This window comes from Chiroxiphia lanceolata, chromosome 5, assembly GCF_009829145.1.
Source record: "Chiroxiphia lanceolata isolate bChiLan1 chromosome 5, bChiLan1.pri, whole genome shotgun sequence".
Taxonomy (NCBI): Eukaryota; Metazoa; Chordata; class Aves; order Passeriformes; family Pipridae; genus Chiroxiphia; species Chiroxiphia lanceolata.
The window spans coordinates 75,283,887-75,569,735 of NC_045641.1; the positions used below are offsets into that span (position 1 = coordinate 75,283,887).

Below are 285,849 nucleotides of genomic sequence, written 5' to 3' on the forward strand. Positions count from 1 at the left end.
AGCTCGTGGAGCAGTAGCAGCTCAGAGTGGAGTTCTGCTGATACCCTGGAGCCATGTGGATCCTGGTTCCATTAGCATTCTCATGCTTTATTCATGACACAGAGATGTCTTAGTTTGTTAAGGGGTATCAAATGGATATTAGAAGGGTTTCTCTGCCATTACAGAGTGATTTTGCTTGGCAGGTTAAACTGTAGTAGGGTCTTAATTTCTTTCATGTTGGCCTGCCTAGGAAATAACATTTATTTTCTTTAATTAACAAGAGGTGAAATGTAAGCTAGCACTTCCTAATTAACTGTGCTGGAGAATGACTGCAAGTGGCAAAATGAGAGATTCTTAGCAGGTTTTAGGAGGGTGAGAATGTATTCCACAACTCCTGTTCTGTATGGTATAGCATCCAAAAGGGAGAAATTAATCTGCTGCATGTCAGTGGTTTACACCAAAAAGAACTCATCCTGCAAATATTTCAGTAGTTTGTACAAAGTTAATACAGGGCATGTATTTTTTATGACTTGTAATAGTACAAATGTTTACCAAGGGTTTCATTCAGATGTAGTATCATCTTAGTATAAACTGTTAAGCTCTTCTTGTATAAGATCAATATTTAAAAATTGGATTTAGAGATTTAATTTTACAAGATACATAGCTCATATGTATATACAGCTTTATATACCAAATATAAAATTCTTTTGGTATATATTTTTCACCTCTAAGTTGGGTACAAGTTCACTGTCCCTTGGAAGAAAAAGTGACACCTTTATTTGGGCTCACAGTACTTTTCATAGGTTAGATCTAAGTGCTCATTGCCAACTCAGGTGTGTTCTCTGTAACCAGAATGTTTTGATTTAGAGCTTGAATTCAGTAAAATAACACAGGTTCGGACAAACGTAGAAATCCTAAGTATTGCCCCCCCAGAGTGAGTTTGAGCAGTCTGACCTGATTTGTAAGTGTTGGGGGTGCACAGAACAGCTTTGGATTTGAAGGTTTATCACCACAGGGAAATTCTGTGGCAATACATTTTGATCTCCTAGATCAGGATTAAATTATAATACATACCAGGCTGTTTCAAGTTCTGAATTGTCAGGTTTAGGGATGCTGTTCTTTTTAAATAACTACTTTAAACATATCTTTATTTTAAAATACCTTAAACCTTGTATCATTTGCTCTGATGTTCAGGTAGACTTAAGATATGATTTTGTGCAACAAATGCTCATTAAATATTTAGCCTTACTTGGTAATGCATAACAAGAAACTATGTTTAGGTTAGACATTCATGAAACTTCAAATGTTCATAGTCCCAGAACCCCAGATTTATGATAGCTTTGCAAGCATATTTTCCTTGTTTTATTTGTGTGGGATTATTTTCCTTCCTGTGGCAGATGGGTGCACTGGCTAGGAATTCTTTACCAAGTGGCAATGAAGTTTTATCTCTTTTTTTTTTTTCCTTTTCTTAATGCCTCATTTAACAGAGGCAATATTTCTCATGCAGTGTAATATAAATTTTAATGTAATATAAAAATTCTGTCTGTCTTGTGGTTCATTTGCCTTGTAAAGAAGACATAAAGCATCTTTCTGACAAACTACATTTTTCTCAGAACTTTTTTAGTTATGTTTTTTTCCTAGTTGATTTTTTTCCATGAGTATCCCTTTCTAAAATTGTTTCTGAACAACAAACCAAACAAACTTGATTATCATCCTAGAATATATGCAGAGGTTGTTTTTCAGACCCTCATATACTTTTTTTATTCTTCATTTTTAAAGTAAATGAAAAAGACAAAATATTTTTAATGTTAAACCAGAATAAAGGATACATAAATTGGTTAGACTTTACTCCCATTTTGTTACAAGAAGTGGTCAGTGTTTCATATTCCTAGAGCTCTGTAAAGAGCAATATTAGTAAAAATATCTTTTCCATAGTTTTTAATATACAATTTTTCAAGAAAGGGCGGGTCTGGTGTTCAGCAGGTCTGATTTTGGACTGTGGCCACCTCAGGTGTCTCAGAATGGCTGTAGGTTTTGCCGTGTCCTTGGGGAATTAGGGTGATGAGAACTGTCCCAGTAAGAGCAGCCCCCAGATTGCTGCAGTGAGGTTTGATGCTCTGCAGGCTGGGTGCCTCCCTGTGCAGCTGGGCATGGTGACTGTGCCATCCTAGAGCAGGTGCCCTCCACAGGCAGAAGGAGGCTGCCTCTGGAAGGGCTGGCTGCACAGAGGTGGAGTGACTCGCTAGGAATAGGTGCCTAACTATGAAGGAGAGTTTATATACCCAGCTTCTTGGCTCGTCCAAGTAATGAGGTGAATCCTACTTTGATAATTTTTAGGTTCTGGCTCTGGGTTATGCTTCCACTTGGACGCTTTAAGAGGATGTTAATCTCAGTGAAATTGCTTTTACTTACATTATATAATCCAAAACCAATGTTTTCTCTTTTCCTCTGTATTCTCCTGTTTTTCCTGGTTTATACTTAGGCATTTTCCCCAGCTGAAAGAATAACAGCAACGCAAAATGCAGGTTTTTCTCGTCCTTGAAATCTACATATGTGTGCTTATGAGATCAAGCGAAGGTTTGGCCATTCCACCATCAGGAGTGGTTTCCTGGGGAGGGAATTCTGGGTGCTTGGACAGCCAGCTCAGTGCTGTGCATTGAGCCTTGAAGTGCAGACATCCCGTTGTATTCCAAACTGTACTGCCAGCCATGGCTGAGTTGGGAGTCCCATCCCTCCTGGGCTGTGGATCTGTGCTGGCTGGGAGGGTTCCTGGCAGTGCTGAGGGGATCTTGCACTGACTCCATCAGCAGGGGGATGGTGGTGTTCTTATCCCGAGGGAACACCAGACACCGCTTCCAAAGACAGGGTGGGTTGGGTGCTGGCTTGCTGCATAAGGCATCCCATGGATAATGAAGTTGATAATATGTGGCTTTTTATCACTTGAGCTGAGTAAATCAGAGAGTGCCGTGCCCCCCTGAGCTCAGGGGGTTTGGACTATTTGGGATTCTAGCTCAGTAACCAGAGTATCGACAAAGGCTGAAAATACACCACACATCTGTTAGCAATTGCCTGATTTTGATGGTGTATTTCCTGAAGAGTTATGGTAATGGCAGGAATTGTGAGAAGGTTAAAAGATGGTTGAAATTTCCAGCTAGCCTTCTCCTACTATGTTTTCTTTTAGACTCATGCAATTGCTTGCATTAAGGTCAGCTGTTTTTAAGTAGCTACAGGAACAGAGTTTTGAGTTACAAGAGTCTTTTGTGATGCCTCTAAATGTCAATAACTCGCTTAGCATTAGATGATCAACATACATGAAGTTTCCCAGGCCTAGGTAACTAGCAGACAGAAATGGATTAGCTTTTGTGACTGCAGAACAAATAATGTAACACCTACACACAATTAATTGCACATTTCAGCACAATAAATTTGAAGGGATGTAGCTAATAGATTACAGGACTGGTCGTTGGCTTAATGAGCATGTCAGGAGTGTTGACACCTAGAGACCAGTGAACTGGTAAATTGAAGATGATCTGCTTTTTCTCAGTCTCTGATCATTTACTCAGCCACACGCACATTACTGGGCCGCTGCTGCTGTTTGTAGGTTCTGTCTTTCTAGGACAGGTGCTGGTTTTCATTTGTTTGCCCTTTAACAAGTCTGAAGAAAGGCCTGGTAAATGCATCTGGTGGAGTTCTTCAGGCAGTTGATGAGATCTGGTTATAAGTTACTACGACAGTAGCTGTGATGTCAATCCTGTCGCTTGTTGAGGGATTCTCCCCTGTCTACTCTGTCATACTGGCAGGCTAAAAGAACTTGAAGATTCATTTTCTTGCAGCCAGTGAGAAGAGGTAAAAAAATTAATAATAGAGGGAATAGAATGTTCATCTAAGTAGGAAAGCTGTAAACTTACCCTATTTTTCCTTTGCTGTGCTGCTTCAGAAGTCTTTGCTGGTGGTTTTTTGCCAGTGTGTTCCCTTCCTTCCTCCCCCTCCCCTTTCACTCTTGTATAACCTTCCCCTTCCTGAGGAACTTTATATTTTCTTTTTCAGCACATTCATAATCGTTTCCTTGTCTCATTCCTGTCTCTTTGCTTACATTCTTTCCCTGCTCCTGAAACCCTTAAACTCATTCTCTTATCAAAATGAGCTCCCTATTTTTTTCCATCTCAAATGAACTCCAAACCTTTTGTTCTGTCTGTCAGCTGAAACCCAGAGTCATGTGCTCACCCATGGCCAGTGGTGGTGAGTCTTGGGCTAGTTGAGGGAGTTAGGAAAGGCAAAAGCTGCAGCTTCATTGTTGGAGGAGAAGGAATGTGAGAGAGGCCTCCTTGATGTTCTTTGTTCAATCTGGTGCTGTGGACTTCATATTTTGACATCTTTGTCTCACCTGTGGGAAAGTTACCATGAGCTGTATCTTGGCAGGCCAGGGAACCACATAGAAAAGAATTCAGCAGTTACCAAAACCACTGTATCCTGATAGAGACCTAAGTGAATAGAATAAAAAGATTGTCCTAGATAAATGATACGGATCTGTGACTGCTCTCTCAGAATATGTATTGTATAAACTCCTGTGATACTTAATCAGTAAAAAATGGCAACATCTGTGATAACATCTTCCCGACTGTGGTGCTGCAAAGGATACTAGACTAACTCCTGGAAAAGCAGGAACTGATTTTAAAATAAAGATCAAAGGAACTGTGTTGTGTAACGGCAGAAGATCTATTGAAATCTGCTGTAGCATAAATTCATAGGTTTTAATGTGAATGAAACTGTAGACTCAGATTGAAGTCATGAAGTAGGATGCATATTCTAGTCACAAAAACTGTGCCTGCCTTAAAATAATAGATGTCAAAACCAAAGGTTGTGTTCGTGATTACAGCAAGTGCATTACCTGCTTTGCCTTGTAGTTGTTAAAACTTCCTAAAGGGCCTTCCTCAACACAAGCACAAAGGAGATAGCTGACCTCTGTTGGGAAAGAGCACTAAGAAACACCAGCATCTGCTCCTTTACCCTTCAGTACAGTCTTTTGGATTACCAGAATTTTTAACCAAGAATTCTTATTTATGGGTGACTTCTTGTGTGCTGTTTTGAAAGCATTGTCCCTGGTGGTTAGGAAGTTCCAGCTAGTTACATTTTTTCCACTCATACTTGGCTGTAACCTTTGATAAAGCTCTGTGTGTGATGACCACCAAATATGATGCACCTTCCTCACAATGATTCCCATTACTGCGAAGGTAAGGTCTTGCAGTAGCCCATTAACAATGGTTTATGTCCATTTTTGCCTGCTTTTTAACATATTTCTGCACTGATTGACTTCCATTAGCATCTCTCAGAGTTTGGTTAAAGGTCTTTGTTCAACGTGTTAAGTTCGATATATGTTGTATTGTGGCCTTGTGTATGTGAGAGGCCGGCAGAGGGTTGGTGGACAGGAACAGATTTACAGGAGCTCAGGCAGGGCTGATTGCTGTTGGAAGGGCATAGCACCCGTGTGGCAGCACCTCGGTGCTGCTCCTCTTGTCGCTCTGTCAGGTTCACAGGCTGCTTTCTGACGCTTTTCAAGGGTAACGCAGGAACCTCTGGAGGCATTACGGCCCTTCCAGCCCCTGCAGCGCCTCAGTCCCTCTGGACACCTCCGCCATCTTCCCCTCAGGGGCCAGGCGCCGTCATCCCCTCAGGGGCCGGGCGCCATCTTCCCTGAGGGCGCATCGAGGAGAACTCAACAGCCCGAGCTGTGCGGTACATCTTCCTGCACCTTCCTTCTAAAATGTGCTCACGGGCAAGGCAGGGCAGCTTGCAAACTGCATCCCAGATTCAGTATTATTTGGAGACGACACAAAACCGTGAGTTTTTTTCCGTACAGAACCACAGAACTGCAGGGGACTCCTGGTGTCTGTGGTCGTTCATTCACCTGCCCAAGACTCTGGATGAAGGCACTGCCTTGGCCCCAGTTCAGGTGGCTGCACACAAAAACTTAATAATGAAAAAGCAAATACAGGAGGAAATTCTTCAAATCCAAAAGTCCCCATCCCTTCCTCTGCACTCTGGAGGCTGTAGCAGAAGTGTTTCACTGGAGAGTTGTTAAAGGAGCTGGGCACTGACGGCCTGCACACTGTTCTCCCACTTCAGAGGGTATGTTCAGGCTGCTTTCTGGAGATTCTGGGGGAGGGAAAAGTGCTGCATGACAGACAGATATGGCCTTTTCAGTACTAGGGGAGATAAGGGGAGTCAGAAAAATCATTTAACATCAAACTCTGCCGTTACTGTGTCTGCTGCACAGTTTGTGATGTAAATCATGAAGCAGAAAGAAAAAATCTGACAGCTCTAGAGGAGATTGCATGGACTTAATCTGGCCTGTGCTTCATTTTTTAGAGGTGATTCTCTGCCACATTCTGGTTGCTCCTGTGAAAGACAATTTTTAATTTTTTTGGCTGTGTCAGCACTGTCAGTTCACAAACTTAATCTAGCAGTAAATCAAGATGCTCTGTATTTGAGTGTTCTGCTGTCTCAGAGCCAGGAGGACTTCTCTCTGTATGTCACTTCACTTATCCTGCAGAGAACATCCCTGCTATTATGGGAGTGACTCCAGTCAAAAGGAGTAGCACTGTCTTTGTGCAGACTGGCTTTGATCAGGACTGTGGCCTGTTCAGAAAACAGAGGTTAGAGCCAACTCAGCTGAGCTCTGTGATTTGCAGGTGATGGGAGAAGGGTCATGCCAAGCAGTGACTAGCGCAGCTGGATTTTGTGTCTGCTAGGAACAAAATGTGGTCAGCTAAATGCATGGGCAAGTGACCAGAGCACATGGAGCCGGTTGTTTGTCATTGTGAGCTCAGGTGCAGGTGGTGTGCAGGAGATCTGTGTCTCATGGCAGTGCTGGATGCAGCCAGCAGGGCTGAGGCCGGAGGTCATGGTAGTTGTTTCCCCAGGAAAAAGGAGAGTGTGTGTCTGTGTGCACAGGTGCCCATGAGCCAGAGTGCACGTGTTTGAAAAGCTAAACATCCATAAGGCTTAAAAGGTGCAGAAAGAAAAAAATAAGTCTCAGTATCTCTCACTGAGCCTGTGTTTGCTTATCCAAAGGTGCACAATAAATAAAACAGGGATCAGAGTTTGAAGCCCGGAGACCTGTGCTGTGAGCTTGTCCTGCAGAAGGCAGGAGGGGACAGCTCTGTGAGCCCGTGGCACCGAGAGAGCTGCACACTGAGGCCAGTTCACTTCCTGCCACGGCAGCTGGGAGAGCAGAGTTAGAGCTGGTACCTCTGCCACAGAACAGGCACAGCTGGCATTTAGTCCCAGTGATTCTACCTTGGATACACTGGACAACGAAATTCTATAGAAGATGTGAAGAAAACTTAGGTGGGAAACACTTGCCATCCACTTTTTATTTTGGAAGTGACATACATATGTGTCTGATACAACTTGTGAATGTGCATGGCCCTGTAAAAATAGAAAAATAAATGTTGACTTTCTAGTATTCCATATTGATTTGGGAAGTTTGAAACGTTAATGTTTCTAAGTTGATTTAAGTTGAGAATTCCTGGCCATGTTGACAACCTCTCCATGCAGTAGTGGTGCTGGGAGCTGTTTTGCAAATGTTTCTAACCCATTTAATGCTAAACAGCACCCAGTTTGTTAACAGAGAATTTTGTAGCTGTATAAATATACTTTGTTGTGTGCAACCTGATGCAGTTAATAAAATATTTTTAACTCTAGATAAAGACACAATATACAAAGATTGAATAACAAATGTTAAAGCTGAGAATGATATAAATGTATATCTTTGCTTATCCTAGGCTGGAGCATTCTGAACTAGAAGTTCAGAATGAAAGGAGAAACTATAATGTTACAGAAGTAGAATGTGGTTAATAGATCTAAGGCCAGGCAACTAAACTAACTAAATTAGGGTATTTAATATCCTGTCTTGGCATAATTCCAGTCGTGTTATGTATTTTGGTGCAAATCGTTCATATGTGTTCGCTCTAAGCCTATTCCCTGCTGGTTTGGAGTACTGTCCTTCTCCTCTCATTGAACTGAGGTTCCATGTGAGCACACAAAGCTCAGAAGGACAGCTGTGATGATATTGCTGTGATTTCATTGACAGCACAGCTATCAAACACTGCTGCCCAAGGCTGGAATTTGCAACTAAATCTGCTAATTAGGTGAAGAGCTAAAATAGCAGTAGGTGCCTGTCTGCATCCTTAGGCACCTAAGTACCTTCCCAGCACAGCCCCATAGCCACTCTTTTTTTTGTAGAACAGCAGTAATAATCATTCCTCACTTTGCAGTTATCCTGGGAACACTGAGGTGTCTCAATTGCACCATAAAAGGGGCAGCAAATGAGAGGATCCTTCCTGTCCCTTTTACTCCTCATTAAGACAGCCTGTTGTGCTGACTTCCTGGTGTCTGTCAGGGGCAAAGCACCACTTGGGCTTGTTCAGAGCATAATCCATGGGGCAAGCCGTGGTGCCAGGATCCAGGGAAGGCTGTGGAAGGAGCACGCTGTATTTGGCACTGCATGTTTTAAATGGTCACTCTGTCTTACTGTCTTACAAGCCCCCATTTCTACCTGAGCTGGGATGGAAAACTTGCAAATGCAAAGACTGCCCTCAAAGCAGCTGTGGATAGGAGTGGGTTTGTCTCGTGGGGATGGTCAGTGGGGGTTCCTGGTGCTCTGGCTGATTCCATGGCCCTGACCTGGGCCAGCACTCTGGTTCCCCTTCTGTCCCATCCCTGCTCCCCTGTGCAGAGGTGCAGGGTCTGTGTGTTTAGAACTGCTTGCAGCAGGGAGCTGGGAGGAATAGCTGCTTTTCACTTGACTCTGCTTCTGGCATGGATCTTTTCCCCACAGCTCCTGAGCCTCTGTGAAAGAAATATGGCTTAAAGCAAAACTAAATGCACAACCTAAGTGTAGTAACGAACAAAAAGTGAGGGTATTATAAAAAGATGTCCTGAAGGATTTATAAATGTTTCCTGTCTGCGGCTCGTATGGGAACATTGACTACATAAAGCAAAGTCACTTAGACTGTAGATTTTTATACTGACTGTATGAAATTAATGGTTTTAAGGAGAAATTAAACCAAATTCTCCTCGTTACTGTTATAGCCCTACAAGTACTATTTTGAAGAGAGCATTTGCCTCAGATTAATTCTGACATAATTAATCTGTGTCTGGAAACAGAACATTTTTAACAGACAGCAGAACTGAAAAACAGTTGTTTTAACTATAGGAAACTTTTTTTCCTCCCTGGTCACAGGGTCTTTTCTCAAAGAAGTTATTGTGGTGATGCTACCTTGAGTTTTCTCTATTTCATCAAACTGTTTGAAGGTGGTCATTAAGTCACTGGCTATTTTTTATATACAGAAGGAACCAGTACAGATTCAGATAATTTTATGGAAGAACTAGTAATTATTTCAATTACAGCAGCTATGTTGTAAGTTGCAATAAAGTAGTGCACATTCCCTTGCAGATTTACATGCCCACATCTGCATTGTAGGACATACTTTTTCTGCACATGAGTAGTTTGCTTATTACCATTAATAAAAAAAAAAATCATGATTTTTGAAAGCTGATTTTAAACTTCAAAGTAGGAATTAATTTTTTTCAAAACTTAGCCAGCAGCAGCTCCATAGTTGACAGAAATAAAAGACTTTTAGTTGGCAAAGTCCAGATGAAACTCTTAATGGAAAAAGGATACTATGTGAAAAAGTCCCTAAGATGCCTGTTGTCTCTTAATATTCCCAGGCAGAAAACTATTTCCCAAAGGTTTGCAGGTTTGAAAGCTATTTGTGTTTGGCATCTTTGGTGTCGATGATGAACATGGAAAGTGGGAGGGGTTCCTGCACGACGGGCTCTACCTTTGAAATATGAGATTGCAAATCATTTCTTTAAACTCACTGGTTGGCAAAGCCTGGGAAATAAATGTAACAGGGCATGGAAAAAATGCAATCTAGAAGGTCTCCAAGTAGGCTCCTCAGTGGAGGGCTGTGATAGAGGGGAAGGGAGGTGCAATGATAATAAGTACAGAAATGAATCAGTGGTGTACAGAAGGAGAACTGGGAGGGTTTTCCCCCTGTCTTCAGAATAAGAATTTGCCAACATTCACAGTGCAATAAAAGGTTACAAACAAAACATAATTTTCTTCCTTTAAAACATATTCTGCAGTTAAACCAAAGATGTTTTTGAATTCAGGTGCACAGAGAACTGTTGAAACACAGGATGAAGTTCTGAAAATGCTGGTGGTTCACTGGTCTGCAATGGCATCCCTCAGTTTTCTGCAGCTCAGGATGTGTCTGGCACTGCTTTAACTATGTAGTCTGCTACGAAGTTGTTAAGGAGTTACTTAACAAAACAAACTATATGGGATGCAGCTCCGTGCATTCCAGTGAGGAAGTGCCTCTCCTGGGTGCATCTCCTCACTTGCTACATTGGGCACAGTTGTTATAATCCCTCTTTCTCCCCAGAGAGGATTTTCCCTTACATATACACGTGTGTGTGTACATAAATAAAATTAGGATTGATATCTTAAATGTCAAGTGACAGTGTAGATCCACTCAGTTCAAGCTGTAACTACTTACAGCAGTCATTAAAAATCAGTGTTTATAAAGAGCACTACCTGCCTGTAACAAAATTGCTTGGGGAGATTTACAGGGTGATGTCTGGTGGGTGACAGATCAGGGCAGCGCTGAGACGTGATTTTGAAATATGTGCTTGTCTCTCTGGGTATCCTTAAAGAGAATAAAGGAATTTCCTTTGTAAGGAAAAAGGAAAAAGAAAAGAAAATTGTAGCTTCCAGGGAATTCAGAGTAGGAAAACTTTAAATCTGTCAGCAGTGGTGGTGTTTGGAGGTTTCACGAGCAATGCATGAAATAATGTTCACTGAGCTGGAGAACAGCAGTATCTGGTAAAGAACCTTTCGAGGTTTCAGTGCCCAGCATTCCTTTTCCAAGCACAGTTCTTAACACTGTGTCAGGGCTCGAGGGTTGTTGGCAAAGTGTTTTTCCATCCTCCACTTGCAGAGTGCAGCATCACAGAAAGCAGGATTCAAAGAGCCCCCCAGATGTTCTGTTGGCCCCTCCTTTGCCTGGAGAAAGGATAAACTGTACTTACTTCATTCCCAACAGATGCCTGTCGAACCTGTTCATAAAACTCTAATGAGCGAGATCCCACAGTCTCCCTGGAAAATCCATGGCAGCGCTTCATGCTATTAATCCTTCCTTTTCTCTTCCCCCTGCCCAAGTAGCCTAAATCTCCCCACATTGTTCATGTTATGTGATGATCTGGAATGCAATTCTGTTTGCTTTTAGAAAGCTGCATGAGCAACTTGGCTGTAGATGACGTTCAGTTCCCTTGGCAGTCTCACACTCGAATCCTGCACTAGGAAATTCTTGCCAGTTCTTTGTGATTTTCGTGTCTGTCTCATGATACTCAGTGTTTTTCCTGAAGCTGCAGTTACTGAGCCACGGATCTTCGCTTTTATTACAGAAGGAAAAAAAGAATCAAATGTCCCTGCTCAGGAAAATGCTTGCAAAGACTTATTAAAAAAAAGGCAAACAAAGGAATTGTCAACCAGTGTTTTCAAGTTTGCTTTGTAAAATTTTAGGCTTTTTAAGTATTTGGGCTGCAAAGTATTAGAGATTTTGATCCCAAAAGTGCATGAAGGTCAGGTAACTTGTCTGGGTCTGAGCAAGCACAGCACAATCAACCCAGAGAAGTGAGTTCTAAACCTTGGTAGTCTAAAAATGCAAAAATATTTTTCTGTTGCTTTCAGAATCGGCATAGAATTGAATAGTGCACTGCCCTGTAGAGCCCAAGATGAACTGTACTTTATGAAACCATGGCATTTGCAATCACAGCATCATACTAATACCAAACCATGCTAAGGAGGTGTAGTGTTTGCCTTGAAGGAATTGAAGGTTGAAGTGGTTCAGAAAGTTTGGTAAACAGGGAACTGCATTCCTATAAAAAGGAGAATACTGAGAAAAAGTGTTCAGATGGGGCAGCTCATTTTCAGGAGGAATGTGGGAGGGATATTCATTCCTGCTTTGTCACATTTACATATTTATTTTTCAAAATGAGTGTTACTTCATTTTCATATTACTTTTTTTCACATAGATGTTACTTTTTATGACAAATAAAGTAACCTCATACATGTAACCAATACTAGGTTATAAGGGTCTGTGTCTTAAAAAAATATTTAGGATTTTATAGATCTGCAGTCAAGTGGAGTTACTTGTTTCAGAACAGTTTTGCAAAGTTCTTCAGAAAATAGCATTAAAGAAGGGATTGAGGGGGAGAGAAATGCCAACTGTCCCTCAGTTTCTATGTTATTAACACATACCAGATGTCTCTCTTACAGGATAGATTACGAGTTGTGACTGAATGAATTTTACTTAAAAACCTGTAACTTTTCAAGTCAGTCAAATATTAAATGCTCTGAGTATTTTTTTCTCTGTATCACTTGTAAGTTTGCTACGATGTTCAAAATGGGTTTGGGTTTTTTCTCCTCCTCTTGCCCCAAACCAAAATCCATCTGGTGTTTGTTGGCTTTCTGCAGATGATGGCTGGACTTAGTGGCTTTGACCCTGGTTCATTTTGATTAAGCTTGTTAGTATTTTATGGTTTTAGTATCTGTTTTACAACATTTTCATTACTGTGTATTTTATTAAGGTTCAAGTGGTTTGTATTTTTATGGTTGCATCTGGTCTGCATAAACTCTGCTCCAGTTTAAAAAGCTGCTTGTCTCCATCCTGAGCATGGGGAATTTTGAGGAGTAGTAGGATGTGTGTGTGTCAGTCACAGGTTGGCACCTGAAAACTCTTGCTTCTGGACTAGCTAATTTGCCTTTGGGCAGCAGTAATCTCACTGCCCAAAGTATGGAAAAGGCTGTCTGTCTGTCTTCATGCCTTTGTGTTTGGGTACTCTTACACGTGGATGTTTCATATTTCCACGCTTCAGTATTTTGCAGTGTTTGCCTTGAAAACGAGAGGAGTTATTCTTGAGAGGTGGTTCAGGATGCCATTGGGGCAAGCTACAGGATCCAAACACACTGCTGGATCCTTACATTTTTTAGTCAGTGTTTAAGAAGAAATCCTGCCTATATCAGAGTCAAGGAATCTTGAGTTTAATTACCCCTTAAGTTGATAAGTTGTTTTTCTCTTGATAATCATACAAGTTGCTGATTTGCTTTGGTGTTCAACTGGCTGCATGTTGTATAAGCTTCTCCTGCCTATACTGCTTGATTAATAAAGTTTAAACAGGAAAAAAAGGATGCCTTCTTATTTTAGTCCCATAGATTATTGTATTTCTGAAAGGCAAAATAGGAGGACTTCAAATGTAAATTTAAATAATACTGTATTGAATAACTAGTCTCTGAGACTGTAAATGCACTGACAGTGTATCCCAAGTCTTTCTTGGTTTTATCGTATCCTTTTTCAAGTGTTTGTTCTAGAGCCCTGAAAATTTGAGGGAGTCCTTACCTGACTTTCTTTAGAGGCATCTGTTTGTAAACCATTTGCTGCAGGACTGAAATACTTCTGGTCCTTCCCAATTTCTCCTACCAGATGAATTCTGTTAATGACTTGAGTGTCCCAGTATGCCCTAGGTATATAAACACACACATGAACACAAATATTTTTGTGCACACAGATGAGCACACAAAGTTTTGCGAACAGTAAGATGGGAGTAAAACGTATTTGTTGGTGCTGATAAAGAAATTGGACTAATAGGGCTCTGGTGGGTTTTAATTTCCACTTTTAGTTCTTCAGGTCAGTCAGTGATTTGAAGGTGGTATCAGCCTCACAACTGAAGAAAGGACAAAATGCCTGGTTAATTCCCTGGTGTGTCTGCTCTGTGCAGTGTTAGGGACCTCAGCTTTGCTGTGCTTAGCCAGAGCAGTGACACCGAGTGGGACTGCAGTACTGTCACAGCACAAAGCACAGCAGTTGGCTTATGTGCACCTGTGCTCTGAAAAGAGTAAGTTTATGTCTGCAAGGTTTTGGTCCTGCAGGACAGCCCTGCCAATGAAAAAGCAAAATGAAGCAGAATCAACACCTGCTCCTTGCAGAGTCCTGTCAGTGCCATCCAGCTGGGGCTGGATGGAGTTCCATTCCCCACCACTCTCGAGTGTTTTCCACACAGTGGACAGCCCCTGTCCAAGCCATGGACTGCCAGGTTCTCCACGAGAATGTTGTGGAAAATGCTGTCAGAGGCTTTATTAAAGTCCAGGTAGACACAGTCCTTCGCTCATCCATAAGGGTGGCAGCCTGCTTTAGGATTTCCTTCATGGGAAGTGCCCAGCCTGCCTGGACTCCTCTGCCCTTCAGGAATGCCTTCCCAGGGAGTCTGCCAGCCTGTCTCCTAACTGTTATGCTGTGCGCTCAGGTGCCACGAGAGACAGCCTGTGCTGCCCCCGGGAATGTTCCCAGGGAAGGCGGGACGTGTCCCTGCGGAGCGGCGGCGGGGAACCCGCGCGGGCAGCGCGGCCAGCAGGGGGCGCCAGAGCGCAGCGGCGGGCGGGGGACACGGGGGAGATGGAGGGAGATGGAGGGGGAGATGGAGGGGGAGACGGGGGAGATGGAGGGAGATGGGGGGGATGGAGGGAGATGGAGGGAGATGGAGGGAGATGGAGGGAGATGGAGGGAGATGGAGGGAGATGGGGGGGATGGAGGGGGAGATGGAGGGGGAGATGGAGGGGGAGATGGAGGGGGAGATGGAGGGAGATGGAGGGGGAGACGGGGGAGATGGAGGGAGATGGAGGGAGATGGAGGGAGATGGAGGGAGATGGAGGGAGATGGAGGGAGATGGAGGGTGAGACGGGGGGATGGAGGGAGATGGGGGGGATGGAGGGAGATGGAGGGAGAGACGGGGGAGATGGAGGGAGATGGAGGGGGAGATGGAGGGAGAGACGGGGGAGATGGAGGGAGAGACGGGGGAGATGGAGGGAGATGGAGGGGGAGATGATGGAGGGAGATGGAGGGAGATGGAGGGAGATGGAGGGAGATGGAGGGAGATGGAGGGAGATGGAGGGAGATGGAGGGAGATGGAGGGAGATGGAGGGAGATGGAGGGAGATGGAGGGAGATGGAGGGAGATGGAGGGAGATGGAGGGAGATGGAGGGTACAGATGTGAGGCTGGTGTGAGACAGGTGACTGATATGTGACCCAGGGGTGATCCGTGCGTGAGCCGCGGGGAGGGATGGCCCGGAGCCCGCCTATCCCGCCTTCCAGACACAGCCTGGGGCTGCAAAAGGCTGTACTGCACGACTGCAAGCACCAGGCTCTGCGGGAGCTTTAGGGAAAGGTTATGTCCGAGTATATTTAGTGTTTGTCTGCAAAACTTCCAACATTTCAGTAGCTGCATAGTATGAAGAATTATGAATTCTGATGTCCTGCTGAAAAAATTCACTATAGCAAAGCGGAGAAGTATTAATTTTAATCGTGGTTTGTCCAGTAAATAAACCCTTTAAGCTGGTTCTCTCTGCAGAGATCTTAGTTAACATCTGGTCACTCAGTATGAGAAATTGCAAATAACTCACATGCTGTGAATGTATTTGGTATTGCCTTTTCTTTGGTGATGTGTGTGTTGGGGGGGTGGGTGTTCCCAGCAGAGGAACAAGGAGGAGTGAGTTTAGGAGGTTCAATTTTCATCTTTATCTTAACATCTGCTTTAGTATCATCTGCACTTTAGGGAGCATATGCAGCACTGTCCTTGCTCCATGTGCCTTGTGGTGGTGTTCTGTGGACTTGAGGGGATTCTGTTATTATTAATGATTGGAAGCATGAGTATGTGCCTTTTCATGGGGGGGGTGGTATTATTTATACGGTGATTTACGATGTTGCCAGACATCCATTCTGAAGTTTCATTCAAAAATTTGTTTGTGGGCAGAATTTGGGTCATAGACAAAACCTTAGCAGTGACCCATCAAAGATGGAGGTGAGGGGGAATGTTATTACTTCTGTGACTGTGTTTTCTCTTTGAATTTCCTTTTTTTTAATTTGACATGGGTATTTTAGAAACAAGCTGAATGCATGTTAATGAAAAGAACTCTTGCAGAGGTGAACTGAAGACTTGGGGCTTGGTTTAAACCTCAGTCTGCACTGTCCAGCCTTCTCCTATGGGCTGGTGGGTTTTTGTATTGCTCTCTGCAAAGGAAACAGAGGAGGAAAGGTATCTCAGCGTGCCTGTATATCCATGGATATCTGTAGAGCTGTGCAGGTTGTTTATGGATAACTGACTGATATGGCACAAGCTTATGCCCTGGTCAGTTTTGGCTTACTGAGAGTTCAGTTTGATGAGGTTTTAGAAGCTTATCCTGATGTATTTGTGGAGTAAATAGATTGAGACAGGTACCAAACCCCCTCTGGTTCACTTAACAGGTATGTGTTATACTAACGCTTGCATTGATTGTGCCACCATTATTCTAGAGATTTGAAAATGCAACATTTTCTTTTTCATGGGTCAAACCACATAGAACATAATTCTTCACAACTTTAGTCAGTTCTGAAGACATGGAACGAAGTTGCTGGATTTTAATGACCCCAGAGTCAATTAAAAAATGTTATTATCCTGTGCTTCAGACAGATTCTGTTGTTAAAGCACTTTCAAGAAGGAGTATATCCCTTGGTAATTCCAAGCTGTCCCTGCAGTTGGGTGGCCATGTTGTGGCTGTGGGGACAGTCAGGGCCAGGCCTTGCCCTGACAGCAGGCATAGCACAAGCTCACCCTGCAGTGCAGTGTGGAGGAGCAGCACAAATCTGGGCTTCTTGCAGTCAGATGGTTTTGAAATACAGTGCATTAGTTTATTGTCCATATGGAACCGGCACTCTGGAAATGCAGAAGCAAAGAAAGAGCGGCAGCTGAGAAATTCCACTGACCCAGTTAAGTGTAATTACAAGGTTAGAACTGGGGCCAGAAGGGTTGAGCTCTGCCTGTAACGTCTCAGTGCTCAGCCCTGGCTGAACGGCATTACCTCATCTCACATCCATCCGGGAGCAGAGCTCCAAATCCCACAAGAACAGATCCAAGTTATCCAAGGTCGTTGTACGAACAGAATGTGGAGAATTCTCTTCCCGTTCTCAGTTAGCAGGCCATGCTGACGAGCCTGGGATGCAGCCTCACATCTGTGAGGGTCACTTTGCTTTGGGTGAAATCCGTTTGTCAGGTGGTTCCTTGGCACTGCCTTTCCCACGTGGTCCATGTGTCAGGTGGGAGGGAGGGACAGGAGTGTCAGCAAGAAGAGAAGTATAAATATGCTGCAGTGCCTTGTAAAATACTGGCTTCTGTGAGCACATGGCATCAGTTGGAACAAATGACATGCTGCTTCCAGTGATGTCATCCACAGAGTCTCAACTGCTGTTAATGCTTCTAGCCCGAATAAATGCCTTTTCTCTTGAGTTCTTCTCAGGAAAGGAATCAGCTTTTATATTGCATGCAGCAGACTCAATCTCTCTTTACTCGGTCATTTTGAAATTTTTGTGATAAAAAAACAGGTAGGAAAAAAACCCCAAGACATTGTATAGAAGTATTAGTAATTCAGAAGTATTTGAAGGTTTGGATTTTTCTTGGAGTGAGCCCCAGCAGTGTTTGTTTTTTTTCATGTGCATGTTTTTATAATGCTGTAAATAGTGACAGGGATAATGGACTAAGTTACACAGTTGAAAAATTCAAACTGGGAGTGTTGTTTGGGTTTTTTAAAATCCATATTAATTTTTGTATATATAGACATAAATATTAAGGCCATGAAATGAGGCAGTAAAATAATGTATTGAGTAAAATACAATGAATGTACAAACACAGATTTTTAGTGTAGGTAACAGGTGACAACGTGAGTAGAAAAATAAACCATGGAATTTTAGAGTGCTAGCTTAAACATTTGCTTGATCTTTCTTCGATATTTTTTAGATCTTGAAATAATGCTCATTGCCATTAACAAAATGTCATAGTTGTGAGATCAGGGTTTGGAAGAATCTTTGTTTCATTTCAGACTTTTCTGAAAATGGTATTACATTCTGTTGTTTATTTGGTTTCCCCAGTCTCTGGCACAAGGGCTGTGTCATTTGAAGTGAGTTTGTCCAGCAAAGGCTTTGATTGTCACTGTGTGGATTAACACTGGCAATTTCTTGCTCTGTGCAGTGGAGAAGTGTTGCTGAATTTCACTGATTATTTAGATGGAAATTAAAAAATAAGATTTCCTATGAAGAGTGCTGATAACGCTTCAAGGGCCTTTTCCCCAGAAGCTACCACAACTCTTTGGTTATTTAATATTAATAAGTAGAGTTGGGTGAGTTTCTTCTCAAATTGCACCCTGTAATTTTTAAGGGCTCAGTCAATGCTCTTATTGATTTCTTTTAAATTTTTTTTAATATAACTCTGGTAGATTTTTCTAAAACTTGCTGTTATTTTATAAATGTAACTACTTGTTGAAATATGAAAGCATTGTGAAAAGTTTTAACTAAACTTCTCGTGCCACTTATACATCTACTGAACGTTCTCAGTAGCTTCTTCTTTCCTTGAGTGAGCTTAAATTACATTTTCATTCTTTTTATCAAAATGGAATGAAGAAATAAAGTTGTTTATTTCTTTGTGTTTATCTTGAAGGTAATCAATGATAAAAATACATAAGCACAAAAACTGGGTTTAATTCTGCAGGTGTTGTGAAGTGTATTTCTGAAATTGCTCCAGTAGATGTTGCTTTTTGGATTACTTTCTATGGGTATGGATTATGTGAAATTTGTCTCAAAGCTCTCTGTGTGCAGAGTGCAGAGAAGCCTCCCAGTTCTCAGCTTTTCTGCAGTTAGACCAGTAGAGTGATGGAGGAAGCCAGGCCTGATGGATCAGCCCCTCCATGGTGCCCTTAGATCCCAGTACAGCCCGCTCCTGGTACAGGAGGGAAACCCGTCTGCTGGAAGGCAAAACACGGGAGAGCTGTTAGGTTCTTAGCAGAAACAGTCTCCCCGTGTGCTCTAAAGAGTGAAGAGTGAGAGCATTATCTCTGGCAATCAGTCCAAGGGACAGTGGAACTGAAGAGTGAGAGCATTATCTCTGGCAATCAGTCCAAGGGACAGCGGAACTGAATCCCTGCCGGCACATCCTGCTCTCCGCCCGGGCTGCTCCTGCAGGACCCTGGTTTCCCGGGGCACTGGTGGCACTGGCTCACTGCGGTGTCCCAGGCACTGGGAATTGCTGCTGGCAGGGCTGGAGCCTGGCAGAGCTGCCTGTCTGCCCGGGACTGTCTGCACTGCTTTATTTATTTATTGGATTTTACGTATAGAACATTTTCGTATGTAACAGCAGGCTGATGAAAGAAGAGATCACAACCTCCTTTCCTGGCAGTTGTAATTTTTTCCTGACAATTCCTCCAAGGTTGCAGCTTCAGGAATTTCACACAGCTGCCCCTACAGAAGGGGGGAGAAAGGGGAAGAGAAAGAATACTGAAATGTTTTATCCTCCCTCAGTGGAATATGGAATTTCCTGCATTGTTTTCTGGGTGTCCAGGGTCTGGAACAGGCAAAACTCCCATACAGTTCCCTAACACATTTTGCACAAATATTTGTGACAGAGTTTTAAAACATCTTTTTTTTTTTTTTTCCTGCTCATCGTTGCTCCCTGAAGTGTTTTTCTTTTCCCTCAGTTCTGTTCCTCATCTCAAGTAATACTGATCTTCTACCTGTCTTATCCTTCCCCTTGGATTCAAACTGGCTCAGATACTTTGGCAGTATTTTCCAAAGCGAGCAACCAGTTACCATGTGCATGAATCTTTATTTATATGCAGTATTTGGGAGTCAGTGCTGCCTAACTTTTAGGTAGGATTCTCCTCCTCCCTGCCAGTCTCTTAGGAGGTGCTGCAGAAGGATCACTCAGCCTTATTGCTGAGTATCAGAGGCACCCAAATGCAACTGGCACTTCAGTCCAAGGGAGAAGCCCTTCCTGGGGTGTGACACTGCTGGATGTGTCGCGCTAGTTCCTCACAGAAAGGGGCCGTGTGGCTGTAAAGAGGTGAAACGGAGCTTATCTGGTCTGTCGGTGGTAGCTTGGTTTTATAGCCCTGCCTAGAAAGAAATTTAGGAGTAACAGAATTGGCTGTGGCTCTGGCAGGTTTGTGCTCTTCCTAAACCTCCAGTTCCCTGCTGTTACTTGTTGCTGTAGTGTCTCTGTCTCTGCTCCTTTGCAGTTCCACACCTGGCAGGCACTGAGGCCTGGGCAGCAAAGTGGGTAACCTGGTTCTGTTCCTGGCATTGTTTTACCTGGGTGGGGAAAGAAACATCAAGTCACTTCCCTCTGCTTCCTTTCCTCCTTCCTTGTGATGCACAGAGTGATAATGACTTCCTTATACCAAGTCTGGGAATGCAATACCTGTATGTAAAGATTTCTTTATTAATTTGTAGTCTTGAAAACAAAATACTTCAAAACACACAAAACCCACTCTTTGTGAAACGTTGTTTAAGCAAAAGGACACAGGGAGGGATCAGCATTCTGTATCTCTCTGGATCTTGGTAGTTACTATTTTTAATTCTATATTTGATCTGTGGATTGCGAAGACCCTCAGGTACCTGAGTTCTCAATTAACGTCCCAGGCAGAATTGTAATCTGGTTTATGCTGACTTTATGCTATATAATAAAGGCCAAATTAAATAGCGGGTGGGGCTTGGAGTAACGTGGTCTACTGGAAGGTGCCTCACGGCAGACATGTGGAATGAGGTGAGCTTTAAGGTCCCTTCCACCCCAAACCATTCTGTGATTCTCTGCTGTATTGAGAAGATAGAGGTGTAGCCAGTGTCTGGACTCCTGCGGTGAATACATTGTGCTCTGTTTCCATTAGAAACACCTGTATATTTGTGGGAATAAGGGACAGTACTTACCCAGTCTTTCTGGGTAAGAGCCAAAGCTGACATACCTGCCAGTCAGCTGGAATGCTTTCCTTCCTTCCTACTGCCCAGGAAGACAAGAGGAAAAGCAAAGTGGAAATGAGAAGCAGAAGATGGGCTGTAACCTTCAGGAGCTCCCAAGGACTGGTTTTACCTTGGCTGTGTGGGTGGAGAACAGAGGCTGTGCTCCTTAACTGATGCTGGCTTTGGTAGTGGGAACAGCCAAGGAGAAATGGAAGGAGGACAAGGAATTAGGGGGATTTCAGACTGGAGAAGTGCATGATAATAATGTGTAAAATGGCCATCTCCACATAGCTTGTCATGTCTTAGGAATCCTGGTACACCTTCCCCTGCTTTAAGAGGCACTGTAAGTATGAATGTGTATTATCTAATTAAATGTTCATCAAAGGTTTTATCAGAATCAGTTCACTTATGTACCCCCCCCAAATTAAAACCAAACAGCTAATTCAAAATCTTCTCTAATTTGAAGTCCTTAAAAACACTCAGCATGTAATTTTTTTTATGATTAAAAACCATAACAAATAAATACTTTGCTAGTCATTTCATGTCAGCCAATCTCATGTGAGGACAAAAGCTGTTATTTCTGTGAGGTCACTGAACGAGGGGTTATGAGTGCAGTAAACTAGACATCAGCATCACATGGTGGCTACTGCTTAGACAGAAGGCCTATTTATGTGGCAAGCAAAGGATGGGGAAAACGAAGGCATTCAGGGATTCTGATGGCAAAATTGATCACCAGGCCACTAAATAGCTAAACTGTCTAACTCCTGAACAATTACAGTGATTCAGGAAGCTCGGGAGGTTTGGGCTTTGCTTTGGAGGAAGCAGAAGTCAGGAGAGGATGAACAGATTTCACTCAAGGGGAAGAAGTTGAGTATCTGTCCAACAAGTTTTTGTTCATGTTCCTGACAATAGTTTGGGGGTTTGCTTTGCTGATAACTAATACCAAAGTGATCTGCTCACAGATCTGTAAATAAACAGCATAGCAGTGTTAGAGGAGGAGTGGCAGCAGAACCCTGTGTGCCTGTTATGTCAGGGGGTTTATTCGGGTGTAAAATTTCATTGCAGTGGATTTGCCCCTTGCACCACTACAGAAGGGGTAAGGGATAGGAGGAAGCTGAGCAAGATTTGAAAGGATACAAACTGTCTGAGGAAAAAAATTCAAAACATTTAGGCTCTTAAACCTTGACTGTAGCTTACTCTATATGACAGCTTATCAGAGTACGGATCCTGGTTTTCCAGAGTGCACAGTGAGGTCCTGCACCTCGATTAAATATACATGTGTATCTACCAGGATAGTAAAAGCCACAAAACAGTAAAACATTTCTGCACAAAGATGATTTTTTTCCTCCTTTTTGAATATTAAACTTGGTAGGTCAGATGAGCTTTGTAACTAAATTATTGGCTTCTGTTCCTCTCACACCCCGGCTCTTCTTCCAGAGGCACTATTGCAGTGCTCCAGACTCCTAAAGGCACGGGCTGACGTTTGCTTTCTGCTGAAGTGTAATTGCTCTGCTTTGCTCTACTCCATTCCACGAGAAGGACTTTTCCTTTTCAGAAACTGGTGAGGGTTTCAAGGTTTCATTTCCATTCTTACTTGTCAGCAGTAACTTGTGTTAGAATCAGATCCTTTGGACTAGAAATACTAAAGTGCTGCACTGGTGTTGGCTGATAATTTTTGTGGCCTTCACTTTAAACCAACTTCTAAGTTGCTGAATCATTCTAACTTCAGTTCTTTTGCACTAACTGTTGCACTGACATGTTGAAGTAATATAATTGTAGTGTTGGGTAACACTGGTCTCAGTTTCTAACTGCTTTTGGTTTGGTCTAGGTCTTCTGAGGCCTTGTCCACAAAAAGGTGTTTGTCAGAACTGCTATTCCAGTGTAATTATATGGCAGTACAAAACAGTGTCATGCTCTGGGTGTTCACTCTTGCATTAATGGGCACCTTTTTTTTAGTATAGCTTAGTTCACTTACTTGATATAATTTGAACTAAAGCAAGACTATTCGGACAGGCATTTGCAGGAATTCTATTAACATAGTTCAAAACACACCTTAAGTGATGGGTAGGAGTGGGAGCATAGACAAGCCTGCTTTCCTCCTGGTCCTCAGGAACAGAAACAGGATATCCACTGACTGCAGCAGGAGCTGGATCAGGTTTTACATGGTTATTTACTGGGAGTACATGGGCATCCCATTTTGGTTATGTTTCTGTCATGTAAATCTAACATGGAAGTACATGGATTGAAAAAACCATCCCAGCTGATTGTCTCAAGCTCTGATTTTTCTGAATGCTGTTACTCATTTTCTGTGACTTTACTGGGTGTGGATTGTGATGTAGCAGTGCAGAAGGTGCACTGACACAGGAGGGGTGTGTGTGGGGACACACTGTCACCTACCTCTGTAAGAGTCAGAGCTGGTGTCTGTGTTACACGGGCTGTTTTCCTGTGCCTCCTGTAAATATCCACTATATTTACAGCCTTAAACTGCCAGGAGGACTTGGCTTTGTGTTGAAGAGATGAGTCCATCCGTGGGAGACACACTTGCCTCTTCGGTCCCTTTTGTTAGTGGGAACCTGTTGGAATTCGATGGAGATGTGGGAATTACAGGAGTGCTTACACCATCTAATGGAGCTGAATAATTTGAGTTTGATTATGGGTTAAATGACAGTCATCTGTGGTAAGCCATGGAGAGCCAGGGAAGGGAAGTGGGTAAGGAGGACTGTCAGCATTCTTTAAAGTGTTCAGCCAAGTGAACAGGCAAACTGGAAAAGACAATGTCTAACTTTTATTACATTGGCCTGAATGTAGTGTATATGTGTATTCCTTTGATTTGTGCTTCTCTTTATATCTCGTGCAACATCTCATGCTTTTATATTTCAGAACTGGTAAACCAAAGGAATTAGTTGTTTGGATAAGAGGGGAAATGGCATGGAGTAGATGTGCCTGTTGGGAGAACAGGGCAGGCTGGGAGCAGGTGATGTGGCTTCAAGCTTTCCTTTTAGAAGTCACTGCTTTTTCTATCTTGTTTTTAGTAGGTTATGGGAGTGTCAAAATAACTATTTATTTAAGACTTTTAGTGAATGGATTGTGTACATCCTGTTTCTTCTGCACAAGCATTTGGATTGCAAAAATCCTCACAAAAATCAGTGTGACTCTGCCCATTTGTTGGCAGCCTCAAAGCAGCTGGGCAGATAGAACTGTGGTATTAAGCTGAGAGTTCCACACTTCCAGGTAGGTTGAGAGATGGTTCCCACGGGTCAGGTTTAATAGATGTAAAGCTAAATACACGAACAGAATGGCAGATCTTGTGTTACTCAGATTTTAAATGGTTTAAGACTAGAACTGAGGCTCCCTGGCACAATTGGAGTCCATGCCTCTTTACTAAACAGTGCTGCAAAACGTGATCCTGCCAAAGTTCAAGCTGTGGGCTCTAGGCCATCTGGCCTGTCTGTGGAACTCAGTGGAGCTCTTGTGCTCACTGTTGTGCCCAGTTCAGATCTGAAGGGCAGCCTGGTGCCCCTCACCCAGCTGCCCCTGTTGGCACAGCCCTGAGTCTGCTCCTCAGTGAATTCTAAAGCCAGGGGAAGGTGGGGTTGGGAAGGGGCTGTTCCTCCCGTGACAGGTAACTTGTGCTGGGCTAATTGCTGTCTAATTTACTAACTGCAAATCTTATATTTAAGAACAAAACCAACACTGTTAAAAGTATTTCCATATAGTCCTACTTATCTTTTTAGTGATAAAAGAAAGGGTTTAGAAGTTCAGAGAACTCTGCATCTTTGATCCATGCCTGGCAAGTGTCCCAGCAGGGCTAGTGCCATCAGCCAGCAGTGGTCCTACCTCTCTGTAATGAGGAGTCTGCAGCAGGTGTGTTATCTGACCAAACCACGGGCCTTGGCTGTCCCTGCCCCGTTTATTTGCAAAGTATTACAGAGCGTATAGGGCAGAAAATGAGTGTTGCTTATTTGCTTTGCTAAGTGTGGTGGGTTTTTGCTGTGTCTGTAAGCACCTTAAATGGTTACTTTGCTGTTGTGCTACATTCATACAGCCTGGGTCAGGCTGACTCCCATGGCAAGGGACCTTTGGGGAAAAGAAGTTTGCAGGACTGTTAATTAAATCTGTATTCCCAGGGCATCTGTTGTGCTGATGGTGTTTCTCTCTCTTCAAATTCAGAAATCTGATTATTGCAGAAGGCTTGTAAGGTTCCCTGTGTGTTTGCCTTAGTTTTCATTTAGTCCAGGTCACTTTATGCAGCTGGTGTGGCTGTGTGAACGTGTCTCACGTACACTAACTTCTGAACATGAGCATTTGTTAGTTCAGACCCTGTATAAAAGGTTTCCTTCTATCTTAGCTGGATTCTTGGTGGTTTTCAATAGTCAGTGCAGATGCTTGAGTGAAACAAGTCTGTAACAGGGAGTCCTGCTCAACAGTTCTTCCGTTAATGTGAAAGTGCCTTTGGTGTTGTGCAAACCAATCAGAGCAGACACAGGCTCCATCCCATCCCCTGGTGGATGTGCTGTGTATCCAGGAGATGTGCTCAGGTGAACCCCCCTGGGCTGCTTTCACACACCGGCTGGGGGGATTTCTGCGGGTCCCAGTGGGTGCCTGCCCCTGGCAGTGCCTGCAGGGGGGAGCTGCAGGAAGATGAGACAGCTCGTGGCAGTGTTGAGTGCTAATATTATGTGTTTGCTGGTGACCACACCTTCCCGGGGCACAGTCACTCCCACAGCTAAAGGGAAAAGTTTCTGGAGACAACCTCTAAAGTTGCAAGAATAATTTGTTCAGGGACAGGTTCATTCTTGTTGGACAGATATTTTTTTTTTCCAGTGCTTGGCTTGAAGAGCAAGAGAATCTGAGAGGTTAAGTATTTAGAAAAACAAAAATTTGGGTTCTTCCCAGATAAATCTTAATGGTCCTGTGGAGATGCAAATAGCAATGGGTTTGTTAGAGCTGCAAGTAGGAATGCCCATGAGACAATACCTTCCATATAAATATGGGAACAGGATCATTGGTAGGAAAAAAAGGCATAGCTTTGTTTCCCATTTTGCATGGATATAATAATAAAACACAGGCAAAAAATTCAAGGTAGTTTTAAGAATTAAGACTTTATTAAAGATGCCTTTTAACCTATTGTGAATTTATTCAGTGGCTTTTACCCAAGACTAAATGTACTTGGGGCCAGAAGATTGTACAGAAAGGACTGAAACCTGGGTTGAGAGATGGAAAGGAAAGAATCCCTTTTGCTGCTCTTGTGCAAAGGGACTGGGGGCAGCTGAGACACGGGGCCATGATTTCCTAAAGAGCAGCTTGATCAAATACAAACCTGCATTTTAGCTGGGAAAGCATAAATTTAAACCTGGAAATACATGGAAAAGCCTAGAAAAGAAGCCACATGACTGAGATCCATTCTATGCAGGAAGCAGGTGTCAAATGTGGGACTGAAATGCAGTTTGGTGGCGTCACTGGAGGAGAAGGATGTTGGTGCAGGTGAACTGGGCACACTGGCCAGCAGCATTCCGGGTGATCCAGGGCAACCACTCAGGGAGGGACCGTATCAGCAGTGTGGAACTGAAGGGAGGCTGCAGGGAAGGCATGGAAAGCTACAGCTGGAGAACAGAAATGGGACAATAGATGGGATTGCTGAGGTGTGAAGAAGGAAGCCAAGGATGTTGTTCACTGTTATTAGAAGAGAGATTTTGATGCAGAAGTACAGGCAGAGCAATCTTTTTAGATGTTTAAGTGAAAAATCTCTCAGATACTAAATTAGCAATTCTTAAATTATAGGAACAGCTTTTTATTGGCTTTACTCTACTTGAAATCAAACTGCAATAGCAGTTACAGAAACCAGTGTAGGATATTTTTTCATATAGATACTAGTTTGTCAAATCGCCTTCACCTTTCAGCTGAAGTGCAGAGACTCTTTGCCTCTTTGGCTCCAATTAGTTTAGTTTATAAAGCAATTTCTGAGGCATAAGCAGTAAAGGTTTCTCTCAAATTAATGCATTACCTCCTTTTTAAAGAGCTATAGGCAGTACTTTCCTTGCCTTAAATACAATTTATTGACTAGCTTGAAGAAAAAGTACAACTTGTCCCATGAAATGTGTTATTTGCCAGTTGCTGTCTCATTAAATACTCTGGCTTGTTTCATGGTGCTCTCAGCTGCTGAGCTTTTGAAAGATAACATGAAACATAACAGGAAGCAAGAATTTGCCTTCCCCCCCCCCCAGAAGTGGAGCCTGTACTTCTATTGCTCTAGTAAAGCAGTGTTTGTATGGGGATATTTATAATTTAACCTGTACAAAAGTCTATCCAGCTCCTTGTCCACATGCAGTCTGTGTGACTTGAATAACTCCTCAGTGAAGTACCATATTTAAGGACAAGAGAAAATGAGTTGTGATTTTGTAATACCTCATCAAGTGGACTGTGTTTTTCAAAACCAGAATGTCTTTCCTTTATTGCATGATTTCTTTGACTCTGTTTAGTGCAGGAAATGAAAAGGTATTCATCTGGTTCAGTTGTCAAAGTTGTAGGGCTCATGGTGTGCCTTCTGCACTCGTGTTTACTGGTGACAGCGAGGCTGCTGTGTTCGTGCTGAGCTCCAGGAGGGTGCTGAACACGGCAGGGTGAATTGGCTGCCTCCAGCACTCTGCTTTAGCTGTGGGACCAGAGCTGAGATGTTCTCCTCAGCCTCAGCTGTGTGCATTCAGGGGAGAATGAAAAATCCAGACATATAAATAACTAAATGAGCAGAAAAGAAGGTGCTTTGGGGACTGTTGATACTAAGATGTGAGCGTAGCTTGTTGAAATTCTACTCCTGGACTTGAGCCTCTAAATAATACCACAGAGGAACTTTACATCCTGAGTGTTCTTTGTGGAATTGACCTAAGTTATTCACAGAGATGTGAGGAAAACATCATACTAAAGCTATGATAATGAAGGGTGAAAGAAAAATTTGTTCAGTTCTATTCTCACATTCCTATAGGCATATATGATTCTTTAATACTTTGAGGAAATTAGAGTGAATTTCTCAGCCAGAAAATTGCTTCCAATATGGGATAGCATTTAAATGCATACTGTAACTGAGGTGGAGTTCCTTATACATATTCTGCCTGACAAGGTTTGAACAAATGTATCAAAGCAGAATAAAACCACTCACCTCTGAAAAGACAAAGGAAAAGCTTTTTCACTCCCGACTCTCCTTTGAGAGAGTTCCTGGTGTTACTGAGGAGGTGACACTGAAGGGGAACGAAGTGCACGGAGTTGTGGTTATTTTCACCCGAGCACACACTTTGCTGGGATACGTTGTGCCTCCTCCTGGAGAGCTGCATTCTGCCAAAATAGAACACCCTACCTTTTGGAAATACATCAGTGGTTTGATGCCAAAACTTGCTTGGGAAGAGTTTCTGCAAAGGACACTCGGTTCCCCTGTTCCCGTGGGACACATCCGTGGTTGGTGTTGGGAGCCGGAACAGAACGGCTGCAGAGGGAAGGCTCGTGTTTAGGTGCCTGTTCGTGCAGCACGTGTGGGGTGTGGGAAAGCAGCACGGAAATTTTAAGTTAAACTAAGAGCTATGGGGTTTCAAACCTTCCTTCCCTTTCAAAGGCTGCAGCTGTAAATGTGTGTATTAATTAGGCTGGTCTGCAGTTTGGTTCAGGCTCTGTGTCACATTTGTGCTGAGAGCAGGCTGAAATTTGGGTCAGTGGGAAGTCAGTTGACCTCTGTCTATTTACACACTTTTTCTTCCAAATTGAAAATTGTACCGTTGCAGTTTTCAGAGATATCCAGTCAGTTCTTTCTGGTAGCTATTACCAGGTGAGAGACACTAAGTGAAGCCACTGTTTGAGAGAGAGGGTTTTTTAATAAGTGGTTTGTACCCACTGGAACCTGGTGGCTAGAAGTTCTCAGGCTGTTTGGGTTGAAGTTGCAGTATTATGTGGTATCCCCATGAGCAAACAGGAATTCATGCTTTTAGTCCTCTTCACTGGCAGTTTAGAGGCAGGATGTGTTGTAGCTGCAGAACTGACCAGGTGAAGTTGTGAAGCTGAATCTGTAGAGGGGTAGAGCTTTTGCAGTTTGATTTAGTTTTGTGCAAGAAAAATGTGCTTGCCCAGAGTCCTGGGCTGAGATTCAGAAAGTAACTGCAACACATAGCTTTTGCAAGAAGCTGTTGAGCAGAGGGAGAGGACAAGTGTGCTCCTTCCTTTTTAATGCTCCTTTTGGGAAGCAAACAGGAAGACAATCCTATGTCAACCTTTGCAGTAGACCAGCTGATTGTAAAACACGGGTTTAGTTCCAAATTTTAATTTGGATCAGATTTATCTGTATTTTATATTTTTTTAAGCATTTGTGATGATTTATTCTGTGCTGCAATTTGCATCTGCTTTCAGATGGCAAAGGAAGAACTTAGTGTACAGCATCTGGAGGTCCATTTGAAAAAGGAATGTCCTTACCAGTGTAATTACTGGTGCAGCATGTGGGACTAATTCATCTTCTCTCATTGTTAGTCCCAGTCCTAACAGCGCCTTTGTCACTGAACAGCTGACGAGTCCAGAGCTGCTCTGGCAGTGCAGGGCTGTGTGTCACTCCAGCTTATTTTACATTAATTTCCACGCTTCTCTCACAGGAGTTCCAGGATGGAACTTCTGCCCAGGGTGAAACAGGAGCTCTGGTAACTGATCTCTTCTCTTCCAGGGTTAGTTGGCTCTCTGTGCTTATGTTGGCACTGCTTGGGTTTAAGGCTTCCAATCAGAAAACTCTTTTTGCCTGAAAAAGCGAAGTTCATTTTGAGGTTAATTGAAGTCTGTATTGCTAAGACAGATATTTCACCTATTGTTACATTCAACTGTTCCAGCTCGTGTTTGGTCTGAGTACTGTGCACAACGTCCCTCTCGTGTTTATTGAGCTGTGTTACACTCTAGTCACATACAGCTTGAATACAAAGAAATGAATACAATGAAGGTTATTAAATAGGGGAAAAACTCCACGTCTTCCAATATTATAGAAGAAACACTGTATTTTGGGGGAGTCTAACCTTATGTAACGGTACTTTCTTGAAAAAATACTTTATAAAACTTCCTTTTCTCTGTTTGAAATGGCCACCTTTTGTCGGTACCAGAGTTAACACAGTTAAGGGCCACTTTTATAGTGTCTGACTTTCTTGCTGAAAACATTAAAGATTAGATCACTGTCTTGCAGAAGGGGAAGGGGTTTTGTTTGCTTTAGTAGTAAAATACTTTGGTACGTAAGAGAAATGTGGGCCAAAGAATTTTTGCAAACGTGGATCTAAAATGCTGTTTCCTTTTTTTTTTTTCCCCAATTTGAAAAATAGAGTTACTAAGTTTATTTTCCTTGTCCCAGAGTAAACTTACTACTTCATGTCAGGCATGTAACTTTCTCTGAGTCTTTGATTTTAGGTCTGAGAGTTTTCTGAAGTCTTTCAAGGTTTTAGGAGGTATTTTGCTTTCCAAAAAGCTGTAATTTTCATCTTTAAACATTGGGAGCTCTGCCTGCCCCCTCCTTGTCACCCTCCTGATACACTGTCTGATACTCCAGTCTGTGGTAAATCTGTGGGAGAGGAACCGAGAGGGCCTGTTTTGTGGAGCTGGAAATGCTGAGGAGGCTGTGGCCACGGGATGTGTGATTGTCCCTTGGAGCTCACATCCAAGTTGGTACCGAGCAGAGAACAGAATGTGGGAGAAGTTATTCTGAGTGTGTGTGCATGTGATTCCAGTTTCCAAGGAGACCACCTTCTTTGTCTGAACATGTCCAAAATGATTGCCTAATTGATCTCATCATGAGGGACACTCGGTCTGTCTTTCTGTCTGCTTCTCTCACGCGTTCTTTCCTCCACATTGTTAACCAGAAAGTAAAAAATGCCCAGCTAGGTTCTGGAGGAGGCAAACAAAGCCCTGAGCCTGCCCGGTGGGCGAGCTGGGGCTGTCCTTGGGTCAGCCCGATGGCCGGGGTGTCACCAGCGGGGTGTGGGTGTTGTGCTGGTCCGGCTCGCGCACGGATGCTGCTGAGCGCCTCCGAATGAGACAGCTGGGAATGCTCCTGCTGAATTTCCACTAATTATACAATGCAGGGACCGGCTCTCTTTGCCTTCCCCAAGCTCAATAGTCTAGTTTCACTGATTAAAGAACCAACAACAAAAAGTCCCCCCCAACACAAAAAGCTCGGGGAAGGAGGAGGTGTCAGTCAGCGCCGGTGCTGAAAAGCATGCTGATGTGCTTTTTTTGTTGCTTGTGGTTTTGTTGGTACTGATGATTTGCTAATGAAAGCCAAAGCTCTTTCAAATTTAGTCCCTCAACACTGGAACTGGAAATGAGGAGTTCAAGTTTAAAAACATTGCTGCCAAAGGGAGGAGAAGATTGCAGAGGGCAGTGCTGTGGCAGAGCTGCAGGTCACTGCACACTGCAGTTCCTATCGCTCGGGAGCATGGGGACTTTGGCCAGTCCCCACTTCCTTGCTAAGCAAAGACTTCAGTTAGCCTCGAGAGAAATGTAACCTGAACTATGGAAACACAAGATTACTGAGACAGAAACTGAAATTACATTGCAGCTCAGTACCTAAAGAAGAGTAATGAAAACATAGTATTGAATCAGTATAGTGCCTACTAAAAGAAATTTTGTTTAAACCCTCTCTTTTTGTGAGATTCTTTTAATTTTTAAATTTTTATCGAATTCCTTTTCCCTGTGAAGGCAATGCTTAAAAAAGAGGAACATGGGTTGCATAGCACGGTTTTGTTTGTTTATTTGCAATAAGTGTGTGAAAGTGGGGAGAGGGCTTAGTCTGTGTCAGTTTATCCACAATGTGTCACATGGGGCGTAAATACCAGCTGGCACATGAAAAAGGTCCAGGCACATATAAGCCAACAGAATTAAGCACGGACAGCTTGAGGAGCAGAGTCTGAGAAAATACGTGGAGTTTGCAGCAGCCACAGCTCTCAACTTTCCTGGTGGCTTTTGTTGGAGAGAATATGATTAATCTCCTCTTTAAGAAAAGGTCCCCATGAGCATTAGAAGCCAGTCCTTCTCTGCCTTTCCTACCAACTGGAAAGAAGGGAGTAGTTTCACAGGCTTTGATCTCGCCAGCTACTCGTGCTTCCCTCCCTCCTGCGAGCAGAGCTGTGGAGCTGCTGGGTGCAATCCAACAGCAACAGCATCAGCAACATCTCTGCAAGTGGAGTGCAGGGAGCAGCCTGGGGACAACTTGAGTGACTAAGAAGTGCAGGGCAGAGCACACATCATGTTACAGACTGAGAGAGAGAGGTGGGACAGAGCAGGGGGGTGAAACAACAGGCGCTGTGGGCACCTGGGACTTCACTTAGGGGCCTGTTCAGGGAATGTTGTGCTGATAGAAACATACAGGACTGGGAGTCCTAAATGTCCGTCACAAGCTCTGTGGTCCCCCCTCTACAACTGGGGGGAAATTCTTGAGCTGTATTTAATTAAAGCATGATAAATGGTGCATTTGAACAAAAAAGTCTCTTTCCCCCTGCAAGTTCTGGCCAAAGCCTGAGGCCACTTCTCTCTTCTGTTTTGGAAGAGTTATATGAAGAGGAGCTAGCAGGATTCTTGACCTTTTAATTTGAATGTCTTATGTTTTAGCTGAGAGGAAAATCAAATTTGAAGATACGTTGGATTTTTTTTTAATAATTCCTGTTTGAACCCACTCACATTCTATGCAAACAGGGCACTCTTGAGCAGAGTTCATCTTCAAAAGGCTGAGCTGTGAGGCAGCACTTTAGAAAGTTTTTCCAGGAGGGACCTGTTCTGACAACATGCAGCACAATGGCAATAAGGAGTATGCTTGCTGAGTAGCAGGGTGCTGCAAGGGAATAGCTCTCTCATCCTGCACCTGCCCCTACCTGACCTGAAGGAACAAGCCTCCCAAGTGACATGTGCCTGTTTTTGGAGTATGGCATGTTTGGAGCACTCCACAAACAGAACTGCTGCTATTTGATATGAGGGTAGTGAAATAAACATTGAAAATAGACTTTGCTGATTCACTCAGCAAAATACATCTTTCTGAGCCCAAGGTTGAGACCTGACAATTGGCTTTAGCGTATTATTTGACCAAAATCCCTATTTAATCTGTGTGAGCTTCAGCTGGTTTTGAAACATAGTATCAGGTGTTAGGCCACAAAATAGCTGTGTGTGCACGACTGCCCTGTGCACAGAAGCACTGAGCTCTCCAGACATACCTGCTGCCCTTGGGTAGTAGCTGCCAGAAGATACAGGCTTAAACTCCCCTTCTCCCCTGTTGCCTCACCTCACAATCACTGTCTTCCCTTTTCTTACCCCCTCCTCCAGCAAACTACTCAAAGGTGTAGGACAGTCATGCTCTCAAAGGGTGCTCCTCACTTGCAGAAACTGTATTTTCTCAGCCGGCGTCCCAACTGCAAACCCTTTATTTGATCTGCCTCCTAGTGTTTCTACACTTCCCATCATTTAGAATCTTCAGTACAATATTCCCTGCCAAACTTAGGTGGATCCAGCCTGGCAAAGCCTTTCTTGTGGGGGTGGTTATTAAACTGAAGTTAATTAACAGTAAGCATGTAAGAGCTTTCACCACAGGCAAATTATTTTTTATTGTTATTTCTAAAGTACATTCTATAGTACTTTGACAAAATATGTTTTAGTAATGTTTTTAAACTAAAGAACAGATTAGAAGAGCTCCTTTTTTTTCAGCTCTACATATAGCTGCTGTACATGTTTTGTCTTTGCCACATACCCTTTCCAGAACATGACTTCCATTCTGATGATAACCAAGAAGAGTCAACATATTTTTTCAGCGTTAGGAAGTATTTTTGATTGGATTAGGACAGGAGAACAATCTCCCAGAAGGTCAGGCAGGTCAGGAAATGCAGGCCTGCTCTCTGCCCATGGTGGGGGTGTGCAGCCCCCAGCAGCCCAGGGGGACAGTCCTGCCTGCACCTGGGGACAAAGGTTAGGAGGAGAGGCTGCAATTAGGTAACGGTGTTCTTTAATATATTTGAACGTTTTATTTCCCCTTTCTGTGTGTGTAATTCCTTCTGTAATTGATGTCATAGGTCCTTTCTGCTTTTTCCTTATTTTCTGTGACAGAGAGGCTGTTCCATTTCCCCACAAGGTGCTGAGGGCCTGTGGAGTGCAGAGAAGCAGCAGATGTGTTCCGTGGTTTACTCCGTTGAGTGTTTCAGCAGCTCTTGCTCTCTCGCCCGCTGCCCTGAGCAGAACGTGGCTGTTTGCTGACCTTTCAGTGTCAAAGAACTGCTCCTGGGGACATGGACAGTATCACAGATGTGCATCCAGGCCTTCCTGGCCCCCTGAAAGCTGTTTCCCACTGTCCTGAGGGGCGAAGGACAGGGACAGGCCGTTGCATGGACAGGACTAAGGACGTTAGGGCAGGTTTTTCTCACTCTGTTCCAGTGTGTAAATGTTTCCAGTGGGAGTGGAGTCAAAGGGTATAACTGGCACAACCAGAGCAATACAAGGTTTCAGTTGGCCACCCTGAGTATTGGGGGCCAGAGATGTGTTGTCAGAGACTCACTTGCAGTGAGAATTGGCACTGTAAGATCTGCTCATCTAATAGAAAGCTACCATCCCTGGCAGTGTTGATGATAATAGAATTGTCGCCTGTGGCACCACTTGTTAGATTACCTTTGAAAGCCAGGTGTGAGAACAATAGTTCTTCATGGTCATTTAGAAAGTTAAAATTAAAAATTAATTCTTAACATTATTCCTTCTTCATTTTTATCATGTTTTTCTAATTTAAACGTTTCAGAAGAAAAGCAGGAAACAAAAGCATCCATAATGTAATGTGTATTCTGGTTTTGCTACTCCCACGATAATGCAGTGTAATGTTCAGAAGCAGAACTTTCCTGCCTGGTCCAGGAGGGATTTCAGTGCTATTCCACAGAGTGTCACCGTGCTTGCTGTGTCCCCAAGGCAAAGTGTCACTGGCAGGAGAAAGGAACACTTGATTCTTGAGTCTCACAGTAAGGGTACCATCCATTTTTCTCAGTAGTCCTGGAATTGCAGTTTATTCTCATGTGGACATGTAGTGTCCTAATTCCATATGCACACACCTTTGGGCAGTATCCATAAATAAACCAGTGTTGCTCAAGGACCTCTGAGTGGGTAGCTGGTTCATCAGTACATAATCTCTGGAAGAGCTCTCATAATCTCTTCTAGTAGCTTAAAGCACTCTTAACAAAACACACACACACACACACACACATATATATATATATGTATGTCTCCTCCAGGGAGCTATTTCATTTTCTTCCCCCCTTGCCTACATGGAATTTCTCCCCCAAATTATTTTGGCCTGGTGCCCAGGAGTCCCCAGCAGTCAGTTGCTCAGTGTGTGTTGTAAGCTGTGCATGAAACAAGTCTTTATGCTGCTGGAAAGGAGAAAGGCCCAGTTTCGGGACACGTGGCACTTGTTACGAGTTACTCTTTAGAGAAATGGTTTTAGAATCCTGAGTTTTGCACATTAAAAAAAGCTATACTGGGTTATAGTTAGTGATTTTTTTTTTAAAATATCTTGTTTCTATTTTCCTTTCGCTTCTGAGGGTTTTGAGGTGGAGATACCACAGAGTATGAGACCAGAGAGGAAAAATAATAAAGCTCATGATATTTTCCCTTTCTATGCAGAAGGTGCAGTGATGCCACGTGTGGTGGTACAGTTTTATTGGCATTCAGTTGTGATGATCTTTATTACTCTTGGCTTCACAGTTTTGAGGTCTTGTGGATGGCAGGGTAGAGATAAAGCTATTCTAGCACAGCATCTCCATTCTGGGTAACCTCTGCAGGATACTCAGTGTGTGGATAGAACTTGGTATATAAATTACATCTCTTCCATCCTTGAGCACAAAGACCAATTAAAAAGATTTACAAATAAACTGCATTAGAAGTGTGCACAACATTTTTCATGAAGGCAGCTTTTTTACCTACTTAATTGAAAGTAAAGGGATAAAAATGGATAATTGAAATGTGGATGACAGTCCAGTTCAGAGGGTGATTTCCCTAAACGCCTTAACTAAGAATTCAGTTGCATGTGGAGTTTTATACTAAGGCAGCAGGAATGAGAAAGCTTTTCTTCTCTCTGTTGTGTAGCAGCTTTTCTTCATGCTGCACAGCAGAGGATTTTGGCCTGTGCAACCCTTCAGAAGTGCCCCGGGAGCTGTCCCGAGGTGTTACTGGCCAGCAGAACAGTCTGGAGTGTCCACCCTGCCATTCCAGTCCTATGGCACAGGGGCAGTGCACTGATCTGCCTGAACAGAACTGCCCCTGCAGAAGGAACAAGCTTGCAGTTACATTCAGCAAACTTTAATCAAGCTAACTTTTCATTAAAGAGAATGGGAAACAGAGCTTTTCTCTCTCCTCAGATGTCTGCATTTTAAAAAGGGGGAAACCCAGGAAGTGTAAGTGAAGCAAAGGGACACTCAGGTGAGGACACTTGGGAAGTGGCTGCTCCAGTCAAGTGTCAGAACACAAATACTGGGATATAAATGTTAGTGTGCATATACTGTGCCAGATGAATATTAGTACTTTTGGGTTGTTTCTGAATTATTTGGTAAGAGGCAATATCAGAGGAATAAATATGAAGAATTCGTCTTCTCTCATAAGAATATACCTTTGTTTTTCCGAGACCCTGTGAGTCCTTGTACTATCTACATTTTCTTATGCATTCTTACTGACCCGAACAGAAATTGCATATAAGTACTGAATAACTCACCACACATCAGATGGTTTTGGCCTTTGATGGTGTCTTTGACAAAGCATTTTAAATGTTGCGAGTGTTGCAGCAGTGAGATTTCTTCTGAGTCAACCCAAATTTCAGTAAGTTCCAAGGGCAGTCTGGTAAATCCCTTGATGCATGTTACTTAGGGGTAAGTGCAGGTGATTGTTGTGGTTGCTTATGAAAACTGAAGCTGCAGGTTAATACAGATCCTTGAAAACAGCTTTATGACTTATGGAAAAAGTAATATGGTTTCCACTACAGAGAAACACGTGGCTAAGGCAGCTGCTGTTCTAGTTAAAACAGCGTTTCCCTCTGCATCAGGCAAGGCAGAAGTTGTCCTTGGAGGGTTTTACAAACTCATAAATGATTTGTGCCACTGCAAACACAGTTTGTGTAGCATTTGCTCTGTCTTTCACTGTGATGTATCTGTACTGTGGCAATAAATCGGGTGTGTATGTTACTGTATGATACTAACAGCTATGCTCTTGACACTTCAGCTCACCAAGGGCTCACTTCCTCAGGTTTTTCCACCAGTGTGTTTTGTCCCACGTGATTTGTCCTCATTTACATCACAGATTTCTGAAATTTGACAGCATTTTTATGCTAAAGCCGAAAAGCCCAGAGCTCAGTATCTGGACCTGGAACAAGAGTTGGAAAACAGACCAAGGCCCAGAAGCTCAGTGCTTTGGGACTTGGGTCACTGTGCGTGTGTGAGAGCTGGGTGCTTCTGCAAAGCTGGCCCTAAGAAAGATGATCTCCTTCAGAAAATGTGACTTTAACTTAAGGGCTTGGCAGAATCTATTCCACTTTGAGTGTAGAGCTCCAAATTCTTCAGTTGTCTGTTCTTGCGTTGGGAACCAGCCCCCTCCTACCCAAGGGAGTGTGGCCTGACAAAAAGAGCATTGAGATAATGAAAATAAAGTGCATTCCATGATCCAAAAAAGGGCAGATAGAAATATTTCTAGCATAAATTAATGCTGGGCTTTGCCAGAAGAAATTGTGCTTTAGAAGGATGTTAGGAGTTTACATTGTTTGTGTTATTTTCATCTGGTTTAGACCGAAGAATGAAGCTCACAAGTCGCATATATATATATATATATAGAATATAGGGCTATTAGAATGCCTTCAGATTGAGCCTGTAGTTCATTAATAGAACCCAATGAAGTTGTATTTGCCCTGTGATACACATACTGTCATATTCGTACATTAGGTAAAGTTGTCCATCTTTCTTTCCCTCAGACAATACCTCAAGCATTCCAACACAAGTTCCTGCTGTGCATGAAGGGAGGTGGAGTATTGGGGCAGTTGGTTACAAACACTCTTCCCCAGTGAACAGAGTGGTTTGTTCTGTAGGCTTCCTCTCTGGACCTGCTGTTACCTGTGTCTCTGATATGCAGGCTGGATCAGTGAGGGACACAGCTCCTGGAAGTCTCTGCCCAGCATGCATGGACCTGATATCCACGTGGATATCAGTCAGTTCAGACTCAGTCTGGTCCAAAGCCCATTGCAATGTTCCTGAAGCACAGCTTTGGATTGTCTCATATATCCACACGCTTCATAGGTTTGTGCTAGAAATGCAAACACAAGAAAGCATAAATGTAGTAGCATGAAATCACCCCACAAAAAGCAGAACAGATAATTGAACTAACATTATCAGGGAGGGAGATGGCAAGGCTTGACTGCTGTCGTGTTACACAAAAAGTAAGCAAAGAAAGGATGAATAACCTTTCTATAACAGAAAGCTGTTGAAGAGCATGTGTTCATGTCAATGTAGAATGATTTTTGAGAGTACTGGGTTATTTAATGTAGTTCTCAGTTCAGGAAATGTCTTTTTTTAAAGGGTCTTAGTGCAGTTACAGAAATATTAATTTTAAAGGCAGATAGAAGAAGTCAGTGGTTAAAACTATCCAGAAGATTGTCTCCAGCAAGAGCATGCCAGTATTTTAGTTTCCCAAATAAAGGAAATATGTAGGTAGATTTGTTTTGGGACTAAATAAGGGTATGAATGTCAGCAAGTCTGAATATAAGACAATCAAGAAGGTTGTCTGGAGCACGTGTGCATGTTATCTGTGCTTTTCCCAGAGTAGGCAGTCCCTAAATAAATTGATTCTTGGAATAAGTAAGGGTGTAGCTCCATGTATTTTTGCTGGGATTCAGTTTGAGACAATGTGTGAGTTCTTTTACTTTTCTCCTAATTCAGTTGTTTCTAGTGTGGTCTGCCGCAGTCTCAGAAAAAGTAACTGGAATTTATTGTGCCGCTAACAGTGCCAGTGTCCCTCTGCCGTGTGGGACGGCCGGAGGCGCTGTGTCAGTGCCCCCGCCGGGGCCGTGGGCGCAGGGAGGGCCCGCTGCTGCCGTGCCCGGGGCCGTCCCGGCACACGGCCCAGCCTGGCAGCCCGCAGGGATGGGGCTCCGCCGAGGTGATTTACCGCAGCCCGCGGCAGGCGTGGGAATCGCCTCCCACTTCCCAGCCCCGGGGGAACAATCGGGGGGATTGTGTCGCTCGGAGACTTCCTAATGATCCATCCCAAATGGCTGGGCCAGGCAACCCTTTTGTGCACCTCGGCATCTCCCCTCGTGTGGCTTCCCTCTTAGTGCTGTCCCAGTGTGTGCTTACACCGGGGCTCACGGGGCTCCTAAAAGTAGGAGGGAGCAGTCCTTTACCTCACCTGTGGGAATAGTGGAGGGAGCATGGGAATGCAGGAGCAGCTTAAATTAACGGAGTGAATGATCAGAAACACTCGTCCCCCCAGTCACACACACGAGTCTCATGCTAATTGTGCAAATCTCTTAACATTTACCCACAAGTTCCTAAAACTCTGATGTATAATTCATGGCAACAACCTGATTTACAGCAAAGACCAGAAATTAAGTGCATGGATCTTACTTTCATCCAAGGTGAGAGCAAAACTTGAACCAAGGGCCCTGTAAGGGGACAACACGCTGCTCCTCGAGGTCCATGAGCTTTCTCAGCATAAACCATTTGTGTCTCTGCTCTCCCAGCATCGTGTGATGAAAACAGTTCCCAAACTGGCCTTTGGGTTCACTGGTGAAGGATGCTTATGTTATATTTGGAACAGAAGAAAGTGCAGTCAGGAGGCTTTAGATCTTCTGTGACCAGGATTTCTGTGCTGCTGCCCGTGCTGTTGGGTTGAAGATAAGGGTGGGCTGTACAATTGTCCTGGGGAGATGCAGCAACTCATTTTTCCAAAGAATTATATTGTCCCCTTTGCCCTACAAAATAAGGGCAAACGGCCCAAGGGAAGTGCTGTGTAAAATACTATGAAGAATAAATAGGTTCTTAGACAAATATTAGCAAATGTAACTGGGAAAAGCCTTTCCTGGAAATTAGTACATTAAACTAAAAACTGACCAATTTAATTTTTCTTCAGAGAAAACACTGTCTGTGACACAGCAAAAGCTACAGATGTTGCATCAAATGCAGAACAAAAAGAAGTCCGAACCAAACTTTTTACTAAAATGTGTTAGAACTATCAACGTTTTAAATTTTGATGATGTGCTAGGATTGTTAAATCAATTTTTCCCCTTAAGTTTTGCTGTTTAAATTAATGGGAAGTTATTGCTTCTAAGTTGGCTGCAGCTGATAAGCATCTGTATTTGATATCTAGATCCATATTTTTATGTCTGTAACCAGGTGTGACTTGATCTGACAGAACTTCACCAACACTCCTTGCTCCAAAACACCTGCACATCCCAAATCCTGTAGCAAACCCCTTCCCCGGCACTCCTCCTGGAAGAATACCTTCTCTCTGTGTCCTTTTAAAATGAGCTCCTCAGTGACACTTGTGTTAGTGCTGGGCTGTAGTACCCTGAGAGATGCAGTGTCTGGGGGGTTGGACCTTTCATGCCAGAGATTTACACGCACAGTTTTGTCGGGGAGGTGGCCCCATTGTCTGGGATGGGCTACTACAAATAATCCACAGTTTTTAGACTGGGGAATGAAACAAAACCACCTAATAACAACCCAACCAAAAGCACTCTCTCCAAATTCTGGGCAATTTCTGGGGCCAAGTTTGGACAAAATCCTCTCTACAGTCCTCACTTGTTTATTTTACTTGTTCCTTACGCCTTGTCTTACCAAGCCTCTCTTCACAGACTTAGATGGAGAATTCAATTCTTGAATTATTTATAATTTGAACTTCTTATCTTTGAACAAAACACTGTGTTGAGGACAAGAATTATTCTTTCTGTCCCAGTGTGGGGTATTTCTGTAGTGTATCTAATCTTTGCTGTTGATGGTTTCCCCATCTGATTTGAAGAAACTTATTCAAGGAACCTTTGGACTGAAAAGGCCATTTAGTGTGAATTCAAAGTTAAATTGACTGAAACACCTACTCAGGTGTTATTCTTGCAGAAGGGCAGAAGGGATCACTGAAAAAATCTGCTGTTTCCAAAAGTGCTCTGGAAGCCTTTCCCCCTGCTCAGCCCCGTGTCAGACACAGTGTGCAGTGTGGTGTGGAGGGCACACAGGCCTGGCCAGGCGGGAAGCTCTGAATGGCTGTGTCCCGTCTGTCGGGGACATTAGGAAGAGGCTTCAGCGCTTTTTAAAGAGAACGAGGACACAAAAAATAGAATGAAGAGAACTGTGACGTTTGCAATGCTTTATTAGCAGCTTTCTTTGTAATCAGCTGGCTCCTGCTGAATGGAGCAGACCTTTGGGAAAATGTGTTTTGCCCTACAGCTCAGAGTAAAGCATCACAGGACTCGATGGAGGAGGTGATGTGAACTGGGAACCAGAGTGGGGGAGTGCCCTGACCCAAGGAAGGCTGAGACAGGCTTTTCTGTGTCAGATTGGGTTGGTTTGGGTAGGCAGAGCCTGTGCATTCTCAGTAGGCCTCTAACAAATGTATGGGATGCCCTGTAGCCCTGGGTACCAGGGCAGTGTCGCCGTGGGAGGCAGAGCTGGGTGCTCACCTCTCAGCTGTGCCCTGCCTGCCTTCATGTTTTCAAAGTAAGCAAGGGCAGGATGGGAGTTCTGGAGAAGTTATATGCTTTTAAAACCTATCTGACCCTTCAGATTCTTGAGCTGTAGCAGATAAAGATTTAAGAAAAAAAAGTAGCATAGTTGTTTTTCACATTAAACTAAGTCCATAAAATGTATGTCTGTGCATTTTAATGCACACTTCAAAGGTAAATTCCTTTTAATCCACAGAATAAATTTTCTGCATTACATTAAATGTAAAAGAGTTTTAACATACCTTAATGCTTTTGCAGAACTATCTGCTAGTTGTTTCTAAGCTAGAATAATGGTAATTTGCCTTCATTCTTCATCTTTGATTTCATCACCTGGCAGAATATCGCTGACCATCTGCAACACTAGCACCTTTAGCAAACATTGATAGAGAAAAGCTAAAGGAAGAGAATGTCTTTCCTATTCTCCTTTTTGCCTTTCTGTAGGCTTTAGCCCCCCAATGCCTATAAATGCAGCAAATCCAGACAAACTGGAATCAATACCAATGCCACTGAAAAAGTATTTAAAGGAAAACAGAATTAGAGGATACAAAATCTATGCAGAATTGCAATGAAGAGATGAATGTCAGTGAGTGTCAATGAAATACCTGCTTTTGTTTAACCATTTGCAGTTTCAGCATAGTGGAATTTAATTTTTGAGGGAGGGATGTGTTGTTGCTTTATAACAGAAGACTTTGGATAGAAAGATTCAGCCTCTAGATGTTACACATCTTGTCTTTTGGGGTCATCAGGGATCCTCTTGTAATAGCTCTGGAGGTGGAGAATGCCTTCTGTCCAACTTCAGTCACCTCTTACAGGGGTTCTGCTTCACCTTTTTCTCCCAGGGGGCAGAAATGTGAGCTCCTCTCTTTGTGCTGTTTTTTAAGCTCTCCCGGGGGCCGGTTGCCTGTGTGTTGTTGTGGGGGCACGTTTGTGAAATGGTTGTATGTCAGACAGAGCTGAGACAGACGTGCTCAGCTTTCCTTAGCGCTGGGTTCTAAAAGCCAGATGCTGCCGAGGTTCCAAACTGTGTCTGCCGTGCTCTGAATCCAGGCAGCTGTACACAATCCGTTCCATACACACAAGGAGTCTGCTGGATGTGAGGAGACTGATGGCAGCTTCTTTAGGATTGCTGCTCTGGCCTGGATTTTTTGTGTGTTGGGAAGATTGGATGTGGGGAATAACCCAAGGTACCGGAGCAGGAGTTCGCTCAGCCCAGGCTTCCAGCACAGTCAGCCGGTGGTCTGAGGGCTCAGCAGGAGGTGCCTCTCCTTCTTCACTGATTTGCATCCCTGCTGTGGGATTTAGTTGGCTGGATACCTGAACTGAGGTGGGGTAAATCAGCCCCCTGAATTTATCTGTCAGTGCTGAGATGAAAGTGCTCTGGCTCACCCAGCGAGTGTTCCAGCAGTGCAGGCCCAGGCTGGAGTCCAGGGCCAGACCCCATCCCTGCTGGCTCTGCCTGGCACAAAGCAGGAGCACTGAGGCAGCACCACGTTCCCTCTACATCCCTGTGCTCCTGTTCATCCCCTTCTTTCTGCACAGGGAGTGAGGCTGCTTTCACTGGCCTTTCCTGGAGGCAGACCAGGGCATGGCTACTTGGCCCCATTCAGTCAGAGACAGGGATGGTGAGGGCACATGGGTACTCAGGACAGTCCTCACTTCCCTGGTTTAGCTCCCTCATGGAAATGAAGTGTTTGTTTCACTGAGTGAATGCCCTACGGTGGTGCCTTGTTGCCTTTCTCTGATCAGAAAAGATGTTGATGAATTACTATATGACCTGGATCTTCCGTGCCCGTAGCTGGTTTTGGGACTGTGTGGAAGCTGGAGCCATCAATACCTTTGGGTATCTCCCTTCCCTGAGTGAAAACACAGGAATAGGGATCACTTAAAGAGAAATCCAGAGGTTTGTGAAGTCGAGCAGACCTTTTACTCTGGATACAGTTTTCCTGAAGTGTAATGTAGTTCAGTGTAGTATGTAATTGGTTAGCACGCAACCACTTTTTAGGTTTTGTTCTTTACTGTAAGTTTGCTTTTAAGGTGTGAAATTTGGTGGCTGAAGCTGATGTGACTTCAGACAGTGTAGTCCCTGATTTTCTCAGCTGCAAATTCCCAGCCTGTTTTTAAAATTGTGCACTCTTCTTTGAACGGTGAGATAATTTTACTCCGTATTACTTTTTTATTGTGGCATTTTAGGTGAAGAAGTATGAAAAAAGATGGCTTTTTTCCTGGCATAGTCTGCACTTTATGTCTCCGTCAAGTGCTTTTCTAAGGCTGTTTTTCCCAGACTCTGTGTTTTGCATGGGTGGGACAGTGGGTTATTGTTAGCCTGTTAGACACAACTCGGCTTGAATACCCTTCAGTAGTTTGGGAGGCAAGTCAGCTCTATTTGCATTTGTTCCAGTCACAAAGGTTTATAGGTCAGCAAAGGCTGGCTGGAAAAATTCAACATGCCAATGCACTATTCTTCTATGGTTGTCAGGAATTCAAACGTGCTGGTTTTTATATTTCTCCTTGGTCATGAATATATGATCGCACAGTCTGAAGTCGCTTTGTTTCTCCGGAGCTTGGTACCAGCTGGGACTAAGATGGAGGACGTGACTCGATGCCAGCTTCCCCCCCCCCCACTAATGCAATGTCCGTGCGGCTGGAGGCAGTGAGAGGGCAGTGCTCACCACTGAGCTGTGCTGCTGCTGCCGGTGCCTCTGCCCTGCACCAGGGTCCAGCTGAATCACGGATGACAGTCGTCCTTTCACGGCAAACGTAGCAGGAGCTTTATCTCCCTTCTGCTTTGGGTTGGGGTTTTCTTCTTTTGCTGTTTCTGTTTAGGTGTGTTTGGGTTACATCCAAAAATGTTTACTGCTTGTCTAGGTGGAGTTGTTCATTTACGCATAGACTGACAAAGAACAGGCATCTTTTAGAACTCAGGCCCAGGGAAACTGTTCATACAGTTTTCATGGTCCCTCATAAAGACATCTCCTGGAAACCTCAGGATAGCACCGATAACCTGATCTTTGACAACTTGCTTAAAATATGTACTAAAAAGAATGTCTTCCCTAAAGAAAGCATTTCCTTAGCTTTGTTTTTCATCCTCCAGTTTTAGAAGAGGTTTGGCCTTTTGCAGTTCTTGAGATGCAATATAGATTTATCCACTGTAATTTGATTCCTTCCAGGCTGCATTTTGAATTTTAAATGGTGTGTCTGAATGCATTGTGTGGGATACTATTGCAGGTTTGCTAGGAGCTGACATCTCATTTCCAGCCTGGCTCACTGTGGCTCATTCCCCTGAAACCAGCAAGCCTCGCTTGAGCTGGACTGATTTAAACCCAGTTACAAAAACCACTTGTCTTCATAGTTGTAGCTCGAGATCTGAGATTTTTCTTATGAAGGAATAAAATATGCCGGATCTCCTTTTAATATGCTCATTGAAATGCAAACTGTGACCTTTCTTGGTCTGTTGTAAAGAGACTTTCTGCGAGTGGGAGCTGTTTTGGGGAGAAGGCGGCGTAGGGCCGAGGGGCTGCGTCTGCAGCTCCCCCTCCTCGGCTGGGGCAGCCAGGGAGCCCCGCTCCTTCTGAATGCAGGAGGCGCTGCCAAGTTGGCACCATGGCCCATGTTTACAGATTGAAATTCAGCACATGGCTTTAACTCTTCAGCTGCACTGGCTGCAAACAATCCCCCCAACCCAGGCACGTAGGTATAATCAGGTCATTGTCTTCCCCTCGCCAAGGCGAATGCGACCCTTGGCAGTCCGGTGGGGAAGGTTATTCCAAATGGCGTCCAAAGGGCGAAAGCATGTCTGACATGACATGGAGATGTTTACAAATAGTGGCCTTGCTCTGGAACAGCAGCTCCCGAAATAAACATGGGGGAAAATCACGTAAAGTATTGATGGGAAGATAGCCTTCAACAGATGAATCACTGAAAAAGACTCCACAGTTAGAATACTAATAAGCACCCCAAAAAAAAAAAAGTAGTTTATGCACCTCCTTTCTCAGCCTCCACAACTACTGATGTGGTGCAAACAGCATAAAACTGTCAGTAGCTGGAAATTCATTTGGGAGAGAGGAACATTTCATAATTTGGATGGAGGTTTTTTTGACCCTTAAAAAATCAGTTTTCTTGCAAGATTGTTTTAGTAAATAAATACTTCAGTCAGTTTTGACTATTTTATTAAGCAAAATATTTTGCCACACGTATAAATTAATTTTAAAAACACGGCTATGATGGATTCATTAAGAATGTTTCCCACAATTAAAACCATACTGCTGTATGGCTTTAGTGTTTAGTAAAGCAGCAGTGATAAGCTGTCTGCAAATGTAGTCATGCTCAGAAATCTAATGTGAATCTTAGCTTCAGAATGGACAAATAAAATGGACAAATTTAATACAGTGATTGGGTGAGAACCATCATCCCAGGGAAAGTGCAGGCTGAATCCCACCAGCTCCAGGCACTGGGAAGGTTTGGCCGTGGACAAAGCAAGGAAATGCAATTCCCAAGTTTTTATCTGCAGCCTTTTATCTGAATCAAACATGATTTTCTGAGTTGCTCATGTGCTTCATACTTACAAGCATCTCGGTTCTGACTCTTTCAGATACACAGATAATATGGTTTTAGCAGCTGTATTGAATCATAATTACAACAGCTTTTGGGTTTGGGGTTTTTTTAATTTATTTTTTTCCCAACAATGTGCAAGGCATAAAGCACTTTGCATGTGACAAAACAGCTCTTTCATTCACTAATTATTTCCTTTAGCATTAACTTCTGGATGCAAGCAAGTAGTGACCTATCTGTAAAGCATTCAGTGTAATCAAAGGGTAATTTGATAAGTCCAAAAGCACAGTCATCTGTCCTTTCTAGGATTTCAAATATTTTCATAATCATGGATGCAGTGGGGCTCATGGAAACCTTCTGGTAGGTAGCTCTGAAAACAAAGAGGAACAAAGCATCTCAACTTCATTGTAAACATGTGAATATATTCTGATTTTAGATGGATAAAAATTTCTCTTGTATTTTTCTCTCAAACCCTCTTGAGTGTGCTGGGACAGGGTGAACTCTCAGTAGCTTTCTTTTTGGAGGTTATTCTATTCTTAAAGCTGAGTGATTCTTTCACAGTGCACCAGACATATCAGATTAATAATTTCTTGGCATTATTCTTTCAATTCACACGTGTGCATGTGTCTGTACCTACATATATGCTCTTTTGTTGTCTCTGGGGTTTTAAGGAGATGAGAAACCCACAAACTGAAGAGTTTTGTATTCTCTAACTGTTCATTTGCTGTAGAACACAGATTTAATTTTATAAAAATACACACTGCTGCCTGACCTAGTGTGAAAGATGCTTTGTTGGTACAGACACTAATGTTGGAAATGCAGCTCTTATATTAGTTCATGCTGTTGTTGGTGTGGGTTCCATTAGTTCCTAAATCCCTTGGATCACTCGTGACTGAAAGTCAAAGTTGCACGATGCCCTTGGGTGTCCTGGCATAGTGGATTTTTTGGGGGGCTGCAGCCATGACTGGTAGATGGGTTTTGTTAGTTGTTGGTGTTTTGCTTTTTTTTTCCTTTTGGGTTTTTCTTTGTTTGTTTGTTTTGTTTTGGGTTTTTCATGTGTATTTCCATGGTGTTGTGTTGTTATGTTTTCACAGAATTGGTTTTGAATAGTGGAAGCAAAATACAGGAATTGCATATTTAGATTTCAGTGCCACAGAAAAGGAGCAGACCACTGACATATCAGAGTAATTCTGGATGATGACAAATCCTTTAATTAGGTGTGTGCAGTGGGAGGATGTTTTCAGAGATCCCATGGATAAGGTTGCTGAGAGCTTGCAGTTTTCCAGAGAGAAAAAATAAAATAATAAATCAACCTTGGAATGTTGCTTTATTTTAAGGTAGGAAAACAAGAGGAATAGGATTTTCTTACCTGGTTTTCTTCTCCTTGTTGTCTTTTTTTTTTTTTTTTTTTTTTTTTTTTTTAGTATGATGTAAATATGTGTCTTTTTTTAAATACAATTCCATCTGTGTGAATGTCTCAACCTGGTGTTTGTCAGCTCTGCCTCAGGGCGTCAGGCTGGGTTCAGACCCCAGCAGTACACACCCCGTGCTCTGCAGAGGTAGATCGTGCTGGATATTTCTCTGCTGGAACAAATGCCAAAGGGCATTTTGAATTCCCTGGCCCTGCCAGAGATACTGGAGAGGAGTGCAGGAGCCTGTCCCGTGTAAGCAATGTGTCCCTTGCTGGTAGTGCTGTGCTGGATTTCACAGGAATTTCCCCCTGTGAGAAGGGTGCTGTGTACTTAGCACCAAAACCCTCGGCAGGATGAGGCTGAGCTGTGACCCAGGTGCTCCTGTGCCAGTGCTCCTGTGCCAGTGCTCCTGTGCCAGTGCACTCTTCAGTGGCGCTCGGGGCTGAGCGGGGGCAGGACTGGAGACAAGAGCTGGAACCCACTGGGAGGGAAGGGATGGCATCCTGAGGGATTAGTCAGTGCAAGGGGCTGGAGGGGAACCCAGGGCAGGAACCTGGTGAGACCCAGGAGAAAAACTGCTGCTTTCCTTGTATCAGAGTCTCCATCAGGCTTGACCCCTCCCTGTCCTTCCTGCTGTCACCACACCAAGCCCAGCTTTGGCACTTCTAACCAGCTGAGATGGTGCAACCACACACTGAGCACATGCAAGTGTGGCACAGAAACAGGCAGCAAAGTCAGGGAGGAGATTGCCAGCCATGGAAATGTCACAGTTTTCTTAAGAAAACTTGTCATTTGCCAGACATAAAACTGAATTAGGTATTGTATATAGTCCCTCTAGGATTTTGTGTGCCATATCCAAAGGATTTCACTTGTAGGGAACGCTGGCCTGGAATGTGGCCAGTTCTGACTACTCTGTTGGGTGTCTGTGAAATGGCAGATGCCAGGCTTTGCTGGGGTCCTTCAGGCGTGTCAGGTGGGCAGTGCTCCCTCCCCTCGGTGGGGTGGCAGTGCTGCTGCTGCAGGGAGAGCTGTACCCTGGCACTTGTTATAATGTGGAGGGGTTATTTAAAGAAGAACCGCCATTAAATATTAATATTGCATTTTAATTACTTTGAACGATGGGGAGTCTAGTTCTGCAGCCATTTTCTTTCTTTCTGTGTGTGCATGCAATGCTAGAAAATTTTAAGTTTGTGCAAGAGATACAAGGGAACAGTTGGCTCTCAAAGGCATTTTATAATGATTCACCTAAAAAGGGTACTTCTAAACAAAGGAAAAATGAACTAAAACCCCAAACCCAAATGTAGGTAGCTCTTTTCTGCCAAACATGCTTTTTTACTACAAGCATCCAGGTGTGGATACGGATGCTGTGTGCACGCCATGGATTTATTGTTGCTATCCTGTCTAGCAGTATGGCAACACCAGCCAGAGAAACTGCTTTTCATGCATTTTTAGCGTTAATCCAGCTCTTCCCGACTTCCTCTGACATGCAAAACTGTCTGTTTCCTCAGAAGGGCGGGAGTCTAAAAGAAAAATAACTATCTACCCAAATACATTTTTTCCTAAATAAAGAACTATAGTAGCTGCAGTACCCAGTCTTGGATCAGCAGCACAGTTGTATGATCTGGTAATTTGGTGGAATAGCAACAGTTCTGTTCCTCCAGTGGCACTCACTTGGGCACGAGTTACAACTTCAAGCCTGTAAAAGTCTCAAGATACCAGACTGTGGAAAATTGTAGCATTCCATTGCAGAAGAAACATGTAAAATATTTTTAGGGAGTTTAACACTTACTGGCACTCTGATCTCTGCACAGCAAAGCCTTTGGTGGCCAAAGGAACTGGTTATAAACTGCCGAGCATAGAGCAGTTTTATCAGTGTTTCTGCCAGCACTGCAGGACTCAAGGGTAAACCTGGTTACACCACCGGTGTGCTGTAGTTCAGTGTGCCCTGGGTTTCAGGGTCTGGAAGATCCTCTCACAGGTGTGACTGCCCTTGATGGGGAGTGAGGGGCAGCTGCACACCTGCCGTTCTGGTGGTGGCAGGGGAAGGCTGTGGGGGCTCTGTGGCTCTGGTCCTGCAGGGGAGTTCTCCACCTGCCTCCAGAGCACAGCCTTCCCACCCGCCGTGCTTCCTGCCTGCAGGGACACACTGGGTGACTGTACAGCAGGGGCTGGTGACAGATGCTCTCACACTGCACTTGAGCATGTCAGGTGTCCAAACATTTGTCTGAGTAATAGTGCTAAAGATTCCGTTGTTATCATAGTTTATGTGTTCTTGAAAGGATTTGAAAACAGACCAAGGAATTCACTTGCTAACTGTGCTAACACCTCTGAGCACTTTGGAATAGCTGCTGGCTACTGTGTTTGCATAGAATCACAGATTGGAGCTTAGGCAAAATCACTGTAACTTGAGAAAATCTTGATGGATTTATAAAGATGATCTTTATAGGAGTGGGCTGGACTCTGCTGACAGTGGGAACCAGCCTTATCCTACTTAAGTTACTGATGTTTATGCCAGCCCAGCCAGGGATCTCCTCTGAACTCTAGAAAAAGAAGTGTGGGGAAGCTTCTTCCATAGTTTGCTCCATACAGGTTCTGCTTTGTCATTTTAGTAGCTTTTCCTTTTGCAGTTGAACACAGGTTTCATTGTGTGAAATCCTGTTGTGGTTTAAGCTCAGGTGCCAACTCAGCCCCACGCAGCCGCTCACTCACCGCTGAGGGACAGGGAAGAGAACTGGAAAAGGAAAAAGTGGGAAAACTTGTGGGATGGCAGGCAGTTTAAGGCTGTGCACAAGCAAAGCCAGACAGGACATTCATTCCCCCCTTCCCGTGGCAGGCAGGTGCTCAGCCATCCCAGGAAAGCCGGGCTCCACCACGGTCACGGTGACTTGGGAAGATGAACACCATCACTCCAACATCCCCCCTTCCTCCTTCTCCCCCAGCTCTGTATGCTGAGCATGACCCCACGTGGTCTGGGATGTCCCTGTGGCCAGCTGGGATCAGCTGTCCTGTCCTGTCCCCTCCCAAGTCCCTCGCTGGTGGGGTGGGTGGGGAGCAGAACAGGCCTTGGCTCTGTGCAGGCCCTGCTCAGCAAGAACTAAAGATCCCTGAGTTACCAGCACTGATCCAGCACAAACCCAAAGCACGGCCCCTACAGCTACTGGGAAGAAATGTAACTCTACCCCAGCCCAAATCCTGAGTCCTTCTCCAGCCTGAGGAATAAGGCCTTTGACAGGGGAGGGGATGGGCCCTGTGCCGCTGTGACGTTCCCGTAGTGACACAGGTTTTCCTGTATCCCACTGGCAGCCCCGGGTATCCTGCTGAGCCTCAGCAGACAGGTGGGCGGTGCCATGTCCCCGGAGCATGTGGAAAATGTCTTACAGACTCTTTAGTTTTAGATTTTTCCATTAAAAATTATTATGTGCTAACTCAGAATTTGGGGCAAAATTTTAGATTTAACTATTATATATATTTTTTAAAAAGCAAATATTTAATTTAGTCAATAAGGTGATGAAGTGTTTCTTTTAATTAATACCTGTTAACTAGTCTGAACTGTGGAGGAAAATACCCTTAAAGTGCTATTTCTTCAACTAAAATTTGAGTTTGTCTATTACAAATATGCCAGAGTTTTCCTTGTTTTGTAAAAGGGACCGTTTCTCCAAAGGCATTAGAAGTCCAAGTCTTTGTCTTTGCTGAGCACTGAACATGCCAGGCCCAAAGCCAGAGTCCACTGCTGCCACCTGGAAGTTCAGTCATTCCCATGAGGTGGGTGAGGCATTTTTGGGTAATGCCGTGCTGTGGTTGGTGTGTTCCTCAGACTGTGCCGTGAAAGAGCCGTAATTCTCACTGATCTTCACTCCATGAGATTTAATCATAGAAAATTCTAAGTAGGTTTAGGTAGGTTGGCAGTTTTTGGATTAAAGATGATACATCTTAAAATAGCGAAGTGGAAATATAAAAGCAAATCTAGAGGGGCCAATAAGGCTTGAATCATTCAATAAAATAAGATCTAATGGTAGGGATGTATTATGGTAGAGTCAGAGTAACCTTCGATGTATATTAGTTCATCACCTGTTAGGTTTTGTGTATAAATTCAGTAAGTTACAGCTCCTGGAAACAGTTTTTGATTTGCTAGATTTCTATCTGCGTGTGAGTGCTTTAGTCACAAGTGTGTTTGGATTGGGAGCAGACCAATACAGATTTATTTTACAACACACACAATGCTGGGAGTCCCATACAAGCTCGTGCATGAATTCCTGACAGATGTATCTGTATCAAAACAACCAGGCAGCATGTGCTTGGCCACTTTTTCAAATGTCAGGATCCCCTTAGAAATGCAATTGAATTAACACTGATTTCACTACTCCACCTCATTTTTCAGTCTTTATTTTAAAATAATTCAAAATTTAATCTGTTGAGACTAAAAATCCTGTGGAAGGTATCTTTGAGTGCCAGCCTGCGTGGTTATGGAGAAGAAACTAATGACACACAACAAAATGCACAAACACTGCTGGTCGCACAGTCCCGTGGTACAGTAAATTCATCAGCCAAAAGCCACGTTTCAGTGGCAGGGGATGTTGTGACAAACTAAGGCTGGGCAGCCAGGAAGTGCACTGTCACCTTCCCCCACTGCCCTGAGCATGGTCCTCCTGCCCCAGGCACTGCAGAAGGAACGAGCATTCCCGCAGCCCCTCAGCCCTCCTTTCGTGCCCCAGGACGTGGGGGCCGATGGAGCCGTGGCCTGGCCAGGGGTTTCGGTGGTCACTGGGCAGGACGTGCCCTCAGTTCAGAACAGCCAGGTCAGCCCATGTGGACCCTGAGCTGTCAGGAGTTAGAGCAGCTGGGAGTCTGGATATATCCGCCGGGATACAAACTGGGAACGCTCAGCAGCCCATTACACCCCCAAGGCAGTACTGGAATTGGCAACTGTACAAAACGTATTAGTCAAACCTCACCTGATCTTAATATTTACTTAAAACGAAGATGTTAAAGGATAGAATGTAGTTTTAAAAGCTAATTTTATTTTATATTGTGTTCCAACACCATAATGCAGAGAAAACAAGTTTTATTAACTTGGGATAATAGGAAACGTTCCCTAATGCCTGGTAGTACTTGCTTTGAAACTGTGCCTGTTAAAGAATGAGGGGGGTGTGTTTGGCAGAAATCCATTAGGTCAGGTATTTTACTTTCACTTTTTAACACACATTTTAAGTCAGTTAATTTTGGCACCTCATATTCTCCTTGGTTGTGAACTCTGGCAAGGGTTTGCCACTGCCAGTGAAATGCAGGGAAGGGGGCTTTCAGCACACAGTGCCAATGTCTGTGGCGCTTTACAGAGCTTGGGGCACTCAGAATGGAGGGCTTGCTTGTGCCAAAATCCTCTCCTTCAGCTCACAGGATTTCTGTGAAGATAAATTAGAGGACCTCTGAGAAGCATCTGAGGACCACGATGGTAAATAGTGCTGCAGGAAAACCTTGTAATTCAGGCTCCAGTGGGCAGTTTGAGAAGCATCCAGTAAATAAGACATGGAGCTGCACCTTGTTAGTGAGGAGAATACAAAATAGGGTAGCTGCCAATATTGGCATTGTTTTGTTCTATCCAGTTCTTAAGCTGGGTCCCCACAGAAAAGATGGAATACAGGCAGTGAGTAAGATTTGTACCGTACATACGAGGGCTGTACACAAGAAATGCTGCTTGCTGCACAGCAGATTTTATCCTGTTTTTCTCTGCTTGATTCTCTGCTCTTTAATCCCGTTTGAACAAGATTAACCCTTGTTTAATAGAGTTCTGACACGTGTGTGCATGTGCCTGCGTGTGAACGCACATGCTCGTGCAAGTCGGTTTTTGCAAGTTGGGGGGGTTAAAAGCAAATTGCATAAACAAAGGTTGTATCCTGCAGCACGCTACTAAGATCCAAATGAGTCATCAGGAGGAGTGGAATCCTCTAAGCCATCCCACGGTGCTACTTGAGCCAACTGATAGCAATGAGAAGATAATTCTCTATTTCAGGCATGTCCATGGAGAAACAACACAGAGTTGTTGGTGATTCCCTCTTTCCGCTTCACAATGTCCTGACTTCCCAGCCCTGTCTCTTTTCTACCTGCTCCCGTTTGCTCCCTGGCCAAGAAGCCCAGTTTCTTTCTGCAAACAGTTTCAGCTTCCCTGCTCAGACAGAGTATATTGCCATGTTCTGCACCCAACCATCGGTGTAGGGATGTCCTTCCCTCTCTGGTGTTCTGGGTTGAGAGCTTTAGTTCTTCCATGCTGAAATCAAACACCAGGCTGTCGGGATGCCAGCAGCACAGACATTAGCAGCTGAGGATGCTGTTTCTGGAGCCCAGGTGGGCAGTTCCACCCTTTCAGGCGGAATGACAGAGCTCTGGGGTGGGGCAGTGGAGGTTTGGCTCCCCCTCACCAGCCAAGATAGGTGTGTGGTTTGTGAGAGGGAGGGCTTTGGGATTTTGTCCTGTTAAACCTCAGTGAGTCCCTGGCCAGTGTACATGAGCTGAGGCTTTCACACGGACTCAGCCCGGCCAGCATGGAGTGGCAACCTCCACTTCCTTACCAGGCCTCTCCTCCCAACCTCTGCTCCAAATATGGGGAAGCAGGAGCTTCCCAGAGAAGAGGGGTCTGTAATTTGGCAGCGAGACCAAACAGTGGAGCCTTCCATAGGCTCCTTCTCAGAGGGGCTGGAGCTGTTTGGCTGGAGATTTTCAAACGAGTTATCCCTGAGGCACACACCTGGGCAGGGACATTTTCAGCCAAAGAGTTTGTTTGGCAAACTTTTTAAGCAACTGAAAATGCAGTCTTGTAACAGGAGGTACCTGGCAGTCATACCACCTGGCAGTTGTGCTAGCCCCACCTACCATATTTTTGGATCATTTAAAAAAGCAGTGAAGATTTTTAAGGGAGTGTTTTTTCCATTAGAATTTAGTAAGATACAACCGTGCAGCTTCCTTATACTCCTTTGTGCTACAAACCATAGAGAGATCATTTTAAGCCAAAATGTGGAGTTTGGAATCACTAGCCAATTCTCATAAGCTTCATAATAGTGGGAAGTTTGTAACTGAACATGCAGGTAAGAAATAAGAAAAAAATATACTAAAATTATTAGTGACTCTTCCAGTTTTAACACCCTCAGTGTACCTTTAATTCTTTTAAAAGCATACCTTTATATGTTTGAAAAATTACTTTAGAAATGAGAAACTAGTCTTACTGCTGTGTTTCATCCTTAGTTTGACTATTTGGTGTATTAGCTCTGACAGTGCCATGCTGCTTTAAACCAGAGAAAAGCAGCAAATACACAGGACACTGATGAACATTTTGGTATATGCAACTTGTACAAATTATTGGGTATTTGCTTTTGTGACAACACTGAGCAAACATCATAGGAAAGAACAGCAAGCTTTTTATTAATTTTGACCTGAGTATTTATTAACATCTTTACAGCTAGAAGATGATATCCTCCAAAGAATTCTGTGCCCTCTAAACACAAACAGGTATCTAAAGAGCTCGGGCCTGCCTTCATAAGTCGTCATGGGCTGGGATTTGCTCCGTCTGCGCTTTGCTTATTTGTTGGATGCCAACTCAAGTGCAAAACCTTTGGGTGTAACAAGTTGCTCGTCATATTTCATGGCAGAATATACTTTATTTTGATCTGTGAAGGGATGACAAGGTTCCTAACAGTGGTAGTCACAGTATGGCTTTGGTGGGTTGCCCAGTGTGGCTTCACCCATTACAAGGATAAACAGATTACAAATAGTAATAACTCTTATAAAATGTCAGTAGTGGGAAAGGAAACACAAAACTTTGTCATCCCTGATCAACCCAGGGGTGTTTCAGCTCTCCCCTGGAGGAGTCCCCAGGTGCTGGAGAGGAAATGGGGACATTCTGTGTCTGTTTATGTGTAGATGGGGAAAATTGCTAATGGGAAGCATCTAGTGGGTGGCATCAGGGTCCTGAAAGTGGGGCCCTATAAGTGACTTAGTGCAGTTGGCAGCCTGTCCTCTCTGTCCTTGCACAGAACATCAGTGGATGTGCTGAACTGTTCCAATGGGATTAGAGCTGCCTGGATGAACCTGGTACCAGGCTGCAAACTGCCCACACCTGGCCTGAGCTGTGCCTGTATAAACTCCGCTTGCTGGAGCTCCTGGCAGCTCACAGCCAGAATTCACAGCCTGCAAAAATGGAGTTGAATAAGTCAAATGGATGTGTGCTTGGCTTAACAAACGAAGATGTTTTGGTTTAGTGCACAGTCCATAGAAAGGGTCTGTCTGCAGGAAAAGCTGTAAGCGATGCTAAATCACAACCAAAGGAATTGAAGATTAAATAGGAATAAATGACGAAAGGGTCAGAGATGAAACTCTGGAATAGCTGGATGTAAAACAAGGAGAGGATCGCAAAAGGAAGGGGATGGGCGGGGGGCTGCGGGGAGCGCGCGTGTGCCCGTGCCCGCCGGGCGCGTTCCCGGGCCGCAGCGGGGCGGGCGCTGTGCCGGGACAGACCGTGGGCCGGGCGCTCCTGGCACAGGGTGGGCGATGCTCTTTGCTGCATCGCTGCCCGGGAGCCGCGACCCCGCGCGCCGCTCAGTCCCGGCGCTGCCTGGGAAACCTCGGCGTGGGCTGGAGCGCTCGGAGGGCTTTAGGTTACACGTTTTACTGGATTTTAATTGCGACATCTCTTATATATATAAAACTTGGTAAACATTATTTTACCTCGCTGCATGAAAATACATTAATTTACAATCACGCTAAGATTTATAAGTCGGGTTTTTTTGTTTCCCCCCAAATGATGAGCGGATTGCAGCAAATTCTGTTCAGCAGTCGGTGGTTCCGAGCCTTTTGCAGAGGCCTCACGTGGTCGCCGAGCGACACACAAACACCAGCGCTAATTAATATTCCCGGCGAGTTCCTGGCCGGGAAGGGGTTAACGCGGCCGGGCCTCAGCGCTCGCCACTTGCTTTTTCTGCTCCTTAATTAATCATGCGCTGCCCCGCGATTTCAGCGCGGAGAGGGCGAGCAATTATTGATGAGCCCGCGGGCTGTCCCGCGTGGCGGTGCGGGGCGCGCACAAAGGCTCCTCCTCGGCGCGCACCCGCCCCGGCCATCAATAAATAACGAGGGAGCGCTTTTGTTCCGCGGTGCCCCCGGCCGGGCCGGGCCCTGTGCGGGGCTGCAGGAGGGGTTGGCCGGGCCCTGTGCGGGGCTGCAGGAGGGGTTGGCCGGGCCCTGTGCGGGGCTGCAGGAGGGGTTGGCCGGGCCCTGTGCGGGGCTGCAGGAGGGGTTGGCCGGGCCCGTCGCTGCCCCGCGCTGCCCCGCGCACAACATGGCCGTGCTCCGGCCCGCCCGCAGCGCCCGCGCTCCCCGGGGATGCGCGCCTTAGTTAGGCTTTACTTCCCGCCCTCCTTTTTAGCCTTGGGGTTTTTTTTTAATTATTATTTTTGAAATGTCCTTTCCTTCTCCCGCCGCCGGGCCCGCTATCCGCTCAGGGCAGCGCACGAGCGGGTAAAAGGCACCCGCGAGCAGCCAGTGTAACGAGTCGCGGTTCTGCAGAGCCTTTATAAACGAGGAGCAGCCCAAGATGGGAGGAGGCAGCGCGGAGCGGAAGGGACCGGGAATGGGGATGAGCGGTAGGGATAACAAAGAGTCAGGTGCAGGGCTGTGGCCGCCTATGGATGGGTTTGGGTTTTAAGCACTCCCGGTACAATTAAATAAGCAAATGGGGAAGCCGCGGAGGCAAAACCCGCATTTGCTGCGGCAGCTGCAGCGCTGGGAGAGGCGAGCGCATTGTGCGAGGAGCGGGGAAGAGCCCGCGCGGTGGTGATGGAAGGACGTCCCGCCCCATCCCGCGGGGCATCCACAGGGAAGGGTGCGCCTGGCTCCGCTCTCCGTGCAGGACAGCCCGCGGCCCCGGCCAGGGACATCCCTCGGACGCCTCTGCAGGTTTGCCGCGGAGCGCAGGAGCGGGCTCGGAGCTCCGCGGGGAGCTGCGGAGAGACACAAACCGGGGCAAAGCCGGGCATTTCGGCTATGATGAGGGGGGGATAATAAAAAAAAAAAAGGGAGCAGGATGTGATAAACAGCACTAAAAAATGGCAGGAGGATAATGTTTACTTTTGAATCCCTGGCCCGCTGCCAGGCTGGCGCTGGTTTTTAGGTTAGCAGAGGTTGGAGGAAGGGCCAGACTGAGGCGGGGCTTGCTGCTGTCAAGGAAAAAAAAAAGGGCTGCAAATTGCTGTTCTCAGCTTTTTTTCTCTCCTCTCCTCCACCCCCGCCCTCCCCCGAAAAAAGGCAGTGCTTTCTCTGAGGCTCTTAAAAATGATGCAGAATTTTAACCATCTGCTGTACCCAGAGCTCTTCGCTGGGACTGCAAAGCTGAATTTTTGCAAAGGGAAGAAATTGCAAAGCTTTCCAAAACAGAAAGCTGTTTTTTAGGGGTGTAAATATTTCAGGAGATCCTGAAATTTAAAGAAAGAACCTATTTAATTGCGGATCGAGAAGTGGGCATTAACAGAAGCGAGCCGATTTTAGGCTGTCGTGGTGGGGTTTTTGCTCAAGCAGACGCAGGTGTGGTGCTACGGCGCAGCTCGGCTTTGGAAACGTAGCGTGAGCAGCGAGAGGCTCGGAAAGGCTCAGCAAGGGAAGCTCGTCGGTTTTGTAGCTCGGTGGGGTTTTGTTTCGAGGCTTGCTGTGGAAGTGCCCTAGATGTAGCCGAACGCAGCAAAGTCACTTCTTGACCAGCTGCGTGTGTACGTATGGGAGTAAAATTATTTAATGAGCGGCATGGGGACTGGCGAGAGAACCGTGTCACTGCCGCGGCCTCCTGAGCTACAGTAGCATGTCCAGTGCACAAAGGGAGACTATTTCTAAGTGATAATAGGCGGGGAAAACGCTTTTGAAGTGGTGAAGCTTAAAGCAGAAAATAGAAGCAATCTTTAACGTGGAATCCTTACTTCTCATAAATTAGATAAACTGTTTAAGTGCCATGAACAGCAAATTAAATATTTCAGATATCTATAAATCAGAATATAATGTTTGTCTGGAATAAGAGCTAAGAAAATTGGAGGTTATTGCCTCATAACTCATCTATGTATTTAAGATCAATTAGCAAGTTATTGGAAAAGGAGATTGTAGTGAAATATTTGAGGATTCAGTTCCTTTGAAAATGCAGTTTGCGTTTTCTCTTTTAAGATCCGTCAAGACCGGATTGTTACCTCAAGTCCCTGGTTAGTATTTGTAATTGTGAGGGCTGTATTTTCTTTAAATGAAACCTCTACAAATGAGTATTAAGAAAAGCATTTACTTTCTGAAGCCAACGTAGAGGCCCAGTTAAACATCTTCATTCAATTTTAATTTATTAAAAAAAGACTGTTACAGTGTAGATGTCCTGTAGACTCTATGCATTTTTTTATTTTTAAAGTTGAAGGTTGGGGCTGTATTTTGTCACCTGTTGCCTACACAGAAAGAAAAGGGGGGGGTAAGAAAATGCCCTGATCGTGCAAGCTCTTGCAGGGAATGTGCTGTTCATCGTTTCATTACCGATAGGTGAAAAACAGCCGCTTTTTTCCCCTCTACTTTTAGGTGCCCCAGAAAATTGTACAATGTGTGTGCTTTCAGACAGTGCCAGAGGAACATAATGAGGTGTTTAGTCACAGTTTGGATGTGGTATTGGTAGAAAACAGTGCAGGAACTGTGGGCTGGATTTTCAGGGGAATAGTCCTTGTAATCCAAGGCTGCCTAAATCCCAAGCTGGTATCCAGGCAATAGCGGCACTAAATTCTGTTTGCCTTTTGTTAGGTTGTTGTCTGCTGAACATTTTCCTTTTCTTGCAAGGTCTGCAGCATGGCTGGGCATTTCGGTGCTGGGGTTTGTTGGTTTGGTTTTGGTTTTTTCCTTCGGTTAACCCTTGGATCCCTGTTTGCTCCTTTATTGCAGAGCATCTCCGTAAATAGGAATGCAGCCTGGAGTAAGTGTGCTGTTCTGATATGGAATACAGGGCTGGGAGGGGGGAATCTTTGTAGGGAGTAAAATCTGAAAGTGCTGGCATTTCCCTCGCTGTGTGTTTGGATTTAAAAGTCGGTGGTGTTCTGGAGAAACCAGTCTGATAGCAGGAACACATCTCACCTGGTATTCTGCGGGTTAGAGAACAAAGATTTCTGTGAGAATAAACGTGTCTGCAAATACTTAAGGACTGGTACACTCTGCAAGTTAATTCTGTTTTACTGTGTGTGTGTGTGCAAATACAGCACTAGGCAGGCTTTGAGATTTCAGAATTTCTTATTGGAAACCTGTTAGGATGCAGGACTGAATGAAACTGGGAACAACACCTTGACAACTGGATCACTTGCTTACAACAGTCTTTTTTGTGGGTATGGAATTGTACATGAATAAATATGTAGAAGGGCCTGGGCTTACAAAATTATTTTGGATTTGGCACGATTTAGTATACGACCTGTAATATACGTTGTCATCCCCTGACAGACATCTCAGCACAGCCTCAGTGTTCCCGTTTTAAGATTAATTTGTTCTTTCAGCAAGGATAATATCATAAAGCCGTGGGATCAGGTTGCTTATTTAGTTCTAAATTTAAATGATCAAGCAGCTTATTTTAATATTAATTTCCCAGACCTAATAATAGCAGAACAAAAATATATATGTACAGTTATTTGCAAAAGAAAATTGAGCTTAAGTTGCTGAACCCTAAATATTGTGTTTTGAACCCTAAATATTTGTATTTTGTTGAATGCTGGAGCTGGTTATTTGCAAATAACTGGGTGGGCTTTGAGATACGGGAGGAAGTTGGTTTTATCACTTTGTATTCGTGTGAATATTCTCTGGTTAAATAGAATATGAAATGTATAATTACAGTGTTGTTTAGCTAATGAATTAAAGCCAGCAGATGACACAATATGCAAAACAGTTCATAGCAACAATCAGTTTCCAGACAGTTCTCTGTACGGCCGAATTATCAGTCAAATAAATGGTGTGAAATACTGGTAATAAGAGTAAGGACATGCTGTGTGATACTTGCAGTATCACAGTGTCGTTATTACCTGTGCTGCAGATACTGTGATCCCAATGATTTGATAATCTGGGAGAGTTCCATAGGCCAGGAAAGTTTTACTTCTCCCCCCCCCCCCCAAAAAGGGAGAGTTAGATCTGCCTGAGAGTCAAATCCATAGAACCCCATGGACTGAGGAGACAACCTCAGGGATGTCTCTCTCAGTTTGTCTTGTGTTGGCATCTGTTACTGCTGCAGAATATATGGGCTTGTCTGAAGGTGCTCTGCAGAGCCCCTGACTTGTGAGTTTTTCCTGTACCAATGGACAACATGTTATGTGAAACTCGAAAAAGAGCCAGCTGGAGGGCTTGGTTCTGCCCTCAGCATACAACACCTTTGCAGTGCTTTTTGCCTCTGGTTTGAATAGAGAGCCAAATCAAGCCTACCGAATTTCTTTGAAATGAAACAGAAAATAAAAATGTGTGTGAAAATACATTGATTTGTTTCTAACCTGCCTGATTAAATCAGCAAGCTGATATCTGGTGTCCATTAAAAATGTGGGGTTTGTTTTGTTTTGTTTTTTTTCAGGGCATGGCTTGGAAAGTATTTTATGGTCAGTGGAAAAAAATGAGGAAGAGGAGGGTGTGGCTGCTGGTGGGAGGCTCTGGCTCTGCAGAGGGTCACTGCCTTGTGGAGATGGGACGTTCATCAGGACGAAACGGAGCCGCCTTTTAGGTAAAACTAAACTTATTTTTTTAAATTGGAGAACAAGTGAGCATGTAATCCTGTTATTGCTTGTGCCAGTCTCTGAGGGTCAGTCAGTGCTCCTCACTTGAGTTTGGGAGCTGTACTCACACCTTGTTTTGCTCCAGACTTCTCAACTCTCTCACTAATAAGTCGCGGTAGAACAACAAAAACTAGTTTCAGCTGTGCAAAATAATAAGAAAAGTGGTTTGACTTTTTGTTTATTCTGAATAACCAGCGAGGGACTGATCCTCCAGAGTGGATCTGTACCCACTTCTGGGTTTTCATTTCCATGCCTTTAGTCCCCCAGCTGGCACATGACACACAGATATTTCTGTCCGTAGTTCTTTAGATTATGGCCACAGTTACAGGAGCACAGAGTCTTGGAAAGACTTTGTGAGAATATTTTTCAGGTCACAATTCTTGTGGGATGAGATTTCGATGGTATTCTTAGTAAAACTGTATTTTTTTTTAAGACATTGTCAACACTTATTACAAGGGCAATTTGTTAATAATGCTGATTTACAATCTTAATTCCATATACGATTGATGTTAAAACTATTTTTCTGCACTGGCATGGTTGTAGCAGTCATTTTTTTTAACTTTGCTGCTGCAAATGTATTTTAAAAATGTGTGAGTTCTACTGATACCGTGAGGGAAGAATGGAGCTGAAGAAACTTCTTTAGTAGTAAAACCACTCACCGGTGTGGTTACAGAATCTGCTCCCACATCTCGTGTCTTACATTTGAGCTCATCATCTCTTAATTATGTACCCTTGTCTTCCTTTGAGGAACAGCAGTGTGTGGGTTGTGGTGAGCTGTTCTTGCAGCTCGGGTGAATTGTGAGCCACAAGACCAAAGGCTGAGTGTAGCAAACCACCATGTGAGTGGCAGTATCCCAGGATCTGACACACAGCTTGGAATCTCATAATTATTAAATGGTTTTTGCGAATAACGATGCGTGGATGGGGAAAAAAGATAGTAAGATAAAAAAGGAACTGTATTTATTTGGTAAAACAGTGTCTTACAATTAAAGCTCTCGCTAATTATTTGTGGGGGCATGAGAGCAGGTAGCACAGTAGCCAAGCAGGGTGTGAGGTGTCCTGTGAGCTGTGAGTGATGTGCCAATGGTGCTGTATGAGCCTCTGGCTGGCTGAGGGTGGTGGGTTCCCATCAGGCCGAGGGAGCTGGGCTGTTGCTCTGCCCTTCCCTTTGGCCATGCAGAACAGAGGGGTGAATTACTGCCCAGCTCCTCACACTAATTCATGCCAAGTCTACCCTGACGTTTTTTCCAAAAGGTGGGGTGGTAAGAGAGCGGAGGGCAAAGGTAACCAACATGGGATCCTTCTGGAATACCCTGTCCTTGTCAGGAAGTGGGCCAGGTGGATCCCTTGGCCAGTGGCTCCATCGTGGCTTTGTGCCTTTTTTATGGTCTTTCCACCCAGCAATCCCATTTAACACTGTATTTTTGTAGTATAAGTGTAGAACTCTGTTCTTTCACATTCCCACTCATGTCCCTTAATGATGGACTGATTTTCACGTGCTCAGTCTGCATGTTGTAAAATAATATATTCCCATAGTTTAAATTTACTGCTTTTTTAATATAGCTGAGTAATTTCCCATTCAGGACTGGAAGTAGGTGAGAGTCAGGCTGTAGTTCCTGACTTTCAAACTGTGTCTCTGTTGCCTTCCCTGTTGCTCATGTGCTCACCAGCATAAATAGCTTTATTACTTTGTCTCCATATGTGGCAGTCTCTTGTAAGTCATATTGTTTGTCACCTGCCCTTGCACTCCTGTGCCTGCTGTAGCTGTAGTGAGGGACTGCCACAAGAACTGCAGATAGCATTCTCCAGGAAGGTGTCTCCCTGGCAGGGGGATAGTAGAAGGGTAAGGTTTTGGATACAGGAGCCTGTTTTCCTGCTTGGCTTATCTGACGTTGCTGCGTATCCCTGACGGCTTTGGTCAACTTGTTATGGGCACCCAGGTCTCTTCCCTTTGAAAATGTTGCAATATGATCTCCTTAGCAATTATAAAAAAAATATTTACCACGTTTCACATTTACCTAACTTTGTTAAACCCCTCAGTTACCCAATACTCTCCCCTCGCCTGTCAGTTTTGCCACTCTTATTTTACAGCTGATCTTTCTAGACCACTAACTAAAGGTAAAAGTTGGTACCAGCATGACCTCTACATGCAGCAGCTACGAACCTTTCTCATGTCAAAATGTCTTTTCATTCCTGCAGTTTACTTTTGGCTGCTTAGCTGGTTTTTAATCACGATTCCAGCTTTGTCACGATTAGTGCGTTTTCTTTGTGGCCTTTGTGAGTCACGTTGTCAAAGCCCTTTTGAAAGGCCAACTAAATAATCATTTCTTCTGTGGGTGCACCCCAAGTGAAAAAAGACATATTTTCATTATGTTAGCGGTGCTGCTTTTCTCTCCATTATGTAATCCCTGCTCAGGCATTAAAATTATAATCTTTTAAAGTAGCCTTCCAGACAGTTTACTAAGTCACAGAATTCATTGGCATGTAATCTGGATCATCATTTGTGGCTATTTCTGAGGACTGCTACCCTTTCATTCCTGATAGGAGAGTGCAGATTTTTGTTGGAAACCCTGCCTCCAACCTTGAGCCGCTTCCGAAAGCCTGCGTGTGTCCTTGGAGTGGCTTGCCTTTAATTTATCCCATTATTTCAGCACTTTCTGCTTTGCTATCTGCTGCTCTTTCACCCTTTACTTGCAAAAGAATTGATTAATGAGATTTGCTGTTTGAAGGGACCAGAGGGGGAACAATTTGACAACTTGAATATCATAGAGTTTTCCATCTGTATTAAGCCTGATAACTTCTTTTTAACCTAAAAGGTACCTTTGGGTCTGTCTGGATTTCTGGACATCAGGAGATAAAGGGGTGTATCTCAGAATGTGAGGTAGGGTCACGATTGCTCCACCCCCCAAAAAAATTGACTATACAAGAATGCTGTGTCACAAAGTCACGTTTTCTCTGTTTTCCTGTTCAAGAGAAGGGACACCTCGTTCTATAACTTTGTAGTGTTGTTGTTGCTTCCCATCTTGGAGGGAGAGTGCTGTTGGCTGGTGAGAAGGTGAACAAGAACTGGAAAAGACTAGGAGTTTTCACTGGAAGAAGTAATGGATATATTATATTTTTTCCTGAATACCCCAGATCAGGAATCCAGCTAACAAGAAATGTCAATATGGTCATACAGGGTGAGAAGGGATAGGTTCCTCTTTTGTGTGACTAAACAGCTCAAGGTCATAATCAGCCATTACCTTTTCTGCAGTGTTTTTTGTCCTCTTTCTTCACTCCCTTTGTTTCCCAGTACTATTTCAGACTTGCCAGACAACTGTTGTGCAGTCTTCCTGCTTCTAATGTATGTCAGTAAATTGTCCTTATGTCACTGGTTCAGTCCTTATGCTCCCACTCTCCGTTGTCAGATATTAATTTCTGAGTATATTCTTTGTTCTGGTTGTTTCAGTCCAGTGCTTTTGCTTTCTGGACAAGGCACCTCTTTGCCTCAGCCCGTTGCAAAGCTTTGCTCGGTGCTCACGTCGTCCTTGCCCAGCTGCTCACCTCCCAGCCCTGTCCTTGCAATCCCTGCTGTACCGTGTGCTCCAGGACCTTGTTCTTTGGCTCTGGCACTGCTGCTGTGATGGGTGGTGATCTCGTGCTGCTTTTAGCTGCGTTGACCCCGCCTGGGCTTTGTCTCTGCTGAGCTCCCTGCGCCAGAGACTTGGATCAAGAGCTTGCCCTGCCTGCCCGGCTTTATTCCTGTGATTTTCTTCTGGAACCTCTCACGTAATGTTCAGCTTCATCAGAGGTGCTGCTGCCTGAGGGTGGAGAAGGGAAAATATCTGTCTAGACCACTCCCTTCCAAATGCTCTCTTCCTCCCAGCCTGGCCGAGTAACTGATGGTAAAATCTGCATCCCAGTGAGCCACATCCCCAGAGACGAGGAAGCTGAGGTGGAAAGCAAAAGCTGGGATCATCCAGCAGGCTGGTGGATTAGAGGTAGTGTAGGAGGGAGGCACTCCTCTCGAACTGGCTGGGTTGCCTCCCGTATTTTACCAAGGCAGCATTAATTTAGCTGTTCCAAGAGATGCTTCTGTTAATATTCATATTAATAACGATGTTCAAAGATATTATAAAAAAGTTGATAAGAGGAAACTTAATAGCCCAAAGAAGTGCTTCTGTAGCCCAGTAAAACTCAGCTGTCAGCGTATGTGAATTTTCATAGGTAGCATCCTTTCAGTTTGTTTGCCTTGTTCTCCTCTTTGCACGTGAACCATCACGGAGTTAGCAACTGTCTACAGCAACAGGGACATTCTCTGCCCATCCTCAGACTACAGAATGTTTTAAGAATCTCATTTATAATAGCTACAAAAAATTGCACTTTTTAATAACCACTTTAAGACACAAACAATTTTATAAATCAACTCAGAATTTTTCAACAGGAGATATAAAGGGGAAAATTGTATTGAGGTGATAGTTTTCACTTAAAATATTTTGATAACTTTAAAAATTACTTCAAAACAGCTGGCTAGGTGTGCAGAAATTAACCTGGGTGTGAAATAGGACTTCGTACGGACTTTGACTCTGGAAATAACGTGACATTGAGCTGTGGCAGCGTAAGGTGTCTCTTTTTTGAAGGGGGGTAGTGGGAAGTCAAATGATTTAGTGACTGAAGAGAGTTGCCACTTGCGTGAGCTCCATCCCTGGGGATATGACCTTTTTAATCCTCTTTAGTTAATGTATTGGTGATCTTTACTTAGGCAGAGTAAACAGTGCTGTTCTGAACAAAGGGGAGGTCATGCTTCCTGCATTACACTCTGACCCCGGGGTCGCGGCCTTTGTTCCCTTCTCAATGGGAATTGCTCTCAGAGGGCCACCACCAAATGGAGAACTAATTTCGGCACGTGCTGGCAGAGAATGGCAGAGTATCAGGTTTGCCTGGGCCGACCCTCCAAGTGGGGAGTGTGCCGCAGTCACAGCTAGAGGAAAAGGCAAACTATTGCAAAGAGGACGTGTTAGCTCTTTAATTACCAATGGCTGTGCCACTTAATCTCTCCTTCAACTAAATATACTGCTTGGGTCTTCCCTCTGTAATTCAATTGCTCCATTCTCAGACTTTAAACATTTTTTGGTTTACCCCCTACTGGATTTTTTCCGAAGGAAGAAGCACAGACTAGTGAAAATTAGCAATTTTTTTTCTCTTAAAAGTGAGAAACCACAATTGCAGCATCAGACTTGGGCCTCTGAGGTCCTTGTTTCTCAGCCATAAGGAAACATGATTCTGTGTCCCAGCGGATTCTATCCAGCACCTTTTCCATAACTTTTTCTGTTGCTTCAATACACACATGCAGGGCCCTCTGAGGCTGAGCACAGGCTACTGAGCCAAAGAGAGCTAGGACTTCCTTGTCTCTGTCACTAATTTTATGCAAAAATACCTGGGCTTTTTTTTCTTTTTTTTTTTTGGCTTCAAAAGTAGCTGGTGGCAGAATGTGATGCATCTCATTTTTAGTTGCTGTGACTAGGGAACATATAGAAACATGGAAGCTGAGATAAATTATCTGGAAGACTCGCTTACAGAAAACCATCACCTTTCTCCAAAAGATGTTGGTTATTTTTCTTCTATATACTCTTCTTTGCTCAGCAGTAAAATCTGTGAAATACAGTTTAATTACTTTATGATCAATAATTATAAACACATATCTTCAGTCAACATACTGCTTTTCCACATTTCTTTGTTCTATCAAAAAAAACCCCAAACCCAAGAAAGCCCTAATTGCTGGTGACAGCCAAGTTGTGTAAAACACAGCAGGGTTGGAACTGAGCACAAGAGCTGTGAGTGTATTGGGGGGAGCTTATGTTGCCATCACAAAAAGAAGTAATTCTTACAATAGTAAGCTCTGAGGCTTCTGTGGCGTCACCGTGAATAGGATTGAGGTAAAAATGTGTCTTTGCTTTCCAGTCATTTCAAGTAAAACATTACATCTTCAGTTTCCTTGCAGTCGTATTATTTAAACCAACACGTGTAATAATCTGCTCTCAGATGAAAAGTGAGTTCTGTAACACAGCAGAGTGAGCTCTTGCAAGGGGAGCAGTGGCCGAGGAGCTGAGCCCTGGTGCCCTGGGAGTGCACAGTTGCATTCCGAGCTGAGCCCGCGTGTGCAGCGGCGATGCGGAGAGAGCAGTGCTGACACCAGCCCTGCTGGGGCTGGGATCCGCTCCTGGGCATTCCCAGACTGCACCAGCTCGAGATCTGAATGGCAGCCGGAGGGGAAAGGTGTGTGTACTGCACCCCTTTTCCAGGAGAAATAGTACTGTCAGGTTAGGTACGGCTCTTCCTCCTCGGTGTTACTTAGTTATAATTAATGTGTTTATGAATGAAAATGCAAAGTCCACCCCCCTTCACTATGTCTTCTTCAGTGCTAATACTGCTTTTCTGTTATCCGCAGGATTTTAGGCACTAGAGAGAGTGTCAAGGCAGTGTCAGCTGCATTAATTTTGGGGGGGGTTTTGCCTTAAAGCATTGATATGGTTGTGCTTTCTTTGGAGGTAGTGAGCTGTAGGAGAATTTTAAGATGTGAATAGCAGCTTGGAGTTTAAAAGAAAAAAGTTAAGACAATACTCAGCCAATATTCAGATTTTAAAATACATATTTTTCCTCAGTAAGATATTGGAACCTTACAATAATTATAGCAAGTGCCTGATGGAAGGGAAAACTAATTTTTCTCAGTGTGTGTGGAATATTTCAGCATTCAATATGATACTCTAGGATGCCATTGTAGAAGTGCCTCTTCTGAAAGCTCCTTAGTGAGGGGAGCCTTTTGGATTTTTTTTTTGCTTTGAATGTTCCTGACTCAAATCTCTCGGGATTTTTTTTCTTTCGTTGTTTTACTGTTATAAAAAAAAAAAAAAAAAGCTTTATCTCTGGCAAGATTGAGATTAATAGAATAGGCAGGGAATAGTCTGTATATTTTACTGCATGAATGTGATTCCCCAGCATTACTGTTTCTGGCACTGATTTCTCCATCCAGTGTACCTGGTAAAGCTTCATGGGAGGTAAGACTCTTCTCATTTTCTAGACAAAGATGTTACTGAAGTTAAAAATATGAGCTGCTAAATTTGGTATGAAAATTAACAGCTTTGTTTCTTAAACAACTAGTGTAGACCTGACTGTTCTGCTTTTAAGATTAAACCGTTTCTATTACCCTGTTGATTTCCTTGGTCCTTTGCACAGTGATTGCAGTATAACAGCTTAAGGAGAGAAAACATGAAAAATTAAAAAAAAAAATAGTGCTGTGTAACATGGGTTTGGTCAGGCTCTAGGTGTGCTATGGAAATTATGGAGTCTGTTTTTTATATTTCGAAGATGAACATTTTTCTAAATGTGGGACTGCTGGATATATATTCAGGCCCAGTGTAACAGAAAATTCATTTGAAGTGAATGCTTATTTGTCTGATTTGTCTAATGTCAAAATCTCTTCTTCTGCGTTTTTCCGTGGAATACTTGAGTAAAAAGAAGTATGTGAGAGTTTAAAAAAAGCTGCCTGGGTAGAGATATCGGCATGTCATACATCCATGTGTGTGTGGTTTTTAAATTAATATTTTGGTGAGCAGAAAATACAAGACAGACGTCAGTTGCACCTGTAAAAATAAAAAGGCTGCTTCTCTGGGAGACTGCATTGCTCTGTTTTTCTGTGGTAAGAGGATACCATCCTTATGCTTTCCATGGCCTTAACCCCTTTGGAAAGAAAAATGCAGGAGAGGCTCAAAATGGCGTTCTCGGTTCGGGAAGGGCGAAGGCAGGGCTGGCGTTGTGCAGTGCTTCACTCACTGGAGGGCCTTGGCCAAGACATGGCCTAGGATTTTCTGAGCCTGCTTAAGGGTTTGGCCATTCCCTGGCCAGCCAAACCTCCATAACAGTACAGTCAACCCGGCATTCCTGTAGAAATGTTCCCCTGCACGTGCGGGATACACGGCTGTTTGGGTGTATCACAGCAAAACTGTGACTTCCCTGTTATAATTCAAAGGTAACCCTTTGTTAGTAATCTTTAGGCTGCATTATAAAAATATTGTGATTTCCCTGGAGCAGTGTGATGTAAACTGAACTCTGAGAACGTTCCCCCTTCCTGGGCTGTGGCAGCAGGAGCCTGTGGCTGCACACACACACACACACACACACACACACACACACACACACACACACCTGTGGCAGGTGTGCCAGGCTGCCCCTGCCTGCAGGGGGGACACGGGGGGTTTGGTTAGAATAATGGTTACTGGGGGAAGTTAGAATTGGGTAATTTTATTTCAGGTAAATGCTGGAAGTAATACGGGCTTTAGACATCAATTTTGATTTTGATACTTGGCTTCAAAATGTTTGGGAAAGCAGCTGTATTTCTGACTGAGTCAGGGAGAGACTCTCTGTGTCGAACCCAGTGTCAGTGTCCTGTTGCCACGAGGCAAAAAGTCTGGGTTTTTTTCCTGCACACGTTCCTTGCTAAGTTCCTTGCTAGCATTAGAAAAAACACTGTACAGTTCTCTTGAAATTTTTGGTGGGCAAAGAAAAATTCATTATATTATATTTCTTTTGATAATTTTTTCTGGAAATATAAATTTAAGAGTTGGTCTTTTAATATTTCAGTGCTTTGATCAACCATATTACATCTCCAGTAAAATGTTTTTTTGGACCCTAAGAAAAAATGGTTAATTTTGCAGCTTGAAACTTCCACAGATAAGTCACTGATACCCCTCGAAATTTTTAGTATTCTGAAAAGGAAGTGTTTTTAAACAAATGAAAAATATAGTTCACTGAATAAGTCTGGAAGCAGCTTTTCACAATTCCCCTCAGTTCTTTTTTTTTTTTTATTTTGTGATGCCAGTGTCAGCGTTTATACTGCACTTTGTTAGTGGAGACAGTGTAGCAAAAACTTCACTGGATGTTTCTAACAGCGTTTGTGGGGTTGTAATAAACTGAACTGAAATCACCTCTACTATATTACAGCACACATTTAATCTGTGTAGATGCTGGTTCACCTTTTAAGAAGCAAAATGGAAAATTAGGAAAAAAATATTTTCTGCATTAAGCTTCAGGTTTGCTGGCAACACGGGAATGACCCTCCCTTTTCAAACACGTTTTCCACGCCATTTAATGCGAAGGAGGTATAACTCAGGATGTCTCCTCTGCTCTTCCTGCGTGTGGAGAGCAGGGAGTGCCTCAGTTTACCTGCAGGCCCAGGAAAGGCACAGCCACTCTGTGGGGCACCTGCCTCACTGACACTGCAGCCTGGCCCAGCCCTGCTCAGCTGGGACGTTCAGGCCTCCCTTCGAAATGCAGGAACGCATCAAACCTAATAGTGCACCTGGGGCAACTCCAGTGAGTGTAACAGGCAGGAAGGAGAAAAACTGGGGTGACTCCCAGGAAGACAGTTAATAGAACAAAAATTCTACAACGTGTTGTCCTTTTTCCCCCACCTATAAATTATACCTGCAGCTGATAGAAAGAATGTAGAAGCCTGTATTTATCTGCCCAGTAAATACGGGAATACTTTCAGTAGGTTCATTATTCTCTTGACATTACATTTTATTATAGCAATAATGTATCGTTATTGTTGATGTGAGGAAATTCTTTTTTCAAGGAGAGGGATTTCAGTTTCCCAGTGTTACCGTGTGAGACTGCAGTGCCACTGGGATAGTCAGGCTGGACTGCTCAGGGTAAGGTGCACCTTCTGGACCAGATATTGTAGCTTTAAGGCACTAAAGAGAAAGGGGAACCTGCACTGCAGAACTGGAGCTGCCACATAAAACAGACCTGATCCCAACACTCAGCTCCTGCACAGATGGTGCCCTGTGAATTCTGTAGCCACACCATTTTGGATTGTGTCTGTGTGTGCTCAGGAATTGCAGCTATGCTGTCCATCCGAGACCGTCATGGACGGCCCTTTGGATTTTCTTACAGCATATGCAAATTTGTCAGCTTTGATAACGTTTCACTACCAAAAAAACCACGGAGGAATTTGTGGTTTATGTCATTTTTGTTCACACTGCAGTTCACTTTGTTAGGGACTGTTACAGCATTTTGTAATTAAAAAATAGACACTTCATATCAGAGAACTCGGGTCACTGGACAGCTCTTGACTAGTTTAAAAACCTTTAACTAATTTAGAATATAAAGGTATTTTAAGCCCCTTTTAGACCTGAGAAATTGTAAGTTTTCATTAAGATTTCATCGTGTATATTTGTTTACTTTTTGCAGCTTATTATTCTGTAAAAGTCAACATTTTCTTTTTTTTCCTGCAGTATGTTCCGTTTTTCTTCCCCTTTTTTAATATTACATATATTATTTTATTTTATTTTTTTTGTAATCTCCAGCAGCTCTTTCTGCGAGGCACTGAGCAGAGGGTTCTGAGCAGGGGTGCCCGCTAGGTGAGGGGAGGGCTGGGTTTGGAGCCCCCCAGCTCGTCGTAGGGCCGTGCTGCCGGGAGAGCAGGAGTGCCGGGACAGCATTCCCACGGGACAGCCGGCGAGGGCAGCGGGCCGGGAAGGGGCCGCCGCTCACCTGCGGCGGGGCCGGGAAGGAGGGAGCGGGGCCGGCGATCACAGGCAGGGACGGGGCACGATCCTGCCCCGGGCCGGGGCTCGCTGCTGCTGCCCCGCCTTGTCAGCAGTGGGCACAGGCAGAAAAAATACCATTGCCCTCGGTTACGAGCTCTGTACGGCAAAGAAAAGAGGGGGAAATGGTGGAAGATAAACAGAATTGCATCGGTAGCACCCTTAAAATCCTGCTGATGCAACACCCCACTTAATGCCTCCTTTCTTAAAGAAAAAAACCCCAAAAACACCCACTTGTCCTCCTGCCAGAGTTTCACTTATGTTGGTACCAGTTTAATGCCAAGTTTTCCATGAAACATCATTGTTAAAATACAGTGTACCGGAGGAAGTGTTTTTGCAAAATGCTTCATTATGTTTTGAAGGGAAGGGTGTGGAAATATGTCCTTATTCAGCTTGCCTTTACAGTTCAGATCTTTTCAGAACTGTCTGTTTGGGATTTCAGTGGTTTTCCCCCGTGATTAATGGGCCACTGATCCATTGGAATTAATGCAAGTTATGCAACAGTAGACAGAACTTTCCCAAGTAACCTGCCTGCTGTGTAATCACTGTCCTCTCTCTGGTGTGCAGCAGCTGTGATCCTACAGAGTGTCTGTGGCTCCTTTGGGAGCGATGGGCGAGACTGCTTTGCTTTTACAGATAGATTTTAATAATTATTATTTTTAATTCCTGGAGAGTGCCTTTAAAAAGAAAAGCTCTCTAAGTTTTAAGTAAAGCTATTCTTGGCGATGCACTGGAATTGTAACATGCATTGGAATTATTTTAATGGTACAATAAAAAAAAAGGAGAATTTATACTTTTCTGGATAACTTAATCCTAAAAAAAAATGTTTGGTTATATTATTTTTCTTTTAAAAAATGCACCTGATAATGTTTTATTATTATTTTTATTACTTACTATTTTATTAATTATTATTTATATTTCTGGTGGCTGCTAGATTAGAAACCACCCCATATTGAAAATTAACTATATTGTCTGGAAAGCAAAAAAGTCTGTTCAGAGGTGACCTCAGTGTGGATGTCTGTATCACAGCAAACTGAGAGCAAAGAACAAGAGATGCTGCTCTGAGTTAAAACAGAAGCAAATGAATTAGTGTTCAGCAGGAGAATTTATAATGAGTTTCCGATAGGCAGAACTTGTGATAAAGGAAAGAGAGAGGTTATAGAATTATGTAATAGTATAAACTGCGGTGTGAAAATACTGACTTGCTACTGTTTACATAATTTGAGTTTATTCAGGCATACTGAATCTTAAAATATCTCCTCCACTTCCCTCTTCGGAATTCCATTTCTGTTAAGTGAAACTTACTAGTTGGACGTTGTGTAATTGTTTTCCTCTTTCCCGAATCTTTATTTTTTAGTACTGTGGTAATGTAAAGTTAGACAACTTTCAGTGCAGTTTGCCCAGGGTGGTGACAGACAGAACACGTTAATGTATCTCCTGGAGCAAGGGCAGCAGTGGGAGAATCCGAGCCCTAAGTGTGGAAAGGCGAGGCACTTGGAACCCTCCGGAGGCACCACAACTGTCCCTGTTAGGAGCAGGCAAAAGCAGGGAGGAACCACAGCTGTTTGCACGTTTATACAACAGTGAGAAATCAAGGGTAGGCACGGAGAGTAAAGAAAAAGGAGATCGATATTTTATATAGAAAGCATACAAATAAATAAGGAGCTAAAGTGTCTGATAAACAGGGTGGAAAGTCATTCAGAAAGCTGATTAAGTACAAGTGAAACACTGTGAACTAAGCTCCTTGTATACTTAAGTCCAATCCTTCCCTAAAAACTAGGTCTGCCTGTTATTTTACATTGGCATTAAAAGTTGTTACCTGTACTCTTGCATGTAATCTCTTTTTTTCTAGGCAGGGTTAACATTCTCATTTGTGCATGTTCTGTTAAAATAAATACTATCAGGAATGTCATGCCATTATTTTTAAACAAAAATGATAAAGAGTTTTAGCTGGACATTATGGCTGTCTGCTGCTGAGGCTGTTATGCAGAAATTTTGCTTGCTTTTACTTTTTAACCACCCAAAATTTAGGCACGCATATCCTCTGCATCCACAGTCTATATGCAGTAGAGACCAAAGTTATTAGAGGTCAGAATTACTAGGTGTCATTTTACCAAAATAAAAATTTGTGGGAAAGTTACTGTTTAAATATCTTGTCAACTATGTCCTGATAATCTTTAGTATGCTTTTACTATAATTCCCTAAAAATAAATATTAAAAACATTTTGTGGTTTCACACCATTAAAAAAAAAAGTTGGTAAGGGTAAACCATAAAACATATATTTGGCTTACAAAAGGAAATGTTTATTCTCCTCCGAATGCCAGTGGTTGAGCGTTTTCTGGAGATCTGAGGCTGGAGGGAAATGTGTAACAAAGATTCCCTCACTGTGGCACTGCAGGAGTCACGGTCGCTGGGCACAGCCAGCTCCAGGAGAGCCACCCGTGCCCCCTGTGCCTCCTGGCTGGTGCTGTGCCCTGGGGGAGCAGGGGGTGGCAGTCAGGCCTGGGCACAGCGAGCTGGGCTCGGGGCTGTGCTGCTCCAGCCCTGCCACAGGCTGTGCCCGCGGCTCCAGCGGCTGCCCTGCCCCTGGGACACCTCGGGCACGGAGGGAGCCGCTGTCACCAGCCTGAACACGGCTGGGCATTTCCCTGCTGCCCTCAGAACAACCTGGGAGGCTGTGGGAGAAGGGAGTGCCTCCTGGAAAGAGTCTCTGACTCGGGAGCTGTGCTCCATTCCGCAGGGCTCTGTGCTGGAGAGCAGCCTCTTGGGGTGGGATAGAGACTCACGTCTGGGAGTGCCATTGCAGTTTTTCCTATCACCTCATGATCAATATTTAGGGGAATAAAAGATCAATTAATATATTCTTTTTCCCGAAGAATATTTTACAAACTCTTAGAAACACACGCTATTGACTTTTCTGATCAGTTGAAGCTGCCTAGATGCTTTAAAAGTACATCAGGAAAGCAATGATAGCATAAGCAAAATCAATAGGAAGTAAGAGGGACAACTATGACTTTGCTTAAGTAACTATGTAATCCCTTTTTTCTTACAGTAACATATTTTCCACAAAGAAGACTCTTCAAGGTTGAATCCAGTACAGTCTCCTCCCTCCCCCTTCCTCCCCCCCTTGAGTGTAGGGCAAATCAAATGCTTGACAACATTTTTTGTTAGGAAAGCACGCGAAAAAAAATTTTGAATATACCAATAACAGCAAAAGTCTCTATATTTTTATCGCAAGAAGGAGCTTTCATTGGCTGGGTGGAATGGCGAGATGTGACGCAGAAGGACACTTGGACGGTGGAAATGCTGATGTATGCCAAAGCAGGCGCACCAAGAAATGCTGTTGCTATGAGAGAAACAGGGAGAGGGAGGGAGGGAGGGACAGACCGTGAGAGAGCAACTTGTGGAGGCCTTAGTTTTCCTTTTTGGCTTAGAGCAGAGAGGCTGCAGCGTCTCCCGTTCCTAGCAGAGAGGGTTTAGGAGCTTCCAGTGGGTATTTTCATCAGGCATTTAGAGGAAGGGAGGTTGACAAGAGAGATGCAGGTCACCTTAGAGTACAAAAGCAATTGGAAAGTAGGAGGCTGGATGTACCGAGCCAATGATCTGTGCTATGATAGATACACAAATTAGTACCGCAGATGAAGCAGCTTAGCTCATTATCCACCTGAGGGTACTGAGACTTACAATTCAAAATGACAAAATTAAAATGCAGACACACACAGACATATATTTATAATGACCCCACCTTTTCATCTTAGGAATTATCCAGCTGGGATACCGACGTCTCTTGTGTAACATTCTTAAAGAGCTGCGATAAATTCACCTTTGAGTCCATTAGCCAGAAAAGGGGGAAAATAATTTGCAGGAATTTTTTTTTTGGTCTGTCTTCTTCGGCAAAGGGGAAAAAAGTTTGTGCTATGAACTTAGCCGAGCAGCTTCTGGAACGTGAGCCAAAAGGGGCAGGAAGTTGTTTTACAATAGCGTTACAGTGATCTGCCACAAATGGAAAAAGCCAAATGTTGGACTCGGCAAAGAGCAAAAACATCCTTCTCCCCCTCGCTTGCCTCCTCTTGCCCCGTAAGAGAGAAAGAGGGAAAGGAACGCTGAGCTAGAGGTTCTTTTTCCTTTTTTAATTACTGCTTGTAAGTAATGGAAAGATTATCTTACTTGCATATTCCATGGCAAGCACGAGGGAAAGAAGTATCAAAGGGACGTTTAAAAAAATGCACTTGGTAACTAGCAACGGGACTTTTGGCACAATTCCTTGAGTTTGCTTGAGGTTATGGAGGGGGGATGGGAAGAAGAAAAGCGAGTCGATGGGGTACGTTTTCTTTGAAAAGGGGGGGAGAATGGAGGCAAAACTATATAAAACTTTTTTTTTTTTTAAAGGAAATGTGTGTTGATCCTCTGAAGCCGAATCCTCAGGCATTTGTGGCCCGTCCTTGCAGCCCGGTATGTTTTTTGTGAGTGTGTGCGAGCGCTCTCAATCAAACAGCAATCATGGCAGCTGTTTTTCTTCCAGCACAGCAGTTGAGCTGTCTCGCCCAAATGCTTATCAGCTTTTGACTCGGTGCCAAGAGAGTTATAAGGGCCAAGCAGCCTGAGCTTGGCTGTGCAGCTGCTTTGGAAGTAAGGGCATGAGAAAACAAAATCACAAAGTTTTTTTGTCACATACAGTATTTACTTTTTCAAATAGCCATTTTCAGCTCGGTGGGTTGGGGCTGGTTTTATGTGTGTGTGTGTGTGTGTGTGTGCTGCAGTCCGCGGTCCTGGCGGACCGCTGTGCGACACAGAGCCGTGGAGGTACGTGTGAGTGTAAAGGGGAGCCTCTCCTCTCCGTATGAATCCCGGCAGTATTTCCGTAGAAACCGGCCCAGCTTCCCCCCCGGTGAAAGCTTCATTAGCCGCGCTGCCCTGTCAAGCACAGTGCCGTAGCGTGGCTGCACTGACGTTCCAGCGCAGCGCCTTTGCTCCCTCCGCTCCCTCCCTCCGGGTCCCCATCGCGGCCCGCGGGGGTCGCGGCGGGCCCGGGCTCGGTGCCGTCCGTGTGCCCGTGGCTGCGGGGGATGGAAGGAGCCTGCCCGCGCAGGGCCGTGCCGCTTTCATCATCAGCTCCAGCCCGCTGCGTTTCGCTGGCTCACGTCCTCCTCCTCCTCCTCCTCCTCCGCCAGACTGCTCCAGTCGCTCACAAGGGGGAGGCCGGACTCTGGAAAGGCGGCCGCTGCTCGCATTCCTGCTGCAAGGGCCTCCCCTTCAGACGGCCTTTGCCAGAGCAGAACTTTTAAAAATGCTGCAAATAGGATCTTCTTTTTCCTCTGCTTGCCTGAGCCCTCCTCTCCTCTCCCAGCGTTCCCGAGCGGGGCTGGTTCTCGCTTCTCCTGCGCTGTACATCCCAATGCGGAGGGCAAAGCGCCCAGGGCTCGCCCTCTGCTCATCCTTTTCCCTCTCTCCCTTTTCCCTCCGTTGAGGAAATGGATTCCTTTGCCTGAGCAATGACTCGGGCTTTGCTGGTTCGTGTGCTCTGAGGATGAAGGCTTTTACTTGTGATTTTCCTCCCCCGGCTCCCAGTGCGCAGTGCTGCTCAGGGAACGAGCCTCTCGCTGCCTTTCTCTTTCTCTTTTATAGAAATATATTTTTAATGGCTGTAGGTATCTGCGCCATGTGAAATAGGGCGGGTGATATCCCTCCAACCCCTTGTAATTGGACCATGGCTGGAATGGAAATATTGGGGGGGGGAATAGGGGGTGCACAGGCTGTTTCGTCCTTGCAGACCTCCCCCCCTCTCTTCTCTGCCGAGGAGGCAAAAGGGGATGTGCAGTAAAATGCCGTCTCTGGGACAGGTGCCAGCTCCTAGACAAAAGAAGTAGAATAGGCGGTAAAGGGGGGGGGAGAGATTAATAGGCAACAAAAATAGGAACCGAATATCTCCGAGCGCTGGCGAAAGGGCTGGTGCCCGACCGGCCTTTTTGCTGAATATTTTCTGTGCGATGGGTGGGAAGGAGAAAGTTGCGGCACACTTTTTATTCCCGTCTCCTCTGCAGACGTTTGGGAGCGTGAAGGGAGGGTGGAGGGCGCCTTTTTTTTTTCCCTCCCTTCTTCTTTTCCCTCCTTTCTACTGAATTATTCATAGTGTCAGTGGTGAAGCCAGGACTATTAGCATGCATCAGACATGCTGTTTGTCTGTTTGCTAACATTCTTCATTCAAGACTTGTTAACTACCAGACAAGCTTAACACGCTTCTCTTTTTCCCCTCCCCTCCTCTCTCCCTCCGTCTCTCCCCCTCCCTCCCTCCTTCCCTCCCTCCCTCCTCTGGCTTCTCCCTTCCCTCCTGCCTGCCCTGCTGCCTTCCCTTCCCTTCTCCGCCGTCCGTGCCACCCTCGCAGCCGCCCATTGTTGCCGCGGGGCCGGTGCGGGTCTCTGGGCGAGGCCCTGCCCGGCCGCGCCGCCCGCGGGGACTGCGGAGCCGCATCCAGCCCTGCCGGGTAAGCTGCTCCCGCCGGGGCGCGGGGGATGCCAACCGGGAGAACCAAGTTTGGGAACTACGTGGGGATCGGCACATTGGCTCGCGTCTGCCTGCGCATTTATGATTAACCAGGAGTGCGGGATCAGCCCGGCGAGCTCCGCGCTCGTGCGGGAGGATTGCTTTGCTGGCGATTAGGGATGTGATAGACTAATATTTGCTATTGTTGCTGTTTTTTAGGTTCTCTTCTCCTTCTCTATCGAGTCTGCCCCTCCCTTTGCTAGCCTGTTTAAAACCAGCAAGCTTCATTTTCTTAGCAGACAAAGGTCGCTCACAGCTTTTATTTCTGAATGCAAATGTTCTAGGACTTGTGCCAGTCCTGCCTTCATTGAGCACAATATAGCTGCTTTCCTGAATGGCGCTTCCCCCTTCCCTTCGAGAAAAAAAAAGAGAAGGGAGCTTCAGAGAAGAAGCAAAGTTGGGCGGTGCAAGTTTTTACATTTATTTAATATTTCAGCCTGTGTGGAGCATTATTAAGCATCCCTGTGCTGAGCAGCTCCAAGGCAGCCGCCAGCCAGTGCGTGGGGTGTGTTTGTAGGGGCACACACGAGAGAGGGGCCGCGGCCGCATTGCTCAACTCCTGGCTCTGCAGGTAACTGTGGGATCATCTTCAGTCATTGTACCTCAGCACAGCTGGGCTTCCTGATTTTCCTGGCAACGTGAATTTGAACATAAGTATTTTCAGGGTTCGTATTTAAATTTTGTAATACCTGGAATTGTTCGGGATCGGTTTATAATTGCCATCTTTATCAGATATTTTTAAAAACTATTTTTCCGGGCCTTTAAAGGTCCGTAAGTGCCATAAGTGTATTTTCTCTTTCTCTTCTACGTGCGCACACGGGCACATGCTCACGCGCACTCCCACTCTCTTTCTCTTCGGCTGTTAATGAAGGAATTTATTTTAAGTAGAACACTTAAATATTAGAATAATGCCATTTATAGACCAAAGTAGCATGTGGACATGGATGTTCTGAGTTAGGCGCAATTTGACAGATGGTTAAACGCTTTAGATTTATTACTACTATGAAATTGCCCGACCTATGATAATACTTACTTTGAATTCTTTATATAGACAAGTCCATGTGCAAATTAAAGTACCTGGAAACTAATATATTTTAAAGATACTTTACGAGGAATCTATTCCTTTTGTATATATTTCTAAAATAAAATGCTTTTTCTACACTGGAAAAAAATGGGACACTTCTGTAAATTATTTTAATCTTTTAATTTTATTTATGTCTAGGATTTAAAGTAAATAACTAAAGAAATGCAAATAAGTTTGGGGGTTTTGTCTACAAACCGAACAAAAAAACCCTAACCCCTACAAAATAATTGGAAAATACCTAGTGCTTATACACAAATAGTTTTAAATTCAGGCCACTGACAGCACTGTATCAAAATCATCTCCATAGTGGCTTTGCATTAGGGGTGTTTTATGGCAACATAAACTGAAATACAACTCATAACTGTAAGTAGTAAAACAGTATTTATTGGCTGATCACTCCAAAAGTAGCTGGAGAATGTTTTAGTGAACTGTGTAGATTAAGAAAGGAATTTAGGAGCATATGGCTTGGTGATAGCTAAAATTAATTTCTTCGAAGGAGTTTTTAGAGGCCTGTAGTAGCTACACAGTACAGTGCAGATAAAATATTAGTTGAGGGTTTTAACTCGCAGTCGTTATAAAATCATAAACTGCTGAACACTCCTCACTGAGAAATTTCAGAGTGCTCAGTGGTATTGCTCCTAATGATGCCGTTTATCTAAAGAGGATTTTTTTTATCCTTAGGTTGTAATACTTGGGGGGCTGTTTTGTTGCTGAGGACTAGCAGTTAAAGGAATATAAAATTGCTTCTGGTGTATTAGTTCATTATTTTGTGGTGGCTTGCTAGAAATGATGTCTCTGAACATAAAATGAGCAGAATTGCCTGGTTCATTTCGCAGGGAGGATTTCTGTAAGCATGCTGAAAATGAACACAGCAGTGCAGGAAGACCATGTGCATGTTAATTGAAGAGGGATTAAAATCTGTTCATTAGATTGGTGATTTCCAGGTTTCAAAATTAAAATTATTTTTAGTCTGTAATGTGAAATATAACTGCAGATAGAACTCTTCAGCCCCTCAGATGAATGCCTTCAGGAATTACGCACGTGAGCTGGAGCATTTACATTTTGAAAGTGTTTTGTGTTGGACTGCCAAGATTCTCGTACAAAATGTTTGGTGCACGGAATGAAAAATTAGAAGCATAGACAATACTTTGCTTAATTAAAATATTATTTTTTTAATAGCTGGCTAAGATGAAGTTTTGCATATTTTCAGATAATAATTGAGGGAAACAGTGAAAATAATCTAAGATGCACTGGTTTTGCTCCCAACTCCGTCTTTCTCCCTCATCCTCCAAATGGATATTTGTCCTTCAAAAGGATATTTTAGGTGTTGCTGATAAGTGAATGATCCATTCTTAAGCTCCCACCTATCCTGACTAAAAATCTGTCTTTTACCGAGTGCTAGTGAGCGGGGAACACGAGGGCAAGGTCCATGTGTTCCAGGCCTGGCAGGAGCGCCGTGCTCCGTGCGTGGCACAGCGGCGATCCCGGGGGAGCGGGCTGATCCCGGGGGAGCGGGCTGATCCCGGGGGAGCGGGCTGATCCCGGGGGAGCGGGCTGATCCCGGGGGAGCGGGTTCACAGCCCAGGCAGGGGGGCTGCCACGGCATCCTTGCTGTCAGAGATGGCAAGTGGGGAGTCTACTGAAAGTTTTTAAAATGAATTGCAGTTCTGTCGGGTACACACTGCCAGGTTAGGATCAGGGTAAGAGAGATTTTATTATGGGTAAAGGAGAAGGAAAAGGGAGGAGGTGCAGAAGGGAAAGGGAATGGAGCTGGAGTTAGCACTTTCAGATACACTGTGGGTGCCGTCCCGGGTTCTCGTCTCCTGGAATACAGTGAATCGATAGAGCTGTAAGGCTGGGTTGTGTTTTGTGTGGCGTGTGGGTACAGCACTGTCTTCTCCAAGTACGTGCCAAGTATCCATAAACATTTTGTAGCAGCTAAGGAGAAATAAAAGGAGGAGTGAAAGGAATGCCTTATTATTATCCAGTTTTGTTTTGGAAAGGAAAAAAAATCTTTTTTTTTAGGATGGGGTGTGTAATTCCCATCCACTCGGCACTTCAGCGGCTCCCCTGTGAGCAGGAGGGGTTCTGTGCTGCACTGGGCCTTCGCCCACACGTTCCTGTGGCACCGCACGTTCCGGTGGCAGCACGGCCTGGGCAGGCCTTGGCTGGCGGGCTGTGCGGGGCAGGGCAGGCCTGTGAGCCGGCACCTTCCCTCAGGAACCTGGAACGCTCCCGTGAGACGTTTTCCTCCCAACTGCACCGGTCGACCACAGCTGAGAGCAGGTGCTGTGATCAGCCCTCCCTCCTCCCCCCGCACTGGCGGTGCTCGGGCAGGTCCAGGATGCACAACAAAGCCCCACTGCCAGACGCTTCTCATTTGGATTTATGGTGCCTGTACCTGTCTGGGGGGGGATAATTTAGAGGTACGCTGGCGTGTCTTTGTTTCCCAAATCAGACGCGGGGTAGAGCGTGTCTCGTCGTGGCTCCATGGGTGTTGGCACAGCCTGCGTGCCCGAAAATGCGTCTGATCTTCGCAGAGATGAGTGCTCGTGTGTCCGGGGCCTGCAGCTAGCGAGACTCAGTGGTACAGCCAGGAGACAGAAAGTTGAAATCCCTGTAGCCAGCACAATAGACATTCCTCAGCAGAGCGAGCCCAGTACGTGGAGAGTGGATGGGGAGATGTTTTCAAGTGCACACGCGCTTTTTGCGAGTGCTGAGCTTACCCCACTGTAACTGTAGTGGCTGTGCAAACCTGGACTTGTTTGTGCGTTTGACCCCGTACCTGACCCACAACAAGCTGAATTCTGTCGGGTTTGAGGGGCTTTGGAGCAATCCTCCTCTACCAGATCCTCACTAACGCAGGCCGTGTGCACGTTGTGAAATCGCTGATGGACCTGGCCTGGAACTTGTCACTCGTGAGCAAACAAGCTCATCATTTCCTTAGGAATGGTGCAGAGATTTCTCCTCTGCACTCACACGGGGTATTTTAAATCTCCAGTACCAGTAGGATTTCATTATATTTGACTTGTGTTCTCCAAAATAGTACATAATTCAGCTCAGGATGCTTTCATTTGTAGAGGGATATGTAGGAATAAAATGCCCAGGATCAGGCCCTTTGCAACCTCTTTTTTAGAAATATATACCATCAAATATAAGATCTCCTCATTTTGAGTTGCCCTTTGTAAAACCTGTCTTTTTTCACAGATTAATGTGACCATTTCTTTAGTAGTTGTATACTGTTTGCTCTTGCATACATTGGAAATTTGTTATTCCGTACCTCTGGAAACAAAGGATCTGATCCAAAGGCCTCTGAAGGTGACGGGGGGTTTTCTACTGCCTTCAAATGGGATTTGGATTAAGCCTATGTACATAATAGTTTGCAATGATGATCTGACTGCTATAGTGGTTTTCAGGGTCTTCCACAAAACTTTTCCAAACTCATAAAAATTGTCCAGGCAGGATGCTCCAAAATACACATCTAAGCGTGGATCAGGTTTTGTTGTTTTGCTTTAAGAAAAAAGCTGGGGGGGAGGGGAGGAGGCTGCAAAAAGCTTCATCTCAGTAGTGCTCCAAATGTGAGTTCTATGAATAAAAAAGAGGGAATGTTGGGTCAATATTTGGTGTGTAGCTGATGCATTACCTTATGCATTCTTTATTTAAATTAGGGGAGTCTTTTTGGAAGGAGTCTATAGATTTGAGATGGCAATGTACTGCCTATTTATTTTTATGTATGCACGTAAGTTTAAATTAACCTCGACCATCATATCCTGTTATCTACCAAGGAAAACATTTAGCTCCTGTCCAATTTGTCTGGAGTTTCAAAGTGATTTGTTCTTTTCAAACTTGTTAAAGCACAAATAGAAAAGTAAATTGCTTTGCGTACCCATAGAATATTTTGCAAAGGGGAAGGAAGAGGAGTGAAGGAAAAATGAATTTATTATTATAATAACCAATATACCTTTATCAAATATTAATTAAGTCATCATTTTCTACAGCCTTTGATTGATTGCATTTGAATTGCTGACTGATATTTTGCCACACTTTAAGTCTGAGGGACACTTAGCATGTTGCCCATGTACTCGGATACCTGCACTCAGATATGTTTGCTGTGGCATTCATTCAGCTCCTGAAGTTCTTTTGTCAGTGTAAGCAGACATTTCCAGAAGGAGAAGGCAGCTTTAATTTTAATAATAAAAGAGTTCACGTGGTTTTATAATTACAGATGCAAATATTTCTAGAGTGCCAAATCAGAAAAAAAATAGTTTTCTATTTGTTTTCTTTCTTTTTCTCTATTTTTTCCCTTGTTTTAGGTAATTTCAAAAATAGGAAAATATGCTGTGAGCAGTTGATCTCAGGAGCTATAAAACAAGCAGCAGCACCTTCAGGTCTCCTTATTTTAATGCTGGGGGGCCGGGGGAGGCACTGAGTAGCTCAGAGAAGTCCGTGAGTGGTGTTGTGCTTCCCAGCCCTGTAGGCCGAGGTGCTCCCCAGCGGAGGGGATTGCTCTGGCACCAGTGGCTTTGAGGGTCTGTGATGGTGATGATGTCCCTGCTGGACCCTGCTCATGGTGACGCTGCTCGGGGTGTCCCTGCTGGACCCTGCTCACAGTGACTGCTCGGGGGGGCTGCAGGGGAAAGGTGGGCCAGGAGGGGTTGCTCTGGGGGAGAGGGCACTCACGTTTTCTCCTGCAAGATGTAGGAGTCGTGAAGCAGCTGCAGATATTGCCAGTGTCTGGGGTGGACAGTTGTTCCAGTTGAGGCTGTTCTGAGTTGGTGAACGCAAGGCTTTGGCGTGGACTTTTAAATGCACTGGCAGTCTTTTCAGAGCTGCTCTTGCTTTTCGCTGGAATGCAGTGTGCAGAAGGGTAGGAAGGCTGTTTTGTTGCATGCAAGAGATTTTGATCACTGTATTTGTTTTGCCACCCATTCACAAAGAGCTCTGGTGTATTTACTTCTACATTTATGTATACAGCAAGTATTATTTTCAAAAGATTTTCTTCTTTGATAAATGATTTTTTTTTATATTTATTTTCCCTCTGGTTGCAGATTTTTTTTTTTAAGAAAGGATAGTTCTCATGATACTTTTGTTACCTTTGGCAGATGAGATGTATTGTCTTATTTGTCTATAGGAAACAAAACAGTATATCCAGTCCTGAGTTGGTGGAAAGTCTCCCACAGATATCAGAGAGTATTAGATTGTACTCTCAAACCAAAGTAACAGTGATTTAAAATCCTGATGTGGGAAGCTGAACTCGAATGGCTCTTAAAGTGCATTTAGAGAACGCCACATTGTGCCCGACCTTCAGGCTTGGGCAGTGAGCTTCTGCACCTTCTTGCTTTGTCCAGGCTAACCCAAGGAGGGTCAGAGGCCTGGTTTTAAGGGACACAGCATCAGGATTCTTCCTCCTCCAGCGTGCACTTAGGAATTGCGGGGGGCACAGAAGGAATCAACCGCATTATGCCAAAATGGATGGAAACTGTTGCAGGACCAAAGGCCTTGCACATACAAATTTTGCTGCAGGGGTTCATCGTAGGGTTTAGTTTTGGTTTTAATGCAGTGTGAAATATAGGGTTCTTTTGATTGCTTAGTTATTATGGGAATAAATAATTAACATTTTAAAATCTATTTTTATTAGTAACCATTTTCTAAAAACAGTTTTCCTACTCAGTCTGTTGTGAAGATAGTTACTAGCTTTTAATTGAAGGTTATACATTTCTCATTCTATAATTATTATAGAAAGAGGAATTAACATGATCACATGGAAATTTTTTTTCTTAAATGGAGATTTACATTGATGGATTGAAGGTTTAAGGTGCAGATTTACATTTAAATTACATATTACATGACATTTACATTTTAAATTATACTAAAACAATTATTTCTACTGTCTTCTTGGTGCCTTCTGAATGTTCCTATAAAATTATTTCATTTACAGTATAACCCACTGTACTATATATATATATGTTTCACATATGAGATCTGAGTATTTTTTGTATGGGTACACTCCTATTTGGTGTAAATAAAAGTGTAGTTGAATATATAATATTCACATGTAGACGTTTAAGATGCTGTTTAGCACTTTACTTAGAGTAGCAATTATTTTCTTCTCTGTAACAGAAATTGCTTTCGGAGGTGGTATTTAACAGGATAAAAATGGTATCCATGAGGTGCTTGTATTTTTTTTCCCCCAAATGCTTTCAGGAATCAAAACTTAACCATGTTGCTTAAGGGAAGCAGGCAAGGAATAGCACCTGGGAACAGGGTGGCCTGGAGTCCCGAGCAGGAGAGGGCAGATGTGGGAGAGAGACAGCTGGAGGGTGTTGGCAGTGCTGTGAAGAGCAGGCCGTGGCAGGGAGGAGCGAGCCCAGCAGAGCTGAGCTCTGGGAGGACGGGGCTCCAGCTCTGCCTGGGGAGGGTCCTGCCCGTCCCTGTGCCCGCACGGCCCTGCCGGGGACGTTCCTGCCACGCCGGGGCCGCAGCCGGCAGTCGGCTTTACCACCTTCCGAGGAACTGGGGGGATGAGGGTAATTCTCTTCCCAAAATAGAGTTCTTTACACCGTCAGTTGGATACGGCTGTTTTGCACCCATATAAGGTTCAGGGCTGGACACAGAAGCACTAAAATTCCGTTATTGTGGAAGTAACTGCTGCAAGCCTTTTAACTTCCAATGCCTGCCAAGTGGAATGGGCAGAAGGGCCCACACGCGCCTGCTGGGGGGTTGGACTTCACCTGGAGAAGGGGGTGAGGGTGCCTGTATCCAGTCCCTCGGGTTTGTAACTGTTCTTGTCATCGGCCTGTTCCTCCCGAGATACAATTTAACCTAAAATGCTGCACTGGAGAGTAATTAGGGTCAGCAGGAAGTGCTAAAAAGCTCTCCTGAAGATTAATCAGTGAAAAAACAGGCCTACGCCTTCGCTGTGTGTATTAGTTCTAAGGTTGCAAATAGTGGAAGAACAAATAGAAAACTCTAACAGTTCAATTAATATCAAGAGATCAAGCTTGAAAGTGAAAAATCACTTTGCCAGTGCACTTGCAGACTCTATTCCAGCTCTGTATGAGCATTTCTGCAGAGCACTCAGGACGAAAAGGTTTCTCCAGGTGACCAGTGGCTGTCTGGCGGGTATTGCTCCTAACAGCAATTAATGAAAGTGAAGCCATTCTTCACGGAGTGCAGATGAGCAGTGCAAGGCCTACATGGGGTTTAAGTCCCACTCAAACCACTTCAGACAGCCTCCAGCTTTTTTCTGGCCCTCGTGTACCATGAGCCACTGGGAGAAATAATGGGTACAAAGAGTAATTTCTGTTGTGCCATCAAAATCGATGGGGTTAACACTTTTGGGACTGCAGATTATTTTGATTGGAGAGTTTTTCTAGTCATTCTTCTATCCTTTAATATAATATCCTTTAAGTTGTAAAATACGCATCTAGACATACTACTGTCCAGAAATTAGGCTTGATGAAGCATTTGTACATAGGAGTTGTGGTGCCCTTGTCTGGAAAAGTGAGTGAGAAGTCGGGAGATTGTTTTACACTCAGCTTTGGGTGTAATCGTAAGAACCTCTTCAGGTTTCTTCCTCCTTCGGTGCCTCAGCACCTCCCCTTGTAAGTTGGAGGTAACTCTGGTTCTGAGTCTCTCCCCGAGATTCCTTCTGTGAGCAATGGTGTATGAACAGAGCGTGCCCAGCGGAGAACACCGAGCTGGGAGGGGAGAGCTGTGGGCTGCTCTGCCGTGCAGTGCCTGCAGAGCTGCAGGGGCTGGGCACCGCTTTGCACAGGGGCCGTCTGACAGTCCAGCTCTGGGCTGCAGCTGCTGTTCTAGTCCTTGCCTGCCTTTGAACAGAGACCTTCACTCGCAGCTCTAGGAGGTGACTCCTCGTCTCCCAAAATTTGGAAGTATTCTTTCCCTAAGTGGAAAGGTTATCTGCTCTCTCTCTTACCTGCCGTGAGGTTTCCTTCATCACCACCATCTTGTGAATTTTATGCGTTCATAAGTAATAGGAGAGATTGCAACACACTCAGCATCTGCATGAATACACCCCAAATCAGAGTCCAAGTCTGATCAGAACAGCTGAAGAGAAAGATACTGTGAAATTGCCTGGTCTGTTGTCCTCCCAGTTTAGGACAGTACTGTGCAAGTAATTAAAATCCAGTATGTTGACAGCATCTTAAGATTATTTGGAGAAGTTAGTTAGATCATTGACTAAAAAAAAAACCAAAACCAACCCTCTGCCCCTTTAGTGAATACTGAACAATGACCATGAAAACTAAAACTTACAAATCATAACATTTTATGTGCACCCTGCAGAATAGAAAGCTGGGCAGGAGCTTTTAAAAATAAAGGCAGAAGCATATTTTGAATCTTTTGTTTGCTGGCTCTTTTTTTTTTCCTCTGGCAATTCCATTCTTTTTACCTTGCTGCTTGCCTGAATGTAGTTGAGTTTAGGATTGGTTCTGTTTGTCCTAGGAGCCAGGCAGTGGGCTCAGGTGAGCAGGTGTCTCAGTCACCCTGTGCACAGTGTTCCTTCTCCTGGGTGCTCCAGACACACACGTGGTGTGCAGCGTCGGGCTGAGCACGTGGAACCACACTGATATCACCACGTGGGCACTTCAGCAGGCCAGTGTGCTTAAGGAATATTGGAAACACTGTTTGGCTTTAGTTTTCCTTACCTTTTTACTAAGTGTGCCTGTGACAATCAAATCCTGCAGATGCTTATGCATAGAACTGACTTTTGCACCCACTGGTAGTCACAGACTGTGTTGCTTCCATGTCCTTTCCCCCTCCTACCACTGCATCCCCTCTCCCCACGTCCGCAGCTGCTCGGGACTGTGTGGGAAACCAGTGCTTCCAGCCAAAAGTGGAAGTACAGGACTGCTGCAGACAGTTTTCTGAAATGTTTCCTGGTAATCCTCTGCTCGATTTGGCAGCTTTTTAGCCTGATTATTAACGGTTCTGACAATCTTGGGGTGAGTGCTGCGGGGCCTGAGTCAGTTCTGGTGCCTGCATTTCCTTCAGTGTCTCCAGCTGGCTCAGGAGTGCTTTCAGGGATCGGGTCCTGGAATCCCCCTTCCAGGCCCAGCTGCCTGTGGGTGTCCCGAGCACCAGCAGCGATGTGAGCTGGCCGGGGCAGGCAGTTCCTCTCCCGTGTGCAGCATAGGCTGAGGTCAGATGGGAGAAGTGAATGTGATAAACCTGAGCAGAAAAAGAGAAGGTTCGGCTGCTGCAGCTCGGACTGTGGAGCTGGGCAGGGTTTGTGGCTATCTGTGTGAAGTGAGGGCTCCAGTTCTTTCATGCTGTTTGCACAAGACTTCCAAACTTCTGTGTCTGATTTTTGGGTTTTGCCCACTTTTTCTTTCCTTACTCTGCAGGTCAGGTCACATCCAGTCTTTCCCAAATTCCTGGTGGGCAGAGCTGTGGTTGCAGGCGTTGTTTTGCTGTGTAGTCAGAGCCTGCTTTTGGCCGATGGGCAGGTCGGAGGAAGCTTCCCCTGTCCCCTCGGGGAAAGGGCTGCTCAAGAGGAGGAGCAGGTTCCTGGAGCTCCTTGTGCCACAGCCGGACTGACATGGTCTCGGTGCACTTTTTGAGAAACAGAGGTGTTGATTGCTCCAGGGGATCGTTGTCAGAGAGAATGAGAGTGGCAAGTACATGAGAAATCTTCATTAGGAGGAAAATCAATAGTAAAACAATGTTTCAATCTATAGTCTCAGTAAGTCATTTAATTTTAAAATCTTTAAATTTAATTTTTAAATCTAAGTCTTCTCAGAGGTGAAAACTTTTCCATTTGTGTTTTATTGAATCACGGTATTTGAGTAGTAAGTCAGTGTTGGGAAGTTTTTTGTTTTGTTTTTGTAGGAAGCCCTTCCAGTAACTCCCCAAACTCCTCACAACTGTTTTCTTTTTAAAAAACAGCTTATTTTTTAAAAATGGAAATTTTTAAAAGGTACATTTTAATTTTACTTTGCAGTCAGTAAAAGGTTCCTCTTAAACGTGGAATATATAAATTTCAGACTGTGTTTTAACTGGAAACAAATTTTTATTTTGAACATATATTTTATGAACAAGTTACTATTATCACTTGTTCTTACTGTAGATGTACTGCCACAAATAATGCGGTGACTTGTACCTCTGTAGGATTTTTACAAAGACCGACACCATGAGGCATTAAACCTCTCCCTAAAGATATGAAAAAAATGAAACGACATAAAAAAATCTTCGCTGAGAAACAGAGACAGAGGAAAAAAAATAAAGACAGCTGGGTGAAACATGTTTCCGTTGGTTTGCGAGTTCATATTTTATTTTGTCTAGCAATCAAGATGCATTTTTTCTTTTTAGAAAATAAAAATACATCATTTTGACTTCCAGTTTGAAAAAACAGAAGCCCTACATTTACATATTCCACACAGTTTCATTTTGCACTCCTCTCTCAATTTTTGCGTTCGTATGTCATATTTGAAATTTAAATTTTGATGTTGGAATCCACCGCTTTTGTGATTTTCTGTTTCGAAAGGAGAAGAACAGTGATTTCAGTTCAGTTGGGTCAGGCAGCAGCCGTGACTCCGTGGCTGCTCCTGGAGGGGGAAGGTGGCTCCTGGAGCGGCAGCGTCGCACCCCAGTCGCTGTGTGTGCCTGTGCCAGCCCCGTGTGGAGCTGGGCAGGGCAGAGGGCTGTGTGCCCTGCCTGCTGTGGGTGCTGGGGATGGCCCTGGAGTCCCTGTGCCAGCCTCGTGTGGAGCTGGGCAGGGCAGAGGGCTGTGTGCCCTGCGTGCTGTGGGGCCCAGGGATGGCCCTGGAGTCCCTGTGCCAGCCCCATGTGGAGCTGGGCAGGGCAGAGGGCTGTGTGCCCTGCCTGCTGTGGGGCCCAGGGATGGCCCTGGGGTCCCTGTGCCAGCCCCATGTGGAGCTGGGCAGGGCAGAGGGCTGTGTGCCCTGCGTGCTGTGGGGCCCAGGGATGGCCCTGGGGTCCCTGTGCCAGCCCCGTGTGGAGCTGGGCAGGGCAGAGGGCTGTGTGCCCTGCCTGCTGTGGGGCCCAGGGATGGCCCTGGAGTCCCTGTGCCAGCCTCGTGTGGAGCTGGGCAGGGCAGAGGGCTGTGTGCCCTGCGTGCTGTGGGTGCTGGGGATGGCCCTGGGGTCCCTGTGCCAGCCTCGTGTGGAGCTGGGCAGGGCAGAGGGCTGTGTGCCCTGCGTGCTGTGGGGCCCAGGGATGGCCCTGGGGTCCCTGTGCCAGCCCTGTGTGGAGCTGGGCAGGGCAGAGGGCTGTGTGCCCTGCGTGCTGTGGGGCCCAGGGATGGCCCTGGAGTCCCTGTGCCAGCCTCGTGTGGAGCTGGGCAGGGCAGAGGGCTGTGTGCCCTGCCTGCTGGGCTGGCCGTGTAGTCCCTGTGCAGCCCCACGTGGAGCTGGGCAGCCAGGCAGGCTGTGGCTGTGGCACGGGGCCAGGGCTGTGTGCCCTGCCTGCTGGGCTGGCCCGTGCTGTGGGTGCCGGGGCTGGCCGTGGGGCTCTGGAGCAAGCAGGGCGCGTGGGGTTTCCCTGTGTCTCAGGGTACCTTCAGCTAATTTGGCTCGTCTGTGGCCCAGTCTTTTCTAAAGAGCCCAAGCTTTAGATGAAAATGCAGGCAGAAAGGAACTGCAGTAAAAGTAGTTGTACTACTAGTTCATCCTATGATTAATAGCAAGACTTGCTTAGAAGTTAGTCTTTGATTTCCTCTGTTTAATTGTAGCCCTAAGTGAAATGGGTTTTTGATTTATAGAAAATGCAAAATTGGGTACAGAAAGTTTTAAATTACAGTAATAGTAAAAAATTTCCCACAATACTCATCCCATATTGTTTCAATTCAAAAGAGCTAAGGCTTGATTTGTGTGGGAAAGAATCCATAGCAGCCAAGTTCCACATTTGAAACTGGGGAGAGGGGAGGATCAATTACCCTCTTTTGAGGATATAAAAATATGCCCGAACTTCACTGTGTAATACTTTTATCATATATTCCCTCTCTGGAAGGTTGCATGATGATTAATTAATTTAGAATAGCTGTTTTCTTACATGAGTACTATGAAAAAACAAGCTAGGAAGTTTGTGTTAGAATATACAACAACGTTGGTTTTAAAAGCAGAAGCTTTAGGAACAGCGATGACTCGTAATCATGATGGAAAACTAATCTATTTTTTTATAATTACTTGCATTATGCAGAACGGCTCAGTATACCCTGAGAGTTTTAAAAGTCATAGTGCAATAATTGCAGTAGCTTTAATAATGGCAGTTTAATTCCTAAACTGCTTTTTGGAAGTCCTGCATGGCTGATCTCACTTTTGCTGCACCGTATTTATGTTGACTTTTTCTTTCATTAGACCACAATGTCTGTGTATGTTTACAGCACTAATCCTAAATGTTGACATTCTGGGTAGTTAAAATACATTCAGTATCATTGAGGCTATTCTGGGGGAAGTGGCTTTGCTTTAACAGGGTGAGACCAAATGCTGCTTTGTTTACAGGGGTAAATGCTGAAAAACGCTGATCTGACCTATGAGGGTCTGCATGTGTGTTCCTGAGAACAGAGCTTGGGCCTTTCGTATTTGCTGGTTTGTGTGCCAAAATACAGTTAAAAATTATTTTGAAAATAATATTGAAAATAATATTGCAGTTGTTAGTCTGGTGGCCAACATGATTTTTTTTTTAAATCCTGCTTCACTGTCTCTTCTAAGATACAGTTTTTATTTGGAACACACTGAATTTACAGTTTTAATATAAAATACCGCTTCTATTCTATTTAATTTGGCATGACCAAATGTAAAATCTAACCATAATGCACAGTATTGATCCATTAATAAGCATTTTTAAATTGTACTGCACGTCTTGGATAATTTATTGTAGTAGGATTTTAAAGTCAGGTAAGCTCTGCATTTGTGCTATAGCCTGACAGTTTAATCAAGATACAAATTTAGAAACAAATCAGCACTGTCTTTTATATAGTGCCTCTAAATCCATGGTAATTGGTAGCAGACCTCGGTAACAGGGAAGGATCGCAGTTCCATGCTACCAATACCAGTGGGTGTTGCTCCACAGCTGCATCCTATAAGAAGAGAAGATGCAAGAGAAATTAAAGGATCCCCACATGCATTTTTCTGTAATGTACCTTTTGCAGAGTCCGAGGCTGATGGAAAATTCCCTTGAATCCAGCGTGTTAGAGGGCTGTAAATAGTGCCATATGTTCTGCACACTTTAACTCCTACCTTTGGAGAGCATGGGCACTTCTTGAGTCAGCTTTCTTTACTTTGTAGTTTCGAAACATTTAAAAAACCCTAAAAGCTTGACTTTCAGCAGCTCAGGGAGGGGAGAATCCAAGTGCTGCTGGTGTGTTCCCTGGCTGCCCTGGGCTCCTGCAGAGGCCTGTTCCGGGGGGCTCAGCCGTGCCAGGGTGTCCCGCGCGGCGCTGGCTCGGCACAGGTTGGTCCCTGCACACCCGGGAGCGGATCCGAGCTATAGGCTGAGCTTGTGTGCTCTGGCAGCACAGATGGAGTGTGCTGTCATTAGGGCTGTTTGTTGCCTGTTGGAACACACAGCATATTTCTACCGTGGCATCAACAGTTTCTAAGAACTGAGGTCAAAATAAACAGGTTGCAGTTGGATACAGGAACAGTCTGGGAAACAACTTAAAATTCCCTGCTGAGGCATTACCGTATTCCTAGATCCGTGGATCAAAAGGCAGGGCTTTCAGCAAGGGCTGGTCTAGATTTCTGCTGGTGAGTGCAGATCCTCATGGAGTTGCAGGGGTACACTCCATAAGTTTTCTAGGGAGATTGGTGCATGTACGCAGAAATGGCCTTAATTTAAATAAAGAAGCAAATTTAAGCACAACAATTCCACGCTGTTTCTCTTAGTCTTTGTAGTACTTGAGCCAAGTGGAAGCGATGTCCTGGTGCCCATTTGAAAAGGGCATATTTCAGTTAGAGCTCAGGCTCCGCTGCAGGTGTGGGTGGCACCGAAGGCGACAGGGCTCTGCACAGGACTGACAGCCTCTGGCAAACCTTCTGGAGGTGGTTGGAATTGCTGCTGCCCCAGCCTCCCCACTCCACCCTGTTCCTGGGCACTGGGGCTTCCTCAGCAGAGCCTGTGAGGGGGGCGTGTGCCCACACCTGAGCTGCTTCGTGTCCCCCCAACAGGTCCAGCTGGAGCCCTTGGAAGCACATCACTCCCTGTGGAGCTGCTGCGGCGTTCCCGAGGCCTGTGCCCACGGATCCAGCATGGAGAGCCCCATCTCCAGCAGCCAGGTGGAGCAGACACCCAGGGAAGAGGCACTTCGGTGTGGGACAGAGCTCAAATGTCAGTGCCCCTTCCGCCATGGGTAAGTATTTACCGGATCAGCCCATACACAGACTCAGATTCCAGGTGATTCCTGGCCCCAGGGAGATGAGTGGAGTTTTAGCCAGGGATATCAGCAAAAGCAGGGTTTAATTTGTAGTGTTTAAAAAACCAGCAGACTTTTACTTAACAGGACAAATACTTGGGATGATTTTGGCTTGAGAGAGCTCTAAGTAGATTTGTTTCCTGACAGAATCAGCAACAGTCACTTGGAAAGGTTTACTCATATTTACCTGGTCACAGTTGGTTTACAGCCATTGGAACTCTCTCCCGCTTGTTGGGCTGCAAACACACAAAGGCATAGCAAGCCACTAGATGTTAGAGAATATTCTCATGGGTTTACTTAGAAAATGTTCTCACGGGGTTTTGTTGGGGTTTTTTTTTGGTGGGAGGATTAAATGTAACTCTAGTTTCAGTTGTTAAAATTAAAAAACAAGGTTATTTTTTCCTTTTCAGAAATGAAACGTTATTGAGCTGTATGGCATGCATAACAGTAAATAGTTAGTACAGATATGAGCAGTGAAGTAGGGAAAAGAGGTGTCAAGAGAATTAAGAAAATTTAAAAGACTAATATGGAAAGATGTGTTTAATTCTTTCAAGAGTGAAAAAGAAAGCCTTCCCGTATTCTTTGTTGCTTCCAGTTTGCTGCTGTTGCCATTCTTGCTTCCCACGTCGTGAGGAGTTCAGTGGTCTGCATTAAAACCAGAGTAGTAATATTATCATCTCTTCCTTTCCATATGCTCCTTCCACCACTGTGACAGGGAAACAGTGCTCTTAGAAAACTCTTTTTATTGGCTGATCTTACTGTCTCCACCAGGTTTTCTTGGCTCTTGTTATGCCCTTACACACAGTCTGTGTGTAACCATGTGCCTTTCCATCCTTGGCCCTGGGAGGGCTGGTGCAGCCTCCTTCCCCCTGCCCCTGCCCCTCTGCCCTGCTCGCAGGCAGCTGCTGAGGCTCCAGCTCCTCGTGCCCGAGCTGGGAACACTCTCCTCCCCCTGCTTTGGAGTTGGCTCTCGGTGCCCGCCGCAGATGGTCTGCACCTCATACATAATAAAGATTTTTTTTTTTTTCTTCTGAGGAGGGTTTCTGTGAATGTGAGAGGCAGACAGTCTGGCAAGCTTAGACCTGTGTTTTTATATTTTTTTCTAAGTGAGCCTTGAGGGATGTGTCTGCCATAGTTTGAAACCCCTTAATAGCTAATGGAGCTCAGTAGTGTTTTGGTGCCAGAAGTAGGAACCTGATTTGTCCACTTGATGTTTTCTTAGGGGAAATTACATACATAGGCAAAATGAAGTTAGAGCCCAGCTGGACAAGACAAAGAAATTAAGCAGAGGCATTTGAGGAATTAAAGTGGTTGCTTTAGGAAGGTGGTCTTCTAATAAAGGTGTAATAGGTTTGTGCTAGCTGTGTTTGGGACTTGCTTTGGGGTAGCCTCTTAGAGGTGTGTATTTCTTACTAGTCCTAGTAAATGTTTTCCAATGAGTTCACTCTGCACTGCTTTTAGACTTGAGTAATAAATTCTGGGGTACCAAAATGTCCCCAGGACCTCATGTAAGAGCCAGATGAGCATTTTCAAATGTCAGATGGTTTTGGTTCTAGGTAGCTCAACACTTTCTGGTTCCTTCGTGTGGTGCTGTGTTGGTAAGGTCACACTCAGCACTCCAGGAGCCATAAAAACAGGCACATGTGGAGAGTTCTGCTTCACGGGCCAGGCTTTGATTTTCTGTTCTGTGTGGAAGCTGCCTGCCTGCACAGGGCTGTTCTTGATCTCTGCAGTATGCTTTGGGAGCTGAAAATGTACAACATAGGCAGGAAGAAAATAGTGGAAATACACTTATACCAGCACTTTTAGCAGCTGATTTGACCCCTATGAGAAAGGATATGTCAAGGTCAGATATGGGGTTGCGTGTTTTAAAAGATAAGAGGAAAAATGTCCTGAACGAAGTTGGATTTTGTTCATGATGAGGAAGAGTTTTTTCCAGGTATTTCACTCCTCTGTTTTTCATGTTAGTGCAGTCCAAAACTGACTTGTGGACTGTGCAGTATTTGCTAAAGTACTTTGAGGAAAAAAACCCCACTGGTGTCAGATAAGACACTTTCCCAGGGGCTGAAGGGTGTCAGAGTAAGGGGCTCTAAGGAGTGAGCAGAGCAAATAAAATATTTTGAGAAGAGACAAGCTCCAGAGAAGATGTTACTTAGACAGCAGTGGTCAGCAGCACAGGATGGTCATAGACTCATCCTCCAGGCTGGAAGGGGCCTTAGGAGGCATCTCGTGCAGCCTCCTGCTCAAAGCAGGGGCAGCCCCGGGATCAGACCAGGCTGCTCAAGGCTTCATCCAGTTGGATAATGAAAGCCTTGGAGCGTGGAGACTGCACATCCTCCCTATGCAGCCCCTTCCATTGCTTGACTGACTTTTTGAGCTGCTAGGATACATGTTTTAAGCATAGAACACGAGGGTTAGAGATATACTTAGTCTTAAAAATTGTTAAGTGTCGTGTAATTGCATAACTGCAGAAGCTGAGGCTTTAAGAACAATACTGAATATCATGAAATTTGTGATTTGATTTTAAAATTAAGCAACATCTATAAGACCAAGACTGCTGCTTTTGTAAAGCAAATGTTCATCTAAGAAGGGTTTTTTCAAATAGTGAACCATATCTGTAAAGTTCTGAAATGATAGCTGCTATTATGTGCTCCTCTGCTTGGCACAGTAATTAAAGTATACATTAGTGCTCTGAGACACGTGTTTAGAAGTATGGATTGAAAGTAATCACCCTGCCACTATAGAAATTGCTTGCTGAGTCCAACAGCATATGTGTTGCTATAGAAAGTTGGTGTTCATGTATTCTGCATGGGTACCATTAAATCTAATATTTCATATGTTTTATTAAATATAATTTAAATATAAAAAGACATTTAATTGTATTAAAGATATGTGGGGGTTATTTACATATTGAACTGGTCTGGGACAAGTGTTTTTAAAGGTAAATCTTGCACTGTAACAACCACTAAGGATTAAATTGTCAAGCTACTCATACTGCTCAAGGGGTCATTGAGGTGTCTGCAGGCATCTGTGTGAGCGGGGCAGCAGGAACTCCTGCCTCTGCAGGGGGGCTCACCCCAACCACCTTTGCACATCCACGCTGCCCGTGGGGTGAGTCCCTGGGGAGCGCCGGGCACGGCCCTCAGCGCTGCAGGGTGGGTTTGTGCCATGGGGTGAGTCCCTGGGGAGCGCCGGGCACAGCCCTCAGCGCTGCAGGGTGGGTTTGTGCCATGGGGTGAGTCCCTGGGGAGCGCCGGGCACGGCCCTCAGCGCTGCAGGGTGGGTTTGTGCCATGGGGTGAGTCCCTGGGGAGCGCCGGGCACGGCCCTCAGCGCTGCAGGGTGGGTCTGTGCCGGGCTGAGCTCTCGGGGGAGGCCTGAGATAGTTCTGCAGCCATTGATGGGTTTGCAATGTGGGCTCCATCTCCGGCTTCCTGGACAGCCACAGTGTCCTCAGGGCAGGCTCAGCTGTGCAGTTACCAGGTGAGGTGCCACCACTGCCTGCACCAGAGTCACTCTGCCTGCCAGACAAACTTCGTGCTGAACGTTCCCGAAGGTGCTGGAGAGGCGCTGATGTCAGCGCTGTCGCGGAGCATTGCTCGCTCCGCTGTGCTCCGTGGCGGTGCGGGCTCCGCGCCCGGCCAGCCCAGGGGCAGGCGGGAGTCCTTGCCCAGCGCTGGCCCCCGCGGCAGTGCCGCCGTGCCCTGCTCGCAAGGCCCGCGGGGAGGGCGGGGATCCCCGGGGAGCTGTGCGCGCCGCTCCGTGTGCTGCTGCTCCTGCAGGGACGCTGCAGGCTCCGCACTAAGGGCGTCGCTCCGCGCAGCGCGATCTCACGGCTCGGGCACTGCGAGAGGGGAGCATCGACCAGGAAAAGGACACCAAAAGAACAGAGTCGCTGTCTGGGGAACTGTTTGAGAATTGCTGCCCTTGCCAGGTTAAAACGTGTGCACAAAAAATGTCTCGTTCTTCCCTGCCTATGCTCCAACATAGGACCCAGTTTAAAAAATGGCTGTTTTTGTGAAAGTCCAACTTCTAGATGCTCACTGGTGCACACACCTCTTAGCGTGTTCAAGATCTAAATGCAGTGTTCAGGCAGCCTTTCTTTCACAGCTAATATTGATATGCTGCCCCAGAGTTACAAAAGCAGAGAAAAGAAAACCCTGACAGACATTTTGTGCTCCAGTTGATACATATTTGCATATTTCTGCATGGTGAAAGTTGTTTTTTTTAATTATTTTTGCAGCCTATCAGCCTGGATGTAGTCACCCTGTCAGAAGTATGAAATTTACAGCAGAAGAATTAATTTAACACCAAAAAAGCTCTCCCTCATCTGAACTGTCATTCAAAATGCACAATGAAAATCACCAAGGAGAAGTTTTCTATCCCACTGTCTGCAGGACTCCTGGAAGAATCTTCTGAAACTTGTGGTAAGTTTTAGAGACAAAGAGCAAACAGCTTAGCTGTAAAATAGAAGCTGATGCGAGGGTGTAATTCTAGGGCAGAGAAGATCCTGTGTGTGCACTGATCTCTCTGCTGAGATGTCTGTAGGAGGAATGGCATGTGAGAAAATTTCAATGCAATATTTGTTTAAGTAATCAAAGCAGAAAGAATAAGCATAAGTTTACTACCAGGATTGAATAATATATATATATATTTTTGAAGGAATTGCTTAGTATTTAAAAATGAAAGCTTGTATTATATTTTCTTTATTCTTTTGAAAATATATGTCAAAGTACAGAAATGTTTAACTATGAAAAATAAGTGATAGTGTAAGCAGGACAAGCAGGAACTGCTGAGTAGGACAATGTATTTTGGCTTGGTTAGCTCCTGAGAAATAGCTGCAATATTTGCACTGTGTTCAGTTAATGCCATTGCCTTGTCCTTAGTGGTTTTGTTTTGCATTCAGCAGTGGTATCCATTCTCTTACATTTGGTGAATTAAATTCTTCCACTGTATTTCCTAATTGCTCTGTCAGGGTAGTACAGGTGATTAGGGTGTCATCAGGATCCCTTCTCCATCACTGTGGTCATAGGATTTTGTGTGGAGCATTTTCCAGAGGCTATCAGTATGTTCTGTTATACAGGACTCCTTTTCTCCTGCTTCTGTGTCAGGTCCTAGGTATAACTAAAATTCACACCTGAAACCTTGCTTTTTAAGTGCTGGGCACAGCCATTAGTGGTGCAGGGGTTCACATTCAGGGCAGTATAAAGTGCTGCTGATGACAAATAATGGAAAGCTCGTTTCATAGCCTTAGGAGTTTGGCCAGGGCATACAAAGAATTGTTTTACATTTGTTTATAGTCAGACAAGTTTGCAAGTAAGACAGTAACAGGCATAAGTGTTCTTGCAGCCTTTGCAGCTCCTCTTCCTTGTTAGCATCAAAGAGAATATTTGTGGTAGAATGCATAGGAGTCAGTAATAAGTGTGGGGGAATCAACAGCATGGAGATTTATTTGTGTGTTAACTCTGGTTATCCCCTATCCTCCCATGATGTGTGCCTTTGCAGGACAGGCAAAGCATGTGTATTTTCCTTGTCTGCTCTCCCTCCAAATGCTGGAGGATGGGAACGATGGCTGGGCACTGGTACCACACTGTGCACCCCAGAGCACCAGAGGCATTAAGGAACACAGGCAGAGCCTTATGTAACCATGACATCAGTGGCTTATTTCTGGCAGTGGCTCCTGTAAATTAGCACTGGGGATGGAGCCCTCGTGCTGCTCTGTAGCCTGCATGGCCCCCCTGTGCTTTGCATCAGGAACGTGAAGAACCTTCCCAGGAATCCTGGCACAGGGGATATTATGTTGTTTTGCATAGGAAGCATGTATGTGGGTGAATATGTGTGTTGCATACATGTGTATAAATATGTAAAGTGGCTTGCATTGCCTGTGTCTGGGGGCAGAGCCTCATGTGTGACAGACCTTTTAATTTTGGGAGTTGTGCATCTTTTGTGTCAGCTCTGAGGCAGTGGAGATCAGCTGAAATGTCAGTCCTAGGGGGTCACTGGTGGGTAAGAGAGAGTTGCCACGATCCCAGTTTCTCTGAGGGCCCTTGGGGTCCATGACTGGATTCCTCTCACAGCTTGGTCCAAGCCAGCATGTGTTTGTTGGCTGTAAAGCCCATTTGTCTCATGCTTTCACCTGGGGATGCCAGTCTGGGGCTGTGCAGATCTGCTGAAAAGGTACTTGAGGGTTGGGACTTTCAAGGCCTTAAATAACTATATAGAAAGATAACTTCTATTGAGGAAATGTTACCCCTTTGCTCATTTCTGTCTTTTTTTATGTCTTTCATTGTGTGCCAGTGGTGCTGAAAAACTGAGATTTGGGTGTCCATGTATTTTATACTGAATTTGAAACATAAACAACTCACCGTAAGAATCTTCTTATAAAAAGTTGAGAGAGAGAGAGAGAGAGAGAGAAATCAGTTAAGAAAACAGTGAGTTATTATTGCTACCTCTGACATACATAAGTCTAGTAATACATATATGTCTTTAGGACTTGACCTCAGAATAAATTTCAAGATCAGAAACTAAATTAAAATCTTCTAAAACTTGATCCTCATGTATTTTTAAGGAAGTGGTCTATTCCAAGAACTCTAATATATGAAGTCTTGTTAAGGTCTCGTTCAGTCTCTGCAGGCTGAAGTTCATTTTTTGAAGAAGAAACACAGTTAACAGTAAAATCAGGTAACACCCAATGATATTTCAACAACTAGTTAATTTCATTAAATTCATAGTGAGAACATCTTCAATGTATACAGAAATACTAGCTTCTCTTTTTATTGGTGTGTTGATACACAACTTTCTCAGTAATAATATACTTTGTTTTGGAAAAAAACTAACTTTTGCATCTTCACTAATAAACATTGAATACTCTTCTGACTGTTCTCTCATTCTGTTGGTTCTCACGTATTCACGTGAGAATTTTTTGACTCATACTTTAAAAGTATTTTAATACTCAGTAAACCTTCTTTCAAATACACTTGCTCTGGATACTCTCAGAGGGAGGAAGAACCGTTCTCCCGTGCTTCCCATGTCCTGGGTGTGTGCAGCGACTCTGGCAGCTGATGCTGCATTGCTCCAGACAGAAATAGAAAGAGAAATCAGTAAATCTGGCCTTGTATTACCTGTTGCAAAGTGAGAAATGAGGCATTTTAAAATCAGATGCAAACACAGGATCCAGTGTGGTTTGCTTACTCCTGATGTGTCAGTTCTGGCCCAAGGAGCGTGGTGTTCTCAAACCCAGCCGAGGGCAAAGGCTGGCCCCGTGCCCGTTAATCTTCTGCAAAGTTATTTGGATGTGTTGAGGTAAAGAAAGAGGTTTTGGTTGTGTGGAATTTTGTTTTTCCCTGAGCTGCAGAAAGCAGATTCCCTTGTACACAGGCCTTAACTGGGTTGGTGAGCCATGAGTCCAGGAAAGGGACAGTGCCATTTGAGCACTCAGCTCTCTTTGGAAGAGCTTCACAAATCCCAGGCAAGGCTGGGCCTCCTGAGGTGGTTGGCATTATCAGGGCAGACATCTACAAAACCGGGTTCAAGCACTTATCTGACCTCTGCTCTTCTTTTTATTTAGAATTTCAGTTCTCTGGAGTATCATTGGACAAGGAAATGGTGTGTCCACAAAGTTCAGATTTAGTAAACTGATAACAATAACAATAAACAATTAGTTACTGAAAAGGAGCATGAAAGAATAAATATTTTTAAATGTATTTTAGATTTAAATGTAGCAACTGTGCAATATATTATTCTGAAGCTCTGGAATGAGGCGCTGGGACTGACATAACTTGCCCGGAGTATTCCCTGGATTAAAAATTCCTGCTGTTTGGATTCTGTCATGAAATGGTTGGCATCCCAGCAGTCATGACAAGTGTATAAGTTGGCAAGGAATGAAAAATGGTGGTGCCTCTGAAGTTTAGCGGGAGGTTTCCTGCCTGGGGATGGCAGGCAGTTGTAGCTGTTGCTAATGCCGTTCCCTTGCCTGTGCAGCAGCTCATTTCTGAAACAAAGCAAGCTCGGGCGTGTGTTCCACTTTGTCACAGGAACTGCTGCATTTGGCTTTCTTTGAGTGTTTTCAGGCACTGGAGTTTTCATATTCCACTTCTCTTTTTTTCCTTGTTGTTTTGTTAATAAATTAAATCTGACTACAAGATCCCTCTGCCTCTAAACTGCAGTAAGGGCTGCTTGAAAAAGCATGAGCCTCCTAAAATTTTTACCCTCAAGAGGAAATAACTGATTTTTTGTTTGTCTTTGATCCAGTTGCATCAATGTAATTTTCTTTCTTCAAACAATTGAGCCTGCAGTTCATTATAGTGCAGGACCGGAACCCTTCTATTACCTTATTTTTAGCAACAATTACATTAAGCCTTAAAGTCGCGTTTGTGAAAAGAAGGGCCCGCACCAGCCCCAGCTCTGTGCTCTCAAACCTTGCTCTGGCTGAGCCCCTGGGAGAGGCAGTGGCACATGGAAGCCCAGCACCTCTGTCGTGCTGGGAGAGGAGCAGCTGGACAGAGGTGTCCTGTGCTGCTGGGGCTCGAGGGTTTCTCTGGGGCCCAGTGGTGCCCTCGTGCAGCCATTTCCAGCCTGGCCTCTTTGTTTGCAGGACTTTGCCTTGCTCTCCTCAAGGCTCTCAAGGAGCTGTTAGGGCTTTGAAGTGTCCTGAGGGGGCTGTGTCAGCCCTGGGGCTCTGTGGGCCCCCCGTGGAAGCGCTGCCTGTGCTGTGGATCTCAGTGCCCTCCTGCCCCCCAGCATCAGGGAGCACCGTGGTGCCAGGCCAGTGCATCCCTGGAGGGCACTCAGTGGAGCTCCTGAGCCTGGGAAGGCCAGGGGCTCTGCAGGGCTCTGCTCCTGCAGGCTTTAGCATCTTCCCAGAGCACAGCCTCGGGCTTCTTCACAGCTTATGTACTTGATTAAAACATCATTTCCCTTCAGCTTATGGAGCTTAGAAGCTCTTAGAGGCATGAATTAATGGAGAGACAGGTTGGAGTTGAGGAGTTGAGTCTGCTATGGAGTTGAGGAACTGTGCTTCAGAGGAGAAAAATCATTCTGCCAGGTGATTTGTAAGGTTCAGGCATTGCTTCCAGAATTTTTCGAGCAAGTGTTTATCTGCAGTTGGGACTGACTGACACCATCACTTCTTCTTAGGAAACGTGCCCTTAGAGGATGTTGTAGTTTTCCTAAACACGGCCCTTGGAAGTCTAGGAAGAGAAAGGCGCTGCTGAGGTAGGAGGGAGGTGAGGGAGAATAGTGTGTGAGATTTGAAGGTGTCTGCCAAGCTCGAGAGAACAACCTCCCATCACAGTGGCTGTGGCAACCCAACTGGAACTTGGAAAGAGGAGCATAGTTTGAAACATTGGATATTTTACTCTCATTGTACCTGATTGAAATATCCACGTATTGCAGGTAGTAAAGCTCTCTAAATACCCATATTAAAGTTCACTGCAAAAATATGGAGCCTTCATGTTATTTACCTGACATACTGTGCACGGAAATGTGGTTAGCATCCAGCAGGCCCAGAGACCCACAGACAGGAAAAAATCTGATTAATAGCACCAAGAAATGGGCAGAGTAACCCCCTACAAGGAACCAGACCCCTCGGAATGCAAAACTGCCAGGCCAGGAAGATTTGAGGCGCATGTGGAAGAGCTGTGTCTGTATATGAGCCTGACAAAGGGAATAAAAATGACGGGATGAAGGTACAGCTTTATGTTTTCACAGGATAAAACAGAAGAGAGAAATAAAATTGCCAGGAATGAATATACAAACCCTGAAAGAGCTGGGGAAAATATTTGAGGAGAATGTACAGGAGGCAGCAGAGGAATACTTTTCTCTAAATCCCAAAAGCAAGAAATAGAGAAGAGCATAGATGCTTGCATTGTATTGCAGAAAGTTCTGGCGTGCACATGTACGTTAGAGACATAAAAGATCTCCTAATTAGAGACAGGATCATTTGTGGGACATGTGATTCCAGTTTATAGGAGGAATTGCTGAAAAAAAGACATCCAACCCTAAAGGAATGAATCAAAGAACAAGAGCAGCTGAACTGTCCAAGGAAAGGAGCAAAACGGCGGCCGCTCTTACAGGAGACAGGGAAGAGCTGGGCTTGGGAGGGATGAATCTGAGAGCAGGGCACAAAAGGGGAGTGCCATTTGGGGCTGCTGGGAACAGGGCCACCAGGGTTCCTTGAGCAGCAGGACTGTGGTGTCTGGCTGATGCCTCGCAGGCTCTGCCTCCTCAGCAGGGAGAGAGGAGGCAGAAGGAAAAGCGCCCAGCCGGGTGTGGTGGGGCAGCAGCAAGGTGGAAACCTGCTCTGTCTCAGCAGAACGGGAAGCAGCAGGCTATTCTGGAGCTCAGCATGTCTGAAGGAATGTGAAATCAAACTGCCAGCCTTTAGGTGTCTCTGGGTTAGCAACCTCTGCTCAGTCACCAAATGTTGCATGAAAAGCAGAACTGTCAAAGGAAAGCTGGGGTGACCTGTCTGCACTTCCGAGAGAGGAGAAGCAGGAAGATAATGTTTGAAAGAGGCACCAGGAAGTTAATCTGTCTGAGCATGACCTGAATGTTACCCCAGTTTTTTTTGTTTCTCTACGCCGTTCTCTAAAGAAAAACCAATTATTTTTCAGAAGAATAGGGGCCTCTCATGTTGTTATTCATCATGTGGCACATGAAACACCAACACTAACTCCGAAACTGCGAGTTAGCCTTGTCCTTTCATCACGTATGGTCGTCTCGTCACTAGGCTGGTGACTGCTCAAAGCTGCCTGAAAGTGGTTGGGCCCCAGACAACTGAACTTTTATGCATCAGTACAAAAGCAGCAAAGAAGATGAGAAGGAAAACTTGATTGTCCCAAGGGATGCAGCGTAGTGGTTTGAGTAGTCCTGCCTAGAAAGTCACTTGTGGCTTTTATAATAAGGAACTTAAGGTTTGAATTTTCAGACTTATTAGCTGTACATTTGTTTGTTTTTTATTAACTTAATATACTATGTGCCACATTTTCCTTGGTGTATTGAGTCAAGTGATGGATTCATCCAGTTTAGCTCTAAATGCGTGGGCTCTCTTTTTCATAAAACTTTGAAGAGATTTGGGTCTCAAATTTCCAGAATGATTTTATTTTATGCCTGTATATTTTGGTACAGCAGCTAATGTTTTCTGTCCTGTTTCCTTTCTGAGAATACGTGCTTCTGGCCAATGTAGAGAGGGAATGTAGATTTTGTTTGTTCTCTTTCTTGACCCGTGAGAATTAGAGTTGTCTTCTTATATGAGCAGACACAGTTAAACCACTTTAGTCTACAAAAGAGTCACTGGAAGTTTCCAATCCCCTAGCTCTCTGCTTCAATGGAAAGAAAAACAGGTTTTAAAAAGTGTGAGAAAGATATGGCTATTAAGCTAATCCAGTATACTTCATCTAGCTGCTAAAAGTCTTGACTGTTAAAAGTGATTAAATGTAATTGCATCAGTAAAGGTGCTGTAAAAAAACCCCTGAGTTTCATTAGAAGCTATCTTTAGGAAACCCTGATTCCTTGGCTTACCAAGTTACATATAACATTGCTGTTTTATTTTGGGAGTGCTTTGAAGGTTTCTTAAACCCAGGATTATATAGAAAGAATAAATAAAACCCAATAGGACAAATACACAGTTCTGAAGTATTCTTCTAGGTTTCATTGTATATCCACAGTGCATGTGCTTTATTCAAAAAGAAAATTGGGCACAAAACTGAAAAGTTAATGGATAAAAATTCAACTATCTTAAAGAGCTGACCAAATAATAAAGATATTTGGAAGAAAAAACCAAATTAACAAACCACCACTTGTGTGGTGGATAAAGTTGTCATAAGACGGAATGGAAGGACTCCTGGTAATTTCAGGTAAAGCTATTGAATTTTATTTTTTTTTTTTTACATTCTTGAGTTTGAAAATTAATCTGTTCATTATTTTAAGAGCTGAAAAACAAAGTTGACAAACTTTTTCTCGTTTTCATATCTTTAAAATCTGAGGTGTATCATGTTCATAACACTGTACAGTATTTATAGAGAATTTAAAATTTCTCCAAGTTATGCTGTCTGAAAAAGCTCTTCTAGACAGTAAGATATTAACAAATTCATCAGTTATGGTCTAATGCAGAACACCACATGCTGTTTTGTATCCTTGGAGCTGAACTGGATATTTGCACTTTTGGGTTTGTTTTGTTAGATTATGAGAAATTGTGTAAACTGAAAGAGGACTGTAAAACCTCTGTCAGTGAAATACTGAGAATTACAAAATAATCTGATTCTTACATAGCTTTGGCAGTGCCAATGTTAAATGTTACTGCAGGTATTTATTGCAAGAGCCTCAGTTACTGCAAAGGCAAAAGTACAACAGTGAACCTTGTTTGCTTAGAGAAACCACATACTCCCAGTGTGTTCCGGGGGAATAATCACACACTTCTTGTGGGTATTCAGGAGAAGTGATAATTCTGAAGCAGAGAATGCTATTGATAATGTTTCCACTGGGAAACACAGTAAAAATGCATTTAGCTGTTCCCCTACATGAAATTTAAGCAGAGTTTAAGTCCAGATCGTGCGTGGCCAATGGTGAGATGTTGAACTAAACACTGATGTGTCTTCTCCACATAGAGGCACTTTCTGCTTAAAAGTTGCTGGAGATATTAAAACCATGAAAATGTGTTGATATTTAGGGCATTTAATGAAATATTCAAAACATGTAAGTGCACAGACACGAGGTAGACACACACTATGCAACAAAAAGATGATGAAAAATCAGTCTTTTCTGAATTCATTATTTCTATTCTGTTTAACTATTTGCCTCTTACTTTGAGAATCCCAATGTGGAAAAATATTTTTATAATCTCTTTGGCATTTTTGACCCTCATGCAATTTTGATTCATGAGTTGAAATCCTGTTGCCGTGGAAATCAGCTGAATTGTTGATCAGCTTTGAATTTCTCCCACAAATGAAGGCAGCTGAGGGACATCATCTAGGCCAATTCTGTACATAATGTTGGCCACAGTGTTCTCCCTTTTATTCCATATGAATGGGAGCTGTGTTTCAGTGATGGTGGAAGTCAAGATTTCCCAATGTTACTGCAGTGAGTTCACTGGTATCAAGGGCAGTGAGGGTGTTTGACAGGTCTGTTTGAGCTGAAAGGAGCTGCTCATCACCCACAGAAATCCCACTGCACACAGACCTCCCTTACAGACAGCGTGCAGGAGGAAAAGCAAGGTGCCCAGGACTTGTCCAAGAGATCACCAGGGGTTTCCCCCCAGATTTCTAGAAGAAAAAAGGCAAGTCATCAACTCTGAGATGTGTAGAGAGCAGTGAATTGTGCTGCCCAGCGTTCAGAGCTGGCAGATGTGCTGCTGTCACTGCAAGGTGCCCATGGCAGGCTCTCGGGAGGGTGCCAGGGCACTGACAGGGAGCTGTGCTCCTTCCTTGCCTGGCCTTTGGGGATCTGTTCACGAGGGGGAACCTGGCAGTTCTCTGGGATTCTGCCCACAAGTGGGAGGTTGGTTGCTGGGCAACTCTTGGCCAGTTGTCATCATCAGCTGTCCACAACTTCCTCTGCCCCTGCCCCATACCAGCACCACTAGCAAGGGGTGTAGTTTTTCTCTGATGACTTTCAGAACAGCTGAAATAAAAATAAACACTGGTTTTTAGGAAGTAAAAAAAAACCAGCTTATAATATAAGCTCGATATATGGCTTGGGAGGAGGAGTTTAACCTAAACTTATTTTATTAGAATTATGTGAGGAAGTGAAACTCGGAGTGCCAGCTCTGTGTGTCCTTGTCTCTTTACCAGGACTGGGAGAGAGGGATGGGGTAGGAATTGGCTGCTGTGGGCGGGGTGGGACAGGAATGTGCTGCTCTCCCAGGCCCAGGGCTGGCAGGGTGGCAGTGAAAGCAGAGCCTGGGAGTGCCAGGTGCTGGACCTCAGCAGTGCTCACACTCAGAGGGTATTTCTGGCTTTCCTAAGCTTTGATCCTGCCGCTGAATCCGCGGGGGTGCAAAAATCCACCCACGCAGATCCGATGTCAAAATCCTGGCCTTAATTATTTATGGTTTGCTTTGGACAAATTACTGTTCTCTCTGCAATAACCACAGTTATTACCAGAAATACAGAACAGTCTAAACCATACATATATACATTATCTAGGTATGACATTTATTTTTTTTTAAGACTGTAACTTTATTAATGAGTTTTGAGGCTTAACTGGAATTCTCATTTCTCAGTCTTACCCTGTGCTGTTTTTACCTGACCAGACTGGTCTAGATCTACAGCAATTAATTCTCAGAAGAAAACAGCTCATAATGTTTATAACCTGAAATCCAACTTAAAACTGAAAAAACATCCAGCTTTATACACCTTGCACCAAGATCCTAGTGGTTTGTTGAACTGCAAATGGACTTTACTAGTTTCCTGCACAAAAGAGACCCCCTTTTTTAAATGTCTCTGGACTCTGTTCACGAGACTAATCCATCTCAAGTTAAATCATTTTCATCTGCGTGTAAATAAAAAATGAATCTCTTACAAAAAAACCCCAAACCTTTTAACGAAGGACAGTACATTTCATGAAACAAAAGTAAAATCAAAAATTTGCAGCAAAATCAAACATGCCTCTGCCACTGCAGAGCTTGGCAATGCCAGCCAGCACCATTCTTTGATTAGAGTAAGTCAAACTTTGTGGCTTATGTGTTTCCCCAAATCTTTTTCTTTCTTTCTTTTCACCTTACTTTTTCCTAAATTTTTAATCATAAATTAATGCTGATATGTTTGCTGTCCTAATGGTTACGAATAGGCTCACAGCAGTTGAATGTTGCTTTAAATTTGGATTCTTGTCTTCATTTTTTTCCCTTAGTAGAACCATGTGAAAAAAATCTACTCTGTTCAACAGTTCGTAGGTAGGATGTTGCCAGCCTGGTCGTTTCACTTCTTGCATGTGCTCAGTTGGAAGTCAACTGAAAATCAGCAGAAGCTTCCAGGTAATTCCTGTGCCTGCTTAGAATTATGTAAAACTGAGTTTTGTTTGAAGTTAAAATCTGCACCCTAGCTTTCAGTGAGGTGCCAACCTGGTGCTCTAAAGCATGTTCCTGATTATTTGGTTTTGATCTGATGGGAGAGTAGCACTAGTTCTGGTTTTCAAGTTAATGTGTGTTTCCGGCTCTGAGGTTCCAGTGCAGTGTGTTATGGATATGGATTGCAATCCCAGTCTCAGTGTCCAAAACAGTTCCTAGAGTCACGGGAAATACATGTTTTGCACGTTATTATTGACGAAAACCAAATGGCAGTAAAAGTACTCCAGAATGGAAAAAAACTTTCTAGTAAAAATCACGTTTATGTGAGTGACCTGTGTGAAAATCACAGAACCTCACAGGGCACAGCAGATCTGTCTCATCAGAAACAGTTCACTTGCTTTTCAGTAGAGAGTATTTGCAGTTTTAAAAAATATAATACAGCATTAGTATTTTTCCAGGTTATTAAACAATGCAAAAGACCCTTTCTAGTTTAGTACGGTTGGTTTTTATTTTCAAATCATGGTTGTGTTTGGTACTTCCTTAAAAAACGTTCTTAAGCTTTCAGAATTGCACGTTCCAGAGCTTTGGTTCTCTGCAAGTTATGTTGGAACTGATTGTTTTCTAAGCCTGAACTAAATCTCTTGAGGGGCTCCTCAGTCTTCTCCTGATGGAAAGCAATGACAACTTAAGTCAGAGGGAGGGTCCACTTAAGGCTTTTAATTATGGGAAGCCAGTTACACAACGGGGAAGAATTTTGCCCTTAATATATGTGTATTTTCTGCAGAATGATCAGATTCTATCATGAACTGTATGGATATTATGATTTATTTTTTTTTAAAGATTGTGAACCAAGGTTTTAAAATTACTAGTAATTCTGGCACTGAGAGTGTCAGAGAACTAAACTTGAGGCCTTGCTGATACCCCTTCCAAAGGTTTCAAAGTGTTCAGCTCTGTGCAGGGGATCCACCCATAAAGTGTCTCAGGTTGGGATACGAAAGTCCAGACTTGTCACCTTTCAACCTTTGACCTAATTCAATTTTTATGAGAAATTGCTATAAATATATACCTGCCAAGTAATACAAAGTGATATCTGATAGTTTTCCACAGTAAAAAATTGTCTGCACGTGTACATCTGTATGGAAAACTCAGGGAATGTGATACAAACAAGAAGTGTGTGTCACCTTTCAAGCTACAACTAGATCTTGGCTTTTCAAAATCCGCGAGTTTCCTCTGTAGATCAGTCTTCCAGTGTCTTTTGTTTGTGTCTTTACTAGCTTCCAGCTAGAAAGCTAGTGGTAAAGCATCAGAACTGCACCCTTTTAAAAGAAGAAAAGCAGGGTAGGCATCTGTAATAGTAGTGTAATGACACCAAGTATGCATGTATGGTTTAAAATTGTTTGCCTGAATCCTCATTCGCTGGCACGTGGACAGTTTCTCCGGTGCTTTATCTCCATATGATGTTTTGCTGCACCAGTCTGGCATCATCAGACATCCTCCCGCCAGCATTTGAAAGGTTTTTCCACACAGCCATAAAATCGCACCTTCCCCCTTGCCTGTGCGTCCAGCAGCTGTAATAACAGCAGTGGCACAGTGTGCACCCCTCCTGGAGGGCTGAGGCAGAGCAGCGGGGCTGGGGCTCAGCGAAGGGTGAGTCGTGTCCCGAGGCTGTGCCTTCCTGCTTGAAACGAGTGGCTTGGAAATGTTTATCTCAGCTGGAAGTGAGAACGGGTCTGTCTGTGCTCCCCCGTTCCCCCTCGAGAAGCCGTGCAGTGGAAGAGCTGCCCAGCCCTTCACATCCTCCTCGTGCTGTTAAACATTTACAGCTCCCCCTTCAGTTCCTTGCCAAGGTCCCCCTGCTCTCGTGTGGGGCTCTGGCTGAAGGTTGCAGTTGTGGATTTAGGGTGAGAGGGAGGGATCAGTCCCGTGCAGGAGGACTGACAGTCCATGTTCAGCGTCACGCGGGAGGGAGTTTCTTTGTGTTCTGCCAAAACGTATTTCAGTGTAAAATGTCTTGAGGCTGGTTGGGGCTACTTCTATAGAGAGCAGACCGAAGTATACAATATACTGGCTTCCCTTTTGCTGGTTTTGGACAGCCAGGGCTGCTTTCCATTTCCTACAGTGTTCCAATATAACTAAGTCATGTGTGCTTGGTAATGGAGGCTTCTGAGACCTGGGGCTTCTGTAAAATGGAAAAGAACAAAGTATTATTTATACAGTATAATATTTTGATTTGCTAATGAGCTGTGAGGTGGGTGTTATCATGAACTACTGTGCAGCAAAAGAGGTTCCTAAAACATGCATCAGCTTACTCCATCTCCAAATCATTGCAGATAACACAGTGTTTAGTTTCTAATTAGACCTGTGTTGTGCTAATTCTCCTGAGCAGTGTAGGTGATTGCTGGAGCTCGGTGCATCCAGCCTCTCCCAGACTGATTGGCAGGATGAGCACACGCTGATTGGTGTGGCCTTACTCTGAGGGGGAAGGAGGAAATAAAGGCACATAACCTTCAATTAGACTAATGATATTCTAGTCCTAAAAGGATTAGGAGAGAAACATTTGACTGAAAATAAAAACCCAATGTATAATAGTTCACAAATCATTTATTTATTTTGGATAGTCTTTTGCACTGTTTCATAGGAGAGGATGGACATTATTCTTTTTCCATGCCTCAATCCCCTGTATTAAAAATACAGATGGTTCATCCTAAGTGCTGGTTTCTGTACATGTGAGTAATAAGTGTAACCTTCAAGGCAGAATCTTGTGAACTGTTTCTTGATGGAACATGCCAGAGCAGCATAGGCATTTTACATTGCTAAAATTATTTCTGGATCATTTTTGCTAGAACATTTTCTTTGTGACCAGCTCAAATCAGTATGCTTGGTAGTGCAGTTCCACTGTGGAAATGAAAATAGCAGCATGGATTTGATATGGACAGTCTCATTGAACTAGACTGGGTTAGTGTAAGAAACTTCTCCTCACTTTAACCCTTCAGTTAGATTCTAAACATTGTTAGTGCTGAATACAGTGAGGATGATGTGAAAAAGCCAAACCAAGGCTGTGCCAGTCACTCTTGGAAGTCAGTCATATAGCTTTGGGTTTTTTCATGGCCTTTAAATACCTTTTTTGTTTCAGCCACTGGAAGTCCCACGTGAGGCTGAGCTGTTCCTCTGCTTGAGGGGCTGGAGCCCCTTTTCCGTGTGTTGAAGGAAAGGGGCTGGCTAAGGAGTGGCATTTTCTCAGGATGATCAAGCTGTGGCTTGCTGCAAGTCCCATCTGCCCTCTCCACATGCAGCGTTGGAGGCCCTTCCTGGAACAAGCTCCTCGGGGATTTACCTGCGTGAGGTTGCTGCTACAGGGTCTCTGGGAAGGCAGATGGGACACAGGATGGCAGACTTGGACCAGTTGCACTTGGCAGAGAACAGATCTATGGAGTAGCACAGTCACTGTATGGGGCAGAATTTCTATTTAAACAGTGTTCCTTGTGGATCTCATCCCCAGTCCGGTACAAATAGCAGTGGTGCCGTGCCCCTGTTGGGTATTCACAATTGCCAGGTGGGCTCACAGGCTGCAAAGGGGGTGTTTGTGCAGATCATGATGCACATAAAGGTATTTGGTTCTGTCTGTGTGCTTCAGCCTGCCAGTAATACTTTTTTGCAGGCTATGTAAATCAAGGTTGGAATTTGCTTTGTCAGTTGATGTCAGGTTGAATTAAGTCAGCCTTGAAAGCCTCAACCATATCCCAGGTAATAAAACTTAATCATGAAGTAAGGACCATAAATTTGTCTTCTGCTTGAGAAAGGAGGCTGTAAGGTAACCCAGACTTCCCATTTACTTCCTTTTGCTGTTTCTATTTTGTCTATCAGAAGCTGCAAAAGGAAGGTTTTGGACCTTGTGAGAGCATTAGAAAACTTGAAAAAAAAAAATCATGTGGCGCAACCACTCACTTGACCCAACTATGGGCAACATGTTTTAACTCTATGAAACTGCCAAGTGCTCACACTTTGTAACCCTGAGTAGAGGTGTGCCTGCTGCAGATCTGTGGGATGCAGATTTGCTCATTTGCTCATATTTCAGTTACAGGGTTTTTCCAGTTTCTCTTTCACTACTGCTCTGTTAAAGTAGTGCAACTCCCTGGAAGGCTGCAGGCATTGAAACGGCTGCAGCATTAAAAAGAGAAGTTTGGGGTCCTTTTTCTGAGTCAAACAATTTTTTATATGCCAAGTGCAGTATTTTATGCTGCCCAAGGAAAAGAATACTGTTTGCCACACTTTAAAATAACACAGAAGCCGTTCCAGCTCTCCTTGAAGCCAGTGACAAGATTCCACTTGCTTTCAGTGGGAATTTGCGAAAGACCTGTGATGCAATTTCTGTCAGAGCAGAAGAAAGCTGTGAGTTCATTGTACCAAGCAAATGTAAAATGAATGAATTCCATGCCATATCATTTGCACAATTCAGAGAGAAACTGCTTTGGTTTTGGAGGAAGTGTCCTGTAAAGCTGTTGCTCAGGCTCTCACACGTGGTGCAGAGAAAGAAGTGTGTGACTGCACTCAGACCTGCTGCTGTTCTGTTGGAGTGTGTGTTAGAGCACAGGGAAGGAGGGACCGCCTTGTCTGGGGTGTTCCCTTCAGTTTGAAGGGTGAAGTGTCCAGCTTCTGTTTGAATGTGTAATAATCACCAGGAAATCTCAAAGTCAGTGAACTAGAGCATCCTAAGTAAGTCTTGTGCAAAGCAGAGGTTGAAATGGAAGAACTCCAAGGAAAACATGTCTCTCTTTAAATTGAGTTTTCCCTTGGGTTTCCCTGCCACAAGGCAGCAGGAGTTTGGCTGTCCCTGTTCTCTGTGCACCTGCTGCTCCCTGTGCAGCCCTGAAAAAAGGAACCTAGCAGTGAACCTGTGGCATCACTGGGGCTTTTGTGAGGGGAAATGTGTGGAGAAATGTACCTTGCAGACACCCATATCAATGGCGTGGCAGGAAAAAGGAATGTCTCATGTTCTCTCCACGTGAGATCAGCCTTAAAATTCTCCAGAGCAATGAGGCTTCTCTGTAGCTGTGAAGAGCCCTGGGGCCTTCTCAGGCATTCTTGCACTCCTCAGCTTATTCCTGGTGCACCTTGATAGAGATAAGACTAATTATTAGATCCTCAGCTTTAGACTCCCTGCAGTTACTCAGTGCACAGTTTATTTTATCTATCATTTTCTACTCTAGCCTTACAGTTTACTTTAGGGAGATTATATTCTTGCTGCTACTGGAAGAATTTGGCTACCAGCAAAGAACATGGTTTTGAACTCCATGGGATGTTACTGATGTGTAAATTGTCCTATATCTTCCAAATAGTGGCCACTCCATCACTTTTCACAATATACCTTACCTTAAGATCGGGAAATAATTAGTGATTTTGGGTGATCAGCTTCAGCAATCTTCAGAGGGACCCAAAATCTTCAGAAATTGCTGTTATGGAAGATTGCATCTTCTAAAATCGTATTTCCCTAAGTTTTGAAAATGGAAAGCTTGCATCAATATTCATAAGAGACCCAAGCTCAGCACTACTTAATTAAAGAATACCTTTATGAAAAGTACTTTACATGCACAGTAGGTGCATTTTATAACTTCTTTGAAATGAATGTGTAGAGCCTAATGTTAGCAAAAAGGCAAAAGTTACCAACCAGAAGCATTTGAAACTGGGGATGAGCATGTTGGTCTCCTGCTACTGGCACTGGATTTCCTTGTTGGAGGTGTGAAGGATCAGTACTGACGAAGAACTGAAGAACACTTCAGACGTCCTGTAACGTTTCTGTTCTCTCCAGATCTTGGTGAAGTTGGAATATTTGTGCACTTATGTTGATTTACCTCCACATTAATGTCAGTGAACTGACTCTTTCACAAAGGTAGAACACACATTTTCTTACTGACCTGGAGAGAAAATGATTCTCTGGTGTTTATTCTGATGAATTTAAAGATATTTCACACACATTTCCCCAAATTCTCTGCTTGCATGCACTGGCACAGCATCGCTCTACTCAAAGCAAGCATATACATTCATGTGGCAGGTGCTTTGGCTTTGGTCAACTTCAAATGGTTTGTTCCCAGTTCCTGAGTAACCAAGAGAGGGAAAGTTTTCCCCAGGTTTGGAGTGTAGCTCTCCTATAAGGTGCACGCTCTGGGTGAGTCGGCCCCAGCCTGTGAGGGGTGTGTATCCTAAAGGAGATGGACTGGAGCTGATGTGCTCTTCTGGTTCAGCTGAAGAAGGGGAGGAGGAGAGGGCTTGGTGAAGAAGGAAAGCTCCGAGCACTACCAGTAGTCTTGGGGGTGATTCAGTTCAGAAAGTTCAAAACCACTGCTTAAAGGAACAGTGCAAATATTTCCCATCCTTTCCTATGAAATGACATGGTTTGTTTGCTGTTGCTCGTTCATCTGCTCTGCATGGTATGTCACATTTATCAATAAAACAGACTGTAGGGGGTAACGGTACTTAAATGTTTATTTTATGATGTTTTGGCTTTTGCTATGTTTATTCTGCGTTTTCTGGCAAAATTCACACTCAGATAGCTTTTTCTTCTGCTGTTACAGCACATCTGTCTTGGACTGCCCTTAAAAAGACGAAGCAGTGATCTGGCAAAATGAACTCAAAACACACAAGGAGGAGCCATTGGAGACTAACCTGCAAGGTGTTCAGGTATTTGCACTTTCATATCCTGCACCAGCAATTGGTGCACACGTGGTGTGCCCTGCTGTTCCTGCACTGCAAGGAAAATGTTCTTCTTAACTCACACAGAGTGATGAGAAAATGCTGTAAAAAAATGAAAAGTCAGGGGAAGGATGAAAGTTGTTTAGTGAGAATGCCCCCTGCAACTTAAAGAGGGAGCCAGGTTTGAAAAGGTACCGTGGCAGTTGTAGCTCCAGGTTCAACACACATGGATGCTGCTGAAGGTTCCCTCCCCTGTACTACTCCCCAGAGCACCGATGGCCACCTGGGCAGTGGGGGGCAGAGAGGTTTCTTCTCTGGCACACGCTGGAGCAAAGGGAACAGTCTCTCCTCTGCTGACGGGCTAAGGCACTACAGAACTCCCGGTGCCCTCAAGCACTGGGTCCTGGGTTAGGCTCACAGTGCGGGCATTTTGGTTCCCAGGGATACCAGGACATCCCACGTACCACTGACCAGGCCTCAAGGATTTTAGAGAGCTTTAAGTTGTGTGTGTGTCCTGCATACAGCTGAGAGAAGACCAGGTGTTTACAGTTCTTCCCAGTGCCAAAATGAGTCTTTCTAGTTGGACAGCAGGAACACTCCAGATTATAGGGAAATAGATTTTTGTTTTAGGGGTACATAGAGGAAAACGTAGCAAGGCCTGCTGAGCCTCTGTTCTGTGTCTCTGGAGGAAGGAGAACACTTGTGTGATTCCCTTTCCACACCCCTCGTGAGCGGGTGGTGACAGACGTGCTGTGGATGTGCAAAGTGACAACTTAGCAGCAACAGGGAATTCCATACATGTCTGTATGATGATGTAAGTGTTGGCTGTACACAGCTTGGTCCCTTCACAGCTGATCAGCTGGGGAGGCAAATGGGCTGCTGAGGGGCATAAAGGTGAGAGTTGTGCTTGCAGAGTCCCTCAGTCAGTACCAGGGCAGAGAAAAGCTTTTACTGAGACAGTCATTGCAATGTTAGCTCATTGTGATGATTAAGCTGTTGCAATTAACATTGCAAACTGTAGTTCATGAATTAAGTATTTTAAACAAACCCACAAAAGGTACTTCCTAAGGGTTTATATTTCATGGTTATGTCACTGACATGTGAAAAATCACTCTCCTTAAATGTTACACCATAATATGTGACTGGCTGAAAAGCAAATATGAGTAAACAGCAAAGTCACTCTGAATATTATTTTAATTCCTGAGCTTACACAGTGTATCAGCTTCCAGATATTTATTCAAGTTGCTATTTTATTATGTGTGCATTCCCGTGGTTTTGGCAGTGCACTCACAGACAGTGTTGATGTACTCTTTCAGATTCTGCTACCAAAGTGCTCCTGTGACTTCATGCAGTTTGCTTCATCTGAGTGAACCTCAGATAAGTCATGCAAAATTTGTATTAAATCCCAGAGCACCAGGTTTTGCTGCACATAATGCAGATGTAACACGTGGGACCAGCGAATGATGGTGTAGCACTGTTAGTACTTTTCCTTTCAGTGTCTTGTCTTCACCGGCTTTTTTTTTTTTTTGCCAACATTGGACCTCCAGTGCAAGTAGTTGCTCACAGTGGCATCCCAAAAAGTAAAGTCCAGTGGTGAAAATTCTTGTTTTCCTTCTAAGTGTTTTTGAATCTTGAGTCAGATCGTTGGCCTTCAGAACATCCTTAGTCTCACTTTGGAGCTACAGTATTCTTTGGAAGAACAGGAAACTGCTGTCGGAATCTCCTCATGTAGGTTTAGGAAGGGTTTCTATTCAACTTTGATGAGTGATACTGTTTTCCTGTAAGAAGATTAATTGTATCTAAAGCATTTACACTTTCAAGCCTTTTGAAAATAAGTACACTCTAGATTAAGAAGTGGTTTTCTACTTGGTTACGTAGTTCCTTCAGAAGAGTTACACTCAAGGAGAGGAGAAATGGGCCTTGCGTGAATTTTATTGACAGTAGATAGGAAGAATAGTGCCCGAGAACATTCTATAACCTGAAATTATGGACTAATTCTGTACCCAAAGGTGGTGGTCAAACAAACATCCCATATTTTAAATACGAGTTACTGACCTTAATATTCTCAAAACTCATCGTTATGGGGAAGATAGACTTTACTTTGAGTTTCAGGTTGGGATCGGTCCTCAAAATAAGAAAACTCTAGAAGTCAAATTTTCCTCTTAGAAATTTCAGACTATATGTGGTTTGAGTAACTGTGAGTAACAAGCTATTTTAGAAAGGAAAGTTTTTTTCCTTCTTAGGGAAAAAATTGCACTTAATGCTTGTTGCAAACCTTTCATGTTTCTAACACTACCTTGATACACTGTTTTCTAAATAAATTATAATTGTAATATAACAAAGCTGCTTACAAGTGTTGCTGTATTTGAGGTGCAGATTTTAATTTGGCTTGGTTTTCATAGAAGGAGTACTTCCATTTCACAAATTTTGTTTAACTTTGGGACTTGAAAAACTTGAAATCAGTATATTATCACAGTTGGTATTTCTAGAAGATGATGGCGTTTTAAAAGGATTTTTTCCTAATGGGAAAAATTTGCAAAACTCTCAGAACCATGGTCCTTCTCATTCCAAAACACTCTGCATTGAGCATAGGAAGAATTAGTATCCAAAACCTAATAGAGAATGTGATGTTTGCTGGGTCTGGTAACCAAGGCAATGGCTCCGGAAAGTGCAGGAGTGCCTGTTCCTTGATTTGAACATCCATTCTGCCCTGAGTGGTGACTGGGATGTCTGGTTAAGTTGATGGTGATGTCTGGATGCCTTTGTTTCAAAACTACAGCTTTGCACCTATTACACAGCACAGGCATGAGCAGTTCCTGATGCAAAATGAACAGTGGTGGTGATTTGAGTGTCAGCTGTAAAATCTGAGTGCAATGAAGATACTGAAAAGGAATAAAAAAAATTATTGGCAGCCTTCATTTTGGAAGCTCCTGAACTTGTATTCTGTAAGTTTGCTTTCCTTGATAATGTTCAAAAATACGAATTGTTTTTTTTTTTCTTTTTTTTTTATTTTTTTTCAGGAGACAGGACATTCATGGGACCTAAGTTGCATATATTGAACAGTAATGTGGAGAGGGAAGAGGGTTTCAAATGTGAATTAACTCTGAGTTATAGTGACTCATAACTGACAACAAAACACCCAAGAAGAGACATGAGACAGGATGAGATGAAATGAGACAAGCCATGAAAGAAGGGACAGATTTATGAGTTATTGGCCCACAGATGGAATGAGAAGATATACGAGTGGAGAATGAGATCATCACTCAGAGCTGTGCTGGGGGAAAGGAGGGGGCTCAAAGGACACATCCCAGTAACCTCTTGTGGATAGTAGGAGGGTTGTTTTAAGCCACAGGAAAATCAGTATTAGTATGATATAAAGATGGGTTAAATCCCAAACCTCAGAGGGGCCTGATTTTTCTCCTCTTGCACTTCAAAACACAAAGAAACAACAGTTAGGCCGAACCTCTGATGGTACGTGGACACTTTGCTCTGTGATGGTAATCCCACCTAGCTAAAATCACACCGGCATGCTTTCAATTTTGGAAATGCAAGGCAGTTTCCAGCAGTTTAAAGAAGTTGCTGCATTGCTTAAAATAAAGACAGGAGGCAGAATTTTCACCTTCAATCTAAACAATGCAGAAGTTTTCTGAAAATGTTAAAATCTGGCTTTCATCCCTAAAGCTGAAAGCATGTTTCCAAGTAACTGCATCCTCTGTGCTACCAAGGCATCGCTTATGGATTATAAATGGTGGAATTGATTGCCAAGTCTGTTTTGGTGAAATTTCAGTTGGCAAAATTATAATCCATCTCAAGATTCAATATCTTAAGATTTCTACCTAAATTATGAAAATAAGCCCTTGGTTACTCACAAAGCATGTACGGATCTGGGAAGTTTGTGTTACTGTAGTTGCAGCCCCTGCCCCTTCTCTAATTTTGTTCTCGTATCCTGTGCAAAGGGATTAGGAGGATCTGCTTGCAGAAATGCACAGGAGTCTGTTGGTTGGCTGAGTCTGCAGAATCAATTGGCAGCCTCGTGAGGAAAACTTTTCTGGTGGAGTTTCTTCTTATATCTGATCCTGACAGGAATGGATAGGAATTCAGAAGAAGCATGGGAGTGTTTCTCACAGGTTTGATCACTTTTGCTCTGTGACTTGACTTAGGGGGTCATCTGTGCGAGTGGTCGGATTGAGTTAAAAGTCATTAAACTTGGTAGCCGATTGGTAGAACTGGAGGTAATCAATAGAGCAGTTTTGATTTGGTCAAGCCTCAGTGTGTAATATTTTACCTTTTGTTTAGCTCTGACTGCCCTCACTCAGCAGCAGCGGGTGAGGAGTGGCAGATCCTGTGGGCAGGGCTGGGACCCGGCACCGTGAGGGTGGCGTGTGAGTCCCGCAGCGGGTGGGCCCTGCGGTGGCTCCGCTGGCCCTGCCCTCGGCCCTGTGCATTCCCACCTGCCTGGGGAGGTGTGTGAGAGCCGGGCAGGGTGTGCCTGGGGTGGGCTCGGGGGGCTCTCAGTGTCCCAGGCACACCCAGCCGGGAGCTGAGGGGTCTCTGTGCCGGGCCGGGCAGGCCCCCCCTCAGCCCTCAGAGGAGTTCCTGAGGGAACACTGCCCTTCTGTGTGCTTGGAAACGGCCTCGTGCTGCCTGGAGATGGAAGGGTGCTTTATGGAATCTGACAGCTAAGCTGGAACAGGATTACTGAGGTTGTAGTTTTGAAATATAATTCACTTTTTGACGTTAGATTAGCGTGGTAGATAGAGCACGGTTAAGTAATTCAGGACCAGGCTGCCGCCGTGTAAATGAAATAACTACCAACCTGAAAGGTCTGTGCTTCAGGAGAAATTGAGTCTTAGCAGCCATACCAGTTATAAGTGTGGGCATATTTGGTAACAGCAGACAAACTCCTGATGGGTTCCAGTTCCTGAAGCATTTAAGCATGTATTTAACTGCACTGTGCGTTTCAGACTCACTGTGTGCTGGGGTACCGAGTCTGGGTGTTACTCTGTTTCTAAAGCGTAATGCTGCTGGAACACTTACAGTGGAGGTTTTTATTTGCTTGATAAACACCATCCACTTTTGACTTCACCGTTGTGTGTTGGATGCTGTTCATTTTGGGTAGAGCACCGATTTGGATTGGGAGCTTATTGAGATCAATGTGTTCCCGTATTTTTCAGCTTTCTAGTGATAAGAGGGATGAATCGTAGACAAAAGTGGGAAGAGAGAGTATGTGCATGAAAAACCCTGACATTTAAAGAAGATAGAAAGTCCATAAATAGTCAGTCTGTTAAATGTTGAGACACCATATTGATCTCCTTAGGGTGGGCTAATAAATATTTAAGTGCAACTTAAGTAGACAAAGGAGACTGGAAAGACTTTAAGAGTTAAATTGTCAAATTTTCCACCCTTCCAAGACTTTGATGGTGCCTTTTCTTTCCTGGTAAAACTAGTATTCTATGAACACACCTGTGGCTAAGGAGTTGGGACATGGCTGTGTGCTTAAGGTGAGGCTGTTCTTAAACTCTTTGGGGCATAACAGTAGGACAGGAATCGTGTTCTAGAGATCCCAGGTGACCTCTGCCTGTCCCAGGACCTGCAGGTCCTGCGATGGAAGGAGCAAGCAGATTTCTCTGTCCTGTAGAACGGGAACAGCACGGAGCTGGAAATTAGTAACTTGCAGTGGCCTGAGCTGCTCTTTCCTCAGACATGGTTGCCCTTTTGAGGCATCTTCTATGAAATAAAAACACACTCAGAGCTTCAAATGGAAAACAATGGAAAGAGAAAAGTATTAAAATAACTATTTACTCACCAAGTTTTGTAGACTGATAAGATTACTCCTGTAAAACCAAATGACCAGCCAAACAAACATGTAATATCATGATGTTGAGAGACTGATTTTAACTAAATCACTGTAGAGTCTTGCTGCTTGTGGGAGTTTTTCCTTACTAGATTTCATTTTGAGAAGGTTTCTTAATGCAAACAGACTTTGCACATTTTAGTCCCCTGAAACTGAGCTGTCTTAAATGACAAATCTTATTTTTGACAAGATATTATAGTAAATATGATGTATAACATTGCATTACATAACAGTGGTATTCCTAAATGAGTCTTATAGTAGAGTTCCAGGTTGAAATTCAAGACAAGCTCTGTATAGTACAATATTTGATCCACGTATATCCTAAATTCCTTATGGAAAGATAAAGCTTGGGAGAAGACAAATACACCTTTTTTTTCTAATATGACATAATGGGGCACTGAAAGATCAGGGTCACCATGTCAGAAATTGTGAAGTCCTATTTAAACTGCAGGACAGAAGGCTGGACTCTGAGACCTGCTCAGCTGTACTGGCCCTGAGGCTGAGAACGGGGGCAGGAACTGGTTGATGCTGTGCTCGCTTGTCAGTCTGACCCAGTGGTGTCGCTGCGCTGGAACACAGAGAAGCTGTTTGGAAAATCTGTGTCAGTGCGGGAGACAAACCTGGATGCTTGCATTTAACCCAGTGCCAAACAACCCAAGTTTCTGGGTTTTCATGAGTTCTCTCAGTAGGCAGACGGTAAAGGAGCAGTGTCGAGTGTATACCCAGGGTTTGGACTGATACAGTAGAAGTGTCTTAGCACAGAATACTGGAGTAATTCTGTCTGCTCATTTTCGTTGTTGAAGCTGTTTGCTGCATTTCAGACAGGTTAAAATAGAGTGTTTTTCTGACTCTTGGGACTGACATTCAGCTTGCCTATTATGTCTTATTAAAGGCTCTGTCAGGTTTGAAAATCAGAAGTGTTCGAATAAAAATAGTGTCTGGAGAGGGAGGCACAGTATGCTTTCGTTTTCTAGCCTGTTAGTACCTGAAGAGTGGGAAGGGAGGGACGGTTTACTACAGGACTGGGGGCTACTTTAGTCCCTTCTTTAACTGAAAAGGGGGAAAAGTGTTTATTTGTTAGGGAACAGCCTGTATGTGTATGTACACAGAATAGCGATTGATTTGCTTGATTTGCTGATGGTACTGGCAGACACGTGTGCATTTCACACCCTTGGAGGAGAATTTGCAGGGATTCTGTTTCCCTTTGTGGAGGTAATTAAGCCACACAACAGCTGTCTGGCAAACATTAGCACTCCACTACCTGGTCCCAGGAGAGCAGAGGCAAGGCAGGAGTGATGTGACCAAGAGACTGGCAGGACTGGGGTGAGAATCAGATCTGAACCAAGCCCTTTGTGGTAAAGTGAGGCATGTTGTGGCTGAGAAGGATGGATTCTATGGGGTTATACTTCCAACACCTCATACAGCTGCTATACAAATCATGGAATTCTTTAGATTGGAAAAGGCCTCTAGGATCATCAAGTCCAACTGTCAAATGTAGAAGAGAAAGTAATTTTATGTGTCAAGACAAAAGATACGGCTGTGCTAAATGCTCCACAAACACATAATAAGAGGAATTCTCTTTGTGACCCTGCTCAGTCTGTCTAAAAGAGAAGGAAGTCTCCTCTAAATTTCTTTAAAACCATACAGCAAGGTAAGCTCTGCCCCAGCTGAGCAAGATTTAGGCATGTCTCTTGATTTTCTTGTTGAATCAAGACCATATAGCAGTTAAAGAGGACACCTTTCAATGAATGCCATTTCTCAAAATGTGATGTACATTGCATTGTTTCACAGAATCATTTAGGTTAGAAGCACAAGCTCCTAAAACCACATGGTTTGTGCAGTATCCTCCTGATCTATAAATAAGCAATCTATGACCTTTGTACTCTGGAAGCCTGTTAAAGACCCTGGCAGCACATCACACGATATCTTAATATAACTCCCCAGCTCTTTGTGGGAGTCTGCCTCCGTGTCACCGAGAAATGGAGCTGGAGGTGACGGTTCAGGTTGTGCCACCTCCTTCCGGAACCAGTTCAGTCCTGCAGCCAGTGCTGTGTCTTGGGGGCATTTATAGCTTAGGGAGTCAGTTCCATTGCAAACAGTCCTGGGCACAGTGCAGACGGACACAGAGTGCAGGCACAGGTACAGCTCTGTTACTGCATTAAGGTACTGAGATTAAATGTGTGTTTACCAGGTTTCTGTTTCAGTGAAAATGATAATAATGAATGCCATTAAGTACAGTTCAGTAAAGATGCAATTTAGAATGTTAAAATATTTATGTGAGCTCTAAAATGCCACCCTAAGTAGCTGTTATATTAAAATTGCATATTAAAACAGAATACAAATTTCCCTTCCCTACTTAATGTCAGTTACTTCATTTTGATTACTGAAAATATTTTGCAGTTGTTTTTCAGGTTTCTCATTTTTCTCTCCTTAGATAAATGAACTTACGATTTTAATGAATTTATGCTTAGAACCTTCAATACTTGAACTTCTATGTGCTTTGATAATTAAAACAAAAAGCAAAATAAAATTAAAAAGTGTAAAATGCAGGCATAGTGTTTCCACAGAGCCAGAATGTTTTCAGTTTTCTTACATGTCACACTATTCTGGAGCATGGTATTAATATTTGAAGCAAATATACGTTCAACCATAGGAAGGCTTTCTTAAGTCTTTTCCTTGGGTGCCAGGGCTCCAGTAAGCTGTTTAACCCAGGAGTGTGACGGGAGGACTCTTCCAGTCACACTTGCTGAAATAATATTTGTTAGAGTGCACGTGGTAAGGCAGCCACTTGATTCAAGAAGTCTAGAAAATGCAGTGGTACTTCAGGTGAAAGTGGTGTATTCTACTAGCTAAGATTGTGATCTTTTTGTAAAAAGAAATTCTATTCATTTTAGACAGAACTTGTGATTTTTAGGGTTATACTTGCATTTGTGATATGTATTAGTACATAATTTAGTTTACATATTTCATCCTTGTAGCTCAATGCAGATCTGTCAGTGTCTAGTAAGTGTCTGCTCCGAGGATATTTTTATCAGTGATTACACAAAGGAAATTGAAACTAAAGACTTCCTCTTAGACTTGGCGGTTCATCCACTGTTCTGCTCTTGAATTAATGAATGCTCAGTGCAACACTGCAAATGAAAAACGAGCTGCCGTTGACAGGGAAGTTCAGGTATGTTTTGGGGATCGTTTGCTTTCCTTGCCTCCTTGTGACTGCACAAGCACTGTGTTTTGGGGAGAGTAAGTTCTAAAGGCAGCTGTCAGAACCAGGACAGAGATTTGGTTTAGTCACTGGTCTCCGTGCAAATGGGTTTCTCTTACCTTTCCTCCTTTCCTGCTGCTCAAGGTGAAAATGGTTTTTGGAGTCCCAGAGATTGTGGCCCCAGTTACGTGAGTATATGTTGTGAGAATTAGTAGTGCCAGTGGAACTCAGGGTTGATAAATGCTACTGTTATTTTACAATTAGATATTAAATGTTACCCGTATCACCCTCTCAGGAAAACACACTGCACTTCCAGGGAAGAAACACATAACGTGACACGAAGGAAATGAGAACATGTTTAAATGGAGTGTCTCCAGGATAGTCAAGGGAGAGATTGAACTGGAATTCAGCTGAAGTCTTCTGTGGGTACACGCACTGGTGAAGAATTAACAGAATGGGAGAGCCAAAGGGATATGCTTAGCTTGCTGCTTCTCCCCCAGGAAAGTCTGGTGCGTGTTTCTAGAGTCATTGAGCCCTCTTTTGGTTTGCTTTTAGTTTATGGAAGCAAATAATCCAAGGCTTCTTTTGTTTTTCCTGCTGTTGTTAGACAAGGTTTCTTTCAGCAATGTCAAACCCGGTGACTTGCGATAGGAAACAGTGATAAATAAACAAACCCAGAAAGGCTTTTTCTGTGTTTGTTCCCCACTAACTTTTTAGTGTGCTGATACACTCAGTGATTATTTATAACTGTATGAAAACTGTGTCTGTCTGCATGAGTACGAGGAGACACGCCTGGTTTAGTTGTGCATATGAAGAAAGGGAACTGCATAAAATATTTTTCATTCCTCTTGTTAATTCTCGACTGAAATCCATTGAACATTGTTATTCTTTTGCTGGTAATGCACAGACAAAAGAGCAGACTGTCACCAAAGACAATTCCTTAATTCATATTTGAGAGGATAAAAATGTGGAACATGTTATTTATTTTATGGATATGTATGTGCATAGTTAAATGTGTGTCAGTTATAATGGGCCAAGGAAAGCAGAAAGGAACCTTTAGTGCACAGATGGCATGGGAAGGAGAGAACCAAGACGGAGCTGACTTGGAGATTTGAGGAAGAGGAAGGGATTGTAGGTGCAAAGGATCAGGCTCCTATTGGGTTCTCAGTACTGGTGGCATAAAACTTTAATTTCCTTATAGAAGCAGAGCAGTTTGAAGTGATAGGTTTGACAGTGGGAGCTGAGTATTGATTTTCTTTTTAATGTATTATTTATAATTTAAGAAGTTGTTATCTGCTGTATTTTATTTTACCTTGTCTTTTAAAACTAGTATTTATTATTTAAAATAATAGAATGAGGTTTTGAATACAGATTTACACAAATATGTATACATCCATTGTAGAAAAAAATGTACGAAGAGAAGAAATTGGATTTAGATCAGTTCAATTTGACATTGTGTGTGTAAGAAGACTTGGGAGCCTAATCTGTACTGATGACAAGAAAGATAATTTTGGGGAGTGAAATGTTATGACCCGCCCCAAAGGTGAGGGTGAGATCCCATGGGGCAGGTGAGAGTGAAAAGACACTGAATGACCAGTGTTTTCATATATATATATATACACACACACATATATATATGGCAGGTTTATTTTAGAACAATTTGGTTGCAGTGGAAAGGAGGTGTATAGCTATTTTGGTTATTATCTGTAGAAATACAGGAATATAAAAGTATAAAGATATTGCTTCAGGAAACGTATAAGGAAAAGCCAGAAGGTGGAAGAAAAGATAAACCTGCTGAGGCACACACACATCTTGTTGTGTGATTCTTTCATTGATCTGTGCATTCTCAGTGCAGTGCTTTGAGGAATACCAGGTACCAGCCTGCTCAGTACCTGAAAGCTGCATCAGGAATTATACCTGAGAACTCATCCTCTTGGTTTACTCCCTTTGACTTGCAGGATAGAACCAGGCAAATTTTCAATGATTTTAATATATTTTAAGCTATATCAGAACATGTTTTTTCTGGTGTTTTGCTGAGTAATTGTTTAAGAGTATCTTATTAATACTACTTTATGTCATTACGAATGCTGGAATATAAGGGAAGTTATGTTTTGTTGCTCTGTTGTTAAGGAATTTTAGAATTCTTTAGGTTGGAAAAGACCCCTAAGATCATCCAGTGGAACTGTTAACCAAACACTGCCGAGGCCACCACTAAAACACATCCCCAAGTACCACATCTACACATCTTTAAATCCTTTCAGTGCCCTGGGCAGCCTGTTCCAATGCTTGGCAATCCTTCCAGTGAAGAAATTGTTCCTTGTATCCAACCTGAACCTCCCCTGGCACAGCTCGAGGCCGTTTGCTCTTGTCCTGTCACTTCTTGCTTGGGAGAAGAGACCAACCCCCATCTGGCTACTAAAGCCCCCTCAGAACTCCTTTGGAAGGAGCTCTGCCTTGGGCAAGGGGAGAGCAGATGTGAACAGCACAGTAGCTGCTGTTGGCTGGAGCCTGTTAAAAAGCTGGTGCTTCCTTACTGACATGGCAGTCAGTACTTCATGAAGCTCTAAAAGCAATAAAGCAGAGTTCAGATTCCATCATGGGTGTGTTTCCCTTCTGAATTAGAAGATGTTTTGCCAGTGACAATTTGCAGCCTTTTTCAGGTATTGGATACTTGTGATATCAGACCTGAGGGTGACAGAGAAGACCATGGTTATCATGTGTCCTGCTTAATAAGGGCAGTTCTAGTTTCTTGAAGCTAAAAATACCTTCTGAACAACTTTCTAGCAGAGCAAGATGCTGTATCTTTGCTTTTGTTGCTGGGATGCTTGCAGTAATTACAGATACATTATTACATCTACAATGAGACTTTGCAGATTTTTGTAGTCTCAGATGCACTGAATAACTCTGGTATAGCTTTGAACAGTCCTGAGGGGCAGTTTGGGATTGTTGCCAGATAACAAAGCATAGTGTAATAAAACCCTGAAGTTTGACAGTGCTTGTGTTTGTTGATGTATGGAGAGTAAAAGTAATTCTGAACAAAATTTTGTTCTTTTTTTCAGATTCACTGATAACATGGAAACCAGAGTCTGTTAACCACTGGCTATTCCAGATACAATGTCAAAGCCAACAAGGAGACTTGAAGTAGTGTGACTCAAAAAAAGAAGTATTTTGGTAAGTCACCTAATGTGCATTAAGAAGTTGAGAAAGTGATATTTTTTTCTCTTTGTAGCTGAAATGTGCTTTTAAGAAACATTACTAAAAACACAGTAGGCTGTTGACATTTTGGGAAGTGTTTATTCCTTCAGAGGGCTAGCAGACCAAACCCACTACCTCCCTTCAGGTATGCTCAGTTAGAACACTCTCCCACAGCCCAAACTCGTGGAACACTCCACAGTCCCTCAGTGTGACATTCTGGCTTTGCTCGTGTGGCACAGTGCTCTTCCTATCTATGCCACTTCCACTTTCTTTCAGAGTTAATTATTCACATCTTTCTGGGTAAGCCTCACCATCAAGCAGAGCATCACCTCAGCATGTCAGGAGGAATATTCTCATGTTCAGGCTCCACTGAAGAACATCATGTGTTTGAGGAGTCTGGCATTGCTTTCCATATGTATTGATTGCAGCAGAATTTAAACAGAACAGGTCCCAAAACACAGATATAATTGTTGTGTATTCACTATCTTAATATGCATTACAGATTTTAATCTCCTTCCTGAACCCTTAAAAGCTGTTTTTTTAATGTGGTAACCACATGGCTGTATACTGCTCTGAACTGTGCTGGTGCTGTCATTTACGAGTGTGGCTCTTACATACCTCGAGGACTCTTTAGATGGCAAGTGCAGCTCACAGTGTTGCTTGGCTTTGTTAAAGCCTGCTAACGTGTTTACATGGGACACAGAGGTTACACAGTTTCCACTCACACCAGTCCTAGTTCTGATCTCTTTTTGCTTTCTTGCCTTAATGTGTGTTACAGAATATCTGTGCAGATGATAAAAATATAAAGCTGTGTAGCTCTTCAGTGTCGCTGTAAAGTAGGATACAGGTGTGTACCCTACTCAGGTGAGGCTGCATAGGAACAGGTAGATATCACCCAAAGGTACATTGCACTTGCATCTAAAAGAAAATTTCTGAAGAGAAAATTATTTTATATTGTCATGGGTTCCTGTCCCATTTTTAGAAACATATTTGAGAAACAAATCTGAGAAACATAACTGAAATGGCAGCGTATCCTCACTGCAGTACCTGGGCGTGAGACAGAGTGTGCCCTTTTTGAGCAAACTAACAGTCTTGGAGTAACTTGAATAAACTTTTCCCTTATTTTTCCACTCCTAGAACTCTTGTATATACCTCCCCATCCCCCCTTTTCTCCCCAGAGTTTCTTATAATCTGCTGTTCAAGAACTGCTGCACTTCCCTTGTATTCTGTATCCCACTTTGGCCCAAGTGATAAGTAGAGACTAGAGATGTTCCCTTAATCATTATATCTGTCTGCTGACGGCTTCATAAGGAACAGATGATGTCCAGTGTTGGATCATGGTAAGGCATGGAAGTGTCTTCCTTCACTTTCTATCAGCCTTCTTGATATTGTTCCAGTCAAACTGTTCCAGTTCTCACTGACATAACATGTCGTCTGGACTGGTGTGCACGTGCTGTTCCCTGCCTGTACATGCTTTTGGGATTCCCAAAGTCTCAGTGTATTTCTCATGGTACTTGCATGAGAAAAAGACATCTGAAAAATGGCTCCAAATGCATTTCTCTTCTGCAGAGGCAGAGCCTGGGGCAGGGTTGGAAGCAGCTGTAACCCTGCCTCAGCAAGGTGCAGTGCAGCTCCTTTTCTGTAGGAATGCTATCCCAGCACAGTTAACTGGGCAACTCCTGAGGCAAGGTATTAGTATTTTATTATCATGACTTCTTCTGACACCCACACATGAGCGTTCATGTTGCCAGTGCATCAGAAAAGGTCATAGTTGCTTAAATAAATAACATTGGTATTTTGCAAACGAGCAATTAAGTTATGAAAGAAGCCTCTTTTCATATAGCTGCTGGCTTTGATCCTTCTCTGCATTATTTAAGAACTAAGGCTCCAGAGTGAATTCCTGGTGTCAGTCACAGAGTGCAGCTCTGCTGTGCTGACATGTCAGGGACCTCCTGACCAGGACCAGGGCAGCCTTTGGGCTGGTGACAGTGGGTTCTCTTCCCTGGGGTGGAATTCCTCGGTTGGCTTTGCTCCCGTCTTTTCCCACACCATCTCTTTGGCACTGGTTTCCTCTGGTTCCTGGCACAAAAGTCTGTGGTTGCAGTGCGATATGTGCCCTCTGCAGTGTGGGATTTCTGTCTTGAGTGGGGTTTCCAAGGCTCTCAAAACATTTGCTGCCTTCCCTGCACCTCCTCGTTCATCTCTCCAAGTCTGAAAACTGCCTGCACAAAATGTTTGGCTTGATGTAGATGGCACTGTGTGTCACCATGGACAGGGGAGAGGTCAGCCTAGCCTCTGACACTGGAAAAGCCAGTCCTTAAGGGGGCATGTCCCTTTATATTGCAGTTTATCAGAAGAGGTTCTGGGAGTTAAAGAAGAATTCTTGTGAAATTTGGAATTATGTTCATTTTTTAAAATAACATGAGTTAACATTTACTGTGAAGTTCTTTTTTGACTACAGACTGAACAAGGAAGGAAACAAAATATTTTTCTCTCTAAGGCAGCTACTTTCTCTATGCCTTTTTCTTTCCTCTGTTTAATTCCCAGTACCTCAGAGACACAGTTTCCTCCCTTGGCAGGCACTGTGACCTTAAAAATAGCCAGCTCCAAAATAAACACAGAAAACCCCCATTTCAGTTGTTTCAAATACATTGTAAGTAACCAAACCCACATCCATGCTAAAGCTGAAATTCACAGTCTGTTGGAGCTGCACCAAAAGGGGGCTGTTGTTGCTTGGAGGGTTAGCATTCCTTGTGTTGTGTTCACACTGCCTCTGTCACCAAAGACACTGGTTGCAGCTCAGAATGCCATTTGTAAGGAATTTGTCACTACCTCTACCACTCTTGCAAAATGTTTAGAGGGGACACTTTGTTTGGATGAGGGCCAAGCAGGGCACCAGACACCAAAGGAAGTGGTGATCCCAGGATGCTTCCATGGAGGGACATCCCAGCTGCCTGGGCCAGCTGGAAGGGGTGGTTATTTATCCAACAGAAAGCTCGTTCTGTCACTTCTGGTTGTAGGAGTCCACTCTCTGACCCAGCTGCAGGAGGAGGAAGGAGGCAGTTTGGCCGGGACCCCTCTGCCCAGGGGCAATGGCACAGCCCCAGCCCCAGGGCTCTCCCTGCCACCCTGCCACTGCTGCCCTCACTTGTGCCCCAGGCTGGAGCAGGCCTGCAGTTCTCCTGCAGCTCTGTCCAGAAGAGCACTTACGGGGTGCTGGGGCAGGGCACGAGCCCCAGCCTGGCCAGGGACCCAGGGCTGGTCCGTGTGCTCCAGCAGTGAGCTGCTGTGCTCTGCATTTCACTGGGGGCCTGGGGCACGTGGAGCCAGGACGGACAGAAGGACAGCAGAAAGGACAAGCAAGTATTGCAGAGGAGTATTTTCTGAGTCTGGCAATGCCCTTGCATGGAAAAGTTGGTCAAGTCTTACAAATACTTTTCACCAGGCAGAAGTGTCTCCTGACCTTGCTTAGGAAGGTTTAAAACTGGTACGGATTTGACTCCATTGAGTCTTCAAACATGTTTTGAACCCTTTTCTCAAAACCAGACACCAAGTAGTACCTGGGCAGGCTGGCACAAAACACAGGTATTCCCTTTGCTTTTCACCTTGCAGGGGGGAATTTTCTGTCTCTGAATATGCCAGCTGTATCTGTATGGTATAGCTAATATTTAGGCACTTGAGTATCTTCCTCTGAATATAGTCTGAAATTCTTCATTTATTTAGAAAGACTATGTGTTACAGTGTTTTGAAGGCTCAGAACAGGACTAAGAAACTTTTTTTGATTAGCATAGGCAGCTTAGTCCTTGGGGAAAGAGGAACAGTTGGAAAATGAACAGGGGGAGAGAGCAAAAGAACATTTTGTGTACTCTTCCATCTAAGATACAGCAGGGTTTGGGAAGGTTTTCTTAATCCGTTGTGTTAGCCTGATCCACAGGAAACTCATTTTGAAATTAAATATACCAAAGTATTTATGATTTACAAAGAGGGAGAAGAAAGCCTTAAAAGTATCTTGTGTTTGATCTATTTGTTGCTATGAAAATATTGACAAAAGGCAGAAGAATGGCCTTCATTAAACTTATTATTGTTGGCTTGTTTAAATGCTTTCTTATTAAGGCAAACTCCCATTAATACGTGAGATTATTTCTTCCATAGTTGTGAAGGAATAAAAGATGGAGATTTTGAACATTAAACTGTTAACAATGATTCTAAACTAGGTAATCTGTGATTCCTACTCAATAATATGTAGTGTGGCAGAGGGGGAAGCTTTTCAAAGTAAAAAACATATATGGAGTAGTTTGTGCAGAATTTATGCTCCAAAATATCTTTAAAAAACAGCTTCCATGTAAAATCAGAAACATGGTATTAATGACACAGTTCTAAAAGTGTTTCGGAAAATAAATAATACTGTATGGATCCAAGGCAGACGGATCAGACTCTTGCTACCACTGTGCTGCTGCTCATGCTACCTGTGCTTGTTAGTCTGAAGCACTCTGAGGTGGCTGAAAACTCATTCTGCTTGGCAGGAGAGTGATTACGTAGCTGGGGGTTAGAAATGCAATTCCTCATGTTGCAGTGCAGGCAAACCTGACCTTTAAACTCTCAGTTGTCACTTCACAGCACCAGACAGTACTGTTGGCAGCCCAGAATTGCTAACAGAAAGGCTAATTCCAGCTCCTTACTCTGTCAGGTTGCCTTGGGTGAGCGTTAACAATGACACGCAGTTGCACTGTCATCACTGCAGTGTCCTGGGGGCCACAATGTCCTGGGAGCAGGAACGTCTGTTGGGATGTTGGATTTCGTCTCCCCTGGCACTGTTGTGTATTTTCTGTTCACTCTTAGTGGTCTGGGTAAGGTTTTGGTGTAGGTGGAAGCCCCCCAGGGCAGCCCTCAGTGCACAGAAGTCCCTGGCTGAAGAATGCCAAGGAACAGGGAAGGCAGAGTTAGCACTGCACTGCAGGGAAGCACAGTGCTCACGTTTCCCTTCCCAGAATTTCTGACAGGCTCTGTTTATACCTGCTACGCAATACACCTCCATCTCTCTGTAACTGAGAGTGAACTTTGGGCTTGTTACTCGCCTGATCCTCAGAGCCATCCCTCCTGGAAGGCTGTTTGCTCAGAGGTGCAGGCTCTGCCTCCCTCGGTCCCTCCCAGTGCTGCCTCACAGCCAGTCTCACCTGGGCTCAGGAGGTGCAGAGCTGTGTCCTTGCAATACTTGCACTGTGCATCATTATGCTTATTGTACTGGAACCCAGTTAAGAGAGAGGGGTTTGGATTGGTTTGCTGTAGGGACACAGAAGGAAGTGAAGAGATGTAGGAGGTATGGGTAATAAAGCTTATAAAAGGCAGTAAAGGTGTGCTTGCAGTTGTGAACCAAAAATACCACTTGCCTGCAAAATTCATTTGGTGTGCAGGGTTATCTTTTTTCCTCCTTTGGCTTTTTTTCGTGTTGTATTATTTTGTATCCTTGGAGTTGTGGGGTGGATTTCTTTTTCTCAGGAACTAGCAGTATTTAAAATATAGGGGGACATTGCTTTATTAAAACAATTCTTTTAGTTGTCACGGCAACTGGTCTTACATAAATGATGAAGAAAGGAAGAGTGCATGTAGAGATACATTAGGTCTTAACAGGGGATCCAGTACTTTTTAAACTAACAAAGGAGCACTCTGGGGTTTGTTGTTGCTGTGGCTCATTTTATCCAGATGATTTTTACAACTTTAGTACTCTCCAGGTTCGCCACCAAACACTGCAGCCCTTGTGTGCTCACAGCTGCATCAATCCAAATTTCTTTTGTCTATGTGACTATTAAGTTCCTCCATTAGGATATCTATTTGTCAAAAACAGGCACAGAACTATATCATAAAACCCCAGATGTGATACTTAGTGATTCTCTACAAAATATTTTTCTGCTCTTCCTTTTCCAAACTTCCCTGAGTCAGACAGGCAGAAATGGCAGCATTAGGGAGAATGCTGCCGTGTGCCCAAGGTGATCTGGTTTAATACAAATGGCTACTTTCCCTCCAGCTTCGCTCTGTTAAAGGATAAGTGGAGACTTGAGGAGGCAGGGGTATTATTCTAGGATCAGCATATGTGATTTCCTACATTTACTTGTGACTAGGGAATAGTTCACCAAAGAAGTGGAACCCCAAAAACCAAAAGTGTGATGACAAAATTTAGAATTTTTTCTCTTCTCTAGGGATTTAACAGTAGAATCAAAATTCTTTACTGCTCAAAAGGTTTGCTACACTTAAGAAAAAAAACATGTCAGAGAAATGTGCCATAATTAACATACTTAGTGTTTTTATTCCCATTCCTCAATTTCTAAACCTTTTTCCCAGTATTTGCTAGTTGGTTTTTAGTCCTTATGCTTATCTCTCTGTAATCATCTTGCTTTTCCTTTCCTACTTTACCTTTCTCTTTTGCTGGTTACAGTCCTTTACTTGTTTCGTTTCCCAGTTGTTTCTCAGGTCACTGTCACCTTTTCCCCTACCACTGTATGTGCTGCACATGGATTCTCCTGTTTGCAATGTTATTAAGAAAAACTTCCAAAATATCGAATATTATAAATTCCCTATGGGATATGATTATTCCTATTCTAACATCCAGCAAACCAAAGCTGATAACTTACATTGCTGAGGCCAGTGGTGCCCATGTATTCTTCTGCTTCCCTTTCTTGCTTACAAGTTTTGTATTTTTAATTGCAGTTCTCCAAATTTAAGGGCTAGAACCCTTTTGTTCTCTCCTAAGTGTTGAAAGCTGGCTTTGGTAGCTTTGGTGGCTCTGGAAAAGGGGCTGTGAGGATGGCACTGCAGAGCTGCTGGGAATGGGTGTGAGGAGCCGTGGGAGCTACAGTGTGAGCCGGGGCTCTGGAGAGCACACACAGGTACCTCACTTGGATATGTCAGAAGTGTGACAGCTGTGCCATCCATCCTCAGTGTTTTTATTTAAATTGAACTGCAACTGTAGGGTGTGTAGACTGCTTTTTCCAGCGGCAGCAGGTGGAACGCAGTATATTCTTCCCAGGAGCCCATGCAGGCATTTTTTTCTTAATCTTTGTCTTGCTGTGTTTAAGTTTGCATCTGCTGGATTCTGCTTTGAGTTTCAAGTTCAAAGGCGTCCAGATGGTCCTTGTGAAATGTCACAGAAACCACTGAGCTTCACCTGGGTTTGCAAGGAAATCTTGTCAAACCACGAGTTTCCCACACTTCCAGTGTGAAACCTTGTGCTAACTGAAAGATTTTTTTTCTCCCAGCTTAGATTAGAGTTAGCTTAACTCTGAAGGGTGATGACCCATGAACTTCTTCATGAACTTTGGCCTGATTTTAAGTTTGTAACAAAATTCAGAACTCTTTTGATTTTGGGGGTTTGTAACGAAACCAAAGGACAGTTGCAGTCAAGGTTGCCTTAGAGCCGGTGGGTTTAGCGCTGGGTGCAGCCTTTGAACGGAGCATGGTGAGTGTGCCAGGTGTGCTCAGGTCTGGCAGAGCCGTCCCTGGGGCTACAGGGTGTCTGGGAACAGCGTGTCCACGGAGCAGGGGGCTGCCCTGGGCTGGGGGCTGCAGGCAGGGTGCCTGGGAACAGTGTGTCCACGGAGCAGGGCTGCCCTGGGCTGGGGGCTGCAGGGTGTCTGGGAACAGCGTGTCCATGGAGCAGGGCTGCCCTGGGCTGGGGGCTGCAGGGTGTCTGGGAACAGCGTGTCCATGGAGCAGGGCTACCCTGGGCTGGGGGCTGCAGGGTGTCTGGGAACAGCGTGTCCATGGAGCAGGGCTGCCCAGAGCCGTTCCTGGGGGCTGCAGGGTGTCTGGGAACAGCGTGTCCATGGAGCAGAGGGCTGCAGGGTGCCTGGGAATAGCGTGTCTGTGGAGCAGGGCTGCCCTGGGCTCTGCAGGCATGGGGCCTGCACCAGCACCGTCTGGAGTGGGAACAGCATCCCACATGTGCCTGTCCCGGGCAGGGATCCTCCTCCTCTCCTGTTGTACCACAGCTCTAGGTGGCCCAGACAAAGCCCCTTGCACTGGCTGTGTCTCTCAGTTTCCCATAAGAGAAGGGTCGGAAATGTCTCACAGCTAAAAGCAGAGGGTTACTGGCAAATGCCCCACAGTCCTATGTAAACTGTAGGCTAACTTCTCTTTTCTGAGAACATTTTACCCTGCTCTCTCTGGAGCCTCAGAGTAGTTTTCTTTCAACAGTCAGACTCACAGGCTTTCTCCAAAGAGATAAAGTTTCAAAATAAGCTTCTTTGGTCTGTTTTCCCAGGTAGCTGGTTCACCAGCCACCTGCATGCTGCCAAGGGTTTCCTGACTTTGGCTTTTGAGGGCCAGCCCTTTATCCCCATTCAGTTGCCTGTTCTGTGACCTGGTTCATTGAATGTCAGATAGCAGCATCACACCGGAGCACGAGTCTTCGGAGGAACAGAGGGAACAGAAATGCTTCAGCCTAATCTCTTATAGCCTCAGTGTACCTGTGTAATGCCTGTGTTTTCAGCATGCCTGTGTCATTATTCCTTACCTGTTGGGTTTCATTCCTGTATTACAGGTCCCTCAAAGTCAGAGCTGTATTAAAATTAACAATGATTATTTTCTTTCATTATATAAATCCAGGGTGGTTTGGGGTTTTTTACACCTATTGCCCTTTTAAAATATATCATTAGCTCAGTGGCTTTGATTATTTTGTGTCATTAAAAAAACTGCAAGCAAAATCCCCTCAACCATATTTTATTTATAGGAGGGTGACAAAAGCATAGTTTTTTGAGGTTAGAAAGGTTTTGGGTTTTGCTTTTTAGGTGGTTTGTTTTTTATCTTTTCCCTCAGGAAACAGTGTAAAATTATCTGAATCTCTAAGCCTGTAATTTGGCAGGTACCTAAATCTTTAATGAATAGCATGTGCTTTTCAGTTTTTCCTAAAGATTTGCATATTTGCTGCTTATGATCCATCAGTTGCTAATACTTCTATGAGGAGGCTGGTGGGCACGTGATTAAAAAAGAAAAAGATTGTGCTTATTAATTCTTGGTGCTATTTGCTTTTATCAGCTGTGGTATTACTTTATTCTGATTTAGCTGTCCCTAGCTTATTGGACATGAGAGTTTAATTGGAGTGAGAAGTCATCTGCTGCGATGGAGGTGTGGGCTCCATTCTTTAAGTGTTCCTTTGCTGGTTCTGTTGCAAGTGCTTTTAAAGCTGTGCTGAAGACTGTGAGGTTCGTGGAGCTGTAATAGAAAACATTGGTGTCTGGACTTTCAAGGGAAGAATGTGGTTAAGATTACAGTGCCTGAGTCACTGTCAATGGGTGGTCTTGAGTCCATATGGCTCCCAGTAGACGGGCACGGCAGTCTCTGCTCAGATGGGCCATGAGCTGCACTCGCCGAAGGGAGAGGGTTGGAAAGGGCCACCCTCGACTGTGTTTTGCCTGCACGGTGGTAAAAACACTCTCAGGTGGCTTCTCAGTGCAGCTTGGTTTTAACTTTGCTACAAACAAGGTAAAGGGTTTGCTGAGAGGCTCGCTGGCTGCAGAGCCGCCCTCCCTCTGGCTCCTGGGGTGGCTGCTTTTCACTCGGGGCGTCCCCATTGTTGCGCTGGGCTTTAATGAGGCAGTCACAAAATGTCTGCCTCACTGCGACCGCCATTTTGTGGCCTGATTGTTGGATAATGAAGACTGTGAGAAACAGAAAATAAACAACGTGGCATGGAGGGGCTTTCAAAAGGAGCACCAAATCTTCATGTTTTATTTAGACACTTAATTGTTGCCGACTGGCTGCATTTAAACAAGCGACTTTACAGTGTCTGGAAGAAAACCAGCTCCCGAATCTGAGGAGCTGACCTTGGGTAGATGCCATCAACTGTTCTTTTCTGTTGGCACGAATGTGCTGCTGGCAGTGTCTCCCTGTAGCTGCAGTCACTCACCCAGCTCTCAATCCGAACCTGCTTCCACTGTACTGGGCCACCAAATCATGCTGTTGTTGTGGCTTAACCCCGACCGGCAGCTCAGCCCCTCACAGCTGCCCGCTCCCTCCCCTGCCATGGGACGGGGACAGAACCAGAATGGTAAAAGGAAGAAACCCGTGGGTTGAGATTAAAGTCAGTTTAATAGGGAAAGGAAAGGCTGTGCACAAGCAAAGCCAGACAGGACATTCATTCCCCCCTTCCCGTGGCAGGCAGGTGCTCAGCCATCCCAGGAAAGCCGGGCTCCACCACGGTCACGGTGACTTGGGAAGATGAACACCATCACTCCAACATCCCCCCTTCCTCCTTCTCCCCCAGCTCTGTATGCTGAGCATGACCCCACGTGGTCTGGGATGTCCCTGTGGCCAGCTGGGATCAGCTGTCCTGTCCTGTCCCCTCCCAAGTCCTTGTGCCCCCCAGCCCCTCGCTGGTGGGGTGGGTGGGGAGCAGAACAGGCCTTGGCTCTGTGCAGGCCCTGCTCAGCAAGAACTAAAAGATCCCTGAGTTACCAGCACTGATCCAGCACAAACCCAAAGCAGGGCCCCTACAGCTACTGGGAAAAAATGTAACTCTACCCCAGCCCAGCACAGCCCTTTATTCCAAATATTATTTGCAGCCCCTTTGATAACCAAGATTTGATAAAAAATATATAGGATATCTGAAAATAAGAACCTTCAAAAAAGCTATAATTAAGCTTCTTTAATGGAGCAACACATAATGTTCTTTGGAAATAAAGGAGGGAGGCTACAAATTTGCTGAAAGCAAACTAAAAATGTGTGATGGGAATTGAAGGGACACAATGGAGTTGTTCCTGTGGTCCTAGGGATGTAGTACTCACTATGTGAGGAGTGAAGTTAGTGGTATTTACATGGTTCTTTTATGAAATTATCTGGTTTGTGTATGTAACATGAGGAAGGGTGCCTTACATTCACAGTAGGGTGCAACTTCAAGGCTGTTTAAAATTCTACCATATCTTAATGATAATAGTTAATCCCAGTATCAGAACAGTACTTCTATTTTTAAAATGCAATCAATCAATCATTTTAATACATTGCACCCTTAGTGCCAAACACCTCAGAAAATGGTGTGTTTGGCAGTAAAAATAAAGCATCTGAAACTCCTTCTGTAGAGTCATTCTTCCTTTCTTTCTCACCCATGTAAGTACAGTAAAAACTTAAAGCTGCAAGAAATATCTGGAATTACATAACAAGGAGTATATCCTCCAAACAAGACCAGTTGCCAGGTAGGGGTTGCTGTCATGGACTGAGGAAGGTGGGACACAGAAATTGCCCCACCTAACTAAAGTTCTCTCTAAAAATACTGCATGTGCTGTTTGTTCTTGGGTGTGATTTTGACTTTTGAGGTGGGAGTTGTGTACAGATGCTAGACTTCCTTTTAAGGGGATTACACTAGAAATTGGTTCTTTCTGTTTATTTCTCAGGACAGCTTTCCGTGCCTACCATGCTTTTTCAGAAAGCTGTTTATATCCCCTAGGGGTAATAGAAGTTGTACGTAACTCAGGTTGGGTTTCTGCCTCTGCCACAGTGATTCACACAGAAGCACACTGTCTTCTACATCTGTTCTTCACCTGCAAAATGAGGATTAATGCTTCCTTAGCATTAGTGCTTATAAATTACTTTGAAGATCCTCCAATATGCTCCGAATATACCTGTCAATGTTGTTAGTGATAAAAAGGTGAACTGCATAACTCAGTCATGTTAACAGCATATTAACTGAGAGGGTTTTTAACACAACTTGAGTATAAAAGTATCGGCACCATATTCCAGCAAATAACCAGTACAGTAAAAGCATACCTTTATATTACCTCTGTTTTCTCTTCTCTGTGGGTATTCTCATGAGTGGGCTTTTTCTTGGGTCACTTATTTTCTGAGACTGACCCTCAGTGGTTGTATTGATGAAAGGCTTTGCTTTTTTTTAAAGGATCAGCAAGAAACAGTGATGTTTTTAGTCATGAACGTGGCAGGACCACCGCATTGGACCAAACTGCCCAACATCATTTCATGTGAGTTACTAGGTAGTTTCAAACATGCTTGTTTGCCCCAAGATAGATAGAGGGGGAAGGTCTGAAAGAGATTTTTGGTTCCAGTTGAACAGTAGCCTCCACAGATAGGTATTTATATGATAAAAAATAACTCAGTGCAAAGCAAGTTTAGTTGAGGTGAAATTGGAGCCAAAAGCGCAGATGATGTGGACACGGATCACAGGTTACAGAGTTAAGACATCTGGATTTCTAGTCAATTCTCTGAAGGTGTACCTAGAAGTTAATAACATTTGGTTTCCTCTTCCAGGATAGCATTTTTTTACATGGTGTCTGAAATCTGGCTTCCTTGGGGGATTAAGAAGTGTTTTTCTGTTAATTCAGAAGTTGAAAGTACCAGGCAGCTTATGGTAGTCCTTCCCAGCCTTATGCATTTATAGCATTTATGTCTGTGTTTTTGTGATGTGTACATGTAAGTGCATCCTTCCTAGGGACAGCTGTCCCAACATGCAGGATTCAAACAAGACATTTGTGTTAAGACTTCTTTAAATTATCTGCTGCTTTGATAAACCATATCTTAGTCAATACCTGAAAGGATTTCTTTGAAGTAGCAGTCAGGAGGGCTCGTATTTTCTGTTTGTCTGCTTCCCTAGGTCTCTTCCCATTACGTGTTTCATTTTAACAGGCAGCAAGCATGTTCTGCTTCCTTGAGATGCCTGCATGGCCAACATCTGGAGAGCAGCCATGTGGGCGGTTCCACATGGAGTTTTTGGAAACACCATTTGCTGGTGGAACACTCTGGAGCAGACACCTCTTTTGGCAGAACTTTATTGCCATCTATTTTTAGCTGAACTCTCAAACATCAGGTTACTGTGTGTGAACCACCAGAGTGTGTCTTGCAGACAGGCACTCTGAGGAGAAAGGAAGACTTCTCTATGTGGTAGCTGAAGTGCTTGAGGTGAGTTGTCTGCACGTACCTTCTGCAAACTGCCTTCAGCTCATTAGTGTGGTGTCACAAACTGGGTTCAGAGCTGACAAAGAAACGGGAAGGAACGTGGGACTTGCACTGTCCCTTCTGTTACTCTCATGGCACATGGGACATATAATGAACTGGGGAGGACAATGCTGGCCAGGATCCTCTGTTCTGAAATAGCAGGCATGCTGTATTCCAGCAGCAGAGCACACAGCTAACAATGCCTTCATTAATAACTCTCTTTTGGGATCTCTCAGCTGAGGTCTGCAGCTTTCCAAGAATTCCAAGAAGGGCTGTTGACTGTTGTTGTGCCCAAGGCCAGGGAAAGGCCTAGAGTTCCCCTAAACACCAGGGCAGTGGAGTGCATGGGAAACTGTGTAGATTCCCTGCAGAATCCAGCCTCCCTTTCTGTACTTTCACTTTTCTCAGCAGTTCACGGAAGCAGCTTGTTCTTAGTGATGTTGATACCCATGTTTTTGTAAATTTTTGCACATCTATGTGTCAGATAAACTTATAAACATATAGAAGTTTAATTTACCATACTTAGATGGCACAAATGAAAGACTTAATAGGCCTCTTACTAAGGTCTGTGGTTAGTGTGTGTTGAATTCATCCTACAGTGGCATATGTTGCTTGTTTGAGTGGCAGAGGGCAGAGTGTCACAGTGGAGCATATCAAGTGTCTGATCCTTTTCTGAGCCTTTTCTGAAAAGGAGCTCTTGGATATAGAAAGAGCGTGGCACTCAGGAGACTTGAGTTGTGTTTGAGTATTTGAATGGCCATTTGTGCAAACTATATCGTCTTTATACAACACAGTTGTTTTAAGCTCCAAAACACATAAAGGACCTTCGTGAAAAATCTCATTTTCTTTCATGAAAAGTCTTGAGGTTATTTTTTATTTGATTTTTTAAATTATTTTTAAGCAAGACTCTTCCCCTCTGAACATAGATTGCAAGTAGTTTGCAAGCAATTAGTTTGTCCAGTGTTTGGACCCTCCAAAGACCATTACAGAGCAGCAGTGGGAATGTAAGTTAGTGCCAGGTGAAGGGCAGCTTTCATTCCTTTACCACAGTTCATGTTAAAGGGTCAGAAATATCAGCTTTTTAAACAGAATTGTAAAACGTACTGCCTGTGTTTCCAGAAGTGAAAAGGCTTGCTAACATGCAGCATCACCTCTGTTAGGCTTCTTGTGGTGATGACTTTTTACTTGGCTATTTTGTGTCTGATTGTTGCTTCTTCACATTACTTTACCACAGTCATTCATTTAAAAGATCTCGGGGAGAAAACCTCAAACAAATGCCAGTATTTAAAGGTCATTATCATTGTTTCTCCGTGATATTATTAGTTGTGATAACATGGGTAGCTTGAGTAGATCTACTTAAGATCTAGTCTGGTGTTCTGCTGCAGCTATAAACCTCTAAAAATGAATGTTGCATACTATCCCAGCCTTGCTGTCTCTGTGGATCACTTTGGGGTGACAGACCTTTCTGAAAGCATGTGTTACTAGAGAAGGTACAAATGAATTGTTTGTGTATTCCCACATGCCTTATTAAAGCAGTCCTATGTATTCTGTTCTCCTTTTTCTCTAGGTGTTGCAGTATACTTAGTTTACTTACTTTATCAGTTCTCATGCAGTGTGGATAGCTGAAGTCATGACAATCCTGTTCATCCTTTCAACTCTAATACTCAGTAGTAGGTTATGTTTATGTTAGAAAGATCATAGTTTCTCTTACATTAATTACCAAGTAGGTGAGTGTTATAATTGTTATTCAGAGCCTGGATGATTCATTATTGATAGAAAGTGGTGTTCCTTTCTTAAAGGAATGGAGGCTGTTCATTTGGAATGTTCAGTGTTACCGTTGTCTTTCCAATGACAATGATTTGGAGTTTGGTTCCATTTCCAGCAGTTAAGGATCATTCCAGCAAAAAATACTGGTGATCCACAGTGGGGCACTCTCAGTATCCAGCAAGATTTGGGAGTGTTCTGGGATTGTCATACCTCCATGCATTGATGTTCTTAGAGGAAAAATTACTGTACTGTGGATTTGGTATGTCTCAGGTTATCATCCACATTTTATTTAACGGTGTGTGGCTTTTTTGGTTGTTCTTGTAAACATACTTTCTATGTAGTGTTGATGCTGCAAGACTTGGAAAACATTTCCCCAGCACCATAAAAGATTGTGGAAAATGTGTGTTTGCCAACATAACTAGTATCCAAAAATGATGCATGTATAATATATGGGCAAGGAAATATTTAAATGTAGTAGGGGAAGTTAAACTTTTATATTTCTTAGGTGTTGTGTGTTTAAACATTCAACTTGCTGTATAAATTCTGGAATATTTTTGTTGGTTCTTTTTTCCTCCTTACTTAACTATTTTACAGGCTCTGATTTTCTGGCCACAATAGAGCAGACAGAATTACTTGATTTTGAGAACCTTGTTAATTTTATGGCCCATTTTCACATGGAGATCAGCTTTTATTTCCCCTCTCGCTCTTTATCCTTAATTCAATTGTTAGTAAGGTTTACTGAGCAAAAACACTGGATGTATTATGGGAAGAAATCTAATCAATGCAGCACCAAGGGACAGTCCTCCAGAGTCCTCCGTAGTGGCTGTGAGCCAGACTAGAGGTTACTACGAGGTTACTCTGTCTGACTTTCACCAAAATACCCCGTGCTTGTGCAAAGGCTGCGGCCGCCCGGCCGTGTGTAACAGAAGCCTCATTTATACGGCTCCCAATGTACAGATACACCTGTTGCACAGCCCCGGCACACAGCCCGGGTTTCCCCTTTTAAACACTTTGCATGTCTGTCTGCATTCCCTGCTGTCTGCAGTTGCTGTGCCGTGGCACTGCAGGGCAGCTCCAGGCAGCGCCCTCGGGGAATGCAGAGCTAAAGAAAGGGCTGGCAGATGTCAGCGGGCTTTGCCAAATGCTATTCTCCCAGTTAGATAGTTTGAAAGATTCATTGGCTAATCCAGACTTTGTGATACAAAAGTATCCTCATTAGTCATGGCTTTAAGTGTGCATTTCTTTAATGCCTGCTCCTTTTTCAGGTATTGATGCAGAGAATTGCATTGACGTATGTGTGGGAAATCTTTATTTGTTTGGCAAGACTGCTGCTCACCTTCCTCCCAAACCCCAGCCCTCCTGTCTGTAGCATTTAAGTCCTCTTAGAGCTTAACTCTTTGAAAGATACAGTACTTCCCTAGGGCTTTTATCTGTTTTGGCTCTGAGTTCTAATAAATCATTTGGCAGTAAAAGATAAACTTTTCCCCTTTGATGAAATATTTGTTAAGCACGTTCTAGAATATAGATTTACCTCAAGAGCTACATGTCTTCCTTGTTAAAGACAAGAAAAGGATCAAACCCAATATCAGATACAACTGCTGACTCAGCACAGGAGCAAAACTTTGGCATACCCAGTGAGCTATGTATTTTGTGGTTATGCAGCTTGGTTTTCTGACCAGCACGCTGGGAACTGTGTGTCAGTACTTCTTCTTGGCCCTTGCCATGTTTTGTGTAAAAGAGCAGTAAGTTCTCACGAAAGGTCTGCTGTTCCCCCAGCAGTCCCAAGGTGCTGTGATGTCCTGGGGCCCCGCCCGGAGCCAGCAGTGGGTGTTACCTGCACACAGGTGTGTCCCAGGAGCAGTTCCAGGAGTGCTGTGGCTCCTGTTCCACTGGGAGTGCAGAGCAGTGTCTGTGGCAGCCACATCTGCGATTGCATTCACAGCTTTCCCAGTTGTTTTCACAAGGCACGGCTGATAATGGCTGTGGTTTGGGTTTGTTTCTAAAGCTTTCCCGTGGAAATTTTTGATAAGGTATGAAGGGTCCTAGCACCAGATATTGATGGCTAAGAGTAGGCAGCAGTTCTACTGACATTGTGCTGCAGTCAGAAACTCTGGAGGAACTGAATTAGCACTATTTCAGTTTCAGCACTTCTGTGTCTGCAGTGATGTTGTTCCTGCAGTACCACATTGCAGCATTTGATTGTGAATTGTAGCCTGAGAAGTATGTGGCAGCTTCAATAATTTAAACAAAACTTGGAGAAACACAGTCTCCTCAGTTAAAAATCCTAAGAACATAAGATTTAACAGTCTGGGCCAGACCAAGGGTCTGTCTGGCCTACTGTCTTGTTTCCAGCAGTGATTAGTAGTGTAGTTATGGAAAAAATACAGGTGGTAGGTGTATGGAATAAATAGGCAGAAGTGCTGGTTACTAAGTCAGTCACTGCATGTGGGAAATCCCCTGGAGTGTAGCTGTCACAGGTCAGAGCATTCTGAGGTGAAAGCCTGGGTTTGTGTGGTTGGATCCACCATCACATCCCGGGCATATGGACCATCCTGTCAAACGCCAGGCAAGTCTGGGGTGAGGTCCCTGTGTTCCAGCCTTTTACAAACCATCTGTTTGTTATGGGCATTCATCTTCAATGGCAGTAAATACAGCACTGTTGAAATGCAATTAATGACTTGCTCTTAATTACTTTTAGTGACCTGCTTCTTTCGATAGTGGATTTGATTTGCCCAGATTATTTCTGTATTACTTCATCATAGACCCCATTCCTTTAGTCTTTGAAGGTGTTTTGAGGACTTGGATTGTAGAAGCAATTTTCTGTTGTTACTTCAAGTGGCATTACATCACAAAAATTTGCATTTTGCTCAAGTGATTTAGTAAAATTGCAGTCAGGTTGTAGAGCTTATGGGCATAGGAAATAGCTATAGTTACCACACCTACGGTGTCTTCTGCAAATATAAAGTATTCCAAAAAAGATTCATAGCCAGCACTTTCCTAAAATGGGATTAGTGGTGCCACTTCATAAAGATCCTACTTCAACAGGGTTCCAGTCAGTCATGTTGTTGGGGTGGGGGGTTTTAATCAATTGAAAGGCTAATTTCTCCTTCCTTCCCACAAAGTAAACACCTTGCATTGCTATACAGTAAGCTGGGGCTTTTCCACCTTAGTGAACAGCAGATATCAGTTCTGCAGTGTTTGGCACTGCACCGCTGTCATGATGTGTAAGAGTTAAAGATTAAAAATAGTGAGTTAAAACAGCAGTCCTGTTGTATCAAAACTTCCATGGTGAGGGGTGGCTTATCCCATTGGCCTTCAAAAATATGTACTGAGGCTAAGCTGAAGCAGGGACCCCCCTTTCCAGTGCCAGCCAGTGATGGTTGAGGTTCTCTTTAGCACCCTCTTTTGGTGTGTTGCATTAGTAAGGAACCACCAGCTCTGTGACAGACTATAACTGCGTGTAGACTTGCTGAACTCTGTGTGTGGGTACTGAGTACCTGCTCCAGAGCTGCATTGGTGTTAGTTCTCTGACTCTCACGCTGCATCACTTTGCTGACTCAAAGACCACAGTTAATGCACTCCCACTGTTTGCCTCTCCTTTTGCTTTTACTCACAATGTTAAAATACAGTTCTTGCTAGAGAATATTGTATTTGTATTTGTACCTGATGCTCAGTAGTGTCTGGCAACTGCTGCTCTTCTATAACCAATCTAGGAGAGAGGGTTTTCTTCCTAACTCTCTGGAGAAGGAATTTAAGACCCAGCCATGAAAACACAACATGACTGAGTAAAGTTCTTCATGTCTAAACATTTGCAGGATTGTAGCCTACTGTAATAATGGAATAGTCTGAAAACTATGTCTATAAAGTCTCAATATGGCACTGTATCAACACAGTATATGTTCTTTATACACCCTTAAGGCAGGCAAGTTTGAAGAGTTTCTTTATCTATAGCATTTCTATACCATCTTGTGTCTGGACTCTTTTCTGCCTGCGTGTTCCCATTGACCACATGTCTGACTGAGGCCAAAGATTGTTTTCCTGTACATTTTTGTGCAGTACCTATATTCTGTTTTAAGGAAAAATATACACATACATTTTTCTTCTTTATTAATAAACGAAGTGACAATTTAAAATAAATTCTTTCAGCTGTTCGGAATGGTACCCAGATGTACTGACACATTTCAGAGTGAGTTAAATAGGCAGAAAAGCATTATATCACTAACAGAGCTGAGGAAGAGGAGCTGGTCTCTGACCACTAAAGCAAAACAAAGCAGTGCTAAGATGGTGGCTTTGAGGAAAATAAGCCAGACTATTCCAATGCTTAGCTGAACTATGGAAGTAGCAACAAAAGAGAGAAAAATCTTACCAAAGGAAAATTGTGGGGCAAGCATAAAGGTGTACTGTGGAGTGAAAGAGCAATACTGAAACAGGTGGGAAAAAACCAGAAAATCAGCTCAGGACATAAAGCAAAAAAAAGGGGGGGGAAAGGCTTATGAAAGCCCTAACAGTAACATGATTGATATCTTCACAGAAGGAGAGGATTGGGATGAGGGGGGAATAGGCATTGGTATGAAGACCTATCTGATATCCAAGCATGGGAATACCAGTTTGAAGTCTTTACCTCTCCTGGTAGATGATGTGAGAATCTCTGATGCCTTACTGCATTTCATTCCAAGGCCAGGTATCACCTCACAGTGGGTAACCCAAACCTAACTTTTAGGATGCTTAAGTCTTCACAGGGCTTTGCTCTCAGACTTGGCAGTGAAGAGAATATTCATTTGCATTTAGATCTAACTTAGGTGCATGTGCAGGTAATTGTTATTCCTAAACTGCTGCTATGGAGAGAGAACAGGAGAGAAGCTCTTGAGGGGAGAGGGTCACCATTTGTAGAGTCCTTGTGCCATTGGAGTTGTTGTTTATTACAGACCTTGGGAGTTATCTCACCTTAATCCACACCGAGGGCATCTGTGGGTCTCAGTCCCTCTCCCGTTCTCGTGGTGGGGCTGTGGCAGTGTTGTTTCACATTCCCCAGGGTTCTATTGCTGTCACCATACTAAAGGAGAGCAGCAGTTGTTATTTCACCATCCTGTGTGTATTTGTGTATGTAAGAGTGGCTTCTAATACTTGACCCTGCTTACGAAGCTGTGTAAAGGTATTACTGACACAAGTGCATGAGCAGGAATGTTGGTGTCCCTGGCTACTGAGACTGCACTGCTGAATGCTGTGTGCTAAGAGTGATTTATACCACATATATTGATGGCCATGCTTGGGTGGTTAGTCTGAGCACAATTAATCTTTTTACTAGTAATTGGTGTAGTAATTTTAAAGGACTGAAAACAAGAATGATACTCAGGAGTAAAGGTTGAAATATTTTTTTCTGGTAACTTTTCTTTAAACTTGCTTGGCTGTGAAAGTAGAGGAGACTTTTTTACTCAAAGCTTTCAAGGTTTGCTGCAGTTAGATTGAATAGTTTCAGAAACCTTGTCATAGTGCTTCCCTGAGGGTAAAGTCATTCCTCTGCAAAGTGCCATTCATGCCCCACTTACCCTCAGTTAGGGCTTTCAAAATAACTTTGCAGTGGGACACTGGCCTTCTGCTGAAACACATTCCTCACCTGCAGGAAAGGCTGTATTTGGTATCTGTATGTCTGTTCTTTAATTTTTCCATCATAAGGATAACATAAAATTTATTATTTTTTCTTCTTTCTCTTTGGAAACAGAAAGAATGACTTACTGGGGAGCCAAGTTAGAAAATGAAAGAAGTGAAGATTGGTCATCTCTGCAGAGGAAATGACAAGGTATGCATAGCAATCACACTGGAGATTCATTTTTTGCTGGTGCTTAGGTCTTCATGGTAGATTACTTCTGGCAATAAAGTTTAAAAATAGTCCTCAGAAACCTTGGGAAAGATGTTTTGAAGAGAACTTTTTCTTCTGTGTGATTGCCAAAGTAAGCAAAGTAGGTATTTATATCTTTATAAATATCTTTGAGATACACCTTTAAACTCATTACTATGCTGAATTGTAGCTGTGTTTCTACAGGTAAATGGGAATCACATTCATGAGTTGTTTTTTTGGCAGAGATCAGTAAAAACAACTGTTCTCCCAACTCTAAACTGAAACCCCTCCAGATACTATCAATGGTCATTCTTGAGACTTTAAAATACTTGTTTCACAGGCTCATTTAAATCACTGTATGCTCAGTGCAGCAGTTGTACCATTTTCTCTTCATCGTTTATCACCATTACAGGATGTGCTTAGTACCTATTTTGCACTGCATTTAAAGAATGTGTCCTTTTACATTTGTCATCCTGTAGATTTGTAACTTGAGGGATGCAAAATCAGCACTACCAACTCCTGCCTCTCAAATATTTTCAGTAAAGTGAATGTATAATATTTAGCCATGGCTGCTAAGAGACCAGACAAGGCTATATGCCACTTAAGTTCTGAGGTGAAATGTTACTTCAGTGATGCATAAAATTTGTATTGACCATCTCCCCAGCATTGAATTGAACCCATTAATAAATGAGCCTCACAATATCACTGTGAGCTAGAGAACTGTGATCTGTGTTTACCAAGGGGTAAAATGGAGCCCCGAGGGCTGTGTAACCCCTGCCAGTGCTGCAGGAAGTGCAGGATGAGCCAGCAGTGCAGCCCAGCTCCCCTGGCCTGCCATCCTGCCTGCACAGCCACCCCTGCACTTGGTGTTCTTGTCCGTGTGCTCTGTTATCAACAGCCACACGGTCTCTGGGCACAGTCTGAACCGTCCAGTTCTCCTGCAGAGTAACTTCAAACACAGCTACTGTGACCTGTGGCTCCTTCTGGTCCATAAAGAACTGGAGACACAACACAAACAGGCCAGCACAGACAGCACCAGATGGCCCTCAGAACTGGAGCAGGTCAGCACAAGGTGACCACAGGGAGAGCTGCTGTTGTGACCTCCCTTTCCAGCTTCTTGTGTAACATTGAGAGGAAAACTGTGCAGATCTTCCTGTAGTACTGAGAGGAACTGCTGGTATAGGGCCATCAGTGCTTTCCCTTTTGTAATCCTGCTAAATGTCTCTTTGATTTCCTTTAGTAAATGTCAGGTCACATGTTGACTGCCTGCATTCTAAAACTGAAGTATAAATCATCTCCTCAAGTGACAGAAACTGTCATTTTTCCTTGCAAAATATTTTTCTAACTATATCTTATGTAACTGTTACAGTTGTTGACATTTTTCTAAAAAGCCCTGTTGGTTTGACACTCAGGATTCAGTATGAAGCTGTAGACTAGGATAGAGAATTCTTTTGCCTTTGCTTCTATCTCTGTCCCATGAGCGGAAGAAAGGAATATTACACATCTCTGAGTCATGCTGTAGAAAGGTATTTTATTTTTAATATCATTTGAATTTTAAAAGAAGGAGAAGGATAAACCTTAGCATAGGTGAAACCAGGAGTTAATATGCCTCAGTTATAGAAAGTGGCTATTAAATTTTGATGGGATGCTATGACTGATACTTCAAATAAAATGCTGGTGTAGCAATGTGGGGAGTGTCGATAATGAGTTGAATACTAGAGAAAGGCTGTTGATTTTTATGGAAAATATATATAAAAATACATGATCCTCAACCAAAGGCATTCATGTGGATACATCTATTGAAAAAAATCAGACTTTAGACTTCTTATGTCTGTCTTGGCTTGTGTCTACAAGAAAGCAGCCCCATATAGCTGTGTCTTGGCATAGATATGGGCTGAAAGTACTTGCTCACACCAGATGTTTTATTGTGCCTAATTCCTGCCCAGCTTAAGGGTGATACTCGAGCATTAATAATCTGCTTTCCCCCTGCTCTTACATGCCTGCAGAAAACTATTGATGTGTCTTCCTATTGGGTCTTTCTTAGAAGAAATGGTGCAGAATGTAGAATTAGCTGGTGTGAAATTCCTCCTGGTAAGGCCTTTGACTTTTGGCTTCTGCTGGATCCAGCTGAGGGATGAAAGAGAGAGCTCTTGCAGGTATTTCAGCTCTTCACCTCTGCTAATCTCACCCTCATAAGAAGTAAATTGTTCTGGAAAAATAAGTTCAAGAAACACTTGTGTTCCTTCTGAGGGAATGCTGCAAGGATGATCTGGAATGCCAGGACTTCGCTCTTGAGTGGGTCCATTAATCCTGCATCCAAGTCCAATGTTTAGTTAAATTTTAAGCAAGCTAGAGAAGTTTATGGTAAATGCAGGGTATTTTCAGACAGGTTTAGGAGCCTGAAGGTGTCCCTATGGACAAAACCAGGATCTGAATTGTTTGGTTAAGTATCCTGTGGCTGCCAGAGAACATTGCTGAGTCTAGAAAAGAAAGTCCGATCTTGATCTAAATATCTCTGCTTTTTGATGAGAGACTGTCTAATAACCTCCACAGCAAACAGCTGAACTCCACACAGAGACATGTCAGAAGGGACGCTTTTCTCAGCTGAAAGGAGGAGTGAAGAGTGCCCTCCTCCTTGCCATAAAGGAAGGCCAGACTCCCCACAGAGGTTAGAGCAGCCTACCTTGGCATCTGTGACATCTCATGATCATGAGTTTGGGGTTTGTGGAATCCCAGTTTCCTTCTTGTCAAAGCCAGAAGTAGGAGGTGGCCCCCAGGAAACAGATGCCTTGTGTCAGATGCCCCTGTTAAATGGTCTTAGCACTGAAGATTCTCAAAGCTGGTTCCTGGACATTACAATTTGTTCTCCTCAGCTCATGGAGGCAGGAACATAATATTTTACAGGTGTGGAAGTGAAGCACAGATATGAATGCTTTAAGATATGTAGCCTCAACAGATAGGGGTGGATCTTTAAGAGCATTCAGTGTGGGTCAGCTCAACATTTTCAGGGAGACCAACAGCTTAGTTGCAGTTTGCCTTTGAAAAGTCTGATGAGTTATTTTAGCATCTAAAGAAGCCAGGAGAACTGAAGTTATTTTTCTAAAAACTTGGTTTTAATAAAACAGCCTGGAGAGATTAGAGAATTCAGAGGCTTTCTGAGCAAACAGCAGGTACCTGTAAGAAGCTGCCTTCATTTTTGGCCAGGAAATCCAGTGGGGAGTGCAGAGGGGCAGTTTACTGATCATACATGAAGAAAGATGGGGGGGGATGTGGAAGCTGAAATGGATAATGGTGCTAATATTTCTCTAGGTTTGTATTCTAACCATGTAAATGACAGTCAGGTCACAGGTGGCATCTTTTATGTGTCCTGCAGCCTCCTGAGCTCCTCCTGCCCGGTGGCCTCGTGCAGTGACAGCCTTGCTCTCCTGTTCACTGGGCAGAGCACTGAGGCTCCTCCACAGCACCACTGCTGTGCCTGTGCAGGGACTGGGGCTCCTCCACAGCACCACTGCTGTGCCTGTGCAGGGACTGGGGCTCCTCCACAGCATCACTGCTGTGCCTGTGCAGGGACTGGGGCTCCTCCACAGCATCACTGCTGTGCATATGCAGGGACTGGGGCTCCTCCACAGCACCACTGCTGTGCCTGTGCAGGGACTGGGGCTCCTCCACAGCACCACTGCTGTGTATATGCAGGGACTGGGGCTCCTCCACAGCACCACTGCTGTGCCTGTGCAGGGACTGGGGCTCCTCCACAGCACCACTGCTGTGCCTGTGCAGGGACTGGGGCTCCTCCACAGCATCACTGCTGTGCCTGTGCAGGGACTGGGGCTCCTCCACAGCACCACTGCTGTGTATATGCAGGGACTGGGGCTCCTCCACAGCACCACTGCTGTGCATATGCAGGGACTGGGGCTCCTCCACAGCACCACTGCTGTGCATATGCAGGGACTGGGGCTCCTCCACAGCACCACTGCTGTGCATATGCAGGGACTGGGGCTCCTCCACAGCATCACTGCTGTGCCTGTGCAGGGACTGGGGCTCCTCCACAGCATCACTGCTGTGCCTGTGCAGGGACTGGGGCTCCTCCACAGCACCACTGCTGTGCTTGTGCAGGGGCTGCTCCATGGTGGGGGAGTCCCACAGAGACCAGGGCAGGGGCTGCCAGGGAGGGAGAGGGGGTCAGCCACAAAGTATTCATCGTTGCAGTGTACACAGGAAAGAACCCCATGGCTGGAAACAGGGTTTTCCTTTAGTGCTCTCTGTGCACTGTGGGTTTGTTGGCTGCAGAAAAGGTTCTGTACAGTGTCGATTCTCCAAAGCAGATGGCAAACAATGATTAACCGGTTCCTTCCAACTGCTCACTAATGAGCACACTCCAAGTTGAACCAGTTATTCATATTGAATTAAGCTTTAAAAAAAATCATGTACTTAGGAGCATAAATGTTCTCATCTAAATGGAAACTTTCCCAGAATAGTGCACTTGGGGCTGGATGGATGTCTTCAAGCTTATTTCTAATGGTAGAGGATATGAAAAAGTAAATGATAGCAGAATATGATTATAGTTCTTAATGTAATTTAAAATTATTCCATTCTAAGTGAAATACTGATGCACAGGGGCAGGACCTCTGACCCACATGCATTTGCAAGCCTCTCCTACGCAGAAGTAAGTGTCTTGTATGTGGCTGTTGAGACTTACTATCTTGTCTAAAGCTTCTTTAAGATTTGAGTGGAAGCACTGCTCTAACAGCAGTATCAGGGATTTTAGATTTATGGCATTAAGAGCTAATGGGAAGCACATTTGCTGTACATTCACATTCCTAAGCTGTTTTACTCACGGCACTTCAAGGCCAAGTGAGGCCTAGGATAGATGAGCTTTCGAATAAAAAAAAGAAAAAATGTTTTAATATGGATAATTTGAGAAATGGTGTGTGTACTGCCACCAGCGAGGTCATACAGAAACAGGCGGGGGGCAACTGTGTGGGAAGCAGCTCCATAGTGAGGGATCTGGGGGTCCTGGTGCACAAGTAATGAATAGTTACCTCAGCATTTTTCTGTATGGCTCTGCCTAAAGGGAAATCACAGCTTCACTACATGATAGCAAAATTCTGATTGACTTCACGAGGCTCTGCATTCTGTCAGCTTAAACGGGGATCACTGGAGGGTTCTTCAAAGTCAGATAATGGTTTTAACTTGTGGAGAACTTAAGAGAATGTTTTGAGTTCTTCTGAAAGTGTATTTCACAATATCAGATTCCTTTAGCATAGACACATTGAAGTTATGCTAGTATTGGAAACAAAAAACCCCAGTATGTCCTTTCAGCTTTGTGCCTGTGTTCCTGTAAGCACAAGTACTTAATTGAGTTGCTCCAAAAAAAAGGGGCAAACTGCAGTGAAGAAAAGCTTCCTTCTGGTGATCACCAAGTAAGAAAGTATTTCCAAACTGTTGGCCGGCTCTGACATCTAGAAAGCACATCTTAAAAAGAAAGACCGTGTAAAAAATCCAAACTTTATCACGTGTACTTGCTTCCAGCCTGGAAAAGCTTGCTTTTTACAGCCAGGATAAAACACATAACCTGCAGTGTACACATCCACTGCTGTGGTAGGGCATATGTTGGTTTACTGCGTGTCTGACGAGGGGGAAGGGGTTTGACACAGCTTGGGCTGGCTGGGTATAAAGGCAATTGGCAGCAGAGCATATATAGCCCTGCTACTGTTGTGTTTATGAGATAAAAAATGTTCAGGGTATGTTTCCTCTTCTTCAGGAACCAGGCTATTCTAGTTCATAAAGTTGCATATGCTATTGATTACAATATTTTTAACTGTGTGCATTGTATGTGAGTATAGATAATGATAAACTCACACTGGAGTCCACTTGGCGTGTAAAAATTTTATGCAACTCTGAGGAAAAGTTGCTAAATAGTTATTAAAAAACCATTTTGGAAACTGAGGGGCCTGTTTCAACAGCCCAGCCTTAATCCTTTAATGCACTCAGTGTTTTGGATGAGTGCAGGTGTACATGTAATTATGAATTTAAAATGGTCCAGGAATATTTAAGAACAAAAATACTGCCAATGTAGTAGAGGCTAATTTCTGGAAAATAATGGCTACAGAACCATTTGGTAATTTTCAAGCCTACCCTTCCAAGAGAACAATCTGGATCTAAGGAGTGTCTGTTACAGGTTATTGCCAATTTCCATGTTTGGCGTTTGTGGTGGATTTTATACTAATATTAATAATGTGGTTTTGTTTCTCTTCCTCTTACATTTTAACCCTCAGAACTTGTTTTCTTTGCATTGTTTTCTGTGTAGTGTGATGGATTTTTATATACTTGTAGAGAATCTGACATAATACATTAGTCCAGTAGCTGGAGCATTAAAAAGCAAGAAACATAAGACTTGCCATTCTGAGGGCTGCTAACACTGCTTTTAGGATTGGGGAAGATGTTTTTTTCCAGGAACACTTGCGTGTGTGTGAATCCAGTCCGTGACACACACTGTGGTTAGCAGCAGCTTTTGTGTGTCATGGCTCAGGTTCCCATACACTGCTGACAGTTTGCATATTCGTGAGAGCCATGACATTTTCCTGCATCTGCTCTTATCACAGATTCCCTTTCAAAGCAGCACTTCATTGATGTAGTACACTGACACATTTTACATATAATTGCTTTTCATCTGGTTGCATGATTATTTTGTGACACCTAGTGGATAAATTGATAGTGGTGCTGCCTTAAATTGCCTCTGTTTTTTTAGATTCTCTTGATAGATGTTCTGGCCTGGAAACTCAGTTCCCATCTCAAACACAGAGGCTCTCTTGCTTTCTTACTTTCACTACTTTTTTTTTTTCTCTTTAACTTTGCTCGTGGATTAACTTGCTCGTAGCCGGGTGAACAAATACCCAACACCAGTCTTGAGGAAATTCCAAGAGTCCCAAAACAGTACAAGGTAGGAAACATTTGAAAATTTCATGGTATGGTTTAGTCAGGACCCCTCTGTGTGCAGCCTGGGATCTTCATATGACATCTTTTTCTGCTGCATCACCCTTGTTTGTGGTGTGCTTGAAGCGTGCAGTTCCATTAAGAACTAAGCATGCACTACCTAAGGTTATAAAAGGTTGCAGAGAAGTACTTATGTTCACTGCCCAATGAGGACTCTTAGAAATACCCATTCTTTAATGTTCTTAGAGAAGGAAATCTGATAAATAATGAAAATATTATTTTATACACACAAGAATGTTTTCAGAATGTTTACATCAAGAGACAGAGTCTAGAAATGCCTTAAATGCATGACCTACTTTCACAACTAAGATACATCTTGCGAAGTAAATCTTAATTTACATGTCATGGATTCTGTGCCTGCAGCTCCTTTCCCCAACAGGAAAATACTGAAATACTGTCCAGTATGTTTGCTATAGATGCTGTGTGATAGAAAAGCAGATGTTTTTATACAACTCTATTTTTTATGCTGGTAAGGGAGGGGAATCAATTATTTCAGTTTCACTAGGCCTTTGTGCTGTATTGGTAAGTTGATACTGCCAATGGGCACGTTCCTGTCTTCAGAGAATGTATAATCTGCTCCTTGCCAGACTGATTGTAAATTTTGAAATCTTTGGCATCCCAGAGCAGGCGCAGAGAAATGGCTAGGATAGGATTTTAGGAGTTTTTAAATAGGAGCTAAAAGAAACTGTAAGGCAGATGAATTAGGAGATGAGGGGTTATGTATTTTTCATACGTGGGGAATTAGAATGGAATTGTGCAGACGACATGAAGAAATTGATTCTAAAGACTGTCTTCAAGATTTTAGGTTTCAGCTTGTCACTATTCCGAGAAAATGTATTGCATATTTCAACTCCCAGGAGGCTTCACAAACAGAAACTGTAATACTGAACTATGTCTTTAATACCGACTGAAGAGGCACTCCTTCCCTGGGCTCTTCCCAGCCAATCATCCCAACAGTTCTCCTGTGACTTTCACTTATGTAAAATTAGGGCCTGTGGCAACAGCATCATGAATAATGGACACAGAGTCTAACACACCTCACGCTCACTGCCACCGCTTCGAGTCCCTTCGGGAAGGTTTAACCAGCGAAAGCTTCAGCCTGGGGTACAAAGCCTTGCCCTGGAGTGAGTGTGTGGCGAGGCCTGGCCACCCGAGGGGGCCGAGAGGGGCAGTGCTGTGTGCCTGGCGCTCGAGCCCTGCCCTGCCAGCCCTGAGGAGCGCCCGCTGTGTCAGCGGTGCGTCGGTGGCACCGCCCGCGCACCCACACACGGGCACATCGGGCCCTTTTCAGGGGCTCCCCCTTGCTGTAGGATCGTGTGACTGGGCTCTGTGTGGGCTGGGGAGCTCGCTAGACTGGCATGGGCCCTCTCCGTGCCTGTCACCTGCAGCAGGGAGAACTCCCAATGGAAAGTAACTGAGCGGAGCAGAGGCAAAGCCAGCGTGACAAAGGGACTTGTGTGTGCTTCTTAAATCATACCACAACTTGGGACAGCATCAGAGGGTGGTGACAAAGCTGTTGCCATGCACAGAAGTCAGTGCTGGTAACCACATAAGAACAGTCACCGAAAGGCAAAAGGGAACTCCATAGCAGTGTTGTCACGGCAAATTCCTGGAGGTCCCTGGGAGCTGGAGGTGTGCAAGAGGCAGGGCCCAGTTCTGGCGGCAGAGGAGGGGGATTCCAGGCAGGGTGCGAGGTGGGGAGGCCCCGCAGCTCCGGAGGCAGGGAGAGCGTGTCCCTCGGCTGGTGCGTCAGGGCCTGGCCAGGCCGTGTCCGGGAGGGACATGGGAATGTCTGACAGGACAGACATTGCTCCTGTAAATGGCCTTGTCTGGTCGGGGCTGTGGCTTCACACCTTCCCTGCCCCCCAGAAGTAACCAGAAATAAGCAGGCTGCTGCAGTTTGGGTTTGCAGTGCCTGTACAAATGCCCTCTCTGGGTTAATGTATGTGAACATCAGGCCTCTGCTAATGGATTGTCAGATTGAACGAAGCCCACTGGCTTGAGCCCAAATGCAGTCCAAACCCCAGAATGTTGTTCTGCAATGGAAATGGATTTTAAGCTTGTAACAATATTTTAAAACAAACATACTACACAGATTGGTGATTTCATGCCAGCTTTCCATTTAATGGTATCCACAATTTCCCATGCTGCGGGTCTAAAGTGATTGTGACAAATGGAGTTTGTGAAGGATGGATTCTGCTTCTCTGCCATCATACAAAGCTTATTCTTGGTTAGCACTTGAGTGCTTCATCCTGTTTGTGGTGATGGCAAATGTAAGTGTGCATTAATGTAAATACAGAACTTTGGGCAAAATCCATGTAACTCTAGGTCATTCAGAGCTTTGGTCTAATCCTGGCTCCCAGACTACCAATTCCTACTTGCCAGCTGCTCAGTGTCACTAAAGGCTAAAATTTAAAATGGAAGCCTTATGGGGCAAGGGCCAGAGGACATTTTTCTACCAACTATAGTTATTGGCAGAGCTGCATTCTGCAAAATGAATTTTAGTTTCTTGTTGAGGCTTACCCTGACAGACATTCCTTCTTGGGGCTTACTTAAGTTTGAACTTGCACATACTAGTTTATTGCATGTCTTTATAAAGAAAATTTTCAAGGAATTAGCGTGTTGAGATTGGGAATGGTGTTTTTTTAAAGAAGACATGACTCTAGTTACTGGTTTCTGTCCGAACTGGAATAAATAACACTTCCTCGGAGGTGTCACATAGGCTAGGTGTGACACTGTATGAATTGCACATACTAAAAAGTGAAATCTGGTTGCCTTAAAGTTCAGAGGGCTTTTTTAAGGTTCTCTATATAGTAAAGGGGGTTTCCATCCAAAAATAATTAAAAACATTACTCAAATATTGCTTGTGAGAGTATTTACCTGGAGAGAGTGGATGACTGTGATCGTGACTGCTCTCTGCATCAGTGACTGCGCCCAGCTTTTTGCTTTCATGGGTTTGAGGGGATGTGGGAAAGGTGCAGTTTGGAAGAGCTGGACACTGCATGTCAAACCAAAGGGTGCTCCGTTGAAGTGTCCAGCTTTGTGTTCAGAGTTTAGGCAAATCCAGGTCATGTCAGCTGAGTTAGGCGAGTCCAACTCTTTCAAAAATGTGGGCCATTGCTCAGCATCCTGAAATGAGTGAATATTTGGGGGGGGCGGGATTAATATTTCATTTTAGTGTGATCTGTGTCAGTACAATCCTCCTGACAGCATGGAGATAACTGATGAATGTGTGGCAAATGCTTACTCTGAGAGGTGTTCTATGCCCCTTTTCTTCCTCCTATCTCTGACTGCCAAGAGAAAATAGAACTGACATATTCTCTTTGCTCCTTCCCTAACAAAAAAAAATCCCTAATTTGTCACAGCGTCATCTTTTCTTACTGGGCTCATCTCCCAGGTAATCCAGCCCTTGCACTTTTGCTTTTACACACGGGAAGATATCAAGAGTACCTGTAACATTTGTTTTTCACAAGATGCACCTCACTTACTCAGTGGATTCTCCATTTGCACACAGGTTTCATCTCCCCTGGACTGTGGCCTCACCCTGATTTCTGGGCATTAGGATCTGGTGGTCCTCACCTCTGCCTTGGAGACCTCAGACATGCAGTGAGTAATAAACTTTTGGAGTTTATTTTTTAACCATGTATCTCCTGAAATGTTTATTTGCTTAGGAACACAAGTGCAACCTACAGAGCAGCCAGTGCTTAGCCCTGGTGTTATTTCTGTGTTAGTGGAAGCTTTGAGGTATTGAGTGTTTCATCATCCTCTGGAATACCAGCTTTTATGGTTTTTTTAGCATTCAGAGTAGTATGTAAATAGCAGAAATGAGTGCAATAGAAAGATAACAATTTTGTCTGTGTAGATACTGCAGTTTGCATAAGCAGAAGACATGATCCCACATCCCAGAAAAATGAGGTGTGTTTTTGATGGAAAACTGTCTTTTCCCTAAAGCATTCTGTTTTGAAGCATCTGTTTAACTTGCAAGGCAATTCACAGCAGTAGGGCCATGGAATGCCCAGCACATGCATAGAGACCGGGCCTGTGATGGTGCAGAACACCTTTGATGTCAGCCTGGAGGAAATCCTGTGCACCTCCACAGAATGGAGGAGGAGGCTGTGCAGGCTCAGTCCTCTGAGGTTTTCCCATTGTGCCTGCCCGAAGTTCTGGCAGAATCTGTCCTGTATCATTAAATTACAGGAAAGTTTCACCACTGGGCAAAGAGCTGTTGTTTGCCATTTTAGGAACAGCTATATTTAAGTGATGGGTAAGACCACGACACATGTTGTACTTCACAGGCATCACAACATCTGTGTTTGTAGAATATTTTTTGCTTCTTGAAGATGCAAGGCAGTGTGTCATTTTTGTTATATTCAGCTAAAAATATATTTTAAAACACTGTGTGTGGAGTTTGTCATACACAGATCCAAGGAAACCGAATCCTTCCCTCCACCAAGAAATTTCTATGTGAAATCTCCAGGGAAGTTCCCTGCCATGATACTGCTCTGGCACAGTCCTACCCGGAAAGAAAGATGTGGCAGTTCAGTTTGCTGCCTGATCCAGGCCCTGCTGAATTTGTCAAAGCTGCCCTTGGCTGCAGCACCCACCACAGCAGATCCTCAGCCATTGGCCCCACAGTGCTCTTGCCAGCAAATGTTGGTGACATGTTCAGTCTGTGGGAGCAGAGTGGTGACTGCACCACTCGGGAAGCCAAGGTAATTGTTACATGGAGAGGGACTGGATAGCTCTGACCTGTCCTGCATCCAGCCTCACACCTTGCTGGGGAATGTCCCCACCTTGGAGGGGCTCCAGGCCCTCTTCTCCCCTGCTGTGGAATCACAGTGCCCTTGAGAGCACACGGCATTCCCCTTCCTCCTGGGAGCCTTTGGAAATCCTCTGGAGGCTTTGGCTGGAAGGTGCTCGGAGACCGCAAAATGGTTGTTCTGTGCTGTCCAAGAGCCTGTTCATTAGTAGGGCTTTTAATTGTATAACAACCCTGCTTTAAAACTGTCTGCTTCCCTATAACATCACAGAAATAGCAGACTTGGTTGGCCCTGTGCCTTTTTAAAAGTGACTGCCGAGGTAGTTATTAACATCAGTTCCAAGACATTTTTCAGTGAGCAGTGAGAGTTGGAATATGGAAATGTCATATTTTTCCTAGTATTAAACAGTTGTTAAACTAGAAACATAACTCTTGCCAGATAGTTATTTCTTGTGCCTGTCGTCTTCATAGAAGGAAAATGAACACGCATTTTTCTTTCATTAAGTATTTTAAAGTTCATCCTTGTTTGGTGATCTAAGTCAATTAAAATAAGTTTATGAGCAGCATGTGAGAGCAGAAGACTAATTAATTTTAGGTGTTGGATAAAACACATTCTTTTCTGGTTTTGTCTGCTAATGAGTATTACTAATACCCATAATAACAGACCTTACAGAAAATAGTATTACACAGAGTTTATGGTACTTTACAAATAATTATCTCAATATCTTTATAAATTAACAAACTACTATTTTTGTGGGAAAATATATATTAAGGCAACATTACATGAGCTGCACCTAGAGAAAAGAATCTTTAAGATTGTTATCACAACAAATAAGAGCATCCTTTAGAAATGGTTAATAAAAGTTCACCTTTTTTTTAACAGGGCTGAATATTTTTTGCTCTCTCACCTAGCACTGCACCTGAAACTGAAAGTGAAGTCCAGATATATTAAAGACAGGCAATGAAATTCCTGGAACATACTCAGGGTTTCCAGAAGCTTGCCACTGTTTGGATCTATCTTTCTGTCTTCTTAGAGTCCCTGGAATCAGCTGTAAGTGTAGGTTCTTCATCCAAAATTCCCTGTTGTTTGAGTTGGTTGGGTCTGTGGGGTAATTTGGGCTTTTCACTACTGTGAATCATCCTTTTAGTGCCAGACTGGTCCTTTGAACTGGTTTCACTGTACCATCCAGCATAAAGAGTTGCTACTCTGAAGAGTTATGTTGTTTTAATCCTTCCACTTCAAAGTAAACGCTTACAAAAGTGTCACTTTGAAGTCAATCACACAATGCACAGCTTTCCTCCAATTATATTATGTAATATGGTTCTGTTGATATAAGCATAGGGTTTATTTTACACAGAAAGCACTTCCTGAGAGGTGACTGCACAACTCACAGGTTGCTGAAATGGCACAGAATTTTAGCCAAAGCTCCAATGCAAGTTCTTGGCTCTTAGGAAGAATACTGAGGTCTCTGACTGCATGCACAAAGATGATGTTTATTTTTAAATATTTTATCTAAGAACCAGAGGCATGGGGTAGGCTGTTTTTCAGAGGATTATTCTGAGAGCAATTGACTTTAAAACCCTTCAGTACATAGAGAAGACTGTCAGGCTTTCTGCTGGAGAGCTTTCCCAAAGGATTTCTTTGACAGTGGTCAGGGAGCGGCTTCTGCTACCAGTCGTGCACAGTTGGCATGGATGAGATATTGAAATCTCTGAAGCTGTTCCTTCAGTGTGGCCTCTACAAAGAATATTGCAGTGTGTGTATCCTGTTTGGCCTACAGGGGCATGGAGGTTCCAAGATGTGAAATACGGGGTTGGACGGTATTTCCTCCCCCACAGTGATCTCAGCGTGGTCGCAGTCGCACCAGTCCTGTCTTGTGCACAAACGGCCCCACGTGCAGCTCCCAGCAACCAGTGACCTCTTTCTGCACGTGGTCTCAGGCCCCTGCAGTGAAATGATGTTTGACATTGATGGTACAGGCTTTTATAGTTAGCACATTGATATCTAATTTGGTCAGACATCTGCATTCTCCTTCCTTCTCTGCTTCGTTTAAAAGTGTTTGTTCCTTGAAGGAGCTAATACCTCTCTCTGCCTGTCTCTGCAATGCTCTTAACACTCAAGTCAATCCAAAAAAATCTGTTCTTTTCACTCTACTTTCCTCTTGCCTGTCTCTTTTGAGTCAGGGTCCTCCCCTGGGCCATAGTGGAATTGTGGTAGTAAAAGTGAATGGGAAAGCTGGTGCTGTGCATGGTTCTCCTTGAGAAGGAAGCTGCTCTTGGCTTTTCCCTGTGCTCTCTCCCACCTTTTAATCATTTCAGCGTGCAGCGAAGTGCCATTGAGATGGTTGTGTTTTGTCTTGCTCCTCTCTTTTCAGGTCCCCACATCAGTGATGCTGAAAGCTGGGCAGATGGCTTCAGTCCCCCTGCAGTGTGACCTTTGGGGTAAGATCTGCTTTCCTTTATCTGCATGGGGCTGATGGGTGCATCAGTTACTGTGTTCTTTAGTTGACTTAGCAAAAGGGAAGTTAGCTGATTGAATTATATGACACCTTTTACTTTAAAGGTTTACTTATTTATTTAAGCAGTATTTATACTACAATACTGACTGATTCCTCAGATTTCCACTTCTTTAGATCTGCCCTGAATGTGAAGTGTTGTCTGTCAAACCGTGTGGTGGGAATAACAACCCCCTCGAACTGCAGCACAGGTTTGAGGTGACAGTAGTTGGTGCTGTAGTGGCAGCTCTGCTAATCCCCCTGAGCAAGGTGCGTGTGGTCCAGCAGGGTCTGTTGGTGTGGTGCTCAATTCAGAGCTGGGTTATGCTCAGTCAGGACTAGTGTGGTGTTTGAGTAGGCCACAGCAGTTCCTCACAGTCTTGAGAAATCCTTTGTTCAGTCTTAGGGATTTACTCATGTGGGACTTGGGAAATTCAGTTAGAGAACCTCAGCTGTTCCCCATTAGGATAATAGAGGAATATCTAGGAGCATACTGTACAATCCCTCTAAGTCAGTATCCTCTCTCTGAGTCATAGCAGTGCCTTTTCCCAAGGTGACAGACTGGTTTGATAGGATACAGTTGTGTCAGAGTTGGAAGTACACAACTGCAGTTATTAAAAATGAATGCTGTATCCTCTTTCCCTTGTGTATCTTGTCACTGACATGACTTCACAAGTTGCAAATCTATTAAACATTTCAAACATGAAACTAGAGCTCATTAAGCAGAATGTTGTCTGGTATATAGCAAACTGTTTCAAATTCAAGACTGCTAATATTTGTCTCCAGAGCTTTTTGTCTTCTAGGTTGTCACCAAGCAATCCAAGCTGTCTGGGAATACAGCTTGTGCTTCATCTGATCAGAGTCTGACTGTCCTTTGGGGTGAGGTAGTAGGTTGTATAGTTTTAGGGCTATGCCCTGCCTGTCACATAACTATACAATCTACTGTCTTTCCTGAAGTGGCTGTGATGCCAGCGCTGGATGTGCCTTTGAAAGACAACACAGAGATTTTGCAACTGTAACATTCCCTGGCTCTGTCTGTACATTGCATTTGGCTCTTGTACACAAATGTCCTTACAGTGTTTAGATTCCTCTATGTCCCATTCAGGCCCAAAAGCTATTTCCTTTCTGTGGTTTTCTCAGAGAAGGTGGGGTGTGAGTGAGCCCTTTTCCCAGTCTGCAGTGGACTTGCTCACGCCCAGCGTTCCCGCGCTGCCGTGAGAGTGGCCCTCTGGAAACAGCTGACCCGCTTCTCCTTTACCTTCTGGCATCTGTGGCCATGGTCAACAGAAAATGCCACTTTGGATTCAGCAGCTGTTTAAATCCACTTTGTGTCGGCTCTTTGAGAAACTGCAAAGGGACGAGCTGGACAAAAACCAAAGAGGATATCTTCCAGTCGCTCGTGTTCTGCCCTGGAACTGGTAAATGCCTGAGCCCTAAGTGAGAGATCTCTTTCATCAGTTTTGGAGGCTGATTTCACTTGCTTTTTGTTACATATTGCTAATTCGAGAGGGACAGTGTTTGCCACTGCAGTTGTGATGTCTCTGGAGTCACCTCACCCGTTCTGACTGACTTCCAGTAGAACTGTGAGGAAGGGTCAGCAGGCCACAGTTACAGAAGTGTGTGGGATAGAACATGTGTGCAAATGGTGAAATGTTGGTTTCCTTCAGAAGATGTGCATGATGCTCTAACAGGATGAGGTAGTAGGTTGTGTGGTTTCAGGGTAGTGATTTTGCCCCAATCAGGAGATAACTATACAACCTACTGCCTTCCCTGATAAGCAGCATAACAACACCAGTGTCTTAATTCGCAGAGAAATGAGAGCTAAAATATACTGAGATGTACTTCTGAGACAGCAAAGTAAGTCTAGATACAGTTGTTGTTATCCTGTCACTAATTGCTCTACATTTAGATTTTAAATGTAGATTTTTAGTAACTGCCTGCAAAATAATTATCCTTTTAAAAGTCTTTATCATGAAAAATTGAATTAAAGAATTTTTAAGTATTTCAAAGTTTGTCTGCTCTCAATCTGTTTTGTTTCTGATTCATTTGAATGGAATGAAACTATTATGGGAAATGATTCCAAAAATGCTGCAAACTTGCATTCAGGATGTTTGTATTTCCTTGACATCTGAGTGCAACAAATTTTACTAGCAATGCATTGGTTTTGTTCAACTTCCCCCTCTCCCAGGAATCTTACAGTGTTTTACAAATAGTACCAGATGAGTCACGTGACTTCTTCAGCAGGTAGGCTTTATGTTGCAAGTAAAAAGCTGTAACAGTGAAAATCAAGAATGAGAACTAAAAAACCAAAAACCAGACTGGTCCCTTAGTTTCTCATAAGCAGGCTCATTTCATGACTTTTAATGACCCCCAAAGAGAATTCTCTGCTATCTAAGAGGCACAAATCACACCTGGAGATCCATGGACAGAAAATGTTGGGTCCATTAAAGATATTTTGAGAACATGAACTTACACCATAAATCTGTGGAAGAAGGGGAACATAATGGCAAGGTGATGGGTTTGGTTGCACACATCAAAGTTGTTCTCCCACATGCAAAATGTATCCCAAAATAGGAGAAAAGGCAGTTTAACCCTTCCTTTACACAGCAAGACAGGTCCTTTGAACATCTCGCTTTCGATGACAAAAGCATCTCACTCGTGGAACTGTTAAAACACAGTTTGCAGCACTGGGGGATCTGGGAGGTTTCAGTGGAATACTGGACTTTACAGACCTTCCTGGGCAGATTACTCCCTTGTGGAAGCATACACACTCTTCTCTCTGGCTTCAGCCTGGGTTTGGTACTTGTCTCTCTCACATCTGGTAAAAAACTACCCTGTGAGTTTGACAAATGGTGTTGCAGCAGTGACTATGTGCAAATCAGATGGGCAATCCCATAGGTACTATTTTTATTTAGGTTTGGCTTGCTGGCTTGTTCTGGTGACCTCTGCTGAGGTTCGGCGTAGGATACCCATGGTTACCACATGGTAACTTATTTCCCCTGAAGTTTCAGCATGTTCACAACTTCGGTTGTATTTTCTTTTTCTCTCCCTTTTTCTCCTATTTACCATGGGTAAAATGAAATGATTGATGGCCTAGGATTCAATGATTCACCTTTTATTTCCCCGTTGTACCAAATCTTAGAGTCTGAAGTTGGAAGTTCAAATGGACAAATAAGTTTCCATTTCATTCCCCTTTGCAATTCAGCTTTTCCAAAGCTTAATAGGTTTTAACTGTAGCACAAAGAAACGTTATAAATACATTACATTTCAGACATTCATCATGTTCTACTGTCTGGCAGAAAAAAGAAAAAGCGATCATTTGCATTTTTTTATCAAAACTTGAGTAAAATGAGTATTAGAAAAGTCTGCCTCAGAAAGCCTCCACTTTAGGGTTAGGCTTTTTCACACTAGAGCAAGGAAGAAGATTTTGTTCTTTTGAATGTGGTCGTATATCCCAGCTGAAGCTCTTCCCAGGGTTCCAGTGGCGGAGCTGCGTCGCCATGAGCAGGGTGAGTAGGTGAGCTCACAGGCAGCTCAGACGGCTCTGGGAGGGCTGATCCTGCCCCAGCTCCTTGGGCCGGGGCTGCAGCAGGGAGACAGGCGGTGGTTTGGCCACGTGTGGGCCAAGCAGGTGTGACTTGGTTTTTACAGGTGATGCCGGGGAGGCAAACACCTCGACGTGAGCAGTGCCTGGGCTGTGCTCTAAGCCGCGATACACGAACCGTGTGGCTCATCCCACAGGTTATTCCCCCAAAGGTAGGTAGGTGCACCTTTTCCCAAAAAGTACTTGAAGTAGTTTTTTCGCTGTTCAAGGCTGAAGAACTGTAAGAACTCTTTTTTGGTGGGTTTTTTGGGCTCTGGGTTGGCAGCAGACCATGCTTTTCAGCAGCAGCAACACGGAGGATATGTTACTCACTGGATACTTAGAGTTTCTCCTTAGTTTAGGTCCCCTGATGGCTGAGGGAGGGAGAGAATTGGAGCCCAGGAGGGCCAGGGCAGAGGGCATGGGCTGTGGGGCAGGGTGAGCCCCTTCCCTGCAGCACAGCAGGGGAAGGAAGACTGTTCCCCTCCCCGGTGAGGAAGGTGGGCTCAGCCCGAGGGCGGATGGGGCCAGGCTGCGGCTGCCTTCCCAGCCCTGGCCCCACTTCTCCCGTCTAAAGCTTCTCCACACTGATTTACAGCTCCCTCTGAGTGCCTGGGATGGAATTAGAGCCCCTTGTATTACACGGTGCCTTCCCTGTTATTCTTACTGCACGCCACAGATTTATGATGGCTTTTAAGCCAGGCAGCACATAAAGAAATACGATCTTAACAAAATATAGAAGGGACCAAAGGAGGTCAAAGTGTGGGAGCTGAACACTATACAGTGATCCAGGATTTCCTTTTATTTACTGCTCACACCTTTTCAATCTCCAGTGGATTTTGGCTGTCTCAGGCAGCCCTACCCTCCATAATCCTCTTTGCCATCAGCGGATGTCATTTATTACAATTTAGCACATGTAGGAAATCCTAAAATGCCATTGGTGAATTAAATGAATTTTAGACAAAGTGCCAGAAAGACACACAGCATCAGGGTAGGTAGGAACCCCACGCTGATCCGAGCAGGCTTTCTGTCTTGTGCCATCTCTTGCTGTGGCATCAGTCTGGCAGAGCTCCTCTGCTTTTGGTGCTGAAGGAGAATCCTTTGTCTTTCAGGGAGACGTGGAGCAAAAGCTATGCCTAATTTCATTGATAGGACTGAGGGACAAGGAAAGAAGTGCTGTAAGCAATTCTACTTTACAGCATTATCAATTATTCCTAAACTGTAGAACAGAGGAAAAATACAGGCCCTGCCCTTCCCCTGCAGATGAATAAAGTGAGACCTTGCCCCAGGCACAGGATGGCTGGAGCACAGGGCAGAGCTGCACAGTCACCTGTGGGACCGTGGCCTGCACTGAACACTCTGGGTCGGGCTGCACGTCCAAACAGCTGCCAGGAGGGAGGGAAACTGTAATTACAGCCAACAACTGATTCCTGAGCCAGTGCCTGCTGCTGACATCCTGGTCTTGAACCAGAAGCCAGGAACAGGAGTTTTTTTTCTCCTAGGTCAGGGCAGTAATGCCCTCCAGCTACAGTATCATTCCCTCCATTAGTAAGACAAGGTCTGGTGTGCTCCCTTTCATTCAGATTTATTATCATTATCTCTCTATCTGAAGAAAGAAATTTGTCTTCCCTCTGATTACAGCCTAGGGCTATAGCAAGGCTCCCATGGCCTGGGGTGTTTGGTGAGTTTATTTGGCGGGTGGGGAGGGGAAATGTTCTTTTTGAAGAGCACACAACAGTTCAAATAATAATTCATCTGCTCTTCTAAATTTTCAGAGCAACATCCTCTCCAGTTCTCCTGCTGCTTGTTGCTGGTCCCATTGTAAGCCCTTTCTAGAGCAAGGAAAGTTAAACCAGGCCAGTCCTTAGATGCTCTTTGGGAATTTGACAGGCTACTAATCTGCATTTGAAGCACCTTTTCCTTACAAGTCTGGACTCCTATAAGCCAGGCATCAGCACTGACAGTCAACACAAAACTGCCTCCTCTTCTGCAGGCAGGTTTGCTTGACTGAGTTCAGAGGTGATTCATGTTCATGAAGTTAGTGGTGCCCCTTTAGTTTTCAGCACAGGTTATGGTTAAAGACAAACTAGTTGCTAGAAATAATTTGGAGGAGGTTTGTTGCTCTGCTCTGTCACCCACTGCTGCTGCCATTTCTTTCCCAGGTGCCAGCTCCTGAAAGTCTGAGCTTTGCCCAAGGAGGTCACCACTGTGGGGCTTCTCCTGAGATATCTGGTCTCCTTCAAAGTGGCATCCACAGGAGGGTGAGTGTTGTCACTTTTTCCTCCCACTATCCTTGGGACCTTCGTGTTCCCCAACTGTTCTTCAACTCATTACTGAATTTCTCATGCTTATGTCCTCACAGTATGTGCTGTTTATCGTGACATCAAAACCAATACCTTTTGGAAACATTAACACTACAGCATGTCTCTAGTGTAACATCTAAATCAGGCAGTTCTTGTGTCTTTTGAATAAGCTGTAGCACTGATAAAGTGACGTATGGCAAGACCTGGTACAATACGAACATGCTACCTCCTTTTGTCCTCAGTGTTGTTCTGATGACTTGCCTCACCAGGAGATCCTGTGGTTTTGCTAAGTGGTTGTTCTCAGCTTAGTCCTTTCCTGTTGATGGTGTGGAAAAGGTGAGCAGGAACAACTGGATCCTGCCTCATGCAGTAACAGGCCTAGAGAAGGGCAGATTGAAGGGATCAAAAAGAGCTGCTTTTGCCCAGGCTGTTGTGGTTAACCACTGGAGATGTGGAATGTGCTGTGGTGCCCTTGGCAGCTCATTGAGCTGTCAGAGTGAGGGGCACATGGGGATGAGCACAGTGTATGTAGCACTCCTGTCTCAGCTAAGGATGGATCCTTGGAAGGACAGAGTCTCATTTTTTTAAAGGACTTTTTCAGTTAAGTTTAGAAGTTGTGAAGGGGTTTTTTTTATGGCAGGAGCACTGGTTTGAAAGAGTTTTGGCAAGAAGCTGTCACAGTGCTGCACTTGCTTTCCTTTGGATGGTTTTCTCTTTGGTAGGTTTTCTTTGCAGGAGTGACTTGGCTGGAGAGGAACATTGTGGAGATAAAGCTGCTGTATTTGTGGGGGTCCCCCATTTTGGCCAGGGTTAGACTTGCAGCTGAAAGCAGTCTGAGCTAACAGCAGACTTTGCTAGGGGTAATCAGTTAGTTTACTAGTTAGTAATTTTTGCATTGTGTCTCCTTGCCTTTATAATAAAATGTACTCGGCTTATGCAAGAGTCATGAAGATGTTCCTCTGATTCTGCTTTTCCTGTCATGAGCCTCTCACCCTTGATTTGTGTGCTCAATTATAACCATTCCAGTGGGACACATTACTCAGATTTTATGATAGAATGAAAGTATAACGTCACAGCCTAAACTGTATTGCACTTCTTGCTGGGCTGTGTAATGCATATTTAAATAAAGAAAGGTCAAAACACTGCACCAGCACAGAACTGGGCACGTGATGTCTTTATGTGTAGAACAGGGACCATCCTGTGTGCTTCTCTGCCAAGGCTTTAGCACGTTTAAGGGCACAAAACCAGATGTATCTATTTAGTGTGGCCAGGATATGTTGTAACAACAGTCAGCTACCGGACAGGTGAGGGGACTGAACCTTTTGCACTTGCTGTAGCTCTGTGCCCCACAGTTCAGGGGAACACAGACTCCTCTTTCCTATGCACACAAAGACAGACCCTACTGCTGATAATGGAATAACAGAAATTTATCATCAGTTCTAAACGTTGAAAATGTTCTGCCTTCTTGGGGTGGAAAAGATCCAGAAACAGCCAAAAACTCTGAAATATAGCTATAGTTTTCTACTTCATAGCTACAAGCAGAAAATACCCCTGAATCAATACTGAAGGCCTGAAAACAGTGCTCTGGGTCTAGAGCGTATTTCATCCCAACCAGGGACTGCAGGAAACCTTGATTATACAGCAATAAATGCTGTAGGCTCCAGAGCCAAGGAAAAGGCTAATCAAAAGCAAACTTATGTATATAAATATAAATCTGGTGATACAGTCTCTCGCTCTTGCATCTGAAATATATATAGGCCTCTTCCTGGAGACACTAAATGATTTAGACTTCAGTTTCCCTTAAGAAGGCTCCCAACTACCAGTGTCCAGTGCCTGTGCACACCCTGCATAAAGACTTGCTGTTAACCAAGGGCACCAGTCTCCCGTTGCTTTACATGCCCAGCTCCTCAGTTATGGGCCTCACTTAAGACCAGGTGGTGGCAGGAGAAGCTGCTGTGACTGGTCACCATGGATAATTTTTTACTCTCCCTTGTATGGTGTAGAGCAACAGGTGTTGATATTATTAGGTTTTGCTGGAGGCATTCTGGAGAGAAATCACATTAGGCCTGAATCAAACAATGAAAAACAGCATAATGTCTCCATGGGTCCCAAGAACACGTGGAAGAAATGACAATTTGTGGAAGCAGCAATAATGTGTCAGCTTTCTCTGAAAGTAAATGTTGCATGTAAAATGCAAACAATGAGGACAATATAACTAATTGGCTTAATAGACTGTGTCCAGTTCTGGGCCCCTCAGTTCAGGAAAGATGTTGAGGTGCTGGAGCAGGTGCAGAGAAGGGCAACGAGGCTGGTGAGGGGACTCAAGCACAAGTGCTGTGAGGAGAGGCTGAGGGAGCTGGGGTTGTTTAGCCTGGAGAAGAGAAGGCTCAGGGGAGACCTCCTCACTCTCCACAACTACCTGAGAGGAGGTTGTAGGCAGGTGGGGGTTGGTCTCTTCTCCCAGGCAACCAGCAGTAGGACAAGAGGGCATGGCCTTAAGCTGTGCCAGGGGAGGTTTAGGCTGGATATTAGAAAGAAATTCTTTACAGAGAGGGTAATCAGCCATTGGAATGGGCTGCCCAGGGAAGGGGTGGATTCTCCATCCCTGGAGGTTTTTAAGATGAGGCTGGACGTGGCACTGAGTGCCATGGTCTAGCAACTGTGGTGGTAGTGGATCAAGGGTTGGACTTGATGATCTCAGAGATCCTTTCCAACCCGTCTGATTCTATGATTCTATGACACTGTAAAGCAACACAAGACAGGCTACCAAGAGAGGCTGATGTGGTGCAAGGAGAGACATTTGACAGCCTGTATGAGTAAGGAGTCTCTCAGACTGTGCTGGGTTTTCCTGTGAGCAGCTATGCTTGAAGGAGGTTCTCAGAAGTGACTAAATCAGAGCATTAGGAATTCAGTCTGTTAAAAAAAGTATAAATTGATTTGTGATTACAGAATGGGGTTAGTAATCTATTGCAGTGAGCCGTGGGGGCAGTAAGTCAGGGATGTGCTGTGGAATCAGCCTTGCAGGAGTTCTGCCAGAGGAGCTGTATCCATGGTCTGACTGAGGCGTGAGGGGAGTGCTCAAGGGAAAACCTGTGCTGTGGGCACCTGGCAGAGGGGCTGCTGCCCCCAGTCTCATTTAATGTTTTGGGACACAGGTGAGATGTCATTCCTGTGTCTTTTCAGTGAGACACGGGTGTGGTGCCAAGCACATGGGTACGTGCTTTACCCGCATGCAGATGTTTGGGGCTGCTGGGGACGTGGAAGCTCAAACCCTGCTGGACTCACATCAGCCATGTGTGCTGAGTCACCCCTCCTTCTACATCCCTAAACCAGAGAAGCAGACACGCCTGCAGCTGCAAGGGTTGTGGTGTTACCCTGCCACTGACACCCAGGGCACATCCTCGTGCTCAAACTGATATAAACACTGGTTGATCTAGGGCTCTTTTAAAGCTGTGTGACAGCTTTACCTGTGATATCAGTAGGCAGCACTGCAGACTGTATCTCCAGTAGCATCTGAACCAGTTGTTTTCCTGGAACATCTGTTTTCAGCTGAAGGAGGAGGGATGGAGACAACACTCTTACTCATACAGCCAGGCAGCTAAAACATGCTGAAAATCAGAGAAGGGACAATCCTCTGCCAGCCCACAGCCTCTGGATCCAGGGGGCATGGACTTTATCATGTGGAGCAGTCAGCTGCAGATTAACAGGGAAAAGAATACTTTCTGTCCTGCGAACCACATTAGCCACAGAATTATGCTGTTATTTCTTTCTTTAACTGCTCTTCTGGTTCACTTCCAGTTCTCGGAAGAATCTCAGCCAGGCTGAATATGAATTTCAGCTGAACCAAAATCTTTGCTGGTTCAATACCCTTTTCTTGTTGTGATACACAAATTAACTAGAAATTACAATTGATGAGTACAAAGATTATTTTTTTGCTCTCATAGTTGTATCTGTTTCAACTTCTAACTCTTTGTGTTTATTGGAGCAACAATGAGGGATGATCAGAACATGTATTCTATGTAAGCAAGGTACAACATGAGAAAGACAGTAAACAACTCCTGCAAGCACCTCTTACAAATCTGGGAGATGTATACTATCCATAACAGAGGCCTATATAGAGACAAAGCGAGAGTAGACACCATCAACTTCGGATGTTTTGAAGCCAAAATGTTACAATCTGGACTGAAACTCTGTGACTCAAACCTGCCTCTACTGAGGCCAGCATTTGTTTTGAAAATCTAAAATGAGCTGAACCTCAATTTCTCTTTACAAAAAAATGAATTTAATTTTTCAACCACCACCTTGCCACACCAAAAATACTGGGAACAAATTATCAATTATTAAAACATTAATTATCAATTACTAAAACACATCCAAAGTACTAAAAGTATCTTTTTAACTGGAAATTTGACCACCAAGCCTACGTTGGAGAATCTCTTCCCCATAACTTTTTTGGCTTTTAAAGCTACTTGCAAAGTTAGCGAATAAATTCTCACAAAGTACTGTGCTGCAAAGGTAGGTGTTGTTACTGCTATTATTACTATTGTGCTCTTACAGGGAAACAGGGCCAAAGGAATTGAAGTGTTAGGGCACAGAGAGATTTGCCCCCAGCTTCCCCCCCGTGCTGACAGCAGTGTAGCGTGTCGTGGGCCCAGCCAGCCCCTCCTGCCCCGAGAGCCCCCCAGCCGGCAGTGCCCGGGGCTTTGGTGGAGCACCGCTGCTCCTGGGGGAGGGCTCAGGTAAATTACAGCCGGGAACCTTTCGTGAGCCAACCAAAACAGCCCAGAAATATCCCCTGCCCCCACGGCCGGCAGCGGCCAGGCTGTCACAGGAGGGAGCGCAGCCATCCCACTATAAATAGCAACTCCACTAAAATTAGACAGAACTGGCAGCTCCCGGCCCTGAATGGGAGCACTGTTAATATGCTCATCAGGTACTGGAAGGGCTCCAAGTCTGACAAGGCATGCTATGGCACAAATGTTCTGTGCCTGGAAAAATGAGCAGGAATGGCTCATGAATAGGCCTGGCATGTTTTCCTAACTGGATAATAATGTGACAGACTGCCTGACGATGCTGGTTATATTTGAAGGAGTCCTGCAAGTAGGGATATTTCTTTCTCCATGTTTCTTATTGCATGGCTTTGTTTATGCCAGCAGAAAATGCTGTTAAATCTAGTGAATAAAGAAAGGTGGGAAATCATTTAGGGGAAAATTAACACCAAGATAGTCAAGTTAAACCAAATTGGGTAACAGTGTAAGTTTATAGTATGTAACTGCTTTTGGATGTTTTCGTTCAGAAACGGTTCAAGGCTCTCTGCCCTCCTCCATGGTGACTTACTGAACAGTGAATAAAAGTATGAGCTGATGGTACACCAGGTGCTTGGTACTAATTGACCTGTTCCCCTGCTATGGAAACTCCAAAAATGCTATTTGGCTTTCTCCAGTTCAAAACAGACCCTGTAGCAGAGCCATGATGGGCACAAAATGGCAGAGAAACTTCAACTGCACAGATGTATGCTGACCTTTTTTTCTAGGCATAGCACCACTGAAATCCAGTCACTTCTGCACCTGCTATCAGTCAGCCCACACATCCATATATAGCTTTTTTTTTCCCCTAAAAAATTAAGTTACTTCATACAAAGGCCACCTTGAGGGCACACTGCATTTCCACACGGGAAGTCAGAGCCCCAGCAGCCGATGAATTGTGAATTTACACCGAGCTTATTGTACAGTGTCTCTTGCATGTTGATAAACCATTAGTTCACTTCAGTTTAATTCACTTTGAGCGTGAATTCAGTTAAGGTAATTATGGCCAGCTGACTCCTAAATGAGTGTCCATAGAGAAATTATATATATTTGAGTTATATTCACTTTAAATTCACATGCTTTTTGTTCATTCACTTTGACATCTTGTGTAGGACAAGCCGTTGGTATCTTGGTTCTGTGCCAAAGCACCTTGAAGATGTGGGGATTTTGAACTAGTTTCAACAGACAGAAGAAAAATCAGATGCTCAGAGGCTACTAGATGAAAATATTGTAGGGTTTTTTTATATTAAATAGAAGACATATAAATGTCTCAAACATAAAAAAATAATTAAACATGACTATGGTAATTTAAGGGGTTTTTTGTGACAAACATTAAAATTAAACAGTATAGTACTGGGTCCATGCCCTTCTCAACTCAGCACTTGTGAGCTGTAAGGAAAACACAAATTTACCCCTATTATGTCCCAGTTAATCTGATCATTTAAATGGGTAAGATATTTGCTAGCATAGTTGGGTTTTCCCCCCCAGAAATTGTCTCTTCATATGTCTGTATTGACTTGTTTTTAACGTACAGAATGATTTGAGTCGTGCGTAACTTCATTTTCGTTCTGGGCTCAGGAAATAAGCAGAAGTTACTCTAACTCCAGCTCATAAAATAATGACCCCTTGAGACTGCCACTGCTCCAGTGCTCCTGCAGCTCTGCCACTGCCCCGTTCCAAAGACTGTTGGTGGCCTGAAGGCCTCACAAAGCTGTGACCAAAGGTAGGTTTAGCCGTAGCTTGCAGACAATGGTTTTTTACTTAGGAGAAAGTCTGTGTACACCAGCACTTTGGAATTTAATCCTACAGGGGCTAAAAACAAAACTCTTGTTTCTCATGGAGGGGATTTAGTATTTGGGTTAACCACTCGATTAGAAAGGTTATGACCTTTGTTTATGGAATAGCTGCTGTGTTTTTAGCCCAGTAGGAATGAAAGCTTTGATGTCCCGAGTGCCAGTAGTGAACGTGTATTTTCACTGGAGAGATGTTATGTGTCAGTGAGGAGCAGGAATGAAGCCTAATGAGGACCCAGATGGGCTTGTTGAATAATTGTGTGTGCATGGAGGGAAAACAACCAAAGCAACAAACTTACCAAAAACTTTCTATATGAAGATATAAAACCTGTTAGGATATTGCTGTATTTCTTTTGGAAGATGGCACACACACTTCTTAAAATTAGTAATATACCTGAGGAAAAGTTTGAGAAACAAAAATATTCTGGATTCTGAACTGGGATTTCGGTAGAAAAGATAATTAAACAAAAGCTAACAAAGCAACTAATGCAAGTTCAGGCTCCACTTCACAATTCCATCTGACTCCATCAATTCTTTTTGCCGCATTTCCAGTCTCTCACCTGCTCCCCCCCAGCTGCCACTAGAGGTCAGGTGTTTATCGTTGTCCTCACTGCTGGCAATAAATAAGCCCTTGAGCTGCAGCTGAGGAAACAACCTCCCTGCACACCGCCTGGACCTGTGCGTTTGTATGCAGGTAGAAGTACAAATCAGAAATCAGAGCAAAGCTGAATTGCAGATTTGTACCACGCTTATGTGCTCTTTACAAATCAGAACATTTAGTTGGGATTTCGTGTGAGAAATTTGTAGGTTTTAGTGTGCTCTGTATAAAGATGGAATTTCTCAACACACAAAGAGACATTCATGGATTTGAGTTATTGCTGCACCAAAACCAATAGAGAAGCTGTCAGTAATGGTGATGAAAATAATTGTCAGGTGCAGTAAGTGCAGATTTTGAATTGTATGGGGCGGTTTTGTGCTGTAACTTGTACCAGCCCAAAGCAGGTGATTGTGCTTCTCACGTGGTGGTGGGGACTCCTGTCCCTTGCATTTAGGCTGGGTCACGTTAGGTGAACAGTGGGATGATGTGCACCCAGCAGCTCCACAGTCTGACTTAACACCAAAATTGCCAGGGGGATATTAGCATCAAGGAAATCAAGTTCTCACAAATTAGATAAAAATTGGCAAGTGAATAGTCAAGACAAACACAGGTAGTGTTTGCCTGCTGACGTGGTCTCTTCCCACTGCAGAAGCGAGTGCCAGCTGGGCAGGCAGCGTGAGCATAGGGACAAATCAGCTGCTTTGCCCCAAATGAGGGATGCTGAAGAAGTGCTCAGTATAGGGCTGAAAACAAAGGACACAGATCTAAGGGAACTAGGGGAGAGGAGGTGAGCAGCTCAAGTTCCCAGCACACACTAAGCTCTTTCTCAAAGCTTAGTGTACCAGTCATATGCATTAGGAATAAGGGAGAAGTATGTTTATTTGGGTTTGGGAGGGTGGGTTGGGGGCTCTTTTTGGTAATAGAAATAAGTCTTGTTATGTTTGGTCAAAGGATAAATGGATACTCTGCTAAGCAGCAGTATGGAAAAGGAGTGCAAGTGGTTTTATCTCCATTTTGTACCCTCTCCACCTTGTTTTTAACATGGCCTCACACAGTGCAACCGTTGGGACAAAAGTCCACAGTTACTCAATGTCCGTTTACTTCACGCAAATATTTTTGTTATGATAGAATCATTATTTTAAAGGATGGCACAATGGTCCAGTTACTATTTTAAACCAGCTGCTGGTAATATGAAACTATTCCCAGAGTACTTCAGAATAGTACTGTATGGTTTGCTAAAACTGGATTTAGGGCTTGCTTTAGTGGCTTTGATGACTACGTTGCTCAGATCTGCTGTGCCTTAAGGCTCTGTCTGCTCAGAAGAGGGACTGCAGCATTTCTTTCCAACCAGAGAGTAATTTAAACAGAAAATATTTCATTTTTAGGTTTAAATCATTTCGGGGGGGGGCATTTTTTATTTGTAGAGACAAAATTGTATTAGGACTAAAGAAAAAAAAATCAGTTTATGGGAAACGACTTATTTGTGTTCTTGTAATGCCATAAGACAAATGCAAGGAGAAATATTTTAAACAAGAGAAAATGGTTCTATCCAGTAAGTGTGAATATAATTTCAGGAGGTAGGCACTCATCTTCATTTCACACAGATGGTGCTCACAAAAAAGTCATCTAAATACATTGAGTGTTAAGATGTCTGTCTAATATATCACGTGTTATATGAAACTCCCACTAATTTGTCATCAGGCCTGAAATCTCTGCAATACACCCTGTAATTGGGTTGGTTGTTTGGGGTTTTTAAATAGTACATTTTTCTAGGTTTAGAAGCACCTTGGTATATCCTGGACTCTTATAGCAAAAATGGCTTATCCTCGTGGACAGCCTTTCCTTTGTTTCTTAACAGCAGCAGGGTTGGAACTAGATGCTCTTTAAGGTCCCTTCCAACCCAAACCTCTCTATGACCTTCTCTGTATCCAGGCAGGAGGGCAGGAAGAGAAAGTCCCTTTCCCTCCTCTGCTGTGAACTTGGCAAAAAGACACCTCGGATAAGGAAAGTAGTAACAGCACAGGGAAGAGTACCAAAGAACTGCACTTGTTACAGCTGTTTTCTGCAGGGCTGAATCCTTAAAAAACCCTGCTGCTGACTGTACAGTCCTGGGGGTGAGCGGGCACGGCGTCCGTGCGTGCTGACAAGTAGGAAGAGTAGCTCTGTTCACACCAGATGGCTGCACTTTGTAGAGCTATCAGGTGGTTATTAGTCTTTCTTCTTTTTCTGAAAACAATGCTTTGTTAATGCATGTAATGCTAGAAGGGTTAATATGCAGCACTGTGTTCCTGCTTCTGCCTTCCTCTCTCTGTAAGTTCTCGCCCAGTTGCTGGGGGAGGCACATCAGTCAGAGGTGAATATATACAAGAAATACATGCATCCATATATGTTACTCGGGACAAAGGGATAACATATGACTGGTTTATGTGGTTTGCAGCAGAACTGACCTCCCATCAGCTGCAGTTTTGTTGCCACAGATACTTTTTGGCAGTGATATGAGAGGACAGCAAGAATGCAATTTTGCTGGTTTTTATAGTTTTATAAAATAGCTTTCTGGCTTAGGCTCTTCTACAGCAGTGAATCTGGCAAGGCAAAAATAACCCCAACACTTATGTGTCCCAGAATCCCTCCCAAAAGTAGGTAGAACCTGCTCCTGGGTATTGGATGGACAGGTTGCAGGGTACTGATGGACACAAAAGGGTGGAAATATCGATAGCCATCCCGCCTGCAGGCTCCCCTCAGAGTTCCTCACTGTCCAAAGAGTACAACTTGAAGGTCTCTGTTTCTTTCCTCCACAATGTCTCTGCATCTGGTATGTCTCAGCAGTCCATTATTTTCCTTTCCTGAGCCTCAGTCTGAACACCACCCATAAAAATTGCTGCAGCGTGCCAGGTCCCACACAGAGTTCAAAACAGAGGTGCCACATCAAGCTTTCATCGTGACCTTTACTGTGACCCTTGTGTCCTCCATTTCCTGGGAGCTCTCTGCTGCTGGAGCATAAGCCCCTCTGGGAGGAGCTGTCCCTTTATTTGCTGTGGAGCACTCTGCTGTCCCGTGAGGAATAAAAAATAACAGCGGTGGGTTCCAGTATGCTCGGCATGAACGGTGTGGCTGCCAAGAACCAAGGCTTGATCCTCGTGTTCCACAAAAAGAACGGCTCAGTGTATTTAGCACATTGCTCCAAGTGATTAATCCAGCCAATAAAGGCGGAGGTTTTTCCTAAGGTACATGAATATCTTTTAAAACTATGTTTTCGTTCTCTTGAAGCAACAAAGAATTGAATAACCTAATTTTTACTAGTGCTATGATGACTTGTGATCAGGAATGGAAAAAACAATATAAAATAGTAGCCTACTGTATCAAACATATTTGCTCAATAATCTTTTTGGTATCCAGGGGCTTATCAGAAAGCTCGTGCCAGGTACAGCCTGCCCTGGGTACAGCGTGCTGTTCCTGCTGGAGCGGTGTCCAGCTCAGCTGTCCCAGTTCAGAGAGCTGCACACGGGGTATGTTGCAGGAAGCATTCAGTGTTTTCATATGCTTGTGCTATCAAACTTCTCTTTTAATGTAGGGGTCGTCCCTTCAACACAGAGTAATTCTGCCTGGAGGCTATTTAGTGAAGAGCCTTGCTGGTTTTGGGCCCACTGGAAACTATTTATCACTGTTTACAGAAGAGAAAAGCCGGGCCACCAGATTAGCAACCAAATCTAAAACTGATTTCAAAGTACATTCTCCGATAGAACAATACACATCTTTCAGTTCAGGGATGGGAGTGGGTACCTGAGTAAAACATCACTGTCGAAAGGCAGCCTGACTTTCACCAACTGTGGGGACAAAAAGAATATACACACCTTCCAGAAGAAAACACTGTAGCTAGGTCTCAAAGGTAACTCAAATCTGACTAGATTAATTTAGCATCTGTCAGTTGTATTTCTAAATCAAAGCATCATTAGTGTAGTATACGTGCCAGCTGTAAAGTTCTTATTTCTGGAGTGAAAAAATGTAAAAGCTACAAACAGAAAAAACGGTGAAAAACTGTTGGTTGTTCCAGCTGGGCTCTTCTAGCATTTTACAGAGTTTAGGGGGAAAAAATCAGCATTGTATTTTATTTTTAATCAGAGATTCATTAGGCCTGGACTAAGTACAGTTTGATTCCAGTATTCCAGTCTGATTTTTCGAATGTATAGTTCACCTTTATTTACGTAATAAATCATGTTTTTCTGCATATAGTTCATGGGATTGATAGTGGGATAATGACTGACTCAAATTTTTTGTCTAAGAGCAAATGAAAGTTGCAAAGCTGTCTTAGGATCTTTAGCTACGCATTGGCAAACAGCACTGTATAAAATTGAGTGAAATGCTAAAATCTAGCCCCAAAGAACTGAATAGTGAGGTAAACAGGAGCAAGAATTTGAGTATCGTTACATTTATAGCAGTCAATGAAGAGTTGACTAATTAGGAAAAAAAATTGCAAAAGACATAGAGCTTGAAGGACTGATACAAAGAGAGCAGGAAAGGATAGAGGGTGCTTGTTAAGAGAGACATTGCCCCAGTCAGGGGTTTGAAGATGGGGGGAAGAAAAGAGGAATAAAACCAATATTGGTGTAGTGGGAAACCAAAGGACCCAGGAGGGATTTCAGCCACTCTGATCTGTTTTTAAATATCTAAAGTGAGTGGCCTTTACCACCTTCTTCCAAGCTGTGGTTTAACAAACAGGTGAAATGAGGTAAACATTGCAACTGCCAGGGGAAGGTCTGGGTTCCTCCTGCCCTCTCCCGGTGTCCTCTCCTTGCCCTTGTGCCACCTCTGGTCTTCCGTGGCTCCCAGGTGAGGCAACGCAACTCACTCACCTACAGACAACTGGCCAGTCTTCTTGGGGGCTTGAAAAAACCAAATATACCAAAGCCCAAAGAAGGCAAATGGTGGAGCCTGTGCCTGAAGGAAGGGTAGGAGGAGGGAGTGGGATTTTCCATTTTCAGCAGTGCTGAGCTGCTGCCAGAACACCTTGAAGTGCAGATCTGTAGCCTGTGACACCTCACTGTGAGGATTTCTTCCTGGCTCAGTTTCCTAACATTAGCCTGTGGCATTGCCCTTAATAAGCAAAAAAGAGACGTTTTTTCACTTTGTGTTGTAATTGAAGCTTTACTGGGTCAAAAAAAAAAAAAGGCTTGGGTTTGTTTTTACTTAGAGCACAGTCATAGGTAATAGCTAATCTAACTGTACAATCCAAAGCGGAGAGACAGCACTTGTGATTCTACCACCGAGTAATTAGGTGATGTCAGCACACTCACACCCCCAGTTAATCTGCCCTCATTTGCTCTGTAATAGCATAACAGTGCTGTGCCTTCAGCCCTGTTTTCAGTGGCACAGGTACCTCTCTCTGGGTATGGGGCATCAGAGGCTTTTTGTGCGTGTCTGTGTGCGATGACAAACCTGACAACATGTGGGAGAGTGACAGGGCACTTTACCTTTTACACAGCTCCAACAGGCAAGCTCCCAGAATGTGAACATTTCAGGATGAGACAGGCAGGGTGGGTATATACTGACAAGACCTTTTTTCTTTCCAGATTAAATAGAAATAAACTGGAGGTATACTGAGATATCAGATACATTTGAAAATCCCAGTTTGGACATAAAACAAACATTTGTAATGCTGAACCCCAGGATAAACAGCAAATATTTTGTGTTCTCGAACAAATATTTGGAGAGTGACACGCAGATGAGTTAGGTAATCAAAGGAACTGCAATTGGTAACATAACTCTAAATGGATGCACAATGCTGTGATATAGCTCTAATTAACCTCTCTTGAGTGATGCTGCTCGTACTGGGCTTCGTTTGGAACAGCATCAGTGATCTGCCTGTCCTGTCCTCAGCATTTCCCAGTGCCTTGGGAATCCTTGGGTCTCCAGCTCTGGCTATAGGAACGGGAAACCCAGACAAACAGTGTATGTGCACCCTGAGGGGTGATCAGCTGGCAGGAGACCAGCTCTGGGATATTTGCCACTGTACATTCAACCCTTATGGATTTTGTCTGCCAGTTTCTGGAGCCAAATGTACCTCAAGCCATAACCAGGAGGTAAACAGGGAGAAGGGGAGAGAATTATATTAATATATGCAAAAGCTGATAACTTTTTTAAGGTATGGGGGAAGCTCTTTAAAATAACTCAGTTAAAAACTAAACCTCTGATGACACAAGTATGCAGAAAAGCAGACTTCACAGGCCTGCTGCTTAGAAAAGTTCTTGCAGTTGCTGCTTTCAAACCATGTATCCAGATTTTTCTTCTGGCTCTCACTGCATTTGGAGTGCATGAAATGATCCAAGAAAAGAAGGTTTCTTCATGTATGTTTTTTATAACTGGCAAGACATTAGCTCAGGGATTATTAAGAGAACAAAAGTGGAAAATACACTGAATATTGCAAATCTATAGGAGAGCTTTGGGAAACATGCTGGATTTTCATCTAATTCTGAACAAGACAATTTTTATTTCTTGCAGGTTCATTATCAAATGATTTCCATGAGGTCGTGAGGTTTCCAGAAGTGACTGAGCCTCTCAGCCTTGGTTTCACTAAGGAGAGATGGGCCTAGGTGCACAAGGATCCGTCATGTGCAATTGTGTTTACTTGTGCCTGTTTGCTAACCTCCAGCTTCGGTGAGTCACAGTATTTTTACTACCATGCTGTCCATTCCATAGGCTTTAACACACTCCTCCACTTAATTATTAACACAGTCCAAAGGTATCCACCCCTCTCCCACACAGATCTTCTAGCTAAACACAGCTTTGAAACCTCTTCTTATTTAAAATTGTTCCTTACGGTTTGGCTAAATACAGTGTTAGCAGCTGATGCTCTGGTGTTGCTGCAGTGACGTCCTTCCCCAGCTCTGCAAGCTCAGAAGGCTCCTGCCACTGCTTACATTCCTCATGTCCAAACAGTCAGGACTTGTCCTCACTCCAGTCCTGCAGACATCCTCTGGCTTTGCTCCTCATGATCCCGTTGAAAATGGCCTGTTTTTCCAGGGTTCCCTATAGCCATCTTCTAAGCAAAACAAGCCCTTTGCCCTCTTTCCTTCTCCCTCAGATCCCCTGCTACCACAGTCACCTTCTCTGTGTCCTTGGTCAGGCTGGACTGGGGTTTGATGCCAGGCTGATTTGGGAGGTGGTGCAGATGGAAGGAATTCAGCTCCACCATCACAGTGTGCCACCTCCAGGGTGTGGGGTGTGTGCCATGAATTAGATTGTGAAATGATTTTTATTTTCTGATGCTTTTTTCTCTTATTTTTCAGTGGAACAGGTCCCCTGATCTGGTTCACAGCATGGCCCTGCCAGGAGCTGGAACTGGGAAGATTGAGGAGTGATGCAATGTGGCATGAGGACAAAAAAGGTGGAACTGGGTGTTGGGATGTTTCTGAGGCCACAGGATCAGAAAACTGTGGCCTTTCTGCCACCAGCCTCAGGCGAGCCTCAATTTCTAGCCACTAATGATCTTGTTCATCTGTTTTATAGCACAGTCAATCTGCATGTTTTCAAGTCTCATCTGACCTCCCTCTTCTGTGTTATTGAACATCTTGTTTAGAAATTCTTTTATCAAACACTTAAAACAATTTTAGAAATACTTGTTTTAAAAAAATCTAGGACTTAATTATGAGCAGCTCCTATTCCCACATTAAAGCTGGTAAGTGTAAAGAACAGTGAGAAATATTGAATCAGAACATGGACAGTCGAAGTTTAAAGGAAAAACTGGTACCTACAAAGCATTTATACGTGCGTTGCTTTTGTTTTAAAATTTGACTTGTAGATGTGCAGTGATTGAGCAAAGAGCTCAGAAATGGCCTCTGTGGTTGTTCTTCATCCCAGGCCGTTGTGGCCAGTGCTCAGTGTACTGGTTGTGAACGCTGGAAAAGGCTGGGTGTGTATCACTGCAAGTGTTAGTCACAGCCTGGAAACAGGGGAGGAAAATAATTGAAGCTGAAGTTACTCAGCTAATTGCTTTGACTAAGTCCCACATTTACACACCCTAAGCACCTAAACTCAACATTTTTACTTGACAATACTTGCCCTTCCTCTGGGGGGAAGCAGTACAAGCAGTAAGTAGTGCAAGTGAGTACAAGGCAAAGAAACTGCTCGTATGAAGGATCCTGGAGGACTGCCAAACTGACTGGGTGAGCTCTGGGAAATGCACTGAGTGGACACACGGCACCAGTGCCACGTGCTACCACTCTGGACACAGCAGCAACCTGTCCTGTCCTTTAACTGCCTCGCTCCAAACCAAAGCACAGCAGCTCAGCTCTGAACTTGCCCTCAGGAGCCACTGGACTTTGCACCAAAACGAGCACACAAAAACACACTGCCTCTCTGGGTGCTCTGGCAGCAGCACAGCCTGTAACATCACTGCATCTCCCTCCTAAACAGATGTGCTTGGAGCACGAAGAACTCGGCCTGAGCTGTGCAGAGTACGGAGGCAAACAGAAGTTGCAGCGTCAGTTTTAATTTCTGCACTTGGACTGAATTATTTACAAAGAGATGAGATTGCAGCAAGCTGACATTTTCACAGCAATTCCTTCTTGAAATCTGCATAAACAGAGACTTCTGAAGCTTCCATTAAGGCTACAACTAAAGCCAGACAAGAGTAGATAAGCATTGCTGGGAGTATTTACCAGTGACAGCTCAAGCTGATCGAGCCATGTGAGGGAACACACACACTGCAGGGAAATAGAGGAAGACACTTTTAAGAGAAAACCAAGAAGTTGCTAATAATTGCATTAAGAAACACGATCCACCAAACATTCTACCTTCCCTCTGTGTTCTGCTGGGTCATGCTCACGTACAAGCTCTGCAGGGGAAGGGCAGGTTTTCTGCAGGATTATTAGAGGAGAGTAGAGAGCACACAGGTGTTACAGGAAAGAAGGGTTGGGAATTGGAAACAGACATCAAAGGGGGTAAAGAGACTTGAGAGGAGTCAGTGAAAGATGGCTTTGGCTGGAGAGGGGGTAGAATGAAGGCCAAAAGAGATGTTGCAATAGTCAGCTTGTAAGATACAAATCATAGTTATGGTGGGGACAACAGGGACAGATTTTAAGGATGTTGCCCAAGAGAATCTCAGTGAGACAGATAAAACACCGAATGGGAAGCTGAGACTGGGGAAAAGGGGCAATGAAGACTTCATAGAGCCAACAAAACAAAAGTAGGAGCCAGTGAGAAGCCTGGATAAGGAAAGAAACTCTTTCTTTGAAATAGGAAACATTCAAACAGTGTTCAGTTCAAAGGACTGGAAATACAGGGATCAATAAATTAAAATGCATTAAGCAATTAAATTAAGAGTGCATCTATTTCCAAGGATAATAGGAAAAAACTTCAAATAGGAGGAAACTGTTATCCCTTCAGTCACTGTGGCATGTACCATGTACATGGAAGGAAGGAGCAATCAACCCCAGTAACAGAATAACAAAACTTCTATCCAGTTCAAGATACCAAGCAGTGACTTGTTTTCTAAAAATGTGTAATTTTATTATATTAAGTCTAGTTGATTTTTAGCAGGTCTCAGAGATAAAAACCAAACCCCACAAATAAATCTGCTAAATCCTGCAGAATGTGGTAATGTAGTGTCCAGCACAAAAAGAAACATATAGAAAAGGAATCTTACACTGAAGGAAGAAATAACTCAGATGAGAAGATTAGGCGAATTTGGGGAAGAAAAGCCACAGATGAGTTTTAAGAGTAATTGCTTATGCCCCATAAACTGTTTTCAAGTCACTCATTTCCCCTCTGGTTCCTCCAGAAGAGCAGTGAGAGGAATGCCAAACATTCTGGCTTAGGAAGCATTAATAAGTTTAAAGCACCATGATCTTACATGCAACTGTTCTGAAGGCTTTTTGACACAGGAAGAGGCGTATGGACACCTGGAACGTTTGATCTTGACACTCTGACAAATAATGAATTATTTTAATAAGGAAGAAGTACTGAACAAAGTAACTTTCGAATGCAGATAGAAGTTATCTGAGTGACTGAGTCTATACCTTACGTTGATGGCATGGTAAACATCTCTAACGAAAATTAATAAGTAACAACTTCAATTGCTCCTTTTGTTGGGAAATACAATCTCAGGTTTAAAAACAAAACAAAACAGAAAGAATAATAAATAGGTTTGCCGAACACTAGACTTGTGTAAACCTGTAACTTGCATCCTGGTTCCATCCAAAACCTGTCATATTCAAATGAGGCAGATGAGCCTCCTATGATTTATCTAAATGTTTTCATTTATCACCTTTAGTCTTAGAGCTTTGTTCTAATCCAGGAGAGAGACGTGCATCTGAAAAAAAGCCAACCTGCAAATCCAGCCTGCCCTAAAACCAACAGCCAAGCAAAGCAGCACAGGCATTCTGTATCCAAACTGCTCTACTAGGGCAAAGCTTCCTAAGGAAAGCTCAGGGTGGATACAGCTCACAGATCTCCTCTGCTCCAACAGTTTTCTTGGCTGTTGGGTTTTTTTAAGGGGGTTGGTCTGGTTAGAGAGAATTGCTCTTTTAACAATAATTTGCATACTGTGTATATTAAATGAATCAGAAGTAACCATCTCCTGTTCATTATCACATAGGACTTTTGGCTTTGACATATTTTGATGAGGCACAAATGGGCAGGATTCAATGTGCTCAAAATTATACATAAAAGGCATAAATTATGCTTGGATAGTTTTCTAGACTTCTGCTAGTGACCTCTGTTCATAAAACTTCTTGCCTTGTGATGGTCCAGCCTCTTCTACTCATTTAAGAAGAGTAATTCAGTGGTATTAAATTAATTTTCAGTTAGCACATGTTAGCTCTGTCAAACTTCAATAATCACTCAAGGACAAAGAGAACTGTGTATCTGCTATTTCAGCTGATAAAGGGCTGGCTACGATGCTGGGTGCCTGCAGTGCCTGTTCAAACAAATACCCGAATGGGAAGGCTCTGTGGCTGTATCCACCTTCTTGGGAAAATCTTTCGTCATGACCCAGCATAAGCAAGGCCCCATTGTCTGCTAAACCCTTTGTCATCAAATCAGCGAGAGAAACCACAGCAAACATGTGAGCGCAGGGTCAGCCCCCTTCCCGTGTGTTACCTGCAGCTGGAGGAGGTGACGAAGGTGCTGACGGTTTTTCCTGGTGTAGTCTCTCTCCCAGGCTTCTGAATGAGTCTGTGCTGACTGGATCTGCTCATCTGCTCCCACAGAATTGTTTTGAGAGGCTCCACGTCTGGCCTTTAAATAAAGGAAAAGGAATTTTTGTTCTGCAAAGGAAAACATTTTGTGACAGAAATGCTCCATGTGGCTGTGCAGACCTCTGGCAAAGCTGGCTGGCTACTGGAAAGATGGAAAATCAACTACTGCACAAATCTGGCTGCTTGTTTCACAACTGTCGAGTTGTTAGGCAATAGTAATAAGGTTATTGCATATTAATAGAATATAACACTAATTAAATCTTATTCCAGCTAAAAGCCTAGTAAGTAATCTAATTTGTGATTTCTAAAAGCTTGCACATTTAAATAGCTAATGGATGTTTATGATATTTAGTATGTTATTAAGATTCAAAATGTGATACAAATTTACACAATCCAGTCAGTAATTTACACTTTAAAAGCTCTTTCAGTAAAAAAGGAATCAGTACAGTCTCCTGTATAAATATTTTAAGTGCAGAATAGATTCTACTCCTTCACTACAGATGCTTTCTGCAACATCAGCAGTTTTTATGGACGAAAAGTATCCAAATTCTTCAGAAGAAACACTTCCAATACAGGCATTAAGAGAGCTCTCTTCCATGTCTGGGGTAACACAGCCCTCCCTGCTGACTGTGCTGTAGATGGAGGTTGCTACACATTTGGTGTGGGACGAGAAGCCCACAGCTCATAAACAGGAAACAGCCCACAACTCATTTTAAATTCCAGTAAATATTTTGTGGTTTTACTGCCTTGGATGTGCTTGTGCGTGAGTCAGGACGAGATGAGCTCAGCAGCTAGCATAAAGCTCAGCCAGCCTGGCAGGCCTCTCACTGGCAGCATGGTGAATCCAGCAAAATGTGTATATTCCTGAGGCAAAAGCCTGCATCCATGCCAGGATATTACTTTGGGGAATTGTACTGCAGTGCTTGTACCATGTCACCTCAGGGACCAGCAATACGAGCACGCTTGCAAATCGACCTCCTAAACCCAATCGGAAAGTTCAGTATGGAAACTCTTACAAAATGTCCTCAGTCTCCACAGCTTCCTTGCCCACACAAGAGGGGAAACAGGTTGGAAGGAAGGAAGGAACCGAACTGAATGAAAAACTTGTCTTCTCAGATAATATATTTAATGAAAGTAGTCCCTGATGCTTGTTATCAGCTGATCTCTGCTACACACAGACTGGGAGGAAATACATAGGTGTTAAAATTGGGAATTTACCAATTAAATCAAATTATTCTTGTGGCATTGGGTGTTGTCCCGGCTTGAAGCAGACCTTGGAGGAGCACTACTGATTGAGAAGTTGGGCTGTGACCAGAACCAGCTTGAAATAGTCTTAAAAAGTTTAAAATAAATGTGAGGGCTTTCATTAGCTTTGTTTTCTGGGGTGTTTCTGTTGTCTTTTGCTGGTTGGTATGAGTCATGCTTTTGGGGGTTTTGAGCCTCTGCTTTTACTGTTGTTCCTGCACTGAGTGCTCTGGTGCCCAGGGCTATGTGCTTAAATTTATGAGACATTTGTGGAATTTAGTGTGGTGCTCACTGCAGTAGGGGCGCTGAGCCCCTCAGGACAGTGCTCTCCTTTCCCTTCTGGGCCTCAATCAACTTCCCATTGGAAACATCTGAAGCGACTCATGTTTCACCTTCCCGGCACTGTGCCATTGACTACTCAGGTCAGTGATAAAGTAGGTTTTCTTGTAAGTTTGGTTTTTTGGGTTTTTTTCCCCTGAACAAAGTGCAAATGTGAAGGTGAACACGCGCTTCCATGATTTTGGAAAGCCAGCAGTGTTTTTGTGCAGCGATGGGTCCCCCCTCGCCTGCCCTCAGGCGGGCGGGCACACACTTGATCGAAAGCCTTGGTGCCTCAGGCTCGCCTACCTTCGCCCCGGATCTCAGTGAAGCTGTGGTGGCGCGGAGGGACCCAAGGCCGGTGGGATGTGAGGTGAGTGAGGGATCCGAGGGTTCTTTTCTTCCATTTTAGGCAACAAGGGGTCTGAGGGGAGTGAGGACTGTGAGGGGTCTGAGGGGAGGATGTGAGGGGAGGGTGTGAGGGGAGTAAGGACTGTGAGGGGTGTGAGGGGAGGGTCTGAGGGGAGCGAGGACTGTGAGGGGTCTGAGGGGAGGATGTGAGGGGAGTAAGGACTGTGAGGGGTCTGACGGGAGGGTGTGAGGGGAGGGTGTGAGGGGAGTAAGGACTGTGAGGGGTGTGAGGGGAGGGTGTGAGGGAGTGAGGAGTGTAAGAGGTGTGAGGGGAGCGAGGGGTCTGAGGGGAGGGTGTGAGGGGAGGGAGGACTGTGAGGGGTCTGACGGGAGGGTGTGAGGCGTCTGAGGACTGTGAGGGGTCTGAGGGGAGGGTGTGAGGGGAGTGAGGACTATGAGGGGTCTGAGGGGAGTGAGGAGTGTAAGAGGGGAATAATGGGTCTGAGGACTGTGAGGGGTCTGAGGGGAGGGTGTGAGGGGAGTGAGGGGTCTGAGGACTGTGACGACTGTGAGGGGAGTGAGGACTGAGATGAGTGCGAACGGTCTGAGGACTGTGTGAGGAACTGACATGGGTCTGAAGGGTCTGAGGACTGAGTGGGGTGCGAGGGGAGCGGGGCCGCCCCCGCCCCGCCAATGGCGCGCGGCCGCGGCGGGAGGTGTGTGCCGACCTCACTTCCGGGACCTGTCACCGGCCGCTCCCGCCCCGTTCCCGCTCCCGCTCCCGCTCCCGCCCCGCCGGCAGCCGGGGACGCGGCGGTGTCCGTCCGGCCCGGCGCAGCGCAGCCCGCAGGGGCAGCGATGCACGGTACTGCCCTAAGGGCGTCCCCCGCCCCGCCGTGCCCGAGTCCCGCGGGGCTCCGGGGAGGAGGCGGGAGCGCCCGCCCGGGGCTGGTGACGGCCCCGCCTCGCTAACGCGGCGGCGGCTTTGCTAATGACCTGTCCTCTCTTCTCCTCCCCTCCCTCGCTATTCGCTGCTCCTTATCTCCCTCGCCCCGCGGTGCGAAGCCCTCGGCGGAGCGGCGGAGGCAGCGGGCGGAGGTAGCCGGCCCAGGGAGATGCTGTAGCGGCTCCCGCTGCGCGCTCGGCGCCGGCCGCGGGCTGCGGGGACCGGGCCCAGGGCTGCGGGACGGGCAGAGCCGGCCCAGCGCGGGCGGGCGGGCGGAGGTAAAGAGCCAGCCTGGGAACCCCGGGGAGCGGGGAACGGGGGGGGTGTGATGTCCCGTCACACAGGGTGCTGCTTGGCAACTCTCATGTGTCCTAAATGGGGCACATCTGGATTGTCCTTAACCTGGAATGAACTCGGGCTCTGGGCAGAAAGTACGAGCCTGGAGGTTCCCGCTGCTGGCTTGGCTGGGCCAGGCGGGTTGTGCCGTTCCCGGTCGGCCGCTCGGAGGGAAGCCCTCTGTCCTAGGAGTGAGGGCTCTCTGGTTTGGTGAGTTCTTGGTTGTCCCTCCGGGGCTGGCCACTTGCTTTTCAGAAGACATTCCAGAAGTACTAATGGAAAAGAGCGCGAAGACGTATTGCCTTGTATTTATATTAAGATTGGCACAGTCTCAGTAACACGGGTAGCTTAAGCTGTCTGAGGAAAGTAGTATGAGTGCAGGATTCATCAGACACGATTATCTGGAATGATAATGTCTGGCACTTTGGTGGCATTGGATGTCTTAGTAGTACTGCACTAATAGGGGTGTCACAGAAGTTTTGTTGTGAAGGAGAGTGGTGGTCAAACTGCACTTGTGTTACAGAACATGCACAGATTTTCTCACTGGCATCCTGCACTGATCACTTTTAGATATTTGCTTTGCAGGCAGCAAAGCCGATCAGCTACAAAAACTGTTTCCTGTATGAATTCTGAATCCTGACTGAGCACTGAGCATACCTGGTCTCATGCTGGAACCGAGGGCAGTTGTGGTTCATGTGATGTGGTCACACGTCTGCTCAAAGCTAAACCAGTGTCATAACCTTTGTTAGCTGGTGTGAGCTGCCAAGGGGCCATCAGCTCCTAGTTAATTTAGTGGCAGATTTGGGGATTTTGAGTAACATGATGTGGTGTTTTGGAAGGATGAGGGTGTGCAGACCTTATCAGAGGTTTGTGGAACTGTGCAGGCAGCATGCACCCTCCCTTTTCCCATGTTTGGAAGGAACTCTTAGTATGGTCCAAAAAAAAATTCTTATCAATCTTTTGCTACTTTATATTGACTGTCATCCTCTGCAGTCAGGTGCACAGGGAGTTCTGGCTACCCACTGCAAACCTGCACATCCCAAACACCTGGTGGTTTTGTCGCTTGCTTTTCAGTGGTTCTTTAAGGTCTTCATTTTCTGTTAGTCCTGTAGTCTTCACAAATGCTATAATGAATTTTAAACCATGGGAGAGAGGGTTACATTTCAGTTGTGATTTCGTCCAGTTATGCTTTTACTATTTCACATGTGGAGTGTTATAAAAATACTAGGGGAAATTATGTCCTACAGGAGAGTAGGATATATGGCCTGAGGTATTTATCTTGTTCTAGAATATGGATTATAATGCTCACTGTTGTCCCAAGATGAACAAGGAGGGCAATGGAATTTTTCTTAGCATTTTTTCTTTTTAGAACAGCTTGTACTTCAAAATTGCAAACAGCACTATTGTAGCTTTCCTGCTGAGATTTGAGTTCTGTTTCTCTTGCATATTTTTGCAAGGGGAAAAAAGGGGACACCATACTTGTCTTGGAAGATAAATGAATTCATATTTATTATATGTTCAAGCATACTTTCTTAAGGAATTTTGGAATTTTAACTTTCTTTTTCTTTTAATCTGACTGCTCTTTCAAAATCTCCCCAAATCTTTAATGTTTTGCATTTTAGAGGTATGTGTAGTTTTTGTTGTTGTTGTTTTTAATGGACCTTGTAAAGTATATAAAAGCAAAATCTGTACCTTAAAAGGCCCATTGCAGAGACATCTTATGCCCCTTGGAAACCATAACAGTTTGTCCATTGAAAGACTTGGACGTTTGTGGGAACGCTCCTTATGAGTAAAAGTATTTTGCTTTTTAACAGATAATTAAAATAGCACAGAGCTTTCACTATAATGTTCTTAGTTGAGTGGTTTTGAATTTTTCTAGTATGAAGAAAAAAGATCAGAATGATATTGGGATATACTAGTCATATTCCCTAGTTAGCTAGATGTCAGTGTGGTCCTGCTGTAAAACTAGTGATGTATTAAAAGCCTCAATCATTTAAAATGTCATTTTAGCCCAAGTGAAATGACAGCGTTTTTTTCCTGAAGAAGCATTAAGGAATATTTTTTGAAAAGCCTTAAATTACATCATCTCAATATAAAATCAGAATAGTAAGTTTTGGGAAATTTTGTTGACTCTTTATTTTTATTTTTTTTAAGAAAGGATGTCAGCAGCTTTTTATTGATGAAGAACCACTTGTTATCACCAATGTGCACATGAAATGGAAAGGGAACAGATTCTGGAAAAGAACTTCTGTTACAGCCTTGCAAGATACTACCTGAAGTGGTGAGTACATATGTGGGCTGGAGGCTGTCCTGGCATTGTTCTTGAACAGCTAGGGAAGAACAAACACTTGGGGTAGAATCGCTGTCAGCAGGGATTAATGTATAGTCAGCTGACAAGGAAAGAAATCTGAGCAAGTAGTGCCAATAAATAATTGATAAACAGAAAGCAGTAGCACAATCAGGAGAGCAGAGGAAGTAAAACTTCCTTATGTTCTGATATCTACTACAGTCTTAGGCAATAGTTAGTAGAATTCTGAATTCTTAATATTTTAGAAGTAGAGTGATCAGGATTTCACTGTCAAATTAAATTTTGAACAACTTGTTATGAAGCAGAATGCTGATTTTTTTCAGTGAATTAAAAAGTACTTATCTGGTAGGGTTAGGCTCTAAATCATCAAAATAAAACTAAAATCTCTGAAAGAGTGTGATATTTGGCATGTCTTAAAAACATTGAATTGATATGAGAAGATTGTTGTGTGACCAGATTGCATGTGGCATTGAGATGTTGCCAAGTCTGACTCCACTTCCTCATACCAGTTCTCATAGTTTCTGCTTATGAAACAGTATTTATTTATAAGTGCATTGCATGTGTCTTTAAATATCTAGGAAGTGTAATTTCTGTGTCCAGTGAAGGGCTTCTCGTGCACAGATTAATACAAATTATAAAATACAACTCATTGTTATTCCAGTGCTGACTGAGGCTTGAGTTGTTACGTGAGTAGTTTGTGTGGGTCTTTGCTGCGTCTTAAAATGCACAGGGGGTTGAATTTTTTTTTTTACTTTGGAGATTGAAAGATGCAAATTACCAGAGAGGCAGAGTTTGTTCTCTGGTACGATATTCCTCTAAATTTATTGGTTTAAGTTCAATTTGTCTTGTGCCTGTGGAAACACTAGGAGTAGAGTGGCCAGCATTTGACAAATTACCCATTCCTTTCTAGAAATGCTGATATACTATCATGGCTTTAAAAAAATATATAAACTGAGAAATTACTCACTTAATCTTTCCAAATAGTAAAATAAACTTGTTCAAAAATGTGTCTGCCTTGAGGAACTCAGAGGAGTGAGCAGCTACTGAAGTTGTTTCCAGGCAGATGAAATACATGTGAAAGTGAGTTAGTCCAATGTTTTCATATTTCATTTTTTGGTATCTCATTAGTTTGTTTTCAGTTTGTTGGTAAGTACATAGAAGGAAACCAGAAATGCTGTTTGGTGTGCAAATGAAGTGCAGGTTGAGTAACACCTTACTCATCTGTGAGTGTATAATACCCTGGAGCTGAGAGAATGTATCATTATGGATAGCTCAGAGTTTGATGTATTTTACATTAAAAAATGGTAAATAACTTACTGTTATTTATATTTAACAAAATATTCATATTTAACAAAAAAAAAAGGATCATAAAAATTGATCATTTGAAACTATTCCCCAGCCTGTGATTAAGGTTTGGAGGCAGGATTACTGTTTTGTTGTATATAGCCATGCAGCCAGCACTGTTAGGCTGCGTGAATACTGTTATCTGCATACAGGCTTGTATTGCCATTCTTTTTTTTTTTTTTGTTACACAAATAAGTGCTACATGCCTGTTCTGTTGTAAATAATTATTTCCTGGAAATGATTGATATAACAAATCGCAGAACAAACCACTGAATGTGAATGTTCACAAGGTAAGAAGAACTTTTGTCTGTTTGCAACACCTATTTGGAAGTGAAGACTTGAATTAGTGATGTTATGTCCTAACCTGCTGTTAGTGTTACTGCTTCAGTAAGAATGGTATAAAGTACCTGACACTGGAGTTGTGGGGCAGGGTGCCATTATACAAAAGAACTCCCCCCATCTTTATGCAGCATGTGTGAGGGGGAGGATGAGGGGGAAGGTGGGCCTTGTGTCAGGAGACTTCTTTGGAGACTCCTGCATTCATTAGCAGGCAGTGCCTGGTGGCTTTCTGTCCTAGGGCTGGGGAACGCTCCAGCACAGCTGTCCATTAATGCACTCACACTGATGTTCAAATAAAATTAATTGCAGCCCAGAGGTCATAGTGACTATTGTTGTTGCCTCGTTGGCAATTTTCAGGGGAAGATTACAAGATAGATATATATAGATATATATAGTGAAACTTATTTATTCTTACCCCCCTCAGGATAAAAGACTGCTGTGTGCAATTAAGCAGGCCAGTCTGATCAAATCAGGCAGCAGCTTTGGTACCTTGTAAGAGAAAAGCAGCAGCTGTACCTGTTGTGTTCTGTGCTGCCACACAGACATAACTGCACATAAACATGGCCATGTTTTCAAAACACTGTCAAATGTTCAACTTAAATGTACATTTTGGGCACCTGATTTTCAGCATACTGAGCTGCCATAATTCCAGCTGAATTTACAAGGAGTTGCATTTTCTCAGGATTATAAATCCTGTGGAAATGTAGAAGTGATTAGCCTTTAAGAATACAAATTGTTCGGTTTGCAGCTTTCATTCATTCGATTTCTCTTTTACATGGCAGGGGGGGTGTGTGTGTGTATGAATGAGCACATAAATGCAAAAAGGACAGAAAATAGGATGTCTTCTCTCTGTTGTTCCTGATAGCCCTGCAGATATAGACTACAGCAAGAAATGTGGTTACAGAGCGTGATAGATCTGATCTAGGCCCCTTCTTTTCGTCTACCACCCGTGTGTTTCTGTCCCTCCTTTTTGCAGCCCCTCGGGGGGTCTGTTCAGCCATCTCTGGCTGTGTCTGCCCGGGGAATAACCCCTGCCAGGGACTGTTCTCGGGGGCTGGGACGCAGCCCTGCTCCTCCCCGGCAGCGCGGTGCCCCTGGCTCCCGGGCAAAGCGCTGTGCTCCTGGCCTGGGGTTTTCCTGGGAGCGGGCCAGGCCGGTGTGTCCAGGGTGGTGTCCCGGAGGACGCTGACACTCGGCTTGGCCCCGCTCTGGGCTCCCGTACCAGTGCAGGGGTGGCCAAGGGCGGGAGCCAGCAGGGGCGGGGGTGGCGTGGCTGGGAAGGGAGGAGCGAGAGGGAAGGTGCGGGGACCTGTGGAAGGGATATCCTTGTGATTTGAGGGAGCTCTTACGTTACTTAAGCTTGTCTGAGTACCCTTAAGGTAACGTTATTTTGCAATCAGTGACTCAGTTTGGCTCTGCAGAGAAATGCTGTGTCCCCATAACTGCTCTTTCAAAGTCTGGTTCAAGCCAGCTGAAATGCCTTACAAAGTGAAGTAAAACTGGAATATGAAAGTACATATATTGCTTTTTAAACAGGCTTTCTTATCCTGGCTGTTTCCCTGGACTCATGTTGTAGTTCCACCTTTCTGCAATTCAGGTGCTTCCTCAGTTAAAAGGAGTGGGGTGGCAATGCTGGTATTGCCGTTAAACTGGTAACCAGACACCCTTCGTGTCACGGGAAGGATGAGCCGGGAAAACAATGACAGGAAAATAATCGCTTATGTTTTAACACTTTTGGATCTCGCAGGAGCGTGGGGCTTGTGATCTCCATACTGTAGTGAGTGACCTGATTTAGAGCTGTGAAGTCATGTGTCCCAAGAATATCCTCTATCTGCCCTGTCAGGAGCTTGCAAGTACAAGTACTTGATGTCCATTTGCCAAAAAATGTAGATTAATTGCATTCGTGCCAGTTGCCAAGGCTCTTGTCAGCAATGCTAATTCAGTGTAAACTTTGTTTTTGTGCGATACATTTATTGCAAAGAAAAACTTTTTAAGGTAGGGATGTCTAGGTTATCATACTAAAACTGAAGGCCTTTGTCATAACAAAAAAAAGTCCAAAACAAAACCCAAGCAAACAAACAAAACAAAAAGTGAAAGAATTTTGTTTCTCATTCCACTTTGGGTGCTCTGAGTTGTGACATGGCATTAAATCGAAGTTAGTTTATTTTTAGCAGGTTTTATTTGTGTATTTATTTAAATGTAATAACTGAGCAACAAAAGCCTGTAAAAATATCTTGGAGGAATGAGTGAAATAGTAGCACAATGAAGAATAAGTAAACTACACAACTCCAGGTGCTGTTTAAAGAAGACATTTGATTTTTTTGTGCTAGTAGAAGAGTGTGAAAGGTAGCCCATTGGAATGACTCAGTTTGCAAAAGTACACTTGCAAGCAGAAGGGGCCTAAATCTGTTATACCTTGTCTGAGGGTCATTCTTTTTGATAGGATATAAATTCTTCTGTTAAGCTGAATTTAGTTTATCAAATCAGTCATGTTACTATGTCTGGGCAAGGGAATAGAGTTTATCAGTGAAATAAAACCACTGAAAATACACACAGTGGTGGTGTTCTCTGCTAAGAAGGCGAATTCAGGCTTCTTGAATCTCTTCCAGAAACAGATGTAAATTGCTCTGTAGCTTTTCAAAGAGTGAATAATCCCGGTCTGTTGTGGTGGGTGATGAATCATGCAGGGGGCTGCAGATGGTGCAGCTGTGCAGGCGCTGCAGGAGCTGGGGTGGGAGACTGCAGGGCCCCAGGGGGTGAAGGAGGTGATTTGGGGTTGGCTGATATGGCTGATGAAAGAGTACTGGAAGGAGTGTGCCAGGGCAAAGCCCAAACTGCAGCCTGAGGTTTGGGATGGGGAGACGGAAAGGGGGCACTCTTGAGGCAGAAAGATATTTTTCGTTGTTATTGGTCTTTGAAATGAAAGTTGCAGCATGAAACACCAAAGTAACTGGACTTGGTCCCGAGCCGAAACAAGAAGGAGCCCGAGCTTAGATGTAGAAATTGAAGCTGTAAACAAAAAGAGAAAACTAAGAGACTTCGTGTCCCTTTTAAAGGAATGCTGGTCGTAAGTAGGAGAGCTGTTGCAGGGACAGGTACAGATGCAAAGCTGTGGGCTTTTTTATTTCAATTTTTCTAAGCATGACCTGTGTAACGAGATCAGGGTCGCAAAGTTTGGGAGTTTGTGAGGTGGAGAAGTTGTATCTGAATAGGCAGACTAACAATGGGGAGTTGCAAGGCCTAAGTTATCACTAAAAGGCAGGTAAGACTCAAGTGAAGCTTTTCACAATCTTAAATCAATATGTGAAACACACCAAATCATCTTTCAGCCTTTTGCATTAAGTAATTTTAAGTTATCTTTTTCTTTTTTTCCCCTCTCCTTTTAGATTTAGGAGTATTGTTCCAAAACAATAGCTCTTTATTCAGGAAGAATGTTGCCATTAAGATGTCTGTAAGAACTAGTATTTTTGCTCACAGGTCAGAAATCTTCAGCCAAAGTGAATATTTCACCACTATTTCAAGGACAGCCAATTATCTTTTTCTTAATTAAAGTATGTGATTAGGAGTCCAAGTGAGTTCCGAGTCTGGGAAATTGTAGAATAATCCAATACTGACATAACTTCAGGCACCTGTTGAGCACTTATGTGTTCTACAAAACCTAGTAAATATAAAACAAATACTGAAAATGAACTGGAAAAAAAACGGGGGGGAAGAAGGTAAAAGTCCAGATCTGTCTTGGAAGAGGGTTATGCTCCAAAACTGCTGTACCGAAAGCTGTTTTCAGGGTTGCTTTCTCATGTCTTTTGGACTAGTTACCTGTCAGGTGTATGCAGAATGGTCTGCTGTCCTCTGCCTCCACACGGTAATTCTGAACCTGCAAGCCTCGGCAGATCAGAGAAAGCAATAATGGCTGCAAAGGCATTAAAGTCCTCTAATTGTTATGGAAATTGGTAGCTTGGGAGAAGAAAGGAAAACACGTTATTGAGCCTCCTGAGGAAATGAGGCAGTAGGAATTCAAGAGTTATCTGTTCTGTTTGGCCTGTCCTGTGCCAACCAGCACAGGAGACAAGGAGCCCCCAGCAGCACGGGCTGCACCAGCTCCAGCAGCTTGTGGGGAGGGGGCACCGTGAGCACAGCCCAGGGAAGGGAGAGGGAGGCATCCCAGCCCAGCAGGAGTGCCAGTGCTGTGGAAATGTGGTGTCTCTGGCAGCAAAGAATAGAAATTAAACCTTTTTTATCCTTCTCCCCAAAGTTTTAATTTAATTTAAGTTGGGTTTTTTTATCCTTTCCCCAGTGTTTTAATGCTGGCAGTAGTAAACACCCATGAATGCTGCTTTTTGAATTTGGGTACTGCCTCGATGCTCTCAAGCTTTTATCATGCTATTTAAACAATTGCAAAAACTTCACTGCTGGTCAGTAAACTCAGAACTACTTGGCACCTGTCTGATATGTGGCCTTGAATTAGGTTGTATTTAGCTGAAGTATTTATTTCACAGGATCAGTCCTTTGCTCTTCTGTCAAATAAGCAAGGTTGAAATCATACCAAAATATTAAATATGCTCAGAGAACAAAAGATTAGGTAATTATTTCTTATCCTTCATTTTACTGTAATTTTCAACTGAAGACAGGTATTTTTATTTATAACACAGCAAGGATTCTAAGTTCTGAAGAGTATGTTACTGCCAATAATGTATTATCAACAATATATATCAATTGCTGTCACACGTAAAGGTCTGCAGATATAAAACAAAAGGGATTCTTATCTCCTAGTTTATAAGAATTCATTTTAAGTTATCCATACATTTACATGAACCCTAAAGATTGATGAAATAGTATTAAGTGTCAGAAAGTGCATTAAAGGCCTTGTTTGACTCTAAGTTAGTGACAATTGTTTTTTATGTCTTTTCATAAATATAGCATGTCTGAAATTTCATATTTGTTAGAAAGAGTTACTAGACAGCTGTGCTTGTAAAAATTATAATGTCTTTCTTGATAGAACAGTCATGTAGATGTTCTTGTGTTGGTTTATTTGTTTTTATTTTTTTTTTGATCAAGCATGTGAGCAAGTAAAACTTCTGAGTGAGAGGTTTATGTAAAAGCACAGTCAATATGTTTAATGGAAAATAGCCAAAAATTTTGCCTGGCACTGCCTCTGTATGTATTAGATTATAATTTTAATTGACAATTCTAGTTGCACAGATGTCTTTAGTTTGTTATCCTATGAAGTTTATTTTTACCATATGTAGTAAAATGTTCCCTGCAGGAGACTTAGCAAGGGGTTTACATTTTATTTGCTTCAAAAATTGATTATATTGAAGATAATCATTTAGTTACCACTGAAATGCAATTTTTGTTTGCCTTTTACCCTCAGATGTCTTTATCCTTCAACAAATGAGGTCTCTGTAGAATATCAGGGTATAGTTAGAAGGTGGTTGAGCAGGCACTTTTCATAATCTGAGATGCTGTAATCACATGTGTAAGGAAACAATTGCAACATTCCAATTCAGTCTTAAGGATCTGGTTCCCAGTGAGCAGCGTGTTGGGACAAACGCGTGGGCTGTTTGTAAACCCTGTACGTGTCACAGTCAGCTTTGACTTCACCACTCAAACTTACTTCTGTGTATTATTTTTAGAAAAAAAATTATAATGGTTTAGGGCATCTAATCTGTGCATACAGTTTATAAGACAATTTTTGTGGGGTGTTTGGTTTGTTCCTTTTTCTTAATTCTCTTAGTTCTGGCCATAACATGCAACCAGATTTAGCCTGAATCTGAGCACTGATCTCTGAAGCTGAGGTGTCCCTGACTGTTAATCAATTCAAGATCTTGGTTAATGTAATTAGCTTGTCAGACATTTGTACAGTATTGCAAAACTTAGAAAAAAGAGGTGACTTTCAAATAAATGGGTGAGGAGTTCTTGGGGCACACCAAACAAATGGGTAAGGATTTTTTGGGATACCTGGGGAAAGTGAAAGAGCTTTGAGTTCATCAGCAGGGTAATAAAAATATAGCAAATACTCAGATGACACATTTGTGTGAACGTGACCTTGGGTCTTGGATCAAATAGCAAATACATGTATGTCATGTTTGTCTGAATGTGACCTTGCCTTGGTTCAAATATCAGCCATGAATCAAATCCCAGCTTTCGATGTACGTGTAGGGAGAACAGCCCTAAACGATGCCCCCGATCTTGGCTTCTCAGCAGCTGTGGTCCCCACGTGTGCATGTTCAGCATCTGTGTGCTGAGCAGTGTGCTGTGAGCCTCACAGCCCACAAGGGCTTGTCACAAAGGATTTAGAGTCTGGAGAAGTTTGGAGCACAAGCTGCTGTGGCTGGTATGATTAACACATATAACCATTCGAATCCTCCTCAAGGATGGGATGATTTGAGTGGAATGTAACTGTGACCTGAGATACTGACACGGAAATGCAAAACCTGGAGATTCTTTGGAGAGGGGAAAAGAAAAAGGGAGAGTGTGTTGCAGGTGTAAAACTTTACAGAACAGTGAAGGGTGTTCATTAGAAACTCTGGTGGGCTTTGAGAGGTACTGGTGGAACTGAACTTGAAAGACAGCCCATGACAGAGAACCCGGACTACTCAAAAACCTACTGGTTACTACAATGTTGCCATGGCTTAGCTTCCTTTTTTTGGAATCTCTTGTTAATAAAATACTTTCTTAAATGGTTGTGCCTCAAAAATATTGGATGTTATGAACTCCAGTATGAGTATTTGCATTAAGTGCATTAACAACTAATGTAATGAATTGAAAAATCTTCCTTGATACTGTTGTCCAGGCTGATTTTTTTCTAAAGCCATGTTAAAAATAGTATCTTTATTCTATAGATTTATAGATTAAGCTTCTAGTCAATTCTGACCCATGTGTCAGAGCTCATTATTGACTATAAAAATGGAAACAGAGGCACACAATTACAAATTGCCACTTTTTCAGGACTTCTATGCATCTGGATTTTAAAAGTTGAAGCAAGATGAAAGACTTTAACAAAAAGTTTTCCACTTTTGTCTTTGACAGTGTTTGCTTGGTTTTTGAATCATCTAAAGATCAGACTGGGTTATAATGTAGTTAAAGAAATACAAAAGCCCAGAAACTCAAAAAATGCAAAGCAACCAACCAACAGCAAAAAAAAAAGTGCAACAAAGACTGCTCCAAAAACACTTCTTGAAGAAAATAGTAAAGTGAAGAAGAACATTATAGGTTGCCAATAACCCTAATATGGTATTATATAGTTTGTTAACTAATATTACTATTGACTTATACTGAAGTCCTGACTAGGCAACTCTTTAAAGAAGTCAGCAGACACAGATTTAAAAGAGATTTGAAAGCTTTCCTTTGACATATAACTCCTTCTGACTTGAGTTTCAGTTCAGCATTCGCTAGAAAGAGAAGTCAAGTCTTCCTATTCCCAGTTGCAGAAACCTCCAAAACATTTACTCTTGGGATGAAAACTCACATTTAGAGGAGGGGAAAAAACCCAAACTAACCAAAAAATCTCCAAATCCTACTGGTGTTATGTGCAGACTTGAACCTGTTTGAGCTTGAGTTCAAGCAACAACTCCATCTCCACTCTTTACAGAAGTGAGGTAGGAAGAAGATGTTTCTGTTATCCAAAGGAGCTCGCTGCAGATCTGAGCAATGTGTGTGATACATCTCTGGCCCTCTGTGTGGAGGAGAGCAAGCATGGCTGCAGAGAGGTGCAGATTTGAGGTGATAGACCTGTAAGTCTTGTCTTTGGAGCCTGGAGGCAAAGATTGCACAACCTTTCTGTCCCACTGCTGATGAAGCCTAATCTGGCTCCTGTTGTTAAGGGGGATGGCAGGGGCTAATTTAAGTACAGGCTTCAGATCTCAGTGTGCCAATAACCCAGAGCTGTGGTCTACCTTTACATCTGAAGTTGAGCTGTCTGCTAGAGTGACTGGAGTTACTAGTCTAATGCTGTGGATGAAATGTGATGAAATCTATTTCTGGTCTAATAAGAAAGTGTAAATGTAAAGAGTTCTGAGCTGAGTTCCTAGTTACCAGGTTCTTGAGGGCCTTGTTGAATTTAAAATTCTCTCTTAGAAAGCCATTTGCTGCTAGGATGTTGTTTTATTCTTTACAAGCAGCTGAAGACTTTATTTGAGCTAGATTCTAGTCTCAGCTTGAGTTTCCAGCATTGGAACTACTATTTTACTTTAGTTGTCTATTGAAGCACATTGTTTCAACTCAGAGTAAATGCCCATATCTTCCATTTACTGGGTTCCTGTGGGAGTTTTAGTGCTGGAAGGATGATGAGTATCTGGGGGATGTGCCCATACCAGCCTGCATGATCCTGACCTCCATGGCCCTGTCAAAAGATGATAATACCACTTAATCTAATAAAGATGCTGCCTGATCTGTAAAGCAGTTTTCACCTCTCCTGGGGGCCTGAAGAGGCACTGGCTTCTTTCCTGCAGGCAGTGCAAGTGCCAGGGTTACAGCCCTGTCACTGCATCCTGCAGGGGAGGCTCAGCCTGCACTGGCTTCTTTCCTGCAGGCAGTGCAGGTGCCAGGGTTACAGACCCGTCACTGCATCCTGCAGGGCAGGCTCAGGCTCTGCATGCACGTTTGTTTGTTGGCCGTGCAGCACGTGTGTCCCTCTCCCCAGCTGCTTATTTCTGCTCCCTGCATTGAGCCAGCACTAATATTTGTAAGGCTCTGCAGTGAACGGGATCAGGGAAGGGACCTCATTGAAAAGTACCGCGTCTTTAGTATGTAATCATGGCCTGGAAGATTAGTCACGGCTCTGGAAATTCCATTGAGCTCCACTCAACCCAAACATGTTAAGTGAGCTGTCTGACACTAGGTGAGCTGAATTACCTCTCTTATTTCTGTTTGCTGAAAATTAATTTCCACCTTGTCATTTTTTGCTCCCTTAGTAACTGCATCTGTGTGAAAGTGAGAGGATATGATATTTGAAATAAATAGTTTAATTATCTCCTGCATGGTTTTGTTGCTGTCCTGTTATTAGTTACATCTTAAACAGTAATCCTGGCAAAACAAACAATTTTTATAACTATTTAGTGTATAACGAATGTGTTACATAAGTAAAAGAAAGTACTGGAGGAAATTGTGAATATGTAATCACGAGGGTCTGGAATGCAGCTGAATAGTTAAAGCAGAAAGGTTTCATTTAAGAGGGGGATGAGTGGTCCTGTTCAGGGACATTGATCTGTAATACACACCAGGCAATGTCTTTTAAAATCCAAGGGGACAGAAAATCCTGGGACCAAAAAAACGCAGCTTCCCGTCTCCGTAAGTTTTCCTTGGGTTTGGCTAAGTGATATAAAACCAAAAAAGAAATATTCCCATCTTGTTTTTAGCACTTTGTCATGGCTTTGCCCCAGGTGGCAGCCGAGCCCCACGGAGCCTCTTGCTCCCTGCCCTGCCGTGGGACTGGGGAGAGAGTCGGAATCACGGCTGATGGAACTTTTCCTCACGTAGCTTTTTAGATCTTACCTTTATAGTTCTACTATCAGTTTGCAAAATTAGGGTATGTGAATTCTGGTTTCTTTTAAAGGCAAGGGTACTTATAAGTTGCATATGCTATCTTGGAGTACAACTGCATAAAGGGAAGAAAGACAAAGTTTTCCAGTGTGAGTTCTTTCAGGAGAGGGGTGTGGTACTGGCAGTCTTGATGAAGGGGTTGCTTAGGAAAATTTTCCATCACAAGCATAGTAAATTCTCTTTGTCTTAGGTTCTTAATACTCTGTAAAATATAAAATATCACTAGTATGTAAGGTTACAGAGTATGGAAACTGAATCAGTTGTCACGTGACAGAGAAGAAAATGTGCATCCTTTCCCAGATAGAAGTCTGAGCGTCACATTTTAGGTGCCAAATTTTATTTTCAGTTGGTTTTTTATGTGTCGAATCAGGATATTGGAAATATCTTGCAGCTTACATATTCAGGGCTCTTCCTATTTGCCTAACTTTTCTGGAAGTATCTACTGCAATCACTAGTTTTACATGTGCTGTTTTCAGCCCCAGCACTCTCCAAGTGACCTGGAGGTAATGATTGTTTCAACTTTAACCTTGGTATTTGCACGCAAGCCCTTTACACGATCAATTTGTGTATGCAATAAGTTCAGACTTTGGCACTGCTTCCCGGAGACCTTTGCATCTCAGAGACCTGTTTCCTTACAGGGATTACCCCTGCTGGGGCAAGTATTAAATGTGGAAGGGCCGGGGATTCAGTGTCCCTCCATCCCTTTCCAGAATTGAGGCAAAGAGCCGATAGCTGCACAATTAGGTGCTCTTCTGGGATAATCGGTGAGTTCTGTGAGACCTGTTCCAGGTTTATAGGTAAGTTACTCAGTGGATGTTTGCAGTGTGGTGGTGGGAAAGGCTTCCTTTGAAAACAGGCATATTTCAGAGATAACGGGATGTGAGAGAGCACCAGTAAAGCCTGTTTAACCTTAAAACCATAATTACATGAAATTGTGTCCTTATTTTTCTATGTTCTATTCTCTTGTTTTCAGTTTACTTTGTGCATGTTTTATGTAGGGGTAGGAAAGGGGTTCTGGAGACTAAAGTATTATATGGGAAACTAAGAAAATCCTCTGGGAATATGTTTGTGGCACAGAATTTTTGTAAAGACTTAAAAGACACGAATCTTTGAGTGGAATCATCACACTGCAGCTACCACATCTACTGTTGTAATACGTACAGGTTTTTGTAAAGCAAAACACTCTCTGGGAATATTACTTACATGAGCTTCATACTCACTGCCCCTTTTATTTTAGAAGCTTTATTTTCATACAAGCAAGAATCAATGCCTATTATGTGAAACCTGCCAATGAAAGCATATGCATGTGGAAACATGCCCAGAACACAGAGAAGCCAGAAGGCAGTTTACTGCATGAATACTAGACATATTATTTAAAGTTTTTCTGTGCTTATAAAAAAAATCAGTTATAACTTTTTCAGTAATGAAAATATGAGTGTATTTTGACAGTCTTCAGAAATGGGTATGCTTGCTAAGGTACCAGTTAATCATTGACAAGAGCTGTAATGATTAAGCAGCTGTAATTTACTTGTAGTGTTTGAAAGTACAAAAGGGTATGTAATAGTTAAAACAAGAAGCACTTAATTTATGTTTCACTAGCTGTTAGGTTGTTTTTATATAAATTTAGCTCAAAAGGCTGGTGAATTTTTCATACTGGCTGTAAATGTGGAAAAGGATGGTGCACTTTGGGCGATACCAGGCAGCTGTTGCCACGTTCAGAGTTCTGCTCCCAAGCCTTTCCTTTCCTTTCCTTCCTTTTTTGTTGATGCCTCCTTAGGGAGACAAATTTGTTAGTCTCGTTTGGATTGCTGGAGAACACTTGTTCTCAGCTATCACCACAAAACCAAGGTACATCGAGGTTTCTTTGCGCTTTTCCCTGGTCACAAAATAGCTCCATCTCGGGGATAGCAATGTAACTTTGTTTTCACAGGTCCATGCAAGTGATTTCTCATTTCTCAGTTTGAGTGTGTTCTGGCTGTGTCAGGGACTTTGATAGATAACCAAGAGCAAACAGCACAACTGGTTCCAGGTGTTACTGGGCTTACTCATGCTGCCTCAACAGAGAAATGGTACAAAGATGTTTGAGATTGAAAGTACTGCCAGAGAATAACTGGTGATGTTAACCAGGAGTGTTGATTCCTTTTCTTTCTTTCTTTCTTTGTCAAAGTAATGTTTTGTAAGGGACTCTTCATCTGCCAAACGTCTCTGTATCTCGAGTCTTGGTGAGATTGCAGGCGTTGTTCTGAACGCATGCAGAAGGCTTAGCCATAAAATCTTTGTCAGAGTATCTGCAGTAATCTGTGCCACTTGCCTTGGGTATGTGATCATACATTCCCAAAGAATCCAACCTGGCCTCAGACACTTCCAGGGATGGGGCAGCCACAGCTTCTCTGGGCAATCTGTGCCAGGGCCTCCCCACCCTCACAGCAATTCCTTCCCAATATCCCATCTATCCCTGCCCTCTGGCAGTGGGAAGCCATTCCCTGTGTCCTGTCCCTCCATCCCTTGTCCCTCTCCAGCTCTCCTTTAGGCCCTGGAAGGGGCTCTCAGCTCTCCCTGGAGCCTTCTCCAGCTGAGCACCCCCAGCTCTCCCAGTCTGGCTCCAGAGCAGAAGGATCCAGCCCTGGCAGCATCTCTGGGACCTTCTCTTGACTCTCTCCAGCAGCTCCACATCCTTGTGCTGTTGTTCCCAGGGCTGGAGGCAGCTCTGCAGGGGGGTCTCAGCTGGGGGCAGAGGGGCAGGATCCCCCCTCACTCTGCCCAAACTGTGGGATCAGCCCAGGGCACAGGGGGTGCTGGGGCGTGTGAAGCTTCTCCCTGGCAGCACAGCTGGGACAGAAACACACCTGTTGTCTGTAACTGATGTTGGGAATCACGGATAAATTCCCTTCATTGTCTCCTAGATATTCTTATTTGCTGCACTGTGTGATACAGAATAATTTTCCTTTTGTAGTTAAAACTACCCTGTTTCCAAGAAGTTGGGCAAATAGATTAGTACTAAAGTCTTTGTAGTATGAGATGGCAAGTTAGTGACAGCATCTCATTTTTTCTCCTGCTCAAGAAGAGTGAGTGGAATATTGATGTTTGTTATAAATTTTGGTGGGAAGTGCATAGTGCCTTCTTAGAAACATGGTTTGTAACTTTTCTCAGCAATGGAGAGAAAACAACAATCTACAGATTGATCTTGTCATAACTTTCATTCATATTGAAGTCTTTTGGGGAATTTCCCCCCTCCCCCTGTGTTGTTGATGATTCATATTGCATAAAGCTTCCAGAGCAACAGAATGTTAAATAATATTCCACTGTTGGATTAGAATTCCTTTATCCAGTGTGCTGCAACTGGTTCAAGTATTTAGAAAAAAATTAATATTCTGATTTTTTTTTTTTTTAAATTATTCTTTCACCAGTGTAAAGAAGTTTAAGTGACTGCTCTACTTGATCAAAATGGTGGACACTGAAAACCAGCTCTATCCCCTTACTCCCTTGGAGGAGGAGGATATAGACAGCCCTTTATCTGGAGAGTTCCTACAAGATATGGAGAACATTCAAGACCTCTCCCAGTCTCTAGGTGATGATAGTTCTGGTGCTTTAAGCTTAACAGAGTTCCAGTCACTGGGAAATGGTCCAGGATCTGATGGCTCAGTCATAACAGGTAAGAGAATTTTGGTTCATCACAAACCTTTCTTTTATAAATATAGTGATAGAAATTAAAAAATTATTTAAATTGTTTTTTATGATGGAGAGACACTAGAAATATATAAACTGATTATAGCATGGTCTTACAATATTTAAGGTTTAAGTTAGTTAGAAATATGTCACTGAAAAATGACTGTAGCATGAAGTTTCTGATGTAAATTACCGTTATTATCAACACCTTTTTCAAGATAATTTTTAAAAATCATTATTACTAGCCAGTTGCAGTCTCAGTGCTCATACATTACATAGTCCAGAGTCAAAAACCTTTGTGAGAGGCTTTGCTGGAGAGATCAGCACAGGAATCACTGCAGGGTGTGGGACACTGTGGTGATGTCAGTGAGGTGTTCCCGTTAAACCTGGGGGGTTGCAAACCTTTTAGCTGCAGAGCCATTTGAAGTAGTTTACAATTAACCTTCTGGTTGGTTGACATTAGGGTTTGGGTCTAGGGGTTTCTTACTTTCAGTTGATTCCCGGCCTGTGATCCCTGTTCCACCTTACAAAACCTGCAGTAACAGAACTGTGTGAATTTGGGAGGGAGCAGGGGGAGCTGCCTCTTGGCACTGTTGGCCAAAGGGGTGTTTGTAGAACTATGATTTGGTTCCCTTTGGGTTGCAGACATTCTCATTAGAGGGTTACCTTGTACAGGAGGAGTTATGATGTGCTTTATATATGTCTGTGTGTGTTTATAACATAGGCCTTCAGACAGGGGGTTTTGCAATTATTTGTAAGTTGGTACAGGCCCTACAATGACTTAGATCACCTTCTAGTGTCACCTTCTCATTTGAGTATTCAGTGTTCATTGCAAAATGTTCTATTTTTGTGGTTAAAGAAGATGCAAAATGTAAAATTCCAAGGCTCAAATTCCATATGGCAAGTAAAAAGAAACCACACTTTAAAAAAATTCTGGGGCTTAGGCTGTTCTTGATGACTCTGATGCCTGTGGGCTTGGCAGCACTGGCAATGCCGACTCTCAGTTCTATGCCAAGGTTTTTTCCAACATAATACTTGCTGACCTACATTCATGAGAGTTTCTTAATCTGTCTGTTAAAATAACACACCCAATAATTTGCTGAAGTCTTGTGGTGCAAGTTGCAAGATGGAAGATAGAAGAAATCCTGGCCTCAGAAAATATTTTCCTTACACAAGGTGGAAATATTAATTGAAATAATTAAGGTTGGAACTTGTTAGTTTTGTAACAACTTCATCTACTAGTAACACGTTTGGAGAGTTTATTTTGTTGTACAGTTCAGAAATGCTTTTCCCATTATAAGCAAAACATAAAATACCTGAGTGTGGTGTGTATTTACTGAGTCCATTATCACCCCTCTAGTTCTTGTTTCCAGAGTCACTTCAGCAAAGCTTTTTGTTTGTTGACATTGTATGTCCCATCAAAATTAGCAAGGTACACTCTGTGTTTTGTGTGTGTTTCCACTGGTAATATGAATTATTTTTCAAACACTTATGGTTAAATTATTAGTTCATTTAATGACTGTTAACTCAAGATTATTTTTTAGAAAAAGCTCGTTTTTTGTGTGGTTTTAATTTAATTTAGAAATTGTATCAACCTGGATAGTATAGTGTTTATGAAGTGTTCCTTTTTCTTTTAGACACCCTTTCACCAGCATCCAGTCCTTCATCCATTAATTTTGCCCCAGCTCCAGGTAGCATAGATGAATCATCCAGTGGAGCGTTAAACATTGAATGTAGAATTTGTGGGGATAAAGCCTCAGGCTACCATTATGGAGTCCATGCTTGTGAAGGCTGTAAGGTACAGTCATCATTTTCTTCTTAAGAACCTAAATCACGTTGCTTTATTTACGGGGTAATATGAGCATAAACGTTTGGCACAGAAATGTTTGATTGTGACAGTTCTAGCCATTACAATTATGTAAATATAAACATATCTGGGATCTTTTTTCTGGAGTAAATTGTTCAGACACCATAACTCAATAGCAGACCTTTATCAAGTAGGAGTGATTTGCAATGATCATTTTAACACTGCTATTCTGGATATAGTTAGTTAAGCACTAAAACAACTTAAACCACCAAACTGTGACCAAAAATGAAAGCCTTCCTGCTCCACTAGTGCTTGGGTTGTGTTGGCAGTATGGCTGCAAGGAGTGTGCCAGTCTGCTACGTCTCCAGTATAAATGACAAATCCCGAATTTCTCATCACCGCCACATTGTGCCTGAATCACTTGGCATTGTGCCTCTTGTAGTTTTGGGGCCAGGGCATGTCTCTGGGGCAAATTACTCTCGTCATTAATGTATAATTTTTGGGATAATATGGCCCATGAATTATAAGATTCTTTTCTTTTTCATCTGATGTTTTAGTTTTCGATTTTTTTCTGCATTACAATATCAGAGGAGAGAAGTAGTCTCTGTGTACAGTTTTCTTTCATGCACCATGTCAGAATATGATCACGTGAATATAAATGGTAGGGAATAATGCAGAGTATCTGCTGGAGGTGGGGAACCAGTCCCCAGCCAGGCGTGTCCCCAGCCTAAGTGCCATGTTGTTGTGTCATGTGACACACAAGGTTGGGCTGGCTGTGGGTTTGCTGACCCCGTGGTTTCAGAGTTTGTAGCCAGCACTGAGACATCATGGTGAGAGCTGTTGGGGTATAGGCTGTGCTGCAACACTCAGCTGTGTGTCCTTGGCACTTCTGTGCCCTGTGCTGTCCTCATACCCCTCGCATGCGCTGGGTGAAGAAAACCTGGTGATTCTCTGGGGGTGTGTGACTTACACTGTGGAAGATGGAGGGTATTTCTGGCAGAGGACACTGAGAGAACACGAACAAAAGCAAAATGTGACTGTTTTGCTTCATCCCTAAGTGCAAATCTGCTCAGATACTCTGGATTCTTGGTTCTTTCCCCCAGGAGAGAGGGCTGAGAGCCGCTCTCCCCTTTCATGTTCTCCACTCTGAACCTACCCTTGGACCACCACTGCACTGCGTGTATTCGTGCTTCTAGACAGGTTATACCTTGGGAATTGTTCTGCGAGTCACATCAATAAAGAATAAAAAAAAAAATTACCTGTATGATTGAAGCTTAACAGTCAGCATTCTTTAACATTACATATTGTTTTTTCAAACTTTTTATAGGGCTTTTTTAGAAGAACAATTCGTTTAAAACTCGCCTATGATAAATGTGATCGCAACTGCAAAATTCAGAAAAAAAATCGTAATAAGTGCCAGTACTGTCGTTTTCAAAAGTGCCTTTCAGTTGGAATGTCACATAATGGTAGGTAAGAGTGCCCTTAATTTGTTTGTTCCTACCCAGAGCCTGCTGCTGGAAGCAGGCACTTGGATAGTGTTTTTACTCGTACACATGGATTGAACCTCAGATTTTTTACGGGACAGATTGCGGCGGGGGACACCAGTTTCCCTGGTGGGTTCATGTAGTTGGTACAGAGCTGCCAAATGTGCCACTACAAGCTTTACACAGTTGTGCTGGATGTCAGTTTGTCCATATGAATGTTCATTTATTTGCTTTCTTCACCCAGAACTTTGGCACCAGTACTCCAATTGAAACAAATTTCAGTACTGGAAGAATTCTGATCAAGGGCTTTGTAGAGGAGTAGGAGGAGAACAACTAGCTCATTGTGAGAGGGAATGACGTAGGACAGAAATCTGTAGGAAAGCAGACTTCATTATTTTTCAGGTTACAGTGCAAAAGCTCTTGGGCAGATGGTTCAGAAAGTGGGGAGGGGTGGGAGGGTGAAGGTCTGTGCTGGCTGTGGCACAAGAATCCAGTAGGTTGTTTGATAAATAGAATGGTAAAAATTCAGAGCATTTAGATACCCAGTTTAAAAGTTATATTGTTGTTTGTGTTAGTGATTCAAGATAAGGGTGGTAAGCCTGTGGCTTACAGGCCAGTTTCAACCCACGAGGCAGGACACAGCTTGTTGAGCAACATGGGTGAAGAGAGAGAGGCCAAGCCATGAGAAAGCACATTTTGTTGGCCAGATGACTGTAGTTTGCTTTCCCTGCATAGGTCAGGTATTGCCAGGGCTGAACTTGTTGGGGGCAGGTGCAATTTGGAAGTGAGTGAAAATGCTGGGCTAGGTGAAAAGCTGTGGGTTAGGAGACAAACTTCCTAAGGAAACTCTGCAGTCCGGATAGCTGGGGTGGGAACATGGCTGGGAAGCTGCTTATGACATTGTAGTCTGGAGTCCCAGCAGGAGGCATCAGGAGAGTTGACTTTCTGGTTCTGCTCCCTTGTGGTGGTGAGTCCTGACTGAGACTGAGGTCCATTGGGAGGTGGTTGATAGTCTCTGCAAGACTGGTGATAACCATCCTGAAGCAGCAGACTCGGGGAGAGCGTGCCAGCCAGCGGAGTGACATCTCAGGGGCGGGAGCTGAGCAGGGGGCTGTGCCAGGTGGAAGGCATTGACATCCATTTGAAGCTGTTTCACCCAACTAAGACACTGGCAATATTTCTCAGGAAGAAAGCTAGAACTAAATTTACAGCCACGACCTTAAAACTGTACGTTTGGATTTAGAGCAGGTGTTCTTCCACTTTTCATTAGATTGCTGTGATGACCCACCCGTAAGGGGAAGGAAGCACCTAAGCCAGATTCCAAACAGGCCTTCCGTGTTGGACTTCCACTGAAGTCCACAGCTGTATGTCAGATCATGTCTAGAGTCACCTCCTTCATGAGAAGATGCCCTGGGCACGTGTAAGGCCTACTGCTGCCCGTGCACTCCCTCAATGGCTCAGTCCAAGCAGCGAGGTCCCTGCCTGGGAGCTGAAATGCAGAATGAGTCACTGCTGTATGAGCCATCTCAAACCCTTGCACGCCTCCCACGGGTACAGCCCTTTCTAAAGTGGAGCTGGTTTGGTTTGAAACTGAAACCCAAGGAGGTGGACATACCTGGTTTATAGCTACATGGCAAGAGCACTTGCCCAAGACCCAGGAGACCTCCGTAGCCAGGCGTGTTCGGAGCCAGCAGCGGGGCCGGGCCGGGCTCTGCTGCAGCTCTCCAGCTGGTGTGTGTGCTCCCTGCCAGCTCCTGCCAGGAGTTCACTCAGCTGGTTACAACTCCCAGCCTGGACTTTGAGTTTCACGCTGGGAGCTGTAGAACACAATAAGGAGAAAACAAAATACGAGTACCTAGGTAATGTAGGAGGGAAAAGGCATGTGTTCTACCTCACTGCAGATACCAGTTTGTGTGCTGAAACATCTCATTTCCTAATACACTAACCTACTGTATTAGTCACCACTAACTGTGTTGGAAAGGAGGAGATTTCTTCACCTCTACCTCAGTTTTTCTAGACAGGAAGTTGCACTACTCTAATCAGCAATGGTAAAAGCCTTTAATTTCTTTATAACTGAAGTTTGTTTTACAATTGTGTCTTCCCATCAGCAATACGTTTTGGAAGAATGCCAAGGTCTGAGAAGGCCAAGCTGAAAGCAGAAATTCTAACAGGTGAAAATAACGTAGAGGATTCAGAAATGGCAGATCTTAAATCACTTGCCAAAAGAATTCATGATGCTTACCTGAAAAACTTCAATATGAACAAGGTTAAAGCCAGAATCATCCTTGCAGGGAAAACCAATAACAATCCGGTAAGTCCTTTTTCTGTTACTTTAGGATAAAGCTGGCAAGTACATAAGGTGATCGTAATAATTCGTTAAACTCTTTAGCAAATCTTTTTGAAAATAAATATCACGCTCCTACAGACAAGAAATATTCAAAAAGAATACCTGTACTAATATGGTTGTTTTTAACCCCTATCAGAATAGTAAGAAGCTTTAGGAAAGTCAGGTGATTGACTTGTAAGTGGAAACTCATAATATTAAATTGTAACAGACACACAAGGGAATGAAAATTAATTTTTAATCAAAAAATAAAGTGACATCTGAATGTGAATAGCTCTTGATAGGATGGAAATGGTTCAAAATTAATTTCCTATGATGACAGTGGGAAAAAAAATTATAATGTTTTTCTGTTACAAATGCCAGAATAAATACTATTATCTTGTAGTCTGTACGGGAGCTCTGCATGACTTTTATTTTAATCAGAACAATATGAATAGCAGGAGGGGAAAGAAAATGAGTGTGTGATTTTTTGTTTACAGTGCTGGCCATTTCATCCCCCAGCCCTCCTGCTCTTTACTGTACAGTTACTTTGAGAGGCAGGAGTGAGGTTGTGAAGACACCTATGCTGTAGAAGTTATGTTTCTTTCGGGATAATGTAGCCAAGGTCTACCTATGCTATCCACCTCCTTTTTGTTTTGTAGCAGAGGAAAGTGTATAATCGTTGTAAGGACTGGCTTGTTTCACTTTTTGCTTATTTATTTAAGTTCGGTTGCGATTTTTGTTACTTATATGTAGAAGATAAGTATCTTATTTTACCAACAACTTCAGTTTCAGGAAAAACTTGCAGGGAAGAGGTTTTTGTGTGCCATAATGAAAACCATGTAAGTGTGGGGATGAGTGTTACAAAAATTGCAAGCAAGCTGTCTTCTACATGATGGGATTTGGCATATTGTAGTCTAGTCTAGCCAAGCTTACAGCTTTCTGCATTAAAAGAGAGACACATGAATTATCTCAGGCTTTTTCATTGGATTAAAGAGATGTATAAAATTAAGCACAGGCCTAAGCATTTTTGGGGGCAGAAGCTGCCGTAAGGCTACAGCAAATACCACCTTTAACACCTCACTGAGTGGGTTTCTGCAGAAAGTCCCTTTCCTGCTTGTCCCCAGCTGTCAGAGCCGTAAGGCACAAGGTGTGTCACACATGCAGGGCTGGGTCCCAGAGCACTGCAGCCCAGTCCTGGTGTTTGCACGTGCGTGGTCACAGCCACACGCCGGAGCAGCCCGTGGTGCCTCCCGTGTCAGGGGAATGTACACGGAACAATGAGGGAGAAATCAGACCTACCGTGTTATGCTTCCAAATTTTTCAACGTGCAGGGAAAAGGAGAGGGTTTTTAACCTATTTCGTCATCTCTTGAGAAAACAAACATTTTAATTTTCTTTCGACTCTTTAGCAGAAAAACAAATTTTGAAAGAAGGGGTTTGTTGCTTGTAATTAGCAACCCACCTGTTTTGAAGCTGTACATTAACAGCTGATTTCAGTGAATCCTAATTTATGGCACCTCTGCAATCAATTTCAGAATGAACGAGCGTTTCTCGTGATACTAAGGTGTAATTTTTTAAATTTAGCTCCTAAGTCCTTGGCCATACCTGTTTTCTGCATAGTGAAATGATGATAAATTCCAAAAACTGTGTGTAAGGTAGTATACGTCTTTGAAAGGATTTAGAGATGTGGTGGGTTTCTTGCTTTGTCACTTTGCACTCATATCCACCTGCCCAGACAAAGTTCTGCTCTGTGCTAGTGAGAGATGGAATATGTAGTTGCCATAAGCCTTTCAAAAGTGGACAACCATAGGAAACTCACCTGTTTGACAGTTTTCTGAGTGAAATAAATGAATCCTATGAGTTTCTAACAGACCACCAGGTGCTTCTCATGGCATTTAATCTGAGATGAGCAGAACAGCAGACGAAAGGTGCTTGGTGTGTATGGAACTAGATTTCTGTTCAAGGTCAGTTGCCATGACTTTACTAGGCTGGGAAGCTTTGGGGTTTGTTGTTTTTCTTTAGTGGATTGCCCTTTGTTTTGATTATTGCTCTGCAGATCTGTATCAAAATATTTTTGAGTTCTGACTATTCTGAAGAAAGGCTGAGTGCTGCTTTTGATAGGACGTTTTGAGAGAGTGGCTTGTCAGTTTGTAACACGCATACCTCTCTAAACAAAGGGGGTTATGGAAAAGACCAAACTTTGTGTTGTCTGACATTCTGGTGGGATTCTGTGTTTAGAGATGACGCAGCACCAGCTGCAGTTAGAAAGGTGGGACAGCTGGGACATGGTTTCTGAAAATCTGATAGTGAAACACAGGAGTAATGCAGGGTTCACATTGTGGTCCTCTATTGAAATGACTGTCTGTATTCCCCCTAGGATACCTCAGGAAAGCATCTCGATGTGCATCAGGTGTAGTTAGTTTAGGAATCGATAGGAGTGTAGACAGAGTAGCCTGGGCTTCTGGAGCAGGTAATACAAGTCTTTTGTGAACCTTCTGGGACTTGCTCTGAGGTGGGTATATGCATACTAAGCTCAGGACTGCTGGAGCTTCACTATAACTTAGATCAAACTAAATTAAAGACAGGCCATACGCTTTGCAGTGTTGTTTGCAGAGCAGACTTGTTAGGTATTGCAGTTTGTAGTTCTGTCATGCAGTGTTTCTCTTGATGCAGAAATAGGAAAGATTAGCATGTACATCAAAGTTCATCAAAATTCCTATTCTTTAGGAAGCCAATGATTAATAGCCTTTATTCAATAACTACATTAGTGTTTTGGGTTTTTTTTGCTCTGTAGCCATTTGTTATCCATGATATGGATACCTTATGTATGGCAGAGAAGACCCTGGTGGCAAAATTGGTAGCCAATGGGATTCAGAACAAGGAAGCAGAAGTTCGAATCTTCCACTGCTGCCAGTGCACGTCTGTAGAGACCGTCACCGAACTCACGGAGTTTGCCAAATCCATCCCTGGCTTCTCCAGCCTGGACTTGAACGATCAAGTGACACTATTAAAGTACGGGGTTTATGAAGCCATATTTGCCATGTTGGCCTCTGTGATGAACAAGGACGGGATGCTGGTAGCCTATGGGAATGGTTTTATAACCCGGGAGTTCCTGAAAAGCCTGAGAAAGCCATTCTGTGATATAATGGAGCCAAAATTTGATTTTGCAATGAAATTCAATGCACTGGATTTGGATGACAGTGATATATCCCTTTTTGTTGCTGCCATCATTTGCTGTGGAGGTAAGCATTACATATTTGCTCTTTAAGGCAGTACATCTTACAATTTCCCTCACATGAATTAATAATTTTAATGGAAAAGCTTCTACCCTTCTTGAAGATTCACTTCTACCTGTAACTATACTTTCATGAGTCATTATAACATTATGACATGTATTCTTTTGCTTGTTTTGAGAACAGATCGTCCCGGTCTCGTAAATGTAGGACACATTGAAAAAATGCAGGAGAGCATTGTGCACGTACTGAAACTTCACTTGCAAACCAACCATCCTGATGACACCTTCCTCTTCCCAAAACTTCTCCAGAAAATGGCTGACCTCCGACAGCTTGTCACAGAGCACGCTCAGCTCGTTCAGATAATCAAGAAGACTGAATCTGATGCACATTTACACCCTTTACTACAGGAAATCTACAGGGATATGTATTAAGGACTTTTAGTATTTTTTTTCACAATATTTAAAGACACAGAAATACAGATGGGAGCAAAGCTACTTGCACAGTCACGTGCTGTTCACTCAGCCCAGAGCAGGAAAAATCTAAGACTGGGGAACTGGAGTGTTACACTTCTTTTGGTTTGGGATCTTTTGCCTTCTTTCGAAAGAGTTCTGCAAAAAAGTTCTGGTCAGAGTGCTCAATGAAGTGTCTTACAATGGTTCTTTTATTTGGAAATTTGAAGATTGGTAAGGAATACATATTTGTGTAATAAATCAGAATATTAAGTAACAGAAATGAACAAAATTTTATTTCCTCTTGGCTTAGTCATTTTAGAATTAATATAACAAATTCAGCCATCTCCCTCCAGGTGTATACACAATCAGAAAGACGATGCACTTTTGCCTAATGGTAATTACTGAAACCAGCTAACACTTTTTCCTAGTCTAAGTGTACCAAATGGCTGGATATTACTGTCCATACACTTCTTAAAGATTGGAAAGACCTCTGATCCACTGCTGCTTTAATTCCATTAGATGATGCACAGCTTCACATAGTTTTACCTTGGCATACCTTAGGATTAGCATGTTTAAAAGTTGGTTCTTTTATGAAATGAAACAAAATCCAAATAGTTATCTAAAATACTGCAGAGCTGCTCCAGCGGGTGTTTCTTTGAAGAGTAAACGTGATAAAGTGATGGAACTCTTTTTTTCGGAAGTGTTTTAAGGAAATGTGGAAATGTCCCTGAGGTAAAATGTATGATATACCCTGTATATTTTGGAGAACTTGTTACAGCTCAAGATGCAGTTTTGAATTAGAAATACTCTTTTGAATTAGCAAGAGTTTTGGAGAGATTGAAAAATCTGATCCTAGCCCAGAAAAAAAAAGAATTTCACCTTCACAGCATTCTGCTACAGTGATTCCTGCTGACTGTGAAGGAATGATTAGACAGAAAAAGCACCTTCTCCTTGACAAGTGTATTATAGTTGTTTGGACCTGTTTGCTTTTCTGATGAATACACTGCTTCATTTTTTCCAATTATCCACCTGGATATATTACTTTCTATTCCTTCTTAGGCCTTGTTGATACAAGTATTTGCTCCGTTGCTTTGTCCTCGGGGATAAGGTGACAATATTACCAAGAACAGTGTCTGTAGGTGTTGGACTGTGTAATAATAGGAAAGACAGCACAGCTGAGAGTAAGTCTATCGTGTTCCTAAGATAAACTCTGATTTTTTACAATTGTACCTTACTCCTGATACAAAATAAGCCATAAGGAAATGGCCTCATTTCTTTAAGGGCTCTTTCCTCAGACAGTACTGCCCAGAAGTGACAGCTGCATGCAAGGCACTGCTATTTCTGTTCCTTTTTGTTTCTTTGATATGGTAACTGCACATTATTATTTCCTAATTTTACTTTCTGTTTCATAGCACCAAGGTCTCAGGAGTCAACCTGAGCATTTTCACTACAGTTGAGCTTTCAGTGGCACGGGAGGACACTTTGTATTTGTTTAATTGTACACATTTAGAGACACCAGAGTCTTCACTGCAAGAATGGAGTGAGGCTGATGAAGTGAGAACATCACAGTGTGATCCCTGTCTCAGTGGCAATGCTTGTTTCTGTCCAGGCCTATGGACACTGGATAAATTACAGGCTTAAAGGCAACTTGGGGTTTATCTGGGAGAGGGTCATGAGCAGAGGCTTTAGGGTCAGGTATATTTAGTGTAAAATACTGAAGCATAGGCCTCAAATTTTGTGACCATCTAGGGCAGGAGAGGAAGAGTAAATGTATGTGCACAAAACTTCCTCCCCTTGGCTGTTGCCAACCGGCAGCACGAAGAACAGGCCTCAGACACTCCATTGAGAGGCCGTTGGCCTTGCCAGGAACCCGTGGATGGGAAAAGGGCTGCCTTTTGTGTCTCAGAGCAGCAGGCAGAGTGCCCTCAGACACACAGGCAGGATTTCAGCTAAGCTGCTGCTTCATCCTCCCAGTCAGCCCCGTTGCACTGAGGAGCTATGGGGTCTAGGCCTACAACATCCTGCGTGGAAATAATTGATATGCAATATTGCTAATGCAAAAAATTGTCAAAATATCGGCCATTCTGGGCTGGCATACCGAAACTCTAGCAGCCAGCTGATATCTTCTAAAAAAAAAAAAGGGTAACTTGAAATTTTTTTCCCACAAAGCTCCGATTTTTGCAAAGGGCAAATTTCAAAGTTGTGTTCCATAGTCTGGGTGTACTGAAGGTCCTCAGGAAAACCAGACGCAGTCAGTGTGGCCAACAACTATTCTTTCTGCTCTTGTCCTCAAAGGTGGCTAAAACACTGTAGTGAAACACTTGAAAAACGTGGAAAATTTAATAATTTAAATAATAATAATACTTAATAATTTAAGAATACTTAAATTCTCAGCAAAGCTATAAAGAATTGAAAACAGAATAACTCAGTTCAAGACTTAACATTTAGCTGTCTTAGCAGCTGCTTGTTACAGGGTCCTATTATCAGCATTAGAAAAGCACATAATTTTTTTGTTATTTGAAAACCAGCAAGCAATGTTTGACTAGTTCCTTGGACACTAAAGTTTTAATTCTGTTTTAAATTAAATTGCAGACCTTTGAGGAAAAAAAAAAGAAAGAACACATCTCTGAATTACAGAAATATGAACGAGATGTTAACACAGCCTAAAATTCTGTGTGGGTTCCACTGCCCACACTGCTGCCCTGTGCACATTCCCACACTTTAAAGAGTGACACAGGGCACACAGTTCCCTTCCTGAGCATTAATGGCCAAAAAAAGTTCTTCATTTCCACATTACACTTCTAAGGAATTGCATTTGCTCCTTCAGGAGGTGTCTGCAGCAGGCTTTGGCCAAGCAGATTTTAACATTACTCAATTTGTGTCCTTTTTTTTAAAGTTTGGAATCTGAACTAGTCTGAGATCTATTTCTGATCTATTACTTCAGCATCTGCCCTATGTACAGATCATCTAGTATTTTAAAATACCCCTTCTATGGAGGGAAATAAAGTAATCAGATTTTAGGATTTAAAATGTATTAAAGAATTACTGTCTTGTAAGGTACAGTTTTGATCAGATTCTTACCAACATAACTTGTTTTACTGTCATAGCACAGAAGAGCTCGGGTTAGCAACCAGGCACCACAAACAGCTTAAGCCAAGAGACAGCAGATGGATAGAGAAATATCCTGAGAGACAATGGTATGACATAAGTTTTCAGCAAACCTACAGCTTACTCATTTTTGAGGGTTGTTTGGGGGGTTATTTATTTATTTATTGGAGTGCCCTAGGTACTTTGACAGAGGAGAAGGAAAAAAAAGGAACGTTTTGTGCCAAGTATTAGGGAAATCTGATGTTTGTTCTTCTCTCCTTCTGAAATATTTTCTTTAAAGGTGCTGTTTTAAAAAATCAGTTACTTTGTACGATTTTAAACTTCAAATCCCACTTCTGTTTTAAACACAAATTGGCACATCGTAGGAAAGTTTCCACTTACAGAAACTGCATCTTTTGTAGCATTTAAAGAAACCACATTTCGTATTTAATTGCCATTTCCATGTGCCTTTGAGCTTTGGTTCAGAGCTGAAGTGTTGCCAGAGAGCAGAGTTTTGCATTGTTTCTGTCCTGCACAGATCTCGGAAATACCAGCGGCTGCACTAAGCCCGTTCTCATGAGAGAGCTGGCACAGGGCTGCACATCAAAGAGCTTATAATAAGCATCTAAACATTTGTTTGTTTATTCAAACTGCTGAAACTCGGGGAGATTTATTCATCACGAGAGCTGGGGCACATATGATTGAATTTGGATTTCCTCTTCCTTTCTGATGGGGAGCCTGGACAGACTCGGGCAGCACCTCGGGCAGGGCCCCTGAGGAAGGTCCCGTGGCTGCAGAGGAACAGTTCAACTCTGTCCCTCCTGAAAAGCTCCCCGGGACTGAGCTGAAGATCTGCAACTGCACTTCACAAATGCATTTGCAGCTGTTGTGATACTGTTCAGTCACAAGGTCTTACAAATGATGGTCCTTCCCAGAAACCCCTCGGCCTTTAGGAAGTGTTGGATCTGGTGGAGCGTGGTATCTGGTGCTTGCTTATGTCTCAAGTGCTTTCCTGATAATCGGTTGCATATAATTTTTGTATCTAAGTTTATTCAGCTTTATTACCCTTCTTTTACCAGAGATTTAAATTATATGTGGGTTTGATCTCAGATTATTGACTTTGTTATGTGTTGTGGGATTTTTTTAATTTAATGTAATACCATTTCTTCATGTTTCAGTTTGTAAAATACAAGAATATAATTGCAAGGTATAAACTTTGACTAAATTAATTACGGAGGTGTTTAAAGAAAAATTTGTAAATTATTTAATTTAAATATTTGTTACATACTTTATCTTGTGAAGCCTTTTGTACAGTGAGGAAATATTTACTTCTATGGGCTAAGGATGAAGAGGCTGAAGTCAAAGACAAATTGCTATTTATTCCTGTCTGGTCTTTATTGCTGTATCGTTTGTGAAGAACCATCACAAATTCTGCAAGTTACCAGTGTTTGGTGTTGACAGTTGTAACAAAAATTTAAAATACATTTTCACATAGAACATAGACTTCCTTTTATTTGATTTTAATAAAAGCAAGTCTAGTTGAGGAAGAGCTGTAATCCCAAAATCGAGGTTTTTAACTTGAGTTCACCAATACAAAAGGTAGTTTGTAGAACTGAATTAATCTTTGCTTTGCAGCCTGGTAGCTCGTTTTCCTTTGAAGTCTGAAAAGAGCTAAAAAAAAGCTGCACTCAGTTGGTGTGCCAGTGCTGGTGTTTTCTGAGGAACTGACTCGTGGCTCACTGGCAGTGACAGTGTGCGCTCAGGATTATTCCCTGCCCCCTGCCCTGACGGTGAGCTGCAGCTTTGGTACATGCATTTTCAAACCTATGATTTGGCAGTGCAAAACACAATGCTGAAATGCCACTATTGGCTTTCCTATGGGAGCGTTCCTGTAGGATTTTAAATAGAACTGAATTCGGAGTCTGCTCGTGGGGATTCTGTGTCTTGTGACGCAGGTGTGTGCCAGTCTGTGCCTACAGCATGCTGCTGAGGAAATGAGATACAGGGACAAAGGTACCTTTCAAAGGTATCTACCTTTTATCTTGCTGTAATCCAAACACAGCAGTTACCACAAGCACAATCTGTTTCAAGTGCTCTAGCAATCGTTTGGACTTCCTGCCTTTTATTTGTAACAGAAAATTTGATTTCCTCAAATTGCTGCAACTTGACATATTCACCTGCTCAGTGTCACCGTAGAGGTGTGTTGTCTCCTGAGGCGTTTGTGTAACGTCTGTCAAAGCTCTCCTGGATTCCCAGTGCTCACCTCCCTCAGTCCCGCTGGCAGCGAGGAACAGCGTGTGACAGGTACTGATGGAGCCACTGCTGTACGCTGGGACACAGACCCGCTGTAACTGAGCCCACCCCAAGGAAGGGTGTTTCCTCCTTTCTTTTCTCCAGTGTACTTACAGAGGTTTTTTAATCTTTTTTCTGCTTCTGAAGCTGGGGTGGTTTTTTTCCTTGAGCTCCTTCACCGATTGTGTCAGTCAGTCTTGTCAGATTCCATTGCGAGGATGTTTCAATACAGAATTCCTACTGCAAGGACCTCAGTTCCAGATGAGCTGCCTCTGCCAGGGGATAGGCAGCATGCATGAAAGAGACTACTCTGATTACAGGCTGGACCTTAAGTAAGGACTGCAAGATCAAGCAAAAGGTACTTGAAGTTGTTTTTCAGTATTTTGGTATATTTTCTCAGGTTGGGTATGCAGGTACCATAATCCCTATTGTGGTAAGGACACCAGCCTTATGCTCAGTGCACGGAGTTTCATGGCATTCTTTACACTTGAAAGAAAAGAGATTGGCAGGGTGGAGAATCCTGACCCACGGACATGCTGGCAGCACACGAGCAGCGTGTTGCTGTTGTGTTGCCGTCGTGTTGCCGTCGTGTTGCCGTCGTGTTGCCGTCGTGTTGCCGTCGTGCAGCCTGGAGCACGGCGTCCTCAGCCCATCTGAGATGTGCTGCAGGGCTCCACACCCCGGGGGTGACTCACCCCCACACCACCCAGCGCTGTCCCCACACAGCACGTCCCCACGGGACACAGTGCCTTGGCCCCCAGGAGAGGAGCAGCATCCATGGCTTCGGTTGCCTCTGTGGCGATAGCCAATGTAATCAGCGTTCCAGCAGGATGTGTTTGCACAAGAACTCCCCCTCGGCAGCTGGACAAAGTTTGGCTTAGGAGCTTCTGGGGTGAGCTGCATCCTGTGTGGCTCCTGCTGTTTCCTACCTGCTCAGAATTTTCTTCAGGAATGCAACACCACAGCTTAATTACGTCACGATGTTAAGGCCCCCTCGCACATCTTAACTGGTCTTTTAGCTGGTATGACACAGAAAAAGCACAGTGTTGTAATGCTGCCAAACCCTAATCACTAGAGCTAATGAGTGTTTCATTAAATCAAAATAGCAATATTAAAGAGGAAAAAAAAACACCAACCAGCTCGCTGTTTCCAGTCACCTGTCTTTAGAGGTTTGGGTGCATTTAATTACAGTAAACACAGAACTTAGTAAGAGCAGACATTTCTTGCATGGAGTAGTCAAAGCTAATTCTCATGGAATGCTTGTTTCCCAGCAAAAAACACTAATTCAAGCCAAGTTCCCAAGTTTCTCTCTGTCAGAACAATGCAAATGACACTTCCAAGGACAAATGAAAGCTCTGGTCTCACAGGGATTTTTAGGAAAGAAAATGTATCTTGCACTTGTGAATGTAAAAGTTACATTTAGCTAAATACAATGACACTTCTCAAACCTTACCAGCCTACTGATCTAGGATGAAAAAACTTGAATTAAACATTTTTTTTCTTTTTTACATTCTGATTTTTTTTGTCTTCTTTAAAAATAAGAGGTTGAATTCACAGTGTTTGTATAGAGACTGGTAGGAACCTATGTGCTTTAAAAAAAGTAATCCTTTCAGACTGAATGTAAACAACCTTAATTTGAAATACGGTTTTGCCTTAATGGTTGTAAGGAAAATAAAGTATTTTTAAAAGTGAATTTAATGTTCTGTGCTAATCTTTTATTTCCAGGAAAGGAACCCACTGCAAAAAGGTATCTGAAATGTTGACTTCTAACATGGATCTTTTTTCTCCACAATTAGAGACATATATATATTTTATGTCTCAAAGCACTTAGAGCTTAAAAAGGCTACTAATAGGTCCATTATTGCTCCTCTAGTCACTGCAAGAAATTCCAGTCCTTAACAGAGGACACCAAAATACTAAATCCAGAAAAAAGAAAGATTTTAGGACACTCAAATGTCCTAATACCTAAAAATAACTCATTGAAATAATGATGACTTCTTTTAACAGAGACATGTTCATTCTACTAAAATGATCAGGTTTAGATTTTGTCCTATGACAAATTATATGTATGGATGAGTTGAAAAAAAGAAGAGATGTTAACCAATGCAGTAGCAGGTTCTGAACCAATGACCAACAAAAACTTGAGTAAAAAAGGTGATTTTGTGATTAGGGAGCTTTCTAAACATATCCTTAGGGTGTGTGACTGTGGTTTAACGTAAAAGCCACCTCAATCATCTTTTAAGACAGTCAAAACAGATAACTGAGAAGCTAACTTCTGAGCTAAAGAAACTGCTGTTTCTGTAACATCTTTTTACTCTTTTTTTAACTGAAACTGTTTCTGACATCCCTATTTTAGGTGCAGTTTAATTGCCCAGTTCAGAAAGAATTGAGTTTATTAATGGAACTCTTCTGTGTCCAGATTAACTGATGTGAAAGTGAAAAGGAAGCCACCTTTATTGTAAAGCATAAACTTGATGTGTTCAGGGTCCTCCCCAGTTGCTGTCCTGACACAGACCTGAAGGTTGAGTGACTGCAAGTGCAAGGGACTTGTAAGTATTTTTATTGGTATTTTATTACAGGAGCACCGACCTTCAGGAGTCTCAATGCTACGATAGTATCAAGATTATCATATTGAAAAATTCAGGTATTTCTATGGGTATCAGTGACATTTTCTCATAAGAGTTTTATTTTAGACTTAAAGCTCTAAATTCCCTGCCTACTGTAACCTTAACCAGCACAGCACTGCCAGATAACAACTGCTGTGTAGTGACTTTCTTGGATGTATCCTGAATTAAGCCAGTTAAATGTCTCAGATTTTCATAGCACTGTAGGAGTGTCAAGAACAACACAAAGCATCAAAGTAGCAAATGTGTAGAACTGGACCTGGTTCCTCTGCTGTTTGGTTTTTCACTCCAAGCACTTTCCATGGTGACAGCAGGCTCGTCTGCCTTCCCTCCCGGCTCCTCCCCCCCGGAGCCGTTCGCTGGCCCTGCGGCTGCTGCGCGGTGATGCTGGAACCCAGGGGAAGGAAATGTGGCACTCTGTTCAGTAGTAGTGAGCTGATGAAGGTCACTTCTTTAAAAGGAGCAATATGATAGTCTCTGAACAGAGAGGAGAAACCCCAGCCAAAGAACTGTCACTCTTGGTCCTTCAGGATTTATGTTTGGTATGTGTTTTTTTGGAGGATTTCTGCTGGGGCTTCCTTTTATCCATGTCTTCTTGTATTTCCAAAGGAAAGGCCTTTATGTTTTCCTTCACACAGGGGAGACAGAACCTTTTGGAGTAGAACAGACTACATTCCTGTAAAAAAACCCCACACCATTATTAGCAGGATACACAAAATAGAAATGCTTAAGTTCTAGTCTCATTAAACTACATTTATATTTAGAATTCTTCTAAAATTAATTCTTCTTCTAGGCTGGAATATTTCAGCAATTTTTCTTAATAATTCTAAGATCTGGTTAGAGCTAACTGGGTGAAAAATAAAACCTGGGCCTGAAATAAGCACTAACCAAATCAACAGTCCCACTGCTCCTATTAAAGTGACCTTTACCAGCTCCCTGTGCAGGGAACAGCAACACATCTCCTTCGGCTGCCTTGTCCTTCCAGCATCATCCATGCATTTCCTGGCCTGAGGACTGAATTCCAAATAGGATTTCTTGGGTAAGCTGGTGCTGCTGTTGCTGATAGATTACTCTTGGAGAGTTAGGCATGAATAAAGATGTAATGGATTCCATTATATTTTGGTTTTACCAAAACAGCAAAGTTTTCCTCTAAAGCTAAATCTTGGCTTATGAAGATTTCTCCCTTCTGGGAGGGTCTTCCAAATTCCTGCACTGGTATGTGAAACTTGCAGTCTCAGCACTCTCTTCCTCACCACTCTCCACAAAAATGGCCTGGAGGCCATCACAAGTACCAAGTAGGTACGCAGGGGGCTGTGGGCTCTCACAGACCTTAGCTGCCACTTCTCCATAACTCCCCAAAAACTACTCTTCCTTCTAAATCCGTGCGCCTGAACTGGCCTAGGAGAACACTAAACAGTATCACTATTATATCAATGTCACAGAGGTGTCCAATACCCAGAATAGCTACATGAATTCCACTCAGCTGAGACAACTCAAATGAGATTTCATCCATTACCCACCTTTACCCTCAGTGAATGTACTCACTGGTTAAAACCTCTTCTCTGAACTCTTGATGGCAAAGTATAACAGCTGCTGTGCACATAGGAGGTATTTTCACTGACCTTGGAATGACACTACGACCAGACAGGCTCCGTTCACAGCTGGTTTGGTTGTCAGCAAGTGCTACAGACCCAGTATTTATTTTTCACCCAGGAGCTGTCACCAGATGTTAGTTACTGAATGGGGAGAAGCAAAACCTATGGAATATTTTAATCTATGTGCAGCATAGAGTTTGAACAACTAGAAGAGAAGCTTATTAATGTATTATTCCTTTGCCCTGCAGCGAGACTGACGTCCATGGTTCTCCTGACGTGCTGATCACCAAATTCCAAATAGGATTTCATGGGTAAGCTGGAGCTGGTGTTACTGATGGATTATTCTTGGGGATTTAAGCATGAATAAAGACATCATTTTAGATAGATCTGGACATCTTTTGGGGAGAAATGGATTCCCTGGGTCTTACCTAAATAGCAAAGTTTTTCCCTTGCCATGGTCATTTGTAGCTGGCTTTCTTCTGGGAGCTTGGCTTGGCTATTCCTGTGTTTCTGTCCTTGCTTTTGTTTCCTATGTCGCTATCTGGACTTTAGCAGCAGATTCGGCTGGTAATTATATCAAAATCACAATCAGCCTGCTTCCACGTGACTTGGAAGCTTGAGGAACAACTTCTTTCATCTGTTGTCCTTTTCTGCACTGATGCAAGGCCCCTTCATATGCAGGAACTAGTGTGAGGCCTTCGTCTCTGAAAAGCCCTGAAACTGGATTTCAGTTGCACAACCTCCAGAGCCTATTGGTTTTTGTCTTTTGGTATCCTTAATACGTTAAGCTGCCAGTTGAAAAGGGAGATTAGGTTTGAGTTGGTCCTGCTATTGTTGTCTGTGTTGCAGCCCCCCTGCCCCCGGGTAAGCTCAAGGCTCCCAGTGGTGGCCCCTGGGCCATGGCAGAGAGGGGAGAGGCTGTTCCCCCATCCTGCAGGTGGGATCTCCAAAGTTAAGATGCAGCTCCTCGCAGGAACCACAGGGGCTCAACTTGCATTCTTTTGGCTGAAATGAATTGCTAGCTGGTGCTGATTTTGGCTGATGGGACGTAGGCACATTTTGACTATGAACCACTGCACACCTGAGTGCTGGGTCCACGTACCCTTAGTCCTCCTCTCTCAGTCCTAACTCTTCTTTTAATGCCCTATGAATTAAACTTACTACGTAGAGTCAAGCCCTTGTTTTATACCATTATCCTGATACAGTTCTGTGTTTAATTGGATGATTCTTTAATATGTTCTCCTCTTTCCATGACCAAGGCAGGAGGGAGCCATTGAAATTTCAAACTTAATAGTCCAATTCAGGCGAAACTGAGGTGCCAAAGCATGCTGCCGGAGTTTATTTCTGTTTTGACATGAATCATGTCTGAAAGTAATGTATACAGGGATGGTATCTTTACCACACTATGTAAAGGAATGGTTCTGCCTGTCCGTGTCCAGGACTGACCCTGCATGACTGGAAGCTGAGTGGAAAGTAGCTGTAGTATTACATTTATCACTTAATACCTACACTCATGACCAAGGTCAGTGGTTAGTCACCTTCTGCTGAGGTGAGCAATAAGGGATGAAACTTGCTCCCCTTCTTCCTTTCTTCCCTCAAAACCATCTCTTTTCCTACCTTTAGTAAGCACTGCAATAAAACAGAAATAACTGTTTTAAATTACTAACATGGTCAGATTATATAATTTTGTTTCCCCTTTTCTGAAAGGGAAATAGGAAGAAGGGCGCTCAACCTGCCCAAGGACTTTCAAAAGCTTTTTTATTCTCTTCCTTTTTGTGGGGTTTTGACGGGTTTTAAGACATTACAGATAGCCATTAGAATTATTCCCAGTCAGACCAGAACTAATGGCACTTACCAATGCACTGTGATAAAAGATTGGTTGGTTGAGCAGGGTGATACATGCTGCAAGATGACTGGAGTAAATTAACTGAGTGAAACTTCAGAGGATATCTGAAGATGTGAGTTTATGAGCACTATATAGAACAGTTGCTAAGCTGTGACTTTTATTGGCACAGCAACTGTAAGGAAATACACTTCTGCTAGCATGGGCTGTCTCATGAAAAGCCTAAAATCTGATCTGTATCTGAGCCTCCTTAGATACAAAAGCTAGAATATACATCCAGTCCCTTTGCCAAATCTAAGGTCACAAAAGTCTTTATTTTGTCACATGTTAGCCTAGCACTGTTTTGAATTTCCATAAAATTGAAAGCAACCTGTCACTAAAACCTTTCCAACTGGTCCAGCTTCTTTGCCAAAGAGGTCCAAGAAAGCATGATTTTCTTCAGCTTCAATTCTTATGTTGTAACGTTGTAGAAACACTCAGCCCAGGGCTGAGTTGATCTACTTGGGTCAAGCATAAGCAGGAACCAAAACCAATCCACAGAGACATTATCCTAACTTTGTCTCTCTCTATTGCCTTGGATAAGTTTTTAACTTCTCTGGACTTCTGATTTTCCCCTACATGAAAGAGGAATAGAATGTGTTTACTTACTTTGTGGTGTGGGTGTTTCAAGCACTAATTATCATTTCTGCAGATCTCCTTCTATGTTACCTAAGCAGTATTGCTAAATACATTTTGAAACCATAGTCATATGTGTGATTCACTATCTGGCCTGGCCAGTTGGGTAAGAAATTTATTCTCAATTATTTACAATCAAGGTTTTACATGCAGTGATACCATCAAGGGAATCTTGAAAACTCAGATAACAAGCAGTAAATGATTGACATATTTCCCCAATAGGCAAAATAAGCAGGACTGTTAAAAAGATTGGAAGAGGCTTCCATTTGGCTCACTGCAAGTGTCTTCTATGCATTGCCATGGCCTGGGTTAACTGAAACCAAGACAAGAAAAAGACCCTCCTACATTCACAAAAGCACACTGTGCAAAGATCCTGAGAGGCTGAAATGCTGTATTTCTTACAGATTGAACTGCCACACTTGGAAATATCTGTTGAATCCTTCATAAATTCAAGACATTTCATTTGGGAATGAAAATAGCTAAATGTGCTCAGGTTTGTCCAAAATGTGTCTGTGTTGCCTCTGCTGTTAAAAAGGAAGGCTAAACCTGACATTTTAAGGTTGCCTACCAGCTGCTACTCTAATTCAGTTCTTCTTCAGAGAGTGGGCATGGCACGGCACGGGCAGAATCCACAAGAATATACAATTATGTACAATTAACATACATGCAGTGGGAGGACAAGGGGGAATGGCTTGCCTTAAAAGTAGGCTGTTTGGGTTTTTGCTGATTGATCTTTCTCTAACAGGTCACTGGGACTGAAACAAAAAGAAAAGATTGAAGCAACTTGTTTTGCTTGTTACTTACTGTACCAACACACACTGATCTGCTACACAAACTGCAATGAGAGCCAAGGATGAGGAATTTGTCCTTGTCAGGGGTGAAAGGATCCTTCATGACATAGGCTTCTTCCAAAAGCCTGTAAAAGAACAATTTCAAGCTTTTGAGGGTAGATTTCACAGGAGGGGACAGTTAAGAGGGGGAAATTGTGGAGGCTGAAAAGTTACCAGCCCTTTGTACTTGATTTGCTCAGCCTGCTGTTGTACTTGAGGCAGTGGAGCAGCTCTACAGCTCCTTTTCTCTTCAATGCTGCAGCTGCCTTCAGTCCTATACTGCACTTTCTGTCTTCCAAAATTAGGGCAATTGGTGAGCCTCTCAATGTCACCTTACTAAGTTTTTCTGAATGCTCTACCTTAAAGTAATTGTTTCTCTTCCTTTTTATGGCAGGCACTCCTGTGCATGGCCAACTCCAGTACTTTGTCCAGTTACCGTTTCAGCTGCACAGCTTCCATGAGAGGTTCTCTTCCCAAGCTGCATGCACGTGAGTACGAAACACAAAGGTTTTACTGCTCTTAGGTATGGCACTGCTGTAAAGGTAAGGTTCCCACCTCCTGAAAGCAGGAGCTACTGCCAGAGAGCCTTGCAATCACCTGCAGTGTGCTTACTTTATGTCACAGACTGTACTGGTTGCCCCAGGGTATTAAGGGAGTGCATTTATTAATGATTTGGCAACCTGCTTGGGAAACACTACGGCCTTACTCTTCCTGGGAGCTCCAGGCAAAATATTACAGAAGTCAGTTGGGTGTCTGTCTGCACAGGGCACCCAGCAAGGCCGGCTTACTCTTGGGCTTAAGTCAAACTTGGATTCTGGTAGTGATATGGATAAAAGGTATCCTGTTAACTCGTACTACCTTCTCCTGCCTATGCACACACACACACAGGTATGTGTGTGCCCACGAGCGTGTTCCTCTCTCCTTTTCCTGCCCACTCAAACAAAAAAGGGTATGGCCAGAGCCTTCCACTATTGGGAAAGATCAGGCATCTTAACACAGCAGATCACTTTGTCAGCAAGTCTCCTGGGACACAAAGACTGGATTACGTGTGCAAAGCTCCCCTTGCAAGGTTCACAGCCCTAACGTAGCCCTCACCATGCAGAGCCCTGGCCACTGCACAAGCCCTCCCATCCAGCACAGGTTTCCTGCAGCACTGCTTTTGGGATGTGTGAGTAAGCCAGGAAGCCAGCCAAGAGAGATAGGGTGTGAAGCTGTTTCTTATAAGCCTGTAGAGAAGTGATATGCTTCAGCATTATTCTTTTGATTTTGGCATCTGAGCAACCCAAATAAAGCTGAGATGTTAATGCTGAGCTTGGATAACCTAAAGTTAAGATTCACATTCAGCTTCAACTCAGACTCTTTAGGAATGGACCTGATCAAAGGTGAGCCATTGCTCTGCTGAGTAGAGGAGGAAAAAACCAGCAGCACTGTGGGATTTGAAATCATAAAAATACAGCTGCCCAAGGAAAACAGCCCAAGCAGGTCATCAACAGCTGATTCCATTCTGTAATACACTGAGTGGTTTTATTGGGGTGAAATGCTGAGTACATGCCTGACTTGCAGTCCCAGTGAGCTCCTGACCATGTTTACCTGACGGGTTCATTGACCAAGATGGCCTCCACCAAGTACTCATGCATTTAAAGCAAAGTGCTTTATTTTATGGGGACTTTAATGTCTGCAGACCCAGTTATAACTGCATAGTTTCTAGTTAAGCTAACCCTACTTAGCAGAGGTGGAAAAGGCTTCAGTCCCTGAAAATGTAAATACATACTATATATCCACAGATTTTAATGCCATACAATGTGACAAGGGATTGTCTAACTCATGCAAAAAAGCACTGCTGTTCGAACTCCAGGTTGTGTCAAATGGCTCTTAAAAAGTGTTTTTAGCATACATATTTCATTCATGCTGTGTGTATGTATTGCCCAGCTGAGGGAGGCTATTGTGACGAAAGGGCTATTCCCAGAAGTACTAGGCTGGCAGTCAACAGTATTACAGAAAGTACTGGTGTAGGTGGATAGCAGAGTGGTCAGTGGGGCCAGGAAATAGGTGAAATACAAATCTTTGCATGGCATCGAAGCAAGACGGGAAAGCTGATTTTTGCCTTTGCTATTAACGCTGACAATTTTTAACATTCCTTCCCTTTGGAAAAAGATCATCACTTTAAGTCTCATGTTCAGGGGCAATATGGCACGTTGTTGGGCTCATGCAGTGCACACTGTTGCACAGTACAAGGACTCTAATGCTGGCAGCAGCAATGAGGTCTGTGTCCCCAGAGTGCACTTACACGACAGAGCGTGAGTTTGGCGGCCTCGGCCCGTAGTACGTGTAGGGAGCTGTTAACCCACAGAGCTGACACTCGAACTCTCCTGTAGGCTGAGCTTCTTTAGGAGCATCCATCTTTAAGCCACCTACAAGAAACACAAAAAACCTTTTAGCTGGCAGCATGCCTGTAAGGAGATTAAAATGACCTGAGACATCTGGCTGTGCAAACTAAAATCCAGTTAAAAACTGATTATTGCAAACCTCGATTAGAAAGTCTTTTCTCCCAAATCAAGCTGGTTTCCCACATCCCAGTTAAATTTTCAAATTCGCTAGACAGGTCTATAAATTGCAGCCTGGGAGCGTAAATATAAGGTTCACCTATTAACTTGGAACTTGATTTATGAAAGAATTTAGGTGGCAAAGCACAAGGCTTTGATCTGGAATGAGATCTATACTCCCTAAGTGCTTCTCAGCACACGACTCCCCGTCTGCTGCTGTGCAGAATCCCAATCCAGCTCTGCAATGCCTGTCTCCTCCCTCAAACTGCAGACTGGGAGCCATGAAAGGGTTTGGGACCGTGCTCAAGAGGCAGGTACCAGAAAGGCAGGGGTTGCAATGATTTACTGTGTGTTTTTCTTTGCTTCTGGTTCACCTTCAAATAGAGTTTTGGAAGCTTACCCCTGGCTCCCTGTTCTTGTCTGGCTTCCCATGGAAATGAAGCACCTAGATAGAGTGTTGGCCCACTCAAGCCACACAGGACAGAGGAGCAGGTTCCTTTCAAAAGCTTTAGGTCCTCTAATTTTTATGAAAATAGGCAGAAGGGGAAGACTCTGCTTTATCCTTATGAAGGATGCCCCCATATTTCTACAGAGAGTGATTGTGCACACAGGAAAGCTACAGTCCCTCCTTCTGGCAGACTGCAGGCCCGCCCTGCAGAGGCTATCAGTCCCCAGGTAGAAAACACAGCAATTCGTGCTTCATCAGCTTTGGTGCTTACAGATTACTTGTTTAAAATCGTGGCCATTGATTTACATTTGGGAGCTGACCCTTCACAAATAGCACTAATATCAGTTGAGTCACACCCTGAGCTTTTCCAAAAGCAGGGAGTGACGAGTAGGCTTTTAGGATCGATTTTGCTGTGTATACACAATGCTATCAAGCACAGCTAACCATGTGCCTGCCCAAAAATGACACCAATCCATGAATGAAGTGTGGTTGCTTGTTTGCAAAGCGGGTATCATCCCTCACCTGCACCACTTTCTTGTACAGACACACTCACCTTGCAATCATCAAGAAAACTACAGCTTTTAGCTAAAAGCCCTCACACTTTGCATGGCATACAGTGTTCTGCTGCCAACTCATCAGCTTTTCTAAGTGAAGTGGAGCTGCCCTCAAGCTGAAGAAGGTAAGCACTAGGAACTCACATTTGGGCAGTGTCTCAGCAGGCAGGTCGTGTGTGCTCACAGCTGAGCACATACACAGCCTGCCAAAGGACAGCAGCTCATTCCCACTCCCCCTTCCCTGCAGAGCTGATTCAATCCACTAAGGCCACGTCTCTGTGCTTTAGCTCAGCTCAGGGGTTTTCTTTAGGAACCAATTGCCTGACTGTCCCTCCTTATCACACTGGCTTTGCATCGCTGAGCAGTCTTAGAGCACACAAACCAGACAGTTTCAGACAAAATAAAACCAAAAGATGTGCTCCAGAAGCACACCTAACACACACCAACCTGAATGCCCAGCTGGTGGCCATGCAGTCTACAGACTGGAAACAGAGGTAAAACTGAAACATCCCAAAACACAGAGAGTGGGCAGCTGGTATACAACATCCAACACCTTGGTCCATGGTTTCAATCTTACTACATCACACTAGTGATTTCAACCTTGGTCTATGGTTTCAATCTTACTACATCACACTAGTTACTAACGTAATAACAAATAAAAAAATATATTTTTTTTCTTCTTTTAATGTCTTTTTTTCCCTTCTCTTTCTCTAGGGAACTAAATTGGCTTGCAGAGGAATCCAACAGCTGCCAACAGTAGCACAAGGTAAGAGGCAAAATTGCACCACCAGCAGAAAGGCAGGGCTCAGCTGAGGGACCTGTACATCCCCCCTTTGGTGACAGTAAGCTGCTATTTCTGCCCACCCAGCAGGGTGAAACTGAATCCTTGGAGACATATGCTGCTAAGGTGAATTAGGGGCAAGGTGAAGCAGAGTTGTGACTACTTGTCATCTAATGTTCCAGACGAGCAGGGAGACCCTCAGAGGTGACAGAGGCTTCACAACAGGCACCCAGTTCAGAAAGTCCTAGCCTTTTAAACCCTGAGATTTCATTTTGGAAATCATCTCCCTTACCCCATCATTCCTTTACCACCAGCCTTTCCACTGCCATTCCTGGCATTTCAGTAATGCAGAGAGTTCTTCAAAGGTAACACAAATGGGGCTGGACACTGGTTTGGTAAGTGAATCTGCCTTGTGAATACCTTAGGAAACGACATTTTTTCACAAGTGATATGACCCTTGAATATCACGTGTTTTCCCCACCTCACTGGGATGCATGAGGGAATTTAAAGTGCTTGCAGATTTTTCATTTAGTTATAAGGCATGCATATGCTACCTATTTCTCTCTGTATATTAAATTTAGATTCTTCAAACTATATACAAACTCAGCTTAGAAGCCTGCATTTCGGGATTACCAGGTAAGTCCCCCTGACATACCTAACTCTGCCTTTTCTGTAGGCAGTCAGTAGCAATACCAAGACACCCACCCATCTGAACTAGATTCAGATCAACACTTGTATGCAATTTTTTGTAATCAGTCTTTTTTAAAAAGGGGAAATCATGAACCCCACAGAAGTAGAGTATGGAAAGTCACTTGAATCAAATAGAGTAGAATATAATGGTGATCTTTTCTTTAAAATAATGCAAAATGCTAAGAACCACCACCACCACAACAACAACCAAAAAGTATTTATGGCAGTGAGGATCACAGACTTCGGAATGAATGTGTCCTGATCCCAAGTCAAAATAACAGCCCTGGGTTCAGAGCAGAAGTGCGTTAGATATAGAAACACCTGCTCTCTTATAGACCATTGGCATGTAGAACAGAATCTGTTCAATGACTACCACTGGGAAGGAATGATATCTATGTACAAACAGATTTTTGGCTATGCCAGTTGAAAAGCATATGATCCTGCCTGCAAGGCACAGATGAATTTATGATGCTTTCCAGTTTGTTCCCAGCTTACAAGTCACTGGTATCAGCTGTACCAAGTTTTATTTCACTGGGAACATCATTTGTCCTGAGAGCTCGTCTACACATGAGCACTTGGGAAAGTTAAGGTCACTAAAGGTATGAGGTTAATGAACATACAGATTTCAGAGCGAATGCTCCCACTCAGAAGTTAAGTTTGCTGTACAACAAAGTGAAGCCATTCTCCTTCTGAAGAAAGATATCTAATGGCAAGTGTATTAAGCTTTCAGTTTTTGCATGTGCTTCACCCCTTTAGTCTAACCCACCCAGCAGACAAGTCCCAAGGTGCACTCTTTCACAAAGGGTCACTTCCAAAAAGCTCATTTGCTTTATCTTAAAGAACCGTGTCTTTATGTCATAAACCCATAGTCAAGACAGGCGTTGGCTTATCACGACAGCAGTTCCTTGGTTTGGCCCTACACACCATCTTAGCAAGATGCCTGAGGTGACAACTGTCATGAGGGGTCTGCGTCCCCTCCAGGCACACGAAGCATGAATGAGCACTCGTTTCCCTCTAGCAAACCAAGCAGGATAAAGGATCTCTTGAGGAGAAAGTCTAGGGCACTAATCCCTTCATAACAAGGACAGGCGAATTCATGACCACAAGTGATCCAAATCATCACCAGTGCCAGCACTGGCTTCCTCTCTCTTCCTTGGAAATTCCTGAAGCAGGAATGTCGAAAGTCTAACCGGCTGACACGTGCTGAACAGGTCTTTTACATCATCTTGTTTAGAACTGAATCCTGCCCAATTTTTTCCACTTTGACTGGAAGCCACAAGGTACTTGAACACATCCTTGCTTTAAGCACATGCCCAGCTCTTCCAGAGAGCAGAGTTACCCACACGTGCTGGGTTATGGAGCAATCACTGAACCAGCAAGCAGAAACCTGCCAAGTCAAGCCCAGAATGCTGCAGGACATCTGTGAGTTGGCCCACATGTCATGGCAAGGGTGAAGCACACAGATTTCAGTGCCATAGTAAGGAAATGACTGCAGTGAAAGAAAGGCATGGGTTAGATAGTGCTCTGTTTCTCCATGCTGTCTGCAACTGATACCTGATATGGATGTGGGGAAATGGCTCTCAGTGCAGTTCTCTTGAGACTCCTGAAGACTTCAGAGCAGTTCTGCTTGGAGCACTCTGCTAAGAGGCCTGGAAGGCATGCCAGAAATAATAAATCACCATTAAATTGTCAGAGCCAGTGGCAAAGTAGTGGCACAGATAAGTAATCTGATTTTCATTGCTTCAAACCTCATCAGCACAAGTCTTTACAATGCATAAGTTAAGCCCCTCTCAAGGGGAGGAGACTCATGTATTTCTGAGTCACTGATAAACTAGAGAAACTACACAAGAAACAAAGTGCCTGTAAACAGAACCAGACTTTAATTTGAAAGGGTGTCAGATAAAACCAACATTGACACACCTTTAATCCTCTCCAATCAAATCCTTGTTTCTTTTACCTGCCAAGATTTTCCTGCAGTATCCACTGTTGATAACAATGACCTATTAAAATAATCACAGCTTGATTTTCTGCAGGAAGGAGTGCTCTCTAGCAGAAGGGCAGGAGCCACTGAGTTCATAGCCTGGTACATGCCAACATTTGGTGTGATGGAAATTTAAATACATCAGGAATGCACTTGCCTTCTTCAGAAAAACGATCTGTTGCCTAATTGCTCAGGTAGCAGATGAAACAGCAGAACCTTCTTACTTGCCAGTTAATCCCCAGGGGAACAACTCTCTCCATCCAGTTCCCTCATGCTACTGCCCTGAAGGCACGTTCAGGTCACCTGTTGGCTGCCTCCCTGCTCTTCCTTTGAGGTGACTTACCTTGGTTTCAGTGTAAATTAGCCCAGGAATGTAATGGCACCGAGCGTGGCCATTTGGAATTTTATCCTTATTCCCTCTCCCAAAGATTGAATTTAACCTTGACTTGTTGCAGCAACTTTTCCCTTTGGGCGGGGGGTTGTGCTGGTATTGCTGTGCTGTCTCAGCTCAGAAGGAACAGGCTGATCCCTGCAGGCTCCCCTCTAACTCTGGGTCACAGAGCAGGCCCCGAGCCTTGCTGTTCAACAACAGCCTCCGTGGCTTCTCTGTGGCAGCAGGACAAACATTCTAGCTGGTTGCAGGTGTGAAAGGGAGCATGTTTCTTCGACAGGTAGGGAATGGCTGAACAGGGTGTGCCAGAAGAAAGAGAGGAGTAACACAGACAAGCAGCTCTACAGGCTACAGCTCTAGGTAAGGCTTAAGAATACTGATGTTTGTGACAGTGTGTGCTACCTTTCTGCACGTGGCCCGAAGTGTGGTTGGTGAGTAATAACTTCACTAATGTTAGGAAAGTTATGACAAAACAAATGACCAGGTGGGGAAGAAGGTGTAGTGCAAAGTTACTATGGCCTGCAGTGAAAAGGAGATTTTAAAGGACGCAGTGGTTCAGGTGTTAGATGGGCAGTAAAATGCTGTGAAAATGCTTTCACCAGGCATTGAGAAAAGGAATATAATGAAACATCTGCTGATCCTTTCTCACTTTATCCTGGCCTGGAGCAAAGAACAAAGAAGCCAAACCATTGCAACCACAAAGGTAACTAATTCCTTTCTTAATCCAAATCTCAGGTGTGTGCTTATCTATTGGAAGTTTTGGGGCTCTTTACAGCTTTTTTTTTAATATATATTGATTTTTGTGCCAGCAAAAACAGATTTAGCAAACAGAGCAGTGCAAAGGCAATGCACAGGCTAGAGAGCTTGGCATCTCAACAAGCCTGTGGAGCACGTCTCCATTCCAAGTTACTTTAACAGCAGAATCCAAGTATTTTCATACAAGTATCATCAAACTAAAATCTTTGGTCTAAACAACACCAGATTGCTACATCTGCGTGGAATAAAACTTTTAGGGGATCCTTCATCAGGTTCTTGATGTAACCTTGTCATGTTTGTAGAGATCACAGACTCTGAGGCAAGTCACAAAGTAAGAGAACATATCATGTAATGCTCCCATTATAACAGCTACTTTGCCTGTCGTTTATGTGAGAAATTAAGGCAGGAGGGAAACATTTTTGGCATGGAATCCGGAAGCATCAAGGTCTTAAATTTTGTTTATATAAAACATACATTTCAATTGCAAGGATATAGTTATACATCCTTAGTAACTACTAGTACACAGATCCAACTCTGGCTCATAGGTGCCTAGAGTTGGAAGACAGCTTAAGAGATTATTTGGTCCATCACACCCAAGGCACAACTGGCTTTGTTCTGAAGGCATTTTGCAGTGTTTATAGAGACTCCTACCAACCCATGTGTCTTAGAGAGCAAATCTGGATGAAGTGTGAAAGGAAGCCACATGATTAACCTCTCTAAGCAGAGAGACCATTTCTAGCATCACTGAAATATGGAGGTATTTATTTGGGTTCTCAGAGCAGATTTAGAGGGAGGCGGTGGTACCTCACCTCTTATACATCTTGCAAACTTCCTACTCCCCCTCACTTTTCAGAGTGAGTACCTGATTGTTTCCATGGCTCTGTGGTCCTGTAAACCCAAAGCTGTGACCCCTCCACCACTTTGTTCAAGTGCAGCCTCATACTGGAATTGTCCACATATGGCAGGAAACAAGGGTTTCCTCTAAGTTCCCCAGGCTCCTTAAAGCTCCTTCTTTGTGGATCTCCAAGAGCTGTGTCCTCAAACAGCTCTGAGCTTCTCTGGAATCCTCTCACCAGCCCCTTTGAGGCTCTATCCTGTAGCTCGAACCTCAACTTGCGAAGCTCCTCAGAAAAAGCACTCTGTGGCCACTACACCCAATTAAACAAGCAATATACTTTATATCAAACCCCTCACCAAGAAAAAAAAGAAATCATATTCCAGCTTGGCCTCTGGCCCTGGAATCCCGAGTGTGTGTCCCGTTAAGCAGTGCCCTGGTCAGCAGGTGGTTCGCCCCCTCCCGGTTTCCGGTCTCCCTCCAGCCGCCAGTTTCTCACCCCCGATTCCCCCCGCCCAGTTCCCGGTTCCCTCCCTGGGTCCCCCTCCCTCCGCAGTTTCCTTTCCCCCCACCCCCGGCTCCCGTTCTCCGGTTCCCTCCTCGGCTCCCGGTTCCCAGTTTCTCCCGGGCTCCCTTACCGGTTCCCGTTTCCGGTTCCCGCAGCTCCCACTCCCCCCGCCGTTCCCGGTGTTCCCCCGGCTCCGGTTCCCCCCCGGTTCCCTTCCTCCCTGGCTCCCTCCCGGTTCCCGTTCCCCGTTCCTCCCGGCACGTGCCGGCGCGCGGCGCCCACCAAGTCCGTTCCGGGTTCGCGCGCGGCCGCCGCGGCTCCGGCCCCGGGCGGGCGGCAGAGGGCGCTGGGGGAACCGTGCGGGGCGGAACTATGTGCGGGGGGGAACTGTGCGGGGACGGGACTGTGTGCGGGGGGGACTGTGCGGGGGGGGACGGGACTGTGTGCGGGGGGGGGGACTGTGTGCGGGGGGACGGGACTGTGTGCGGGGGGGAACTGTGCGGGGGGGCACTGTGTGCGGGGGGACGGGACTGTGTGCGGGGGGACGGGACTGTGTGCGGGGGGGGACTGTGTGCGGGGGGGGACTGTGTGCGGGGGGACGGGACTGTGTGCGGGGGGGAACTGTGCGGGGGGGCACTGTGTGCGGGGGGGGACTGTGTGCGGGGGGGGGGACTGTGTGCGGGGACGGGACTGTGCGGGGGGGGACGGGACTGTGTGCGGGGGGGGGACTGTGTGCGGGGGGGAACTGTGCGGGGGGGCACTGTGTGCGGGGGGGGACTGTGTGCGGGGGGACGGGACTGTGTGCGGGGGGGCACTGTGTGCGGGGGGGGACTGTGTGCGGGGGGCACTGTGTGCGGGGGGGGACTGTGTGCGGGGGGCACTGTGTGCGGGGGGACGGGACTGTGTGCGGGGGGGGAACTGTGCGGGGGGGCACTGTGTGCGGGGGGGGAACTGTGTGCGGGGGGACGGGACTGTGTGCGGGGGGGAACTGTGCGGGGGGGCACTGTGTGCGGGGGGGGAACTGTGTGCGGGGACGGGACTGTGTGCGGGGGGACGGGACTGTGTGCGGGGGGACGGGACTGTGTGCGGGGGGGGAACTGTGCGGGGGGGCACTGTGTGCGGGGGGGGAACTGTGTGCGGGGACGGGACTGTGTGCGGGGGGACGGGACTGTGTGCGGGGGGGGAACTGTGTGCGGGGGCGGGGGTCGAGGTGGCAGAAGGCGCTGTGCGCCCGTTGCTCGGCCCCGGGTTTCCCGTGGGAACACACTGGCACTGTCGGGCCCGGGATACTTGCTCGGCCCAAGGGCAGAGTCCTGCTTAGTAAGAAAACGGGGGTGAGGGAAGTTTTCTGAAAGAAACTTCTACTCAGGGCTTGGCTGCAGTCGAAGCCGTTGTTAATAGCACTGATAAAATGACAGGATGACTGATGAAAACTTGCATGAAAAGAAATGCCTTTATTTTAATTTTTGCCCTTTTCAGCATGTTTCCAGAGGCTTCTGCTGCCTGGTCCCTCTGACCTCAGTGGGTTTAACGTGCACCTGTCTTCTCACCAGCTCTCTTAGCTCCTTCAGCCGCGTTTATCTCCACGTGCTTTTCCTGGGTAACCCAGGTGATGTCTTCACAATATCTTGGGCGCGTTGTACTCAGAGCCGAGAAAAGCACTGATTTCAAAATTGAATGGAGAAACACGTTCTGAAGGAAGGAGGCTCCAGATGCAATAAGCCACTCCCGTGAGGTCTGGTAGCCATAGGACAGGCCGTACAACACAATGAAAAACGAGGACAGGGTAGTTATAACTACAACCAGTGCCCAGGAGACAGGCACACACCACCACCAAAGAACAGGCTCTGTGGCCGGGGTCTTACGAAGTTCCCTGATGGTACTGCTTAATGATTTCCTTCGCTTCAGAAAGATGCTCCCTCCTGCATAACTACTGGACTTTGACCTCCTCCGGGAGGATGTAGCCCCTGGAGGGGATTTCGCATCAGTCATCTGCTCCTCTGTTTCAATGACATTTGCAACTTTTTCAGGTAGTACGCAATTATTCCAGAACTCAGGCTTGGCCTCTGGGTACATCTTAGTCACTACAGGAGTAGGTTCCTTCTGGGAATACTTAAATAAGGCAATTATTAGCATTTCCACGGGGATTGTAAGCAAAGCACATTCAATTCCTACTGCTATTGATCTCAAATACCTCAGGTATATTGGAGATTCTTCAATCTTATCAGCATTAAAGAACATAATGTTAACAAGCAAGTTGAATAATATCACTGCTAAACACGTAGACAACCTTTGGAATCTGGTGAAAGCACCAGTGACAGTGGGAGCAAAAATTGAGAACCACAGATGGTAGTCTATCATCCTCTTGTTAAAGTTAATAAGAAAATAGTCGATTCTGGGTAGGGGTGTTCTGGGGTCTGTGACAGAAAATTTCCACTCTTGTGGGGGATCGTCCTTGGCACAAGAAAGCCATTTTCTGCACATAAAGGACCAGGCCTTCCTGGTGGATGTGTTCTCAATTTCAGCTCTGCTTAAGAACCAGCTTGGAGATGAGCCATCGTTATTAAGCCTGACCCTGAAGGAATGAATGTCTCCCAAGTCTTTCTTAGTGGTTATCAGAAAGCAATCAGTGCTTCCTCGCTGGAAAGCTGGAGAAGGGTGGTGCCATAAACAACGGAATTTACTCTTGCCATCCTCGCCGATGAGCTGCAGAGCGACAGCTGCTTTGGTTCCAGCGTTGCAGCGACTGCCTGTGTACAGAGTGACCAAATAGCTCCCTTCATCAGAGGGGCTATTGTCTGGCAGGACCATAATGTATTTGATCTCCTTCTCAGCTCTGTCTTTTATTATGGCCCAGATGCACAAAAGAAAGTAGACAGCAAAAATAGAGGCCACTGTTATGAGGGTCAGTGGGTTTCTAGGTATGTGTGCTATCAGGTTTCTTCCTAGATCTACTGTGTTGGGAAGAACTACTACTTTGGCTGCCAGGAACTTGATGTTGGTTGCAGTTTGGGCCGACACGCTCCTGAGCTTCTGCACCGTGTCGCAGGCACAGTGTACCTTCTGCCAGTCGGTCTTGGAGCCAACCTTGCATGTGTCTCTGCTCCACGGACTTCCAACCCCGTCCAGAAACAGGCACCGGTCATTAAAAACGTATATGCCCACCAGTCTCCGGTTCGGGTACCTTACAACATAGTGTGTCTCCAAGACAATGGAGATGTTCTGCCTGTCTGTGCCGTTTGCCTGAGCTATGGCTGTCAGCAGTGACTTTGGGAGACAGACAATATAGGGACCCTTAATGCTACACTCAGCACTGGCTGTCTCATTTCCACTGGCAACTGTTGACATGTTGTGAGAAGCAGTAAACAAGGCTGTGGGCTGAGCTTGAGTGACATTGGCACCTGTAAATATTTTCACCTTGAAAGTAGCTTTTAGTTTTGTCGTGATCTGGAAGTATATGCTCGTGGTATTCTTGCTGACCTCAAAACGAAATCCTCCAGTTGTGTAAGATTCTGTCGTATCGGGTCCCATTATTAATGGAAAAGTTGTAGATCCATTACCTTTCCTGGCAAGAAAAACGTCTGCTCTTTCAGGCACGATCCCAACTAGATCCCCATTAGCCTTAGTCTCTGCCATTTTAAACCCCAAGACCATTGTTCTGATTTCTGCTGTGTAACCTAACCAAGGGAAGGGGGTCTTATCAAACTCAAATATGGCAGTGGAAAACACAGTATCCTGAGCAAATCCTGAAACATTTCCTTTTTTCAGTGTTGGATAAAAGCAATTCCTGCAGGTGTCGCTGGTAGGGAAAGCATTTGCAGTGTTCCAGGCTTCATCTTTCTTCAGAGTGATATTCCAGTCTTTCGTTTCCATTAAAGTTTCTATTTCTCCAGGGACTTTGCCCCGGAAAGCTACCTCTGTTACACCTTCCATGATGGACAAGACTTGTTCGATTCCATCTGCACTGACATTCTTGAGATCCGTAAGATCAGATCTCAGGATGTTGGACAAGCATCTTAGTATTCCACTGGTCTGAATTTCTGCTTCCTCAGACCAATGGATCTGATTTCTCTCTATCTTCAGAATTCCTGTTGCTTCTCTCAGTTTTGCAATGGCGAGGCCTTGTGACCTAATGTTCACTTCATCAACTTCCTCTGTGACTGCAGCAAGAACAGCCACTACTTGATTGACTCCCATAATGCTCTTAACCGAAATATTCAGGGCTGTTTTAATCAGGGTTTCCCGAAGCTTAGCCTGAGGGAGCTGGGGAGTTGGTACGGTTTTAACATAGTTTAAGATTGAGGCTGCCAGGTAAGCCAAATAACCAGCTCTAAGATTATCCCCAGCCTTTGGACCAGCTGTGCTTAAACTGCTTGCTGAGGCCAGCAGTTCATGAAACACAGCAGGGAGTAATTGAGGGTTTGCTGGCTTCCGGATGGAGGTGTGCAAAGTCACTTGGGTAAACGCCCCAAGGGAATCACGGACTTGAACATAAATTGTCAAGGTGTACCTGTGAGAGGGCGCTCCGGGTGGGAGAAAAGATAGAGGACTCTTAGGCTCAGAACCAAAGTACAGAATTATGCCAAATGTGTTTTCCACCACAGAAGTTACTTTGGTAGTTTCGGGTACGTTGGAAGCTACTATCACTTTATATGTCAGAGGTAAATTGCTGCCAGAAAATCCCTTGCATTTAACCACAAATTTTGTCAGAAAGGCTATACCCCGACGTGGGTTCAAGCTACACCTGCCGGCCCGAGGAGGAGTATTTACCCTAAATTTTCTACTGTACTCTGAGGTCCTACCATCCCAGGTACTTACTCTTAAGTGAAGTGTGTAGGATGGAGGCGTAGCCCTTGTGAAAGTCAGAGCATGTATAGACATGTAAGCCCCAGACCTCCCCGTTGATGTTTTGGAAGACCAGTCAAAGCTAATTTCTCTACCGCTGCCTGACAAAAGGGACCAGTAGTAGACTGGCTTGTTGATTGGTTTACAGTTTAAGCATTTACCAGACAAGGCAAATCTCTCCGTTGGAATTAAAGTGCTACCACAGTTTTCAATGCATGCCACGTTCAGACGGAGTGGGGGGCCGGCCGCCACCTCTACCACTTGATCAGCATGGCTTATCCTTCTGCCCTTTTGAATCACTAGGCGAAAGTAGTATATGCTTCTTCCTGGGAGGGATTCTGGTGCCATTCTTTGAATGGGACCTGAGGGTGTTAACCAGTGCAAATCCCTCTGGGATGGATGGCATTTGTTTTCTGGCCTGAATTTCATGGTATTATAGTCTCTCAAATCTCTAGTGCAGTACCAAGTAAATGAGATTGATCCTTCCTGTGAATCAGGATCAGAGGATGCAGAGCCATCAAGAGTCCAGCTTTCAGAAAAACCCACCATGCGGAACTCACCTCCTGAAATATTTGCCATTAGATTAGCTCTCTCGATCTGAACATAAATTCTGTCTTGCCCCCTGAGGATTTCTCTGGTGGTCATCGGCATTACCTCAACAGTGAAATAAAACAGATACAACCCATAATCTAAAGTATTACTGGGAACAGTTAAATGTATCATTTCTATGCCAAAAAAGGCAGAACTGTTCATTGGTTTTGACCAGTCCGGTGCAGTTTTTGTGTCCCTAACAGGATAGATGCGCCAAAAGGGCTTCACAGATATAGCAGTCTGGCATTCTACGAGCAATCTGACAAAGAGGTAAAAAGATTCTCCCCTTTTCCGGTACAGGATAATTGCTCTGCGATCAGTTCTCTGAATCCACACCAAGGTTATCCTACACTTTTTTTCCTGGCAAACCACTGGTGCTTCTATGGTTTTTTCAGTATAGTTGTTGACTCTGACTCTTAGAAGAGCCGGTGTAGGTGCACTGCCAGTACAGTTCACCTTTGCCACAAACCCCGTGTAATTCTCTGCGTCAAAGGGTAAAGCAGAGCGACGGACAAAACGTGTGGCGTTTTTTACATGATCGCTGTATGTGTATGTGCTGTTCTGGACAATGTGGTCTTTTTGTGTTCCAAGGAGCTGCAGATGGAAGGTCCACTCACACTGCAGCATCGGATGTTGGGTGGGGATAAACCACACTAAATAAGTAAAGTTCTGCAGAAAAGAAGGGCGGCTACTGAAAACATGTACTTCAAGGTCTCTTTCTGCCAGAGACCTAAACAAAGCCCTCTTCTGATTCATATAAAGGTACATATTGAACTTGTACCCCTGGAAGGTCACAAACTCTATGGTGAGTAAGTAGGAGAGCTCTTTGTGTTGGTAGAAGACAGTGCGCGTATTAGGGCAATCAGTGGAAACAGGGCTGTTGTTTTCTTTAGATGTGTAAAATGTTCCCTGGCTGTACCTGAAAATGTAAGTGCTGCTGTTGGTCTTCCCCGGGTGAAGGTTGATGTGGGTGGGAGTTTCTCTGCCTGCAGTTAGGATCAAAGTACCATTGAGTAGGTGCAGTTCTCCTGACAGTTCCTCAAACCTCTTTCCATCAACATGAAAGTAAACACTGGCCACCACTATCTCGCTCTTGCTCTGAGGTGTGGATATGGCACAGAAGTTGCTCGGTGTCATAAAGGAACTGTAGGAGCGGAGCCAACCTCCTATAGCCTGTGTGTCCACCAGTCTGTAGGCAAGTATGCTCATGGTCAGGGGCTGAAGCCTCCAGGACAAGCTAAGGGGCTGCTGAGAAACACTAAGGAGCTTGGAGCCAATGCTGAGGACATGCAGCAAGTCGGGCTCCACCTTGAGGGAGAGGCTGAGGCTTATCTGAGGCATCTGCTCGATAGTGACCGAAGCAACGTGGATCCCGTGGTTTCCGTAGCGCACAGTCAGGCGGTAGCTGTGGTAGGTGGCACAGGTCTGTTGCAGCTCAGCTGTTGGGTAGATAGCGGGTGGCGGTGTGTCTTGGTACTCGCCGCTGGGAAGGAGAAGGGTCGAGGGGCTGCCTCCCCCGCTGCTGAAGCGGTACTGCCAGCGGGCACTCTTGAGGCGTGCACACCAGCCCAGCTCCACCGGCTGCCACACGCGGATCAGACGTGTCTGCGGCCAAAGCACGAACAGCCGCACGTCCTGCACGGAGATCTCGATGCTCACGTTGTGGTGAAAGCACTCGGGTGCAGCGCAAGAAGCAGAGGAGCATTGCACCGTAAGGAGGCTGGAGGCCCCGGGCGGAGGAGCGTGTCCTGCCTGCAGCACCACCTGGCCTGACCAGCTCGAGGTGTTCCTCACACAGGCCGAGTCCAGGTACCAGAAGCAGAGAGGTGGGGGTGGCGGCTGCTCCTCTGTCCACTCTACCTCCGGCCTTGCTCTCGGGGCGGGCCCGTAACGCAGGGTCACGGTGCTGTTCCACAGGCACGAGACCCTGTGCTCATTGTCCTGCCGCTGGGAGACTCGGCCGTGAGGGCCCGGGCAGCTGACCCGCAGGGGGGATGGCTGGAGACGGGGACGGGACGCCCCCGAGCCCCGGGGGCAGCAGGCGAGCAGCTGCAGGAGCAACAGGAGGTGCGCGGCCATCGCGGTGAGAGGTGACGGGGCGCGGGGAGCGCGGCCTCACGGGCGCTGCCCAACAGCCGGACCGGGGGCCCGAGAGGACCGGAGCGTCCTCCGGGACGCAGCCGGTGAGAACGATATATAAGGTCGGACACCGCGGGCCGGAGGAGGGTCCGGAGCAATGAACGAGGACTTTGGGCCAGTGATGGCCACGGGGCACCCTCAGCGTCGGCGCGAGGGCTCCGCGCGCGCCAACCGTCCACGTTCGCCGCCCGCGCGAGGCCCCGCCCCCGCCGGGCCCGGCCCCAGCGCGAGGGACCGCGGGGCTGTGCAGGGACCATGGCGGCGCTGAGGGACTGTGCGGTGAGGGCAGCGCTGCGGGGTGAGGGACTGCGGGGTGAGGGACTGCGGGGTGAGGGACTGCGGGGTGAGGGACTGCGGGGTGAGGGCAGCACTGCGGGGTGAGGGACTGCGGGGTGAGGGCAGCGCTGCGGGGTGAGGGACTGCGGGGTGAGGGCAGTGCTGCGGGGTGAGGGCAGCGCTGCGGGGTGAGGGACTGCGGGGTGAGGGCAGCGCTGCGGGGTGAGGGCAGCGCTGCGGGGTGAGGGCAGCGCTGCGGGGTGAGGGACTGCGGGGTGAGGGCAGCGCTGCGGGGTGAGGGACTGCGGGGTGAGGGACTGCGGGGTGAGGGACTGCCGGGTGAGGGCAGCGCTGCGGGGTGAGGGCAGCGCTGCGGGGTGAGGGACTGCGGGGTGAGGGCAGCGCTGTGCGGTGAGGGACTGCGCGGTGAGGGCAGCGCTGCGGGGTGAGGGCAGCGCTGCGGGGTGAGGGCAGCGCTGCGGCGTGAGGGGCTGCGGGGTGAGGGCAGCGCTGTGCGGTGAGGGACTGCGCGGTGAGGGCAGCGCTGCGCGGTGAGGGACTGCGGGGTGAGGGCAGCGCTGGGGGACTGAGGGAGTGCGGAGTGAGGGACTGCGGGGTGAGGGCAGCGCTGGGGGACTGAGGGACTGCGGGGTGAGGGCAGCGCTGGGGAAATGGGAGACTGCGGGGTGAGGGCAGCGCTGGGGAAATGAGAGGCTGTGGCGTGAGGGCAGCGCCGAGGAAATGAGGGGCTGTGGGGTGAGGGCAGTGCTGGGGGACTGAGGGGCTGTGGGGTGAGGGCAGCGCTGAGGAAATGAGGGGCTGTGGGGTGAGGGCAGCGCTGGGGGACTGAGGGGCTGTGGGGTGAGGGCAGCGCTGAGGGGCAGCGCTGCGGGCGCTGAGCCGTCCCGCCCACCGTCCTTTCCGCCGGGTGCAGCCGTGTCTGAACATCTCTGGGTGTTGTTTACAGGCAGGGGTCCCGCGGCACCCTCCTGCTCTTTCCATGGGCAGCAGAAGTGGGTCAGGCCTTCGCTTAACTTTAAACCAGCCTCAAGTCCAAGGGTCCGATGTCGACCTGCAGGTGCTGGTTACTGATTAGTCGTTTACGCACTTTCTTCCGGATGAACTGTTATTGTTGTGTCTTGGTTGATTAGGCAGGGGCAGGTGAAGTAAGAAGTCTTGACTATTGCATGAAACTGTGATGGGTGCGTGATCGCCAGAGCCCTGGGGATCTGCCCCACAAGGAATACAAGAGGTGCCAATGCAAAGAGCGCAATTCTCAGAGCCAGCTGTGATTCTAGCAGGGAAAAACATACAAATAAATGGTCACTAGATCTCGTGACAGAAGTCTAATCTTAGAGTGGGGAAAGGGCAAGGCTTTGGTCTCGCCAAGAAGCAGTGAGATGAGCCAAGGCCACAGCTCTCTCATCCAAGAGGCATCATTAAGAAGGGTTTCTTCTGGAGTTAAAGAGGAAGGATGTGGGAGATCAGTGTGACAGAGGTCAAAGGCAGGCTCTGTGGGAAGGAGAGCTGGTAATTGCTTTATAGATTCTTGAGGCTGATTTTTACCTAGTCACAGTTTGATACCTGAGTGCAGACAAGCCCCAGGACATGAGTGTCCCAAGTAGTCTGGGCAGGACCCGTTGGGCACGACCCAGAGGACAGGGCGTGTTGGCTCCTCTCTAGTCACAATAGCTGGTTCTTGGTTGACAGTGGCAGATTAGGTTTGTAGCACGTCTTTTATGTCTCTTAGGAGCCGGCAGCTGCTGTGAGGTGGTTCTTCACTGCAGCCCACTGTCCTGGTGTGCTGACAGGGAGAGGAGTGGCATCCCTTGTGATGCAGCCTTGCTGCCATCGTCCTGTTGCTAGAGTGTGAGTCTTCCCTGGAGGAGTGAGATGTGCAGGGTGTAGCTGTAGCAGGACAGAGGCTCTCTAGAGTGGCTGGAAATAGCATGTACCTCAGCTAGATCAGCAGTGTCCTTAGGGATGGATGCAGGCCCATTTTGCACTAACCCTTGCTCTGCTGGTTTGTTCTGATGCTCACAGACATTTCCATTCCTGTGAATCAGCATTAACAAATCTTTTTGGAACAGGACATCATTTTCTGTTGGGCAAGGATCTCAAGCTGTTGTGTAAGATGGGCAGTGGCACACAGCCTGCTCCAAATGGAGCTTGTTTTTGATGACTGGTGCTGAGGGTGGCTCCTGGCCTAATTTGCAGGGCACCATGGAAGGTAGCCTGTAAGTAGCAAGCCTAACCTTGCTACCTGCTCGATTTTTCACTTTATTCCTTTTCTGGATATAGTGTGAATTGTAAAGAAAATTTGTAATTTTATATTCAGGTCTACTCTTTCAGGCTTGTAATTCAAAGCCTCATGTGCTCCAGCTGCTGGAATGTGAGCCTTTAATCCAATCACAGTGGAAAAGCTTTAGGATATATTAACAAAGATGTCCTTGCCAGGTTGCTAGCAATTTTTGACAGTTGGGTCATTATAGCCAGGAAATACATTAAAGTGTAGAATGAGACCAGCTGAATTCTTGCAGCATCAGGAAGAACTAAGTCCCCATTAGGAGAAGTCTGAACTGGCTTGCCCCAGGTCTGTTTTTATGATGTGTGTCTATCCTCTACATTCCGTGGACTGGAGTAAAAGTAAAGCCAGAAGATGCTGTGCTTCAGTCATGTTAGCTTATTAGAAACTGTGGCAGCCCAATTCTGTTTAGTTTTTTAGCTCTATCTGTTGCCCATGTTCTTACTTCTGTAAGGCTTGTCATAGAAATCTGTGGTCCAAATTTTCTACTGGTTAACTCCAGTGACTTGGTTGACTTGCTCTGCCAGGCTGTTTGGTCTGCAAGTTGCTTAAGGTATTGATTTCCATTATAAAAGAACAGAGTTTTATTTTACCACGTTTCTACTTCTCACGAGGTGTGCCTGCAGCAGAGGGACTGGTCAACAGCTGTAATGAAGTCAGAATGGCTCTCTCATGAGATGTGTAACCCACCGAGATCTTCTATTACACTTCATAATTGTTTGCTTCCTTAGTCTCACTACTAGCTCCAACTAGTTGAGTCTTGGGATGTAACTGCAACGGAACAAAAGGTTTGTGTCTGCTCACACTGTCCTTCTAACTTTTCTCTTTAAAACAGCATAGTTGATGAAAACATCAAAACACCCATCACTTTGAACATCTGCCAGTGTAGCCTGGAACACGAGGGTGTAAAATGAGCAGGTTTGTGTTTGTTTGTTGTGCAGGCCTGGCGGGATGCTGGACTTGTCCTGTCCACGACGAGCAATGAAGCCTGTAAGCTCTTCGATGCTGCGCTGACACAGGTATGACCGAAAGGTGGGAGAAAATGTGACGTGCAGGGACTCGAGCATGAAACAGCCTTTGCTGTAGCTGACATTTAAATTTCTTGTCAGCTGGGAGAGCCTCAAAGTCAGGCCACCACAGGAGTCCAGCTTTTAGGTGGCAGCAGGAAACCCTCGTAGCAGAGGGCTGTGCCAGATGCTGTGGTGAAAGCCTCAGCCAACGTGCTCATGACACTTGACACTGCTAAATCATCCAGCTGACATAAAAGCACACAGAAATCCAGGGTCATTGGTCCTGCTGGTGACCAAACTGTCTTAAAACCCTCCAGTTTTTCTGTTTTCCTACTGCACTAAACCTGTCTGAATGCAATGTTTGTCTTTTAGTCATTTGCCTTGCTTATTTTTGAATTTTAAATGTCTGGGAGGAAGAAAAGAAACCCAGTGTCATAGAAGATTTCTCAACCCTCAGACCTCTCTTGGTCTGTCTCTCTTACAGTATGCAACTTGGACCAATAATGAGAGCCTTGGAGGTATTGAGGGATGCCTCTCCAAGTTAAAAGCAGCGGATCCAAATTTTAGTGAGTATAACCTTTAATTCTGAGCATGAGAAGTACTAGGTAATACCTGGTGTCCTGGTAGTTAACTCACTTTGTTTGTGCAGGGGCAAGGTGATGACTTGTAGAATTCTGTAATGTGAAGCTTCCTCAGAATCTAGAGCAGGCAGGATGGTTTTGTGAGGGTTTTTTTTCATGAAAAGCGTCTAAGAACTTTAGGCTTGGGAGACTTTCTGGATTTCTGACCCCAAGTCAGTCTGGCTTAAAATTCTCAGCTCCTCTTGTGTAATGTGGAGATGAAGGTGATGCTGTAGAGCTCAGCTTCTGCTGTGCTGTTTTCTGTAGCAATGGGACATGTCATCGCTAATGGTTTGGAGCTGGTTGGCACTGGAAGCTCTGTGCGACTCGACAAAGAGCTGGACCGTGCCATGAGAACGATGGTGGCACTTTCCGAGTCCCAGCCACTGACTGAGCGGGAGAAGCTTCACGTGTCAGCGCTGGACATGTTTGCCAGGGGGTGAGTCCACTGTCAGCCTGTGCAAGGGACTGACGGGCTTTCGCTACCACAGGCGGAAGCGGTGGTTGGAAGTGGGAGCTGTGTGACACTGGCTGACATCTAGCAAAGGATCGGAGTGAGATGTCACAGGTGTTCCTGCTTTTCTCTCTTGGCTCTAAGTGCCCCGTCTAGTTAGTGAGCAACACTACACTGTAGGAGTAAAGTGCTCTATTGCCACCATTTCCTAGCAGTAACCACTCCATGTTTTAAACCTGTCATAGATCCATCAGTGGAGTATGTGGTTTAGAAATAGGAAAGGAAGTATTTGGCTACAATAGGGTCCAGACTCAGGTGCACAGGAGCAAAGTTACAAACAGACTTTTCTTCTCTTTGTTGTCTTCCTATGTCAAAACGTATTTCCTCTGTAAAACAGGGAGATACCAGAGCAGCACAAGTGCTGCAGAAGCTCGCGGTTTCATTCCATATGATAAATCTGTGTGCACTGCAGAAAGTGCGGGCTGATTCACTTCCATTCATTGTTTGCCAAACAAATGGATGAGCATGGATTTATCTCACGTACTTCTCAGCAGAGGTAAAGAGGAAGCTCTTGAAGCCCTGTCACTATGGGTTTGATTCCCACTGGAGGAGAGGGAAGCTGTCTTTGCACATATGAAGTTAGATTAATTATGGTAGATGTCTGTAAGAACTGTTCAACCCTGTAGGAAAATCGTCAGGTTTATGGCTTAAGCTTCTTTCATTTCCTTGTGCGTTACAGTGACTTAGTGTAACCCAGGGACATTTCTTTCAAAAGATTCCTCAAAGGTGTGAAGCAAAGATAATGCCATTATTACTTTAAAAAAGACTAAAAATTCCTTCAAGGAAGAAACAAGTCATTGGTGTTGAATTTTCTATTTTTCAGCATAGTGGGAGCTCAGAACCAACAGTAGCAGCAGGTGTGTGTGCTTTCTTTCAGCAATGGAAATAATTTTTTATTTCTAGCCAGCTTCCAGAAGCTTGTGATCTGTGGGAACAGATTCTGCAGAGACACCCAACTGACCTGCTAGCCCTCAAATTTTCCCATGACACTTATTTCTACCTGGGATATCAGGTGCAGATGCGAGATTCTGTTGCCCGGGTTTATCCTTTCTGGACACCTGATGTTCCACTGAGCAGGTGGGTCGTGCTTAATTTTGAAAATTGCTCTTCACCTGGTGTGCACATACTTTGTGGTTTTTAAGTTCAGACACAGCTAAGTAAAGGATCTGTTGGAATCAGACATGTAGACAAAACCCAAGGGCTTAGAAGTGAATCAAGCTCGACCGCAGACAGAACGTGTCTCCAGTGTCCCTCTTGACACTGTTGTTGAGGGATTTTTCTTAAGGGAGCTTGTGTCTCACTGCTGTCAAATACATGTGACGCCCAGGATAAAACTGCATCCTTGCCCAGGGCAGTGGCAAAACTTCCTCAGGCTTCATGGATCCACTTTTTTACCTGGGGCTCACATTGTGAGTCATAGAGCACATCAGTGGAAAGAAGAAAGGAGTTGTAACTTAGGATACCAAAGTGCGGTTCTGAAACAAAATTTGGAAATATATAAAACCAGGTGTTACAGCCAAGACTGACAGGAAGGCCAGTTTTAAAAATTTCTGTAGTTCAGTCCTGAAAGTTTCAGTTTCCAAAAGTTAGTTCAGGATAATCTGAATCTGTGGCAAGTGAAAAGTTAATAAAAGCTAATTTGGCATAATTTTTTAAATTATCTTTTTAAGACCAGTTTTATTATTTGAAAGATTTTAATGTTATGTAAAAGTTAGTGTTACATTGTAAGTTAAGACATACATTTAACATTTAGAGACAGCTGAATAGATGATCCACACGCTTTCTGAATATTTTTGCATGTTGCTGTATACCAGTGTGCTTTCCCTCCATATCCAGCACAAGCTGGGCTCCTTATTTCTTCCAGGAACAGTGCAGAGAATACAGACTGGATGCAGATGTAGCAGTGAGGTGCCCTTATGGCACAGAGTCTAGTGTCAGGAGTATCATTTTTCCAGCTGTGTTACCTCAACTCAGAGAAATCTAAAACTTAGTTCTTTTCAACTACAATATGCTGGTTTCATTTAAGAATTTTCTAGACATGATCCTACAAAAGTTTTGGCTGTTGTCCACTTAATTGTAAAGCAACAGAGAACAATCATATGCCAAGCATTTCTGAAGTAAAAAAACCTGGCAACTACACCTTACCCTGAAACTTACAGGCATGGAGAGCTGAATTACAGATGAATTGATGAATTGAACATTGATGAAAAAACCCAGTATTTAATCTTGATGCATGATCACGTACAACATCCTCACACTTTTTAGTAGTCCCTCCAATACCCCAACACATATTTTGAGAAGCAGAAACTTACCTTGTGGTGTTTGCCATCCAGAAATCTGCACGTAGAGTAGCAGTTCAATATTTCTTAAAATGACTGTATCAGGCATATGTGTAAGAGCATATAACATCCCTGATTTTCCTTTACATTGGACCTTTATAGCTTAATGGGGATGATTTATAACCAGTTTTAAAGGGCCACTTCACATAAAAGTACTCTCCTGTACTTCTATTATTTTATTATATATATTTTTTATGTATGATTTGGTGGGCACTGGAAAAAGTGGAAAGGTTGCCTTTGAGATGCTCAGATAACTTTGGTGACAGCACTGTCTCACTTCCAGCTTTCTAATTCAGCATCTTGCAGCTGTTATGGAGATGAGTAGCTTGTTCTGTGCAGCTCTTGGTTCCATCTCATCCAAAAATGGAAATGTCTGTTCTGATGTGCATCTTGTTACTGTTTCCCATGCTGGTGTCTCTGGACCACTCATTTCCTCTGAGAACTAGCTTAGCAGTTCTGTATCCTGCAAGCTTGAACTCTCATTGTAACTTTGCACTGTAAGGACTGTTTTGAGTCAGATGCTATTTCTAGTATGTCTTTTCAGTCCTGGATTAAGTCTAAGTTATAAATGCATGATATGTGCTGTTTTCCCCCCTTTTGTTAGCTATGTGAAAGGCTACTACTCTTTTGGACTCGTGGAAACAAACTTTTTTGACCGTGCTGAGGAGGTTGCCCGTGAGGTAAACTGCCTGCTCTTGGTGCTAAAAGGTTTTAGAATTCTCGAACACAGTCCCTCTCGCTGGGTGGTGGTTTGTGCCAATGCCATGAACTGACTCTCTCTGTCATCCCAGTGTTAGTTGAAGTAGCAAGGAGATAAAGCTCAGCAAGGAAATGCTCACAGAGCTTCATGAGACTTGCTGGTAACTGTTCTCACGTTTCTGCCACACCATGGCAGTTGCAGCTGGACTGTATTTCCCTCACTTGCTTATGAGCCTGCCATGTCAGATGGGGCCAGAACACCCCTATGAAATCCATCTATCAGCCCATCTGCCATTTCCCCTGTGTAAGACTGGCTGTTTGCTCCTGTTAAAGAATGCTGGATTGCCTCAATGTATTCTGTTCTTGGCAATCCATCCTGTTTGGGCTCCCCCTCCATTTTTGTCCCAGGTGCTTGTTCCTGAATTATTGAACAATTAACTGTACAATGGTCCTGGGCATCAGTATTAGCCAGCCTGTTTCCTTTTTATGAAGATAGTAATTATACTTGACTTTCTCCAGTCCACAGGATTAGCTCTGTCCTACAGGAGTCTCAGATGCAATTAATCCCTAACGGGTGTTTTTGACAAACTTCCATCAAATTGCTGGAAGTCACAACTAACACTTAACATTTACTGGGTTTACGACTAACCTTGCAAAATGCCTAGAGCCTAGTGGGAGTTGTTGGAGCAAGGAGGAGGAATTGGCTGAGTACTCAGACTTCCAGGCTGTGGTTAGTTGGAGTGGTACAGGGATGTACCTGACATGCAGAAAGTAAAAAGTAGTCGCTCGTTTGTAGATCAGCAGTGATAAATGTTCGTGTTTGTAAGGTTGATCATGTTTTCCTGTTTTTCACTCATAGGCTTTGGCTGTAAATCAGACAGATGCATGGTCTGTCCATACTATAGCTCATGTAAATGAAATGAAAGCAGATGTGAAGAAAGGCTTAGAATTTATGAAGGAAACAGAAACCAACTGGAAGGTAAACATTCTTGTGGCATCTCTAAAAAAGCTCCTTCTAGGTCTTCTTTAACTCCTGTAGCTAAGTTCTTGAGTCCTCTGCATGCAATTCCTTCCTATCTGCAAACATGTACAAGCAATACAGAGTTTGCATGTTAGAAGAAATCCTCACTTGAGGTGTTGTTATTATCCATGCAGCTTTTAAGCAAGGGGCAGGAAAAATTGGCATGTTATGAGGAACACATACTGTGGACCGCTGTAAGTCATCATTAGTATGGCTGCTGAGATTACAGAAATGGCAAATGTGTCAGTAGGCCAGGATTCATACCGAGTCTGTCTGTCCTCTGCCTTCCTTTAGCTAGGAATAGCCTAAAAAGTACTGCTTTTCAGTAAGTGTGGGGTTTGTACATGCACATGTTGTTTCTTTTTCCTGGTGGACCTGTGCAGGTGTTTTACAATCTCATAGAGGCATGGCCATGGCAGGCAGGTGAAACATCAGATGTGAAACTTGTGATTTATGTATGTGATTTATGTGTGGTTATAAAAGTAAAGTGATCACTGATACTTTCACAAGGTTCTTGCTTAGACTGAGACGAGCACCGAGAGTCAGTTGAGGGACCTGGCTAAATCTCCTCATGAGACCTAAGATGAGGTGGGAAATTACACAGGCAAATGTTTCAGAAGATTCCTAAATACTTGTTTACTTTGGATGGGGAAGGGTTTTTAGAGATCAGCTGTAAAGTGAAATGATGCTTTTGTCTCTTTTCTAGCGTACTAATTACTTTCTTGTGTACCGGTTACCTTATATACCAAGAGTATTGAAGAGGTTAATTAGTCTGTCATACAGTCCTTTGCTGCAAAATGAAGCTTAAGTTTTGTGTTGGACAGCATGTGCTTTCCCAATGATAGTTTGTTATATTCAGAGCAGAAGTCTGTGAGGTTTGAAATTGTTAGAACCCACGAGAGTCTATCTGAGAGTCATCTGAACTGAACCGCTCACCTCACCCAAAGAACAGGGCTGGATAATGAGACTAGGAAGACTTGGGTTTTTAAGTTAAGCATTGGAAGTGCAGGCAGAAAACCCTTGCTTGAAGTTCACATCTGTCATTTCCCAGGAAGCATTTTGTTCTTTAATATGTTAGTTTTAATGAAACAGTGATGCAGCGGAATTGACAGTTCAGATGATACCTTGAAAACCTCAGTGACTTTTTGATTGATTTTTTGAACTCTTGCTGCTTCAAATAGTTGCACATCTCTGTGATTTATACTCTTTATCCAAATAAAATCAAGTGCAAGATCAGTAAGTAGAACTGGCTACTGTGCCTTCATGCCTGACCAGTGCAATTAAAGATTTGTAAGAGCTGGCACTGTCATGTCATAATGGCATCATTGCTTCTCTTGTACAACCTCTCTCATCTTAAGCATCACGGACACCAGAACATTATAAAATGCAATGAAAATAAGCAGGTCTGTATTAAAGTTGCTTATATTTGGCCTGGTAACTTGAAATTTTTATTTATTTTCTTATAATGACCAGGATCAGCTGTCCATACTGCCACAGTGTTTGTGCTTCTGCTGCTTTAATTCATCATTCTACTTCCCAGTAAGGTTTTGTGCAGGCTTCTTACAGAGTACTTTACTTTGTTTGTTTCTCCAGCCTCCCCCCCCAAAAAAAAAATCCCAGATGCCATGTTTTTTAAGTTATATTTCAGTACAAATCAAATTATCTTACAGAGGAGACCTCTCTGCTGGTGTATTATAAAATGGCAATTGTTTTTCTCCTGAGCTGTTGTGGTTGAGATCCCAAAGCCTGCTTTTATTGATTTATTTCAGTTACCTACAAGACCACTTCTTATTAGCAGTTTAATCTTATTCAGAACTCAAACTTAGGAGCAGTAAAAAGGTTTTGCTTTATTTAGTGAGGTAACCCCATGTTTAAGAAGTGAATCCTCTGTGTCTAGGAATGAATGGCCCTCGTAAGGCCTACATATCCTCCTCTCTCCACTGTCTGTCCAGGTTACTTCAGACAAGATGCCTAAATTTTAGATGAGACAAATCTTACTCTTGTTATAAAAAAAAAAAAAAGTGCTGTGGAAGGGTGAATTCTGAGGCATCTGAGTGAAAATGATGTGGGGGAAGCCTTGGGTTTGAGTTGTCTCCCTGAATAGCTGCAAGGACAAATGTACCCTGGCCAGTTGATTGTCTCTTTTGTCTCTCAGTAAATACTCAGTTTTGCTGAAGAAGGAAACAAAAATCTGACTACATAAATTTAAAACGGGAGTTATTTTGTACATCATTTCTTTCTTTCTTTTTTTTTTTTTTTTCAGAAGAGTGATATGCTTGCTTGCCACAATTACTGGCACTGGGCTTTATACTTCATTGAAAAGGTATGAGATATTTTCATACAGGTGTTTTATGGTCCAGATAGATCATCTAATGCTGTTTAAAAGGCAGACCTAACATCTCCAGGGGGGTTCAGCTATTTAGAAGAGTTGTTTTTATAAAACAGCACAATGCCACACTAACTAAAGTTAGTCCTTTATTACAAATATTTTGAAAAGTTTTAATTGCAGTGGTCAAAGTTCCAGGATCTTTGTTAGAATGTTGAAATATTATTGTGAAATTACTGCACATTTGAAAATCAAATAGTCTCACTAATTACATTTAGAACAGTTATTTGATAGGAAGATGAACTTGGATCTCTAAGTTTCAGACAAAAACTAACAAAAGTCTCAGGCAAATTGGATACCAATTATCTGGCCCAAAATTTTGCTGACTATAAAAATGAGGCAGTAAGCTCTAAATTGGGTTGCCAATGTTATTAATGTTACTAATTCTTATTATTGAAACCCTTCAAAAATGGTTGCAATTTTACGCAACCTGTCAGGTTGCAGTGCAGAATTTCCTTGAATTTAATACTTAGCACTTGTGGGGTTCAGCTCCATAGGGAGACAAATGTGGCATGTTTGAGAAGGCAGCATCCCTTCCCCAGAGGGCAAAGTAACTGGCTTGTTTTGAGTGGTAGTAGCATAGAAGGAGCCTAATTCTCAGTAGTAGTTTGTTTATTTTGCCAGCTTCTGTCTACACAAGTTCTTTGATGGCGGCTTAAATTGTTTTTCCTCCACCTCTTTGCATGCACTGTGGATGCACTAATTTTTGCAAAAATCCCTGAAAGGAACACTAGAATGAGAAGCAATACCTGTTTTTTTTTCTCCTTCATGAATAACTTGTAGCAGTATTGGAACCTGTTTTTTAAACAAACTCTCAACATACTGATCATTTTGCCCTGTAAATCCAGGTTTTACTTAGACTCTATTCCTGTTTTCAGTACCTCAAGATTTCTTTGACTTGGTTTGTTTGGATCATGTCATGTTAACCATGCAGTTCTTGTTTGCTTTTCCAGGGTGAATATGAAGCTGCTTTGACAATTTATGACAATCATGTGAGTAGGGGCCTTTTTCTTTACCGAGAACATGCTTAAGGTCACGATTCATGCTTGCTTTCTTTCTTCTCTGTGAGATTGAAACCTGTCACAGTGTGTGATACATGTACATGTATTGTTTACATCTGTCATTACAGCTTTTTAGGGAAACAGCTTCTCAACAGTTTTGGGTGCAATGCCCCAAGGACTCGTGTGTTACATAGTTTGAGTGTTTGAAAGAGCTACAGTGGTACTGGTTTCCATTCTGTCCATGTTTCTTATTTGTGCTTTTTAAAAGGGTGTAAAATAATTTTCTTATAAAGTCAAGTAACAAAAAACTGGTTTTACATGTTAGGTACTAAGTCCACTGCCTGGATTTCAAAACAGTCTCTGTAAATAAGCAGTATCAAATTAGATAACACATTGTTGTGAAGATTGTGAAAATACTAAAGCATTAAGAAAGCTGCTAGGCGGATCTGTATCAACTAACCTTGACAAAGTGAAGTAATATTTGTGGCACAGTTTGGAAAAATAAAATACCTTGGTGACTCTCCATATTTACTGAGAAAACATGTAAAGCAATAAGAATGTTAACATTGCAAATTCCTGTATTCAGGAAAAATGCAATTAGGACTATTACAAAACAGGTAATTTTGAATTAATAGAAGGATAACATTAAACTTGTACTGTGAAAGAAGGTTTGATAATATGGGTAGGTTTGCAGTAGCACATCAGTTGGCCAGCTTGTGAGCCCCTGTGATTGCAGATTGCTCCGCGGTGCCTGGCGAGTGGAAGCATGCTGGATGTGGTCGATAACGTTCCATGCTGTACAGGCTCCAGCTGGAAGGTGGGATTCTTTTTTATAACTGTAAGGCAGTTTTCCTTCTCCCTTCCCCCTCCCCTGCCTTGCATGTTGAGGAAGTATTTAAGTGTAATTACAAAGCTAAGCTTCGTGAGTGTTTCAGAAGAAAATTCTGCTCTTGAGAAAAGCATCAATGTAAAGTTCCTAATAATGTCCATAAGCTTGTTCTTCCCAAGAGCTTCCATTTCCATGCCAGTATGGTATTGCAGTCAGCTCAAGCTAGCATAGGTCACATAATTCTTCTTTGAGAAATTCACTTCTATTGTCCCTGGAGATCTGAGGCTGAGCAATCAAGTGCATAAGCCTCTAAAAAACTGTAGCGCTTTCTTGAGGTAAATTTCCAGTTAGATCTTGCCTTTCTTTTTTGATCCTGATTGAAATAGCTAGTGTGGCATACTAGCTTTTGGCTTTGTGTACTCCCTAACTCAGTGCCATTTCCCCTTAACTTTTTAAGCTTGTGTTTTATACATTAGAGTTCATGGTGGGGGCCACGATGGGCAGACATCATTTTCACACTGTTCTGCTAAAACACTAAGATGTGTTGTTTTTTTGTTAAATCTATCTTAACACACTGCCTTTTGGTTGCTACAGATGGCTCATGGTGAGCATCACTTCCAAGAAGACATATGAGCACTCATAATAAAGTCAGAAGCTCACATAATGCAATGTAAAATATTGGCTTTAAGCTCCTGACAGTCAATAAACTCTCCTCCCAAATACAGCTGCAGCTGAGCATTGCTGCACACATTTTGCCACGTCAGGGTGTGTTTTCTTGAGTTCTGTAGGAATGCTTTTTAGACTTAGTGACTGAAGTGCATTGCAAAGTCATGCTTCTGCATGTAGCATTTTTATTGAGACAAGTATTTTTGCTCTTAGGTGTAAAGCTTGGAGACAGGTGGAAGGATGTTCTCGCACTCACGAAGAAGCACACCAAAGATCACATTCTTCTGTTCAATGATGTGCACTTCTTGATGTCTTCACTTGGAGCCAAGGACCAGAAAACTACCCAGGAGCTTTTAACAACTCTTCAGGAACTTGCCAAGTAAGCAAAGGAGTTATAGTGTCGGATTCCATAAACAGTTTGCCCTCTGAGCTTGAGGGCGATGATGTCTCTGGCTTGCTGAAGCACTACAACGTGCTCTCCCCTGCTTTAGCACGTCACTGGGGCACATCTGGTTGAAGCAGGCCAGTCTCCAGTTAGGAGATCCGTATCACTACTGATTTTTGGACTTACCGGCTACAGGGGTTTCTCAGCTTGTTAAGCAGAAATCTTTTATCTCTGAGGTCGTGGACACCAACTGAACAGTTGTTGTTTATTTCCTTTCAGTGGGATCACACATTATGGGGGGATTTCGTTCCCTTATGTATTAAATGACTGTTAATTGCCATGATTTTTTAAGGGGTTGATTTATAGGTGCTTTAAATGCAATTTCTTTCCCCTTCCACCCTTTTTTTCCCTTTTGTTTCAGCATCTATTCCTTCCTCTTTAAAAAGTAGGAAGGAGATCCTGAAATTGGCACTATTTGTTCCTGACTATATGCAGTTTTTAAGAACATTGTAATTTTTAAGAATACTTACAAAAACAAATAACACTCAAAGCAAGGCTAAATATGTCTGATTTGACTGAAGTAGGAAATGGCAAATATCTTTATATAAGTTTATATGTCAGTGTATATAATGTAGAAAACTGCACATCAGGGAAGCTTTAATGAACATAGGTGTTCTATATGCTACTTATCCTTTCACCCAGTGCTTCCTTTTGCCTACATGTTTAGCCTTTTGTAATAATACAGATGTATGTTTTTAGCTGTTATAAAGCTTAATTTCATTATTTGAGAAAACAGGCAGTGAGATGAAGGGATTATATTAATGACTGGATTAATTTACATCTCTCACAAATTTAGAATATATAAGATACCCCAGATGCATTTTGTCTCTGTTGAAAAAGCAGTCATGTTCTGGTGAGGTCAGCAGAAGAAGCTGCCGTTTTCTTATTTTTTTAGGCAAAACTGCTTATTGCAAAAATAGGAGGGGTTGGGCTTGTGCCTTTTGTGGGTATATTCAGGAGAATGAAAACTGATTGATGGATGAGTAACAAGAAGGTGGAAGTAATATAACCACACCAAAGGATATGGTCTAAGTCAAGGACCTGAAACATCAGGCTTTGTACAGTTAAAAAAGAAGAGTGCCAGTGACAGACTGGTACTGAAATACCACATATTTATGCTTTGACTTATGGAAGTTACCCACTCTTTCATTCTACAGAGCACCTTGTGAAGACCACCAGCTTTCCCTGGCTCCTAGTTTGGGGTTGCCACTGTGCCAGGCTTTTGTAGAGTTTGAAAATGGAAATTGTGACAAAGCTGTAGACCTGCTGTACCCAATCCGTTATCAGCTAATCCAACTGGGAGGCAGTAATGCCCAGGTAAAGGAGACAAGAAAAGACTGTTTCATATGATTTAATCCCCTTTCAGGAGCCTCCAGTAGGCACTTACCTAATCAAAAACATTTCATTCTTAGAAAGTGAAAGCTGAACTGTGCTTGTGACTGAATCCAGTTTGCAAACACTTACTAGCAGGGTTAGCTATTTAATTTAATGTTGATATGTTTCCTCTCTGTGGATTTAATAATTTGGTAAACAAGACATTGTAACCGGCAATACATTATAAATTACTTATTACTTTGTATTTTACTGACTCTTTTTTTCAGAGGGATGTTTTCAGCCAGTTATTGATTCATGCTGCTTTAAATTCTAAATCACAGGCCAAACGAAACCTTGCAAGGTGAGTGTTTTCCCTGAAAAATATTTGTGGAAGTAGTAGTGTTACTAAAAGTAAAAAGTAATGAGTATACTCAAACCAATAAATTTAAAGCTAGAATTATATGCAGCCATTTATGTGAAATGTAGAAGCGTTTAACCAGGATAAAAAGTACAATAGCTTTCAATTCCAAAAGTACACTCTTGCAACCTGGATTAATAATCTGTATTTGGTCAAGGGTAGTTGATTTTCAAATGGTTCTGTCTTAACCTCTTCATGAGTGTAGGTTATGGATTGCTAAACTTGTGTGAACTGCAGCTCCAGTGTGTCCTGCTGCTGCCATCTGCCCTGGGACAGCCGAGGTGTGCTCTGGCACGTCCAGCTGTGCTCTGCTCAGTGCAGATCACAGGAGCCCTGCCTGGTAGAACAGTCCGTGTGGTTTATCCCCCACACTGGGTTCTGCTGAAACACAGTGCATGGCTCTGCCTGGGCACTCGGGAATGGATCCTTGGGACAGTAGGAAGCCTTGCCTGTTCCCCTCCTGAGGTCTCTCTGAAGCATTACAATTGGGTACAATAGCAAAATGATGCTTCTGTGCCCTCTGAGCTCTGGGTGCTCGTTTTCAGTCTGCCAGTGCTGAAAACAATGACGTTCTGTCTAAAAGGGATTCCTGCCCAGGTCCAGTGTATCCAGTAAGGGAAATCGGTGCCTCAAGTACAGGTCTTTATGGACTGATGTCCTCTTACAAGGACACTGCTGGTGATCTTACAGGAAAACTGATGCTGTGCCCATGAATGTCCTGATTCTCTCCTACTTCTCTTTTCTCAGGTGCCTCCTGAGAGAACGTGATGTGGTGAGACCCAATTCACCAATGACAGAGCGACTTATCAGGAAGGCAGCAGCTATCCATTCCATGGCATAAGGCTTTCCTCCATGCTTCAGGTGAGAGCAATGTGCTTACCACAAAGTCTGGGTGCAGGGAGGGCAGGGGTGCTGTGCTGGAATTCGAGGAGGTTCCCAGGGATCAGAGATCTGACAAAAGAATTTTCTTAAAAAAAGGACACAGCTGTTGCGTTTAGGAGGTTGTATCTTAGATGATTCCACAAAGAAAGAAGAAAACCTGCTAATAATGCACAGCTTTCTGAAGCATCCCAAGGGCACTGCTTCTCTGGTATATTTTCCTGAACATTCCCTCTGACCCTGATTGTATAGAATGCAGTAACAGTGCCTGGATTTCGGTCATTCTCTGGCCCAGTTTGTTACTTGGCTCATGTGTTAAGTAACTAATAACTGCTCAGGTAATTCAAAGGGAGCCTTTAAACAAAGCTGAGAGGACGGTGTGGGGTCAGAGCCTATACAGGCTTGAAGTGAATTCCATATTAAGCTTCTAGTCTATTCAGGAATGAGTCACAGACTTGGGCATTATGGATCTGTCTACATTCAGGATCTCTTTCCAGGTGCACATTTTTAAACTCCCTCTCATAAAATGTTAGGTTTTTCCTCTCAATATAGCATGGCAGAGCTTTCTAAAATTATTATGTAGATGAAAACATACAAGAGGGATAATAGTGACTATTCTAACGTGGGTACTCCCTTAGCACTTTAAAATCTTTGAGGAAGAAAGGAGAACCCTGGACTTCAGCTAAAACAGTACCATCTCTGAAGGGTACTTTGGACTGGGGTCTTTGTGCTTATCTGAGCTTTTGGAAAGTCAGGCCTCACTATCATCTCATTACAAGTCCCTGCATGTTAGCCAGGTGGTGTTTAAACACAGTGTGAAAGCACACACTCTCTCCAAGTAGGTGAAGACTGAAAGGGAGCTTCTGCCATGGAAAGAGAGCAAAGCTCTGTCCCAGCACATGTGATCTGATAAGCTCTGGTGCTGCAAGTGAGGCACAATATGAGCCTCTGTCAAGTTCTGGTGCTTCTGGATTCCTGCAGTGTACCAAGTTAACAGATTGCCTTGCAATAGTATTCCAGAAATCTGGGATAATGGGAAAGATGGTATTTCGAACCAAAACTGAACCAATGCCTCTTCTTCCTGAATAGAAATGCCACACTCTTCAACTGCCCAAGCTCTGGCTTTGCTGCCACATCTGCAAACTCTCCTGGCCACAGATGCCCTTCCATCCTGCCCAGCTCAGGCTCTTCCCCATGGTCCACAGAAGCCTCTTCCTACACTGTTTCCTTTCGACCTAAAAAAGCACTTCCATAGCTGGCCCTGCACTGCCCCTGGAGTTTCTGCATAGAGGAACAAGAAGTGGAAGTGCCTTGCTGCCATCCTGCCCCCAGCCCTCCTCTGGGGCAGAAATTGCTTATTTTAAAGCAATGATAATTTGTGAAACCAGGTGAGCAGTTGCATTCTTCCGTGCAGTCTTGTGACTTATGACTACACTGTTCTTCAGCTTCATCACTGCTTTGTCTGTCCAGCCGTGGCTGGGGGTGACTCACTCTGGACTAAAATTACACTGGATTTTTACTCTTATTTTTAATCAGTGCATTTCAAGCAATGAGTTTAGACAGGACCTTTTTACTCAATGAATATAACAAATCTGATTAGGGAACAAAAGCCTGAGGAATCTCTGGCTGTGTTTGTAGGGTGTAGTTTATGTGATCCATTGCTACACAAGTTTAAGAATGATAGTTGAAGTACTTTTCATATAACATAATTGAGAATTTTGTCTGCTTTACATCAATAAACTCAAAGATGGATTTAATTGAGCAAGCAAGTCCATGACTTCTTTACATATGTGAAGTTTTAAATGTGTTATTCAGCTTAATTTCATAAACCCGTAACAGTGTGCATCCACTTCGCTTCCATCACTGGGACTAGAAGCACCCCCTGGCAGCAGGGCAGTTTTGACAATGTGAACAGCACTGCAATTCCTATTTCTTCCTTTGTCCTTCCTCTTCATGTTGTGATTTGGACTGATTTTAAGCTGTCAGCATCTCGCTGGCACCCTCCATCTAGTGGCCTGCCTTGTAGCTTACAGGAGTGTGGGGAGCACTATGTCTGAGAGGGGCCTCATTCAGAGTCTTTTAAAGTCAGTCATCTAGATATTAAAAAAGTACACCCTTAGAATGAGTCAGGATCTCACTACTTCAAGATATTAAACCCAGTAATTTTGATACTACTTCACTTAATTATTTCCCCTTGTTTTAGGACTTCAACAACTGCTCAGAGCAGCTGTTCAATTACATGAAATCCAAGCAAATTACCCCACCACATTAATATTAAACGTATCTTAGTTAGGAAGTTAATTTCCAGAAATATTCTCCCTGAATCAAGACTATTCTCTCCTTTGTACTTAGCTAAGCACCTGCACTACAATGCCAACCCACATCTGTGCAGTTCTGGTTTAGACATGTGGAAGGAAAACACAGAGCACAGGCAGCAGCTGGTTCTCTGCCGTGTTTACATATAGAGACAAACAGCACACTAACAAGCAAAAACTGACTGAAAACACATTTTATTTGCAAATATAGCAAAGTCAGTGATTCAGGAACTCTACAGGCAAACGAGAGAGATCTTAAAAAGTGGCAAAATCTTCCCCTTTTAATGCTTTACTGACACATGTTTTCATTTAGTTCTAAGACAGTCATTTTAATAAGATTTCCTGGGTTTATCTTTTCCCATCCTCTTGGGAACTTGCAATCTTTGAGTGGTTGACAGATTTATATCACAGATGCAAAAACTGGAAGGCTACTGGTGTTACTGTAAAGTTATCTGAAAGTAAAAGTTACTGCTCCTCTGTCCTCACCAACAGTTTCCCTCTTAAGAGCTAGACTGCCTGAATAAGAGGCAGTCTTTGTACAGAGGGTCTTCAGTTCTGTCAACTTACAGAGTTCTTATTAAAATCAGTGGAAACTCTGCACAAGCTTCTGGTGGGGTGTTTTGGGAACAATAAAAAGCAGGTAACTGCAAAAAAGGGCTCAGACACCATTGCTAGGGTTGTACAGCGTGGAGAAAGCGAGTTTCTCCAAAGCAGAGTCAGGGAAGCAGTATGTGGGATCACCCACAGCTACCTCAAAACACAAAGGAACCTCACTTGTCAGCGCATTGCCCAGTGCAACGTGGGCAACAAAACATGTGGACAGTGTCTTAGGACAGCAGTTCTACCACTGGCCTTGGGAGAACGTAACCGGTCTCTTCCAGTTGTGTCCTACATCTGGAAAAACGAAATTAACGCAGACAAATAGGACAGAAAATCTCGATGCTCCTTAAGAAGTTTCTCCTGTCCTGTCACATTCGCAGAGCAAATGTTCGCACTGAGAAGCTACGTGACCACATCCACTGCAAAGCCTGGCTCGTTGGGACACAGCCTTTGTACCCCTGTGGCCATTAGCTGCAGCCAAACCCCCAGTTGCAGTGTCTGCTTACTCATAGGTTGTGGCTTTCACAGCTTCAGTTCAGCTCTCTTTTCGTAGAGGTCAAAACAAGTTACTGCAGATCTCCACAAAGAATTTTATCCAACAACTTTCTGATCCATCTGCCATTGTACAGATGAAATTTTCCGCTCAGGAATTAACGACATGGATAATCCTAAATAGGCTTTTTCTTTTTTTACCATTTGAACTCGAAACTCGTATCAGCATTAACAAGCAGTATTTTGAAAACAGACTCTTCATTCTTACCCACACTGAGCTGTTTACAGTAATGACAGATTAGAGGATCAAGAACAGATGAATTCTGCACTGAAAAGAATCTCTATAAAAACCTGAAAGCTTCCTTAAAAACTACTGTACTGTTAATTTTTCTTCTAACAGTTTACAAAGAGAAATCCTCTCTGTTTTTAAGACAATGCACTTATAATTATTTGCTCACAGAAGTCATAACATTCAATTTCCCATCCCACAATTCTGATTTTCCTGCTACGTTATCCAAATGTCTATGCTTCATTTAAAAGAGGAAGAAGAGAACAGAAGGCAGTTAGTCTCAAGTGTAACATCTGTTTTGCCAGCCCTCCTCAATGCAAAATTTGTTTGGATTAACATTCCAAAGAACTCTATTAAGAAGAAAGAAGTCACCAAGTATGAGAACACCTGCAGTACGGAAAACAAGATGAGGGATATAAACTGCCACGATCCCTCTAAGATATAACACATTTTTTTTCATCCTCTTTATACTCTATTATGTACTCTGGGTAAATCTGGTGTTTTTCAAAGACAACAAAAACAGAAGGATTCAACTCATCATCCACACAGCTGTCATAAAACCAAAGCCCATCCGCAGACTTCCTTGGAGGGCGAACATAGGCTGCATTCCCTTTAATATAGTCTCCAACCAAAACACGAGCCACGAACATCATGTTTCCTTTCTCTGCAGCCTGGCAGTATGCATGGGAATAGGAAGCATCTCTAGCAAAGTAACTTCCTGGAAAACAAGATGAAAACGTAGTTGTAAGGAGTATCTACACAGAGACAGCAAAAACTGAGCATCCCCTTGGTTTTCAGGAGGTATCTGACCTAACTTTCAGGACTCCTGTAGCTCAGGTTACATTATATCACCAAAATTTTTGCAAGAAAAAGGATTTCACCATATAATTTCCGTTCAGAATTCGCTATTTCAGGAGTAATTTTTTAAAAAGCAATAAATATAAGCTCACTACAGGTATTGTGTGTTACAATGAGAGGGACAGACAAGAAAACATGAGGACCTTCCATGATCACACTGAGGGAATGCACACCCTTCTTGCTCCCTGCCATAAAGACTTCTCTTGCAAGTTCAGATTATGACCTCAAGCATTAGAAGATCCCATCTACAGCAAACCCCTACATCAATTGTCTGGACAGCTTGTGAGAAGACTTGCCCCCACACAAAGCAAATCCCAGCCCTCTTCAGAAGAAGGAAGATCATAATACCTATTCGTACCTTTTTTTTCCCACCTTCTATAGTTAAAGACTTCAGGACTTTGATTGTTCCACTATCAGGGGAGCCTGGGTAGACATCTAACACACCAAGTCACTTCCTACATACCCATTCCATAGTTACTTCCATTTTTTCCACAAATTCTCCAGTCAAAGTTCCGAGTGCAGATGGCTTCCATGAAGGAGGTGTTGGTTCCATGGAACAGGAGCTTTTCCTGCACTTCCTTTCCTCCATTTTCCCTTTTCATCTTCTCCTTTTGCCTGACAAAAATGCAGAGGAGGAGAATGTGAGCCATGGAAGAAAAGGGAGAAAGAGGTTTTAAAAAAAAAAATCAAAAAAAGTAAACCTCAAACAACTCTGTAATGTGCTTGTAAATGTCAGCTGGATGAGATTTCCAGCCTGCCTTCTCTCAGCTCAGAAGATGAGACAGACCAGAAGCATGCTGAGCAAGTACCAGATAAGTACTGTACTGATACCACTGCTCAGCAATTCTAGATAATTCTGACTTTACTCTGAATTTAAGCAAGCATTGACACAAGTCTCCACTGTACCACCCTTTTGCTCCTCTGTAGGGTCCTACTGATGCTGCCTTAAGGTCTCCTGTTCCTTCCCACCCTGACTGTCAGTGGAGTGGAGGCAGCACTAACCATGGAGCCTCCGTGCTGCTGCGGTGGCTGAAAGCTACAGGCAGCTTGTTCTTCGTGCCAACACCCTGAGCTCCTGCCCCTGGGGGAGATCAGTGCCGCTGAGGAGACCGGGCCAGGAGAGAAACCGAGCCTGCTTTCACCACTGCAGACCTCACTGATGTAGGCCAGAGTCAAACTAAGCTATGAACAGGGTCAAAAGAGGAATCACAACAAAAGGCTCAACTAGTATTTCCTATCACTATTCCACAGCCTCCAGACAGCCCTCGGATTTTCAGAAGCTGTTGAAGTGGACAAGATAGTAATATTCTTCAGAAAAGGATCAGCTACAAAGTAAGCAGGGCTGGGGGGAGGGGAGAATCCTTCCAACATGTAAATTACAGAGTGAAAAGTTAAAAGCAATGGACTGAAATTTGTTCATTGAGAACTTACTGTGAGGGTGGGGAGGCCCTGGCACAGGTTGCCCAGAGAAGCTGTAGCTGCCTCATCCCTGGAAGCGTCCAAGGCCAGGCTGGGCAGGGCTTGGAGCAACCTGGGCTAGTGGGAGGTGTCCCTGCCCATGGCAGGGGGTGGCACTGGATTAGCTTTAAGGGCCCTCCCAGCTCAAACTACTCTATGATCCTATGGACTTGGCAATGTTAAATTCTGCCTGCTTAGTTTAATTATCTCATTGGAGTAGGATAAAAAGTATGCACTATTACATGTTTTGAAGTCTCCTGTGGCTTGCTAGATGAAAAGGTTTTATGCAATCATTAGCAGATAACTTCCTGGGTTCTGTCACTTTGCAGGGGAAAGCACTTATTTGAGCAGTATTTTTACTCCATTACAATTCCATACAGTCCTTGAATACTTACTCTTGTTTTAAACTAGACAACTGTGCAATGCAACAGCTTAATCTTCTACCCAATTAACTTGAATCTGGTTGAGCCCCAGCTCAAATCTGTTGGTATCTAGCTTGGCATCTACCTAGAGCTCAGTATCACTGATGCAGATGTTGAAAACCAGAAAGGAGCCCTAGAACTCAGAGATCATGAAATTCAAACGCAAGGATTCTTTCTCAGTGAGTACTGACTTCAGTCAGCAAAAGTACCTTAAATAAATCTGACTGGAACAAAAAGACCCAGGCAGCCCTTAGCTTTTTTAGCATTTCATATACTCTAAACAGACAGGGCATGTGTGCAGCAGGCAGTTACTGCTCAATCCCTCACACAATCCCTATTCCGCATCCCAGTGGGTATGCTCATCCCAGTTTTGTGTCACACCTATCTTTCTCTCCATGCTCTTCTCCCCTTCTTCCAAGGAACCATGCAAAAAGAACCTCCCCACAGGAGCATGACATTCTATGAAAGGCCTCAGACACTAATTTCCCTCCTGAAACTGCTCCTGAGAAGGAAATAAGCAGTCATGTTAAAGCACAGGTGATAACCTCCTTTCTTTCCTAGAAAGCAGATACAGGACACCCTGTTCTTGGAGACCCCCTCCCCGTAAGGATAAGGAAACAAATACTAACCACTGAAACACCTTCCAGAGGGATGGATTCTGAATCCTCTGTATTTTAAGGATGCTGTAGGTTTTCATAGTCTGATGGAACAGCTGCTTTATTGCGTTGTATTCAGAGGTCACACTACTGATCACCACTGCCTATAAAATACAAACCAAGCATAAGAAGACATGAGGCTTCAGTTGGCTCGTAACATGTGGAAGCCTAATTACAGCAGGTACACTTCCAGAAGGGTCCCCAAACTATGCTTATAAGGGTAATGTAATGCTTTAGATAGTGACTATGTGAATAATTAAATAGTAAGTAAATCAGTATGTCATTCCTGCTTTGCAAGAACACCTCACCTCTCTTCAGAAAGGATGCTGAAAGCATCAGTTACAGGTTTATCATCTCCAAGAGCTGACACTTGCAACTTTAAATCTCAGTGAAACAGAAATCACAAAAAAGAAAACTTGACTTGCTATTCCAGATAGTGTCAGTTTTATATCTAAAGCTGATTAAGAACAAAAGATGTTAGATAACAGTATCATTTGTAACCAGATATTTATGGGAGCTTCAGCTCGGAAACAAAAAGCACATACACCCTCCTGGCATTGCAGCACCTTCACTTTTCAAAGTTAGAATTTGGAAAGCTGCACTTAAATATAGACCTAAGAAAAGCTACAATTCTAAACAAATGTGACACTAAATACCTGCTTAAGCAAATACATCTCCTTTCCTGAAGGTAACTAAGTGTATTAATCTATTATTCTTTTATTTATCTATTTATCCCTACTCTTCATGTTTAAAAATCTGTTAAGAAATGCACACTTTTTCCCAAGGAAAAGTTAATGCAAAATATAATTAAAACATTATTTGAGCTCTTCTGCTTGCTTATGTCATACATAAATTTCCCATTTTTTTCTCCAAAGTAACGCATGTCTTTAATCTTCTGGAATTAATGTTTATCTCCATAAACTGCAAAAGCATGATGCTGGCAGACTGATGTCACCTGATAATACTTTCCACTTCGCAGCCCAAGCCAAGTGGGGACTCAACATGCCATAAAGTGAAATGCCCAACATCCCACGTTCTAAAGTGTTTTAAGCAGGAAAGCTGGAGCCATCCTGGAGGGTGACAGCAAACCAACATCCTGACCTACCAGGCAAAACCTCCACATTTTACAAGGCTGAGTTTGGAGAGAATATAAAATAGGACTTGTATTTCACAGCTGCATAAAGAAGTGCTTTTCTGGACACCATGCCCAGCTTGTGCATTAAGTACTTACTAATGAAGAGACCTGTCACAGGGAAGTCTATAGATGAAGAATAAAGTCAGCTGCACAAAAACCATTTCTTTGAATTTATTTAAAAGCTTTAATAAGGTTGAGCAAAATTTCCCACGTCTCAATAGAGGAGCATTTTCCAAAGCTGCTTTACAACACAACACATAAAAGAACTGGGATGAGCAAAAACTGATTATCTGCACACTCTGTGGCACCACAGTTCAAGCTGTTCACTATCACCTACAGGATGAAAATTATGTCACTGTACTTCAGTACTACATCTTTTATTTAGAATCAGAGAATGGTTTGGGTTGGAAAGGACCTTAAAGCTCATCCAGTCCCACCCCCTGCCATGGGTAGGGACACCTTCCACTATCCCAGGTTGCTCCGAGCCCCATCCAACCTGGCCTTGGAACCCATCTATTCCAGGGATGAGGCAGCCACAGCTTCTCTGGACAACCTGTGCCAGGGCCTCACCACCCTCACAGGGAAGGATTTCTTCCTAATATCCCATCTAATCTTATTCTCTGTCAGCGTGAAGCCATTCACCCTTGTCCTGTCACTCCAGGCCCTTGTAAATAGTCTCTCCACCTTTCTTGAGGGCACCTTCAGGCACTGGAGGGCCACAACTAGGTCACCCTGAAGCTTCTCCAGCTGAACAATTCCAACTCGCTCTCCTTTCCCCAGCAGAGCTCTGCATCCCTCTGTTCATCTTGGTGTCCTCCTCTGGACTCGCTCCAGCAGCTCCATGTCCTTCTGCTGTTGCTATGCTGCATCTTCCAGATGGTGTGACTCTGGGGGTGTCCCTTGCAGGGCCAGGAGTTGGAATGATGATCCTGATGGGTCCCTTCCAACCCAGTATATTCTGTGATTCTGTGATCTTTTCCTGAGGAACTGTAACCTTCTTAGGTAAAACAGAGGCTCAGCCATGTGGCACAAGGCCTAATCCTGTAAGAAAGGTACTGCTATTATTTTATAATATGTTGGCCTCCAGAAAACAAAGCCTGTTCTCCTTTCCATGAAAACTTTGTGGGGTTGTCCTCATTTCCCCAAGGATGCTTCCACTGCTAATAAAGGGTCATAGGTGGTGCAGGCTGATACTTCATAACTACACAACTTTTTCAGCGTTTTTCACCTGCAGGCCTAAAAAGGAAAATCCTGCTGAGTGTGAGCATTTGCTGTCCCGTTATCAAGGAGAGGAGCTCCCGAGGCAGAGCAAGAATCACTGCCCTGACAGTGATTTCCATTAGTGTGTGACTGTACAAGCACAGTACTCTGTGATATCACACTGTGAGCTCTGCTTCCCTTGGAGTTTGGAGGGAGCAGAGTTAGTATTAGTGACAGTGACCTGACCAGAACAAGTCTAATACAAAAAAAGCCTTTTTTCTAGCGTCCTGTAGTACTTCCACAAACTGTGCTGCTTTTCCAGAATGACTGCTGGAGGTAGTAAGCTAAAAAACACCCACACATTTTGGCCCTGGTAAACTAAATAGGAACATACACTTTGGGCTGACAGTGGGTGTGTTTGTTTTGTTGAAGACATCACTCCAAATGTTCTCTTATTTTATTGCCGTAGCTCTTTATTTCTGCCATTCCTGGAGGCCAAGGTCTGTGCTCAGATCTGTGATGTATGCGACAGTACTGGAGGATATAGAGATTTCCTTTCCTAGATTTCCAATCCAAACTTTATCTACCAACAGCCACGACAGCATTACTGGACAGCCTGTTAATGGTTTGCAGGGTCTGGTCTCAGTCCAGCTTCTAGTGAAGAAATACACGCTTCATAAAAGCCCTTTGCTTAACTGGTCCACTGAGTAACCAAGGTAAGGCAGTTTTTAATTTTAACAGTGAATCTTTTTGTCTCGAACTTGGCGAGTTTTGGGTTTGCACGTAGATAAATGGCTAAAATGCAGGTGAAGTTCAAGGGAATTTGGCACCTTTTTCAGGAGTTCTTGGGAGATCACCAAGATCTTTAGCACAGCCCCCAAGAAATCACTCCTGTCCCTTTTCAGCATCTACACAGTTAGAATTGATTCAGTTAAGCTTTGAATCCTGCCTTTCCATCAGAATTACAAGTATGGAAAGAAAAAAGATACCTTGTATCCCAAGTCAGGCAGTGCAGATTGATCCCAGTGGCTAGGACAGGCTTGATTTGGAATAGAAGAATCCCTCTGGCTGTGTGCAAACAGACAGAAAAGTAAGTAATTAGTAATTCTAGTACTGCTCTGAACATTCAAATTTGCAGCACGCCCTTTGGCCAATTCCTGCATTTAAAAATTAACAAGATAAACCACGAAGAAACTGGGAAATGGCCTCAGACTGTGAGCTGGGCTTTGCATGATGCCACTCCACCATCACAGGCCTCTTGCACTTGCTTTTCTAAGTAACAGCTGTGGACACAGTACCCGCAGTAACAAGTGCCCCAGATGCCAGGTGATGCACCAAGCCAACAGTTTGTGATACAGCCTCTGTTCAGTGCCAGGGATGTGCTTTCTCCCTCAGCAGCTGTGTTCTTTGCACAACTGCTGCCAGCACTGGCAGCCATTTTGCCCTATAATCACTTCCGAAATATGAAAAAACCAACAACATAAAGAGCATCATTTACCCTTTCTTTATCTTCTGCACATCTTCAGAAGACACAAATTTTGGTCTCCTGCAGACCTCTCTTCGAGTTTTAAAAGCAATGTTTGTCTGGGTCATTTCTTGAGGAGAAAAAGAACAGGAAAAAAAATCATGAATAAATCTACAGGATGGGGTCATTAATTAAGGACAGGCATTCTTTAATAGAAAGTGCATATTCATTACCAATTCTACCTGCTGAAGAACAGTTGCACAAAGCCTGTGTAAGCTTCTTGTCCTTCCTGTAACTGTGACTGAACCTGTGCCTATCTTGCTTGCTCCCTCAAGCCCCTCATGCTCTTTAAATGTTACTCCAGCAGCACAAAGATGGCTTGATTTGTGTTTTTTACCACCCACAGAGTTAATTCACTTTACTTAAGGTTTACTATGACTTTATGTGAAGACTATGAATCTTTTTATTTCTGGTCATATGTGAGTCTGGAGAGTGTCAAGGAATAAGGGGGAAGAAGGTTATTTTTGTAAGGAATTTTCTCTGGACGGTCACTACCTCACTTCCCCTTCCAATAAGTGAAATGGTAGTGTCAGGAAAGGAAGTCATAGCTTCTAAAAGCTGGGAGAGTTTGCAAGTTAAGTCTTCGTACAGCACTGCATAGTTGTATGTGAGAACCTTTACAATGAGTACCTTTAAAATTGAGGTTGTAATGATGCTGACCAGCCTGGAAAGATATGGTGGCATCTGGATCTGCTTGATACAAATTCTCAAGAACAGCAGAAGATGGTGAGTCCACACTGTCCCCTTCTCCCTTTGTGGGAAGAAGAGAAAAAAAGAGAGAGAAGGAAGAGTATAAGTAGTAATGACAGACAGGAGTGTATCCTGTAAGAAATTGTGTTGGTTTGGGCTGGGGTAGTTACATTTCTTCCCAGTAGCTGTAGGGGCCGTGCTTTGGGTTTGTGCTGGATCAGTGCTGGTAACTCAGGGATCTTTAGTTCTTGCTGAGCAGGGCCTGCACAGAGCCAAGGCCTGTTCTGCTCCCCACCCACCCCACCAGCGAGGGGCTGGGGGGCACAAGGACTTGGGAGGGGACAGGACAGGACAGCTGATCCCAGCTGGCCACAGGGACATCCCAGACCACGTGGGGTCATGCTCAGCATACAGAGCTGGGGAGAAGGAGGGAGGGGGATGTTGGAGTGATGGTGTTCATCTTCCCAAGTCACCGTGACCGTGGTGGAGCCCGGCTTTCCTGGGATGGCTGAGCACCTGCCTGCCACGGGAAGGGGGGAATGAATGTCCTGTCTGGCTTTGCTTGTTTGCATGGCTTTTGCTTTATCTCTTAGTCTTTATCTCATCCCACCAGTTTTCTCACTTTTACCCTTCTGATTCCCTCGCCAGTCCCGTGGCAGGGGAGGGAGCGAGTGGCTGTGAGGGGCTGAGCTGCCATCTGGGTGTGACGGCTGCACTCGGCCCCTCACCAAACTAGTGTTCGTTTGGTTCAGGCCCCAAAGGAAGTAATGGCCTAGGCCATGACAAGGCCATGAACTTTTCCAGTTCCAACCTGTTCTCTGAAAACCCACAAAGGCACAGGGTGACATGGTGAGCATTGATGCATATGAGCTTGGAAATGAACACTGACCATGTGATTAACACATAAATAGCAGGTGGTTGTTCCAAGACTAATTTGTCAAGGAGTAAAGAAAGTTGCAGGTTTAAGGAGTCTCACGCTTCTCTTTTACTTCGCATGTAATTTAACTCTGAGCCAACCACTTTATTCCACAAATAGGACAGCCTGAGTGAACTGGTTTTGAGCTGTCCCTGCTAAGGAGTGGGCTGCACAGCAGTGATCTCTCCTGGAGCTGGGACGCCTCTCAAGCTTATTCCTTGAGGCTGAGGCCCTTTACCAACTGCACTATATCCAAGATCTTTCCCTGCGTACTTTTCCAAGTCCCTGGATCACCTTTGTGTTCTACCATTTGGACAGCTACACTGTAAAGCATATGAGGAAAACTCATTTGCCTTGGGGGGAAGGTGAGATTCCTTATTTCTTTTCCTGCATTTTTCAGATAGGTTAGTTTCTCATCAGAGGACCTGGCCATCCAAGGAAAAAGACTGCATCTTATCTGAGAGAACAAAGCAACCCTTGCATGTCCAAGGAAGCAGGGCAATGATTCGAAGAGAGGCAAGTACTTCCCATCTATCTTAAGGACTGTGTATACATGTTCGATCTGTGTAGAAGCCATGGATAACTCCAAAAGGCAGTTCCCTTCCCTCCAGCCTGTCAGCATTTTATCACATCTGTTATGAACATCTGTAGCTTTGCTGCCTTACCTGACACAAGGATTCACTTAATCCTGCTGAGTAAAGGGGAGTGGGGGGAGAGGCTCCACATATTCCTGTAGAAGTGACTCAAAGCACAGGATATGAACTCACCTGCTCTCCATATTCAATCCATTGGCCTTCGTTATTCTTCCAATACCAAATCCACTGTGTGTCAGCACGATGTGGGTTTTGTGACTGATGATGGGTGTAGAGAGGCGTCGAACCGGAGAAGAAGAGCAGGTCATTGTCTGGAAGTTAATGTTCCTGCCTGCTATGCTGTAAGGACAAATTCAGGGTTTTACAGTTAACAGTAGATCTTTTATCCTCTAATCCTCTGTTTAGGCTTGTGCAATTTTCTTTAATATAATGTGACTGAACCTAATTAGACCTGAATAAGAGTATTTTCCACAACACATGACAGCTCTGAAAAGCTATATCCAAGCTTCATAAGCAAACTATGGCCTGTGAGACATGGTATGCCATCTCAGTCACTGGCCATATGTGGCACTGCCAGCTTTACAGACAGCACAGGACTACAAGTACAGCATGGCAAAAGGTACTCTGCAATAAGGAAAGTTTCCAGTTTGTCTCAGTACAAAACCAGAATTTTGTAGGTACACGCAGCTTATCAACTTGGTTCTTTTCCTGTGGTTACAAAGGATGTAATCACAACCATCACAGCTGTGAGGTCTGCAAACTGTATTCGTCACTGGAGCTCTGGGCTCTTACTCCTGTGAGGCTTGAAAAGTTAACTTCCAGGCAGGAAGACTTTGAAAGCAGCCTCCTCTTGTGAATCTTGCTTGTGATCTGCACCATCCACCAAGATGCAAAGTCATCTGTTGCCTTAAGAGGCATGGGCCAAAATTACTATACATTTTTGAAGCCAGACTTGGAGTCCCCTATGAATCCAGGTGGCACAGTGGGGCTTTCAGAAAGGACTTAACATAGAAAGAAAAACAGGAAAAAAAGAGATATGCTGCTTACACAAGGGCCATCTCATAAAATGTCTCTAGGCACACAACAGATATTGCTATTATTATTATTACTGTTGTTGTTATTTTTATTACGCATACTAGCTGTAGTAGGAAAAGAACAGCCAGAGAGAAGGACCAGCTCTGATATGTTGTTACAAGGCCCAACTTCATTACTGTAAATAAATTATGATTCATTATCTGAAATGCTGATATTCTAAACACTGTATTCCACTCGCTTTTTACCCTGCACAAAGCTTTAAATGTAAGATACAGTTTTGTTATTTTTAGAAGACATAAATGGGGTGATATTGCCATGCAATCACTTTTACTTTGCTTTTTAAAAGGAAAAATTCTCATTTGTAAATCCTCCCAGATTCTGAGAGGCTCAGTAGCCAGAAGTTATTGAAGTCAGACATCTTTGGAAGAAAATGGGAGGTTTTCCACAGGGGCTCAATTCGCAGTACTCCAAGCAAGGAGTCCAGCATCACTATACCTGCTGTTTTTTGGGTCACAATAGGCCTTTTCAATTTCCTCCATCATGGAAAGGTCTTTCCAGGTGATCCCATCATATATCTCCCATTTATATGGCAAATGGTAATGAACAGATTTGCATTTATCTGTAATAAGATCAGACATAGTCGAATTCTGTAATCATAACACAGAGAGCAAAACAACAAAACCCAAAAAGGAACCAGCAGACTTTACACCTTGAGGCTTTCTCCCTGGGCTTTGGTTTGAGCAATGAAGACAGAGTGCTGAAAACAGGAGGGGGGTGTGTTTCTCCAGTGAGTGAGTGAGAAGGCACAATTGCCACTGACACTCCATATGCCACCACTAGCCCAAGCCACTGAGCAGGGACTGTCTCTGCAGTCACTGTTCTCCAGTGACTACATTACTTTTTATAAAGCTTACCCTTATGTTTGCAGTACTTCCAGACATAGAACACACAGATCTCATCACAGTTAACTTCTTTGTTGTCCTTTGAAGCTTCAGCAGAGGAATCGTCCTTTTTTATCTACAGGAAAGAACACATCAGTCCTTATTTGCTTCAAGAGAAAGACACTGCTTGGTACTTCATCCAGAATAACAAAGATTTGACTGCAGTAGGCAAGTAAGCACTTTCAGGATCTGACTATCCCCATACAGCCCCCACACGAGTCAGGGCTTTGTGGACTGACCAATAAGCCCTGACAACTGGAAGAAGTCTCAGTGGAGAAGCGCAAGGGCAGTGTCAGGAAGAGTAACACAGGCTGTGGCTGACCATGGTTCTTGCAAAGCAGCCAACTTGTCTCCACACCACGGGAAGCAGAGGGTGGATAATGGCAGTGTCAGCTCAGCGGATCAATGCAGGTAGAAATTTTTCTCCCTGAGTTGGCCAGACCAGCATGGGGGGAGTTCAGCCCAACACGGAGGTGCTAAAACTAAAGAACTAACAAAGAATTCTCAAGACAGCAACAGGCTTCAGCTGGCTTCAGCCCTTCCCAGAGACTGGGGACACCCAGCTTTGTGACAATGAGCGTATTATACAGACCTGTAATGGGAGTGCCATTAGCATTGTGATTGAACTGTGCATTGCAACTGCTACATTTGGGTAAGTAAACATTTATATTTTGGGTTTGTTTCCAGTGGAAACTCTACTACATCAGAAATGTCACTGTACTGGACTTGGCTAGGATAAGATGTAATTTCTTCATAGCAGCTCATATGATGCTGTGTTTTAGATTTTTGATCCAAACAATGCTGCTAACACCCTGATAAGCCCTAGCTTTTGCTGAACAGTGATACACAGCATCAAGGCCGCCTCTGTTTTTCACCCTGTCCCCAAAGTGAATAGACTTGGGGGTGCACAGTAGGTTGGGAGGGGACACAACTGGGCAGAGAACCCAAACTCACCAAATATTGCATACCATATAGCATAATGGTCAGCAATAAAAGGAAAAGAGGGAGTTTTATGAGGGTTAGCTATCTTTTGCTCAGGAACTGGCTAGGTATCAGCCTGCGTGTGGGAGGTGGTGTGTGACTGCCTTTGCATCACTGCTTTTGCTTTGTTTTTTTCTTCTGCTTATCCATCAGGGTTCTTCTCTCTCTCCCATCTTGACCCTTAAGCTTTCTTGTTTTTATTCTTTCTTTTTCTCTTCCCATCCCACTGGGGGTCGAGGGGAAGTGAGTGAGTGGCTCTGTGATGCTCACTGAGGCTTGTTCACAACACCTGCGTAACACCAACTGTCTTCAAAAAAGCTCAAGACTGGAGGGTTAGAAACAATCCGTACCTTCATCTTTACCTCCAGCTCCTGTTGGCAACTGCTGTTGTCTCTGACCGGGGCAGGGGTGCTACCAGGACCTGCATGAGAAGACTGAATGAACAGCACTGCTGGGGACAGAATCTCAAGCGAGCTGGCAATATCCCAATCTGTGTGGAGAATTATGGCCATCACACATAATTTGATATAAAACATTACACCATCCATATGTGGAACATCTGAAAGAACCTGTTCAGAGAGTACTGGACTCTGGCAGGCTTTAAAGCCAAGGCCCAGGACAGGAGACATACAAGTTGCTATTCACTCACTGGAAGGTATATAAACATAACTGCTCTACTGACAAAGCTATATTTACTCCCTAGGTACAGAAGGCAAGGAAAGGTATCTGTCTCCTTCAGTTGTGTCCAGGACAGTACAGAGATCGGTCCCAGGCTACTCCTCGTGGTGGTGCTTGGGCAGAAATCCCAGCACTGCGGCTCTCAGCGCACCGTAAGGTAAGCACAGAAGCTGCATTCTGACTACCCCTGGGAGATGTGGGGCTGGGTGAAATCTAATCCCAGTGAGAACCACTGATCTCATGACTAGACAGTTAGAAACAATCCGTACCTTCATCTTTACCTCCTGTTGGCAACTGCTGTTGTCTCTGACCGGGCAGGGTGCTACCAGGACCTGCATGAGAAGACTGAATGAACAGCACTGCTGGGACAGAAGCTCAGCGAGCTGGCAATATCCCAATCTGTGTGGAGAATTATGGCCATCACACATATAATTGTGCTCCACTGCTGATACAACAGATGAGTAATAACAGCTGCAAACCCTAGCTAGTCACAGTTATTGCCAGCCACTCAATACTTATTTTCTATGCAGTATTTTAGGCAATAATAGTGCAGTTCTCCCACATGATTCAGCCATGACTGACTTAATTCCGGAAAGCAGATAATGGCAGAGAGGAAAAAAATATGTACACGTTGCAAGAGGGGAAATGCAAAAGCTGATTCCACATGGAAGCAGTTGGTGCTAATATCTAGATATTTACCTTCTGGAGATGGCACATGCAGCGTGGAGTCCACAGTTTGCAAAGGTACCTTAGGTTCTTTACTCCTTGTAACTACTGTTTGTTTCAAATAATTTCTCCTTGGTTTGTAGTTGTGTACTGAAAGCACCAAAAGGATGATGGAGTTTAGCTGAGATGTTTATACTTCTATCAGATTCAAAATCCTATTTAAGCCCAGTGTTTCTTACAACTTACCATTTCCCTTCTTCAGTTCCCTGTTGAATTCCATGTGCTTGTAATCATATAATCTGGAGGTTCGAGCTATTTTCCCATCAATGCCTCCAGTTTCCAACACTCTCAATGCATGGTCATCCAGAGGTTATGGGACCTCATGCATGGCAAAAATCTACAATCCCCCTGGAGAAGTGTCGACAAACGTGAAGCTTGTTGCAGTTGTTTTGCTGCATGCAGACACCACCTTTTTTTGTTGTAAAATTGGCAGGTCTAGAAGTGGGGAAGATACAAGATGAAATGGAAAAGCACATTAGAATTTTTATTTGTTCTATAGGCATGCAGCTTTAAGAGCAGAAAAATGGTGACTAAAAGGCATGTGGTCATTGTGACCTTCAATCTAGACAGATTTCTTGCACAGAGTAGCAGGTATTTTAAGCCAATTCATGCATTTTTGGTTTTGAAGTTGTGCGGTTTTTGTTTCAAGAAAAGCCAATCCAACAAGCATGGAAGTGCCAAAAAAGGATGCAAGACAATTGCATAAAACTGAATTTGCACTTTCTATTTCTAAAGTTTATTCTGCATTTGGGCTTCCAAAATGGTCAGAAGAATGCTTTGAGATTAGAGTACATATGGAAAAAGCAAAACACTTCTTTATTTCTCTATTCACCAAAGAAGAGATAAGCAGTGAATCAGACCCAGGGAACAAATCACACACCAAAAACTCCTTCATATTGTCCACCAAGCACCACAGCAACACTTTTGCTCCTGCAGCACAGAGGAGCAGCCTTAAGAAGAAGGCTTCTTTGAGGAGGACACACAGCTGTCTGGCAGACACATCACACTGGGACCCTCACAGGTCCCCTCCCAACCCCTCTTCCCACCAGCAGACAGTTTTAATGCTGCATTGAAGCTGAATATATATAGATTTATATATCAGCTAGGGAATTACAGATTGCTGGGATGGCAGTGCTTAGAAACTGGAAAATCAGGCCTGTTTCAGCTGCAAAACAACTATTCACTGGATTCATAGTGTCTGTCACACAGCCTGAACTTGGATTTAAGAATTACTGAAAAAAGCATAAAACTTATGTCAAACACTGGTTTCAGGGGCCGAGCACAGGGAATTGCTTTGGTGCTCAGGAGAATAGGGAAAAAAAGCAACTAAAATAGAAACCAGGTAATAACTGATTATTTTGTATGGTGTCCATTACACAAATTACCACTTTAGGGTAGCAGAGATTGCAGCCACTTAGATTTCAAACTGAAGCTCTCAGAGTTTTCAGAACACTGAATCTGGCTGAGAACAATTCTACAGAGCATCTGGAGGAAGGTACATTAAAAGATGTTAGTATGCAGGATGAAATTTTTACACAGGAACACCAGAATAAACCACCAAACCAGAAGCAAGTGCTGCCTCAGTGAAGTAAGTGTCCTGGTTTTGGCTGGGATAGAGTTAATTTTCTTTGTAGTAGCTGTCACAGTGCTGTGGTTTGGATTCAGGATGAGAAGAATGTTGATAACAGAGTTGTTTAGTTAGTGCTGAGCAGGGCTCACTGCAGTCAAGGACTTCTCAGTGTCTCGTGCTCTGTAAGTGAGCAGAGCACAAAGAGCTGGGAGAAGGCATGGCCAGGAAAGCTGACCAAACTGGCCAAAGGGATATTCCACACCGTAGAACATCCTGACCAGTATAAAAACGAGAGGGAGTTGGCTGGGACCACTGATTGCTGCTCAGGGACAGGCTGGGCATCACTCAGCACGTGGTGAGCAATTGTATTGTGAATTACTTGTTTTTCTTGGGCTTTATTCATCTCTCTCTCCTTCTCGTTACAGCTATTATTAGTATGTTTTATTTTATTTCAATTATTATAGTATTCTTATCTCAATCCACAAGTTTTACTTGTTTTCCAATTCTCCTCCCCATCCCACCAGGATGGGGAGTGAGCAGGTGGCTGCATGGTACTTAGTTGCCACTGGTTTAAAAACGTGACAGTAGGGAATCCACTATTTAGCTACATCAAGAAAGCAGCTGTCCTTGCCTTTGCCAAGAAACAAATAAAAAACCAAAAACAACAAGAAAACCAAAAAAAACTGCAAACCTACCAAAAAAAAAAAAAGAGAGACAGAGGGTAGGTGAGGGAAAGTGTGAAAACCCCGGACATTATGGTGCTGTTGTGTTTTTTTCCTTACCCTTGTACCCCAATTCAGGTCACAGAATACCAAAGTGTCCCCTTGCTTGAGAGCTCTGTACATGCCATGTCCTCACACACACAACCAGTCAGCATTTCTAAGCAGGAAACAGCCAAGTTGGCTTTTCGATCCCTCTTCCCAGCTCTCAGGTTTATGAAGGGCCTGCATCAATCACAGTTTTCTCTTGTTTTTGCTGTTTTACTGCATGATAGCAGTTAAGGTGCTCAATTAGAGGTAAGTAATGGGTGGTGAGGGCTGAACAGATCCCAGTAGAGCGTAAGGGTAATACCAACCAATGATGGTTGCTACTATATGTTCATTACTGGGAACAATCCCCCTTGCTTATCACCACCATGCTCCTTGAATCTGCCAGCACAACATACTTTAAAATGCTACACACAAAAAAATCTGTTTTGTCAAAGTCCTGCCCTGTCACAGCAGGGACTAAAGAAACAATAGAACTGTTGTGTCAACAGATCTGTGGAGATTATAACCTGCAAAAGACAAGGGTAACAGGCTGTACTTACCTTGAAGACAGTATTGCCCTTATACACACACATAGACCCAGAATGGAATGTTCAGCTGAATTTAACAAACTTGGTGACTGGCATACAAACTGGACAAAGTAACTCCATAGAAAATTACTGTATGAAAACTCAGTGCACTTTAGAAGAGGCATATTTTACACAAAAATGACTGCAGTCATTTGGTCATTTTCTCATAGATTTTTCTCACTCCCTTAGACCTTGATGCACCAAAATGTGCAGGCCTAGGAAGACTGGAAAGGAAATGGGACCTTGCTTCCTAGTCTCCATCATCTCTGGAGAAGAAGCAACAAACTGGGTTTTGGTCATCATACCTCTTATCCTGTAAGCATTACAATTATTGTGGTCTTCAGTTGCATCTTGTAAACGTCTAATGAAGCTACTGACATTTTTATTTGCTTGTTTGAGTAACTTTATGGCCTTTATATTGTTTCTTCTGATGCTTTCACACATAGCCATGCCCATTCCTACTTCATTCAGATAATCCTGTTACATTTTAACAGGTTGCACTGAGATAGAACTCCACATGCTCTGTTACCCTCTCCCATTCCTGGTGAACAAAAAGCTTCTTTTAAGACATCGGTACAACTCACATCAGGGAGAAGAAAGTGTCGTTTGGAGAAGCAGGATTCGCAGCTCATCCTCACTGAGGCCAGACAAATCATGTTTTTTTAGAACTTTTTTGTTCTCAGCACTGGTGATGTCATGCGAGTACTTACAAGAGCTGCAAGAAAACAGACAGACACATCAATGTTTACCTCCATGAGTCAGGCTGATTTAAAGAAGAACCTCAGAAAACGTGCAACTTCGGAAAAGCCATGAGAGAAAGGGGGACTTGGCAAAAGTCTCTATAAACATTTAGGTGGTCTCTGCAATTAGCCAGAGGAACAGACCAACAGCATAACTCCTCTGTGAAATGCAGGAGAGTTATCATCCCCATGTGAAACACCAGCGTGGCCACACCACTTTAAAAAAAACTTAGCAGCACAAATTTGAAGCCACGTCTGTCTATCTCACACATTCTTCACCTCCAGTAAAATACAAGTCAGTGTCCACATGATCTGAACAGCTGGAGGGAAAGTTAATTTTAGAGCAATACACCACAACACCGGAGGTTGCAACACCCTTGATTCTGTGAATGTAAAAGGTTGTTGTCCCAGGATGGCATGTAAGGAAAGATGCAAGAGTCTAAGAGAGCAAAACAAAGAGATAGTGAAGCTGAAAACAACAAAATTTGTTATCTTTGCTGGCTGGAAAGTTTGGTTTTTTAGAACAAAACAAACAAGCAAAAAAACCTCCCAAAAAACAAAAACAACAAACCAAAATGAAATAAGAAAATACAGCTTCTTCATGTCCTGCTCTCTAGCAGGTGATCTGATGCAGCCTTAAGACTAGACATACTCATCCAGCAAAAGTATCTGTTAATCTGACTCCAGAGTCAAGTCTATGATCCCTATACTCTTTCAGCCTCTAGTTAACTCTTGAAACTCACCTTGTGAAAGCTTTTTTGTCTGATCCAATCCTTCTATACAGACACTTGAGTACATATTTCACCCCTGACCCCTGCTACCTGTTGGACACATTGCTTTGTAAGCAAATAAACAAGGTTGCAAAGTCTGAAGGGCAGAAGTGTGCCATCTTTGATGCTGAGAAACAGTCTTCTAGGGCTATTAGGTGCTGTAGGCACTCAATAAATGGCTGTGAAGGTAGGTAAGCCACAGAGTACTTGAGCTGTGAGCCATCACCAGTGTTCCTCCACAGTCGACTTCAGATTCCCCGACAGTCACACAGTGAGTCCATATTTCTAAGTCAAAGGTTAAAACACTCCACAAATACAATGATAACTAAACAACTGAGTTCAATAACACATTCAGGAAAGAAAAACAAAACAATGAAAAGCTACTTGCGAGACAGTTAAAAACAGGATTAACTGGACTAAAATTGTGATTCCACTAAATACAAGACCACAGTAACTTGTACAGACGTTTTTCTTTCCAGGGATTCTAAAACAAAAGGGATGCAAAGTCTGGAAGCAAGGCTAGATTTTACCGTATCAGTTAGAAAATTGTCTCTCTCTTGATCTATGTGGTCCACCCAGCAGTGTTTCTGTCCC

The 285,849-nt window shown here is 43.9% G+C and overlaps 5 protein-coding genes and 4 long non-coding RNA genes across 18 annotated transcripts in view; 5 read left to right on the top strand and 4 right to left on the bottom strand.

Annotated features, from left to right (window-relative positions):
- The first annotated feature begins 5,614 nt into the window (after positions 1-5,614).
- LOC116786540 lies at positions 5,615-161,209 on the top strand. Its single transcript, XR_004356987.1, has 14 exons — positions 5,615-6,105; positions 61,108-61,254; positions 76,280-76,342; positions 93,666-93,847; positions 98,153-98,336; positions 100,478-100,590; positions 108,790-108,877; positions 115,480-115,585; positions 127,713-127,824; positions 139,727-139,808; positions 148,265-148,342; positions 149,326-149,442; positions 158,889-158,980; positions 161,017-161,209. It is a non-coding gene; the product is annotated as an uncharacterized LOC116786540 (long non-coding RNA).
- LOC116786541 lies at positions 115,373-120,229 on the bottom strand. 2 transcript variants are annotated; one of them, XR_004356989.1, is made up of 3 exons: positions 119,883-120,229; positions 117,132-117,375; positions 115,373-115,651 (listed from the first exon to the last, which is right to left on the bottom strand). It is a non-coding gene; the product is annotated as an uncharacterized LOC116786541 (long non-coding RNA). The 2 variants fall into 2 exon arrangements; XR_004356988.1 differs by lacking the exon at positions 115,373-115,651 and having other exon boundaries at positions 116,774-117,375.
- A 27,425-nt stretch (positions 161,210-188,634) lies between the features above and the next one.
- On the top strand, positions 188,635-219,231 carry PPARA (peroxisome proliferator activated receptor alpha). Of its 4 annotated transcripts, none has more exons than XM_032687180.1 (8): positions 188,635-188,838; positions 192,257-192,379; positions 207,037-207,281; positions 208,933-209,093; positions 210,430-210,568; positions 212,695-212,897; positions 215,706-216,153; positions 216,331-219,231. In XM_032687180.1, exons 3-8 carry the CDS (start codon positions 207,074-207,076, stop codon positions 216,576-216,578), a joined length of 1,407 nt encoding a protein of 468 aa, XP_032543071.1. In that variant the 5' UTR covers positions 188,635-188,838; positions 192,257-192,379; positions 207,037-207,073; the 3' UTR covers positions 216,579-219,231. The 4 variants fall into 4 exon arrangements, with proteins under 4 accessions (XP_032543071.1, XP_032543070.1, XP_032543072.1 ...); XM_032687179.1 differs by lacking the exon at positions 188,635-188,838 and adding an exon at positions 190,151-190,308 and having other exon boundaries at positions 192,253-192,379; XM_032687181.1 differs by lacking the exons at positions 188,635-188,838; positions 192,257-192,379 and adding an exon at positions 204,230-204,426 and having other exon boundaries at positions 216,331-219,197.
- Positions 219,232-224,408: 5,177 nt separating this feature from the next.
- Positions 224,409-239,390, bottom strand: CDPF1 (cysteine rich DPF motif domain containing 1). Of its 5 annotated transcripts, XM_032687187.1 has the most exons (6): positions 239,163-239,226; positions 236,886-237,148; positions 236,116-236,210; positions 231,833-231,956; positions 229,520-229,631; positions 224,409-225,278 (listed from the first exon to the last, which is right to left on the bottom strand). In XM_032687187.1, exons 4-6 carry the CDS (start codon positions 231,943-231,945, stop codon positions 225,129-225,131), a joined length of 375 nt encoding a protein of 124 aa, XP_032543078.1. In that variant the 5' UTR covers positions 231,946-231,956; positions 236,116-236,210; positions 236,886-237,148; positions 239,163-239,226; the 3' UTR covers positions 224,409-225,128. The 5 variants fall into 5 exon arrangements, with proteins under 5 accessions (XP_032543078.1, XP_032543077.1, XP_032543076.1 ...); XM_032687186.1 differs by lacking the exons at positions 236,886-237,148; positions 239,163-239,226 and adding an exon at positions 239,315-239,390; XM_032687185.1 differs by lacking the exon at positions 236,886-237,148 and having other exon boundaries at positions 239,163-239,230.
- Positions 233,089-234,674, top strand: LOC116786542. The gene is made up of 3 exons (XR_004356990.1): positions 233,089-233,215; positions 233,805-233,856; positions 234,453-234,674. It is a non-coding gene; the product is annotated as an uncharacterized LOC116786542 (long non-coding RNA).
- Positions 239,391-240,461: 1,071 nt separating the features above from the next.
- PKDREJ (polycystin family receptor for egg jelly) lies at positions 240,462-246,785 on the bottom strand. The gene has a single exon (XM_032687177.1). The coding sequence runs from the start codon at positions 246,545-246,547 to the stop codon at positions 240,560-240,562; it is 5,988 nt and encodes a 1,995-aa protein (XP_032543068.1). The 5' UTR covers positions 246,548-246,785; the 3' UTR covers positions 240,462-240,559.
- Positions 246,786-246,817: 32 nt separating this feature from the next.
- On the top strand, positions 246,818-265,090 carry TTC38 (tetratricopeptide repeat domain 38). Its single transcript, XM_032687183.1, is given in 16 exon segments — positions 246,818-246,886; positions 250,130-250,207; positions 250,683-250,764; positions 251,086-251,257; positions 252,236-252,409; positions 254,276-254,351; positions 255,230-255,349; positions 257,655-257,714; positions 258,731-258,769; positions 259,515-259,563; positions 259,566-259,595; positions 260,487-260,652; positions 261,876-262,035; positions 262,320-262,393; positions 263,198-263,311; positions 264,419-265,090. Coding segments are annotated over 15 exon segments (1,398 nt in total). The 5' UTR covers positions 246,818-246,862; the 3' UTR covers positions 263,292-263,311; positions 264,419-265,090.
- A 733-nt stretch (positions 265,091-265,823) lies between these two features.
- The window catches only part of LOC116786533 (zinc finger CCCH-type antiviral protein 1-like), a 21,447-nt gene continuing 1,421 nt past the window's right edge, over positions 265,824-285,849 (bottom strand). The window contains 19 exon segments of the mRNA XM_032687178.1: positions 265,824-267,743; positions 268,347-268,498; positions 270,393-270,523; positions 273,744-273,822; positions 274,253-274,349; positions 274,910-275,030; positions 276,653-276,714; positions 276,717-276,817; positions 278,009-278,132; positions 278,428-278,530; positions 279,786-279,856; positions 280,383-280,445; positions 280,813-280,929; positions 281,026-281,148; positions 281,151-281,192; positions 281,195-281,255; positions 281,257-281,274; positions 284,330-284,345; positions 284,347-284,460. Coding sequence (XP_032543069.1) covers positions 267,460-267,743; positions 268,347-268,498; positions 270,393-270,523; positions 273,744-273,822; positions 274,253-274,349; positions 274,910-275,030; positions 276,653-276,714; positions 276,717-276,817; positions 278,009-278,132; positions 278,428-278,530; positions 279,786-279,856; positions 280,383-280,445; positions 280,813-280,929; positions 281,026-281,148; positions 281,151-281,192; positions 281,195-281,255; positions 281,257-281,274; positions 284,330-284,345; positions 284,347-284,460 — 1,879 coding nt within the window. The 3' untranslated portion in view covers positions 265,824-267,459.
- LOC116786539 overlaps positions 276,409-285,849 on the top strand; it is a 14,112-nt gene continuing 4,671 nt past the window's right edge. Inside the window, exons 1-5 of one of the 2 annotated variants that reach the window (XR_004356986.1) lie at positions 276,409-277,097; positions 277,889-279,106; positions 280,139-280,270; positions 283,935-284,060; positions 284,240-285,849. The exon at positions 284,240-285,849 is cut by the window's right edge and continues 389 nt beyond it. This is a non-coding gene — a long non-coding RNA (uncharacterized LOC116786539). Of the gene's footprint in view, positions 279,107-280,138; positions 280,271-283,934; positions 284,061-284,239 lie in introns of both variants that reach the window. The other variant, XR_004356985.1, reaches the window with a different exon arrangement.

Bases quoted from the DNA above. Each gene is read 5' to 3' on its own strand.
- PPARA (XM_032687180.1), top strand. From the start codon at position 207,074: ATGGTGGACACTGAAAACCAGCTCTATCCCCTTACTCCCTTGGAGGAG. The intron at 207,282-208,932 runs GTAAGAGAATTT...TTTTTCTTTTAG, and splicing joins TGATGGCTCAGTCATAACAG to ACACCCTTTCACCAGCATCC. The intron at 216,154-216,330 runs GTAAGCATTACA...TTTTGAGAACAG, and splicing joins TGCCATCATTTGCTGTGGAG to ATCGTCCCGGTCTCGTAAAT.
- CDPF1 (XM_032687186.1), bottom strand. From the start codon at position 231,945: ATGGATGCTCCTAAAGAAGCTCAGCCTACAGGAGAGTTCGAGTGTCAG. The intron at 229,632-231,832 runs GTAAGTGCACTC...GTTCTTTTACAG, and splicing joins CCAAACTCACGCTCTGTCGT to GCTTTTGGAAGAAGCCTATG. The intron at 225,279-229,519 runs GTAAGTAACAAG...GTTTTTTTACAG, and splicing joins GATCAGTGTGTGTTGGTACA to GAATGTAGTCTGTTCTACTC.
- PKDREJ (XM_032687177.1), bottom strand. From the start codon at position 246,547: ATGGCCGCGCACCTCCTGTTGCTCCTGCAGCTGCTCGCCTGCTGCCCC.